Raw genomic sequence first — 288,358 nt, 5'->3', positions numbered from 1 at the left:
ACAAGAGCCAATGGCCAAATCAGTTGGAGAATATTCTATGGGCTCACCGCACCGCAGCTCGATCGATCGATCGCCGCGAATCACCTTTCTCCTTATGCTATGGCACAGAAGCCGTCATTCCCACCGAGCTGACAGTCACTACGACTCGCTCAGAACTTGTAGACTCGGGACACAACGACTCCGTGTTAGCACGAGAGGTCGACCTGTTGGAAGAAAAGCGGGACTTAGCCGCCATCAGAGTCGCATCTTATCAGCAAACTCTAAAGAACTCCTACAACAAGCGAGTTCATCCTAGGTCTTTTCAGCCTGGCGACCTAGTGCTGAAAAAGACGCAAGACGATTCCAAGTTAGCACCCACATGGGAAGGCCCTTACATCGTGGAACGCGTCGTCGGCAATGGAGCATACTGGATAAGAACCCAAGAGGGGAAGATGTTGCCTCGACCTTGGAATACCTATCTACTGAAAAAAATTTACCAGTAGCACCATTCATGTTGTATATCCTTTTGTTCACATTAATGAAAAATAAGTTTCTTGTGTTGACTAATACAATCTAATCTATTTACTTGTATTGACAAGTCAAACAGTTTACACAGCAAAGATGATCAACACGTTTACTTGGTCACCCATCCTCAGCCAGCAGCACGTTGTCGCAAACAAAAACGCTCTCCGCGAGCATACAGCTCTCTGGAGCTTACAGGCTCTACAGCCTCTCCAAGTCTTGTTACGTCGAGGACCTATATTTCTAGGATCGACCACACGAGAACGCTCTCCGCGAGCATACAACTCTCTGGAGCTTACAGGCTCTACAGCCTCTCCAAGTCTTGTTACGTCGAGGACCTATATTTCTAGGATCGACCACACGAGAACGCTCTCCGCGAGCATACAGCTCTCTGGAGCTTACAGGCTCTACAGCCTCTCCGAGTCTTGTTACGTCGAGTCCCTATATTTCTAGGATCGACCACACCAGAACGCTCTCCGCGCCCATACAGCTCTCTGGAGCTTACAGGCTCCACAAGTCTCTTCACTTATCACTCGTCGAAAACCTATGCTCTCGGATTGACCACATGAGCACAATACCAATGGGCATTACGCTTTATATATCGCTTAACATACGCCTAGGCAGGACATTCCCGGCAAAGATTACTTATAAATTGTAAAGAATACACCTAACGAAGAACTCTTCAACCTCGATTCATATCATCTAAGCAGGCTCCTAGCAGTTCTCCCTTACAAACAAGGTGACAAACGAAGCGCGAGTAACAGTTACACGAAAAGCACTTCTACACGCTGAGCATTGAATTACAAACCACGACATAATAAAGCGAGGAGAATAGATGCAAACAATCAATGAGACATGCATCCTAAATCCAATCCATACTAGTGCTTGGCCATAGCCATTACATTCTTTCGGTCTACCGTCTGTTGGGGCTACCAGAAAAATCCGGATCGGTACCTATTAAACAAAACAACTAACCGCCACTTCGGGTGGAAACCGGTTCGGTACCCGATTATAGCGAACCGCTTTCGGGCAACCCTGAAGGTACAACTCTATTGTTTACTCCCATATAAGAGAGGCAGAATCAACACATCATCACCAATTCCCACAAAGCGAAGTACAGTACATCATCAAACATCAGTTAAGACATGCTTTTCTTGTGGGGTCGCACCCCTGCCAGCAACGTGTCGAGCAGACCTCAGCATCACCCGCATACCTTGGTCCTGCGCCTCACCATCAGCCGCTCTCTTTAGGACATGATATTTCTCATCCAGCGCGGCATACTCGGCACAAGCCAGGGTGTATGCTTTCTTTGCCTCGCGAGCGACCCCTTGGCATTTCTTGGCATAAGCAGTCACTTTAGCCACCTCCTTATCAAGCTCAGTCAGGTCCGTAACCAGCGCAGCGTTCTCTGCAACAGCGTTCTGATATCTCGTGGTCATTACTTCCAGCTTCCTTTTCTCAGCTCTCCACGCAGCTCGCATACAGCCCAGCTCCACATGAGAGTTATCATCAGTTTCAATGCCTTGCACAACATTCTTCAGTCTATCATACCCTGCAAGAAACTGCACAACCAAAGTCAACACACCAAAAGACATTGAACCGACATAAACGCCATCGTGATCGGGAGTTTACGGACAAATGACCATATCCATCGTCCCTAGAAGCGTTTCCATGCTTTCATCCTCCACCTCCGCCTTATCACCATTCAGCACGGCCCCCTTCAGAAGGCTAGTCGCTATGGGGGCGGAGTGGAAACTACAGTCTGAACGTTTCACTGTGCGTTTCTTCCCCGTTTTCCCCATGTAGTAGAACTCGCTCCCCACATCCCCAGATCGCGGGAACGAGTTCTCACCAACGACTGGACGACCTTGTCTCAGATCGTCACGTTCTGCATCACCATCGTCTGCGATGCCAGCATGTTGTGGCGACCCGATCACAACACCACCAGCCGGACGACCAGCCCTCCTAGGTCGTTTGTTGCTTCTGGCCCCCACCAAAGCAGCCTTCCGCTTTCCACGGTCTCCATGCACGTGAGGGGAGAACTCTATCTCCTCCATGACCAGTGGAGAAGTTTCTCTCAGACGCCCTTTTCCTTTACTCCGTTTGCTGCATTCTGCCATAAATACACCTACGAACAAAGAAGACGCAGTAGGAGTTAAATACCGGGGCAAGATTATGCTCAGCAAGACACGGTCAAAAGAGGAGAGCAACGTTACCTTTCAAAGTAGCGGTAATGGAAATGCCGCGGTCGTAGAAGAGAATTGAAACAAACAGCCGTTCAAACACCTTTCGTATTCCACGAACCATTTCACTTATCAAGTAAACGTCTTTTCCAAACCACGTCATAATTACCTTGAGACGCCAAACGTCCGCAAGCCGTTGTCGCCATCATTTGCCCCTCGAGCCGCTTTCATTGTCTTTACACGTGGCATTCCCATTAAAGCGATCTGGTATCATCGATACAGGAAACACACAAATAGAAACAAGTGTGCAACATCGCAAGAAAGCAAATAACAACCTGCTTTAAACAGCACTTTCATCTGATTCGTTCTTTAGCCGGATTTCTTTGAGACTACTCAGGAAATCCAACCCGCTACGCAAGAGTTAACTTCATATGGTTACTCCGAACCAGTACGGAATACCAACTCGTTCAACATAATACAATACAGAAATGCAAAAAAGGCGAACTGCCCAGGTTACCCCAGGAAACCAGTTCTATTGTACCGCAGCATATAAGCTGATAAGAGACATACAACAAATTTACAACTCACCCTCCCCGGGCACCACAGTTAGTTCTCTAGGCTCAAAAGGTTCATCGACCTCAGCATCCCTCCCGTCCACTACGATCGATACGCCATCCAGTTCCAAACTTATCAGCACGTCAGGTGCAATAGCTCTAGCTTCAGACACCACGACTTCTGGCATGATCAAGGAGGAACCAATCGCCCCACCAACGTCTCCTCGTACCTGTTCCACTGAGGTACGGGACGCGCAGCGTGCGTGTTCCTCCTTCAAAGCCTTGTAATCCGCTTCCAGATCTCCGAAGTCCGCATCCAGATCATCATAGGCCTTAGTAGCGTCCTGAGCAACCTTCTTGCAGTGAAGGGCATAATCGTTCAGCCTTCCAATTTCCACAGTTGCGGCACGAACGTTCCCTTCAGCTCCTTCTAGCTTCTGCCTCAGATCTTCAGCTTCAGTATCTTTCAGCATCTTCGCCAGATTCAGAGTTTCATGAGCCTTCCGCAGATCCTCAAGCTCCTCACGCTCCATCTTAGCAGCGTCCTGCACATTCTTCAGCTCCTCTGACAGCTTCAACACAGACTCCCTATCCGTTTCAGCGAACTGCGCAATCTCTTTCAACTTTTAGAAACCACTGACAAGCTGCCATAGTGCACATATATAAACAAATCAAAGCAACGAACATAACAAAACACGATATATCAAGGGACGACAAACCCACGTACCAGACATTGCGCGATTTCCATCCGCTGTATGTTATCCGCCAGTCCCTTTTCATCAAGTTCCTTGCGGTTGCCATCTAACGCGATCTGTTTTCCAAAGCGGTCGATACCTTACCTTGACTTGACTCAAACTCGAAGCGGCTTTACGTTTATTTGCGCTCCGTGTTCATCTAAATACACAAAATGGGCCTCCAGGTCGTCAGCACTCACAACAGCCTTCCCACTCGCCTTGCGGAGAGCCTTCGCTTTCGCTAGCGGACTGGATTCCCGTCCTCGTCAAGACGGACTAGATCCCGCACCGAAGGTGGCCAAGTCCATGGCACCTTTCGGGCCGCCGACTCCGCCAACGCTTAGCACCACCCCCACTAGAGCTCTCCCCCAGGGCGTGTCTCACAACTTTAGCCATTCGAGCCCCCTCTGGCTCAGCCACTTCAGCTCTTCTCTTCTCCGACCTGCCCCTGGGACGAGCATTGAAGGCTACCGTCTCCAGTTCCACAGGAGCGTCAATTGTTAACCCTTCAGGACAAAAACTCGAGCTACCAGCCCCTGCAGCACCACCACCAGGAGGATGCCTCGAGACGCCACGCGCCCGGTCTCGATCCTCCCGTGTTATCAGATCACTGGTACGCTTCTCCATCACCACTCGCTTCGTTCGACCTAGAGCTCGCTCTTTTTGAGCCTTTCTTTTCTCCCGGATCGCAGCACCTCCTTTTTCCTCAAAGAAATGAGCAAATTCCGAAAGCTTAGCTCGTTTTTGTTCTCGACTCAACCGCGCGAACCTCTCTATCTCCCCACGATCAGTTCGCGTCCGCACAGGAAACTCTGCAAACAAAACAAAGAGATGAACCAGTTAGAACACCAGTCGCTCACCCATTAAAGTGTCAAAAGGAAGACAAGCCTACCCACCGGCTAGGCTACACATCCTAGTTCGCAACCTACATCCACTAGCACAGTAGTTGCCAACTAGTAGCAATGGCCTCTTCGTCCAGGCCTCATTGCTTACACCATCGAGCACAGCAGAACGCGTCACCATGGTTTGCAAGCTAAAATTCAGATTACCAGACCGCCTCATTACGTAATGCTCTATTATGCCGGACCCCTATGTGGTATTCACACCACGCGATTCAACAGTCGAACACCTTAAATAGTCGCCAAGTGTTACCAACGAATCGGCATGGAGACTTCCCCACGGTGACTCGTGAAGTCACAAACCAATTTTGAGAACGGTATCTGCATATGCGGCTCGGTGACCTTCACGGATGATTATTCCACCATTCGAGGATTGTACCCCTCACTTCTGAACATCTTCACTCGGCCTGGGTTCAGATATTTCCGGTCGGGCACATTGATCCCATAAAGCGCTTTCGCAGCTCGAGAAACGAAGCTAGCAAAGACGATGCTTTACCGCTTCGTAGGGGTAACTCACTTCTTTGGCGTCATCTCCCTCGACCGACGTACTAGCCACATCATCTTCCTGACCCGATCGACTATTAACCTCATCTACCCTAACTTCTTCATCCATTTCAGTCCGACCACCACCACCACTCAACGAAGTCTTCATCCTCCTCTTCATACTCTCCCGCATTTCGATTGAAATCTCGAACCTCTTCCGAAGCGAGTGTCGTCGAGAATCCCGACATCGTAGTATTTCCTTTTTCTCAAATTACCCAACCTTAAACCCTACAACCTAACACCGACCTACCAACTTAACAAACCCCTTTGGAACGAGAAAGCAAAGTGAAAATGAAAAGGAAAGCGAAAGAAATAAGCACTCACCTGCAGAGCCCTAGCTTGCGTTTTTGCGGAAGAAGAAACCTGGAAATGCCTTTTTGGTTATCCCAAATTTGATTTTGCACAACCGCCTGTTCAGTTCCCAAGAAGTTATGATCACGGCCTATGATATAGCCCACACACGTGTCCAAGCACCTGTCTTTTCCTGAGTTCCGAATAACGCGGCGACACGACTCCTTTCCAACTGCTATGATTCTGTCACGTGCCACCCACGCCCTCATTTTTCTTTCCCGCCAAAACCATCATGCTACTAGATTCGAACTCAGCGGCATCTCAGTCAGAACGATCACCATAGCTCGCTCATGCTTCACCCAAGTGTTGACTCTTCTCTCAGCAGATCGCTTGCATGAACACAACCAATCTACTGAGAGGGGGCTGTGTAGGGGAGCAATATCCCCATTAAGGAACATTGCATACGAAGCATAAGCGATCTCAATACATCGACCTCCAGGACCGATCTATGAAGCAGCTCTCTAAGAAACATTGCATACGCGATCTCAATACATCGACCTCCAAGACCGATCGTGGTAGCTCTCGGTGGGTAGGTGGTAATGCGAACAAAGATGTCGATGCGAACACATGGCCGAGACGAGCGCCTCGAATAAGGTCACCACGGGAGTAATCATTACCAAAATCTTACTTGTACTTCGCCTCAGGAAATAGGGGCAACCGCAGCAACTCCCAATCAGCACACAACTTATAATATAACCAGCCCAACACTCATTCACGATCTCCACCTTACACGTGTAGAAGAGACACACGTGCTTCCCGGATTGACATTTCCTCAAGCCTATAAATACCACCTATTTGAACTACGTCGGACCTGATTCCTCTCTCCCCCAAAAAAAGGAAAACCAAAAGAGGATACGTAGGCAGCTCGCTCACAAGCGAACTCGGTCCCTCCAGAAAATCTCAACTCTCTTCCCTCACTCTTCGCAAACACAAAGGAAAACCAAAACACTCCTTTACAGGTGCCATGAAGAGAACTGCCAAGAAACTGGACTCCATCTGAAGTACATGGGTGGAAGAGCATAAAGAAAAAAGAGTGAAAGGGATATTTTCGGGCAATAACCAGGACGAGGAGCAAGACTTCATAGATCTCACATTGTCCATGATGGAGGAGACTCGGCTCAATGATCTTGATCCAGAGATTTTAATAAAGTCACTCTGCGTGGTGTGTCCTGCGATTGTCTATAGTCTATACCATTGAGATTACGTACCAAAATTAAATTAAACTCTTTAATGAATGACAGATTCGGCGAAAGAATGCATTAGTCTATTAAACCTAAAATCAGTGATAGACATGCAAGTTATGTCTGCTACAAGCCTATAATGTACTAATACGCACACATAAATTGTCTTTGCAGGCCATGATCCTCGGTGGGAGCGACACAACATCCATGACCCTGTCATGGATCCTTTCTTTAGTATTGAATAATAGTGAAGTACTGAGTAAGGCCAAAAATGAGTTGGACCAACTTGTAGGAGACGAAAGAAAAGTTGGCGATTCCGATATACTTAATCTGGTCTACCTCAGAGCCATTGTTAAAGAATCGATGCGCTTGTTCCAAGGTGTGCCTCTTTCACGCGAAGTCAAAGAGGATTGCAATATAGGTGGCTTCAGTGTCAAAGCAGGGGCAAGAGTACTAGTCAATGTTTGGAAGGTGCAACAAGACCCAAGTGTCTGGTTTGCTCCTTCAGAGTTTCGTCTTGAAAGATTTGTCACAAACAACTTGGGCATGGATGTAAGGGGTCAGCAGTTCGAACTTCTTCCTTTTGGTCTGGTAGACGGATGTGTCCAGGGGTCTCGTTCGCGCTTCAAGTCATTCATTTGGCACTTGCACGTCTCATTCATAGCTTCGATTTGGCAATTCCAGAGAATGCTAAAGCCGACGGGACCTTGAGTTCAAGTGATGCAAAGTTGCAAACACAAACCCTGTCCAAGTTCTACTCACCCCACGCCTTGCGTCTAAGCTCTATGATCATTCTAGACACATCTGAAAACATATCAGTTGCTATTCCCATATATATGCGAAAGCTGGAAATGTTGACTGCTCCAGAATCCAGATCGAGTACATATAATTATCAAGAAATTGGGCCGGTTCAATTCAAAACAACTGTAGAGGACAGTGTTTTGTGATAATGACTGACAAAACCATTTTCATGAATGAAATAACTCACCGACCCAATTTCTTGATTTTAATAACCTTTAAAGACAAAATAAGTTGGCCGGTTTATTTTATATTTCTTAAATACCATTTTTACCCTTTTCTGTTAATAAACAAAATTACGAGTGAGAAAACCCAAAACCCCTTTCTTCTCCAACTGAACTAACTTTTTGATTCATGACCCACCTAATCAAACTACAAATCGAATCCCTTCCCTGTTTAATCAAACGAAATTACAAGAGAGAAAACCCAAAACCCCTTCCCTATTTTAATCAAATGAAATTACGAGAAAAAAAACCTAAACCAAAGTCGAGAAATAGACGAAGTTGAACGAAGCTTCACTTATTTTAAAGAAGTTGAACAAAGATGACAACCATTATCCAAAAAATCAAAGACATTGAAGATGAAGTATCACACCATTATCATTTTTATTTTATTTTTAAAAAAATTAAACCCTAGTGAATTTTTAGCTCAAATGGGCGAGCACTTTGTAGATATCCAAAGGTGATGGTAGTTTGATTCCACCAAAATTCTCTAAAATTTTAATGTTAATCAAACAATGATTGTTCATTTTTTTACTGTTGAACACGTATTGTCATATCTGTTTTGGGTATAAACATTTATTGTTCATATCTGCTTTGGGTTAATGTTATTTTGTTAGTATGAACAATCAATGTTCATATATGTTTTGGGTATGAACAATCAATGTTCATATCTGTTTTTTGTTCATATTTTTTTTAAGTAGGTATGAACAATCAATGTTGATATATGTTTTGGGTATGAACATTTATTGTTCATATATGTTTTGGGTATGAACAATTAATGTTCATGTCTGTTTTGGGTATGAATATTTATTGTTCATATATGTTTTGGGTATGAACAATCAATGTTCGTATCTGTTTTGGGTTCATATTATTTTTGGGTATGAATACGGATTGAACAATCAATGTTCAATCAAGAAGGTATGAACAATCAATGTTCATATCTGTTTTGGGTGTGAATATTTATTGTTCATATCTGTTTTGTTCATACCTATTGTTCATAGCTAATGTTCATAATTTGGGGTATAAACATTTATTCTTCATATCTGTTTTGGGTTCATGTTTTCATAGCCACAATCAATGTTCATAGCTGATGTTCAGCATGGGTAGGTATGAACAATTAATGTTTATATCTATTGTGGGTATAAACAATCAATGTGCATAACTGAATCAATGTTCATACATGGATAGGTATGAACAATGCTTGTTCATAGCTCAAATAGGTATGAACACTCATTGTTCATAGCTAGTATTCATAATTGGGGGTATGAACAATCAATGTTCATAACCAGGTTATTTCAGTTGGGTCGGGCTATTTTTTTTTTCTTCAAGGGTATACTTGACATTTCATCTACTTGAGCCATTTTTATTTCGCGTCAAGGATAAACTTGAACTTTCATCCACCCGGTCCTTGTGAGTGATTACAAAAATAACGTGTCCTCTAGAGTTTCTCTTTTGGCTGATTTGTCCTCTAGAGTCGCTCCCTATATAATTATATGCTTGGAGCTTTGATAGTGTTCACATTAAGGGCAACAGAAATCCAACTATAATTGAAATTTATATAATTGATGTTATATTGATTTTTTGTTTTCATCATAGCTATAATAAAGCTTACTAAAACACAGCGACTCGGTTATATCTCAAAAAGATAGGACGCGGACATGGCGAAAGACGCAGAAATTAATTAATATTTATAATTTTATTTTATATAAATTGAACATTAAAAACTAAATTAAATGTATCAGTATTCATAAGTTCAAAACTATTGAAGATAAATAACCACAAAATTAAGTTTAATATTTCCTAATGAAACTTTAAAAACGTGTTATAAGTCTTAACAAAACAAAAAATGAAAAAATGGAGTTTTTTTAATATTATTTTGATTTATTTTTTTGGATCAAAATCCACGCTGAACCGGTTAATTCGGGTGGTTAACTAGCGGGCCGAGCCAATTTGCTGACTGTGGTATTATTAAAGTGTTTGTGGGCAGTCTCTAACCTTGGTTCCCAAGGCATCAATCAACTTACACATATCAAGATATGCCAACTTATCACTCAACTATTACTGATTATTGGTTATGTATAAATATATATCTTATATCTTATAAAGCGGATACCAGATTTTCCAATTAGTTCCCGTATTCCCATTTTTACACCAAAGTTTTTAATGGGAAGGGTACCGGAAAGTTAGACAACTACTTATTTTTTTGTTCTTCATTGAAAGGGTACATTTGTAATTAGCTGTCACCCGAAAAATAACCCAAACAGACGCACGGCTTCGAGCAGTTTACCAAAATTAGAAAAACTAAACTGTTCGGTCATCTTCTCTAAACCAATCTCTTTCTCAACTCTCTATCTTTACGCCTTTACATCTTATATATAACGCGGATACCAGATTTTCCAATTAGTTCCCGTATTCCCATTTTTACACCAAAGTTTTTAATGGGAAGGGTACCGGAAAGTTAGACAACTACTTATATTTTTGTTCTTCATTGAAAGGGTACATTTGTAATTAGTTGTCACCCAAAAATAACCCAAACAGAGGCGATGCGGCTTCGAAAGGTTTACCAAAATTAGAAAAACTAAACTGTTCGGGTCATCTTCTCTAAACCAATCTCTTTCTCAACTCTCTATCTTTCGCCTTTACATTTTTTTCATAATCAATTGATGTATCAAAGAGGCGATTCTTTGAGATAAATCCGTTTCATGAAGAACTGCAATACCAAAACTCGTTTCGAAGTTCGTTAATCTGCAACAAAATTTCTGATTACTTTCTTATCTCTGAACAAATTTGTTGGATTTACTGGTATGTTTTAATAAGTACTTTCTGTAATTTCTTGCAAGTAGACATTAGTACCGAAACTTGCTTTTTCAATTAGTTCCTGTATTTCTGGTTTTATGGCAACGTTTTTAATCAAAAGGTACCGGAAAGTTGGACATCAACTTTATTTTTGCTTCTTTAGCAAATAGAGACAGAGACACCGTTTCGGCGTTTCACTCTCCTTCTTGACCAATACCCCACTCTCCCATTCCCAAATTAACTTTAAATCGAAATTCCTTATTTCGAGTTTTCACATTCTACTTTCTTCCCACCAAAAATAGCGAAATTTTCTTGATGTTGGTAATGGTTTGCAAATAATTATTATCTTCTTCGGATACAATGTAATTTTTTCTTTCGATATTGTCTTCAATTAATCATATTTTCGAATTCAAATTAATCTTACCTATTGTCTGCAACTTTGGTATCTTTATTTTTTTTCTTCAATAGTTCGAACAACTATTTTGTGGTAATGTTCGAATACTATTTGTGTATCAATCACCAAGACCTGTCTAATAATGCTGGAGTATGAACTTTGTTTTTTGACCTATAAGGTTTTTAATTTCAGTTCAAGATTGTAATTAATGTATATGGGGATGACTGTTTTCGAACCCATGTTTTGCCTTTGTTCACAACATTGTCATTCTATTCGACACCGATGTTAAATTTGCAGGGAATGCATGAAGGGCAAACTAAACAATCGATGATTTAACTTAGAAAGAAGTGCGACCATCGGATCTATTGGAGTCGCCTTTTGATGGGTCATGTATGCACTTTGCAACCTTCGCTTTGTTTTGTTTTAGTTAGACATTAATTTGGTAACATTGTCTTCCTTATTTTGTCTACATACCTTTATCCACCTATAGAATAGTTAGTTGAACAATGTGGAAAATTCCGCTTTTTTGGACGGACTACTAACAAAACCTTTTGCCGAAAAGCACAAAGTAAGTTAAAAATCTCAGCCAACTTTTTATACTTAGCTTTAGAGTTGTCAAGTCTTTCTTTTTGAAGTTGTTTTCTATATCAGGTCATGATATTCTCTCAGTTGACCAAGATTTTGGATTTAATTGAGTACTATTTTGGTGAGAAAGGCCTAGAGGTCGTAGAATTGACGGTAGTGTGAAGTGGATGAAATAAAAAGACAAGTATGTGTTGCTAATTAAATTACTCTCTTAGCGGTAAATTAGTTTATGAGGGTATAATAATGCAAATTATGGTTAAGCTATATTCTTGGTAAAAGATTATGACATTGTGCACCCCATTGTATCGATGAAGTCTCGACAGTTGTTTCAAAATCCATGTAAAGTCTGCAGTGGCTTGAAAGTGATTTGTGCAAGTTACATGTTGGGTTCCTAACTTCCTACCAGTCAATTATTTTTGGAGCTTCTAATAGTCAAAAATTATATTCCCTCAGATGCAAATCAGTTGACTTTTGTGCTTCAGAACATAATTGGTGGTTATCTTGGTTGTGCGGTGAGATTTTTGACTTTAAGCTTCTCAATACAGTTTATATTTTTAACTGGTTACACGAGTTTTTTGTTGTTTAATTATTGTTTGGCATATAAAAAGGAATTATGGTTTTAGCTCGCCATGCCATTCATTTTTTTAGTTTGTATCATCCGCGCAATCGAAGCTTTCATTAATGGCATTGGAAATAACCAAATGGAAAGCAAAGGTGCAAAGATGCAAAGATGCAAAGCTTTTCTTTGAATTGAGTTCTCATCTACTCATAAATCTATTGGGGTCATGGAAGCATTCAAGAAACGCATGCATGCTACAATGAGTGTGTGTCGTTTATGATTGAAAAGGTCTTCAAGCAGTAATCGGGCAAGTAGTACTTGCCACACATAACCTTGAGTCTGGTCAAATTCAAAGACCTTCATGAATTTTGTATCCTTTTGTATTTCGTTAGATTTTTGTGTATGCTGATATATATATGGATTATGTAGGGAAAGTTGCAGCAGCCAACGTGCAAGGTTTGGGTATAGGAATGGGGAACCCAAGCTCCAATTTGCTTTCGGCTTAAGGGATTTGGTAGATGAGTTATTGTTTGGTTTGAGAAATGTCGGGTTCCAAGTGAGCAAGTACTTCCCTTATGGCTCAATAGAGATGGTAATGCCCATACTTTCTTTGAAGGGGTGAAGAAAACAGAGGATCAATTATCTGCCTCAACGTTGGACAAGTAGCTCATGAGGTATGTTCTATGTAGGCAATACCGTGATATCGTCGGTTTACATGTATAGATGTACTATGTTTTAGAAATTTCAAATAAATAAAAAGTGTAATATGTCAAAAGTTATCGACCACACCATGTTTGCTACATAAAATTTCAGTTAAAAACATTATGTCCGCTATAATATTTTTTATAATGAATCTAGACATAGTAGTAAACATAATGATGTCATTTGTGCATTTGATTCCTAACCGAACTAATTTGAGGTGATTTATGTGGTTTGCAGTGAAGGAATTATTGAGAAGACTCAAAGTTGCAGTTTAGTGAGGTGATCTCGACACGATCATGGGTCCGGACCTCGGGTTGCCAATGCAAAGCCAGTCGTGATCGACCATGGCGGATCTTTTTATTTATCTTTATGTTCATAGGACTTTAGGTTGTATGTAGATATCTTGAAGATATTCATAGTGCATTAAGTTTCTTTGCTTTTTAAGGTCTGAACTCCTAACACATTTTATTATTTTCATGTTGTTAAGGACAATTCAAAAAAAAAAAAAAAAAAAAAAAAATCTTCAAAAAAATGCCCTTTTTGTATTGTTAAAAAGCTTATTTGTAGTAAGAGGCGCAATTGTGAGATTTGTTTTGTCGAATTCCTCGGTAATTTCATTCAATCTTAGCTCCGTAATCTTCAATTTTGATGTATGTTGCATCTACACATTTGTTAACCTCTAGCTAAACAATAAACAAATAGTGTTCGTGGACTGTTTTGAGGCCTTTTGTTAGTGTTTGAAGACAAGGTTTTCTCTACCCAGTTGTTGCTAATCGATTCGGATGTGAGATCAGCAAAGACAAGATTTAGGCCATACTAAGGTATTCTTCGCCATCTATCTTATGGTCAAGTACTCAATTGCCTTCAAATGTCTAAGTCAACAATGCCCGATCACCACGTAATTATCAGGTAGAGTGAGTAAAGTGGACTTTAGGCAAGTAAGTCATTTATAATCTAAAGTAGGATTGCAGAGCTGGTCCTTGCAGAATAAACTCTGTTACAAGTGTTGCCAAAGAAGATACGCGTTATGTTAATCTAGAAGACATACGTTGCTTCTGTTCCAGTTTGGACATTTTGCATGTGAGCTTCTAAATTGTGAGAAAATCAATGTAAATGTATGAAGTGTGATCAACAGGTATGTGTTGTTTCCTGTCTGTAACAATTAAGTTGTCCTGTATTATGTATCACTGTGAAGGAAACAATGAATCGATAAATAACTTGATGAAGGAAAATAGTAAAGGTGATCAAAATAAAACTGAAAAAGCACATATAAACACAATGATTATGTAATATATCAGGCACATGAGCTGCAAGATCGATTCGTTTTCTTCGTTTTCGAATTTATTGATTTGGAACCATGACCAACGGATTTGATCAAGATGAACAGCAATGAGGCAGTTCATAATGAAAGAGATACTGTTGAAATGTTCTGAAGTTAAAATAATGAGTTTGTTGCACGGATATTCAGGTACTTTTGGAGAATAAATAATGATGTAGCTGAGGTTTGCGCGACTCTACATGGTCTTAAGAGCTATTGCATTGGGCTGTTATGGGCAGGGTTAAAACGATGGTGGAATCTTATATAACTTTTGCTAAATAAGTATATATTGATTTGGTTAAAAACTTGGTGGATGATTGTTTCAAGTTACGTACAAAACATTATATCTTTTTGCATAGATATCAAGAATCTAACTTAGCTGCGGATCACCTTGACCAATTGACTATCTAGGTATCTGAGTTAGAATCATGTGGTACCTTATGAACCTTTTAAGGATCGGGGAGACCTATCCCCAGTTTTTTGTGAAGATATTAGTTTGATTGTAGATCTCTATTCAACACTTCTCTACCTAGCGGCCCGGAAATGTACCTCCTACCGCGATAATGCACGGTGTTTTTCAGATTTATATACTTTATTCCCAACCAATTTTGAAATCTGTTATATGGGACTAACATATATGCACAAGATAAAGGACAACTTCTTGAGAAAAAAACCTGTGTGTGTATCGCGTGTGTTTATCTACAGTTACAACTAAGTACTAACATAATGAAAAAGGGACTATATGTTCATCAAATTCTCTAATGCCGAGGATCCAAGTTCAGCGAGTGTGGACCGGTGGTTCTCACAATTTCGACAATCTACCGCTTTTAGGCTGATGCAATGGAGTCCTGATTTTAATCCGGAGCTTAGGTTGGCATAGGTTTTTGTAAGAGGTGCTTACTGGCTCTTTCATTCGTAGGGAGTTAGACTGCACAGTATCACCCTGTTCTTAGGTTTTTATTTTTTATTTGAAGGCACTGATACTAAGAAATTTAGAAAATACTTTAATGGGACTTTTTAATAAATGTTTTCTATTGTATTTATTATTTACTTATGCCACAATTCTTTGAATTATGTTTGGTCTATGCAAATTGCTTTAGATATGGATTTATTTGGCAGCCCTTCACTCTTTATATCATTAGGGGGATTAGGAGAAAACCAGATATATAGATATTGTTTATGTGGTCTGTCCTGGTTTAAAGGCTTGCGTAAGGAAATGCATGCATGCACATTTCGGTGTTAAGTGTTTCGGTCGATGAGTCTCTGGGAATCACATTTTCCTTCAATGGTTTTTGGTAGGAGGTATAAATTAGATTTTGATTAGAATTTTAGCAATGTCACACAATTTCCTTATCAACATTCCACATAAACTCACATGGTCTTTGCCACTAGACTCTAAGTGACAGGCCTGTAACGTTCAAGCCTTCAACCGTGATTAAAAAAAAAAAGGTGTTGACATTGTTATAGAAGCTCCCTACACTCATCATCTTAGAAGTAGGTCATGCCTCATTCATAAATCTGTGTATCACTCATCCATGTTGTAGGATTCATCGTACATTGAATTTTGATTGCTTTTTGGTGTTATGGATAATCGATTAGCATTTTGGCATCTTTTCTATGACAAATAAATAATTATTGTATATGATTGTAGTACAAAAGCTTCTACATGTCAGGCACTAAAGCTTTGTGTCTAGGAGAGGATTATATCTCGCGGAAGAGCGTTGGTGGAAATGAAGTTGACAAAACTGTTAAATTAGGCAAAGCATCTCAATTGAGATTGCTTTGTGTCTTGCAAGCATGGACATATTGATCCGAGGTATTCAAGGAATGGGACTAGAATGTCTGCAAACCGAATGCGACAACTCATCGTCATTTCACATGAAGGGGGATGAATGAATGAAGCCTTGATGACGTGCGAGGTGGGGATGAATCAAAAAATTACAACCATTGTTACTAGATCTACACAATGTCTATGATTTACTAGAGTCGAATGCAACTCCATATGTAGTTGATTTCATAACCGATATACATATACGACATATTACTATAAAAAAAGACCAATATCTTTGTGTTAGGAATATTAATTCTTTGTGCGTTGAAAGATAAGGATCATTACCACTCTATTAACATTTTTGTGTTCAATTTCAGGTTATTTATTACATTGATATCGAAAGCAAGTCCCTAAATGTCAAGCGCTATCTTGCTTTCTCAGTCTTTAGCGTCATATAATTGAGGAGGAGAAGTGCCGGTATCATAGAGTTGTATGCTAGGGTCAAAGTGCTTCATCATATAATAGGTAATCGTTGTACTTTAATTTCCATATTATATTTTACTTTCATTTATATAAAATTGTAACATGTATATTACTTTCGAGATATATGCGTTGATCATCAATGAAAGATCGATGAAACATCTAACAATCAAGGGTATCTACAACAAGAATTTAGAGTTTTCACTTTTTATATAGGATCACATTACTTACTGTGGGTGATAGTTCTTGATATGTTAAAGGAATGTGAATCATTTTTTTTAATAATATATACGAATCATTACAAACTTTAGCATATTTTTTGGCTCTCTGTCATTATAGTCTTTTTTGTAAGAACTCCGGTCGAACTTGCTTAAGCCTACTTGATATGAATATAAATGCAAATCTTTGTTACTATCTTCTAAAACAATATGTTATTTGATTATGCTCAAAATTTTCTTGAGCATCGCAATTTCAATGCAACTGGCTAGATGAGTTAGCATAAAACATTCAGCCAATATTATTCCACAATAGTTTTAAGTGAATTTTATCATAGTGGCTAACCTCCCATATCATTCTTTGGTTCCCTTTTCCCCAATTAAATTTTACTATCCTCCTAACACGTACGTGCAACGCACGTGCTTATTTACTAATACTATATAGTCCAAATAGTGACCCACGGGTCCAACCACTAACCTAGTGACCCAATCCCTTCACCGGGTTGATCTCTGGGTTGGGTCTGATAACACTGGAATTAACACATTTTATGATCTCTCAGTCAATTTCTTGAACAGTTTGGTCACAATTTCAAACTGCAGGTCTATCTAATTTATGTGTTCAAAATTCAAATTATTCAGTAGGCGTCTCAATTGACTCCCCAACAAAAGCTTGATGTAAGATTCTAAAATCTCATATTACAAAAAAAAAAAAATGAACTAACTAATCCAACTTGTCGACTTTTTTCGATTTAGTGAGTGAATTTTTTTTTTTTCATTTAATTTGACCTCTATTTTCAATTTTTTTGGATTTGGTGATTCTGTTAATTTCAGTTTAATATCTGTTAAAAAAATTATTATGCCGCATTTATATTTATATCCATCTAAATGAATTGGAAATAGTATCACGTGTTCTAAATCCAAATAAGACGAAATAAGGTGTATATGGGTTAAAAAATACCCAAACCACGTGGGTCAAACCCAATTTAAGCCCAGAAATGAGTGTTTTATTGGCAGATCTAAATCCAATAAAATAAGCCCAGAACAGTGAGTGTTTTATTAACTCAATGGTGAGTTAACCGCGTTAGCTCATTGTCTTCCTCAAAACATGCATGATCCCCAAAGCAATTAAACTACTCACTTCATCACCCAAGAATAATCTCAACCTTAGCCGCTCCGGTCATCGTCGAATCGCTAAAATCCGTTGGTTTGTTATGAAATCTAGATCTGTTTAAAGAAATTAACTTTGGACGTGTGTTTGAATTCATCAAAACAGATATTAAAACAATTAAACTTCAGTAAGTATGGGTTTGGTTTAAAAACAAATGAATAGTGAAGTGCTTCATCCACATTTCAGTCGTGGCAATGATCTCTCATCAACATTTTTTTTTATATCTCGAAGCACATGCGTAGCAATCTAAATATCTTATGCATCCCAGGCTCCCAGCGGTTTTGTCATACACGTGGTCCGTTCATATTTTCCAACTTGATTTTAACGTATGAAAATATATTGGATTTGCCACGTATGAAAATATTAACGTCTGTCCAATTCGATTTTAACATAATCACCAAAATCGAAAAAAATTGAAAGTAGAAGTTAATTCACCGGTTGACCAAAAAAAGATAGTAAAGTGACAAAATAATACATGTCTTCTTCCCAATTCCACGTGTCCACCGGTTGGCTCCTCTATCTAATTCTCTTTATCCCCTAAACGGCACTAGATTGTCATGACTCCATCTGATTTCTCCCATTGTTTTTTTCTTTTGCTAGGTAAGTTTAAATATATTAATAAAGAGAAAAATATAAAAAAATGATTTAAATATGGGAAAACCAAACTCTGATTCTAACCAAGATGTTATATGTGTACTCCAACAAGCTGGGTACACAACACACAATACTAGCCTATTCTCACAAATTTGCTATAGGGGTTTTCCTATCGGACAAGCCATGAAGACTTTCCTTCAGTGATGATCGAAGCATTTTCTTGCAAGCTTGCATCTGTTTTTGACAAGATATCAGCTGCAATGTTGCCCTCTCTTCATGTGTGAGTAATGGAGAGGGATTGACATTTCAGCCGACATGCTCTCCATCTTGCTTGTAGTTCCCAAATGATTTCTCCGCTAGTGAAAGAAGCCACTGCTGCAGTAGAATTAGACTCTACCCAAATTTTTAACCAACCTCGTGCAATCGCCGTTTCTACGCTCAAAACAATAGCATGACACTCTGCTTTGTAACTGGTGCTGACACCTAAGTTCTTATGAAGAGTAATAAAAAAATCACCAGTAAAGTTTCTGAAGGTTACGCCTATACCTAAAAAAACCTGGATTGCCAAAAGAGGCACCGTCATAATTCAATTTTACTATATCCGGCTCGGGAGGGATCTAGAAACAAGATTTCAGAATAGGTGGTGGCTTGATTATGAAATTAATGTTACAAAACATACAAAAGTGTCTATCTCTCGCGGTGTCGTCCATGTGGGCTTTGGAGAGATGGTCAGTGCATAAGATGTGGGATCTAATTGTTTTTTTTTTACAAATATCCACATTAGGAGTAGAACCTTCAAAAACAATTTTGTTCCGATGCTTCCAAATCGCAACCATACCTGCCAATAATCCTGAGTTCCTTATTTGCTTCAGGTATGGACTCCAAAAAGAAGACAACATAGATGCTTCATGGAAATTAATGAGGGGTTGTGACATTTGGAAACAACTTGAAAACCAAGACTACAATTGGACAGCAGAAGGACATTGCCATAAGATGTGGTGAAGAGATTCAACAGATTGAGAACAAAAACGACAATAAGATGCTAGTCTGATTCCAATTTTTTGTACTCTCTCATCAGTAGTCGCACATCCATTGATCAACTTCCAAGCAGTAGCAGCAACTCTAGGATGAGTATGCGAGTTCCAAACAAGTTTTGACCAGGAAACAATGGGCTTTTTTTCCCTTGTATCATTGAATGCTGATTTGGTCGAGAATTTTCCTTTGATGTTTGGGCACCAGACCTTGTAATCGCTATCTTGCTGTAACCTAATCTAAACTCAGGTTATAATGGTATGAATTTGTAATAATGTTTTGCATGAGATGCAAATTCAGTTTGGTTTTTCCTCTAAACTTTTTTTGGGTAGTTTTTTGTAGCAAATAATTTGACTATGAGAAGTAAATAATGAAAATGTTGAAAACATATTATTAATAGTACTTTTGGGTGGAGGAGTTTTGGGGGCGAGAAGAGCAAAGTACATACTTTTGTTCTCTCATTTTTCTGGTCAAATATTAAATTCTGTGATGTTATTTTTGCCCTCGGGAGTATATCTAATGGCCCCAGTAGGACGTCCTTATGAGGATATCCCTCGGATAGCCGGTCTCTTGATTATATCCATGGAAAACTCAGTTTTTAGTCTGCGAGAGATCGATAGGGTGGGAAAATCACATGGATAAACTGTTATGCAAAATGAAATTAAAAATCACATGGCTAAACTGTTATGCAAATCAGTCTTTAGGATGGGAAAATCACATGGCTAAACTGTTTAGGGTGGGAAAATCACATTAAAAATCACATGCCTAAACTGTTGTGCAAAATGTTTTATGAAAACTAAACTCTTGAATGTTCCTAGAAATTCCCTTGATAGTTAGTTCAAAAGAAAATATCTTGAAACAATCAAGTTCTGTCGAAATGTTTGAAATAAATTATGCTTTTCAATTAGTTGTTCGTGACAATATATTCGACGTGGGAAAATTCATTGGCAGCTTGGTATGTACTGAAATGAGAAAAATGGACTAACGCAAATTCGTTGAAAGATCAGGATTATGAAAGCAATTTTAACACTTTTGTTGACGTTGGCTGACTATATATATATATGTGTATAATTTGTTTAAGTCTCAAATCATTCACTAAATCCTATCTATAATATTCTCTTGATATTCATCTTTAAAGTACTATTTTCAATCTTACATTACCAAACATAGTTCATAATCTTTTACTGAATGGAATTCTCCAACCTCCTTCAATGGCCATTGGCACCCGTTACTACTCTTCTTGCCTTGACAGTAGTTTACATTTATGTTTTGTACTCTAAATCTGCAAGAAGCAATGCTGGTAGTTGTAGTAGTACCAAAAGAAGTAATAATGCACCAGTAGTAGCAGGTGCGAAGCCCATCATTGGTCACCTGCATATGTTAATGGGGAATGAACTGCCTCATCAAGTGCTTGGAAAATTGGCTGATGAATATGGACCAGCCTACATGATCAGGATTGGGGAACACCGAGAGCTTGTATTGAGCAGTTGGGAGCTCGCAAAGGAGTGTTTTACTACCAACGATAAGTTTTTTCTTACACGTCCATTCAACAAGGCAATGAAGTACTTGACTTATGATCAAGCTTCAGTTGGCTTTCAACCTTATGGACCTCTCTGGGTGGAAATGCGGAAGGTCGGTAAATCCAACCTTCTTTCTAATCAAAGGGTTCAGTTTTCGCAGAAGCAAGCCCGTAAATCAGAATTTGATGCTTTCTTTAATGAGCTTTACCAACTTTGTTCCGTGTCCAAGGACGAAAAGTGTCCTGTTCCTTTGGAGATGAACAAAATGTTCTTTGAATTAACTCTCAGTGTGGTTACTAGGATGGTTTCTGGGAAACAAAATGTTGGGACTAAGGCAAGGCATGGTGACAGTGAGGCCAAACTGTACAAAAGAGTGATAGATAAAGCAGCATATTTCACTGGAAACCTTGTGTTCTCAGATATGTTCCCTTCTCTTGGCTTGTTGGATCACTTGCTAGGTCACGAGAGTGCAATGAAGAAAACAGCCAAGGAACTTGACTCCATCTTTAGTTCATGGGTGGAAGAGCATCAACAAAAGAGAAAGGGATGGAAAAGTGCAGGTAAAAAAGAGGACGAGGAGCAAGACTTTGTGGATCTGACCTTGTCCATGATGGAGGAGACTAACCTCCATGGAGTTGATGCTGACACTTTCGTCAAGTCTCTCTGTGTGGTACGTTATTATACTTTACAGGACTTATGTTACACACATACATAAAACGAGTTTCCGACCATTTCCACTTACACTATTTAACTTTGAAAATAATGATAGTAAAAATATTCTTGCAGGCTATGATCCTTGGTGGGAGCGACACCTCATCGGTGATTCTAACATGGGTCCTTTCTCTACTACTGAATCACCACGATGTGCTAAAGAAGGCCCGAGATGAGATAGACCAACAAGTAGGAAACGAAAGAACAGTTGATGATTTGGATTTAAATAATCTAGTCTTCCTCAAAGCCGTTGTTAAAGAGGCCATGCGTTTGTTTCAAGCTGGGCCTCTTCTTGAACGCGAGGCTACAGAGGATTGCACTATAGGTGGCTTCCATGTCAAAGCAGGCACGCGAATATTAGTCAACATTTGGAAGGTGCAACTAGACCCAGCAGTGTGGTCGGATCCTACAGAGTTTCGACCTGAAAGATTTCTCACAACCAATTCAGGCATTGATGTAAAGGGCCAGCATTTCGAACTCATTCCTTTTGGGTCTGGTAGACGGATGTGTCCCGGGTTCTCTTTCGCCCTTCAAGTCATTCATCTGGCCATTGCGCGTCTCATTCACAGCTTCGACTTGGCAACTCCTATGAATGAAAAAGTCGACCTGACTGAAACTTCAAGCGTTACAAACTACAAGGCAACCCCTCTCCAAGTACTACTCACTCCACGGCTCGCTTCTAAGCACTATAATCGGTCTACCCACTTCTGAAATCAGATTGGTGGTTACTCCCCTATGTGAAACAGGAAACTAATATAGGCATATAGCATTAGTTGCAGATGTACAAGCATATTCATTCAGGAATGCGATTCTTTATTTCTATACTAAATAAATTGTAATAGAATACAATTTTTCGCATCAATAAAGTTAATGAAATGAAATGAAATTAATTTTTTTATGTTTTGTTAACAATACCATCCTGCCTACATTAATATCGGTTCTTCTAGAATGCTTATAGTAGCCACGTCAGCAATTTAAAAAAAAAAGTCCCCACTTAAAAAATAATTATTATATTATTTACCAAGCTAGTCTCATTATTAGTGTGTTTAGCAATTTATAAAAAAAAACTTTTTAGTCTTTTCACATATTTAGGAAATAAAAACCTATCTCAAAAACTCTATTTTTCTCAAAACCCACCTTGATAGTGAGCAGTGCCTCTATTCAAACTGATGTTATTGGGGAGGCAGTAGATATCATGGGCACGCCGTGTGTTCAATTTTTCAAAAATAAGGAGATGATCAAGTAAGTTAAATGGCATTCCTTTTGAGCTTTCGATTCAAATCAGCCGTTGTACACTCATGAGTTAAACATTGAGGACTTGATAAAAAAAAAAAAAAGCTTATAATTTCGTGATGAATGTGCAGGTCCGTATCAGGTGTTAAAATGAAGAAAGAGTATAGAGACTTTATTGAGGCAAACAAATGAGATCTATTATCTCGACAGCTTTGTGACTATGATTCAATTTCTTATTCGATTTTGTTCATCCAAACAGGCAAGTGAAATAATGCCATTTTGTTTTGTTGTACTACTATGATGAGCCTTTATACATCCTCTGGCATTGATGCATAAGTGGGGTGAAATGATTTTGTAATTACGACCCAAGTTTTCAGTTCGGCTAATTCAGCTGTAAAACATGGCACATTGTAGTTCTACTGTTTGATCAACTTGCCATCGACCATTTGAATCTCCCCGCTCCCCTTGGTATTTGAAATACGACCTGATGGTCAAGAGACCTTTTTTTTGGAGGGTCTTCAATAAGCGCATTGTCTGATTGTATCTTAGAATGGACACATTCCTCTTTCCAGCCACAAATATATTGTGTATTTTTTTAATAAAAGAACTGAAGGCAAGGGAAATTTTCATTTGAAGTTGGCTGCAGGTTTAGACAGCCTCGCGTAATGTAACTTTGTTAGTTATTGACGTTTTTTAATTTGGAGTTTATGAAGAAATTGAGTTCTATAATTGAATCCAAATAATTTCAGCCAAGTTTTAGGATATTTAGCTAAGTCGGTTTAGTATTTTGTCCGAATTTTGAATTATGGATTCACTTCATATTATTTTAGCCGTTTATTTGATGATTCCCTTCTTAAGTTGTACGCCCAATAATGAGACCCGCCAAAAAAAAAGGATAACATAACATAACAGTAAAGAAAGTCATGAGCAACTGTTGTTCACTAATCACTATCATTGCAAGAAGTCAAGCACTTACTACAAACTGTGAAGCAGAGAAGAGGAGTAAACAAACTATTCTACTTTTAGACCATGGAAACTCAAGGAAAGCCTATTCGCTATAGAGGTAATACTAGAACACCCAAGTCCCAACACACTTCTCTTTCATTTCTTTTTCTTATGTTTGATTATATTGAGAAAAATGGTTACAGTTACTGTATGTAGAAAAGTTGGAGAAGCTTTGAAAATAGAAGAAGTGATAGTGGCCCCACCAAAAGCTAGGGAAGTAAGGATTAAGATTATATGTACTTATAATACCCCATATTTTTATTTAACTAGCCATTTGGCCCGGCCTATGGCCGGACTTGCTACATAGATAGCTAATTACTCAAAAACCTAAAGTCCACTTGAATAAATAATATATGTATATTGATAGCTAATGATTCATTGCATACTTTGTTTGAAGGGTTTATGTTTTTCTAATATTTTTTGAAGGGGATTGCAAGCTCTCAAATCGATGTCAATTCCAAATTTAGATGAGAGTCCTACCTTAGCTTTCTCAGCTGCTTGACGAAGCATTTGGACAGCTAACTTGGCGATTATGTTGTAGCATCAATCCCATGAATGCATTTGATCTTTAACACTATTGGTTATTCTATAATTGCATTCTAGTGAATTAGTAAATACAAATTTCAGTCATTGAGAAAACCCGGCCCACAAATATCATAACTATTTATCAACGCTTTCTGTAAACTATTTATCGAATTTTTGGTGGCTTCCAAGTCCAACCAAATTCTTCACCTTGTGGCTTGTGCTAACTCCACTAACAAAAAATAATAATTCAAATATATGCAAATCACAATCTTATAAGCATATATTCTTAAATAGTACGCCTAAAAATAAACTTAAATAACAATACCTTTACATCTAACCTCCACTTTACAAAATAAGTATTTCCATCCTAAGGGTTCCTCTAATTTCCTCACTGGACTTTTGAGCCTATTTAATATTTATATCCTTTGGGTTCATTATCTAACTTCCAAATTCCAAAATGATATGTTATTACTACTATACTAACACACACATTGTACATGAAAGAAATTAAAAGTAAAAACAAAAAATAAAATGTTTCTCTTTCGCAGTGAACAACTTCTTCCCAACTCTGGATTGTGCTTATAGGGTACTATGGGTTAGCCTAAACTTCCATTTCATTTTAACATTCAAGTTATAAATGAATACTACAAACTACAAAACCATCAAACACAATAAAATGGTGTAGCTTATTATTCTTCCAAAAAAATAATCATGAATTATTATCACTCCTCTTCATTTGGTCACCAAAATGATTAAAAAAAACAAAAATGTGATAAAAATTCATTCTTTTAACACAAAAATGCAGATATACATAGAGACTGAAAAAGAGAAAAAAAACAAACCTGTCTAATGACTGTAGCAGGAGGGGTTGCAGAGTTCACTATATACAGCTAAAAACACATGAAAAATGAAGGACTGTCTCTATCTATCTCAATCTTAAGATCACCCAGTGAAGTGTATTCATCTTCATGGGTTATGGGTTTTAACATTATTGCTCCTTAACACAAACTTTTGATGTTTCTTGTCTTTTAAAGATTGAGAAAAGTGTGAGTTCAAGTTGAGTTTTTAGGAGTCTACTCAGGCCTTTCAGCTCGTACTGCTCACACTCCTAGATCTTCACGGCACCTCCTCCACCATAGTGTGAGCTGGGGAGCGACTCAAAAGCTAGGCCTACTTAAAAATTAGCTTTCAACAATGTCAACAAACACCACGAAAAAAGTAGACTATGGTTGCCCAATCGATCGATCACGGGTGAAATCCCTTTCGCCAGCGCCCGGGCTTGGAAGCCGTAAGTTAGGCTCCCTTCGCCTTATCTCTTTGAGTCGACAGAAGTAGCAGCAGCTAACAGGAACACTTTGTTGAAACTTCTCTTCAAACAATAGAATGTAACCGGAAGAACAGCTAGAACTGAAAATGGCCGACCAAGGATGACACTGCGGTATGCCTTTGAAGTAGCCATAGCAGGTTTCGCAAGAAGAAACAATCCTAATGATAAGGTAACCGCATACATAGAGAATGATCTTGGCAAGAGACCTAGTTAACAAACAACAAATGACCGTCAGATAAAAGTTTTAAAACACGGCATAATAATGAATGGTTTTTCAATTCGCCACGCAGAAATCAGCTCTTTTTCTATCCTCATGTGAGGGATAACGCTAACATGAAGATGGTTCTGTTTAATCTTTCACCAGCTCAAACCGCTTATGATATCACAACCAAGGCCGGCCCAGGCGTATCACAACATTCAACGAAGCAAATTTGAGAATTGGATGGAAGATGAGCTTGGAAGGATTTAAAGCCATATCGTGTCAATGACTTGAGCAATCTGCAGCAAGAACAACCTCTTCATCTCCTTCAGTTGCTTCTGCAAACAAATGGCACATATCTTGCGAGACACAGCAAGCGGTTGAGATTATGTTTATAGCCTGACTAAAGCAGAGAACAGATAGTGCAGTGATTGTAGGATGTGATCGTTAATACAGATAACAATAATTGCAAAAGTAAGTAACAAACTCGAAGAGAGTTAGCTCACTTGACACTTCCAACCTGATTACACGTACTTGACTTGACAAACTTGAACAGAGTTCTGAACGGAGCGGAGAATTCAATGAGCTCATCAAAACAACTAACTATTTGAAGGTTGCTAGCCATTCCCTGTTTTCATTACTCATTCATTCCATTTATCGAGCAATTTCAGAGTCTAATAGTGGAATGAGAATCAACATTGAACCTAACACTCTCAAATTCACCAGCAACGGCCAAAAGCAAGGGTTCATCGTGAGTGTAGAGATAAACCAAAAAGATCTGAGTCCAACATATGGCTACCTCAAGTGGGTGGATCAACATAACCACGTTGTATCCAGTCTAGTAGTAGCCATTACAATCTAATGCATTAACCACCATTTACCACAAACATTGAAGCTATATTTGTGTCATCCATTGCTAGTCAGTTTTAATAGTGAATTGGACTAAATATTTATAGAAAAGTGAGACTTATCTTGCTGAAATGAAAAGAAGTGAATTACCGTTAGCCAAACGCATCATAGGCGAGCTTGTCTGACCAATCAGTTGTGTTCAAGTTTGAACAGGTGGGTTCTGTAAACCATGAGCGTGGACTAATTCAGTACTTTGGTAATAAGAATTTCACTCTGTAAAAGGAGTTGTTACAGATTTACTAACTTTTGTTTTTCTGTTTATTGATGTGTAAAGGAATGTATCAAAAGAAGAGTTCTGCAGTCACTCAAATTTAATCCAAATTGCTCTGAAGCAGCTGCGAAAGATGCTATGGAATCTGTTTGGGATATTTGTTACAATGACACAAAGCCTTTTGACAGAGCGCCTTAAAGTCATAGATGTGGATTTACCTTCATTTTTGGTACGTTCTTTAGGATAATTTTGAACTGATTACTGAGAAAGAAATTGGAACTGTTCCTACCCCTTCTGTTTGAGCTACTTATACTTTTCTCAAAATGACCATCTCTGTTTATCTTCACAAAGACTGAATTTACAGAAACAGAAGAAACTAATAGATTCATTTCAGATTACACTTCACAGAATCTAACACAAATTATGTGATTGAGAATATAGATTCATATGCAGTAGTCCAGAAAGAAAAGTCCCACCTTAATTTTATGCGAGCGTAGAAACCACAATCCATAAGATCGCTTTGGTTGATGTTAGCTGCTGCCACATCACCAATGAATTTAATTGCATCTATCAGAAATAAACCTTAATTTGTATATTCTCTACACCAATCTCCATAAGATTAGCCAAACATCCCATTGCAATTCAACATATCATTGACTACTATATCTGACCGCCATAAAAAAATTAGAACTGAGCAATCCTCTTACCACAGTCATGCTTAACAGTTTAATCATCATTACACAAAAGCTTTACAATGATATTATAAGTAACAATATTTGGTTTACATCCCAACTCTATCATTTCTTTATACAGCGTAATTGAAACATCAACACCCTCAGATATACCAATAGCATGAAGAACCGTATTATAAGCCACCACATCCAATACAATTTCCTTCTTCTTCATCTCCTTATACAACTTACAGCGTCTTCCACAGTTTCCCCGACTTACATACAATATCCATATATATAGAATACGAATGTAAGGATGGGTTTTCAGATGATGGGTTTCCAAAACCCCGAGTAGATTCTAAGGTTTTCCACTTTCGAAGTTGTCATTTTTTGTTTTTCCCTTTTAGTAAACATGTATTTTAATAATAAATGTATTCTTCAACCATCTCTATTACCTCTGGAGCTAATTCAATTATTCCTACGTTCTCAATATGGATTGGTCGAGGTGATAGAATATGTTTGCTTAAATCATTTGATCTGAATCACATTGCATATTTGCATGCTATCTGTTTTTGACCCATAGTGTTATGAGACACTTTCCAGGATGACATTTGCCATTGTAATTCAACAAAATTTTGAAAGCTTTATAAAGAATCCTCATGGCATTTTATGGAGTTTGGTTATTTTGGCTCTCATTACAATGCCTATACCTTCATAAGATGCTATCTGATATTGACTGAAGGACTGATTTGTCCCGCCAAAACAACTCAGAACAGTTGCATGAACACCAACTTGTATTAAGCACAATAAGAGTTACACAGAGAAGCTTCATTTTGCAAAATAAGCTGCTGATGAAGTATAATTCTGGGAGGAAAAATTTGTAAATAATTTCTGATGAAGTCCTAAAAGAAAACTATCCAGCCTTCTTGCTCGATGAAGTGTCATAATTTCATCTTACAACTACCTCAAGAAAGCATAATAAAGCAATTTAGAAGTTTTGATGAACTTGTAAATGTGTGTCTTGATTTCTTCGCCCTTTCCTCGTTGATGAAGTGTCCAACTCCTTCCATCGACTATTTCCTCAAGGAAGGGAACATAACTTTTGAACCCACCTCCATGTATAAAATCCTTCGTTCCTGGGAACCCACCTCCATGGTGCAGTGAGCTCCCGTTTCTGCCCGAATAATAAGAGAAAAAGGACAAACATCGGTGTGGTCGGTGAACCAACCGGGTTCTTACAAACGCATGACAATGATATAGAAAATAAATTAGATTTTGCGGTATATGCTACTTCATGGTACTTTTAACATATTATGGTTGGTGTTCACTAACATACTGGGTTTAAAGCTCAGTAGTAATTTAATGCACCAGTGAATCCTATTTGATTGTATTTGTTTGCATAATAGTTGACATCCTCCTCGATAGCCAAGAGGGCAAGGTGTATGGTCCATCGGTTGTGAACCCTTTGTCTCTAGGTATAAAGATTGGACTGAGCGTGGTATGTAAGAAATTTATGCGGCACATTTGATGTACCCATCAAGATGAGAGAACCGAGCTTCTATTTCTCGGGCTCACGGAACACAACCGGGAAACATTCAGTTAGATATGAAAATTATAATTGATCCTTGTAACAGATTTGAAGGCAATATTCACAAAACAGTGGGTGATGCAATGGTATCTTTGTGAGCAGTCGGATACAAATACACAATATACTTATATAGAAACTATTACAAATCTGCTCTCGAAAATGCAAACATGTACTACACATTGCATTTTATTCCTTGGCGTCTTTGTCATCTTCATCTTCTTAGCTTGTTGTATCGTTATTGGTTGAGATCACGACTCACGCATTATCGATCTGTTCTTAAAATTTTTTAGGACAAACAATCGCCCCAACATATCCAAAGAAGAATAATTCACGGTCGGTTGAATGCTTCAATGAAATCTTTTTCACTTGAATTAACACCAACTGCAAACATAAAAATCCCAAATACCGGTGCATAATACCTAAAAATTGTATTCCATCAATAAGACAGGGACAAACAGGGAGTTGGTGACCATGATGAGAGCACAAAGGTCAAGTGCATAATTTTCAGCTTATCTCTAAAATTGAAAACTAAGTAAACAAATTGAATCATAAACGCAAACCACTTCCAATAAAACAAATTTATTAACCTTGTTGTAAACCAAGTGAAAGAAGGTGGGAAAATAAGAGCCAACAACATTGCTTGCAAGAACTACATGAGGAATAAAAGAATTCACTCCCTTCAATATCTTCAACACCGAAAGAAACTACATTATCATAAATTAATGAAACCCGAAAAAAAAACAATCAAACGGTCAACATGCATATAAAAATAATCTCACCGCTTTGGTCCGGTTCGAAGGGTTTGGTGGAACCGGATCGGGTTCGTAAGAATCTAAACTCTATACACATCTAATTACTGCCGGGAGAAGAATAAGAGAGAAGTTTGAAGAGAGGAGATAAGATTTAAGAATGGAGATAAGATTTAAGAAAGAGGTTTTTATCTACTTATCTATTTTGGGTTTTTATGTATTTTGGGCTACGAACAATTGAAATTGCTAAAAAAAGGGCGCATAATTCATTTTTTTAGATAAAATCTGATGTGTCAGTCTGTGAGAAAAAAGGGGGGCTGACGTGGGTCACTGGGAGCATTCTCAACTACTCAGTATTAATGGTCTTTGATATTTTCTTAGTACAATAAATAATAAAAATAAAATAATAATAATAAGAGATAAAATAAAATAAAATGATAAAGATTAGAAATAGATAAGGTAAAGAGGATAAATCCCATTTCCCTATTTGAAAGGGTTTTTGAAAAAATAGTGTTTATACAGGAGTTTACACGGAGAGTTTTAAAACAGGGAGAGAGAGTTTTACATAGAGTGGAAAAATGAGAGAATGACGAATATTATTGTGATTGTTTTCTGACGATGGTTACGTGGCGTTTTTCGTTATCAAATTTATATTCATTTATATCGCTCGTAAACACAACAGAGGTGAGTAGTTATATTTTTAAATCTATTTCACCGAAACTACGGGTACTGTCAGAGTTTTGTTTCCGTTTAGTATATTTTTGTTATGCTTACTGTCGATACCTTTTCATCTTGTCGAATTTGTTAAACGAGTTAGATGTCATTTATATTAATTTGTTTAATTAGTAAAAACTCTGGAAGTTTATTTGTTGAAACTGTTCGAATTGTTCGAACTCTGGAGGTTGTTAATGGCGGCTAAAGCCCCAAAGGAAAGAATCGTCCTGTAAATTATGTTTGAACTTGTATATATAGTATTGATTTGGTTGATTGTGGATTGTTGATGTTTGGTTGATGTCGGGGGCTATTAGAGTTTTGGAAGGGTGTTAATGGCGGCTAGAGAAATCACCCAGTAGCTTAGATTATTTAAACTTTGTTGTTGTGGTTTTGGTTGAGTACTGAAATGGATTGTTGGTGATGGGGTAGTGTAGTATGTGTGTGAGGCTGTTAATGCCTTAATGGTGCTATTGAAGCTTCCAAGCATTGTTAATAGCACCGACTGCGAATTTTGAGGAGTGGGGGAATCGGGTTTTGGTGGTATCTAAAGATGGGGTTTTTCATGAGGTTCAAAACCGAATTGTTTCGGTGAGTTTGGAGTGCCGGACAGTGGTGGAGGGAGGTGCTGGTAAGGGAGGAAGACGAACTGTTAGTCGGTTGGGTTTGGGCCTAAATTTGTTTAGTTTTGTTTTTTTGGGCTGACATTGATTTGTTATAAGTGGGCTTTAGATAACTTTTGGGCAGGCCTTTTTTTGGTTAGTTTTAAATTTTTATGGGTTATTACTTGGTATGGGCCGATTATGTTTTTTTTTTATTTGGGATCCCTTTACTTAGTTTGATGGGATAGATGTATAAATGGGCTTTTCTTTGAACTTGTTTAGTTTGTATAGTCTGAGTCACTATTAAGTTTTGAGACGGATTAAGTTTTAACTTTATGGGCCAGTTTCTGCTTTAAGTTATTGGGCCAGTTCTTGATCAAGTAAATTCTTTTGAAGTTAGAGGCCGGTTTCTTATTTTAGTTAAGCAGGATCAGGTTGGTATGCATGGTAATACCTTAAGTGTGCAAATAGTGGCTATTGTTGGATTAATGCTACTGTGCAAAATGAGCCACTTATATATTGGACCATATGTGCTACTGTTGATTAGTTATATATTGGACCACATGTGCAAGCTTTATAGAATAACTAGATGGATGCACGCACGTTGTGCATTTTGCTTAAAACTTAAGGGCAATATTGTTAATCTACTAAACAATTGGGAGTAAAATAGTCAAAACAAAAGCATAGACGAAGAGATTGAGAGATAAAATCAATATTTCATTATTTTGGGATTGTAGCTTAGGGTCGCAGACGTTAAAGTATTTTAGATTTTTCTAATAAAGATAGGAGATCATAAGTAGAAATTTCTTGATCTTTGACTGTTGACCAGAGTTGACTTTGACTAGTTGACTAGAGTTGACTTTTAACTCGGATGATGATTTGGTCTATTAGGATAGGTCTAAGGCTATTATCATGCTTGGCTTTAGGCTAAGACCTTCCTATTTATACGTGTGTACGTATATTAACTACTATGTGATATTTCAGTCTTTTATGATATACAACGTTATAACACTTAGACATCATAAAAATTAATAACGAGTGAATAATGAAATACGAACAAGATACTTCCCTTTACGTGGAAAGAATATAAGAAATACAATTCAATAATGTTGCCATGACCTTAACTATGAACCATGGCTGACCATGAGTCTGCTGACCATGAAAATGATATATTGACTGTCCACTTTGACTGTTGACCGTTGACTTTTTGAATGTTGACTTTTCAGACTTTTGACATATTGAATTTTGTGGACAAATCCAATAAAAGGATGTTGTCGAAACTTGTATAAACATGTTTGTAATTATCTAATAAAGATTTGACGTGGTTTTATGAAATTATATATATTGGCATTGATGGACTTTGATTTTGACTATGTGGCTGATAAGAACTACGAAGGCTTGATTCCAATCTTAAAATATTTGGATACGTAGGCAGTTTTGAGCAAAAGTGCAGCCACTATACTATATTATATATTATATATTAGTTTTTGTGATAACTACATGTGTACAATGTTAGTACTGAATTGTGTACGTGATTGTGGTTGTTTAAAATGTATTCACGAGACATTTAACTAATGCGTTATTCCTGATTAAACCTTTTGATATTTATGATTTATATAATGGATAATGAGGTGAGTTGATTGGTTATTGTGTTTAGAATCTTTATTAATGATTCTATTGCTTGAGACGATATTTATTTTATAATATAATGAAAATATTATAATAAATGATAACTTTTTAGTGTTAAAATCCGGTATAAAAATGTCCGGTGAAAATTTAATGTGTCGGCCACATCTGTAGATCTCTCCACGCCTCTGTGATGAAAAGAAATGTTTATAACTAATTATGTGATGTAAAAAGCCGCCTTAGAGAGGAACTAAGGCATTTGCCTTGCGGGTAGGCTGTATTCCTTGAATGTACGGGAATGTATATGGGTATTTCTTGAATGTGGCGGGAATGACTTAAGGTATTCATTGAATGTGTCATGAATGACCTGTTAGTGTTATGATAGATATTCGTTGAATGTGGTGGGAATGACCTAAGGTATTCATTGAATGTGTAATGAATGACCTGTTAGTATTATGATGGGTATTCCTTAAATGTGGCGGGAATGACCCAAAATATTCATTGAATGTGCCATGAATGACCTGATATTTTTTATGCCCAAAATAAGCTTTGTGATTATGTGTATGGAAAGCCCAGAGATGGCTGTGACTCACAAGTTTTGAGTTTACAAGATGAAAGTATGTTTTCTGGAGGCGATATCCCGCTTGGGACATATGTCTTGTAGTGGTACTTAGTGTGAGTGAGGCACACGGATATGTGTTATTTGACAAATGTGTGTAGTGCAAGTCGTAGAGTAGGAACTAAAGGTTGGGTTGTGTCTTTGAATAAATAAGTCAACAAGATAATTAATAAGCAAAATAAAAATATTGATTTTACGTGTGATGGAGTTATTGCTTATGATGTATATGATTTCTTATGAGAAATATATACGTGGGTTGTATGAGTTGATACTCACAAGGGATGAATATACTCCTTGGGTGTGATATTTCTCCGTTCTCATAAGTAGACGAGTGGTTTTTAAGTAAAAGTATATGAATTGTGTGATATTATGGATGTGAAGTGTGACTGTAAATAATATGAGTAAATGATTGTGATTTCTATGTGACTGCGAAATGACTATAACTTAATATGTTATTACGAAAATATTAATGACTTGTGATAGTCTGAGATCTATGGTTATGCACGCAGAAACTTTATGACGTAATGATGTCATATGAATGACTACTCTTTATATAGGTATTATGATAAGTGGTATTCCTCGAATATGCGAGACGAACCAGGTTATATCAATTAGACTTAAATGTCTTGTATAGACCTCCCCACTTTGTGGCTCATTAAGCCCACGGAGCCCAAATCAATTAAGCCCAAGGGCTTAATCTTAGCTACACCCAATAACTAGTCTATGTAAGAATATGTCCAGGTTCATTATTGTAGAATATAAGGATAGAGGTTCAAAGGGATAAGAATTCTTTTGACAAAAACAAACACAATCCTCGTAGGACTCAATCTCTTCATTCATATAAAATTTACTTATTCTAATAATGTGAACTACGTTGAAACTTGATCCCTAGAGAATAGATCTTGGGTATGTAGGCAGCATTTATTTGGTTCAGTTTTATCTCCCCCAACATCAAATTCCTCTGTTTCTTAGTGCGTTCTTTACCATTACTCTCGTTGTGTTGAAGCAGGTTACTGCCGAAACATAATTGGCGCCGTTTGTGGGGAATTTAGAATCCATTATCACGTGAAACAAACAAGATGGTAAGCACAAGAAGCAGACAAAATAGTCAATATATTCCTCCTGCTAATAGGAATCGCAATCCTTGAAATTCAAATCGGCCAATAAAAGAACCGTTGAACAATCGAGTTGCTCCTAGTGGTAGGATAAATTCTCAACATCCAACTGCAGCAACACCGCCGCCACCACCACCGCAAATGGAAGTACAAACGCTGCCACCACCACCCTTAATAGTCTTGCAACAAGAAAACCTGCAAGACTGTAATCCCTCACGTGGTCCACCGCCCGTCCGTGTCAATCCTTCAGTTGACATGGATATAGACGTGGACATTACTCTCACACCAACTAACGAAAAAAGGGATAGTAACAGCCAATACACCCCTAATACGGTTGAGCGTGAGTTAAGACGAGTTAAAAATTTAAATAGGAACTTGAGAAGGAAGTTGGCAAAGAGGCAAAGGCCGGTGGACGATGTTGCCAATTCAACTACATTAAGGCGACCACGCAGGGATGCATGCCATTCTAGTGTATGGGACTGTCTTGAAGATCCACTTCATTGTCCTCAGCAACGTGTTACTTCTCTAAAACCAAACAAAGCGATTACGCTCAAGAGTAATGACCTATTACCCGTACTTATGAGGAGAATTAGATTGGCAGGGATAACTACTACCCTAGACATGTCCGATCTCAAAGGGAAGATTTACCTCTGAGAAGCAATTTCAGGGAAGACCGCCATCCGAGATATGTCCGACATGACTAGGAAGGCAGGCATCCCAGACAAGAGCAACAAAACATGGAGAAGCGGTATTAATTATACCGACCACCCTGCCAAGGGTGACTACCGGCCTAGACAGGCTGGTTACAGGGATAGACAAAGACAATCACCGGTTGAGGTCGATCGTATGCATCGCCAAAGATCTCTAACTCCAATAAGAGATAATGGAAGGTATCCTTCTCCACATGGGCACGACCGGGGGCGTCCAGTTGTTCGAGCCAATACTTTAACTCTAACAGAACAACAGTTGAAAGAGTTGATTGCAAAAGAACTTAACGATAGAGAGTCAAGGGATGTCAGAATGAAAAACATGACAGTCAATAATGGCGTACTTGATAAGTTTTTGCTTGACATTTAGGAAGCTTACCACCATCCCGACTTCAAACAACCTGATTTTGAACTTTATGATGAGTTTGAACTTTATGATGAGTCGGAAGGAGATCCTGGCTTGCATGTTCTATCGTTCAAAAATAAGTTGGTGTTATGGGGTGGAGATGATCCGCTCATGTGTAAGTTCTTTCCATCAACTCTAAAGGGAGAAGAGTTACGCTGGTTTAGTGAGTTGCCTTCAAGATCAATTCACCAATACAATGAACTAGAAAATCAATTTGTTAATCGTTTCCACCATAATTGCAAGACGCCAAAGGATGTCGACTCACTTATGAACATCAAGCAACAACGTGACGAAAAGTTACGTACTTTTGTTACTAAGTTCCGAAAGGCAGCAACAGATGTTCCAGAAGTTTATGATGGAATGCTTCTTTTCGCCTTTAAAGAAGCATTATATTATGAAAGAGACAGAAGTTCGAATTTCATTGTAAGGGATCTTTACCACTCTCTAATTAAAGATGTCCCTAAAACTTGGTATGATCTGTATGTTAGGGCTGAACAACACATCCGTATCGAGGAGAACCTATCGGTGAAAGTAGCAAGAGACAAAGATATTAGGAGTAAAGATTTTTCTGACAGCAAGAATTCTAAGCCGAAGCAAGGACAGTCAGATCAATAACATGACGATGGAAAGAATGACAATCAGAAGCAAGTCAATTTCAATCGTGATGGAAAGACTCTACCTGAGCTAAAACTTACCCCGCTCAATGCCAAGTACTCTGTTATATATGAGAAGTTGAAAAGTGGGAATCTTCTTTCCCTGCCTTATCCACTTTCAGAAGATACCAAAGGTACAAGGGACAAATCTTTGTGGTGTAAATTCCATAATGACTATGGCCATGAGACAGAACTTTGTCGCTCTCTCCGGGGTCGGATTCAGAAATTAGTGGAGAAAGGACTTTTAAACGAATATCTTACTAAAAACTCTCAACAGTGATTCTTTCGCAATTTATGAGCATGTCATTAATGTTTCCCATTCTCATGTTGAGTCTCTTTCCAAAAGTCAGAGTAAGAATCAAAAGCGTTTGAAAGTTAGTTATGTTGGTGAGTCTAACCATGTCAACAAAGTCGATTTTGTCAAAGGAATCTAGACCGAAACTTCTGAAGAAGAGCCCCTCCGATTCACTAATGACGATCTCCTTGGTGTATATCACCCTCACTATGATGCAGTCATAATTATTGTGTTTATAGGTGCTTCTCATGTTCAACGGGTAATGATCGACACAGGGACCACTTCCAGTGTCATTTTCAGTGGATGTTATTCTCAGATGCAACTTCGCGAGGGTATGATCATCGCCGAAGACAATCCTATCATCGGTTTTGACGGGACAACATCTTCAGCGGTTGGAAGAATTACCTTACCAATCAAATTAATAAACAAAGAAGTTGAGCTCGATTTATTATTGATGGACTATCGTTCCCACTATAACGCAATTTTGGGTAGAGATTGGATACATTCCATAGGGGCTATCGTCTCCACATTTCATCAGTGTGTCAAGTTCCCATTCTCTGGCCGTATTTGCAAGGTTCGTAGTGACCAAGTATCTGCCCATGCCTGTCATGACAAAGCAATAGATGACTATAAAAAATCTGAAGTTCGTGGTAATACCATCCTTGTAAGTGCCCTGCCCAACTTGCAGTTAGCTAATGGCGTGCCCTCCATCTATAATATTGAGACTCATGTGAAAGGGCCGCCTACAGTGGATCGCCTTTTGGAAGTGAAATTAGGAGATTCAACAGAAGAAACCACTTTTATTTCTGCCGAACTTTCGAGCGTGGAGCAAAAAGAGTTGGTTTCCCTTTTATAGCAAAATAAGCATATCTTTGCTTGGAAAATTGAGGAAATGTCGGGAATAGATCCTTCTGTTGCCTGTCATAAACTTGACATTGATCCAAGTTTCAGGCCAGTTCGCCAAAAACCAAGAAGAATGGCACCTGATCGGAAGCTCAAAGTTAAGGAGGAGATTGATAATCTACTTGCGGTTAACTTTATTCGACGAGTTACTTACCCAAAATGGCTTGCTAATGTCGTCACAGTGCCGAAAAAGAACGGACAAATCAGAATTTGTATTGACTTTACAAACCTTAACGAAGCTTGTCCGATTCATCCGTATCCATTGCCACGAATTTCCGAACTGGTGGACGCCACTTCTGGCTTCCAATGCCTATCTTTCATGGATGCTTCTTCAGGGTACTACCAGATATCTTTGAATGTGGATGACCAAGAGTTCACCGCCTTCATCACCAACCAAGGCATTTTCTACTACAATGTTATGCCTTTTGGTCTGAAAAATGCCGGTGCAATCTACCAAAAGCTTGTCAATACAATTTTTTCAGATCTGCTGGGAAAAATAATGGAGGATTATATCGATGATATAGTTGTTAAATCGAAGCTTACTGGTGATCATCTTTCCGATCTTCAACTTGTTTTTGATAGGCTTAACAAGTATAACATGAGACTCAATCCCGCCAAATGTTCTTTTGGCCTATCTTCTGGAAAATTTCCGGGATACCTCATGACTCGTAGAGGTATTGAGGCTAATCTTGATTAGATACGCGCCATTATTGATATGTCATCACAAAAAAATAAGAAGGAAATTCAACAGCTTACTGGTCGGCTTGCCGCTATTCATAGATTTATTTCTAAATATTCCGATCGTTGTCATCCCTTCTTCCAGACTTTAAAGGGGGTGGCAACTTGGAACGTTGATTGTGAGATGGCATTGCAACAACTGAAGAAATACTTGGTCAGCCCTCCTATATTGACAAGTCCTTCAACGGGTCAACCTATTGGCATATACCTAGCAGCTACAACTCAAGCTGTTAGTGATGTTCTTTTTGTTGACGATGGTAGACCTGTCTTTTTTATCAATAAGACTTTAACTGGAGCTGAGTCTCATTATTCAAAGATGGAAAAAATTGCATTTGCATTGGTTCATGCCGCTTGCCGATTGAAACCATACTTCCAGGGGAGGTTGGTCAGGGTTTATACTGAGTATCCCTTACGCAAGATCTTTCGTAATGCACAGGAATCAAGCAAATTAGCCGAATGGGAAAGTTATCTTAGTGCATATATCATTGTCTTTGAAAGTTGTACTGCTGAAAAAGGAAATGCTCTGGCTTCTCTGATAGCTGATTTTCCGATTGATGATTCTCCTATTGACGATTTCTTGCGCCAGGAAGAATCTATGGAAGACATTCTACCGCTAATAACTGGGGGCGACGAAGACTAACTTGAAATCTGTGGATTGTTTACCATTGACCTATGGATTGTTTACTCAGATGGCTCCCATAATAAATCTGGGTCTGGAATTGGATGTGTTTTTGTTACACCCGATGGAGAGAAGATTGAGAAATCTGTTCGACTTGGCTTCGCCGCTTCAAATAACGAAGCCGAATATGAGGCTGCCATTTGTGCCTTGAGAACAACTTTGAAACCGGGGCTGAAAGCTCCGGTTACACGGATTCTCGCCTTGTGGCCAATCAGTTTGGCGGGTCTTTTGAAGCAAAAGATGAGCGTATGGCGGCTTATCTTAGTTTGATACATAGCCTTGCCCGATAATTTGATAGCATCTCTATCACTCAAAGACCACGAAATGACATACGTCATGCAGATTCGTTGGCTTATCTCTCCGCCGCAGTTAGAAGCGAAGAGTTAAGACACATCACTGTGGAGTTCCAAAAAGAGCCAAGCATTGCCTTTACCGAAAAAGAGTTGCATGACTTGTATGTACATGAAAGCAATTACCTTTTTTGCTTGTACGCACTAGCGAAATACGACCCACATATAATCGCACCAATCATGACTCGAAAGCGAAAAAGGGAGATGGAAAATTCACAACATGACCGTACTTTGGATCTTCTATCAGAGTCTATAGATCCATTTGTTCCTCCTGAGTTCGCTCCAGAAACAGATAGTGAGTTGGTACATGAAGCAGATGATAGTCCTAAAGTTCTTGATATGATACTATCAGAGCCATTGATGATCTCCGATGAGCATGATTGGCGTCTCCCTTATATCCAATATTTGCAAGTTTCTTCACTTCCGCCAGAACGAAAACTTGCTGAAAGAATCCAACGCGATTCATGGAAATTTTTTGTGATATCTGCTATTGACGGAGGTTTGCAATTATATCGCAAAGGCTCTGACTTAAACCCTATGTTGCGATGCTTATCAAAATAGGAAGGACTTCAAGTTTTGGAAGAGATTCACTCTAGCTTATGCGGAAGCCACTCCAAGGGACGGAGTTTAGCTCATAAGGCTATGACACAGGGCTATTGGTGGCTAGAGATGCAAAACGATGCAAAACACCTATCTGAGAGGTGTGAGCCATGCCAAAAGCATGGCAATATGAGTAAACTCCCTGCTACTGAGTTACATCCCATGCTTAGCCCATGGCCATTTGCCAAATGGGGCTTAGACACTATTGGCCCTTTACCTAAAGCTTTAGGTAGTATACGATTCTTTTTTGTGGCAACCGATTACTTTACCAAATGGGTAGAAGCAAAGCTTTTGGTCCAAATCCATGCTTCCAACTTCAAAATGTTTTTATGGAGAGATATTGTCTGTCGTTTTGGCATCCCTGCTACACTTGTATCAGACAATGGTAAACAATTTGATGCTAAAAAAATTCGTCAGTTCTGTGCTAATTTGAAGATACAGCATAGCTTCTCTGCACCTTATCATCCGCAAGCCAATGGGCAGGCCGAAGCCACCAACAAGGTGATTTTGGCCAACCCAAAGAGACATTTGATTGGCGCCAAAGGAAATTGGGTCAAGGAGTTACCAGCTGTCTTGTGGGCTTATAGGACAACGCCAAAATATTTAACTGCATTATCACCTTTTAACCTTACATATGGTGCTGAAGCAGTCTTACCTACAGAGTTGATTTCCTGTACATCTTGGTCAGTTGCTGTTGAAACAGGTTCCACTAACAATACTTTGGCTTAGTCAAAAGTTCTTATTAATGAGGTTCGCTCTGAGGGATTACAACAGCTTATTAAGTATCAAGCTGATATGAAACGGAACTACGACAAGAAGATCCGTCCTAAGTCTTTTGCTCCTGAGGACTGGGTTCTCTGTAGAAACCCAAAGCTTATAGAATCAAGAAAGTTTGGAGAAAATTGGCAAGGACCCTACATCATAGATCGTCCAGCATCTAAGGGGTCATATTTCCTCCGTACTATTTCTGGAAGAATGATAGAGAAGCCATGGAATGCTTACCACCTTCGCAAGTTTTACCGTTAGGAAATCTTTTGCATTTTTACATTACTCCATCAATAACAAATCTATCCATCTATGCAGTTCATTCTATTTTATCCATCAATAAAGGCATTCAAATTCCATTCTCATATGTTTGGCTGTCATTTTATATTACTCTATTAGTCTGTACTTTTCCTTTCAACAATGTCATTCATTAACGTTAATTCCGAGGTCATCCATATTATGCCTTCTTCGGTCCGAGTAAGTCGCATTCATGCCTACTTGAAAGAAATCCGAGTCAATAAGATGGTTATTTTTGCTCGGTACAATTATTGCAATACTCCCAAATTACAATATCTGTGCAAATTCCACTACTAAGGCAACGGCGTTGTGTTTTAGTTTGGTCCCAGTGCACGGGTGACGACCTTGCACCTGTGACAACTCCAACAGTTGTCAGGCCTTGCCTAACGTTCGATACAAATATTTTGACACCTGAATAGCTAGGTTCATGGAGGACGATCATGGCCCCTTTGCTTTTCAATCACACTTTCTCCAATGGATTTTATATTGGGGGCGTTTGCTTTCCCCTCGTTATATCGCTACCATATTTTTCTATCCATACTACGTATCGACATGCAGCACATCACGCAAGATCAACAGTGAAATGATAAATTATTATCAAGTTATTGCCGACAATGCATGTTCATTCAAGGTTGGTAGTATTTTTACTACATTTATTTTAAAATCTGTTGTCTATTAAGTTCCCTCTGGAAAAGGCACACCTTTCGGAGCAACTTTAACAATCTCCATATATATTAGATATAATTTATTATAGGTCTTCTTTCTCTCTTCATTCTCTTCCAGAACATCTGCCTTTTACATAATTGCTTGCATCATTTCCATCTCCTTATTTCCTATCTCTAGGGAAGTTTGTGTTAACAATTTCTTGTTTTCCACATTCTCTTTTTTAGCAGCACTTAATTCTTTTTCTAACCCCAACACTTTTGCAGTCATCTTTTCGTTTTCTTCTTCTTGCGTTTTCACCCGGGCTTTCAAATCTTCTAATTCTTCGGTCCTTACAGTGGCGTCCCGCTCATGTTCTTCCATCTCATTTAATTCTTCCATTATTCTCACTACCTGAAACATTAACATAACCTTAAAACGCATGTTACAGTTAAATAAATAAACAAATAAACAAATAATTTACCTCGTTCCTTTTCTCCCGTTGCATGCTAGTTGTCACTTGGATTAAATTGTTGGATTCACCTTGCGTTTTGTGATTTTCCTTCAGTGCTAAAATGCCAAATCCAACCTGTGCAGTATCGTCTTTCTTCTCTATATTTTTATCCACAGTTTTCTCCTTTTCTTTTACGCTCTCTTCTCTTCCATAACCATCTTCTAAAAATTTATAAGTTTCACCGTCGTCCTTCAACGGTAACTCATAATCTTTTCTTCTTAACGTTCTCCTCTTTTTTGAAGTATTCACTCCTTCCTCTGTATCATTATTACTATCTTCATCTTCTACGATTATTTGTTTATTCCTAATAATATTGTTTTGATCTTTGATCTTATTTTGTCTAATTAATTGTCCACTCATCACTTCAAATTCTTTAGTTCACTTTTTCTCCACACCTCTTTTACTATTTTTCCTTCCTACAACTTTACAACTCTCAACTTCATCCTCTCCTTCAACACTTCCTTCTTCTTCTCCCTCATCACTCTCTTGCCCTTCACTCTCGTCCTCTTTTTCCGCCTCTTCCTCCACCTCACATAGAAAGTCCACAATATCATCTGGGAAACTTAGATCAAATACTTCAGATGGTATTTTTCCATGGAAGTAAAATTTCAAGTTATCCTGTGTTTTGCTATCTATGTCTACCATATCAATCGACGGAATTTCATCTACAAATACATCCACCAACAAAAACACAATTAGTAATTAAGTTATTACAAAATCTTCCTTTCCTAACACAAATATAGTATCGACCTATGCGTAAACACAATACAGTTTCTTACCAGTAAAATTGTTTGGAACGTCCCTTCCTGTCGTGTTCCACTTCCCATGTATGTGATACGGATAATCTTCCCAATGCTTGTAGCTATCAAGAAGACCACTAAACCTCTCCCTTCTTTTTTTAAAGTGATGCCGAGCATTATGAAATTGTCTTTTGGAGTGACACGAGACTTTGCAATTGCGTAAAGCTCTTGACATCCAAATCTTCGTTTGTACCGTAATTGTAATCTTCGCATCTTTGAGACTATTAACCAAAACGGAACTGACATCTGTGCAGGTGTAACATGCCACCATTCTAAGATCCTTGCAACGGTATTATCCAAAGGAAATTTCAACCCATATGATAATTGGTGCCATGTTGCTACTACTTCATCTTCTTTGGCTTTTTGTAAAACACTTTTCACACTGTCCACATTGAATTCTTGTAATGCAAAACGTTTCTTCATCTCCGTTATTGGAGTCTTCCTTGGTTGACCTCGTATATATAGAGTACCCTTTGTCTTAGTCCATCTTCGTTGAAGTTGAATTCTCACCATTACATTTTCAAATTTTCGCTTCCACTTCGCACGATCTATAAATAATAATAATAATCCTTATTACCGGTTTCGTTCTCAATTTTTTTTTTCTCTTTCTTTCTGTTTAGTTTGGTTCTCCAACCATCTGGTGTGTTGTATTTATAGTGCGTTCTGATAGTTTAGTTAAACAACAATTCTAAATATTATTTCCTTGTGTATTAGGACTCCTCAGCATGGAACCCGCCCTTTCATACATTACCTTCATTGTTTTGTTTTTATTGCCAATCTCAATATTTCGCCCAACACCAATTTCTACATCAACTTCAATCAAGAAATTCGCATGGTAAGCCGGCCACTTTCACATAGGTCCTATTTCTATTGCTTTTTTCATTCTCTTTTCACATGGGTCCCGGTCATGCTCTTTTCACATGAGAAATCTTTTCTCAACCGGTCTTACCTACTATAACTCCTCTTCCACCAAATATTTTGTCTTAAAGCCAGTCCTATCCTTTATCAATACTTACATCCTATTAAACCGGCCAAATTCCATGTGCTTAAAACCGGCCAAGCATTTTTACCTCATTAAAGCCAGCCAAATCCCATGTGTTTTTTCAAGTTTCAATTTGGCCGGTCCTATCTTATTATTATTTTTAGGCTTTTAGCCAACCTCACATAATCTCTTAAGTTAAAACATTATTTCTGCCAATAACTTCCGCCTTTCCACCAATAATTTTCGCCAATTACTTCCGCCAATTATTTTCGCCAATTACTTTTGCCAATAATTTTCGCCAATTATTTCTGCCAATAACTTCCGCCCTTCCGCCAATTACTTCCGCCAATAATTTTCGCCAATTATTTCTGCCAATAACTTCCGCCTTTCCGCCAATAATTTTCGCCAATTACTTCCGCCAATAATTTTTGTCAATAACTTCCTTTAATTATATCCGCCAATAATTTTCGCCAATAATTTTCGCCAATTATTTTCACCAATTATTTCCGTCAATAACTTCCGCCAATTATTTCCGCTAATAACTTCCGCCCTTTCGCCAATAATTTTCGCAAATTATTTCCGCCTACTTTCGCAAATATCTTCCGCCAATAATTTTCGCAAATTATTTCCGCCAATAAACTTCTGCTAATAGTTTTCGCAAATAACTTACGCCAATAATTTTCGTTAATTATTTCCTCCAATAATTTTCTCTAATTATTTTCGTCCTTTGTCACCAATAATTTTCGCCTACTGTCATCGCATATTGTCGCCTTTGACAATGCGATTACACACACCAATACTTGGTAACATTTATTTTATTTTAAATTGATGTTCTTCTATTATTTTTTCTATATTAACTTCTTTGCCACATGGGCTTGGTCCATCCACCAAAGAGAGGGCGATGTATAGACCCCCCACTTTGTGGCTCATTAAGCCCACAGATCCAGCCCAAATCAATTAAGCCCAAGGGTTTAATCATAGCTACACCTAATAACTGGTCTATGTAAGAATATGTCCATGTTCATTATTATAAAATATAAAGATAGAGGTTCAAAGGGAAAAGAATTATTTTGACAAAAACAAACACAGTCCTCGTAGGACTCAATCTCTTCATCCATATAAAATTTACTTATTCTAATAATGTGAACTACGTTGAAACTTGATCCCTAGATAATATATCTTGGGTACTGATAAGCACCCATAACTGTATTATAAAAACCTGTAGAGACATAACATTTCGGTCAATTTTGTGCTTAATAATCATGAAATAATCGCATTTTCATATTTTTTGCAGGTTGGAGCAACTAATATAAATATTATGATAAAGCCAGCATTTAAGCACGAAATAGGGAGTATACACATGCCTTCCGATCAAGCCCATGTGAAGCCCAACAAATCCGGACTAAAGCCCAAAGACTCAAATAGTACAGAATCCAGTCAGAAACGGGATTACGTGCACAGAAGCGTCAAACTTCCGAAGCTCATATCTCTTGAACCAGGACTCCGAATGCGACGAGTGAGCTACTTCAACGATCAGTGCGACGAACTCTACGCATAGGCAGAAAGTTGTAAAAATGCCAAAAGACCGGACTGCCACTAGATACTGCACGTGGACCCACTAGGCGGGCCCATAAGATTTGATGAGTCATAATGCAAGTCAAGACAAAGGTGCAAATAATTAGTGCAAATTTGACACTTTGCATGAAGTTAATGAATTGGTTGGATTTAGGTGATGTTTATCTAAAAAAATGAAAGGTGTCAAATGGGGGTTAGTTGTGGATAAGTGAAAAATAAATGAGAGGAGAGTATTTCACGTGGGAGAAGAGAAAAAAGGCTCTCTTATGTAAAGGGGGCTGATTTTGGGAGTTGACTAGCTTTTACTTCCTTGACTTTTACTTTTCATTTACTTCCATGTCTTTACTTTTAGTTTTTAGTTTTAAGAAAAAAAAACTTGTAACTTGTTAATGGAGGACTACACCTTCTAGTTCTTGAATAAAAACTTTTGTTTTCCTTAGGTAATTAGTTGGCTTTGTATTCATTTCTTCTTTCTATCTCTTTTCACTTATCTTACTTATAGTTTTAATCAAATCCTAGGATCATGAGGTTAAACTCTCCTAAGGGGAGGGTTAATGATGCTCATGTGAGGATCAGGCTACAAATTTAGGATTCCAAAATCACTACTTAAAAGACTTAGGTTCTATTTTTCATCCTGTCCCAAAATGACAGAGATTGACAAATATCTGATCAACTGTTGTAAAGTAGAACTAGGAGTTGGAATGATATTTCAGAGATGAAATATCATTTCAATTCCACATGCTAGCATGATATATTTAGAGATAGGTATATTATGTTAGGGATTTGAGATGGTAGTGACCTGTTTCTAAAAGACTTGTAGCTAGGCCTTGCATGAGTAGGATTAATCCTTCCCTATCTTTCTCTCTTTTTCATTTAACTACAAAACAAACTTACAAATTTTAGATAACTTGTGTTTAAAAAAAAAATCTATCTATCAAATCCTTCTCACTTAGTTCTCCAAGGTGTAGATTTTAGTTGTGATCATTTAGATTCTTGTCTTAGAAGTTGGAACGAAATCCCTACTCGAACTAGATTGACATTCTAAAAGAAAAACAATGAGTAAGGAATTATTGAGTTTTAGCACGTAGTAAGTAAATTTCTAAAAACACTGAAAAGTGCTAAGATCAAATGGCACCGCTGCCATTCTAAAGACCCAAGGACCTGTGCTTGCAAACTGGAATTGCTCCAAGGGGAAACCTCCCCATGCTCATCCTTTCATATATTTTTTTTTATGTTTTTTCTTATGTTTTTTTTTTTTTAAATTTCCGCATTTTTGCTATTGATAAACATTCGGTTTTGGTTGTACCGACAGTTTCAAATACTAGGACACGGAAACTAGGCTACAACAATCACTAAGCTTCTTGTGAAACATTTGGTCATTACAGGCACGCGTTTTTTTATTTGGTGGACTTATGGGGGAAGCTTCTGGTGTTCCAAATTTTAAATATTTTTGCATGCTTCACATGTATGTAGTTATTATGTTGTAGTTAATGGACTATATTTTTATGTATTAGGTTAGTAATATGCATGAATCATATGAATACGCCTGTGAATATATATATATGCGGTTAACTAGTCATGAATTACATATTAATGTATATATACATACAAATGGTACTGTTTTGCATGGTTATATATATAAGTCACATGTTTAGCATATATATTACCGTATGAGTGGTTATTTACATGTTGGCATATATAACTTAGGAGTTATACATAGTAATTAAGGTGTGTTTTGGTATTTTGGCCATAACTTTGGCTACAGTTCTCTGAATCACGCGTGTGAGCTCAATTCAGAAAGATCTCGACGGCGTGCATGCTGTCACCACCGAGCTTTTTCGAGGTCAAAATCAACTGTTTACCCCTCCAAAATCATCATTTTAGAAAATTGTGTTGTTTAATAAGTCGATTTTGTCATGAAAGAGGAGAACATTCCAACGAGGGTTAAAATCTGAGTTGGGTAAGTTGTTTCTAAACCCTAAGGGGTGAAGCTGCTCTCTATATGACACTTGCAATCTCAATGAGTATTGACGAAATCGAATTATTATGCAATACAAAAGTCGTATTTTAGTTTAGGTAAAATACGTTGCCTGATTAGTTTACATTTTCGCATATTAGTATATATATGCGTACGTATAATATTTTCACATGCTACCATATCTAAAAACGCATTATGAGTAATTCAAATTTGCCAGAATGTAGATATCGTCCTACTTAATATCGATTTACAAATTAGCGTACATATACATATTATCGATGTATATTTGCCTCAGACGCATATGAAAATATTTATCGATGATACAACCTTACCTATTTGTATAGCTATACGTATGAGTAGAGTATCTTCACATGCTCTTTTGCATCTAGTATAGTATGAGTAGATCGTATTTGTATGTTTGTATTTTCACCCTTGCATAAATCATAAAAAAAAAAAAAAAAAAAACTAAGAACGACCTTGCATAAATTTTAATTCCATAACTCTTAATCATATTCCAACGGTGTCTAAGAAACTTGACAGATTGAGGTTACTTAATTAGAACCGTGCTTGCACGGAAAGCCTCCCTCATATCTCTCTTGTGACCTGGCTGTTGGTTTATGCACACGTATTCCTAGCTTCACTACTACGTTAGCAGCAACTTAGGCCTACGTTGTTCAACTCTAATACTTGAATATAATCATAAAATTCAAGTAATAATAAGTTCCTTCTGTCAATTAGATCTAATTTTATGCTTGCATGAGATTAAGGTCTGGTTCTACTAAAGAATATGAACATACTTATCATAGGAGAAAATACGATAAGCAGTTGCGTAAGTTCTCACCTCCACAAAGTTCTTCATCTATTCATGCAAATCAACAAGATTCCTTGTCACAATTTCCATCATTCATTATGGCTGACGAAAATCCAAAGCGGTGAGAAGCCCTTTCGGACTTCTATGACTTTACAAGAAGGACCTTCTTCCCTGCGATCAAACTTGAGGACATTGTCGGTGATTTTGAATTCGCCAAACGTTTTTAGTTTGTTACCTATGTATCATGGGTTGGATCATGAAAAACCGTGACAATCATCTTCGTGAGGGCTTCAACAAGTAGCCACAACATTTCACCATCCAAATTGTCTTTAAGGAATAACTCTTGCTTCGGCTGTTTCCATTCACTTTAGCGGATAAAGCGTCAATTTGGCTAGCAGGACAACAGCCACAATCCATAGACACATGGAATAAACTTGTTCAAGCTTTCATGCTTCAATTTTACACTCAGAAGAAAACTACTGAAATGTTTCAGAAAATTCAATTCTTTCGTCAAAATCCTCATGAATCCTTTACGGAAGCATGGAGTCACTTTACTGATCTTCTTTTAGAAGGTCCTCATCACCAACTAGACAAAGTTGTCCTTGTTCGTTCATTCTTTAATGGACTTTCTGATCATAAAAAAGAAACTCTTGATATAATGAACGGCGGTTACTTCATGGACAAAGGAGCTATTGAAGCATATACTTTTCTTGGAAAACAAGCGAAAAAAGGTACACATTGGGGTAACACTGATTCTTTTAGGTCATCTAAGGATAATGTTACAAAAGCTACGTCTATTTTTGAGGTAAAACCCAATCCTGAGTTGAAAAAACTGATAGAAACCCTCACTAAAAAAGTAGATGCTCTTGCAGTTCAAGTAAACGATCAACTTCCACAACAGGCTATGAACATTAACACTTCCCCATGTGTTCTATGTCTTAGTCCAGACCATCTCGATGCTGATTGTCCCTTGTTACATGCTACCCCTACCCAAACACCGGAGGAGGCATGTGTATTCAACATTCCTAGTGCACCATGGAGACAACATCCAAATTTCGCTTGGCGCCTGAATAACCAACAAATGGCTCCTCTAGGTTTCGCCAATCCACCTGTTCGACCAATCAACAATTTTATTCCATACCGCCAAAGAAATAATCAGCAATACCAACAAAGTCAAAATCACTTTCAAAGTAATTCAAATGCTAACTATCAAAACAACCACAACCTTGTTCCAGCCAATCCAAATTCTGGCTATAATCAACAACTTGTCAGCAATAATCGTGAACTAGTAACTGTTGCACAACCTATGCCTCTTGCTACTGATAGGACAAGCAAGACGTTCTTCGCTTACATGAACCAACAATCACAAATCCTAACGTCTATCCAACAATCACTTCAACAGATAAAGACGTGTTTCCTGGCCAAGCAGTTCTGAACCCTAAGCCAGCAAACACTACCTTTGAATTCACCAATATACCTAGTACAAGTACTCCAACCCAAGGTGAGGTGAATGCAATCACTACTCTTCGATCTGGGAAAACCGTTGACAATCAAATCCGTATGCTAGATGATCAAACAAAAGATACCGGAGGTTCCAAGGAACCTATTTCAGATAATGAACCTACGATGGAAACACCAAGTTCAAGAACGTCACAATCTAAAAAATTGGGAAACGAAAAAGTGGACCCTTATGCCAAATTCCGCCCTAAGGCACCATTTCCTGCCCGTTTGGCAAAGAATAAACCAGATGAATACTTTGATGAAATTAGGGAAACCTTTAAAAATTTGACAATAAACTTACATTTTCTCGATGCCCTAAAGCAATTACCAAAACATGCAAATTTTTTGAAAGACATGTGCACCACAAAAAGAAGAACAAATGTGCCTCAGCCGGGCTTTCCTTCTTGAACAGGTTTTCATCCATCACTGAATACAATGGTATAGTAAAATACAAGGACCCCGGTAGACCAACAGTTCCATGCACATTAGGTGATAAGTATACGGCTACGACATTACTAGACCTAGGAGCTAGTGTGAACTTACTTCCTTATTACTTATTCAAACAACTAGGTCTACATGAGCTTAAACCTACCACGATGACTTTACAATTAGCCGATGTGATCCATTAAGCATCCGAAAGGCATTGTGGAAAATGTCCTTGTAAAAGTCCAAGATTTCTTTTATCCCGTAGATTTTGTCATTTTGGATACAGAAGTTGCCTGTGACTCCATTCCTATTATATTAGGGCGTCCATTCCTCTCAACTGCTAATGTGCTCATAAACTGTAGGGATGGGTTCATGACCATGTCCTTCGGAAATCTTTCGGTCGAGGTTAATGTGTTCAAGTTGATGAAACAAATTCCTGAGAATGATATTGATGGTGAGATTAACATGATTGACACCCTCGTGCAAGAATATTTCACAAACTCTTTTCCTGAAGATGAAGTACACCAATTCCATTCTTTTTGCGGTTCTGAATTTGATGTTGATGATTATTCAAAGGAGGTATATGAGTTTTTAGAATCAATACCAACAATTGACTTGGACAAACATAAATCTGTTTTCTCTGTGGAAGACGACTTTCCTCAAGAATCTTTAATACCCACTCCTCCTACCCCTGACTTAAAGCATATTCCTTCGGACTTAAAATACGTACAATTAGATCCAGATGGTAGTCACCCAATTATCATATCATCACAATTGACCGCTGATCAGGAATCACGTGTAATTAAGGTCATTCAAGAACACCGTTCTGCTATTAGATGGTCTCTCGATGACATTAAAGGCATTGATCCTAATGTGTGCACCCATCGCATACATCTCGAAGAAAATGCCAAGACATCACATGAACCGCAACGTCATCTAAATCCAACCATGAAGGATGTGGTACAAGAAGAAATTTTAAGGTTACTTGATGCAGGTATTATTTACGCCATCTCAGATAGTGTTTGGGTAAGTCCAGTCCATGTTGTTCCCAAGAAGTCTCGAATTACAGTTGTGCGAAATGATAAAGATGAATGCATATCCGCTCGCATTCCAGTGAAGTGGCGAATATGCATTGACTATCGAAAACTTAATGCAGTCACTCGTAGGGATCATTTCCCACTCCCATTCATTGACCAGATACTTGAACGGTTAGCGGGTCATGCATTTTATTGTTTTCTTGATGGCTATTTAGGATATTTTCAAATCGTCATAGATCCGGCTGACCAAGAAAAAACAACATTCACCTGCCCTTTTGGTACTTTTGCATATAAGCGAATGTCATTTGGCCTTTGCAATGCACCCGGTACATTCCAACGATGTATGCTTCATATCTTCAGTGATATGGTTGAATGTTTTATGGAAGTCTTCATGGACGATTTCTCATTATATGGTAATTCTTTTGATAACTGTTTATCAAATCTTGAAAAGGTTTTAGTACGTTGTGAAGAGAAAAATCTCATTCTTAATTGGGAAAAATGCCATTTTATGGTTACAAAAGGAATAGTACTAGGTCATATTGTTTCGAAGGACGGAATCGAAGTCGATAAAGCAAAGATTGAAAAAATTGCTTCCTTGCCTATACCAACTTCAGTTCGCGAAATACGTGCATTTTTAGGACACGTAGGGTTCTATAGGAGATTTATTCAAGATTTCTCAAAGGTTGCCCGACCTTTAACAAATCTCTTACTTAAAGATGTCGTATTTGACTTCACTTTCGATTGCAAACAAGCTTTTAAGACCTTAAAGTCCGCCCTGACTACAGCTCCGATAATTCAACCACCTGATTGGTCTAAACCTTTTGAATTAATGTGTGACGTGAGTGACTACGCTATTGGAGTTGTCTTAGGGCAACGCCGTGAGAACAAGCCAATTGTCATTTACTATGCTAGTAAAACTCTTAATGACACTCAACGTAACAATACCACCACTGAAAAACAATTTCTAGCAGTTGTATATGCCCTGGATAAGTTTCGTCCTTACCTAGTTGGTTCTTCCACAATAGTCTACACTGACCATGCGGCACTGCGTTATCTATTAGCAAAGAAAGATGCCAAACAGAGGTTGATCCGTTGGATCCTCCTTTTGCAAGAGTTTACTCTAGAAATTAGAGATAAAAAAGGTTGCGAGAACGTGGTAGCAGACCATTTATCACGACTCGTTAATGATGTCGATAATGAGGCCGAACCAATCTGCGATTCATTTCCAGATGAACATTTGTATTTCGTTTTTTCATCTCCTTGGTATGCTGATATAGTAAACTACCTAGTTACCGAGGAGGTCCCTTCATCTTGGACTCGAACGGACCAGAAGAAGTTCTTATCCACGCGGAAATTTTATTTTGGGATGATCCCTACCTCTTCAAGTATTGTTCGACTAACCGATACGCCGTTGCATTCCGACCGGGAACATAATGACGTGTTATCCTTTTGCCATGAACAATCTTGTGGTGGTCATTTCACTGGTAAGAAAACTGCAGCCAAGGTCCTACAATGTGGATTTTATTGGCCAACACTGTTTAAAGATGCACACGAGCATTGCAAAGCATGCAACCACTGTCAGCAGCTAGGACGCATTATTCAACGCAATATGATGCCCTTAAATCCAATTTTAATTGTAGAAATTTTTGATGTATGGGGCATCGACTTTATGGGTCCTTTTCCAAATAGTCATGGCTTCCTATACATACTAGTAGCTGTTGACTATGTGTCAAAATGGATTGAAGCATTGGCATGTTGTGTGAATGATCATAAAACGGTCGTATTTTTCGTAAAGGAATATATTTTCTCTCGATTTGGCGTTCCCAAAGCTATAATTAGTGATGGGGGAAAACATTTCTGTAATAAAATTTTTGAATCATTAGTAAAGAAATATGGAGTTACTCACAAAGTGGCAACTCCGTATCATCCTCAGACCAGTGGCCAAGTAGAAGTCTCTAATAGAGAGGTTAAATCAATTTTAGAAAAGACAGTTAATCTATCTAGAAAAGATTGGTCTCTTCGATTATCTGATGCCTTGTGGGCATATAGAACAGCTTTTAAGACACCTATAGGCATGTCCCCTTACCACGCGTTTTGGTAAACTTTGTCATCTTCCAGTTGAACTCGAGCATCGTGCTCTATGGGCTATCAAAAGCCTAAATTATAATACCGATGCGGTGAGCGAGAAGCGAAAAATTATAGTTAAATGAGCTTGAAGAGATTCGGAGTGATGCCTATGATATCTCGAAATCCTATAAAGTCAACATGAAAAGACTGCATGATAAGCACATATTAAGAAAAGAATTCAAAATTGGTCAAAAAGTTTTGTTGTACAACTCGAGATTACACATTTTTCCAGGAAAACTAAAAACTCGATGGTCTGGTCCTTTCACTGTCTCTGCTGTCACCCCTTATGGGGCTATCTCTTTGAAAAATATAAACGATGACAACGAATTTCAAGTAAATGGCCAACGCCTTAAACATTATCATGAGTTGCGTTCTCCAGATGTCGAAAAGACTCTTCTCAAAGATCTAGTCTACAAAGACTAAAGATTCGCTGGTGTATTTCTTTCCAGGTGTTTAAAACAAGGAAAGTACACCATTAGGATAGCCGAGCCCTCTTCTATTTTCTTCTCTCAAAACTCCTAGAGTGTGTGGTTGCAAGCGCCGGAACCTTAGTCCACAAAAACTTTATTTCAGAACTGAGTATAAATGTCTTCTGTTCATCGAGCAAACGTGCCTTCTGGTAAACAATGGGTACCAAAAATTTCCCAGCCTTCCTTCTCTTCCCTTTTCTATTCTCTTCCTCATGAACTCTAGCTCATCATTTGGTGTAAATCTCACCCATCTCGAATAGGTAATGGTCGTAATACTTTTGCTCGAAAGCGACGTGCGCGAAGGATTGGGTGGTGTATGAATTGTCAAACACCTTTCTATCCAGGTCTTGATTTACTATCTGATATGAGCCGGTATAAGGTATATTTTTGTTTGACACCAGCTCAGCAGGATAAATTTGTCGTCGTCCCATTGCTCCCACAGGGTGGGATTCGTCTTGAGAATCTGACGTTAAAAAACTCACATTCGTCTTGAGGATCTGACGTTAAAAGACTCTACATGTATATACTCGTGTATTTTATTTTCACCTTTGCATTGTGCACAAAAAGAGTCGTGATGAACAACATCGGATAGTCCCACGTTCACACAGGCAATGGATTTCACCAGGCCAACCCCGAATAGTTTTCTATTTGATGACAGTTCGGGGCGGTTTGAGGCTATACCATATGTACTAAAGGTAATATTATTATTAGACCATTGCACATTGGTCAGGGATGGTACCGTCTTGAACCCTAGGCCCCCAAAACATAAAGGTTAAGCCACAGTCTGGCTGGATTGGGTTCGCCCCAGAGCCAACATGACAATTGCCTGATTTTACTGTAATGATTTTCTTCTTGTAGTCCGGTGTCGTTGTCACGTTCTTTTGTATAATGACACATACATCTTCCCTTGTACATTGCCACGTTCATCTCCACTTGTACATTTGTATATATATATATATAAAAAGTTGAAGGTGCCTTCTTCATATTCCATTGGATGGCATTTTTAATGCCGATCATTTTAGCATTCGATTCGTTTAATTTGGAATTGAAACGAATCGAAATTCCGCGTTTGAAATTTTGGGACATAAGGGAAATTTCCGGAATTCATTTGGGCTTGGACAAAAAAAATTAGAACCGACCCAAATCAAATCACGGTCCGGGTCACAAAACCCAAATCTTATCTCCATCGTAATTATTACAAGGCACAAACAGTCAAATATCCAAAACGGTCAGATATCCAAAACGGTCAGATATCCACAAACGGTCAGATATCCACAAACGATCAGATATCCAAAACGGTCAGATTTTTGCCTATAAATTCCGACACTCCTCATCACCCTTCACTCACCTCATTCTCTCACTATCCAAAGCTTAATCTTCACATATTATCTTTTCATTCAAAACAATGGATCCGATCGAGCGATTGGAAAAGGAGCAACGTGAATAGGTTGTCACAGTATTCGTGATAACAATATTTGTCATTATTCTACTATCGATCATGCATAACTTCATCCGAAATATCTAGATCTATGTAACCTCAATATCTCTTTCCCTTTGTCGCTTTGTATATTACTATGGTGTGTTAAATAATTTTCAACCATTTGTACGGGTTACGTATTAAATGGAGGAGCATCCTATTTAATAAATTGTGTATATTAGTTGTATTTTTACCTTATTATAAACATAAAATAGTTATCAAAACCATAACAAATAAGAAAAATCAATAACGCAATAAAATAAATCAAACTCAACTTATTGCTTTCAGAGAAGATCGCGCACGCTACACGGTACGCCTAACACTTGTCACGCACGCAGCTCGATTTTTCTATCCATCTTCTATTATTGAGGTATGATCATAAATTTTGAAATTACGTGTAGGTCTAATTGCCCTGTGAAACTTTCCTCCGTATTTTCTATCATTTTAAGACCTCATTAATTGTTTTGGACACCGACATGAAAAGACATACTATGGATGCCCATAGTTGCTGTACATAATTAGGGATACCAACATCACATGTTTCACTTGTAAGTCGAGATCTAGATGCACTTGGCATCCTGATTCGTACCAGATCCTATATTTGCTATAAATCTCTTCCTTTTAGCCATTCTCATTTCACGGTTTCTACACTATCCTTCCATCAATTATCCTTCCAAATGGATCAACCAAGAAAGATAGTACCCGAGAAGAACTACCTAAATTTTTTTGATGATGGCCGATTTTCTCCTTTTTATGACACAGAAATTGTACGTCGAGGATGGATGCCTCTTCTATATCATGCAAAAGCAGCCTATTCCGGAGATTTGGTCTTGATGTTCTACCAATTTAGCGGACCTGAAAATGGAAAATTCTGTTTCCATGCCTATGGACAACGTTTTGAATTAACTAAGGAAATTATCTCCGACATACTTCAAATTCCAATGAATGACTCGGGGTTCGATCTTTCAGAGTCCCCATTTAATTCCGTCAAAAAGTTACTACGGGCCACCGTATCTCATGGCGAAGTCGGAAATAAAAATCACGCGTTGTTCTTCAACGCTCTTTGAAAACAGAATCAACGAAGCCGCGGCTCCATCGGGTTGGGACACAATGTGGTGGGTACATCACACCAATCTGAAGTCACCAAGCCTCAACTACACCTACTTTGGATTATGCAAAATCAAAGAGATGATTTTTGTATAATCCAACACCTCTGGAACGCAATCACCAGAAGAACAAAAAGGTTAGCACCTCTGCCTACTTTAGTCACGAAAATTATGATGCGTTGGGGTTATCCAGCAGTTTCTCCAGAAATACCTCTTCAAAGAGCATTTGTTACTATACTTCACAAAGACTATGCCAGTGTTTCTTGGACGCCAGATGCTCTGCCAGATGAAATGGATGGCCAAAACTCAAACTCTGCACATTTCTTTGATGAAAATGTCATGGAGAACATTTTTAATCCCATGGAAGGTATTCAATTTCTTCATCAAGGAATGAGGGAACTACATGCACGTCAGGAAAGCATCATCAAAAGTCTTATGGATTTCCAAAAACGTCAAGCGATGCATGATGTTGATCAAGAGGCAATATTGGAAACTCACTCTCAGTCATTAGAAAATCACACTCTTCTAATAGAGAATCAAACTACAATCTCTAGCAACCAGGGGACCCTTCAAATCCAGCTTAGCCAACAAATTGATGAACTCGAAGCGTTGTTGTCCACGATCTACATTCCTATCACCATCCTTATCATCAACCATGAAAACCAAAAAAAGTTGCGTTCTGTTTTTACAAAACTCAACTTTCCCCAAAATAAATAAAATAAAATTATTATTATTAAGTGTTTCGTCGTGTGCTCTTTTAATTAAAATTTTTGTTATCTTTGTATCTTCTTTTGTAAGAAATGCCTACTCGGATTGTCATATTTCAAGTTGTGATAATAACAATTTTAACGTGTTCTTTTAAACTTGATTACAGGAGGTTTTATCTTCTTGCATACTCATTCCTCCATCCAATCAAATTTTCTTGGACATATTTCTTCTCATATCTTTCCCCATCATTCCACTCCATCAAACGTGGCATCTTCATCGAACGTAGCATCTTCATCAAACAGGACACCTCCGAAACTCATCCCTGAGCAATCATTTCAGGCCATGATGGATTCCAATACTTATGGACTTCATTTCCGTGATTGCATTACTAATATCGGGTGGTCTTCCCTTGTTATTCGCCCTGACCAAACTTATTCTCCAAGTTTGGCAGCCTACTTTTATGCTAATATGGAAGATACACCATCAACGCTGCTCATGGTTTTTTCTTAGACAGATTCACAATCAAAGTTGGTGGCACAAACCATGTCTTTTCAAAGGCAACACTTGCCCTGACTTTAGATCTTCAATATCACGAGCCGGCAACAACATGGCCATACATTTATCACAACTCTACTCGTTCATTTTCATGGCCTGCTTTTCGCGCAGCATACGATGACGGTCTTGAAATTAAAGATGAAGGAACTAAACTTGGCAGATGGCCAGACATCACCATTCCCTTAGCCAGCATGACCATGAACATGGGAAATCCGATGTTGTTTATCCTTCTTAACATCATGGGAGATTGACATTTTTCTACCGCCAATGATGCTGCATGTGTAGTCTTCAATGCGCTTGCTCGAGGTCATACATTCTTTGATATCTTAAACTGTGTTATCTCTAATTTGAAACGAGCTCGTACTTTTCGGGATCAGTATATACTTTTACCTGTAACTGCTTGCCGAATTATGAAGACACATTTTCCACAGTTTTCAGCTACTTTTCATGACTGGGTCAAAGTAGATTCTATGTACCCAGCAAACAAGATAATTCGTTCATTAAGGTTTAGGCAATGGAAACGTCCTGCACAATACTTGAGACATGTTCGTTGTTATCCAAACGATGATAAGATGATGAAACATTTGAACGAATCTGGTGAACAAGAATGGGCCACCATTTGGGAATACGTTATCTTTTGGCGCGATACTAAGGAAATGCATTTCACTGAAGAAGATGCCAGACCTTCACCACATCCTGGATGGTAAACTTGAGTAGGGAATTGTACATATATCTAACTGTATATAGTTGTATATAGTGTGCTACTGTTTTTTTTGTTTTTTTTTGTATAATATATTATGTTACCACAACTTTCTGTTCCAGCAATCCAGCTCTAATTTTGTTCACGGTTATCAGGTAATTCCTTTCTTTATCTATTTCTATTTCGAAGACTAATCATCACTCTGTTTGGGAGTGATTTAAAAAAAAATTATTATTAGGCAACTTGTAGTCTGTATATAGTTTCTATTTTCTTGTTAGTAAATGTAATTAGTGACAAGGTCTTGTTTCTTTTTCAATGATGAAAATTATCTAGAAGTCTCACATTAGCATTCAATTATGATTCGCTTTTAAGAAACTTAAGCTAATACATACGCAATAGTTTTTACATCTTTTCATGAGTATTCATGCACTGAGTATCATTGAATGTACATGACAGTAAGTTTCTGGAACCCACGGTTAGTCTACTTAAACTATCAATCCTGTGAGAATCTAACCAAAAGCCTCGATATGAGTGATTTGTGAGTAATGACACAGATGAGTAGTTTTTCCGAATAGAGAAAATCACGCATCGACTTACTTGATCACCATCCGAACCCTAAGCAAGAATTTAGGCATTCTTTGGATCGACATAGCTATAAATTATTACCTGTTACAAATTTTACCGCTAGTCACTCCACTGAACCTTTCATCAAACCTTTCACTTTCACCAAAAATTCCTTACCTATATATTAACCCCAAATAAAATAACCTACCTAAGTGATGAGTATGAGAAATAGGACGAAATGTAGAAAAATAAAAGAAGACTTGTTCCAAATAAAAGTTAGTTACCTGCTTTAAAAAAAAATAAATAAATAAACATAATCATGTTTCTTAAGCCTTGAAAAAAAAATGAATGAAATAAGTACAAAGGCTTAAGAGCAAGGTAGGAAAACTCAGGTAGGAGCAGGAAAATAAAACAAGGATTTCTCGAGTGTAAATATCTTGAAGACCTTATTCTCTCATACTTATCATTTTTTATCTTCCACTTCCATTTCTTTCTACACTATCACCTAAGCCCCATGATACCTAATAAAGACCTCTAGCTCAATTAGGAGTAAGATGGTGTGATAATAAGTAGTAGATGTGATTGATCGACCTCGACTCTTCTGACTGTCATCGAGTATGTGAGGAAAAGTGTGCCCACTACACACTGGAGTTAACGAAACCTGAGTGGGAAAATTATGAGCGAATTTATATTTCGACACATACATGTGAGAACCCATTTAGGTACGCTCTCCAAAAGATCCAGAAACAGCCTTGCTTGTGCAATTCAATGTAAATTCACTGTATGTATGCTCATATGTAGATGTTTTAATTACTGAATGCATATTAACTTGAGTTTCGAAAGAATTAATCCTCATTCCCCGCTAAGGAGATGTATAGATATCTGAGATTAATTTAAGAAACAAGCTTTTGTTACTGAGTCGTTGTAGTATAAATGAAGTTTGTGAGTATCTTCTCTGGAAAACTCTCACGAGGCTATAACTCGTCCACTAGGGAATTCCTAGTGGTTTAAGGCCTTGTTGCATATGGTCAATGCAACGAACCAAGACTCGCGAAATGAGACTTAGCTTAGAATGCACAGGTTTTGGCCACTTATCCGTTTTTAATGTCTCTTCTTTGCTTGAGGACAAGCAAAATGCTGTTTGGGAGTGGTGTGATAAGCACCTAAAACTGTATTATAAAAACCTGTAGAGACATAACATTTCAGTCAATTTTGTGCTTAATAATCATGAAATAATCGCATCTTCATGTTTTTTGTAAGTTGGAACAACTAATGTAAAAATTATGATAAAACCACCATTTAAGCACGGAATAGGGAGTATACACATGCCTTCCGATCAATCCCATGTAAAGCCCAATAAATCCGGACTAAAGCCCAAAGACTCAAATAGTACAGAATCCAGTCAGAAACGGGATTACGTGCACAGAATCGTCAAACTTCCGAAGCTCATATCTCTTGAACCAGGACTCCAAATGCGACGAGTGAGCTGCTCCGATGATCAGTGCGACAAACTCTACGCATAGGCAGGAAGTTGTAAAAATGCCAAAAGACTGGACTGTCATTGGACACTACACGTGGACCCACTAGGCGGGCCCATAAGATTTGATGAGTCATCATGCAAGTCAAGACAAAGGTGCAAATAATTGGTGCAAATTTGACACCTTGCATGAAGTTAATGAGTTGGTTGGATTTAGGTAATGTTTATCTAAAAAAATGAAAGGTGTCAAATGGGTTAGTTGTGGATAAGTGAAAAATAAATGAGATGAGAGTATTTCACGTGGGAGAAGAGAAAAAGGCTCTCTTATGTAAAGGGGGGCTGATTTTGGGAGTTGGCTAGCTTTTACTTCCTTGACTTTTACTTTTCATTTACTTCCATGTCTTTACTTATAGTTTTTAGTTTTTAGTTTTAAGAAAAAAAAACTTGTAACTTGTTAATGGAGGACTACACCTTCTAGTTCTTGAATAAAAACTTTTGTTTTCCTTAGGTAATTAGTTGGCTTTGTATTCATTTCTTCTTTCTATCTCTTTTTACTTATCTTACTTGTAGTTTTAATCAAATCCTAGGATCATGAGCTAAAACTCTCCCAAGGGAAGGATTAATAATGCTCATGTGAGGATCAGGCTACAAATTTAGGATTCCAAAATCACTACTTAAAAGACTTAGGTTCTATTTTTCATCCTGTCCCAAAATGATAGAGATTGACAAATATCTGATCAACTGTTGTAAAGTAGAACTAGGAGTTGGAATGATATTTCAGAGATGAAATATCATTTTAATTCCACATGCTAGCATGATATGTTTAGAGATAGGTATATTATGTTAAGGATTTGAGATGGTAGTGACCTGTTTCTAAAAGACTTGTAGCTAGGCCTTGCATGAGTAGGATTAATCCTTCCCTATCTTTCTCTCTCTTTCATTTAACTACAAAACAAACTTACAAATTTTAGATAACTTATGTTAAAAAAAATCTATCTATCAAATCCTCCTCACTTAGTTCTCCAAGGTGTAGATTTCAATTGTGATCATTTAGATTCTTGTCTTAGAAGTTGGAACGAAATCCCTACTTTCGAACTAGATTGGCATTCTAAAAAGAAAACAAGTGAGTAAGGAATTATTGAGTTTTAGCACGTAGTAAGTAAATTTATAAAAACACCGAAAAGTGCTAAGATCGAATGCATTATCGCGACCTTTATTTGGTTCAGTTTCATCTCCCCAACATCAAATTCCTCTGTTTCTTTACCATTGCTTCTTTACCATTGTCTTAAATGAAGTTGTGTTGAAGCGCAAGGGTTATCACCATCCAAAACATGTCTTAAATGAAGTTTGGTTATGAATGGAAATTTGACTAGCTGAGATAAATCATTTTATTGTGATGTCTAACTCTATTTTACAGGAGGGTAGGATCTATTAATCTTTTCTGCAGAGACGTAAATATCCAACCCTAAGACGACGTGTTGGCTTAAAGGTAAGGTACACCAAACTCATATTTAATTAGGTTATCATATGTACATTAAATAAATGGAATGTAAGTGGTATTTATGTTGTGAGTTATTTTGAAAAGTGGGAATGATGAGTACTGTTATATGAGATTCTTGGAATTTGTATATTGGGGGTGAAATCTTACTTGGGAAGAAACTACAAGCCGTTTTGGAAAACGGAACTATATTGTCTTCTAAGTTGAAATGGTTGGTAATGTTATATTTATTAATTTGAAAGATTATTATATATATTTTGTTGTTAGTCTACTCATACCAACAAATTTAATTTGCTGACCCATGTTTGCTTTGTTTTGCAACGTGGATGTGTTCTTGGGAACATAGATGGTGGAGTGCAATGGATAAGGACACGTGATTTGGAGTTGCTCTTGGAGTCTTCTGGTTTAAGATTTTCTGAAGGGTACGGTTTTGTTTTGAGACAGATGTAATAGAGTTGGTTAGTTTCTTTGTAGTTTAATAATGTGATTTAAGGATTGTTCCTTTTAGTTTTCTTTTGATTTCAGTTTTGTATATATCGTGTTTGATAACAGGGTTTTGGGTTTTGTTTCACCCCGGGTTTTCAGATAATTGAATATAATTGTTTTAAATATTGTCTGGAAATTTGGGGTGTGACAGTTTGGTATCAAAGCTTAGGTTAGCCTAGAATGAGAAGGTCTAAGTTGATTTGTTCCCGTTTTGGATTTTGGTCTTCTGCATTTTCGTATAAAGTGGTGTTTCTCATGACATGGTTTTAAATTACGTATGTCCACATATAAGGTTATACATTATTGTATATGTGTATTCTTTTTAAGGTGTGTATACTTGGGTATACACTTATATCAAATTTCTTATATTTGTTTATCATGACCTTTTGGTGCAAGCTGTAAATGAAGTGTAATTAATCTTACTGGCCTGTTTTAGATTATCACATAAATTTCAGTCGTTGAGATATGATCAGTTTACTTAGAAGAATTATTGCTTGACATATGTTTGTTTGGTTAATCTACTCTCTTTCCTAAGATCTCGGGACGAGATTCCTTTAAGGTGTGTATATTATAACACCCCGTGTTTTTATTTAATATTTTCCTAGTACAATAAATAATAAAAATAATAATAAGAGATAAAATAAAATAAAAGGATAAAGATTAGAAATAGATAAGGTAAAGAGGATAAACCCCATTCCCTATTTGAAGGGGTTTTTGAAAAAATGGTGTTTACACAGAGAGTTTTAAAACAGGGAGAGAGAGAGAGAGTTTTACACAGAGTGGAAAAATGAGAGAATGACGAATATTATTGTGATTGTTTTCTGATGATTGTTACGTGGCATTTTTCGTTCTCAAATTTATATTTATTTACATCTCTCGTAAATACAACATAGGTGAGTAGTTATATTTTTAAATCTATTTCACCGAAACTACAGGTACTGTCAGAGTTTTGTTTTTGTTCAGTATATTTTTGTTATGCTTACTGTCGATACCTTTTCATCCTGTCGAATTTGTTAAACAAGTTAGATGTAATTTATATTAATTTGCTTAATTAGTAAAAACTCAGGAAGTTTATTTGTTGAAACTGTTGGAATTGTTCGAACTCTGGAGGTTGTTAATGGCGGCTAAAGCCCCAAAGGAAAGAATCATCCTGTAAATTATGTTTGAACTTGTATATATAGTATTGATTTGGTTGATTGTGGATTGTTGATGTTTGGTTGATGTCGGGGGCTGTTTGAGCTTTGGAAGGGCGTTAATGGCGAACAAAGAAATCACCCAGTAGCTTAGATTATTTAAACTTTGTTGTTGTGGTTTTGGTTGAGTACTGGAATGGACTGTTGGTGATGGGGTAGTGTAGTGTGTGTGTGAGGCTATTAATGGTGTTGTTGAAGCTTCTAAGCTTTGTTAATGGCGCCGACCGCGAATTTTGAGGAGTGGGGGAATCGGGTTTTGATGGTATCTAAAGATGGGGTTTTTATGAGGTTCAAAACCGAATTGTTTCGGTGAGTTTGGAGTGCCGGACGAGCGGAGACTCATGGTGGCTGGTGGTGGAGGGAGGAAGACGACCTGTTGGTCGGTTGGGCTTGGGCCTAAATTTGTTTAGTTTTGTTTCTTTGGGCCGAAATTGATTTGTTATAAGTGGGCTTTAGATAACTTTTGGGCAGGCCTTTGTTTTGGTTAGTTTTAAATTTTTATGGGTTATTACTTGGTATGGGCCGATTCTGTTTTTTTTTATTTGGGATCCCTTTACTTAGTTTGATGGGATAGATCATAGATGTATATATGGGCTTTTCTTTGAACTGGTTTAGTTTGTATAGTCCGAGTCACTATTAAGTTTTGAGACGGATTAAGTTTTAACTTTATGGGCTAGTTTATACTTTAAGTTATTGGGCTAGTTCTTGATCAAGTAAATTCTTTTGAAGTTAGAGGCCGGTTTCTTATTTTAGTTAAGCAGGATCAGGTTGGTATGCATGGTAATACCTTAAGTGTGCAAATAGTGGCTATTGTTGGATTAATGCTACTGTGCAAAATGAGCCACTTATATATTGGACCATATGTGCTACTGTTGATTACTTATATATTGGACCACATGTGCAAGCTTTATAGAATAACTAGATGGATGCACGCACATTGTGCGTTTTGCTTAAAACTTAAGGGCAATATTGTCAATCTACTAAATAACTTGGGGTAAAATAGTCAAAACAAAAGCATGGACGAAGAGATTGAGAGATACATTAAAAACAATATTTCATTATTTTGGGATTGTAGCTTAGGGTCGCAGACATTAAAGTATTTTAGATTTTTCTAATAAAGATAGGAGATAATAAGTGGAAATTTCTTGATCTTTGACTGTTGACCAGAGTTGATTTTGACTAGTTGACCAGAGTTGACCTTTAACTCGGATGATGATTTGGTCTATTAGGATAGGTCTAGGGCTATTAGCATGTTTGGTTTTAGGTTAAGACCTTCCTATTTATACATGTGTACGTGTATTAACTACTATGTGATATTTCAGTCTTTTATAATATACAACGTTATGACACTTAAACATTATAAAAATTAATAACGAGTGAATAATAAAATACGAACAAGATATTTCTCTTTACGTGGAAAGAATATAAGAAATACAATTCAATAATGTTGCCATGACCTTAACTATGAACCATGGCTGACCATGAGTCTGTTGACCATGAAAATGATATGTTGATTGTCGACTTTGATTGTTAGCTTTGACTGTTGACCGTTGACTTTTTGAATGTTGACTTTTCAGACTTTTGACATATTGAATTTTGTGGACAAATCCAATAAAAGGATTTTGTCAAAACTTGTATAAACATGTTTGTAATTATCTAATAAAGATTTGACGTGGTTTTATGCAATTATATATATTGGCATTGATGGACTTTGATTTTGACTATGTGGCTGATAAGAACTACGAAGGCTTGATTCCAATCTTAAAAGATTTCGATACGTGGGCAGCTCTGAGCAAAAGTGCAGCCACTACACTATATTATATATTATATATTAGTCTTTATGATAACTACATGTGTACAATGTTAGTACTTAATTGTGTACGTGATTGTGGTTGTTTAAAATGTATTCAAGAGACATTTAACTAATGCGTTATTCCTGATTGAACTTTTTGATATTTATGATTTATATAATGGATAATGAGGTGAGTTGATTGGTTATTGTGTTTAGAATCTTTATTAATGATTCTATTGCTTGAGACGATGTTATATAATATAATGAAAATATTATAATAAATGATAACTTTTGAGTGTTAAAATCCGGTATAAAAATGTCCGGTGAAAATTTAATGTGTCGCCCACATCTTTAGATCTCTCCACCCCTCTGTGATGAAAAGAAATATTTATGACTAATGATGTCATGTGAAAAGCCGCCTTAGAGAGGAACTAAGGCATTCGCTTTGCGGGTGGATTGTATTCCTTAAATGTACGAGAATGTATGTGGGTATTCTTTGAATGTGGTGGGAATGACCCAAGGTATTCATTGAATGTGCCATGAATGACCTATTAGTATTATGATATGTATTCCTTGAATGTGGTGGGAATGACCTAAGGTATTCATTGAATGTGCCATGAATGACCTGTTAGTATTATGATGGGTATTCTTTGAATGTGGCGAGAATGACCCAAGATATTCATTGAATGTGCCTTGAATGACCTGATATTTTGTTATGCCCAAAAGAGGCTTTGTTATTATGTGTATGGAAAGCCCAGAGATAGATGTGACTCACAAGTTACGAGTTTACAAAATGAAAGCATGTTTCCTGGAGGCGATATTCTGCTTGGGACATATGTCTTATAGTGGTACTTGGTGTGAGTGAGGCACACGGATATGTGTGATTTAGCAAATGTGTGTAGTGCAAATCGTAGAGTAGGAACTAAAGGTTGGGCTGTGTCTTTGAATAAATAAGTCAACAAGATAATTAATAAGCAAAGTAAAAATATTGATTTTACGTGTGATGGAGTTATTGCTTATGATGTATATGATTTCTTATGAGAAATATATACGTGGGTTGTATGAGTTGATACTCACAAGGGATGAATGTACTCTTTGGGTGTGATATTTCTCCGTTCTCATAAGTAAACAAGTGGTTTTTAAGTAAAAGTATATGAATTGTGTGATGTTATGGATGTGAACTGTGACTGTGAATAATATTAGTAAATGATTGTGATTTCTATGTGACTGCGAAATGACTATAACTTGATATGTTATTACAAAAATATTAATGACTTGTGATAGTCTGAGATCTATGGTTATGCACGCAGAAACTTTATGACGTAATGATGTCATATGAATGACTACCCATGATATAGGTATTATGATAAGTGGTATTCTTCGAATATGTGGGACGAACCAGGTTATATCAATTAGACTTAAATGTCTTAAATGAGGTTTGGTTATGAATGGAAATTTGACTTGCTGAGATAAATCATTTTATTGTGATGTCTAACTCTGTTTTGTAGGAGGGTAAGATCTATTAATCTTTTCTGCAGGGACGTAAATATCCTACCCTAAGACGACGTGTTGGCTTAAAGGTAAGGTATGCCAAACTCATATTTAATTAGGTTATCATATGTGCATTAACTAAATGGAATGTAAGTGGTATTTATTTTGTGAGTTATTTTGGAAAGTGAGAATGATGAGTACTGTTATATGAGATTCTTGGAATTTGTATATTGGGGGTGAAATCATACTTGGGAAGAAACTACACGCCGTTTTGGAAAACGGAACTATATTGTCTTCCAAGTTGAAATGGTTGGTAATGTTATATTTATTAATTTGAAAGATTATTATATATATTTTGTTGTTAGTCTACTCATACCAACAAATTCAATTTGCTGACCCATGTTTGCTTTGTTTTGCAATGTGGGTGTGTTCTTGAGAACATAGATGGTGGAGTGCAGTAGATAAGGACACGTGATTTGGAGTTGCTCTTGGAGTCTTCTGGTTTAAGATTTTCTGAAGGGTACGGTTTTGTTTTGAGACAGATGTAATAAAGTTGGTTAGTTTCTTTTTAATTTAATAATGTGATTTAAGGATTGTTCCTTTTAGTTTTCTTTTGATTTCAGTTTTGTATATATCGTGTTTGATAACAAGGTTTTGGGTTTTGTTTCATCCCGAGTTTCCAGATAATTGAATATAATTGTTTTAAATATTGTCTGGAAATTTGGGGTGTGACAATACTTCTCTTTGTCAAAGCGATGTCATGGTCTGGAAATTGGAAGTAAGAATCACTACTTCTCCCAACCACTGTCTATAATTCTATCATACCATCGAGTCCACCCAGTCAAGTTTCTTTGTACTATACTCATTTAGGCATTCAGCTTTTTTTAACTCAACAAGATGCATGAACCTTGAAGTCATCGCCAATCGGTATTAAGTTCACGTATTTAATCATTATATACTTGGAATTATTGTAGGGTCCTTCAGGGATTTATCCAAGGATATTCGGTCATGAGGCTATCGGGTAATTTCGGAACACCATCAAGTGTTTCAGTTAAAAGTTTTGAAGATGATGATGGTAATGAGGAGGAAGAAGGGTTTTTGAGTGGTGAAGATGGTTTTGAAACTGCTTTTGAGAAAGATGAGACTACTGATGGTGTTTTGGGTGGTACTTCTTCTTCTTATTCAAGTTTGTCGATACCCTCTAAAGCTCGGGTTTGGGTAGATGATGAAAAAGAGGTTGATGATGGTGATGGTGTTGTTGATGAGGTTTTGGATGATGATGATGATGAGGTTTCAAATGTTGTTGTTCGGTTCCGAGTTTTGGCGGAGGAATTGACAAGTTGGATGCTAAAGATGAGGTTTTGAGGACTGAGGAAGGTGAAGAGGGTGGTGGGTCTTCGGGTTTAGTAGATAAGACTGATGATGTTATTGAAAATGGTGTGGTTTTGGGGAGTCTAGTTTTGGATTCGAATTCAGTGGAATTGGTTGAAGATAAGGTTCCTATGATTGCCATTTGAGAAGTTGTCGTCACGCAACACCATTTCTTGGGTAGCTGTGATCTCTGGTCTGTCTCAATTGGTTGGGTTCAAATAATTCTCTTTATACCAGGATTCCATCTTTAGCATGTAGCCAAGCATTGTGGATTAGTGGAATTTTATTTTCATTGTAACCATGAGTATTGTATCTTACTTATATCAAAATTTATAAATATTTTGTTAGTTTTTATTCAATGAGTTACAATGTTGATGCCTTCTATGGATGTAAGCTCCAACTACTAAATAGGTTTTCTTAAAGTAATTCGCAACTCACTAACACGACCACAAGTTAACTAGACATACATTCAATACACACATTTTTCTCTTAAGAGTCTCTCCATTCATGTTTTTTTTTTTTTTTATGCAGTCAATTATTTTCCGTTGTATGCAGAAATTTATGTAGATTGCTTCACTGTCTTAAGTTTTGTATTTATTATATGTTCTAGGGATATAGATCATCTGATCATGAATGGTAAACTTAACTGATAGAACCACATTATGATGTTTACTAAATTATGTGCTTTTGCTATTGATACTATTCCAATAAGTTTAAATAAATGTCATGAAAATGTCTAGGGTACGGTTCTCTACAAAATATTTGTAAATGGTATGTGTTAAATATGTTGTTCAAGTCATTCAAATAATGTTTACCATTGGGTAATTGTTAAGCCTAAGGAGTAGCTTTGTCAAACAAGAGGGCGCATTCGACCGCCCGGAAGCAAAGGAAACAATATATATAAAAGATGAATTTCCCCACCACATGATACGGTAAAAACAATCACTATGGTTGTTGCTACATCTAATTGTGTAGGTATCAGTATTAGGATGAGAGATGCATTGGAAAGTGCAGGGCGTAGGTAAAACTTTCGCAATCTTACTAATTCCATGGCAAAGATATGGGTCATACGCTTGAGGTGGCACATGTTACCAATAAGGAAAATTGGTTATGGGAACTTATTAAGAGAGTGTAAATTGCTAACGGGTGGTTTTGAGGAAGTTGATATTTGTTATAGGGGTCAACAAGCAAACAAGGCAACCCATTTGCTAACGTTTGTTCGCTGTGGTTAACAAGCAAGTATGGTTGTTCTCTCAACTATGTTTTAGTGCAAGTTTTGTAATTTTGATTTTGTGAAATATTAGATGTCTTGCTTCATTTTGTAATTCCATTGCGTCAGATTTTATCTTGGTAGGTTTATAACATGATCCAACAGAATAAAATAGAAAATGTTACCACCTGTTCATCATACAAAAATGGGCTTATGCATTAATTAAGCACATAAAAAGTGACCCTCTTCTAATGAAAAGATGCATTTGGCCCCACTTTATGTCTGAAATTCTGAATAACTAGAAGTGTCAAACAACTGACGGTAAATTGTTACCGCGTGTTCATTATACAAATGCGTTTTTGCAGTAAGTACATCAACCAAAATACTTTAGCCTGAAAATTAACCGGCCCAGACATAATAAGTTTTAAAATAGCAGGCCCGACCACAGGTCAGGCTGCATGGCTAGTCTAAATTTATTATTGCACAGCGGGCAAAAATGCTCATATATGTGATATTAGGAAGCCACGTCAACACAATTTTTAAGTAAGGACACAAAGTTAATTACAGGACAATATTTTGATTTATTACAAATTGGTCCTTCTTCTAAATTTCACGTAAGATGGTCTCCATATTGTTTAGGTGTTCTCGAGATACATATATTAAAAGCAAACCAATTACACACCAACTCTTTAAACCAATTCACGATATAACCACGAATCATACAAACAAAAAATTTGTTTATTAAAAAAACCCTGTAGACTCTAAACTACCAATCCTATAAAAACAAAAAACCCTAAGACTCTTAATACACCAAAACTCTCTTTTCTCAAAAAAAAAAAAATATATAATAATAATAATAATAATAATCAATTTGCGTTGGATTTTAGGGTCACCTCCTCTCTTCAAATATATGCAAGAAAATTAATCAACTTCAATCTGCATCTTCTTCCTTGAAGGCACTCATCTTTTTTCCTTTTTTAATTTAAACCCATTATTGGCCTGGCAACTTATAACCAAGTTTTTTTTTACTGATTTTTCACATATAGATGATCATATCCTTCTTAGAGATTTTTCATATATAGATTATCATATCCTTCTCATACCATTCACCGTCTTTTTCATTCAAAGTGGCTTTTGATTAAGCACGTACTGTAAAACTTTGATCTTTTTGTGATTTAGCTAAAATTACTATTTAGGTATTTTTTTAGTTATGTATTTGATCTGGGCTTTGTTTTATTTTCTTGACAAGTTTGAGTTATTAGCTAAATTCTTTGATGATATGCAATAATCGACATATCGGTTGTAAATAATTAAGTTGCTGAAAGTTACAAGGAGAAGAATAAGTTGATGTGGATTTTTTCTTTTCTATATGTTTGAATTTTCTTATATATTGTTTGAGTTGTTTTATTTCTAAAATTTTGATGTTTTGAGAGAGAATTGGGATATGGGTATTTGACTATTGATGTTGGTGTTATCTATCTTTTACTATCATATGGTCGTATGATTAATTGTAGTTTTGCATTTACGTTGACATAGAAGCTGATATTATTCCCATTGTTGTATAAAAAAAACTTATTGATTGTTTGTTCTGTTTCAGTATGCTCTTGATAAGTTGAGATTTTTGAGTGTGACTGATCCATCTCTTATTAGAGATGCTGGCGACTTAGAGATCCACATCAAGCCAGATCCCCACAATGGAACTATCACGATAACGTATGAAAACTTTAATATATGTTGTGATTTGTTTCTTGGTATCATTAGGTAGTATGGTTACAAGTGTTTTCTTTGAGCTTGCAGAGATAGTGCACATGATCTTCGGTTGTCATTATGATCATAATGTAATGTAGTGGGGGGTTTTTTTTTTCCCTATCATGGTTTATGGTAGATAAGAACCAAGAATATATTGATAAAAACAATCCACTACACCGAAAACCAATACTTCTTAAGCCGTTCTTTATTATATATTGATGAATTTTTATTTTTATGTTTTTGAATCATATTCAAATGATAACTTAGGGCTCTGTTTTTAGTAATTCCAGTGACAGTAGATGGAGTAGCGTGGCAAGAAATTCTCCATACTCGATCGAGGTCAGATACTTTAGGCCGTCTATATTTCCATTCATTTACAAATTGATTTAATTCCAACTAATTAGTGACTATGTATGTGATTACATAGAAATTTCAATCCAAAACTTTTTATATATTTCAATTTCCCTCTCTCCATACCTTTTGGTTATCAATTATATTTCCACTCTCTAATCATCTGAGCACTGTGTTGAATGCTTTAACTAATATTGAAATGGTTATAACTCGGACACATATTTGTTCTTTGGAGGTTAGGGTAGAATTCTCATTTCCTTTTTCTAACAACAATTAGAACACTTGCAGAATGGTAACGTGCAAATGATGTGATTCTCACAACAACTTGAACAACTGCGAGATGGCTAACAACACTTAAAATAGTTGAAGGATTCATCATTCATATGGGCATGAACAATGGCTGCAAGACCGACAACAACTAGAATTGGAGCAAGATGGCCATGTATAGTGGCAGCACTTCAGGTTACACTTAAAACAGGATCAAGATACTAACTAAGCAATAACTATGTCAACAAGGTATCATTCTTTCTAGTTGATGGAGTTAGTATAAAAGGAGTGATGTTCTGTTTGTCATTAAGCGCACTCCTCACTTGGCAAATACTAAAAATAGTGGCAATATAAGATTTAATTCGTGATAATTTTTAATATAATAAAAAAAATGTGAACATGCTTGATTTCTTGAGAACCCTGATTATTTCACTTTGCTTCCACTACAAGAGAGATGAGGGTTTTAGCAACGGTTACAAGCGTAGCAAATACCAGCGAAACCGTAGCAAACCATCTTTTGCTACCCTTTAAGAAGCGTTGCGCGGTCGTAGCAACTTGTGGATAAGCAAACCTATTGGCAACGTTAAAAGCATGGCTGATACTCTTTCTTCTAACCACATTTAAAAAAGTGGCTAAAAGACTTAAAAGCGTAGCTAATAATATTTTGGAATTGCATTTTGTAAAATGTATATTTATGTATGAAAAAAGCATTAGCAACTTAACGTTTTAGCGTAGCTAAAGCAGTCCATCTGCAACCCTTTGAATCGTAGCAGAAGGGGCACTATTGGCTGCAAATAGAATTTCATTAGCAAAGTTTCAAAGCGTAGCATGAAGTATGAGCTTTGGCAACAGATGGGCCGCTACAAAAGATAACTCCACAACTGTAACTAATATAGTCCATTTGCAACCATTTTAAATGTAGCTAGCTGAAAGAGGAGGGGGATTAGTTGCACTTTCTTATGCGTTGCAGATAGAATTGCAATAGCAACGTTTTAAAGCATAGCATGAAGTTTTTTTATGTTTCCGGTTCTCTTGAGTTTTGGCAACACATTAGCCGTAGCAAAAAATAGTATGTGGTTAAAGACTTGAACTGCTAGATGTTGTTTCATCATTAGCCATGCTTATTAGCATAGCAAAAGCCCTTACAAATTTGTCCTGCTTTTCATTTACCCTGTTTTGAAATTGGTAGCAATCAATACCCATAAATATAATCCAACAAAACCTTTCCATAAGCTAAATAAATAGCAGTCATATACTTCTCCAAATTCAAGTACACAACTTACATATCACCCAAAATGCATCATACATACATACTATAGACAGTATCATATTTATCCAAAAAAGCTATCACTAGCTACATCCAAAATGTCACCCAAACAAGTTATGACTGCTGCATCCAGGATGTTCAGTTAAACTTGTTATAGAAATTTTGTCCAACTTCAAATCATAGCATTCATTCTTCCCAAGAATCCCATAATCCTCCAACACATCTGTAAGACATTATACCCCATAACTTGAACTCTGCAATTGGAAAAGAGGTAGAGAGATTAGGGAGCCAAAAGAAAAGGATGGCAATAGAAAAAGAGAAAGGTACTTCTTAATCTGTCCTATATTTGGCTTGTTTCTCTCTCTCAAAATCTATGTCACCAAGTATGAAATATGTCCTTAAACAGTTAACAAATCATTAATAGACAATTATATGCAATGACTCCAAAACGAGTTCAATTTTTGTAGAGATGTTCTTTATGGTTAGTAGATCATATGCACAAAATGATTTAACAAAAGATTAGGTTTTAAATCATTTTGTAAGTGAAGTTGTGGTTGTTTTAGATTTAGTCCTTCTTTATGGTCCTTTTAGGAGCCGGGAATCAAATGATGTTGTTAAGTTATTCACAAATATTTCTCCTTTTTTTATTATTATTATCTTAATTATATTTTAGTGAGGAACCATGTCATATAACGCTATCAATTATATGATAATCCATGTTCATGTTGCCTTGCATTCTTTTGTGTCGAGAATCAATTGAAGAAATAGGTATTAATGAAGTGAGTCATATATTAACAAATAAAATATAAGATGTGCCTTTGTAGGGAAGAAAATATTGTCTACAGTTGGGCTTGACTGAAGATATATACCATAACCAAGTTGAGGATCATTTGAAGCTTCTAGACTTGAGGGGGAAGTTTAGCTCGACATCTCTTCTATGGTTAAATTAGACATAGAAACATTGCCTTGGCATTGCTTAGTGTGGAACATACATGCACCGAACACATCGTACTAATGTGTGAAAACTTGCTTATAAATATGCATCTACTGATCAAAAACAAGAAAACAAGCAAACTGGCGTTAAAGCGTTCTATGTTGCAAGCAAAAGCAAGAGTCACTAGAACATTTATATTAGAGAAGAGGAGGAAGCAGACTCCCTGAGCAGCCTGATGTTGTTACCAACAACTTTTCATTCTAAAATGGTAGTTGTAGTATATATAGAGTTTAGTTTTTTACTAGCCAATTTTTAGAACCAAATAGTAGGATTTCCACAATGAATTTGCCTAACTTTTAAGTTTATTTGTTTTTGGTAAAGAAACATGTTTAGTTACTCAATACTGTTTGAATGTTCCGTGGAGTACAACTGTCCATTTCAAATGTCTATATATCTTTGTCAATAAATCCTACCTATATTAATATCGGTTCTTCCAAGATGCTCATAGTGAGCCACGTCAGCAATTTTTTTAAAAAAGTCCCCACTTAAAAAATAATTACTATGTTGTTTACCAAGTTAGCCTCATTATTAGTGTGTTTAGCAATTTATTAAAAAAAAAAAAAAAAAAAAAAAAAAAAAAAAAAAAAAGTCTTTGCACATATTTAGAAAATAAAAAAACCAAATACACTCCCGTATTTGAATAGTATGTTGGGGGTAATTAAGTAATTAAAAACAAAAAAAGAAAAGAAAAGAAGCATAAACCGAAGCCTTTTGGCCTTTCTTAAAAACTCTCTTTTTCTCAAAACCCACCTTGAGAAGAAAGAGTCGAAGAAACCAAGAAATCCTGCTGCAGATTTCAAGGTCTCCTCCATTTCAGGTAATGTAACTTTGTTAGTTATAAAAAGGTTATCACAAAGGACCAACCGCATAAAAAAAGAGAGAGAGAGAGAGTGGTCGGGTTCCTTCCTTTCTAATGGCGACTTCGAAGCTTCATGCACTCTAGAACCACCTTGCTGTCCCTAAAACCAGTTTGTTCCTCAACTTTGAAGACTTATTTTTTTTTTCCTTTTCTTTTAAAAATAGTAATTGCTGTTTCATTGCATTTGGTTCATGTGTTGGTCTTTAGATCTTTCAACATGCTTCTTTATATTGTTAAAATAGAATTTCATTTCAAAGGATATATTCTGTGATGACGAATTGACGATATAGCCTGCTTGAGTCTTGATTCATTTGTGTTGTCTCCTATAGACTTTGAAAATGGGATTTGTTAAAATTTGTTAATCTTCTAGGGGTTTGTACGGAAATTAGGTATACCAAAAGAAAGACTTAATTATACTGTTCGAAACATATTATTAGGTTGTTGAAACTCTATGATAATTTGTAGCTCAAACGGTACGATAACACACATAGTCATCTTAACTGATGAAGAAATGAAATAATGATTAGATTATGTGATGTTAAATGGTAAGGGACATTACTTTACCAAAAAAAAAGATGGTAAGAGACATTTAGGTGGAAAGGGATTAGAGTTTTTCAAGTTCAAGACCCACCAAAATAATAATTTTTAAGATTATGGGCAATTCATCATGATGATAGATCATAATTTCCTAATTTCATTTATTGTTTTTACTTTTGATTCTCTGATGTGATCATGTGAAGGGTTTGTGCATAGTGGTTCTTCTGTGTGAAAATGACTTATTTATAATTGCAGTTCATTTTTGGGCTCCAACTTTTAAATGGGGTATTAGCATAGCTAACATTGCTGACTTTGCAAAAACCCCAGAGAAACTATCATATCCTCAAAGAAATAGGTATTCAGTTTTAAGATGTGAATTTACTCCTTTATTCTCTGGCGGATGCATTGCATTCTCCAAAGCAAATGCTCTACATTACTGATATAGCAAATATTTTATGTTACCCAAATTGTTACATGCACCGGAGTTATCCGGGTCGTTACAAACACGCTTATTACACCAGTAAATTGGTTTCTTTCATATTTGGCACGGGTTTATGAAGAAACTGAGTTCTATAATTGAATCCAAATAATTTCAGCTAAGTTTTTAGATATTTAGCTAAGTCGGTTTAGTATTTTGTCCAAATTTTGAATTAGGTATTCATTTCATATTATTTTAGCCATTTATTTGATGTTCTTATATATTTTTCACATACCCTTTTTTATTTTTCTTCTCCCCTTTCTTTATATTATTTAATTTAGATTCATTGCATCAAGCTTAAGTGCTACTAAATATGAACAAACGAAAGGCACAGATAGAGAGAGAGAGAGAGGTATATTAGCCGCTACCTGAAATGGGTGACTGAATATCCTCTGAAGAAAACCTCGGTTTTGCTAACATCAACATTACTGTCAATCCATCTTGACCAAGTAGTAAGAGCCTTTGTGTACGCTTCCATAACTTCAGTCTCGGGTAGACATGTTTACCTTCTTGGTAATAATTTTCTCTGTAAAACCGAATCAAACAACAAACATTAGTGTTCCTGAAGAAAACTTTTACAGTTTTCTGATCTGCGGCGTTATAACATATGTAATTTTCAGATCCTTCTCCCTTTTAGGAGTGCAACATTGGGAAGGGGTGCTTTAGACATATTACACACTTAACAAGTTTAGGGAAAAAAAAGGGATAAAAATGTGCAACATGGGGAACCTACAGAATTAGAAGTCACTTCTAAACTATCAGAAATATGGAGCTCACCCTTTAGATGTTTTCTCATGAGTCTACCAATGGCCTGTATTGAAGACTATAATCTCTGTGTCATAATACATTGGTGCCGTCCGGTCCATCAAATCCAATCTAAGAGTCTCCGTTAATCACTTCTTATTTAGTTTTGTGTGCACCGAAACACCAATTATATAATGGATGTCTCTTCTTCAATATGTTTTTTTTTTCTATTTTGGATGAATCAACTATTTTGAGACACCTCATCTTATTGCTATTTGAACTCAAATAAATAGATGTAGTACTTGATTTCTCAAGGTGCATGTGGGGTGGTTGCTTGACATAGGCAAACATAGAAATTGAAATCAATTTTTTCCCCTAATAGTGGGTGGGATTAAGTTATTTAATTTTTGTAGATAGCGCCCGTAAACCTAAATACGGCTGATGATTATGACTGTCCGAACGCAATGACTCGGCTTTTCTTCCAACAAAAGATGTCATTCTTAACTTTGTTACGTTGCTTGCATGCTTTTTATAATCATTTGGTGGCGTTCTTTTTCTTTTTTATCATTATTATGAGAAAGACAAAAAATAGGCTACTTCAGGTTTCTTTATAATCACTAACATAAGATCACGGGTACTTTGAATATTTGCTTAAGTAATCAGTGTAGCACTATCACTAACTTTTCCATGGAAGACACAACATACTTTAAAATTCATCGGGCAAGGGTTGGAGATCGAATTGTGGCAGATATCTAGGTATGTCTATAGCTAAACTCAAATTTGAGAAGTGAATATCTTACAAACTTCTAAATTATTTCATAGATGAATAGATGTATTGATTGTTGTATACCCTGCTTTTCAAATTGCTTTGGCTATTTCACTGTTAGCAGTTGCATTTAAGACTTCCAAGAGCTTATTGTTACATGATCATATTCTTTTCACTAAACCAAACTCTCTAACTTGCGTATCTAACATTGCACACATCTTTGGTTGGGTTCAAATAATTCTCTTCATATCAGGATTCCATCTTCAGCATGTAGCCAAGCGTTGTGGATTAGTGGAATTTTATTTTCATTGTAATCATGAGTATTGTATCTTACTCATATCAAAATTTATAAATATTTTGTTAGCTTTTATTCAATGAGTTACAGTGTTGATGCCTTCCACGGACGTAAGCTCCAACTACTAAATAAGTTTTCTTAAAGTAATTCACAACTCACCAACACGCCCACAAGTTAACTAGACATACATTCAATACACACATTTTTCTCTTAAGAGTCTTTCCATTCATGTTTTTTTTTTATGCAGTCAATTATTTTCCGTTGTATGCAGAAATTTATGTAGATTGCTTCACTATCTTAAGTTTTGTATTTATTATATGTTCTAGAGATATAGATCATCTGATCATGAATGGTAAACTTAACTGATAGAACCACATTATGATGTTTACTAAATTATGTGTTTTTGCTATTGATACTATTCCAATAAGTTTAAATAAATGTCATCATGAAAATGTCTTGGGTTCTCTACAAAATATTTGTAAATGGTATGTGTTAAATATATTGTTCAAGTCATTCAAATAATGTTTACCATTGGGTAATTGTTAAGCCTAAGGAGTAGCTAGCTTTGACAAACAGTGGACGTACTTGATTGCCCTACCGAAGCAAGGAAACAATATATATAAAAGATGAATTTCCCCACTACATGATACGGTAAAAACTATCATTGATGGTTGTTGCTGCATCTAATTGTGTAGGTATCAGTATTAGGATGAGAGATGCATTGGAAAGTGCAGGGGGTAAAACTTTCGCAATCTTACTAATTCCATGCAGAGATATGGGTCATACACTTGAGGTGGCACATGTTACCAGTAAGGAGAATTGGTTATGGAAACCTATTAAGAGAGTGTAAATTGCTAACGGGTGGTTTTGAGGAAGTTGATATTTGTTATAGGGGTCAACAAGCAAACAAGGCAGCTCATTTGCTAACGTTTGTTCGCTGTGGTTGATAAGCAAGTATGGTTGTTCTCTTAACTATGTTTCAGTGCAAGTTTTGTAATTTTGATTTTGTGAAATATTAGATGTCATGCTTAATTTTATAATTCCATTGCAGCAGATTTTATCTTGGTAGGTTTATAACATGATCCAACAGAATAAAATAGAAAATGTTACCACCTGTTCATCATACAAAAATAAGCTTATGCATTTAGCACATAAAAAGTGACCCTCTTCTAATGAAAAGATGCATTTGGCCCCAGTTTCTGTCTAAAATTTTGAATAACTCGAAGTGTCAAACAACTGACGGTAAATTGTTACCGCATGTTCATTATACAAATGTGATTTTGCAGTAAGTACATCAACCAAAATACTTTAGCCTGAAGATTAACAGGCCAGACATAATAAGTTTTAAAATGGCTGCATGGCTAGTAGTTGTATTGTTATCCCTTTCTTAAGTTTGTTATATAATATAAGAGTTACTAATAAAACAGGCTTCATTCCCAATAAATAAAAAAACAAATAATAAACAGGATTTTTCAATATTAAATAAAGTATGGGCGGGGCAAAATGGCTATCTATTCATAAAAGACTTAGTAGTCTACATGACAAGAATAACAACAATGAAACGATCGACTTACTCACTAGAAACTCAAAATCCAAACCATTAGACAAGATACCAGACACTGAATAAAGTAGAAATTCCTAACCAGACACTGAATAAGCTACAGCCAACACGGCCAAACCAAAAACTGCCCCAAGAACACCCTTGGAAGAAGCAGAAGCACCATTGTTCTTAAGAGGAGAAGAAGGTACAGCTGCAGGAGCAGGACGAGGTGGTGGCGATGGTGCATTGGAAGAGTCGTCAACAACTCTAATATCAACCTTCTGGCCAGCAAGACAGTGGCCTGGAATACCACAGAGGTAGTAGAAGTAGCCAGACCTGCTGAGGGCGATTGAGTCATTGCCCGATTCGTATGTCTGAAGTGCCGCAGTCACGTTGCATGTATCGTAGTCGTTTTGGTTCACCTCCAACACGTTATGGTGATTGTTGTACTCGAAAACAATAACATCCCCAACTTTAAACGTCTTGTCAGCAGCCCAATTCTTATAATAATCAACAACAGGAATAGTCCAACCATTAGCATCTCCAACCTTGTAAACAGTAGCCATGGACGCATGCAACGATGCCATAACCAAGACCAACACCATAATATTCTTAACACAATCCATGGCTGAAAAGTAAAAGTTAATAGAAGAAGAGCAAGAGACAAATGCAAGGAAGAGATTGGAAAAAGAAGTGAACGTAGTTGTCCTCTGAAACCTCCTTATTTATAACCTATGTAATACCAAGTTTTAGAAGGATTCTAAATTCTAATTAGTATTAGATTTGGTTTCTAAATTTAAGTTTCACACAGTTCTAAATTAGTATTTGACTTGTGGGCTGGGCTGGGCTGGACTGGACCAGGCCCAAAGCCTGACTGAATTTCACAAGAGTCAGCAACATCGTCTCGGAACACTCCTCTGTTCAGCGAACAACAAAAAACGTATATTTTAGCCAAGGGCTAGTTTCTTGATTATTTTGTTGTTGGGCAGAAGTTATATATATATATATATATATTTGTGATCATCAATCATGTCATCAACTTCAACTAGTGGTGGCACCAATGGAACAACAATAACAACATCAGAAGATGTTTTCCAACCACCTTTAACTCAAGCTTTCCATTTTTCTTCTGGAAACCCCCGTATCGAAGAAATACAAGGCGTTATGCATCTCTACAGTAACACTGTTTCCACACTCCCGGTAATATTTTTATTACTAAGAAGAAAGATATTGTTTTTTTGTTATTTGTTATATTTACATATGTTGTGAATTTTAATGTAGGTTGGGAGGAAACCACTTGTATGTGTGCTGGATGTACCGAATCATATGACTTACGCGGATTTTTGCCAGTTTTCTGGCTCGTTTCTTCAGCATATACTGGAAATGAGGATTGTAAGGTGGGATATAAATGCTCATTTTTTTATATATATGTTGAGATATGATGGTTTTTGTTGGTTTTTTGCTTATGGTGGAGTTGGTTAATGTTTAGGAATGACGGAGTGGAAGATCGGTATAGTATTTTGATAAGGTTTGGTGATCAAGAATTTGCTGATAATTTTTACCAGCATTTTAATGGAAAGCGTTTCTCGTCTCTAGAGGTACGAGTTTTTATTAATGTTGGCAATATTGATTGCATTTTTAAGTGGTTGTAGAGTAAAATATTTCATTTTTTGTTTATGAAATCAGGTAGAGATTTGCTGCATTCTTTTTACAGTGGATGTGCAGTATACTGGATCAATAGAACGTGCCCAGACTTCCCCGGCAAGCTCTACAGAACAGCCCACTTGTCCAGTTTGCCTTGGTATGTTCAGTTACTATGAAGGTTGAAATATTCGTGGCATCTGTGTTTTCCCATATGATCTTGGTGCTTTATCATTCTAGAAGTCTCATTATGCAAAGCACCAAGAGCAGTTTGTTAAGCTTATAGTATATAAATCTCAAGCTATAGATAACTTTTTTTTTTTTTTTTTTTTTTTGGATTGGCAAGCCTGTTTTAAAATGAGATCAGTAATTCTTTGATGCTGGCGGGGTTCGAGCCCCAGTCCTCTGGTATCATCACCCAAAGGTTTTACCGACTTTGCTAGTCGACACCTGCATAGATAACTGTGTTACTTTGTTTTTGGTACCTTTGATGGAGAACAAAATAACAAATAAAACTTAAAAAGAGATATATAGTTTGTTGGGGTGCAAGAGGGTGCAATTGGGTATAGAGATTACCCGCGTTCTCTTTCTTCACCATCCGATGGTCCCAGTTTCAGGTTCAATGTAGAGAATTCTACAAATCTCTCGAGAGTAAATGCAGAGTTGAATATTCTGTTATCTTTTGCGTCTAAACAGATTTATTTGCTGATATTCTTATCCAACCTTTGCAGAGAGACTAGACCAAGACATGGGTGGAATCCTCACTACTATCTGCAATCATTCTTTTCATTGTTCTTGTATTTCAAAATGGACAGATTCTTCCTGCCCAGTAAGTCGCTCTGGTAATGAGGCACTATTTCTATTTCATTTATAGGTAGATGTCATTATCCTCGCTATCCCCGCTTGTCACTAATTTTTGTAGCTTAAGCATATATTATATCTATAATAGTAAGAACTGAGGTAGGTAGCTATAGCCAATAGTCAACAATATGATTTATTTCTGAGGCCGAATGGTAGACCTTTAATCTCATGTTCTCAGCCCTTCATTATTTTTCTAATGGCTAGTTCCACACTAGAGGCGGGAAGTTTCAGTTGTGCTTCAAACTTCAAACTTCAAACTTCAAACTTCAAAAATCATGAATCACAATCATTTATGCCAAATCTGGGTTGATAGTTGACCTTATAGGAGTAGCCAGAAATCATATGCTAGCATGTGCACTGATCACTTCATTATTAGTAGTTTTATTATTTCATATTTCGACACGCCTTTTCTTTTGCTGAGAGCAATATATATGATATACGAGACACGAGAGTAATGCCAACCCAGTAATTCCCCATGCAACAATTTAGGTGTGAGGTGTGAGCTCATCTTTCCCATACTCAGATTCATTTGGTTATTTCATTTTTGCTCCTGTATTAAGTACAGAGGAAAATATTATCTATAGCAAGGGAAAACTCGTGGGGGTTTGACATGCAGCGTTTCTTTGTTGGTCATTTATTTAATGCTGACCCGACAACTTACTCATTCCATTTAAAGTAAGCTTCAATTTCATTTAAAGTTCATTCCCTGTACTCATCCTTTTGACTTTTTGAGTAGGTCTTGTGCATCAAGTGACTTAAAATTGTGAAATAATTTCTCTGCCAAAGGTTAAATAGAAAAAATGATTGCAAATTGACTGGAAGTCTGCATTGCACCTCAGGTCTGCCGATATTGCCAGCAGCAACCTGAAAATTCAACATGTTTTGTTTGCAAGACTTCTGAGAATCTCTGGATCTGTGTAATCTGTGGTTTCGTTGGGTGTGGGAGGTATGTTAGCCTTCCAGTCTACTAAATGATACATATTCTTGATACCAGTTGTCAGTAATCAGGATAGTTTTTCTCAAGAACGTGAATCAATGCATTAATTGTCCTTGTTTTAGTTTTTCTTTTAATAAAAACTTAGTACTCGTTTGCTGTTTGTTGTTTCTTATTTGGAACATTTCAATTTAGATATAAAGAAGGGCATGCTATAAGACATTGGACAGAAACGCAGCACTGTTATTCCCTTGAATTGGAAACTCAACGTGTATGGAATTATGTTGAAGACAATTATGTTCATCGCCTGATCCAGTCCAAAACCGACGGCAAGTTGGTTGAATTGAACTCTCATTGTGTCCACACTTCCAAAAACTGTGGAAGTTGCGATTGTAATGCAGATTTCGGAATCAGTGAGACCCTTCTCAATAGTAAAGTCGAAGCTGTAAGGATTTTTACCCGGTTGACTACTTTTCTCAGTTTCCACTTTTAACTGTGTTATTTTAAACATCATGTAAGGACATACACTAACGGTTATTTTGTTTTTCCCTTCTATTTAATTTTCTAATTTCTAGTTTATGCTCTTGGCAGATTGTTAAGGAGTACAATGACCTTCTCAGATCTCAACTTGAAAGCCAAAAAGTAGTAAGTGCAAACCAAAATGCCATAAGGCACCTCTCATTTCCACTCTGTTCTTTAGTTTAGCACTACATTCATTTCGGAAAGGTGATTCTAGAATTTCAAAATATCCAGTAATCCATGTGATGACCATAGATTATATATTTGATAATCCAAGTGATGACTCGAGGTTTCCTTATTACTTTTTCCAATATTATATAGCTCAGGTTAACGCATAAATGTATAATTACCACAAAAATTTGAGCGTCTTGTTTCTCTTTTTAATGATAATTTCCTCTTTTTTCATTCGTAGTATTTCGAATCTTTACTGCTAGAGGTCAAGGACGAAACTGAAAATGAAATTTCTAAAGCAGTTCAGAAATCTGTGAGTTTAAAACTGCAGAAGATGCAAGCCCAGCTGCAAAAATGTGTTGAAGAGAAGAAATTTCTTGATGATGTAAGTGATCTTCTCTGAGGCTTGTTTGAAAGAACTTATATCTGATTGCCATCCTTGTTTAAAGTATTCTTGGTGGGTCAATTACCTTTTCGCCTGAAGAAGATATTTTCTCTTTTTTTGTAGATCAATGAGAATCTCATGAAGAACCAGGAGATGTGGAAGGCAAAGATTCTAGCCATTGAGGAAAGGTATGACAGTCTTCATTTAGTACTCATTCCTGGGATAATGATAAGACAATTATTGTAATATGTTCTATGTGTGACGCTGTGCAACTATCAGTCAGTCTACACAGCGCTCAGTTTACTAGTGTATTTTGTAATTTGTTCTATGTGTAACACTCTGCAGCTATCAGTCAGTCCACACAGTGCTCAGTTTACTAGTGTATACTCCGTGCAACATTAAAAAAATAGTAATCAGAGGGAAGTTTATTTCTTAGAAAAACAGTAAGTGGTTATTCTGGTTTGCCTAGGTTTGGCACACTGCTGGCTCTGGCAACGGAGATAAATAGGGAAGAGTTCTTAAGATTTTAGCCTGTTATTGAAAAAAGTCTCTTTAGAAAACGCAAGAGAGAACTTAAGTACACCTAAGGAGTAATATGATCTTCTCCTGACTATTTAGTAAATTTTATTTTAGGGGAAAGGTGACTATTGTCTAAATCGGAATTTATCTACTTAGATGTGGTGGTTTTGGAGATATAATTTGGCACGGAAAGTTACTAGTGTTTAGAAAATAAAAAAAATGGTTGATGTTTGGTTTGTTGGTAGATAAAGCCTTTTATAGTGAATTCAGCAACTGTTAATTGAATCGGATGAGAGATATAATTCATAATCTCCGTTTCACTTGAAACCGTATTGCAGGGAGAGAAAGGCCTTGCAAATGAAGGATGAGAAGATAAAGAACATGGAGGAGCAGGTAAGACTGGACTTTGGGTATTATATAATTCTGAACTGGGTTTCTTGCTGTGGTTCATACTGTTGCGTGCCCGTGAATAACTGTTGCAGATTAGAGATTTGATGGCACATATCGAAACAGAGAAGATCATAGAGCAGCTCCCAGCATCAAGTGAAATTAAGGATGGGACGGTCCTGCCTATACCAATGCAGTCCTCCTCGAAGAATAATAGTAAACGTGCTACAAATACCAATAACAAGAGAAGAGGCTAATAATATCTTTAAGCAGCTATACTTTGTGAGTTTTCCATGCAAGCTTCTTTGCTTTTCTTTTCTTGGTTAAATTGTGTCATATCTTTCGAAATAGCTATGCTTCTGTATGCTCAGTTGCTCGTTTGACTCATACCTTGTAATATATACACATAACTACAAGAGCCTAAACATAGCTGAGCAGGAAGCAGCTCGAAGTCCTCCACATACTCCAACTTGCTCCTTGAAGTAATAGCTCTGTTAGATACTTTGATGAGCATACTCTAGGTGTAGCCAGTGGTCCACTGGCAAGAATGTGAAATGTGGGCGGTTGTTCTCACGGTTCTCGAGCTTTTTAGTTTCTATATGACACATTATATCAATAAATTCAGTTTGTAAGGGCGTAAGGTGTAGGAAAAGGAAACAATTGCTATGACTTAGATAATTTTATGGTGAAAGAAAGAAAGGGAGAAGGTTAGTCTAATAGATTCATCGCCTTTATCGGAAGATCTAATGTTGGAGGACTATAGTGCCCATAAATATCACTAGGCATAGACGGATATGTTATACAATAGCTGGTAGAGGAACGCCGTATTGAATCGGGTGCAGATCCTGAAGTTGAGGATAACTTCATGATCAGCAACATGTTTTCCTAAAGATCGACCTCAAGCAACCTTAAGAATGCCAAAACCTTGAGCAAAATTCATGACCCGTAAATTTGTAATGCTATTCATGACGTAGATGAGGAGGATATTGAGAATTTGAGACGAAAAACAATGATTCCAATCGCAACTATGGACAACTCCAACCATTTTGACATGAAATCTGAAGTTTGCATTCAACAGTGGACTCTAGTGGATAATAATCATATAAGATGATAACAGAGATATGTGGATAGAATTATTTCATCTTTCATTCTGCTAGATGATACAGTAAGCTCAAAAGATGAAAGACATTCAAATACTTTTATTCATTACAGACTGAATTTCCTACTTGGCAATCTTAATAAAAGCAAGATGAGAAGAATCTGAGACTCTAGTGAGGGTATTGAGCTGAGGAGTGAGCAAGCAAGTTGATGTAGTTTTCCTATAGAAAAAACTCAAGCATGAGCAGTCTTGCTACACTTTGCTTTACATTCAGTAAGTTTAATTGGTCCATGTCCAGAGAAGTTACTTGAAAAGTGATCAACCCCAACAATTTTATACTATTCCACATTAATCCCACTTTGACTATTGCAAGGAGGAAGCTTGGGAGATACACATCTCGTTTACTCCAACCCATCAGACCTTGCGGTGTAGGACAAGCAACGCACTTATTATCCTCACAAACCCCAAACTCTCCACACCTAAGAGGTAACTTGGCATTCACTCTCATAATAAAGTTTTCTAGAGAACATTGTAAACGTTTAGTCCCATGGACTTCTCAGAAATGTGTAATGAACCTTATCAAAGTAAGCATAGATCCAAGATTACCATCTTGGCTTAGCTGAAGATATGAATAGGTTGCATCTAAGTAGAATTATCTGCTGATGTAAAGTTTTTTTTTTTTTTTTTTTTTAGAAATGTTACTGAGGTTAGGCAGAAATGTAAAGTTGAATTTAATATCAAAGAAGTATGGCTCTTGATCTACTGGGCCGCTTTGGAGGGTCATTTTTGCTAAAACTTTGCCTTCAATATCTAAATTAATCGACTCCATCAGTGAGTATATTTCTGGCTTGGGAGTATGCTTGCTCTGATAATAGAATATCATTCTTCCACCCTTCATAACCAAGCTGTTAAGGGCCCTTCCTGTTATCGAAAGGCGATATTCGACTTGTAAGTTTGTTTTCATCACCAGGAAGATCGAAGAGATTGACTTACCAAGATAGTATCAGTTGGGCGATCAAAGCTTTGCCAGACAAATCTACCCATTTTGTCTAATAAGACCAAGTTACCATTAGCAAGCAATTTGAGATCCACAACTCCCTTGTTGGCTGTGTTAGTCTGCCATACCACATTGCCTTGAGCATTTGACAAGACTAGATTTCCATCACGACCAAACGCGACAGTAGAGTTTTTGCCAACTAGTTTGTCTCGGTTTGCTTGCCATACCAAACGGCATCCAGCCTTAAAGAAAGAGTGAAACTAATATTATCGGATGTGAAAACACCCTCGGGACCGGTGATACAAAGAGCAAAAGGGTGGTGTTTGAAAGGTAAGTCAGTGTAAGGCTGAGTCTAATGGCTCCCTATCCTTTTAAAAGTAGAGCTAAAGTTAACAGATTTTATTCTCTATCATTAATTTTCTCTGTATATATACAAAGGATTGTACTCTCTATTCTTATTTTACTCTATATAAAATAAGAATAGAGAATACAATCCTTTGTATATATACAGAGAAAATTAATAATAGAGAGAGTAAAATAAAGATAGAGAGTAGAATCCTTTGTATGACTCAGCCTAATAGAGGTTGTCTGCTTCCACGAGTACTCCATAAGAGAAACCCTCTACAATGTAGGTGAATGTCTTAGAACTGGTTACTATGGCTAAAGCAATGGAGGGAGCAACAAGAATACTGAAAGTAGACATGGAAGGAAAGAAGACATATCTTAGTGGATTTCTTCTATAGTGTGTAGTGACTGGTGATGGGATAAGATTGGGACCATTTATAGGCAACTGAAAGTATTGACCCTGAAGATTTTGATATAAAAATAAAATTCCAAGGAACAGCATGCCATAGGCAGAAGTTGCCTGCATATCTTAAAGATATACTACTTTTAATCCACCAAGAAATAGAGGTAAAAGAGTTGACCAACATTACAATTTACAACCATGTGCAGTATTCTCAAGTACGGAAAGGTGAAGGTCCTGGAATGCATACAATATTCCAGTATTGCATTTGCGCTGAACTTAGTAGCGTGACCAAACAGAATAATTAGCTCTTAGCTTACACAACAAGTTACTAAACATCTAGGAGAAAAGGGGAACTAGTGTTCAACAATATAAGTAGAATTTTACATCTTTTGCGGGTACTGTGATCCTGCCTCGACTGGCAATTTTTTTTTATTTTCAGGTAACAGCACTCTACCGGACAAAGTTGGTTGCATTCCAAATTAAGACTTCTCAAGAAAAAATGATGTGTGAGGAAACTGAAGCAAGAGTCGAAAACCATATTTCGCACAGGGCACATGCCACTGCCCTTGATGAAGATAGAAATTTAGCCATCGATCATCATTCGTGAAGTTTGTAATTCGAAAAAAAAAAATGATGAGTACAACTCAAGTTCGAAGATGCAAATTTACCAATCCTGCACTTTGAGTTTTTCACACAACGACTGAATCCTGCATAAACTGTTAACAACCACCAAAAAAATCGATCATATGAGCCAGGCATGAACATATATACTAAAGCTTTATTGTGCTCGAATAATATCTCTAATGAAGCCAGGTTTTAATTAGGTCCACAATGTTGGTATAATCAGTATCTTTACATTTTTGGCATTGTATTATTGGCATTTATTTTGGCCTCACACTTTGATGCTATGTCCTCAAAGTTGTGATGCTAGCTAGAAGAAAACTACTAGAGCTGGTTGGTCCAAAAGTAAACAATTTCATGGCCAGGAATTTTATTTCTTCCGGAAGAAAGGTGGAAGCAATGTAGTTTGTGCTGAGTAGCCGATATGACTATATAAGTAGATGAGACGATGAGGCATGAATCAAACAAAACTAGACATGTGCTAAGGTAGAATTCTTTCACCTTTTCTTGTGGTAGTTGATACAATTATTTCAAAAGATAAAAGACATTTTTCTCGATTAACAATAAATGACATTCAGTTCCTTATTACAGACTGGATTTTCAAATCTACTTGGCAATCTTAATAAAAGCTAGATGACTAGAATTTGAGACTCTAGTGAGGGTACTGAGCTGAGGAGTAAGTAAGCAAGTTGATGTAGTTTTCCTATAGAAGAAACCCAAGCATGTGCAATCCTTACTGCACTTCGCCTTGCAGTCGAGAAGTTTAATCGGTCCATTTCCTGAGAAGTTACTTGAGAAGTGTTCAACCCCAACGATTTTGTAGTAATCCACATTAATCCCACTTTGACTACTACAAGGAGGAAGCTTTGGAGGTGCACATCTCGTGCTCCAACCCATTAGTCCTTTGGGTGTCGGACAAGCAACACATTGATTATCCTCACAAACCCCAAACTCTCCACACCTCAGAGGTAATTGGCATTCACTCTCATAGAAACGTCTTCTAGAGAACATTGTAAAGGTCTCATCCCATGGAGGTCTCGTAGTGGTGTCATTAACCTTATCAAAGTAAGTATAGATCCTAAAATTACCATCTTGGCCTAACTGAAGATATGAATAGGTTGTATTAAACTTCAGTTCAAGACCTAGCGGAGATGTACTCGTAGATGCAGAATCAATTGATGTGAAGTTGAATTTAAGTATAAAGAAGTATGGTTCATTCTCTACTGGTTCACTTTGGAGAGTCATTTTTGCTAAGATGTTGCCGGGAGATTCAGGATTAATGTTCTGCATCTGTGAGTATATTTCTTGCTCGGGAGACTGCTTGCTCTGATAATAGAATAGCATTCTTCCACCATCCATAACTAAGCTATAAGGTCCCTTCCTGAGGTTATCAAAAGGGGACAGTCGACTTGTAAGTTTGTTCTTGTCACCAGGAAGAAGAGATTGACCTACCAATAGGGAATCAGTTGGATGATCAAAGCTTTGCCAGACAATGCTACCCCTTCGGTCGATTAACACCAAGTTACCATTAGAAAGCACTTTGAGATCTACAACACCCTTGTTGGCTGTGTTAGTCTGCCATACCATTTGACCTTGAGCATTGGCCAGGACTAGATTTCCATTGCGACCAAACGTGACAGTGGAGTTTTCGCTAACTGGTTTGTCTCGGTTAGCTTGCCATACCAAACGACGCTCCAACCTTAAGGCAAGAGTGAAACCAATACCATTGAATGTGTAAGCACTTACAGTGCCAGAGATGCAAAGAACAAAAGGGTGGTATTTGTAAGGCAAATCATTGTAAAACATGTTGTTTCCTTCATCAAGCATTCCCTCGCTGAAACCTCCAATAATGTAGTTGAATGTCTTAGAATTGATTACTATGGCTAATGCAATGGAAGGGAGTAAGAATAGTACTGTAAGTAGGAAAGGAAGGAACGAAGACATCTTAGTGAATAGTGATACTCTATGGTGTCTGATGAGTGGTAATGGGATAAGAAATATATAGGAAAATGAAGTAGTTGAGACCGTTCATATTTTATCAAAAAAAAATCTAGTGTGAAAATCCATTTGCGAGTTTTCTCAACATATCCTATATTTCAAGCACATCCTGTACTGAAGGTTCTGCAACCCTTTTCAGGGCCACCAATATAATGTCAGAGACTGACATTTTGAGCTACCTCCTGTTTAATACTTAAATTTGTGTTCACCCTCACATTTAATGGCATAGATAGTGGGCCCGCTCTATTTCTATATATATATACACGGTTTGTCTAGAGTGCCACTCTTATAGTGACACTCTTATCTCACACTTCTGCTGGTCCGTCAGATCTGTTTCTGAGATCATCAGATCTAATTCGAAATAAAGGGTATAATGGTAATTATAGTGTTTCTCTCCCAAATTTCGTTTCTCAATCTCCAGCAAAACCAACGCCTTCTCTCTCTCTCTCTCTCTCTCTCTCTCACTACAGAAAATCTTCAAAAATCGAAACCCAAAATCAACAATAGCTATCATTCATAATCCAAAATCAAACCCAAAATTTCAAAACCCACAAATTGATTTCGAGTTTGATTCACAAATTTGCCTCTTCAAAAATCGAAACCCAAAATCAAATAACCCAAAATCATGGTGCATGCTAACGTTTACCGCGACTGTAAATCTCTTTCACTCTTTTATTTTCATAAGATTTATTATTATTGTTTGTTTCATTTTTATGATAATCATGTTTTGATCTGATCTAATCTTAGTAGTTTATGGGTTGTTTAGATCTAATATTTCAGTTTCACATAGTGCTTGGTGTTCTGCAATCCACTGCAAATGCTACTAGTTTTCTACTTATCAATATGTTGAACGAGGGACTTTATTCAATGGAAAACAAAATACGGAAAGTCGTAGATGTCAGGGATTGATGCGCTGCTGCTAACATATGAGAAGCCTGAAGCTCAAGGAAGATACCTTTGTCTGGCCTACATTACGAGGGCTGGGGATATGGTTGAGAAGCTGACAAGTATATATCCTAATTACGATTACCCAAAGAGTTTTATCGAGGTGGGAGCAGATGAAAAGATGAGTTCAAAGAAATTGGAAAACTTGGAATGGAGATACAGGCCCCTGTAAGAAACTCTTGTTGATTCTGTGAAATGCTACCAAGAACTTGGGTCTCTTGAAGAAGAACTGATTGAACTGCCATCTCTGTCAAGAATATTATGTACAACAATAGGAGATGTGATGATATTTGAGGTGGGAGCGGTGCTTGAAGATGAAAAGTGGCAAGCCCCTGTGTACTGTTTTGAGAAGAAAGACGGATTTCAGAGGAGTACACTGAAAGGAGTTTTGGGAGGTTCTTTCTTAAAGAATTCAATGTAATTCATTATCATTGAAAGTCTAATGTAATTCAAAGGATGTTTCCGAGGTTCACTCCTTTCTTAAAGAGTTCAATGTAACTTCATCTCGATCTGTTTGGACTAATGATGAAAAATAAACTAGGGTTTACTTAATCAATTCGTTCTCAGTGACAATGTTGCTTACTTGCATTGCTTTCTGTTTGAAAGAAAATAAAACAGTAAATTTTAACATATTTTATTTCGGCTTTCTAGCAATACGTTCAATAACATTTGTAGTTCATGTAACACCAATACAAATCATTTCTGCCACAAGGTCTCGTTCCAAGGTTATACACACGCGATAGCTTCTTGATGCTTCAGAGACTAAAAATTCATTCCAAAAATTATATAACTCTGCATGATGGAAAGCCTATTATCTCTCTGCTTGACGAGCTGGAAGATGCAGCGTACGACCTGTAGATACCCTTAACAGTTAAATTACTCCAAAATGCTCGAGTACAAACATAGAAAACAAGTTTGTTACCTTTTAGGATGGCATCAAGTACTCATAGTACCCTGTGCTGCCTTCAGCACTAGTTCATCAGTGGTGGTGCCAATGGTCCCATTAGCACGCTTCAAACTCTGGCAGTAGTATCTCCCAATAGAATCCTAAGTGAAAGATTAGTGAATCACAAGTTTGGGAATTTGATAGAAGTGCTCCAAATCAGCAGTTCTCTCTTCAGCAAATAAGATTGATTCTCTTAGATGCGAATGTGGTCCTTCTAAAAGCCACTCGGAACAGTTCCCAGCCTTAATTTTTTTCTCAGACATGATTTCGCCTTTTCTCATTTCGTCAAAGACCCTCAAATCCCTTTCACGAATCTCAGGAGGAACAGATGCAGCACACATGTCAACAAAGCTGCATGGAAACAAAATGAAAAAGGAAGTAAACCACTAAGTAAAATACAAGTATTTTGTTCTAATTCGTATAAGTTGAAAAACTTTCTCAACATTGAAAAAAAATGATGCAATGAGCATAGGTGATATAGATTGATACAGAGCTTGTAACAAGAGTATATTTACAACTGATTACTCTTTACACAACTCATTATACAAAAAGGTACCAAAATCACCACAGAAATAACTTCCTCAAATATTAGACACGACAATCTTAAAGTTAAAAAGCACAGAATACAGACAACGACAAAATTGACATTAGTGCTGCTTCATTTCCATCTTGACAAACAAGCAAAATGATTATTAATAGTGTATATATACAGCATGTGGATAAGGCTATAGGGTAAAGAACAATGGGATAACAGAGAAAAATATATTGTATATAGAAAAATGTAAGACAACGTAATGTAAATCAACTAAACAAATAGATTCAGAAAGTTAGAGATACGAGTACCTCAATTCTAACAGTCCAAGAGGGTTTGGTAAAGGATAAAGGAGGTAAGATATTCGAATTTGGAAGGAAAGCATCAGAAGAAGGTGGTGTTGGTGTGCTTCCTTCCATCAATCATCAAATCAAAATGTAAGGCCAAACCCCGGGTATGCCGTTTGGGGACTAAGTCCAAACGGTGTGGCCATGCCGTTGGGGACAAAGTCCAAACAGACATTTTTTTTTTGCAAGTTCAAAGTCCAAACGGCATGGACACACTAATTGGCCTTAGTCTCAAACGGCATGGCCACACCGTTTGGCCTTAGTACCAAATGGTATGGCCATGCCGTTTGGGACTAAGTCCAAACGGTGTGTCCATGCCGTTTGGGGACAAAGTCCAAAACGCACACGCCCATTTTTTTTGCAAGTTCAAAGTCCAAATGGCATGGGCCACACCGTTTGGACTTAGTTCCAACGGCATGGCCACACCGTTTGAGACTAAGGCCAAACAAACGGTATTGGCCATGCCGTTTGGATTTTTGAAAATTGAGAAAATGGCGCCGTTGTTTTGTTTTAACGGCATAGCCACACCGTTTGACTTAGTCCCAAACGGCACGGCCACACCGTTTGGTATTAGTACCAAACGGTGTGGCCGTGCGTTTTGGGACTAAGTCCAAACGGTGTGGCCATGCCGCGTTTGGGGACAAAGTCCAAACGCATTAATTCATATTTTTGCAAGTTCAAAGTCCAAACGGTATTCGTGTGTTTTGGTTAGTAGTTTGAATTTAGTATGTATAAATCTTGGAAGGATTTGGTATGTGTATTTGAACTCTGTCAGAGAATTTGGCATGTGTATGTGAATTTAGTATGTATATTTGGTTAGTAGTTTGAATTTATTATGTGTAATCTTCATCAGAGCTTCTTTCATAGGATTACAGTTATGTGCAAAAATTTCTGATTACGTTTTAGTAGGGAAGGTCTTCTTGCATTGGTACAATGGCGAAGGAATGAATGAGATGGAATTTACTAAATTGAAGTATCAACAATATCAAGATGCGATTGTTGAAGAAGAAGTAGATTATGAAGACGATCTTGTTGAAGTTTTTCATGAAAAAATTGTGCTCAAATTCCAATTGTGCTTGATTATAAATAAGGTTGATGAGTGAAGTTTTTCATGTATTTGTCTTGTGGTCTGTACTTATTTATACGGAGGAGTGAGAAATAGAAATTTCATATATTATGAATTTCATGTATCAACCGTGCCTTTCAAGATAAAACTATAAGCGGTGCCCGAACTATAAGTGGCTTATTTAGTTATTTTCACTCTTTTGGCTTGTCTTCGTGTATTTGTGAGGCAACTCAATTTTCGGGCAAAGTTGTGAGGCAAAAGGAATCAAAGAGTGTATAAATTGGTTCTAGCTATTGCTATCGCGACCTTGAATCCTACCCTCGCTATTAATTACACTCCCTTCCACAAGACTTGGCATCCCCCCGGGAATAAATCGTTCAACATGATCAGAAAACAAAGTTCTCTTAACTATTTTAACTAACAAAATGCAAATAACAATCACAGCTAAGTCAAATATTTTGCAAAATGGAAGAAACCGAAAAACTAATCGACCTTGGGGATAACTTATATTCTCCTAATAAAGAAGTAGCTGAAAGGGAAGTGTAATGAAATTTGCATTTTTTTATGTCCGGCAAAAACAGAAAATTGGGATTTGCTACAAAGTCACCTGGGATTGCTACAAAAACAGAAAATCTCTACAAACAGAAAATCCATCGAGGACAGCTTGTAAGCCAGCATGCAAATCACGATTGTGCATTCAACAAGACGAAGAAAACGAATCGAGGTGAATTCTGCAATAGCAAATGCCTCTTCGTCACAATTTCAAAGAAGAACCAACCCAACCCAACTCTTCAAAAGTGGAAATCTTCGCCGTAACATTGCTCAAGTCTTCGGTCAGGAACATTGCTTCGCAACAAACAATCAAGCAACTTAAAATGATTTGGCGTAAATGTGGCAACTTTAAAACGATTTGGCAAAAACATTAATCTTCTTCTTAATAAGCATTGCTCCTGTCAGAGCATGTCATGAGGTAATCAGAACAATCAGAACATTGCTCCTGTCAGAACATGTCATGAGGTAATAAAAAAAACATTAACTAACCTTCCAAGATTTGGCAGAAATGTTTGCGTGCCTTGAATAGGGGCTTTAGTAGACGAAGACCCAACTACGTATTCTTCCATATTGATTGATGTCTCTGTCTCCATTTCTATAAATCGAAAACATTACAAATATAAATAACTTCAACAGACAAAAATCCCAATGTACATAAACAGTGTAGATAACTTAAACATCAAAACTCTGACAGAGTTCACCGAACTCTGACAGAGTTCACCGAATATGCTACTTCACTGAACTCTGACAGAGTTCACCGAATATGCTAGTTCACCGAACTCTGACAGAATTTAAAACTCTGACAGAGTTCACCGAATATGCTAGTTCACTGAACTCTGACAGAGTTCACCGAATATGCTAGTTAAAACTCTGACAGAGTTCACCGAATATGCTAGTTAAAACTCTGACAGAGTTCAAAACTCTGACAGAGTTCACCGAATATGCTAGTTCAAAACTCTGACAGAATTCAAAACTCTGACAGAGTTCACCGAATATGCTAGTTCAAAACTCTGACAGAATTCAAAACTCTGACAGAGTTCACCGAATATGCTAGTTCACCGAACTCTGACAGAGTTCAAAACTCTGACAGAATACGACAGAGTTCAAAACTCTGACAGAGTTCACCGAACTCTGACAGAATTTTAAACTCTAACAGAGTTCACTGAATATGCTAGTTCACCGAACTCTGATAGAGTTCAAAACTCTGACAAAATACGGCATGATGAATAATGACAGAAGTTCAAAACTCATTCCAGCCCACCCAATGATCTTGTAGAATCACGGCATGAAGAATAATGACAGAGTTCAAAACACCGACTTTTTTTAAAAAAGCTTATCGGTCGTTTTTCGCTAACCTCCAAGCCAAGATGGAATTTGAAGCCCAAAATAGCACGGGTTTGCCAATCCCACGAGGTAATAGCACCTAATATTTACATAGGCTGCAATAGCTTGCCAACCAAAGACCAATGGCCACACCTCGCAAATTAAGTCATGTTTAATACTTGAGGTCTACTAATTTCATTATACAAGTTCAACATTTCAAAGAAGAACTTTCAAATTGTCCCAAGGAAAACATATATGCACAACAATGCAATATACTAACCTCGATAGACAACAAAGGGTTCGTGATTAAGCTCATTAAAGTATAGAAACAACCCATTTCTTTCTCATGATTGTTAACCAACAAGTAAACAGACCTATCTTATATTCAGATTGCTTTACCACTTAAAAGATACATTTTTTTAGAGTTTTATATGGTTTTCACAGTGAAGCAAGCAATCAAATAGAGTAGTAAATAGAGAGAGTTGGGAAAAAATTGTACCAACTACTTTAGAAGGAGGGCCTTCGTCATGAAACCCACCACCACCACGACCTCTCTGGATCAGCAGGATGGTTTGATCAGCCTCTGGGTTATGAATTTTGGGAGAGAGAGAGAAAACCCAATTTCGTGTTTTTTGTGATTTTCATTTTTTTTTATTTTGAAATAACGCGAAATTTTGAAATATCGGTTTTATCAGTGAATTAGATCTTCAGATCTTGAGGGCGAGATCGGACGGCTGAGGAGAAGAGTGAGATAAGAGTGGCAGATTTAGAGTGGCACTCTAGACATAGAGTGGCACTCTAGACAAAAATATATATATATATATATATATATATATATATATATATATATATATATATATATATATATATATATATATATTAAGTAGTATTATCCCTACTGGATTAGCTAATTAAGATTTTTCCCAATTAGACGGAGAAATTAGGGTCTCTTCCCAAGTACACACAAAAAATAATACAGTCAACCCAAGTTGACCTTTTTTGGGGGCAATCCTAATTGGCTCATCTAATAGGAAGGTACTACTAGTTAACTATATATATATATATATATATATATATCATTTTAAGCTGTCAAGGGTAGCCAGCCCATCTTAACAGCTCATCACGTCCATTCGATTATACCCGATCTAACGTCCAGATCTTGTGCTAATTTCACAAAGCAAATATGAGAGGGTACAATAGTCATTTTATTTTTCTTTCACAAATTAGATTAGAAAATTGGGTAAAAACTGACATCTCTTTCTTCTTCCTCATCCTCTTTCTCTCTCCTCACTACAGGGACTGTAAACTCAATGGAACCGATTAACCCACAATCAAATCTTAATAATCAAAAGGAAAATATAATTAAAGTTGAATCCTTTGAAACCCAACTCAATCAAGTTTGAAGAACTCATTTGAAAATTGATCATCTCCTGCTCAATAATAGAATCAAAGAGATACAAAAACATCAACGCTCAACAATAGAAGCAAAAGATGAAAACATGTGATGCCCATCTTATCCACTAAGAAATAAATTTGGATAGTTTAAGGTTTTATTGTTTTTAGAATCTCGTACATTTGAGGAGCTCACTGGTGTGAACATGCTTGAGACCACCAGACCATTTCCTGACAAAAGTTGTATAATATGCATGGATGGTTTATTTTAAGAAGGATTCGGTCGATTTTTTATATGAACCAGTAATTTGAAAAAGCTCGGTCACATCTGTGTATATTTCAAACATATAAGGTGATTTCTCAATCCAATCACCCATCAAAAGCTCACCAAGATTCTCAACTCAACAATATCCTTGATTCCTTCCAATGGTTTACATAAAAAAAGGTTGTCATAACTATATAAGGTATTTCTTTATCAATGATTCAATGGAAGTCAAAGAATTCACTTCAACAGATAACCGGATCACCCACTTCATATTTATGAGGATAACTCCAAGATAAATTAAACCCATCTCCAAATTGAAGAATTATTACACAAATCAATACCCAACTATGAAGTTTTGTGCAGAGATGGCGGGGCGCTCAACCCCTAAAAAATAGGGTACCGCTTAGGGCCCAAGAGCCAAGGGGGCCCCAATATAATTCAGCCCAATGCTTTTTTCAAATTTTACAATCATTTTTTTTCCGCCCTTATTTAAGGGTTAGATAACGTACATTGGAATCTATGAAATAATGTTAGATAACCATTTGTTTCCCTCGCCTTCTCCAACATTTCTCTCGCGTTCTCTGACCAAAAAAATTCCTCGCATCCATTGGCATTTGAACTTTGCCTAGGGCCCCTGATTGTCTTGAGCCGCCCCTAGAGATGGCTTTTGTTTGGTGGATCTACATTTGTTTTTGTGAATAGAAAGTCAAATGACCATTGTACCCTCTCTTATTTGGGCTATGAACAATCACTGTCCATATCCCACTATGAGCTATGAACACTCATTGTTTATATGAACAATCATTGTTCATACCGGCCTATTTGGGGTATGAACAATCAATGTTCATATCTTACTATATAAGCTGTGCACAACACTATATAACAAAAAAAGTTTATATACGACAATGTATATAAGTTGTGCACGACAATGTATAAGCTATGTACATGTGGAAGACTACCAAAATGGTTAGATCTAATCTTGACCGTTGATCTAAAATAAATTAGATGATCTAATCTCAACCGTTGACCAAAACAAAAAAAAAAGATGAGATTATTATCGGGAAAAATCACCCCTCTCACTGCAAAACAAGGGGGTATCTCAAATTAACCCTTCTTTGTTCATACCACAGTCATGAGCTATGAACATTCTTTGTTCATATCATAATTGGACTATGAACAGTGAGTGTTCATAGTCCATACTGTACGTACTATGAACAATCAATGTTCATAGTCATGAGCTATGAATATTCTTTGTTCATACCACAATTGGACTATGAATAATGATTGTTCATAGTACGTACAATATGGACTATGAACACTAATTATTCATAACTCATATAGCTATGAACAATAAGTATGTTCATAGCTACCGAACTATGAACAATCACTGTTCATAGTCCAATTGTGATATGAACAAAGAATGTTCATAGCTCATAATATGATTAACTCAAAATGATTAACTCATAATATCACTGTTCATAGTCCAATTGTGGTAACTCTTAATATGATTAACTCAAAACCAAAACTTAAAACTCTAATATAAACTATCAGCCTTTATATAGGCAAAATATCCTAATTACCACAAAACTCAAAATTTTCCAAAAACGGAAAGTTTTTGGATAACTACATATTAAGAAACTACAAATCAAAATAGAACTAACCCAATTGACTAAATCGAAAGCAGACTCTCTTATCAAAAGATATAGCAAAAAAAACTTTCCTAAAACGGCAAAAATGTGATTTTGAAGGCCTAAACGATGGATTTAGGGCCCGAAAGGGTGGTGCCCATAGCAAAGCTATAAGTTATGCTTATTTTGACGTTTCTAATCAAATATGGCCACGTCCATGTCTTTTCGACTTTACTGCCCGCTTTTCCAGTTTATTGACATATATATGCCAAGTTCATTGACATACGCATTGACAAACTGTACTGCATCAACTATGAACACTGAATGTTCATAGTCCAACAAGAGTATAAACATTCGTTGTTCATAGTCCACTGAGTTGTTGATTTTGCGATTTCTTCATCGGGTTCGTCAATAATGGGAATTGGTGGCACTTCGTTACATTTTCTTTTTTGGGTTTGGGTGCTTGATCCTCCTCATGTTCGTGGAGGCATGTTTAAAATGACGGTCCTTCCACACTATAAGCTCCCAAAAAACTGGATAGTCAATTTAAAATTCAGACAATTAAAAAAATAAATAAATAAACACCCAAAAAACCAAGAGTGTAAGAACCCAACGGTCCTTCCACACTCGACAAGCATGTCATTCCACACTCTTATTTTTTAATTTTTCTGGACAATTTCTAGAGTCGTGCTTAGCAATCTTATTATAACTTTTACACATTCTTCCTGAATTCTCTAAGGCTTCCTCCCTAGGGCCTTTCATTCTCTCCATTTTCTTCTTCCTCCCTTTCGTTTGAGAAATGTTGGGATTTAAAACCAAGAGCTGAAAAGAAGATTTAAGAGTTAAAATCAAATAAGATTTTTATCATTGCAAAGATAAACAACAAACTAAATAAATTACCTGTGAGGTATCAACTATAGACTCTTGAACTGGAGGTGCTTCATTATTCATTGTATCTATTTTGCTTATAGTTTCCTTGAGCTCTGAAACTCCAATAGACATTTCACTCATCTTCTTCTGAATAAAATTTGCATATGTCTTAACACTAATCGATGCATCATAAGCTAATTGAGTAGCAACCTTGCCCTTGATACAATGGGCAACTCTTAAAGGCTCATGGTCTTCATGATCGGCCACTAGTCCACCATCAAACACCGCTCTATATGTGTTTGCCTTTTGCGTCCACCGTTTCAAAATAAAATGATATGGAATCTCTTCGATGTCATAACACTGAAAAAGTTTTAAAATGTGAGCACAAAGTAATCCTTCGAACTGAAAATTCTTACATTCGCAGTCACCCTCCAAGGTTCCTCAATTAAAAGTCACTTTCCAAATTGAAGTTTGCTTGATGTCCCTTGTCTTCACCGTATAAATTCCAGTTCCATGTATATCTATCTCTTCTCCAACAATTCTATATTTCATCTTAGCCTTTTCTAAATGTTTCTTGAATTTATTAAAAGAACTAATGGTATAAACTTTACCTGCATGCTTGAGGAGGAAAGCATCCTTAGCCACAATGCGAGAAGTATGTTCGGTGCGGTAATCAGATTCCCTTTCATTCCTGGCTATTCATTCCAAAGACCTCTCGTTACCATGGACAAATTCTATAAGTGTAGTCATCGAACTAACGAATTGATCATAATGAGAATTCATTGATTCACGCCCGGTCATCGTATGCATACCAAAGAAAAAAAAAAATGTCATTGTGATAAGCCGGAACCCGAGACGTACAGTTTTTATATATTTATGTCAACCAAGTATTTTCAGTCAAGTCATATTTCAACAGTAGTGCATACCACCTTCTTTCAAAATCAGCAATCCTATATGACTTCCAAATAATATATGTAAGCTCTGAACACAATGTATCGAGCTTATGGTAGACAAAGAACAACTTCTCTGAATTTTTTTTTTGCATAATGTGCCAAAGAAAAAATCGATGTCAAGTAGCAGGGAAAACTCTTCTAATTGCTGCAGTCATCACTAAATCTTGGTAAGTAAGCATTGAAGTTGGTGGACGACCACCCATAGTTGCAAGCCATGTTTGAAACAACCACACAAATGTCTCTTCTGTCTCATCAAGTAGCAGGGCACAACCAAACTAAATAGACTGCATGTGATGGTTGACTCCAGTAAAAGGGGCAAAAGGCATACTGTAAACATTAGTTCTATATGTTGTATCAAAAGATATGGCATCCCCAAAGTATTCATATTGGACACGGGACCTTCCATCAACCCAAAAGAAATTTATTGCAACCCCCTTTGTATATCTAATTGAATGGCATAGTAGAACTGAGGATTTTCAGCACTCTTTTGCCTAAAATAGTGAAGTACGGCAGTAGCATCATTGTCTTTAGGCATTTTTCTCGTCAAACCATAATGGTGGTTCCAACAATGCTTTCTCCTAAACCCAATCGCATCCCCATGGAAAACATCTACCACTTTCCCTACTGGTATACCGTTGTCATTAAAAACCTCTGTCAAACACTTCGCAGCTTCAGGCATATTTTTGTCACCTTTCATATACTGCCTATTTGATGGAGAGACGAAACTGTGGCTATGGTTGTTTGTAGCGAAGCTCACATCATATATATTTTCAAGTTTTCTTTTTGTAACTCGCATTCTAGCTTAGGAACCACACCTAACAGTAGAAGTATTTCTCGAAGCTACACCTTCACTTTTTTCTTTCTTGTTATGGACCCCCTCACGTGAACAAACCAATAGACAACTAGAAGGCAATTCCACACTAGTTTATTTTTTATTTGTAGTCCGAACACGAATCTCAAATCCCTCTTGTTTACCAAACTCTCTATAGTAAGTCTTTGCTTCATCAACACTATTAAACTTCATACCTAAGTGCGGAGCAACTAATATTTCAACATCTTTTCTTTGGGAATCAGTACAATGAGAAGAAGACCCGTCAACAACTCCAACATTCCCTTCCATTTCTAGAAAATTCAAAAAGTGAGGAAAATATCAAACGGAATAAATGCAAAACCATAACGAAATAAATATCAAGCAACTCCCATATTAAATTTCCAATTTTAACTCTTCAAAAAAGTAGACAGTAATTAAATGTGGGCGTGCGCCTATTAGTTGTGCTCTATCTATAGGCATGCACCTATTAAACTAACCACACACAAACACTAGAAAAAATGAAAATGTGAAAGGTGGGTGGGTGGGTTTCTTCCTAACATTTGATACACTAAAACAAAATAGAAATAACTCACCAAAAAGGTAAAAAACTTCAAACTTGAATTCTTTTCTTTAGGTGAGGAGAGCGGTCGAAGATTTTATGTAGAGGGAGAGAGAGTTCATCAAGCTCTCAGTTGGGAGAGATTGATTTTGTTGGGTGGAAGGAGAAGAGCTGGGGTTTGTTGGGTGGAAGGGGGAAGAAGAGTCGGGTGGTTTGTTCGTGAGTTTTTTTTAGAATAGAAAGTCAAATGACTAAGTTACATACCCTCCCTAATTCCTTTATTAAATGAGATCAAGATCTGGACGTTGGATGGACTATAATCTAGTATATGTGGTGGGCTGTCAAGATTAGCTGTCAATTGGAGCTGTCAAGGTAACCAGCCCCTATATATACTAGCATTCGGCACGGCACATCGGCGCCGATACATTCTTATTTGGTGCTCAAAAAAAAAAAAAAAAATTCATAACTTACCGTATAAAAGCTTATTTGCAATTTAAATAAATTATATGGACTGCTATACAATTTATGGTAAAGTATAGGGATGGACTGTTCTGTAATTTAAGTAAAGTATAGGAGCTATTTTGTAAATTAAAATAGTTAGATTGCAGTTCTGTAATTTGTTGATAACATAGGGGCAATGTGCTAAATCAAGAGAGAAGCGTCTAAAATTTACCAGTTCAAATGCCAGTCTTACTCTTTCATAACATATCTTATTATATATCTATTTTTTAATAATAAATGTAATAATAAAAACTGCATAGGGGTATTATAGGAAAAATCCACTATTCACCAAACCATCCTCTTTAAAGTAGTTATATATACTAGCAAAATGCACGTGCTCTGCACATGCACGATACACAAAACTTATTGAAGAAGGGAATGTGAACATAGTTAGCAAGAGGAGAGTTAAGTTGCTCCATATTTAACCATAGTGTCTTCTGCGAAATATAATGCATTTCAACCCTCTTCACATCTTATATGATACATGCACCATATAGCAGGAACATTATGTGTGTTGGCCCATTTGTGGTTAAGGGAAAAGTGGAAAACGCAGCATATAATTTAATTGTAATCATATGTTAAAGACCATTGCCCACGTATGCAGCCTTCTTATTAAATTTTATTTGGTTTTGGGCAAGACTTATGACTTTAAATATATATATATTTATTTATTTATTTTTATGAAGGACTTAAGTTGATCTTAAGAAAGCTCAAAAAGAAGAATCAAAATGGCAACCGTGATCATGAACAGTTATTAGCGTATCGGCCCATTATGATTGTTATCCCACTATGTTTCACTTTCTTACTTGTTTTTTATTATTATTATTATTATTAAGATATTTTAAATTTGATTTATATTTTTTTTTTTCTGGGAATAATCACATTGCTTTAATTGAGATAAAAATAATTAAGTGTGGTGATACGTGAGAAATTTCATACCGCCTTATTAATTATTAATGCGAAAATAGTATCAGTTTCCAATTGTGTTTTAAGGTGCACATTAGTTATTTTTCTTCTTTTTTGGTTCAAATGTACACATTAGTCGTTGTAGTTGGTATGCTAAAACTATGTGAACTCACTCGATCACTGGACCAATATAATATACTTATTGAACTAAAAAAACGTATATAGATATTCGCAATAAATGATAACTTGCTCACATATGGTCTACTGAATCAATCTGACGTTAAAAATAAAATAAAGAAACAATAATAATTTCTAAAAAAATGGAAAGAAAACCAAAGAGATGTAATCACACCACCACAGCATACAATAGAAATATATGCTCTCACATGAGGAATAGACCACGTTGATCACTCACTGGTGTTTTTGTAGATCAATATGTTTTTTCACCAGCAGACCTTTTAAAGCATGCTGCAGTAGCATCAATTCAAGGTGGCTGCTGAAGTTGACAGAGTTACATACATGAAAGCCAAAACAACAATATGAAAATAAAATACGATACCAATGGGACCTCAGCAGTATAATGTCAGTACTGCGTATGTAAGAGAAGGTGTTATTTGATAAAGCATGAGTGCGCAAAACATCCTCTCGAAGTGGAGATCATGGAGTCCTAACAAACGCTCATTTCTTGCCTTCTAGGTGCAAATAGAAATGTCAAACCATCCAGTAAGCCCTGCCATCCTATTGCAATGGATCGATAACTTTCTGCAAGGGCAAAACAAATCGGTTATTGTATCGTTCAGATATCAGGCCAATTATTACATTTTCTATCACCACCAAAATATCACATACAACCAATACATGAACAGAGTAGAAATAGAACGAATATACTTTGATGCTCGCGAGACGAACAACAAAATCACGTTGAATACCAGTTCCCACGCCTAACCAAGCTTAATGCTGGGTGTTATTATCATGGCCCAAAATGTGTTCCTCTTTTTGGTCCACCAGCCAGCCTGCCGCACAAAAGCTTCATAGACCTTTAAGATTTGAGGTTATGTGTACTATGGAATAACCTGTTGCTATCCATAGACAAAGTTAAGACAAAAATGTCTTAAAGGTACGACGTAAATATCACAGGATGCCTTGACTATTCTAGGAGTTTCATCTAATATAAGCTAATCTAAATGCCACAATATACATCAAAACACATTCAAGCACAAAACACTACAACAAAACACTTTTCCTACATCTAAACAGGTCGTCAGTGGCATTAAATTCATGGTTTACTTAGAATTTTATCAAAGATCAACACACTACTTTAAGATAGAGTGATACAAAATGGAGAAAACATCATATCATGTCATGTCATTAAGTGGGTATGGATGTTATAAACCAACAAAAATAAGGATATTTAGAAATAAGTTACATAAAATTCATTGTAATTCACAACACCACTCCCATCTTGGCTGGCTTTAGCCCACACCTCCTTCGTTTCGTTAGCACTAAGTCCATGAGGATGATCCAACCAACACCAAAGCATGCACTATCATAGGAAAGTTACATGCAACAACTTGAATGACAATGTAAAGAAAACTATAAACATATGACCTGCATTCCAATTTAATTTTCAGCTACTAAGGTTGAGTATGCACCTGCATCCCATAGGTTACGTTACTCATGATTATATCTTCCCTGTCCAGTAACCTACAACTTCAGCTCCTTTCTATCACTGCCAAAGAAAAGAAGTACTATATTACACTAGATGGTAAGCCCATCATGTCTATCCCTGCCTCTTTTATCACATATGCTTCTAGGAATTCCTTATAAATAAAATAATGTTTTCCCTCACCGCTAAACCATAGTTGGAGTTTCGAGTCCCTGACTGATCACCATGAATCAACATGAATGCATTTTACATAGTGGCCATGCAGAGCTGGAATTCTAAATGCAAACCGAAATACTGGCCAAAGCAATTGAAGACCTGCCAAAGCAAATTTATTCCAAAGATGGATACGAAACATGTTTACACTGTATTTCAATCATCATACAAATGTTAATAAAATAATTCGTACACAATATTATAACCAACAACTTCATGACATCTCGTGTAAAAAAAGAAGATACCATGCATTTATAGACATTAGGAATTGTGTATAAAAATTATGCAAATGAAGTAAACATGTAATGAGCGTTTAGTCTCGTAGGTTTATAAGTTAAAACATTTAGTAAAGACACGACAAAAAACTGCAGCTCAAAGCACATAAATTAGAAGTCTGCAAGATTCAATCAACTCGAACCTAATGCATAGATACATGGTGGCGGTGGAGACACCTTTTAAAGAGAAAAAATAAACACAACGAAACTCAAAGAAGTGCCTTCCATCCTCTTCTTTCCTTTGAACTTAAACTTGAGGTTTGAAATTGAAAGAGAGAGGTGGCAAAGGGAAGAGAGAGAAACCATTTGTTATGGTCCAACACTCACATTATATAGTTTAGGAAAACTAATTTTTATACCAGGTTGTTCAATTATTATTTACAACGCAAAATATCATATTTAATGCTGCAATGAAAAAAAGTGCATGGAGGGAGATAATGGAAGAGGGGATAAAAGGCAAGTGGTTTCTTGTAGAAAATATTATGAGTACAATCAATGAGATTTGAAAATCAATCATCTTAACCAAGGATCTAAAGTCAATTTTCTAAGCAGATGCTTGGAAAAATTGCAAATAATATTCGCCGAGTGAAAAGGAGTATGAAAATCATACTAACATTATACTATAATATTTGTTCATGTACTATAGCATCAAGCAGTGTCTACGACACGTAAAGTAAAAATAGATAAGTAGTTCATTTGAATAGCTTTCAAAACTAAAAAGGAACATCTCCTTAAAGTTTCCAACCTTTGCTTCTTAGAAAGAAGTATAGATCAAAAGGAAGTCCTATAAACGTAGAAGAACACCATCTATCCCACATTATTTCTTTTTATCATAGTCTAGAAGTTTATGCTAGTGTGTCTTTTACGTCATGTACGCAGAAGAGGTCAAAATGATGCTAAGAGATAATTTTATTAGTCAGATATTACCCTTCAAGGTCGAGACAACGAACTGAAAAGCAACCTCTTCATAACCTTATTTCCTTGTACATCTTATAATAATGGCATTGTAAAGTGTCACATCCCATACATATACGTCTTCAAACAGCCAAACCGAATCATCCAATCTGCTGCATTTGGAAAGCATGTCAATAGCTAAAGCACTCAAAGAGTCGTAGGAACCAAAGAGTCTTACAAAGACACTCAAGACAATGAATAAACTTTTCCGTCATAGAATAAGTTTCAACAAGTTTTATTTAATAATCGCAAGGTTGGAAGACCTATAAAAAATTAAGTAAATTGTAAAGAAAAAAAAATGGCAAATAATTTTTTTTACTATCCATTGGAAAAAAAAAACTTTATTATTACCCCAATCACTGTTTAAGTAATGCAATAGGCCGCATGGCAGTATCTGTCATCAATGGTCTTTCTTGAGCACTGAAAGTCTATACTTCCTGAACCTCAAGCACCAAATCTAACATTGAAAGGAGTACTCCCGTAAATTATTCAAAATTTGCAACTATGCAATTTGATAGACTAACGAGTGACCAAATCTTCCATATATAGAAAGCAAAGACCTAGGAATAAGTACTAAGTCATCTAATTCAACCAGACAACAATGATTGTTAGCTTGAGACACGCCAATGCAATCTCTCTTCTTCTTCTTTTTCTTTTTTATGTTGTTATTGATTAAACAATTATGCTGAAAATCTAACCATTCTCTCTACACAATGAATCAGTACCGGTCGAATTGCATGTAGTACATGCCAAAAACTTGACCAAAAAAAAAAACAAATGAAGTAAAATCACAAAACATTAACTAAAAAAGAGAACTAAATAAATAAACTATGAAATTATTGAAATTATTGACTGTTTGTATAGGTTATAATTTGGCTTTCAATAGAGCGATTGGTACACTAAATCATAAAAAATTACAACTTTCAATAGTCTTAAGTTAAGTGTTGATCAGCAACATACATTATCAAAGTCGTACAAAAACATACATATTGTAATTATACGAAGCCAAAAAACCTATGCAAACATATTATTACAAAAGCAATAAACATATTACAAAAACTATTTGCAATCGATACCGAACCTATAAACTTTGCTGCTTGAACCAAGGTGACTCCTTGTAATGTTTAAGATGAATTCATTTTTTTCAGGAAAAATATAAATAAATAACTATTACATAATACATTCTTAGTAGTACCTGACATCACCTAGATAGCCTGCAATGACATAGAGAAACTTCTGAAATGACTCACTTTCTTTCAATGATGGACTGATCCCAACCTTAATCACTTCTTCATGATGATCTGAAGTCACCTTAACCATATTCACAATAACAATATTCATGAGCTTGAGCTTCTAAAACACATCATACAAAAGTAATGAATCATCAGGTATGACCGTACCAGCTACATTAAACCAAATTATATGGAGCAAACTCAAATTGGGAAACTGATCGACAGTCAAAAACCCACTTTGAGATAGCAAAACTGCCTTTTATAAAATATAAATAAAAAATAAAAAATAAAAAACTCAAAGATCAACAAAAAAAAACTCACATGAGAAATTACATACCTCTTTCTAAACTCTCTTTCTCTAATAATCATGTCAAAAGAAAATGATATCTTCAATGTTGATAACTTGATATGGTGTAGGAGTCTTATTATATGTAGCAACATTGGTTTTCGGAAGATTGCTTCCTTTAGGAGCTGATTCTTCAGCTGCTGCTTCCCTTCTCTTTTGCTTTTGCTCAACCTCTTAGCTTTTTCTTGCTTTTTCGTTTCATTTGTCTTAGCTTTTCGTTCTTTGCAACGGACTTGAGCTCCCTAATCTCAAACTCTGCAGCTTCGAGGTCCATCTTCAAACCATGCAATTTGCGCCCCGTATCATAATAATCAAGTGTGATGTAACATGAGGTGATGATGGTGCAACCTGGTCTGCTCCCTCAGCTTTCTGGACCAAGGATTCATATTATATTCCTTCACTGAAATTGTAACCTGGGATTCACTGTCATCTCTTTCAAGTTCTAGATATTGAGTATATGCAGAAGCTTGGAGATTGACAAAGGTAAAACTTCCTAATCCATCTTTTGCTTCTGTTTTTTCCGTTTGGTTACCAAGGTAAAGCTCTCAATTTCTTCTTCTGTATCTACTTTCTCCATTTCTCGTTTCAACCTTTTAAGTTTCCTTTTTGGCTTTATATGCTTCTATTGCTAGCTGTTTCACAGCAATATTTTGTCCAGATTTAACACTCTTTGCCCTTTCTTCGGTGGCCTCAGCTGCTGCAATCATCGACCTCCCTTTGTGAACACATGTGCTTTAAGTAATGCAATTTCAACTTTGTCTTTGCGGACTCTTTTCCACTGATTTCATCAGTATCACTCTTTGCCTTCAGTATTTCACTTCAAAGCATATCAAGTTCACGATTCAAAAGGATGGATTCCTCTTTTGCACTTTTTAATTCTACTTCTGATTGCTGCCTTAACTCGGTTTCCAATGATATCATGTAACTTGCTTGATCAAAGCTCTCTTTTTCCAGTAGCTTTAGCTCTGATCTTAGCTTGTCCAAGTTATCCATGGCATTAGATGCAACTTCCTTCAATGAAGTATGGAGCTCTTTTACTTGTTCCAGTTCTGATTGTAAAGAATCAATAAATAGGGTCCTCTCTGACAAATGATTCTCTAAATCTTGCATCATTTCGGTTCATTTTCTCATCTCTTCCAACTACTCCTGAGCATGAACTGCTGCCACCCGCAATTCTTTCTCTTTCTCTGATAAAATTATAGAGTACTTGTTCTCTGCTTCAATTGCAGCCACTTTTGACAGAAGAACAACATCATTAAATTCAGAGACGCACCTCAAAAGCTCCTCGGTCTTTTCCTTCTCCATGTCGACAGCTGTTGCCATTAATTCCACGTCTTTCATGGCATAAACCTTTGATTCCTCAGCGGTAGAAAGTTCAGCTTTAGCATTGTGTAGCTCTTCCTTAGTTGCATTCAACTCATTTATTAGATGGATGAGTTGTTCTTGAGCATCTCCAGCTTCAAGGAGCAGATCAGACATCTCCTTGACCTTGGACTCAAGTTTGTCAATCTGTTCTCTTGCTTAAGGGTGGAATTCGAGCTAAGCAAGCCGAGCTTTACCATGCTCAAGCTCGGCTCGCTAATTACACGAGCTTTAAATTAAGCTCGAGCTCGGCTCATATAGTTAAACTAGTGAGCTCGAGCCGAGCTTAAACGAGCCAAGCCCAAGCCGAGCTCCGAGCCCTCAGTTATTTTACACTATAAATATGCTATTTGAACTAAACGAGCCGAGCTTCATCAAGCTCATTTGTTACACGAGCTTTTATTTGAGCTCGAGCTCACTCATATAGTAAACGAGCGAGCTCGAGCTGAGCTTAAACGAGCCAAGCCCAAGCCGAGCTCCGAGCCCTCGACTCAAATTCCACCCTTACTCTTGCTTTTTGGAATCTTCAATGGCTTGGTTTCTTTCAGCCTCACAGTTCTTTAGCTGAGCAGACAGTTCATCAACAGTTACATTGTATGATTTGAGCTTGAGAAGAGCTCGCTTGTAAGCATATTATTTTACTTCCACTTGCACCTTGTAGTTGGCTAAGTCTGTTAGCAGAAGCTCCTGATTCTCAGACCTCATCTTACCCTGAAAAATGAGGAAAATCAATTGTCTTAAATCATTAATCATGAACAACATCTGAATATATTGGGTAGACCAACATCAAGGTGGATCCTGTCACAGTAATAGCACATTAACGGTCTAATTATACAGTTCCAACCAAGTGTTAACCATGAATCCACATTAAACTTTGTAAATTGTACCTCAGTAACGCTTATTGACCTATGCTTTCTTTGATAATTTTTCTGCCCAAACAAAGAAAGTGCATCCTGAACCGATTCAATTGATTTTGTATCAATTTCACTCATAGCTTGCTATTTTAAGTTCAGTATGAACCTTATGGAATTGAACTTGAACGGCGGTCATAAGGTCAGAACACATACAAATAATACTTAGGAGTTTGGGACAAATCCCGAAATTAATCCGATAAAGGTTTTGAGTGATATATATCATATTTAGAACTATAGGAGCAATATATATATCTATAGTAGAGAAGGTGAATAAATATTTTACCAAGCGATGATAAATAGCTCCTTGCCAATTCAGATAGAACTTGCACTCGGTAGCTTTCCATCACCACCTCCAAGTTTGGGACCCTTTGATGCAGCACCACCATTGGGCACTTTACTCTGAGTCTTCTGTGGCTTGGCCATCGCCTCAACTTTCTTTGCTTTATTTTTCATCCTTTGTCTTCTTTATCCTCTCTTTGATTTTTTGTCTGTCCCCAAAAAAAATGCAAAAAAAAAAAAAAATGCAAAAAAAGAAAGTTGAATACAACATTGTGCACATACTCATAACAGCAAAAGACAAATTCCTCCTAGCCATCATCAAAGAAAGGAGAAAAACAGCTTACTGGAGAGTGGCTTCACGGGTTGCATCAGGAGCTTCAGTCTTTTAAGTTCTTTTCTTTTGGATAACCTCCAAGGTAGCACCAACAATAGACCTAGAGTATGGCTTCTTTGTGGCGCGACGCCTTGTCTTTACAGCCTCTGCAGCAATGTCCTGCCATGCATGCGAAATAAGACAAAAAACTTAAAATCAACCATGAAGATATATGCATGGCCAATAACACCAATAACAGGGCAAGAAGAAAAATATAAACTCACCTTCTTATGTTGCTTCCTATACGTGGCCATCCAGGTAAGCTTTGAAGGCTTGAGGCGGTTGTGGAAGTACCTCTTGCATTTTGAAATTAAATAGAGGAAAACCTGAGGGCATGAAAGAAGAACAGTTTACTTGAAAGGTTTGGAAAATGAGATTGCCACGTAAACTACAACCATACATGAATGAAACTGTGTAAAAATTACTACCATAAGTTACTTGAGAATCAGCGCACACAAATTTGATACCCCTGCTAGGATATATCTTAGCACCACTGAAACGACAGAGTTCAGTCCTGAAAAGAATTCAAAGTCATTATCACGATTCAGGAGCTCTATCATTATTTTATTTTGTTACTGGTAAAGAAAACAGAGCCAGTAGATGCCATAATCAAGGGGTGGAAAGTTTTGATTACCCAAGAAGAATCTGAAGTCAGACATATTTCAGGAAACAAACAAACAATTGTTAAAAAAAAATCCTAAATTCAAAAGATACAAAATTTTCCACTCATGACAGATGCATAGGAAACAGTCAAACAGATATACTCCATGTAAATGACATTACCTGTTTATGCCCTCTCGTATCTAGGTGTGGTGTAGCAAAAGTAATGAAATTCATGGGTTCCAATCCAGCGATTTTTCCTTTTGACTTGTCACCCACAAAAGAAACTCCATTTCTTTGATCAGTTTCCCTCAAGATGTCTAGTTTATATAGCCTACCAATAGCGTACCTTACTACTAAACCACCCAATGAGTGAGCCACAAAGGATATATCTTTTGAAGCTTTGGCCTTTGGTTTATGACTGACATTACCTGCAAAATATACATAAATTCAAAACTATCATATTGTTGCTATGATAAACGGAAGTATACATGACCAGGGGAAATGTATACCTCTTCGGCCAATCTTTCCGCCATTACATCAACACCATCCGAGTAGTAAACATAAATATCTCTAAAATTGTATTCAAACAAATCTATTAACTTATAAAAAAGGATTAAACAATTATAATTAACCAATTAAATAAATGACTAAAAACAACCCCTTGAATTATCCAATCGAACAGTAATGCCAACTGTTAGTGAATGGGGTGATAACAGCTTAAACTAAATGATAGGAATCCAAGAAAGTAAATGAAGGAAATTATCGAAAAAAGAATCTCTGAGTCGGAGAATTTCTTACCGCAATTAAACTCACCAAGTTTCCACTATCAAAATTACAAAGCAATTGTTCTCTACAACCACGATACCAATATGCTGACACCGGCCATTCGTTTAGTAAACCATTAAATTTAGTTTCCCACCCAATTGAAGCACACCTTGATTGATAAACTAGAAAAAAAATAAAAAATACTGAGTTGGAGAGTTTCTTTCCGAAATCAAATTCACTAAGCTCCCATAATCAAATTTACCAAATAGCCGTTATATATAACCCACTTAACGAAACTCCACCTGTTAAGTAGATTAATTTGATAGAGATAGAGATAGAGATAGAGATGGGGAGGAGAGTTAGAAGTTTGAGCAGAAAATCAAATAATCAAATAGTGGACAAATATATTACCTTTTGAAACCGAGTTTTTTTTTTGTTCGCTTCACTTCTAATAATAATCGGAGAGACAATCAGGTATGTTTTTTTTTTTTTAGCTTTCAGTTTAAAGGAGAGCAAATTAGGAGAGATTTGGGAGAGAGAAGATGAAGAGAAGAAAAAGAGATGGTTGGTTTCTTGAATTTAATTTCGGTACAAAAGGTAATTATTTGGCAATTAATGAAGGATAAATAGGAACAATTGAATAGGGGCGTATAGTTGATTTCCTACCTGAATTTACATATATGTCCTTAAATTACTATATAATCTTAAGGGTATAGATGGTAGTAAATTTTGAAATGACTAAATAGTCCTTCTTAAAGGCATTGAATAATTGATTTTAATATTTTATCAAGGGTATTTTATGGTAGAAAAAAGGTTGGTCCAATTTAAATGTCTATGTTAATTATGGTATATATATAATATAGATATATATATATATATATATATATATAATGATTTTGTAGTGTCGGTATTTTCGGTAAATACGACATTTCAAACATGTTACACTGTCCGAAACTACTGGGGAAGAATTAGGGCTGTCAACGGGTTTCAATAACCCGATAACCGATCCGAACCAAACCGATAAAAAATGGTTTGGGTTGGGATAATTTGATTTATTTTCTACCGATTTGAAACCGAACCGAACCGATAAGATATTGGTTTGGTTTCGGGTTTGCCCTCTCTACCGAACTGATATGAACTCGAACCGATAAAATGACATTTTAGTAATATTTAATGATTAATTTTTATATGTTTATCAATTATGTGATTGAAATTAATTGATTTAATTTAAAATTTAATTGATTTTATAGTTTTCAATTTGGGTCGATTCGGGGTCGGTTTGCAATATTTCTTATCGGTTCAGTTCGGTTCGGTTTCGGGTTCCTAACTTTCTTATCGGTTAGGGTTCGGATTTTCCAGAACCCGACCAAACCGATCCATTGACAACCCTCCCTAGAGAGAATGTTTGGTCCATAATTACTAATTTCTCCCTCAAAATATCCCTAAAAATTGAGATTCCCAAGGGTAATAAAGTCTTATCACCCAACCCACCTGCCTATATAAACAAACAGACAGCAATTTCCAGACAACATCTCAAAATCCAGAAATAATTAAACAAAGCAAAAATGGGGATGAAGAAGAGCGGGAGAGCAACACTCGAATCTTACATCAAGTTTCTCAACAACCCTAATTCCACCAACCTCACCAAAGATCAACTCAACGAGGTATAACTAACTCACTCTCATTCATTCCTCGTGATCTGTGTTTTGAAATTTGATTTATAATGTGTTATTACATTTTGGTGTATGTGTCAGATTATTAGCATGCATGGATTCCGCAAACTTCACCACTCCACAAAGGTAACAAAAAAAAAATCAATTATTATTTATTTTGGGTTTTGTATTTATTAATTTTCATTAATTTGTAGAAGGATATTATTGAGTCGATGAGTGTACTAGATCTAATCTCACCAAATCGGACAACATTAAAAGAAAACATATCCAGCTCAGCATTTATTACACAAGAGAAACTTCTAGAAGATTTGATTTCACTTTCATGGAATGAATGTTCAGTTCAATCAATTGAAACAATTGGATTGAATATTAATAGTCAAGGAAATTATCTCATTACTGATTCTTCTGCTGTTAGTCAAAATGAAGGAGGGGGGAAATTGAAATTGAGTAAGAAACGAAGGGCTTTGAAAGAAATAGGGAATATTAGGAGGACTAATAATAGAAGTGAAAACTCTTGTGCTGATGATGTGTCATTTTGGCGGGAAAGTTTGTAATGTTTGTGGAGGATCAGGTGGTGGGGGTTGCAGTGTAATAAGTAGATTTTTTTTTTGTGCCGAGAAGTTGAAATACCGGTATTTTGTTTTGAAAGTTTCGGATTTGATTTGTTTAAATGGAAGTAAATTTGGGTTTCATTGAATTTACTTGATGTGGACATGTATTTTGAATTGCTTGTTAATTGGTAAAGATGATATCCACATGACTAGGTTCCAAACAAATTGACATGCAATAGAAGATGATTTAATTTAAGTTTGTTGGATTTTAGGGGAATTTGTACTTTCTTCTTACCAGTTAATAAACTCGTTTAGATATATGTTGAGTTTAGTTAGAATCTAGAAATCAAATTAAATCCTAAAACACGTTAGGACTATTCATAAAGAACAATTCTCATATGTAGGTTCTGCTTTTACATGTTCTTACATCGTCTACTTTTCCCATCTATTCAAAACCTCATTATTTGTCTGATACCACTCCCAAATATCATTTTCATTTCATATTGATTTTATTCTCAGCAAATTTTAGTTTCAATCACTAGTTGCATGATTTAGAATGAAAAAGTAGAAATACCAAGACGGTTAGTCCAATGCAATATTGCTTTGGTTTTCCCCATATTGGGTATCTCTTATATTTGTCCACATACTATATTTCCCAAGTATAAATGGATCGCACCTTCACCCATTGTGTAAATCAATCTTCTTCCAAAGTAAACACTCACACAAACTAAAGTTATCAGACATGGCAGAGAAGGAAGGAGGAATTGTCAAGAAGGGCCATGAAGAGGGCACAAAAATGGCCATTGCTCTTCTTGAAGAATTTGGACTCCCTCTTGGCCTTCTTCCTCTTGAGAACATAACCGAAGTCGGTTTTGTAAGAACTACTGGTTATATGTGGATTATCCAGGAAAAGAAGGTGGAACATAATTTTAAGACTGTAAGCAAACTTGTGAGCTATGATACCGAAATTCAGGGCTACGTTGAGAAATTTCGCATCAAGAAGCTTAAAGGAGTGAAGGCCAGGGAACTTATGCTGTGGCCTCCAGTTAATGAGATCATTGTCGATGATCCACCAACTGGAAAGATTCACTTCAAGAGTCTTGTGGGTGTCACAAAGATCTTCCCGGTTGAGGCATTCGCCGCAGGCCAGTAGACTATATGACCACTTGAGTCATTTTTATGCTGCCATTGCTGCGCTGACCTTGTTAATAATCGAAAACCAGTTTTATGTGTTCTAGTACTAAATCTTGTCGAAGCCTTTTTACTTATTCTGGAATCCCTTATTCTGGAATCCCATTTGAAGGTTACTACTTCAATTCCCACTTCTACATATGTAGTCTTCTTGGCCGAAATAAGTGACACAATCATTTGCAAGTTCTATGTATCAATTAGGGTTAACGAGTATTATCCCCTAGATGAGCCAATTAAGATTTCACATAGGAAATTACCCCCCTCCAACTCCCCAAAAAAAAATAATAATAATACTTACGGTATGTTTTTTTTGTGTGTATAGACAGACCCTAATTTCCGAGGAGAGAGAATCCTAATTGGCTCATCTAGTGGGGGTAATACTCGTTAACCCTATCAATTATGTGGCTCAGTCACACTTGCAAAAATGCAATTTCAAAAGCACAAATTGACAGAGCACCAAACAATTTACCGCTGCATATTGATGAGTAAAAACATAATATTACACCAAACCAAATATATGAAAGAAAAAGGAAAGCATAAGAACAGTATAGTGCTAAATATTGTTCTTCATCTTCTACCATCATCTTCATCATCAAATCCATGTCAAGGATTTAAGAAGTAGGCTTACATAAAAAAAATTGGCAGAGAATTTAGTTGGGCTTTAGCTTCAGACTGCGACATTCAGGCCCAAATTCTTAATGAATGATGCTGAAGCCTGAAGATTGAAGATGGACGCAAATTAGTGCCAAAATTACTGAATGAACAACTCAACGGCTCACACATGTAGTTGAAACTTCAGACTTGAGAGCCTGAGCTAACTGGATAGGCAGGATAGTAAGTGCTTTTGGTCCTAGATCTACGTTAATTTCACAACTCATACACACGAGATCGCCAAGTACAGGAATGTTTGAATGTGACATATATCCACATCAAATTCACCAACACAAAAGAGTATTAGAGACTTAGAGTATATAGGTTTTGCGTGGACACAGACTTTTGGGTCACCTTTGGACTTTCTAGCAACTCCTACACGGAGTCTGTGTCAATTTCCAACTTGTGGTCATTTCAAGCTTGAGCGCAAAACAGTAGGCTTTGCTTAGACAAGGTAATGAACGTTCGGTGCTCACAATTTTATAATGGTCACGGAACTCATTATATTTGAGGTCCGTGGGGTTGATGTAGGCATGTAGCAATGAAAACAATCACCGAAAAGGATTCGTTGAATATGGTAAAAGGAAGACACAAAATACTCTTAATTAAACCAAATAGTATGGGAAATAAAGAAGTACTCGTGTCTAAAAGTTCCGGTGAATGCGTATGCTACTATGGATGCCACATTTTGCATTGTGCTACTAGGGTCATTACTCAGTAGGTTTAGACTTTAGAGCGTTTGTCAATAGAATTTAGATAAAAGATTAGAAACGCGCGTATTGCAAGATACGATGGTCTCCATAGTGTCGGGATCATCCTTACCAAAAATCACGCCTTATTAGTGTTTGTTTGAAATAAGAGTCATTGCTTTCCTGTCAATTAAAGATGAATGCTATCCTTTTCCTTTGGCTTGTAACTAGTCAGTTGTTACCTTCATTTGTATCATTCTGCATTCAAATATTAAATTTCAGTTGACGAAATTGAATTTTAGAGTTTCAAAGATCCCTTTTCAATTTTTATCAGCAACTTTCATGGATCTTGATCCCTTAAATACTTGCATGTGACTGGCTTTTGTAATTAAGTACCTCATTTAAGACTCTGTCTCCTCACTACGGGAAAACGCATGCCTACACGGCTACACCCTTTTCTGATACTCTAAAGTCTAAACTCTAATCAGAAATTAAGTACTGTGTAAGTGCTGCTTAAATTTCTTACTTGTGCTGTGGCTTGTCAGCTTGTGGGTGCTTTCGTTACTCGGAATCTCCCTAAATGCTCTTTCCTTTAAGACCTAAAGTCGGTAACGATCTTTCCATATGCCTCCATGTCCAATTTTCTATTTTTAAAGGTGGCAATCAGTGCTTCAACCAACAATACTTGGCAAAAGCCATACCTCCCAGCCCACCAACTGGAAAACAATCAAATACTTCCAAAGACACTGTCAGATATCAGAATATCGTCTCCACAAACTTGTACATCACTTACCCAAAAACCTCCACCATTTAGACGCCACTGCAAACTCGTTATTGCAACAAAAACTGGAAATCCCAGAGTTTTTTAAGGTAGATGAAACTGATGAAAACTCAACACATTGAACTTTAAATAAATGCACAAGGGAGCAAATTACCAACTGGGAAAAATTGAGAATTTTATTAATGAAACTGTAAAGCTGAAGCAACAATATTAATATGGTCATCCTCCCCTGACTAACCCAACCAATGGGGTACCCCCATACCAGCCACCTCACGGCTTCAATATTTGGTGTATATATCTTATATTTACAATCTCTTCTACCAGCCATCTATCCTCTATCTCTCTTAAATACAGACACACACAACTACAGCCATTATAATTGTACATCTTCTCAATGAGAAAGGTGGTATCAATGAGGCCAATCTATGGACAAGAGAAACAAAACTGAAGGAGAATGGCTGGGGATGGGGGGTGTATAAATGTTTTGAACCCAGAGAGACCATCAAAATGGAAAGAATAAATAAAAACTGCAAAAGAAACTAAGATGTCCCGCTGGGTTTTGCTTGCTCTGGGCTGTATGATATTATTATATGGTCGATTCTGGGAGGACGACTTTTATCATTGTATGAATGTTTGTGTATGATCTATGGCCTTTCATGAACTTCCCCTTTGGTTGAGAGGTGGGGCAGTGTAAAGATGGCACTGTAATACCTAGAGACTGCTTCCCTAAAGACTGTAATGCCTCACTGAGTTCTCCAACACCTGACGGCTTGGGCAGATCATCTCCTTTACTCTGATGCCATTCTTGTAAATCTTGATTGTTGGAACAATTCTAACATTCTCAACATGCGCTATGCCCAAGCTCTCCTGCACATCCACCTTCCATCAAAAATATTATAGCTGTATCAGATGAAGCTCACTTTGTTCAAATGTATAGCTTTAATAAAAATAATCGAAGAAATGTATATATATATATAATAATACAAATACTAATCCTGACAACTTTGATCTTCTAGCTGTAAGAAATATCAACTCCATTTTTTAAATGTTCACTGTCATGAAATGTGAGTTTTCAGTTCCAAACACAACAATACGAAAATAATAACAAGAAAAACATAAGGTTCTGATCACATAATTGACATTGGTATCTGGACTCATAATACTGTAAAGCTAGACAACTCGTATTTGCTTAAAAATATAATGATAAATTCATACATCAAATAAGTTAGCAAACAGGAGATGGACCATTATTGCTTTATACCTTGAGAAAATTCACCGATGGGTATCTGATACATAACATGTCCATAAATGGGGATATCTGCTCACATTGCTGGTTTGCAGCTGCCTTAAAATGAACTACGGAAGTGCCTGAGAATTCGAGCAGAGGTTGTGGATCGAGATTAGATAATAATAATAATAAAATGAAAACAGACCAGGTGTCACACCAATTGTGATTCAACACAAGTAACAGGGAAAAAAGATAAATGTAGAGTTTACCTGGTAAAGATATTACAGCCCTAAACTGGTCAGCATCTGATACTTCCTCTACTTCGCCACCAAACTTCAGATTGTGAATTTCCTCCCCACGCAATTTTTTCAAAGCAACTTGTGCATGGAATAGAGATTCTGCTACCTCATTGTCTGCCGGAAGTTCCTTTCTCAAGATTTCATAGTCCCTCACCGACTCAGCCCACTTTTCAAGCTATAATCCCATCACAAAAAATTGTCACCAATTGATTTGGTTTACCCCATCAAACTCTGTACCAATGTGCAGAAAATAAAGCCAAAGAAGGAAACTAAATTTACCTTTCCATAGGATGCAGCCCTTCTAAGAAGTGCTTTGGTATAACTTGGTTGAATCCTTAGAGCTTTATTACAGTCTTCAACAGACTTCTCCCACTGTCCAAGTTTTGACCAGCAAGCTGCTCTGTTGCAGTAGAGTACAGAATTGGAGGGATCAAGTTTCAGGCCTTCCCCATAAGCTGAAGCAGCTTCAATGAAATTCCCAGTCTTGAAGAGATCGTTACCACGGGCACGAGCTCTTGCCACCAACCTCACATTGTTCAGCAGCATTGCAACTTCAATGTTTAAAGGATCTATCCTACCAGCTTTCTCAGCAGCTGAAACTGCATCCTCAAACCTGCAAGACATTCATCATCCATTCTTCATTCACCCCAAGACCCTTTATTTATTTGTCACTGGGAACATTATAATTCTGAGCTCACCTTCCCAACGCCACATCAACCTGAGCTCGAGCATAGAACACATAAGCTTCTGAGAGCATCCCAAAAAACTTGATCTGTGAGCAGGAGGGGGGATAGGGTTCAAATTTGGGAATGTTTGAAAGGCCGGCATCAGCATCCACAAGTTGGTGGAGCTTTAGGAGGGCTTCTGCTCTGCAAGCAAAGAGCTGTAAATTCCATTTACACCATTTCAGCCTGAGATAATATTCCTCTCACAACAAATTCATTGCTTAGAATGAGATAAATAACAGAGCAAGTGATTTACCTGAGGAGAGGAATCTGCTCCTGCTGCAATGGCAGCATCACCTTCTCTCATTGCACTCTTCCAGTCACCAATTCTCCTGGCATCGAAGCATCTGTTCAGATGCCTCTCCACTAGTTGCAGATTTTGGAGCTCCACTTTATCAGGCTGAAGTCCACAAAAACAAAGGTGCTGCCGTGCATTCTCAATCTGACCCAACCTATAACAAAACCAAGTTAGAAGGTAAAATGAGAGTTTCTTCATGAAAAAAAGAGTGCCTACAAATAGATTCCAAGATATTTGTGCACGTCGTAGCTAACCTAAAGCACAAAATGTATTAAAAATTAAAAAGAGTTACAAATTGTTCAAAGTGCAGCAGATTTAAGAATGAAATTCACAGCACCAATGACAATTCTTAAAATCACAATGTACAAAGAGACATAGACTGAAAAGAACCTAATATACAAAAATGTTGTAGAAATAACACTTGTTACCCACCAATTTGTAACAACACTTACAGGGATGCTTCTATATAGTTGTTCCCAAAGCAAAAAATATGGAAGTACACATTTACACCGACCAAGCATTAGAAAAACAAATTGAAACAATGGTAATTTTTAAGTTTAACATATTGCAAGTAGGTAATACAATAATTAGCTCACTCACCGTAAATGCAAAGAAGCCAAACGTTGATGCGCCCTGCTATACCCAGGATCCAACCTTACTGCTTCCTCGCACTCTCTAACCGCCTCAGCTAACCTACCTAGCCCTGTCAATGCTGCTGCCCTATTGCTTCTACATGCTGCATTGTCCGGCGAGATTGCAATAGCTCTATCATACAAACATAGGGCCTCCGAAAAATGTCCCTTCTTGTATTGTTCATTTCCAACCCTTGTCACTACCTCTATATCAAAACTCACTAATGCCCTCTTCACCATTACTGATTCACTCACCTCACTACTACTTCCACCACTACTCACACTCGATTTCACGCAAACAGGACCCCGCACTATACTTCCATGACCATAATTCCCTGTCCCAGACCCCAAAACATCCTTTCGCGACGAACTTCGTGTCGCCATACCAGTCTTCAAAATTTTCCCAGATGGACAAATGTTCCCAGCTGGTAATGCATTCACAATAGGGGAATTCACCATACCCCCAACACCGACATTTCCACAACCACTCCCACTACTACTAACACTTCCACTTCCTCCTCCACCACCTGAATAGATCAATGGTGGTATAGTATTTCCCGACGCTGTCGACACAGATCTTTTATGTCCACCACCCAATTTATTACTACCCCTTGTCACCGCAGATCGAATGCTGTCAACAGCAGTTGGGCTACTTTCACACGACCCCGAAAGCTCACCAGAATGATTATTCCCACCATTACTTCCACCTCTATCAGATCTTTTACGACACGGGGTGTTTCCAGAAGAGCTAGAAGTAGAACTACTACTAGTTGGTGTTGGAACAGGTCTTCCTCCATTAGTTCTCAATGGTGAAACAGGTGAACCCAAATCAAGTTCTTTGAAATCAGGCTTACCCTTCAACAATGTTGCTGCTTTAAACCGATCTGTTAATGAATCAAACCCAATATCCGATACAGGGTTACGTGAATTCGACATTTGTAATGTTTAAAACACCAAAGTTTTGATTTTTAACAAAGTTTTGATCAATGTATGTGTTTTTTAGAGTATAACAGGAAGAAAAAGTTGAAAAATGAGACTACCAGTAAGAAGAAGAAGGTAAAGAGTTGAAGAATACATGAATGTATAAAGAAACAAAGGTTATGGAGATCTCGTGATGAATGTATAAAAAGGAACAAGGCAAGGAATGAAGAATGTGACGAGTGTTTTTTTTTTTTTTACAGAGAAGAAGAAAAGAGATGGTGTCTGAAAGATAGAAAGAAAGAAAAGAGGATTGCTCTCTTTTTTTTTTTACACTTTGTGCTGCTTTCACGAGACACCTCTCTTCTTCATTTTTTTTTCACAATCTGTTCAAGTGTTTTTTTTTTTTTTTTTTTTTTTTGTGTGTTTTTCATATTATGAGGAAGAAAGAGTTTGGTACGTTGAGACACGTGGGATATTTTTTGTTTGATATATATGTTTTTCTGAGGTGTTGAATTGTTTGATAGATTCCGGAGATTTATTATATTAAGACTTTTGAAGCTCGTGCTAAAAAAGTCATATACATACAAGAGTTGAACTATTGAAAAACCGTACTGTAATAATAAATTAAATAGGTTTCTTGTTTTCAATGTTTAAAATGCCGATAATAGGATATGCATTGAAATTTTACGTGTAAACAACAAGTGATACCATAATATTTTCCTTAAGAAAACGTCTTATTAGTTCTTTATATAGGGATTTAAAGTAATTTTTGTCAGTTTGTTTGGATTGTTTTTGTCACACACGCACATATGTGATATATATCAAGTAATTTTTGGCATGGGAATGCAATAGTGCAACTCTTTGAACGGTCATTTCTTGAAAAAGTACATTTCTTTTGGCATTTAATTGTGCATTTATATATGAATTTCGGATTACTAACTATCATTTCTTTACCAAAAGAGTTTACTAACTTCCATTTCATTTCCTCTTTTAAGTCTACAATACCCTTAATTGACTCATTAAATTACTTGACTAAAATATATACCACACATGGCCGTTTCTTCCATAACAACGAGAAGATATGGAAATTTGTCAACCTATTTAAGATCAAGAATTAATTGTGAACAGTGAATCTTCTCAAGGATATTTTAGTAACTGCATGGTAAATTAATTGAGATATATTGGAAAAAAAATTATCCTATTTATGGCACTGGAAGCTGGCCATGTGCTGGATCAAATGCCAACTGGCCCATTCATGAATAATTATGTGTTCCAACCATGTCCAGCTAAGCATTAAAGCCCAAATACTAACACGCCATGATTAACAACAGATTTTGGGTTGAACCAAAAGATGCTCTACTTTCAATCCACGCGGATTGGCTATTTATAATTAATCTGATTTGTTTCACCAAAAAAATTAGTTAATCTGATTTGTTGCTAAGTTTCCTTTCGGCATAGACAACTATACAGACCAGCAACCAACTTTGCTGACAACTGTTTTGAGTTTGTTGTCCACATGTTAGGCCCGAAGCTGCATTCTAATGGCCGTCATGTGGACGATTTTCTTTCCAAAATATCGAGATATTATTGAGATATTTTGAAATGTCACTATTTTTTGCAAAAATATATTATATCTGTTTTTAGTCTAAACAAAAAACGATTAAAAAGGATATTGAATTTTATAAGTTTTGACAGTATGGAGACTAAATTTTTTTTTCGGTTAAATTAGAGACCAAATTTTTAAATTTTTGCAATGTGGAGAGTTACACATATAGTCTAAATTTCTCACACGTTGTTTTATAATTCACAAGTTACATATATTGTTATACACTTTCTTATCAAATATATCCATGCTACAACCTCATGACTATAGAAATTAATTCGAATTGTGAAATTCGATAGCCTTTTTAATCGTTTTTAAAAAGTATTCGTAACCTTTTTAATCGATAGCCTTTTTAAAATATATCCATGCTACAAACTTGTAAAATTCGATAGCCTTTTTAATCGTTTTTCATAATCTAAACTCAAAAAGTATTCGTAATATATCAATTTATTTATTTTGTTGACAGGTAATGGAAAAGTTTGAGTAGAAAAATCATAGATAAGCTGTCTTGTTCTCGCATTGTAATGTCGGGTTTGAATTGAAATGGTAAGCGGAAATGAGGCCCAATCTAATGAAATTGGTTCATGCTTTTTCTTGATAATACTGCAAGTGTCGCTTTTAGGTTCATGCCTTGCAAGTTAAAATATTTTGCAGGCAACTGGAATAAAATTGGTCTTCAACTTGTTTCTGTTAGAAAGTGGTCTTCAACTTCTGCTCCTTGTAGATAAAGATCATCATTGCTCTGGACTCAGGTAATGAAAACGTGATCACATTGAAGCAGCAAATATCTCATATATCACATTTGTCAACGTTATGTAAATTGATCCCTAATACAGCTTAGCTATGTACATGTGTCCATTTACTGAATTACATACCAAAACGATCACACTTTGACACTGGTGCTACCGCATAATTTAGAATCAAGGTAGAAGAAAATTTAACACTTTTTTTGGTATTTCAGAGGTTAATTTAAGGTTGATATTTTGGTGTGTGCCAAGGTAGCTAGCGATAGTATGAGCCATAGTTGATTAATCATTTCCATATTATATAAAGTGATACACAGAAGTGGAGAAAGTTTGTTCAGTAATTCAAATGATGCATTGCTTAAACAGTAAGCTTATCATTATTATTATTATTTGATTAGAAGCAACCGGAGAACCTATAGTCCTATACCAACCATGTCTTTAGTTTAGTTAAAGTAATGCATCTTCTAGGGAAGGTTCATGAATATACAAGCCCAAGATTTTGTTCTCATTGGGCATTGTACTATTTTCGTGCTCTAATCTTACTTTATATCTTTATTTTATGGGAGTTTGAAAAGGGAAGTTGTTATGAAGTGGGGATCATGGATATAGTAATGTCACTTGTGATAAAAAAAAAATGTAGAAATCTACATTATTTTCATTATATAATTTGATCCATCATGTTTGATGAAAATTCCATGTTCGTTTTCTGACTTATTTTTCTCAGAAATTGAACTCAAGTCTATACATATATATGGTATCACTGTGAATAGTTTAATACTTATTTTCGTAGAGTGAAATACGTAACCTAAGAATTGAACCAAGGTCGTTGTTGTCGTCATTAGATTAGAATTTTTGCAAGTAAATTTCACTTGTGGTTGATCATTTCCACAGTTACCAAAAAAAAGTTGATCATTTTCACCCTATAACAAAGTGTTCACAGTACACGTTTTCCTTTCTAATAATTTGCGTGGGCTTATTCTGTTTGTAGTTTGCACTTTGCACCACAATTAGAATTTCTAAACTTGACCACCTATTTTGGCTGGGGACACTTCACACTCGAAGGTTGTTCAAGAATTTATGCCAAGCAAAGCAACAACACTCTCAAGTTTCAATCTGTCGATTGCATTGAAGGATTAAAGTGTGACCCAGGCCAAGTTTATATTAAAAGTAAAAAGACAACCAAAAGAAAAAATAGATCGAAGAAACAGCTGACCCACAATGTGCATGCATCTAATTATCTATATGGCAAAGACAGTTACGACGACCTAGAAGTTTTAAATGTGGTACTGTTAAAAAAACATGCCAAACAATTTCTACATCCTAAACAGCTACTACATGGAAGTCATAAATGTGTAACCTCTAGGGAAAATTTTACATTATCAGATTATTTTTCTGTTTCTAAGAAACAGCATTGGATTCCCAGAAGAAAAACTGGTAAGCGAAATGCTGAAAAGTGAAAACTTAAAGTTTTGACTTCGAGCAAAATGGTAAGCTAAGGTGAGTAATAATTAGCAAAAGAGGAGCTTGGCATGCAAGTCCCAATCAACTGCTTCAGCTGATCGATCATTTGGCCATCAAGATGAGATCTTCTATCTTATGTGGAAAGTTTGTACTTAAAATTCAAACATCCAACTCAAATCCAGTTAGCAATGAGTGGAGAGGCCCTAGCCTATATGTGTTAAATTAAAAACTTAAAATTAAGGCTCTAAACAATTATAAACAATTTTGTTGTAAATCAAGGTGGTGATCAAGTGTGTGCCTGAATTCAGATTATAATCTTATGCGTACAGTTGGATAATTTTTCGCCTCACACTGCAGTACTGCACTGCACGATGTGAGTGCAAAGTGCAAAGTGCAATATAATTCCTTGCCAGCTATATTACTAAATTCGTTGAAATTTTGATTGGTCAAGGAAGTTCCATCTTTGGACATACATTGCAGTCTGCATACATAAATATGCTTACCATTACCATACCAAAATGATTGGATAACTCACATGCTTTAGGCACCCAGTGGCATGTTTTTCCATTGGAATGGTAGAACATCAAATAGATTCTCTGAATTTCTTCTTGGAATGGCAGAACTGGTGAATGTCAGTCAGTCGGTTACATTGTGCTGTTATGAACCATTTTTGGTCTCTGGACTGTACCTAATGGTGCTTAGAAATTGCCTGCCACAGTTTCTCCTTTCGGAGAGATGCTTGAAAATGTGTCTTTGACTGCATAGTTATTGGATTTTCAGTTACTCTCAAATCGTTTCATACACTTCCATGATATATGTTTGACAAGCAATTCATATAAAAATGATCAATGGGCCAACATTTGTTATCTTTTGAGGAGAAAATATAGCCAGTATATCAAGTGTTCATGAAAACACAGAATTAGTGGAAGATGTAGTGTTAAGTTATTTTTATTTGAAAATGATTAAGCATTGGTGAAATTAAGTTGTTGGATTGTAAAACAACTCAACTTTTGAACGAATGTCATACAAGATTACAAGTATACATAATACATGCATCATTGCATCTAACAGCTTCCACCATAAATTGACATTTTAATTCATATACGATAGCTTTCTCCTGCATATTTAGTCATAAAGTAACTAAAATGGAAAAGAACACAACAATCATTGAAGTCTACCTCAACAACAATGGTAGCTGAGATTTATGAAAAACATCAAAAGTCCCAAGGATCATGGTAGGTGTAATCCAGGTTTCAACTTGCGTAACGCAATGTCATGGCCCTATTGAATGGACATTTTGATTCCTGAACCAGGTTGGAATTGCACTGCCTGTGCAAATCTGGCATCAATCCTTGCATTAATGGATCCCACTTCCTCTATGAAACAAACCTAACATTCTTAACTAATATATATCATTGGAACTCAATGGCGGGAATTTGGCATTCTAAATCATGTATCAGTAGTCAGCACGGTAATGCAGTTGGACCCAAGGTTTTATAAACTGAAGCTGAAAATTGGATGATTGACTTAGTTCTGATCAATGAATGAGAAGAATACTAAAAAAACTATCTGTAGATAATGAAATGGAATAATCAGTTTATTTATAAATATAGATCAGTAGATGAAATGGATTCGTCAGTAACTTATTAATAGTAAACTCCGAGATCCAAAACTGCCTTTTAATTTTTAATTTTGATTAAATAATAGTCAAGATTTATTTAGCACCTAAGAATTGCATAACGAAGTTTTTTCGCATTCACCTAGTTACACCCTTTGTTTGTGGATACTGGATGGCATATATATATGCTGACTATGGTGCTTTATTCTTCCAACAAACCTAAACACCTGCATTCTTACCAAAACCTGCATTTGTTAGGCCACCTTCATATGGTGGGACAACATCATGAACTGACATGAAAGAGAAAATAAGACAATAACCACAAAGGAGTGTCATCATAAGTTGTGCTATTATTTCCCTTTGGTCATTTTAAAAAAGTATGGTAAGAAAGAGGTGTGGCAGAACAATGCACAAAGCAGGCCATAATAGAGATGAATCATTGAACCTGTAACAGATATATACATCATCGTCCATGACTGCTTCTCCATCTTCCTATGATTCTATCTTCTCCCCTCTTCTCTATGTGAATTAAACTGCAAAGGTTGTTAGAAATTGAAATTGAAATTGAAACTGCAAATGGCACGTGATACCCATTGGGCATGCAAGAGAAAGCCATGATTTTGTAGACTTTCTGTAACATGGGCTTTGTTTAGCTTTTAGCCTGTTCCATTCGATAAAAAAGGTGTGATGGATGTGGTGAGATAATTAAAGACCCCACATCATTCTTCCTGAGCAGAGCACAGCTCTTGTTTGGCTCTTCTTTAACCTTTTCAGGTTGATGTAGTTTTCCACCAAACAAATTTAGTCATTTGTTTGTAACATGTTGTAATTTGGTCATGTACATCGTACAATTAATTAAGCAATAGGTTGCTTCGATGGCCCTACTGCTACACGCGACAATGAAAACATAACAAAACTCTAACTACATCACATTTCATCACCACAACCAACTTCTAATTTGGTCCTGCACTGCGTGTATACATAACAAGCTCTGAATTGCACAATCCCTTCTCATTGGGCCAGATGCCTATTTAACGGGCTACGGCTACCTGTTGGGCCTATGGCTATCCACAGCATGAGTGCAAGTGGTGAGTGGTGACTCAATACTATGGACCTTCCAATCAATAAAGACATATATAATGCCGGTGGAAAAGGGATCTCCAAGCTGACCTGCTTAATAGCAAAAGAAGAAATTCATTGCAAAGGAGGAAGAAGCTAATGCTGGCTTTAACTATGGAGAAAATAATAAACTAAATTCAAGAAAAGGGATCACCACAGGAAATTAGCCTGAGCTAGTACAGTAGTGCTGGATCTGCATGCTGATCTCTGGAAATGTTTAACTATACTTTCAAAGAGGATGTGATGTTAGTACTGAACAACAACAAAAGGAGGATACCACAATAATCAACTGGTGGTTAAAAGAGTACTAAAATGATGATTTCATATTGTATAGAAAAACAAATCTTGTAAACCACAACTGACTTAGTAAAACAATGTATGCTTGAAAAACATTGAAACACTAAAGCCAGCCCCATCGACATTAACTTGAGAAAAATTGATAATATTGTTTCTAAATGTTTACAAAAACAAACAACAATATTCATAGAATGAGCAGAAAGGAAGGAGAGAAAAAACAACGAAGAGTGTACGCCCATACCAAATACTCCATCAGATCGAAAAACATGACTGAATACGGATCTACATTTCAATGTCATATACTACATAAAAATCCAGGAAAAGAAGGTGAAAGAGAAATAAAGACTTAAACATGAACAAGAACGCAACAGTCTCACATTTAACACGAGAAGACCTTTGCTGTCTAAGCGGGAACCTCCACGTGCAGATTCCTTATGCCTCAACATTGATTGTTCCTGGACTGCTGAAAGAGACCACCTAGGTTCTCATTCAATTGCTTTCTGTGGGGGCTCCAAACTTAGAACTCAGATAATGTCATAGAATTGCAGGTAATCAATGCTCTTTTACAGGTTGCTAGAGAACTAGGGTATAACATAATAGTGATAGCCACTGAATCCTGACTATAGTAGCTGTAGATTGCATATGATGATACAAGGCAAATACATGCCCTCTTGAAGATGCAGACCTATTCTGTACAAGGTTTTTCAACATATAAACAGATTTAAGAAGTAAATATGAAGCAAATATTTGGAGAAGCCAATCATAGTGCAGTCTTCCTAGCAGGACAGTTATACAAGTAACCCTTTAGCAAGATGCTACATCCACTTCTTGGAGCAAATGGCCAGTTCTGTAACTCAGATGCCATAAGGATGATGCGTGTCACAGGATGTAATAAATATTTCTGACTAATATGCAGGTAAGGATCCTGCTGACCCCCAGCTTGCATTTTGCTAAAATGATACCTAAGGCAACTCAATTCATAGATGAATTACAATTTCCTAGTAAAAGGATCCCAAACAAAGTTTCCAAGTATATATGGTCCTAAACTAAGGACCAGTGACCTCACCCCATAAATCAATTACAATAGTAACCTATAAATGCCAAAATAAAAGTAGAAGAAGAAGAAGGGTTGTCGCCACCTAGCTGAAAATGATGAAAAATAAGAACCCAAACATCCACTCAAAAACAAGAAAATAAATGAAAAGTCTAGATCATAAATAAGCAGAAACGAAATTGCAGCAATTCACTCAAATCTAGGAAACTTAGACAATGGTGCAAACCATGCACTACTTCATATTAGAACTTTTAACAGCATATAACTGATAAGAGTTCAACAAACCAAAAATAGGGCCATTGTTAGTTTCTGAGCTACAATGGAATCTGCACAACAGACACACCTTTCTCCAACGTAAGCCTGATATTTGAATTTATCAGAGACTAGTTTCATCTTCTTCTATTTCTTTTGATCAATGACACTTCTTATCTTCTTTTTCCCAAATATCTTACAAGTTCTCCCAAAATCAAACACATATAGGTCTAGGCGACTAGCATCCCCCTTGTTTTATTTCCTCCTCCTTCACGTGAACTCACCCCATAAATCAATTTAAAACTGTAACCTATGAATATCAACATAAAAGAAGAAAAAGAGTTGCGGCCTACGTGTTCTTAAAGTCACAAAAAAGACGATCGCCAAGCACTTGAGACTGGATATTTATATAACAAAAACTACTCACTGGTAATCCTGGCCCTTCAGGCTATGGTGTGTGCTTTAGAAATTATGAATGTGTGTTCCTAGCGTGTCTTTGCAGGAATATTGGTCATCAGACGAATTTCATAGCTGAATGTTTAGCAATTCTAGAGGCGGTGGAGTATGCTATTAAGAGAAATTGGAGGAAGGTATGGGTGGAGTCAGACTCGACATCTGCGGTTAATGCTTTTGGAACTTCAAGTGTACCTTGGTGTATGAAGCAGAGATGGCAGAGATGCATAAATCTTTTAGATTACTGCAAATTGACTCCAGTTTGGAGAGAAGCCAATTTCACAGCAGATCAATTGGCAAAGTACTCGGTCAGTTTGCAAGACAATGATCAAGTTGTTTTTATTGTAAAACCCCCATGGATAACCAAATGGGAGGGAGGTTCCAGAACATGTTTATTATAGGTTTTGTTAAGTTCTTATAGTGCTACTGTGTGAGTAGACTGTAAGTAACTCCTTATGTACTCTCCTCCTCCAACCAACCTTTTTATCAATACAAATTTTTGCTTACTGAGAAAAAAAAATAGTAGAAAACACAATTAAGCCAAAACAAAATTGCATAAACTCACTCAAAATAGGAAAATGAAGATGAATTTCATGAGCTCAAAACTTTACCTTATCAAAACCTTTTAACACTGTACAAACAAAAAAGTGTTAAAAAGTGTTACATTGTTGGCTCCTAAGCTTCATTGTGAAATCTGCAAAAGGACAAACCTTCTTCAACATGAGATTGCTATTTGAATCCATTCGAGACTATACTCATCTTCTTCTTTTTCTTCTGATCAACGATACTGTTCATCTTCTTTCTCCCAAATATCTTACAAGTTCTCTCGAATCAAAGACATACATGTCTAGCTGTAGAAATTTAAATAAAGAGAATTATTTATTGTTAGTTGGATTTTTTACATTGAGAAAGCAAATGTTTAAATAGATGTGGGGCTGAATAAATCAATATAGAAAGATAGGACAGAAGATTATAAATAAATTCTAGAGATAAAATCTTACCATATTAACTTAGATTAAGAAATATAAACTTACAATACTAATATAAATCTAGACTATTCCAATCCAATAGATATTATGCACATATTGCATAATATATTCTAATAAGTCTTCTTCCTTAATATATTCCAATAATATATTCAAATTCTTCCGTAATTTGAATTTAACTTTCAACCCGGTCTTATAAATTTAAAGAATTTTCAACCCAGTAAACCTTTTACTACTCCCGTTCCCTACTACTATGGCATCTTCAAACTCTGCTAAGTCTTCTTCAGACAAGACTAAAGTCCTTCAAGCACTCCTTAAGGCTAATAATCTTGAACAGCAATCTTTAAACTCTGCTGGCCTCAAATCCTTTGACGAGTTTTCTCCTGTCAATTTTGAAGACCCATACCCTAGTCAGCGTACTGTCGCCGTACAGTCTACTCTTTCTTCTGCTCGCCAATCCGCTAAACAGCAAGATAAGTCCACTGCCGGCGAGCGCCCTACTCCTACTGTTGCTTCTGATGCACTGATCCCTTTTTCTGGTATCCACATCATTTATGCTCCTCGTAAGAAGTTGAGCTCTTTTACTCCTTCCTCTTTAATGTTGGACTATATAGTTCATCAGATAAATTTCAACTTAGTTGACAATTTTTACTTCAAGAGAAGTGCCCCTGACTACCACCCATACATTCTACGGCTATATTTCGCCATCATCTTCTGGATACAGTGCCTCCGCGCTGGCCATGATGTCGCTGATCTTGACGTCAGTAAGCATCAATTTTTGATTCGCTTCCTAGATGCTCATCCCCTCGAGAGCCTACCAGTTCCTGGCCCTCTCATACCGTTGTTCAAAACGCTGTGTTCTTCACAGCCTGAGATCCCTACTTATAGTAAAGTTTACCCCAAACTGCCTGCTATTATAGGCCCTGACCGCCGAAGCAACTTCATTCGTGAAGCTACTGATGCTTTCCTCCTTCCCAATGTTCCTGGAATTTTTGCACTGCTTGAGAATCTCAATTCTATCATCAATGCTGATCAACCCCGGTTCCCCAAGAAAGGTGCCCACATCCCTGTTACTGCTACCGCTCTTCAGGCTACAATATTTGGCCACCATACTTTTCCTGTCCCTGCTGACCGCACAGACCTGGATAAATGGTCTGAATGATAACCTCCTTGAGTTGGATTACTTCCTCTCAATGGATAATTCTCTGGCTTGGTTTTCCCAAGTTAAGAATGTGGCAGCCACTGCCGCTGCATATTTTGAAGGATCTGGCTCCTTAGTTGACTGTCCCCCTCATGGGATAATTGTTGGAATCTTCATGTGTATTTCAAATACTTGTGTGTTGTTTAGTCCCACATTGATGAACCACCACTAGCAAGTGAGGTATTTGAGGTGAACCTCTAGCATAAGGGCGTGCCCTTAGGGTACAAAGGCTTTTGTGTTAGGAGGGAGGACTCTCAACTTGAGACCGAAGTAAAGGCCGTGTAGGTGGGTAGTGGATTATCAATAGCCTAAACTTTTTCTTTTTGAACAAGTTTCGGCTGGAGTTCCACTTACAGTTGGATTCTGTATCAGCTTGAGAGTTCTACTTCAACTTGGTTTTGTGAAACCGAATTGGAGAGGTGTCCTTCTCCATCTATGATACGATCATACCTCTATATAAACACTGCTGTGTTCATAAGAGGGTATCAATCACAGAACACAGAGAGAGAGAGAGGACGCAGAGAGATAGAACTCGTGTGCTCCTGCTGCTTCTATATCGACTAAGACAGAAGTCGTGCAAGCTTCTGCTACTACAAAAACAGAACTCGTGCATACTATCCCTTCATCTCAATGTCTACACCTAATCGGAGAAACAGATAAGTCTTTCATTGTTTTCTTTATTCTCTTCTTCCGGCCCGCCGCAGGAGTTATATTGTTGTTCTAGAACGTTTCTAGTGCAAAGTGGCTGTTAACCATTGAATCCTCGTGAGGAAGACGCCAGCTGTTGCCTTTCGCACCATTGGAAGGGCTTAAATCTTTCCTTAAGGACTGACCTAATCCGCCTTGGTTATTACCGTTATTCGTCCTTGTCTTCTATTGTTTTCTTTTATCTGCATACAACAATCTTAAGGAAAGAACAAGATGTCTACACCTGCTGACACCACGCCGATCAAAGAAACTAGTGCACTCGAGTCATGGAAGTAACTTCGTCTATGAGAGATTCGTACTCTCTTGAATGCTTGCAATTTACCCAATGTGTTAAAGATTGAATCCTTCAAATGGTTCACACTTCGCGATGGAGAAAGGGTGTTCGACCTCTAGATGTACTCAACTATGTCGATCGGCACCCATGGAGGTTCTAATGATTTGAAAGAAAAATCGCCGCTTTGCTCAATGGGAATAAGGTATGTCGTCATGCTATTTTGAGTACCTTGTCCAATGAGATTTTTGATATTTATTGTTCAAATAAGAATGCACATGATATATGGGAGAGTTTGAACAAGAAATATATAATAGAGGATCTTGGTTTCGTAAATATGCTATTGGGAATTTTCTAAAGTTCCATATGAGAGGATAGAGATGTAACGTCTCAAATCCATGATTTTCATGTCTTTGATTAATGATTTGAAAACCGAGGGTATTAATTTACGAATCCTTTGTTCTTTGGATGTTTGATTGAGAAACTCCCCGAAGTCTTGGAAACACTATAAAAAAATAGTATGAAGCATAAAAGTAAAGCGAGATGACTCTTGAGGATGTGATCATTCACATTCACATAGAGGAAAATAACAAGACTTCGGGATGAGGTGTTGTCTAAGAATTCCATTCTAAAGCCAATATCGTTGAAGGTAATCCCACAAATCTAACAAAACCTCTAAGAAGTGAAGTCCAACAAAAATAAGAATTTCAAGGTCAAAGGCACTTCTTTTTAAAAGGAGTGGTACCGGCAATAGAAATTGTTATGTTTGTGGTAAACCTGGACATAGGGCTTTTCGGTGCGCATACAAGAAGAAAGACACCGATGATCCTCCCAATGCTAATCTAGTTGAGGGAGATGATATTGTTGTTGCTTTTGTCGGTCACAAGTGTTCATAGCCACCGGGAAGAGGAAACCGGGTACTAGATTTGGTGCCACCCGCCACGCCCTGTGGTGATGTTGAAAGCTTCTCGGACTACATACTAGTGAAAGATGAAAAGGTATATATGGGTGACTCTAGGTCTGTTCTGTTGAGGGGAACAGGCAAGGTTCTGAAGTTAACTTCAGGGAAACCCCTTTCACTTAGTAATGTTCTTCATGTTCCCGAGATTAGGCCGAGAATCTGAAGGCGTGTCCCATTGGGAAAAGCTGGCGTCAAGGTGACTTTTGAGAGTGACAAGTTTGTTCCGACAAAGAATGAGGGTTTTGTTGGTAAAGGTTATTGTAATAACAAATGGTCTTTTCATGTTGAATGTACTTGACAACATTATTATTAATAAGAATGAATGCATACGCTTATTTGCTTGACTCTTTTTTAATATATGGCATGGTAGACTAGGACATGTGAATGTTCAAGATATGAAAAGGATGAAAGCATGTGGTTTATTGTCTAATATTTCTGATTTTTCTAATGATAAATGTGAAATATGTCTTTGAGACTAAAGCCACGAAGAAACCCCTCAATATCGCGTGTCTAGAGATAAAACTGAATTACTAACTCTTATTCATAATGGATTTGGGTGAATTCGAAGTACCATGTCTAGAGGGGAAGTTTTATTATATTACATTCATAGATGACTTCTCTAGGTACACCATGGTATATTTACTTAGACACACAAGCATTTGGCAGGTGAGATGTTTCTCAAGTACAAAGTCGAAGTTAAAAACCAGCTTAACTCAGAAGATTAAGAGACTTGGTCCGATAGGGGTGGAGAATATGAGTCTAACCCCCTTCCGGGACTTTGTGACAAGAGTGGCATTATTCATGAGACTACTCCACCATACTCTCCCGAGTCTAATGGAGTAGCCGAAAGGAAAAACAGAACACTTAAAGAGATGATGAATGCTATGCTTGTAAGTTATGGAGCTTCCCTGAACTTGTGGGGGGAAGCAATCCTATCTGCTTGCCATATACGAATAGGATACCCAACAAGAAAACAGAGAATAAGACACCATATGAGTTATGGAAAGGTCATGTACCTAACCCGACATATTTAAAAATGTGGGGTGTCTTGCTAAGGTTCTTGTGAACGAACCTAAAAAAAGAGAAAATTGGGACCCTAGAACCTGTTGATTGTATGTTCATTGGTTATGCTCATAATAGTCTTTTGCATATAGATTTTTAGTAGTAAAATCTGATAATAACCTTGTCGATGCTAACACTATTATAGAGAGTAAAAATGCTGATTTCTTTGAGAATTTGTTTCCTTTGAAAATTGGCATTGAGAGGTTGGTAGCTCCTAGTGAACAACAATCAATTGAGATCCTGAAATTTCTGAACAAGAAATTGGGGGAAGAGTAAAAGAGAGCAGGAAATCCACCAATTTTGGTGATGACTTTTACACATTTCTTCTTGATGATGATCCTGTGACGTATAATGAGGCAATCAGTTCTCGAGATGCTCCTTTCTGGAAGGATGCTATACACTCAGAACTAGATTCGATTATAGCTAATCACACATGGGAGATAGTTGATCTACCTCCTGGGGCGAAACCTATACGTTACAAGTGGATCTTCAAAAAGAAATTGAAACTAGATGGTTCCATTGAGAAATACAAGGCTAGACTTGTAGTCAAGGGGTTCTCTCAGAAAAAAGGCATTGACTATTTTGATACTTATGCTCCTGTAACTAGGATTTCTTCTATAAGAGTTCTAATGGCTCTAGCTGCTATTCATAATTTATTTATTCATCAAATGGATGTAAAAACTGCATTTTTGAATGGTGATCTTGATGAAGAAATATATATGATGCGACCGAGGGTACGATAGTTAGGGAATGAGCATAAAGTATGCAAGTTAGTTAAGTCTTTATATGGGTTGAAACAAGCCCAAAACAATGTCATGAAAAGTTTTTGTTGTCATGATGTCTAATGGATATCACATAAATGATGCTGATAAATGTATTTACTTCAAATCTTTTGATGTGAATTCATATGTGATTATCTGTCTATATGTGGATGACATGTTAATCATGAGTCCTAGCCTTGATGTTGTGAGAAACACCAAGATGTTTTTATCCTCCCAATTTGAAATGAAGGATTTGGGAGATCTTTGATGTGATTCTTGGAATCAAAATCATCGAAAACGATGATGGCTATCGCCTTTCACAAAGAGCATTATGTTGAGAAGTTTTTGAAGAAGTTTAACTTTTATGATAGTAAGCCTGTGTCGACACCTTATGAGGCAAATAGTGAACTTCAGAAAAATGCTCAACATGGTGTACTTTAGTCTAGATATGCCCAAATTATTGGTAGTCTCATGTACTTGATGAATTGCACTAGACCTGACATTGCTTATGCAGTTAGCAGGCTAAGCAGATACACTCATTGTCCTATTCAGGAACATTGGAGTGCGTTAGAGATTAGCCAAGTACTTGAGAGGAACAATGAATTACACGGATAAGGTTTAGACAAACTCCACCGTGATAGAGGGTTATTGTGATGCAAACCGGATATCCGATTCTCATGATATCAAGTCCACTAGTGGTTATATTTTCACCCTAGGTGGAGGATTAAATTCGCTTGGAAATCTTCTAAGCGGACCTTGATAGCTCGTTCAACCATGGAGTCCGAGCTTATTGCTTTAGATAAAGCAAGTCTTTGAGGCTCGAGTGGCTTAGAAACCTCTTGGCAGATCTTCCTATTGGTACAAAACCGCCTCGGTTGTACCTATGCATTGTATTTGTCGGGCCTTGAATAGCAAAGGCAAAGAACAAATTGTATAATGGGAAAAGGGCATATTCGATGCGAGACTACGGTCTATCTACCGGCTGGAATCTGGAGTTGTGGCTCTAGATTATGTGAGGTCGAGTTAAATTTGGCCGATCCTCCTCGACAAAGCCACTTAACAGGGGAGACAAGTGGTTGATCGTCGAGGGGATGGGACTTTTTGCCTTAGATGAGGGCGACAGCGACGGCAACCCCACCTATGTGATTGGAGATCCCATGAAGTAGGTTCAAAGGGAAAAACAAGTCACCTCGTCACTTTGGTATGCTATTGTCTTTCTTTGAGACGTCCCACCCTATGACTAGATAGCATTATTGTATACTTTGTATAACTTGAATAGCAATGAGAAAAAAAAGGATGAGTTATTTTACTCTTAATGGAATCCATAGTCCATTATTTTTATGAGATGGTGTATTTTAAACTGCTATGTACACTTGATGGATATCCACCTACGTGAATGTAGAACTGGGTCGGTTCTTATGAGTAAGCAAATACTCTAGAGCATTCACATAACACAAGAAGCAAGGGCCAAAAAAGCAACACCCTTGAAACGGCATATAATGAAGGAGCAATGTGGGTGCATGTCCTCTATTTTACTACAAGGGAATATTGGTTCAAAGATTTTTTAATCCACCACTTTCACGTATTATAAGACATGTTACCCTATGAGTGGTTCAAGCCCGAAAAGCACCAGTATCTTATGCATTGTTTTTCGATTCTCTCGGCATTTTGTTAACCCATTTCTTTTGTAATATCCTATTCCAAAATAGTGGGGGACTATAAGTATTTTGAAATAGTGGGGATTGTTGGAATCTTCATGTGTATTTCAAATACTTGTGTGTTGTTTAGTCCCACATTGATGAACCACCACTAGCAAGTGAGGTATTTGAGGTGAACCTCTAGCATAAGGGCGTGCCCTTAGGGTACAAAGGCTTTTGTGTTAGGAGGGAGGACTCACCCAAAGCCACACACGCTCCATCCCGCCCTCGCCGAACCGAACCGAAATCGGAGGTGTGGGTCGTCGTGGGCTTGGGCTGTTAGTCTAGTGGGTAGTGGATTATCAATAGCCTAAACTTTTTCTTTTTGAACAAGTTTAATTTTGGAGTTCCACTCTGATTCTTGCCGCTACTACGAGAAACGTAACTTCGTGCATACTATCCCTTCATCTCACCCTACACGAATCAGAGAAACAGATAAGTCTTTCATTGTTTTCTTTATTCTCTTCTTCCCCGGCCATGAGGAGTTATATTGTCGTTCTAGAGGGTAGTCCGTTTCTAGTGTAAAGTCGGGGCTGTTAACCATTGAATCCTCGTGAGGAAGACGCCATGTTGCCTTTCGCACCATTGGAAGGGAAATCTTTCCTTAAGGACAGCCTAATCCGCGCCTTGGTTATTACCTGTTATTCTGTCCTTGTCTTCTATTGTTTTCTTTTATCTGCATACAACAATAATGTCAAATCAGATTGTTGTAATGTTGAACTCCTCAACTCCTGCACCTGTCCCGCCTACCTGCTCTGCTGACCCAAGGGCCTTATTCCCTTTTGCTTTCAAGCTCCGCACCTCTGCCCGATCCCTCCCCTCACTCTCCGAAGCGATGGCTTCCATGGCTCAAACTAACATTCGGATGGTTTCCAACCACCCTTATCTAGCTACTTTTGGAATCAATACCATTGCTGGTGAATTTTGGGACATTCACCCAAATGAACACTCACCCTCTGATGATTCATCTTACTTGTCTATCAATGACACTGTCAAGAATATGATGAAGAGCAAAGTTTAAGTTCATCATACGTTTTCATTGTCATGCTGTTGCATGCACTGATTTCCCGTTTCTTTCTTTTGTTAGAATTAATGGTTATTTAGCTTTCTGCCCCACTTTATATATGGATATTAGCTTTTGGCTCTCCTAAGTTGCTAAATTCATTTTTGGCCCTAGTTCTGTTAGTTGAATAAGTCAACTTTAACTCCACAATATGTTTTCCTACTCACATTTTCGTAATGGCATAAATACCCCTCACACGCGACACACGTACTGATTTTATTGAAAACAAATAAAATTTACACGTGTCAAAATCTTGTGGTTTCCATCCAACGGTTACTGATAATATTAAGTTTCCATCCAATGTTGTACCAAAGATATGTTCTTTTAGTTATTCTTTTACAATTAGGCTTATCATAAATTCAATATTATTGCAAGGAATGGATTGAGAGAAGAAGTATTTGGATGTAATGTCAAAAGGAATAGCTACTGTGCTTTTGATCTTGTGTCTACTTGTATTGGTTACTGCTGAAGATGATGAATTCCTGCGTTGTAATTGCGATGAGGAAGGATTTTGGAGTATTGAGAGCATTATGCAATGCCAGCAAGCAGTTAGTGATTTTTTCATTGCGGTTGCATATTTCTCAATTCCTCTCGAGCTCGTTTACTTCATAAATTGCACTAACATCCCATTCAAATGGGTTATGGCTCAGTTTATAGCGTTTATTGTACTTTGTGGAATGACGCATTTACTAAATGGATGGACTTATGCGCCTCATACGTTTCTGCTGATGTTGGCGTTTACTATTTTCAAAATCCTCACTGCTTTGGTCTCGTGTGCAACTGCAATTACTCTCATAACTTTGATACCTCTTCTTCTTCAGTTAAAGGTAAGAGAGCTCTTCTTGAAGAAGAAAGCTTTGGAGCTTGATAGGGAAGTTGGGATGATGAAGAAACAAAAGGAAACAAGTTCGCATGTACGAATGTTGACTCATGAGATTCGGAAGTCTCTTGACAGGCATACTATCTTGTACACCACAATGATTGAGCTGTCCAATACTTTGGATCTTCAAAATTGTGCAGTTTGGATGCCCAATGAGGATAGGACAGAGATGAATCTTATCCATGAATTGAAAGGCAGGAGTCGTGTTTTCAATCCCATCTAATGACCCAGATGTATTGGAAAAAAAAAAGTGAGGGAGTGAAAACACTAAGTATGGATTCCGCTCTTGGAGCTGCAAGCAGTGGTGATGCTAATGAATTGGGTGTTATGGCAGCCATTCGGATCCCAATGCTTAGGGTGTCAAACTTTAAGGGCGGGACACCAGAGTTGATCCAGGCATGTTATGCAATACTTGTTTTGGTTCTTCCAAATGCAAATGGTGGAGTTCGGAATTACCAAGAAATGGAGATAGTGAAGGTAATTGTCAATCAGGTGGCCGTTGGATGGAAACCACAAGATTTCGACACGTGTAAATTTTATTTGTTTTCAATAAAATCAGTACGTGTGTCGCGTGTGAGGGGTATTTATGCCATTACGAAAATATGAGTAGGAAAACATACGGTGGAGTTAAAGTTGACTGATTCAACTAACAAAACTGGAGCCAAAAACGAATTTAGCAACTTAAGAGAGCCAAACGCTAATATCCATAAATAAAATGGGGCCAAAAGCTAAATAACCCTAGAATTAAGATAAAATATTATAATTCTAAAAACCAAAAACTATTAAATTTAGTTCTGTTCTTGCGTTCTTTTTCCGTTTGTCGTTTTTTACCTTCTTTTTTTTATTTCGACTTAAAACAAAATCTTACCAATATTAACCTAGATTAAGAAATATAATCTTACAATACTAATCTAAATCTAGACTATTCCAATCCAATAGATATTATGCACATATTGCATAATATATTCCAAATACTAGCATCCTCTTATAATAACCTTGTTCTATTTCCTCCTCCTTCATATGATGGAGGAGGAGGAGGAGGAGGAGAGTTTCAATAATACAATCTTCCCAATCAATATAAGCTACTTTTTCTCTCTGCTTTCTTCGTTTTCTACATTGCGAACCTTAGCTTCTACCAAAGCCATATTTTTCTTGTCACTTGGAACAGAGTTGGATGGTTGCATGATTTCATCAACTCGTTTCTTTGCAGCATTTATCTTCTCTCTTCTTCTTTTAAAAGCCAACTCTCCCGCAATAAAAGATGGAGGCAAACCATTAAAACCAACATCCTTCTCCTTCTTCTAAGAAAAGCTTTTGGCTCATATCTGACATTCCAGACAACCAATCTTTATACACCTGAATACCAACTTCTTTCTTCCTTTTTTTTTTATGTAATCCTTTTCCCCCTCATCCACCGATTTAACATAGTGATTTTCATTCAATAAGTTTCTATACATGTTAGCCAAACACTATTGAGATTTCTTAGCATTGTCCATATCATTAGAACTAGCATTTCCAGAAATCCTATTTCAAGTCTCATGCTCAAAATATTGAGAATCATTTTCCGCACTTAAATCATCAAAATCAAATCCAGTTTCTTTTCTCAAACATTCATTAACCATTTCTTCCATATGAAACTCATGCATTTCAATAAACTTCCTCTTGTCCCCACGCTCTAGCCTCGACTTAATTTCCATATATTGAATAGTACCAGTTTCATTCTGTTAGGATGAAGGACTTGGGTGAAGCTAAGAAGATTCTTGGCATGGAGATTCAGAGAGATAGAGCAAAGGACAGAGTTTGGTTGTCTCAAAAGACATATTTGAAAAATGTACTATAGAAGTTTGGTATTGATGGGAGCACTAAGTCTGTGAGTACTCTTCTTGCCCCTCATTTCTGAGAAGAAACATTGGCAAGCTGTGAAATGGATTCTATGGTACATTGTTGGTACTGTAGATGTTGGTTTGAAGTTTGAAAGGGATACTAGTCAGCTCTATGTGGGTTATGTGGACTCTAACTATGCAGGTGATTTGGATAAGCGTTGGTCCACTACTGGGTATGTATTTACTTTAGCTAGTGCTCCGGTGAGTTGGAGGTCTGTACGGTTGCATTGTCTACGACAGAGGCAGAATATATGGCAGTGACTGAGGCTATGAAAGAGGCTATTTGGTTGCAGGGTTTGTTGGATGATTTGGGAATTGTGCAGGATCGGCTTAAGATTCATTGTGATAGCATGAGTGCTATATATTTGGCCAAGAACCAAGTTCATCATGCCCGAACAAAGCACATTGATGTGTGGTTTCACTTTGTCAGAGAGATTTTGGAAGAGGGTGATATCTTACTTACTAAGATAGCCACCAAGGAGAACCACGCTGATATGTTAACCAAAGTGGCTTCTAGAGTCAAGTTCCTCTATTACTTGGACTTGATTCGTATCCTTCATTTGAGATGATTTGGCTCTTATGAGCATATGTGAACTACGATTGGCTTGATCCCGTTTAGAGGGTACGTATGCAACCATTATGTGGTGTAGTCGTTGTTGGTCCTTCGAGACATTTGTTTGGTTCTTCGAGATATTTGTTTGTTTTGGTTTGGTGTAGTGGATTGGTCGGCTCGAATTTGAGAAATTCTCGCCAAGGTGGATGGAGAATTGTTGGGATGATGGGCCTTATGGGCCTTTGGTTATGCTGAAATGAGCCAAAATTTCGTATTCCTTTGAAATTTCAGCTAAACTACTAAAACAAAGTTAGGGTTTTAACCAAAGGGTGATGAGAGATTTGTGAGTTCTTCTAAAATGGGACTTTGGGTGTTCTATTGAACAAGGTGAGTGTGTAACACTATTTGATTATCTCAATTTAAAACTTCTCATTTGGTTATGGATTAGGCGTAAGCCAAACCACTAAAATCTTTGTGTCTCTACTACTTAGTTGTTATTTCTTACATAGTTGATATTTTGTTTCCTTTGGTTGGTTGTGATTCACCACTCCTCTCAAGTTGTTGTTATTGTTATCGCCATTTGTAGTTGTTATCGCTTCCGCTGCACAACAAATTGGTATCGGAGCCAAGGTTCTACTTTGGGTTTGTACTTGTGGTTATTGGAGGAGTCCGAGTGTTTGGAGAAATTCTCAAGTGAGTTTATTAGTTGATTAATGTGGTTGTTGGTATTTGGGTTCTCTTTTGACTATCAAGTGTGTGTTGAAATTCCCAATAGGGTGTTTCTTTGGTTATTATGGATTGTTTGGAGTGTGCGAAAATTTGAGAATAGTATGTCAACGGAGTCCACCATTACTCCTACAACTTTTACGTCTAAGGAGAAATCTCCTATGACTTTGAATATCAATCATTCAAGAATTGATGTGGAGAAATCTCATACGACTTTGAATATCAATCATGCGAAAATTGATATGGAGAAATTAGATGGATCTAACAATTTTAGTATGTACGTGGTGTTGTGAAGTTATAGATGTACTATGCCAACAAGACTTAGATGATGTATTAGATGAAAAACATCGGATATAGAGGAGAGTGTTTGGGTTAAGAAAAATAGACGAGCTTGTGGTATCATAAGATCATGTTTGGCTAGGGATGTGAAATATCTTGTTCTTAATGAGACTTCGCCCAAGGAAATCTGGGGAATCCTTGAAGAGAAGTATTTGGATCATTGTCACCAAATTCGGCGTTTTTTTAAAAAAAAAACGCGTTTAAAACCCAAGATATTGGCAAGGCGTCTTGTTCCAGTTTAAAACCCGGGTTTTAAAAAAAAACGCGTTTTAAACTTAAAAACCATTTAAAACCCGAGATTTTGAAAATCTCCCGTTTAAAACTTTTTTTTTTAATAATCTAAAAGAAAACGCGAGAAGAAAAATGGGTTTTGGAGTTTACCCTTTTGAAGAGTGGGTTAACGATTGACTTATTGAGACTTTGCTTTGGACTATTAATAATTGAAAATTTTAAAGTTATTAACTTATTTGTAGTACTTGATTATGTCATTATGGTTGGTAAGTAGTATCTTATTTAGAGTCGTGTTTTGGTACTGAATCTAAAATTTATAATATTTGGATGAGTAATTATAATTTGATACTTTCATGTATTTGAATTTTCTTTCATTTGTATTATTATTATTTTTATTTTATGTACCTATTTTTTTTTCCACTCTTATAAAAAATCAAACTCCTTATCTATTATATTCTTTATCATCGGTTTTTACCGTTTCTTTTACGTATTATACGTTTTAAACCCGTTATTTATGTCCTACGTTTTTTTATGTTTTTTTCCCGATACGTTCCGTTTAAAATACGAGCTAAATTTTTTTTCAAGTACACTATTTTAAACACGTACCGTACTTAGTGACAATGACTTAGATAAGACAATGGAACACAGTCTATAATAAGATAGTCAATTACATTTTCTTAAAACTAATGGCAGTCAATACTCTGCCAATAGTAGGTAATGTAACTAATGGCAGGTAACGGTAAGTGTATTGTAGTTGTTAATAGTTTGATTAAAGTAAAAACAGTCATTGTGAACTATTAATGCAGGTAACGGTAGGTGTATTGTAGTTGTTAATAGTTTGATTAAAGTAAAAACAGTCATTGTGAACTATTAATGTAGCCGGTCGGACCGCAGGCGGACTAATTGGCTAGTATCAATAATTCGTGTGTGAATAAAACAATCTTTAAAGTTGTTAGCAATAATTTTAAATTAGTTAACATGCTAATTGCTAAATACGACAATGCAGTATCAAATATTATTACCGTGTCTTTTAATTAGTCGGCTCGGTACCACCCATGAAGCAGCTAATGGGTGCCGTGCGCTAGCATTCCTCGTTGAAATAACATGTTTCGCAAAAATATTTAATGGGATTCATCATTTCATGATACGAGAAGAGACTCAAATCTCAGAGTTTCTCTCCACCATTCGCTCTACACCTCATGTACAAATACAATTAATAAACACCTGATGTCTGTGCGAGAATGCTGGTAGAAACGCATCTTCTGCCCGTGTTTTTCACCCTCAAATGTCCTGTCCAAACGTATCCTATATCCTCTAACTGTAATTATTAGCAATCATTGGCCATTTACCTTTTTTCATTATTTAAGGTAATCATCAAGCACGTTGACAGTGATATTTTACCCACTCAGAATAAATAATTATATATATCCAAATAATTATATATATGAGGATATCCTCGGGTAGACGAACTCTTAAACTTTCCCACGCAAGAGGAAATTTCAGCCAAATGAAAGGAAAAGGACACCAGAGTTATCTAAATCAACTCAAGGAGAAAGAAATATAAGACTTGTACATGCAAGCTAGCCTGTTGTCTTCCCCCTCACCTTTTTACAAGTAAGTATCTATGGGATTCACTAACACTCTAGATGTGCTGGAACAATGCCAAATCTCTCCAACATCTGTTTCAGTCCCAAAAGTATCTCTCCCCCTAACGTTTTTCGATTTATTTTGGGTTACTAAGACTCCCGTTCAACGCCTCTTTTTCTATGAGTGTCACCACCCCAAGTCCTATTTCATGGACACCATTCTTCCCAACATGAAACACTCTCTCTCCCTCACTCTCCAACACTTTTTCCCATTTGCTGGCCATCTTACATGGCCTCAAGATTCAATAAAACCCGAAATCCTCTACGTGGATGGTGACTCGATCGGTTTCTTTCATTGTGGCCGAGTCTGGTTATGACTTCTACACATTAGTGGCTAACCATGTAAAAAATGACAATGAGTTCTATTCCCTTGTTCCTGAATTGCTCAACATGTCTAATGACAACAAACTTGCTCCTGTATTAGCTTTACAAGTAACCTTGTTTCTGAACAATGGTATTTGTATTGGTGTCACTTATAATCACGCAGTTGCAGATGGTGGGATAGTGATTCAATTTATGAGGTCGTGGGCATCGGTTTGCAAATTACAAAGCAACACTGACTCGTTAATCAAGTCGCCACTGTGCTACGACAGAACCATGGTTAAAGATCCAAAGGGCATAGAAAAGATTTTTTTGAACTCCTCTAAAGGTAACATCAACAAGGACACATTCAACACAGCAGTTCCAAATATCTATATAGATAATCCAACGGACAAAGTTCGAGCCACATTTGTGATCACCCAGACAGACATTAAGAGACTTAAAGAATGGATCCTGTCGCGCCTCAGTACACGGCCACTGCACTTATCGACATTTGTTGTAACATGTGCTTATGTTTGGACTTGTTTGGTAAAGCAGCATGGGGCGAAAATGGTGAGAGTGCAAGTGAGGACCATGTAAAATATTTTCTTTTCGCAATGGATTGCAGATCAAGACTAGATCCACCTTTACCTAAAACATATTTCGGTAACTGTATTTGGGGAGGGTTTGTATCGGCTAAACAAAGTGATTTGGTTGGGCTAGATGGCATTGCTATTGCAGCCGAACTTATTGGGGCAGTGATTAAAAAGATGGACAATGCTGATGAAATAATGAACATGGAAAAGATGGATTCTTACGACTTTCCAACAATAGCAGATCATCTCCTTTCCGTTGCAGGTTCACCAAAGTTGGGAGCTTATGAAACAGATTTTGGATGGGGGATTCCAAAGAAAGCTGAAGTGGTTTCAATAAGTGCAACAGTCTCTTAGCGAGTGTCCGAATGAAGTAGGAGCTGTCGAGGTTGGTCTGGTTCGTAACAAGATCGAAATGGAAGCTTTCAGTTCTTTTTTCGCGCAGACTATCGACTGTTTTCCATAATGTTGATTGTTGAACCTGTTCTGTGTCATCCGTTGCCATTACCTTCATTGAGATTTGAATTGTGTCATTTTATTGCTTTATGGAGTTAGTAACAATACTGTAATTTATAAGCAATCTGTTGTTACAGAACTGAACTTCAAATTCCCCATTTGGAAGCTAGTTTATTCTCCACCGTTGTTTTCAGTACTGTTTGTTTTTCATTCAGAGAAGAGGGCGTGCACGCGCTCAACTATAGCCAGGCCCAAGCGGCGCATGCGCCCATGCCGTGAGAAAGAAATTAGTTTTTTTTTTTCAGCTTTCGCGAAACAACAGTACTGGAAGTTAGAAAAGTAGAGGGCGCACACGCTCTAATATGCCTTGCCCAAGGCGCGCAGGCGCTCCACCGCATTCACAGAGGCTTCGATCTTTTTCGGTCCAGTATAAAAACATAAGTTTTATTTTCTAAAGAACTTAACCTAACCAATACTAAAATATAGACAAAGATTGTAAGAGTGCATTCTAAATGAGTGTTTTGTGTGTTCATTCTTTGTGAGTGAATTGAGAGCTCTTGTAATCTGTTACTTTGTGCATCTACTAAAACTTGGAACTCGCCGGTAGACGTAGGCACATTGTCTAACCATATTATATCCGTGTATTGTGGTTTGTTATCTTTTACATTAGTCTCTTTACTTTATATGTTTGTTAATTAATATTGAGAAGTGTTGGGATACTACTTGGAGGGTGTTGAAGTCTTGTCTTGTAAGAAGAGATCAATTCTTGTGTAAGATTGATCTAATTGCTATGGATAACATTGTTTCCGCTTTAGTTATTCCCATTTACATTGGAGGAAAATTTATTTTAGAAATGTACACATTACACATTTACACCTACCCTTTTGTTTAGTACATTACGAAGGTTTTCTGGGGCAGGTATAAGCAAGCAAGGTCAAGGACTCAAGGCTATGTTCTAAACGGGTCTCCATCTGTCCCACACTCAGCAAACTATATATGGAGTGCTCATTAGTATTTCAGTGCACTCCCTGCTCGAGGCAAATATAATTTCTCGTACATTAGAAATTTCTTTTACATAAATATAAAAGCAGATATCAAGCGTAGGGTATAAACTAAAACCTTTGCCTGTCTAGCATTCCATTTATGCAGAGTGGTCAATAAATTTGTGATAGAGGCGAATAGACTCTACTTAGCAGAATACATGAAGCAAATAAGATAATCGGTGAATTAGTGTTATCCCACTATATGAGTCAATTAGGATTTCCCCATAGATGGGAAATTAGGGTCTCTTTCCCAAATACACACAAAAAAATTTGGTCAACCCAATTTGACTTTTTTTTGTGTATTTAAGAGAGAGACCCTAATTTCCAAATCCTAATTTGCTCATCTAGTAGGGGTAATATTGGTTAACCGTAAGATAATTTATTGCCGGTTATTAGTATGATAAACTTACTAGTTTTCGAACCCGTCTTATGAACGGGTGACATTATATAAGGAAAATTTAGGTTTTGGTTTTTGTTTTTGACTTAAGAAAATTGTCTTCAAATATCTCATAGAAATATGAAATATAGAGTATGATCTGGTGAAAATATGAAGTAATTTTGGTGAGTTATAAAGCCCGTGGATGGACGTTTTCAATTACGCTTACTCATGCCAGAACAAAAGGCTATGTTGAAAGTTATTATCAACCAAAAAGACAAACACTATAATCGTAGTTACTACTAAAATTGTTGGGTAAGCAGAGTAAAATGTTTGTTATTGTTTGGATGCAATAAGCTCAAACACATGTAAGTATTATTATTAAACTTTAGGATTGCCAAAGTATCAAATTGTAACATTCATAAAAGCACCTACTTGTAATCAAGCATAGTATTTAATTGGTTTACATTAAAAAGAATTGTACTGAGATGTTTCATTTGCTTTAAGGTAATGTAATACCCGTGGGAGTATCTTTGAAAAGGTGTCTATCCCGTAGAGAGGTTATGTCGTATATGGAAAGGCTTCTAGCTTTGTAGGGTGTGATTATGCCAAGTATGTATTCTCTTGCACCAAGGAAGCTATTTGAGATATGTGGCATAAGTAATTGATCTACTAAATCCTAAAATGCCGGATGTCCACAAAGTGGTGGAAAGTGAGAACAAGAACAATATGGTAGGATGAGGCGTCGTTACTGTGCAATATCCTCATAGTCACAAACTCACGGTTACATGATATTAGCTCCTAAAATAGCAGTTTGATTGTTGTCTACTAATCCAATGAAGAAAATATGATAAGTTATATATATTAGTGTGTTGCACATGGGCTAGTATCAGACCACTTAAGCTCTAATAATGCATTTGGTTGTACAACCAACATCTTCCATTGCCTACAATTAAGAGCACTCTATATTGAAAAGAAGTAGATTCATGCATTTATATACATAAAAAGATGTACATAAGAAAGAAACACGAAAATGAGTAAACCCATATTGCATCTTAAATTATGTAGCTCTATAAAAGGTTTAAGTGTGAAGTGTAGCTGAATACATTGAAATTGCTGAGACACCCAAACCAACATGAAAGCACGGAAATCTGCTACTTGAAATTTCAACAATGTATCAATAACCAAATCTATGAAAAAACTTGTTTGCAATACCGTTTATGCATCATGAACGTACGTGTACATTTTCTTGTAAGATTTTCCCCTAAACCCATATACTCACAACCGCCAGTGCTCCATTTTTGCATTTTCTTGGGAAGGCATACAACTATGCAACTGCACCAAAATGCAAATTACACATTACTTGAAATTACACAAATATCAAAACATTCAAAGCAAACAATAACATAATTTCCCTTTCAATCTAATAACTCATTATATTTCCTTCTAACGTTGTTAACTATCATCAATTAAGTGGAAATTTTTTTGTAGGGGAAAAGAAAGAAAATATCCAGACGGATAATCTACTTGAGAACAATTCTAATATATTTTTCAGAGAACTGACATTTGTACAAATCCACACTTAAATACAATTATAATGGAAGATGTACATCTAGTTGCTATTGATAATCTTCCAAGACTTGTCAAATCCTGTTCATTGGTTTATTCTAAGCAAGTATGCTTACCATGAGATTGTTACCATGTTTTTGTTTTATTCTCTATGATGCTACTGTGAGCCTAGCTTAATCATATATAGAAAATATTAATGCCTTTATTTCCTTTCCAGATTTAATTGTAGCCGAAAAACTGAATTTAATTAGAGGTTATGCTTGCAACAAATAGACTATATAATTGAATAGTTCAAGTATGTATGTGTTTCTATTGTTTGACATCTATATATGTGTTAGAAACACATTTGAGTCTTTCATGCATCTATATATATCAAACATCCCACAATTATTTGCGCATTTGTCGTTATTTCTAACTATGCATGTCAGATCATCACATGTGTTACTAATTATGCATGTCAGATTATCAAAAGTGCTTTGACAGCGCCTCAAAATAATAAAAAGTTGAGGATATGTTTCAGAAATAATTCCATGTACTAATAAATGTGTAGCTTCCTTACTCCATTACCTCTAAGCATTCCAAATGGAGATAACTTAGTGAAATACATGCACATATAAAATTTATAAAAGAAAAGAAGTTTAATTATATATATGCTTCTTCAAATTCAATTCTTTTTCATTGGTTTTGTGTTCTAGGAGGATGTCTAAGAAGTGTCTGAATAAACAAATTAAGTGGGAGATTATATTACAATTTGATGATTTAAGTTGTTAAACTGTCTCATACCATAGTAATTGGTTGTTTCTCTTTGTTCGTCTATTTTTTAGTATAACTAATCTCCTACAATTATTAGTGTGACTATTACTAATACCTTCCCAAGACCCTTCTTTTTAAAGTAAGATTAGAGTTAATTTTGGTTTGGAGAAGGGGTTTTATCTCACGAAGGGAATGAAGGGGTGTCTCGGAACAACTACATTTATGTGTTTTCACACCTGGAGTTAAACTAACATAAGCATTTCTCTACAGCCCAATAACATGAGAGATCTAACGGTTATCAGTTGTGATAGGCACCTGGTAAAATCTTGAAAGGATAATCAATCTAGCTTATCCTAGGTATAGTGCAATTTGATTGGGGGGTGTCGACTATGTCATCAGGCATCAATGGGGTATTCCAATATTGTTTAGTGTCTAATAAAACAATAGAATCTATACACACAATTATCAATAAATATACAAATTGAAAGAACAATGCAAACCAAAAGAGTAAAAAAATTATTGTACCTTGAATAGGCTCACCGCTACACGGAGGCGAGCAAAGGCCCAACTTGAAGCATAGAACAATCACCCCTAGAGGAACTTCATCTAGTTTTTTTATTGCATAGCCTAAAGTAAAATATCAACACATTGTGAGTAACTCAGTATTTAGTTATATGTCATGTATATGATAAGCTAGTCGATCACAAATTTCATATCTACCTATCAATACACAGAATATAGTCAGACTATAGATGAAGAAGCATAAACAAACTCCAAAGTTCATATATCAAAGTGTAACATTCACAATCAGCATACAAATATTTGCAACATAACCAAATGAGACACTTAAAAACACTTCTCAAAACAGATAAGAAATAACACCTGAGTTTCATTGCATTCAAATCAGCCTTCGGCGACGCAGAAATCGATGCCATAGCCTGCACATGACCATTACAACACATAATCAATCATACACTCCTTAAACACTAAATTTTAAGCAATCCCAATTGTTTATAAGACCCAACTAAAAATCAAAGAAAAAAAATTATTGTTTTTTAAGTGTATACCTCTTTTAAGCAATCCCAATTCTTTATAAGACCCAACTAAAAATCAAAGAAAAAAAATTATTGTTTTTTAAGTGTATACCTCTTGAACTCTAGTAGAATTAAGCTAACGATCTTCGACATGGTCAGTAAGCTTGTCAAGTGCTTTACTTTGTTGCTGCAAGTCTTTTGAGTCCTCTACTCTATCAATCCCTTCTTCTCCTCCCTCCATTGCTCTCTCTCTCTCTCTCAAGACGCTTACTCAAAACCTAATGTATGAATTTTGTTATTAAGAAGATTTTTTTAATTTGTATTTAACACCATAATAATGTGATAGCACCAATGTTTCACCAAGATAGCATGAGGGCAGATTCTAAGGGGTGGAATAGAAGAAATGAAACACTTAAGAATATAAAACAAAGTTGAAAAATTCAAAAAAACTAACTTACTTCTTAGCATTCTTCTATGATGTCCCTTGTTTTATACCTATATCGTAGATCATCAAATTGAAGAAATTAGCAAATATTAAATTCTTTACCAAAATTTTCCCGGATAAAAAAAAAGAAGAAGATATACCATATACTATTAAGGTATAGACCCAAATTCTATGTCTAATAATGGAGTTGTTACGTGCTAGGATGATTAGACTCTAGTTAGCACAAAATAGAGAAACAAATATTGGAAATTTGAAGTAGAGATAATGGATAGAGAAATAGGGAAAGGGGTCTAACTACCTCAAAATCACTGCAGCAGTTTCGAGCCTTGACTGAATAGATTGGGGGATAAAAAATTGCGCATTCATAAAATATAACACATTTGTTTAACTGAATCAATGAGTGAAAATGCAAATCGTGAAAAAATTTTTTTTTTCTAGTTTGAGGAAGGGTTTTTTTATTAGTAGGTCCTCTCAAAAAAAATTCAAGTAGTCTTTTTATAAACGCAGGTTTTGACTTTTGAGAGAGAAACTGGTTTTTCTTTTTTTTGGGTGTTTCTCTGGGGCAAACAATTGAAAATTGAAAATAGGTGGAATTCTTTGTTTTGGCGAATTATTGTTTTTGGTTAAAAGCTGATGTGTCCAGATTTGAGGAAAAAGGGATGATGACGTGGTTTCTTGGGAGCATTCTCAACTACTTAATATTAATGGTCTTTAAAAAAAAACTAATGAGATGAAACATAAAACGAAGTTGGCAAATCAAATCTTACTGAACTTCTACTATTTTAGTGTTATATCGAAGAGTTAATATGTTAATATTTGTGGAAGTGTGATTCGATTCTCTAATTTCAAAATGGGACATCCAAAAACCAATAAAACGGAAATTCTCAGTTCATACCATAAGCAAAAATCAATAAAACGTACATATTGGTCGCGACTACTCCATATATTTTTTGGGTTTGAGAAGACAACAATACCATAAGAACACAACACTACTACTCAGTATTTCATCATACAACATCTCAGCTTATAAGCAATTGGATTACTTGGATCACAACATATTATAGATTGAAAGAGAAATTTTTTATCATGGAGAGAATGGAATTCTACACTACAATTGGCAGATTTTTCACCTTTGGATTTTTAGAAGAAAAGATAATCTATTACTGAATACTTTGCAAGAGTTTGAAAGTATTACTAAAATAAATGATACTATACTTGGTACTCTAGTAGACTGTGGTGCTGGTGGCAGAGAAGTCATCAAATACGTTGTTTTGGTTAAGGAAGAAGTGATTTTGGCAAAGGAGGAAGTGCTACTGGATTTCAAGAAGAACAAAGCAAAAGGAAGTCTTTTGGGCTTTCAAAGGCGCATTTCTGAAGAAATGGGGAAGAAGAAGATCTGAGATGTCTGCGTTTTCTTTCTTTTTGGGTTTTTTTCTTTCTTTTTGGGTTATTAATTACCCTTGAATAATTGAAAATATGAAAATAGGGTGTGGATTTTTTTTTTTTTTTTTTTGCCGAATGATTGTTTTTCCTCAAAAAAAAACTGACATGTATGTCCGCATTAGAGGAAAAGCCTCTGGCGTGATTCAATGATATGTGAGCATTCTCAATTGCTCAATATTACTAATGTTTGATAAAAATGGGAATAACATTCAACCCCCATAATGAAGAAACAACGACTAAGTTGTTCTCTGCAAGTTTGATGACTCATTCATAAATCACTATCAATCATGATTAAACCCCAACCCATTCATAATTCATAATTCATATACTATAAAAAATAAAGGATAATAATAGAACCGATGAATCACGCTGAAATTTTACCTTTTAAAATTTCAATTTGTTGCACCCTTCTAGTTGTTTGGATCGTGTCGAATGACTTTGGCTCCCATATAATAGACATACCCGTTGGCTAATCTAATGCAAAACATCCCCCAAGTGATAATGCAACCAAGTGTCCAAACCTCAATATCACAAAAAAAGTGTCAAAGAGCAAAATCTAAGTTATAAGCTCCCATCTCGGTTGTTTTCAATGTCGGGTTCATGTAAGTTTATTCTCAAATAAAACACATTAAAAACTGAGTAGAACTAATAATTAATAATTGCAGCAGAAATTAAATAAAAAGAATATGGTTATTTTAGAAAATGTATACCTTGTCCCAAGAAGCACCACTCAAAGGAAAACAACAAATCAAGTCTCAAAAGCCTAGCAAACATGCCACCCCCGAAAGCATCTAGTCCTTTTTATTAATTTAATTTAATTTAATGAGACAAAAAATTAAAATATTATCGAATTCAGTAGTAATAATGAATGAAGAAAATTGGAGGAAGGAGTAATAATAAGTTGGGTACCAAGCAACGGACATGGAGAGCTTGTTTAATAAAGGGTCCTTTAACGGGATTGAAGAAGTCGACACTCTTGTTCTTCTTGTTGTATTTAATGCAACGACCTATAGGACGATGCCGAACTTAGCAAGAGGAGGGATTTTTTCTGCATAATGACGCGTTTTGTAACAATTTATTTTGCTCTTAATGTTCAAAGCTTAAGTATGACAGTTATTAGTGGAAGGAACTATGTGACTCACATAATACTGCTTGAAAACAACCCATCCATTTCTTCCAATGGAGTTTGTGACTTTGTTCTTGCGTTCTTTGCATACTTGCCAACAAGTACACTTTCATAAAACTTAACACGACATAAAATAGTATATGGCTTTTCCTATTCTACTACTTCTCATTCAATTATGTGCTGCATTCCATTATTCCATTTCCCCTAAATAACTCCATGAGAAAACAAATAATATACATGTAAAAGCAAACCATTGTGGAAAACGTAACGCGATATTATTGATCACATATCCCGACAATCCCAAAATAGCTATATACCCAATAATTAGAACCAACATAGCAAAAACTAAAACACCCAACCTTAAAAATCTCAAATAGCTCTTCATAAATATACACTATCTTAACATTTCAAAACTTATATAATTATCTCACCAAGATTCGAGAACACGCCATTAAAGCCATGTGGGAAAAAGAGGAGAAAACATAAGTCCATTTTATATTCATACCCACATTTCTAACAAAATAAACACTGTCCCATACATGCTGATGCTATACAGGAATGAAACCTAGTGCACACACAAAAGCATAGACACATATTCTAGTGTTAGTGCATGGTAAGTGTACCAAAGATTCTTATATTAATACATGTAAAGGTACGCCTAACCCTAGCTCAAAATTCAAAGAATTAAAATATTCCAGATTTTAGATTTTTATCATATGGAACTCCTTAAAGGTTCTCTCCAAACATGGGATGGGATACCCATAGTTATATACTCAACGTAACTCAAACTCCCAAGTGACCATTGCTCATTTAGGGTGATCAATATTGGGGTGGGTGAACAACGGCTAAAAGATTGTATAAATATATATAATCGTGAAATACTACATATCTACATATTTTTAATATTTAGAATAGGCGGGTTGGGTGTCTTTTGCAGGTTCATGTAATTTGTTTTTCTTTTATTGCAGATGAGTAAATATATATATATCAATTCTAAAAAATCATCTATAATTTCCATCGTCTTGGATTAATTAGTGTGAAGTCTTAGATAAATTTCTTGCTTTTTTTGTTTAGAGGTTCAATCATTAATTTTGCTAACAACGCAATAGCGATGATATGTGATTAACAACTTAATAGCAAGGATATGTGAGTGAGGATTGGAAGTGCACCAAACAAATCAATAATGACGGTATGTAGTAAGAAAGCACTTTGATGATTTGGAAAGTGGAAGTAAGTGTTGAAGACCAAGGGACTGGGACAAAGATATATTGAACATCGTGGTGCGGCCTCTCCTAAAACCTGAAGTTAATAATATTTACACAAATTATGGAGATCCAATTTACGCGTTCTACCAAGCAATGAAAGAAATCAGAAATGAGGGTGCTATGTTTGCAAAATAATAAAAAATAAAATAAAAAGCCTTTTGATGGTTTAAAGTTTAAACCTCCCTAATTATGTATTTATATTTATTATTCTCTTCCGGTAAAATTGGGGATAATGTACAATTCCAGTGGACAAAAAAAATTGGTACAAAAATCCATTTCTGAAGTCACAAAACTTGAACTGCTATACAATGCAAACTAAGCAACTTTTCTAGCAAGTCGAATGTTAGCAAAGACGCTTTTAGTCGCCAAATTTCTGATCTTCTGGTAAGTCTTTTCGAAAGCGGTGTCGCTGTAGGTAATGTTCATTTACATGTACCAAACCACGTGGCGACTTATGTTTCCTTCATGGACCCCTTCTTTTCCTTCATGCATGTTTTTGTAGTAGAGCAAATGATCTTCTAAGGTACCTAACCTGCTTTCAACATTTCCAACAAAAAACTTCAAGAAGCCTGTCGACTAATTGATTATATTCTTTGCTTGATCTTGCCATTTCAAACTCAGCTTGAAAGTTAAACTCAATCACTATCCTCACCTCTCCTTTCTTAGGTGTTTTGTCCACCACATCTATATAGGTGTATGTGTTCCCCTGCAAATATCATGCCATATACTCTTAGCAGATGACTCAAATAGCGCTCATTTAAATTACTATTCAAATCCAAATATTGAGAAATGCAAATTGCAATTGAGTTCTTCAAAGAGATTCCACAAAGCAGGGATTTTTCTAATATTTTTTATATAAACTTAACCATATCAAATCAAGAGAGTAAAGAAGAAAACCATTCCCCAAATACAACATCAAACATGAAAAGCAACAACTCATCAAGAATACATTTGTTTGTGGTGAATATACAAAGGATCAGTGAGGCAATCTGATTTGTCAGATTTCTCCATAGTGCTAGCTAGCTTCAAATAATTACAGCCAATGACCATTTGTTTATCGTAAATGGTCATGCTTTATCATTGACTAACGTAACGAATTAAACCTGCAACAAACCACAAAGAGACAAACAAAACAAACTATAAATGCAAGTATTGGTGTCACTATGTTTTAGACAATATTTAGTCGGGGCGTCTTTCGGACCTCCTCGGTCCGGATGTCAAGTTCAAACATCGCCGAGAAACAAAGGCCCTAGGTGTTGTCAACCCTCAATTTGTTTTCCAGCCTAATCTTTCAACATCTAACTTAACTATTACTCGCATGAGAAGATAAAGGTCATGTAAAAGAAGAAAAAGTAATACTTCCCGATCTAAAGCAAATTATGTAATTAAAGCATACATAATGATGTCAAATGATGTTGTCAAGCAATTGCCTAAATCATACAAAAAATACCCATTTTGTTTACCTTTATTAATGTATATAACAATAAGACTGTCCGAGTATGAGGTAAGTCGGATTTGAGCTAGAGAACTTCCTTATCTTTTGTTTCAACGGTTATAGTACTAAATCAATGCACAAAGGGTAATTTTAGAAGGCCACCAAGTAGTAATGCATATGCGAGTTATTAGAAGGTATATTCCAATTAATAATATATTGGTATCAAATGAGTCAAGTAGATTCTTACCTCCTTTGTGAATGTCGTTGTTTCCGTGTTGAATCCATCATCCATTCACAATGCCACTATCGTAGAGCGGAATAGCTGCAAGACAAAACCATATGCTTAGTAAATAGTGGTAAAAAAGAATTACATGTTGTGTACGTGTAACGGTTGTACACAGTACCAAAATTACCAACAAATATTAATATTTAGCAACCAACTATCATAAACCATATAAATATCAAAATTACAGATGATGTGAAACATACAAAACATGAGCCAATACTCAATATTCAGAATGTCTCACAAACTTTGAGTATTGTGAAACTTAAGTATTGTCGGAAGAATTTGAAACAACTTCACAATTCTTTAACTTCAACTAATAATTTATGTACTGATAATTCCTAATCTTTTTACCAATTAAGGAAGTGCTTTTTTAATAAAGTATAAGTGGGGATGAGAGATGTAATAATTTATTTACCTTGAAGGTGCGAAAGTGTGAAGATTGATAAAAGTTCGAAGTAGTTTGTCTTTTCGTCAGTCCTCGCTGCTTATGCTCCTTTCTCTTCTTGAATTGTGTTTGAAACTATCCCCCAACCAAAGATGGTTGTTTTTTTTATTCCAAAACTTGTTGCCAAATGGCCCAAGTGAAGTTTCTTAATCATAAAATCCTCTTTAACTCGCCCCAATGAGCAATGTAAGCTCAAACACAGGATCAAAATGGTGTTTTATATAGCCCAATGAGCACGTGCAAAAGTGAAATTATGATGTTGATGCTTCCAATCAAGTGATCTTAATCCACGCCATGGCAAAGAACCCCATATATATATTCCAAAAAACAAAACAAAACCCTACAACAAAAAGGGGAAAAAGGATGCAAATAACAAAAAGGGGGAAATGGATGCAAAAAAAAGGTAATAGGTGTGATAGCAAACACCATTATCTTAGCTATAACAATTATTCAAAAATATATGAAATTCGATTTTCTAAGAAGCACATTTAAACCTTGATGTAATAGCCCAATGAGCGAGAGGCTTCCTGAGAATGTGGGGAATGAAGTATATGAAATTTAATAAAGTACACATACACAAATGCATGTCAGGACACATCTATAAAAGAAGGTATACATAGTCATAGTCATTTATAGACCCAATGGTCCCATGGAAAGCCCTGAGAGTAATTGGAGCTAGCTCCAAACCCCAATATCTTGATATAAATGACCCAGTTTCACAACACAGTTCAATCCTCTTTCATATTTGTAAATAAATCATGAAATACCTTAAACCAAACATCAAAGACAACTATATTGAAATCATAAACATCGTTACCTTCTTATAGCAAAGAATAATAACAGGGAACTTAAATATTATGAATGTCCACTACGCTTCAGAGGATCAATGACGAATTAGAAAAAAATCAACAAAAAATATTAATGCAAAGCCAATGATAAATATCTCACTTAGATATAACTAAGAAATGGGACATGCAGTCAAAAAATTTCTAGGACCGCTTAGCCTCTAGGCTCACCCCTATCACCTCACAGCCTAAGGGCAACTATGGTTGCTAGTGCCTAGACTGAGACCCGACAGAGCAACACCTAGGTATACTTGCACCTTTGGCTGCATAGGTACGACCATATGGGCAGTCAAAAAGTTTTCTTATTCAAAAGTAAAGAAGAATCAATCTCACATCCAAAATTGTACCCAAATCAATGATTTTGTTATCTAAGCAATCACAACAATAACACACATACGCACAATAAAGATAACGATGGAAAGTTTGTTACCTAACAAAATGTCGAGAACAAAAATCCATAATTGTCCAATGAGTCTAGGAATTGCAGAAGCTTGTAGAGGTTTTCTTGGTCATAATGATCCTACTCCTTGCAAGAGAAGCTTTGAGCAGTTAAGTAAATAAATAAATAGTTGGAAAGAATGTTCATAAATAATTATGACTCACTGAGTAACTTACCTATGTTCGATTGCTGAGCAAGTAAATGTTCCTAAAATAGTTGCTGCAACTTATTGTAGTGTTGATATTATGTTTTAATGGCTCTAAAAATCCTTTGCATTCCTCCATTGCTATCATTTCATTGTGTCTTCGATCCTGAGTTTGCTTTTGAATTTATCCTTCTTTTCGCTTCAGTCTGAACTTGGTAAAAAACACTACTCGGATTTCTCACCTGGAAATTTTTTTTTAAAAATCACCATTCAAAGTGTTAATAGTTGAATGGCCTAAAGAGATACGCGTTTGCAGTGATTAATCATTAATGCTACACACTTATCCAAAATGAGTCCAGTCACACTCTTTTCTTATCTCCGTTCAAGATAACATTACTCTCATAGCTCACCTGGTGATCATTTGCGGCTTTATAAGCATGTCATAACAATTGATTCAAGCACTTACTGAGTTGTCAGTTGCCACTTTAGGTCAAGATCACATCATTCTCACGTTGTTGTTTGCATTATCAAAAACTTTTGGCCTACAATACATACATACAATGACAAATAGATGAGCAGCTCCAGGGTTGAAAATGTGGTGAGAATAAATGTTTATAACACATACATGAAACTTACTGGGGGTAGGTAGTGAGCACCTGAGTTGGTTACTTCGACTTGGTTACTTAAAACACGAACTACATATCACATTCTCAGACCTCCAGTTTGCATTCTTCAGTCAGTATATCCCATTAACTGGTGAAACCTCCAATGAACCAATATCTGCAACCTGCAATTTACTAAAGAAGATATCATGCAGAGTTTCCTAATGTAAGGATGGGATATTACTGATAATAATCATTTTTCTTATCTACAAATATTTTTTCTTTTTAAGGATTGGTGAAACACTCCCATGATAAAGTCTGCGCAGATATTCCAAAGCGGGCTCAATGTCGTAGCATCGTCCTTTGTAACGATCAATTTTGGTAAGTCCATCGGTCCACATAGTTGTCCATGTACGTAGAAGATTCGGGCAGCCTCTGAGCCCCGCTTCTTCCAATGGAACTCCAGGTTGAGGCGTTACTCGGAATGCTGCCAGGGTATCAGTATCTTTGGGTGTATATTGAGGAGTATAATAAGTCAATTTGTAATTAGTCATTGTAGTTATTTCGCACTAATAGCTAGTAATGTTGCCATCATTGAAAAATCTGAATCAGCATCATTGCCTATCATTTTAGGGAAGTTTTCATAATTTTTTAACTGAGTTGGCACATGAGTAGATGTATATTAATTCTCTTTCAAACTAACATGGCTGGATAACTATCATTGAACAACGTAAGAAATATGACTGTCTTGGCAATGATAACTATGGCAAGAATCAACCACGTATTGGAACTGTTGAGCAGAGATTAATTAAGAGAAAAATATTTGACAGGTTTAACACTTCAAACATGCATTAGACATCTATGCAGTAGGCGTGCAATAGTGCACAGACTTATTGATATTGCACAGGGTTATGACAACACAACACAAAAATATGAAAGATGGATTGAGTCCTACTTATCTGAAATTACTAAAATTAGGAACATTTCTGATCACACTAAATTGCCCCTGCCTATAACCAATTTCAAGAAGAAACTGGAAAAAGAGAGTGGGTAAAGAGCCTTACCCTGAGCCATACATGATCACCACTAACAATTCAAGCTGATAAGAAGACATTTCATGTAAAAAAGCTTATCAACCATGAAGAGATAAAAAGACAATAAAGACATGTTGAATATGTTGATATCAATACAAACTCCTTGAATATGGTTTGGCTCGTCGAGAATAACGACCTATATTAGAAAGAAAATAGAATAAGAAGAGAAGTTAGCAGTTGCTATTGTAACCTTAGGAAAAATAATAAACAACAAAATTTCCTAAACTGTAAGAAAATTCATGTAGATCAGATTCGAGGTAGATTGTATCCTCCATTAGGCCGAACAGAGAGTTTTAGTAGTATAGAAAATTTCCGATTAAAAGTTCTATCTGAAGCTTGACTATGCCAATAATTAACAATTTTCAAATTAATAAAGAAGTACCTAAGAGGACTAAAGAAGAGTAGACAAAGCAACACTATTTTCAATTTAGAACTATTTCTCAAAAGAACATCTGGCTCAATAAGTTTGAACGTAAATATAAGAAATTCTAGCTCGATCTACAACAATATGTCTTTAAGCAGTGCTTAGTTATTGAGACACACATATCATTACCGTCAAAGGTTGATCAGTTTTGATTTGATAGAGTTGAAAAACATGAATCTGCATTCAACAGTTAGAAAAAACTTACCATATTAATAGCAGGAAGAGGAGACTGATTTTAAATCTCATAACTCCATTAGGAAGAGCTAAGTTCCAGAGAAGCAAAGGACAACATTGATTAGCCCATTGGGTTCCTAAGGCACAGAGCACACTTCCATTAAAATATATGAAATAGTTTGTTTCTTCGTTGCCCAACATTCTGCACCAATGACATACATGCCCGAATTACACCTCCACTTCAACCAAGCTCTTCTTATATGGGTAACATCTCCCCAAGTCTTCCCATTTAACGAACGATGGACCTACAATATCAAAGATTCAAAGGTGATCACTTTTAAACCTTATTTCCCCACAGTTCTTTCCAAAGCATCGCTTCCCCTAATGTTGCACTACATATTTCGTTGGACTCTAAAGCATCGGTCTAATCATCGTTTTCTTTTCTCGTAAAATCAAACAATCAACTGATACTGCACCAACTACAAATAACATGCATAAACGAAGGGACCTCTTTTTGGGTGGGCAGTCAACTAAGTGTGTAATGTTTAAAACTTCATTAGTTTCAATTCTTTCCTCGTAAAATCAAGCAATCAACTAATTAATAGCATAAACCTCGTCGAAGTAAAACTATAGAAATTTTGAAAAAAAATTGTACCTTTAAATTTGATGATTGGATTACTGTGTACGTGTTAAGGAATAAAGAGTATGCACTTGCAACCATCTCAATTTGATGATTAGAGAACAACACGGTGAGATTTGAGATAGAGAGAGGCTATGAGGAAAGGACCGGTTTTAGAGTTAGTCGTGCAAACCTCTGTCATTTGGGTTTTCTACGTGAAGAAGAAAGATGGGTTTTGTGGAGTCAAGTTAAACTTCCTTGTTTTTTATCCACTTTTTTCGTAATACCAATTTTAATTATTTGAGGCAAGAGCTAAGTGAAAATATTATATCTGAAATTTGAATAAGAATTCTCAATTAAATAAGAACAGACTTGCTCGAAATTGTAATTTACAGACCTTTGTCCGCACTCGAAGGAAAATTAACAATTTAAAAAATTAAATAAACAAATAAATCGTACCTATAATCAATTGAAGGAACTTCAACAGCTTTTTCAAGATGTATAGCTCTAGATGACAGAATACACAAAATAAAATAAAATAAAATAGATCTTGTGAGGAAGAAGAAGAAGACGCCTTTTGTGATGGAGCCTCCATCATGGTGAGAAGATGCAAATCTTCCAACCGATTAGGCGATGCTTGAGGAAGGACATGAATGAGGTAGCGAAGCGGTTAAATAGGTATATAAGCCCTATCGAAGAGGCTTTTTCTCCTCTCCACGGTATAGCCGAGCTCTTCAATTGCTTCAAGCTCTTTACCAAACATACTGATTGTGATTCCTAATCTAAATCACACACTTTCATATTTTAGAAGGCTTGAATATTTAGAAACTCTAGAAATTTCTTCTCGTCCATCATATTTTTCGCCGAGGATTAAGCTGCCACAACTTCAATATTTTGTCCCCCTCTCTTCTACAGTGGTCGAGTAAAAGTCAAGTTTAGGGTCCGATACTCGATGGTTTATCATCCCAAACTTTGTTTTTCTTTGTTATTTTTTTTCTTTGGTTCCACCTTTGGAGCCTTGTTAACAACGATGTCGTTTTTCTTTCCACCTTTGGTTCTTAGTTTTGAAGCTTATTTACATCAAACACCCGACGGAGAACTCCCATTTCCTTTTTTTTTCTTTGATTCACAATTCACATTATATTCAACTCGCTTTCATGCCCATTGGAAATTCCATTCTCAATTTAAGCCCCTTAAGATGAATCTTTATCTCCACCATCCTTAGAACCACTACTCTTTTGATTTCCACCGCCACCACTTGAACGCACATCCACAACATGCCCTTGCTTCTTGCTCACGAACATTTGTAGGTCGACTTTGCTTGCTTCTTTTTTTTCAATTCCTCATTACTTCTTGACCTCTTTCTATAACCGACATTTGGGTAAGATAGAGGATGCCATGATTTTGTTTAAGTAAGAATGACTTGACACTGTTCCTATTTTTCTTTGAAATCTAACCTTCACTTCCTCATAAAGCTTCTTCTCCCAAGCTAAAAGCCCAGCCATTTTTTTTTTTTGGATCCGAGACCGAGGGATTTGGAAGGAAGCGAAGAAGGTGAGTCTCGACCAAAAAGGCGTCGGGTTGTCGATGTGGTAGGGGAGGGTGAAAAGTAGTACTTCCCGGGCGAGTAGTCCTCGAAGAGATTGGTAAATTTAAGGCGTGAGAAGGCAACCGGACCTATCTCTCCAATCAGCGGATAAAGAAGTGCGGATAAAGAAGTGTGGAGAGCTTTTCGTGGGGTTTTTAAGGTTTAGGTTTGATCACTTTTGGGAGTTTAAATCGCGGGTTTCTCCTAATTTTTCGTGAGTAAATAGGGTACTTAAAATTAAGACTACGTGGACACCCTCAGAGCGCAGCAAAAGGGACTGCTATTATATATATATGTAAAGATGGGACGGTTCTCTGCCTTGTTGGTGCAGTGGTGCCTTGTTGGTCCTATGTGTTGTTATTGACACGGTCACACAGAGGCATGTACATGAAGCCAAGCTCTTTCCTTATGTATAAAACTGGCGATTTGGTCAATGAATCAGATGACCGATCCACCAAAGAGAAGTGAAGAAGTTTGTCTTACCGGCTACCAACACCTAATGAAGCACTTGTACGCTGTTGCTTAAGGTCTGTGGGTGACTATTGGAGTGTCTTGCAACCTCAAGTTCCTCACGGACGATACTCCCCTAGACCAATCAGATAACGCTTACTTGGTTTCCAACAATTCTCTCCTTTGTCTTGGTTGGTCTTCTCCGACCACTGTTTTTCCTCACCAGGCAAAGACAACAAAATATTAACAACCTTCGCGGGCTTTCGTCCCTTCACGGCTTCTCCCATTGGTCTTGTTGCCTTTCCTTGAGAAGAGGCAGAGTAATTCACTGGATCCTTTGTCCTGTGCATCTGCTAGAAACTCCTCCAGATCTTGTACTAGAACATGGTCCACTTCCTCTACAACCCCATTACAAAATAAACACTTACTTCGGATTTCCGCTCCTTTAGCATTTAGCTTTTTTTAGGATTCAATTTGCCTTAGACAAGCCAGCACAAAATGAATGGAAGGTGTCCATGTTCCCCTATATAATAAATATGCATTAATCTCGTGTGGCAATAACATACATTCGGCTTGGTTTAAAGTAAGGCAATAACGATTATGGACTATGGTATTAACACTAAGATAAATGGGATCTAGTAAGTTTAAGTTTAAGGTCAACTCTGACAAACAGAACATCTGGAAGTGCAATTGTTTTTTGGAATTAAAAAAGCTGAATGTAACCTTTAAAAGAAGAATAGATATCTATCATGACAGTACAATTGAGTACCTTCCTTATTGTGGAGACTAGCACAAATATGATCGGTAGTTACAGGTCTTTTATCCACTGTAAAATGCACCTGAAATCGTTCAAAAAATTTGTTGTTGGAATCTCTTGTGTTTCAAAGTACTAAGTGTGTGTGCAAAGTGTTGGGATGTGGAACCGCCGAATGAAGCTCTGGTATCTCACCAGCAAGCTTTAGAGTTCTGAAACTTTTCTGAATTTCGATGATTTGTCGATATTTCGGCCCCAAGCCCATATTTTTCACATTTTTTTTTTCTATATACACCTATATAAAGGAAATAGATTAAGGTTTTGAGATAACTTTTTGAGAGATTCATTTCTTGGGTATTGTGGGAGCTCTATTGAGCTAGGGTTTGAGTGAGGCCTCTTGTTCTTGATTCTTGATATCTCTTGTAAACTCTCCAATCTTTGCTATAAAGGAAACTCGGCTCTTGTATGGATGTAGGTAACATTTACCGAACCACCTAAATCTTTGTGTCTCTTTGCATATTTACTTCCTTATTTATTGTTTGCTTGTTATGGATGATGATAAATTAGTGGTTTTGCTTGTTTGAGTTTGTTGTGATAACTACCAAAGTCTTGGGTAGATGATTTCCTTGGTGTGAGCTCCAAGTTGAAATCATTTGGGATAGAAAGTAGCTAGATTGAGGTGTGACTTTCTAGTGAAATCTCCCAACAAGTGGTATCAGAGCTACAGGACTGTATCAGAGCTACAGGGTGTGTGAGAAAAAAACTCCACCTTTAGCATTGGAGTCTAGGTGTTTGAGGAAATTCCTCTGAGAGGTTCTCCACCGTTGGTTTTGATTCAGTAAAGTCATGACGACCGACAAAGAAAGCTACAGGATAGAGAAGTTTGATGGAACAAACTTTGGCTATTGGAAGATGCAAATTGAGGACGTTCTCTATCAAAAAGATTTGATGAAAACGTTGATAAGTGAGAAGCCTGAGGAGATTCCGCAAGACAAATGGGATTTTCTAGATAGAAAGGCCTTGGCCACAATCCGATTGAGTCTTTCGAAGTTGGTAGCCTTCAACATTAAGACTGAGAAGACGGCGAAGTCTCTCATGGAGGCACTTACTACGATGTATGAACAACCCTCGGCCGCGAACAGAGTCTATTTGATCACCAAGCTATTTAGTATGAGAATGTCAAAGGGGACATCCTTCAAGGATCACCTAAATGAATTCAACCAAACTAAGGACCAATTGGAGTCGGTTGAGATTACATTTAGTGATGAGGTGCTAGCTTCGGCGATACTTGGACAAATGCCTCCAAGTTGGAAGGCTACGGTTGCGGCTATTAGTGGTTCTACGGGAATGGCCAAGTTGAAGTTTGAGCACGTTGTTAGTATGGTACTAACCGAGGAAATCCGGAGACAGGATTGTCCTTCATCTTCGGGGTCAACTTCAGGGTCGGCATTGAGCACTGAAAGTAGGGGGAGAAATTCAAACAGGAATCGTGGTAAGAAGAAGTGGAGGGGGAGATCGAAATCTCAAACCCCCCGATTGCAAAGTGTTGAACACAAACCTCGAGACATATGTGAAGTTGTGTGCTATAATTATGGTAGGCCTGGCCACTATAGCCCCAATTGTCTGGCACCAAAAAACAACAACAACATTAATAAGAACAAGAAAAAGAATCAAGAAGCTAATGTTGTTGAGATGGTAGATGATGCTTTGATATGTTCGATGGAGCACAAGAAGGAGTCTTGGGTACTTGATTCAGGCGCATCTTTCCATGCTACCTCACATCGAGAGTTCCTTGAAAACTACACCGAAGGTGACCTTGGAACGGTCTTTCTCAGTGATGACCAACCTTGTGACATTGTCGGCAAGGGTGATGTGCATGTCAAGAGGAATGGCTCGTCATGGTTATTGATGGACGTCAGACATGTTCCGGATTTGAGGAAGAATTTGATTTCTGTGGGGCAATTGGCAAGTGAAGGATTTGTTACAGTCTTCACCGGTGATACTTGGAAGGTCTCGAGGGGTTCAATGGTTGTTGCAAATGGTAAAAAAGATGGTACTCTCTACATGACTGCACATGGTTGTGAGTCGATTGTCATGGCACATGGCAAAGAGGATCCGAATGTTTGGCACCGCAGACTTGGTCACATGAGTGAGAAAGGAATAAAAATCCTTCACTTTTCTGGTAAACTCCCAAAGTTACAGTCGACTGAAATTGACTTCTGTGAGAACTGTGTATTTGGAAAGCAGAAGCGGGTGAATTCTCAGAGAATGGGTCAGACTTCGAAAGCTAGAAGACTTGAGTTGATTCATACAGATGTTTGGGGGCCAGCTAATGTCTCTTCACTAGGCGAAAAGTCATATTTTGGGACTTTCATTGATGACCATACTAGGAAGGTGTGGGTCTATTTCTTGAGACACAAGTCAGAAGTATTTGAAGTGTTCAAGAGTTGGAAGGTCATGGTTGAGAATGAGACAAGCTTGAAAGTAAAGAAGCTGAGATCCGACAACGGTGGAGAGTATGAGGATTCAGGTTTTAAGAAGTATTGTGCTGACAATGGCATCAAGATGGAAAAGACTTTGCCAGGGACACCTCATCAGAATGGGGTTACAGAGCAGATGAATAGAACACTGACAGAGAGAGCTAGGTGTATCGTACACTAGCGAGGCTTGCTTGGCGGTTAAGGCGAGAAAGTGTTAGCCAAAGAGCTTACGATCAATAGAGGACCATCAGCACCTTTGGATTTTAAGATTCCAGAGGAAGTGTGGAGCGGGAAGGATGTGAACCTTTCCCATTTGAAGGTGTTTGGTTGTGTGTCCTAAGTTCACATTAGTGACCAAGCTAGAAGCAAGCTTGATGCTAAGTCACTAAGGTGCACCTTCATCGGCTATGGCGGTGATGATTTTGGGTATTGCTTTTGGGATGATCAAAATCGGAAAATCATTTGTAGTAGAGATGTTGTGTTTAATGAGAAGGTGATGTACAAGGACAGAGATGAAGCACAAACCAAGGAATCGGGTACAGAGAGTGGCACAGAGTATGTTGAGTTGGAAGACTTCGATGTAAGTCGTGGTATAGTGGGAGCCCCACAGTTAGAGGATGACAGTAGTAGTGATTTAAAGAATAATGAGAATACTACACCACCGAGTCTATAACACCCCGTGTTTTATTCTTTCTTTTTCCAAATAATAATAATAATAATAATAATGAAAATAGATAAAACAGATATAGGGATATCTAGCAGTTACGGATAAAAGCCCGTAAGTAAGTAGATAAGTTTCAACCCTTGTTTTTCGGGGAGGTTTTAAAAACTAGAAAATAGAGTTTTCTCACGAGAGTTTCTAGGGGAAAAACACAACGAGAGTTTTATAAAAAAAAAGGGGTTTTACTGAAAGAAGAAAAGGAAGAGTTTTATTATGAGATCTAGCTGATAGTTGGAGCGCGCTATAGGTGAGTAGTTTAGTTTTATTTCACGTCTATACATAAATAGTTTACTATAAAAAAGGGGTTTACACGCTGTATGTTTTCTGCTTATCGTTATGTAGTGATTCTATAATAATTTGTGGCCTCGCAAATTGTTAAAAACGGTTCACTGTTAGTATATTGTTGTTGGTATACTGTTTAGCTGGACAACTGCAGAAAACTCTGTTTTGGGCGTTAATGGTGACGTGAACCAAAGCCAAAGAATAGTTAGGACTGTTAATTTCCATTACAGGTGGTCCTAATATAAATTGGTTGGATTGAGTAAATAGTTGGAGGTAGTTAGGGTGTGTGAGTATGGAAGAATGGGGCTGTCGAAGCTTTGGAGAATGTTAATGGCGTCGGCTGTTGGGATTGTTGTTTGAATTCTTGGGTTATTAAATAGAATTTATTGGATGGAACAGGGGTTTTGGTGGGTTTATACTTGGTTATGGGTCGTTGGATGATGAAGAATAGATGGGCTGTTGGTTTAGGTTCGCGGGAAGCTTTTACAGAGAATTAATGGCCGTAGATCGCGATTTTCGCAGTATGAGGAAATCGCGAATTGTTGGTATTGGTGTTTAGGGGTTTCCTCAAGGAACCCAACCGCTGGGTTCAAATTGGGTGGCGAGTGATGGCCGGTGGTGGTTGTGGTGGTGGAGGCGCTGTGAGGGGAAGAAGATGAACAGCGTTTTCCTCGTCTGTTGGGCTTGGGCCGAACCATTTCGAGTGTGGGTTGGGTAGAACCAACTCATGATGAGTGATAACTCATCTTGAGTGATGGCCGGTGGTGGCTAGAGCTGGTGGAGGCGTTGGTGGAAGTTTTGTGAGGAAGGAAGATGAACAGTAAAATTCGAATTTGGGCTTGGGCCAAATCGTGGGTTGGGCTTGTGTGTTAAACTTTAGATTTTTTTTTAGACTTAAGGTTAAGACTTTGGGCCTTTGATTTTGGGCTTTTGGGTTAGAGGAGTTTGGGGTTGGTTGACTGTTGTTGACCCTTGGCAGGTCGACTTTGACTTTGACCAGAGTTGACTTTTGACCAGTTGACCCAATTTGACCTTTTAACTCGGATTAGGATTCGGTCTATTAGGATAAGTCTAGGGTTATTAGCATGCTTGGCTTTAGGCTAAGACCGTTATATATACGTGTGTATGTATATTAACTACTATGTGAGATTTTCGTCTTTTATGATATACAATGTTATGACAGTTAGACATCGGTATATTAATAACGCGTAACCAAAAATACATGAATCAAGATACTCTTTCGTTCTTTGAAATGATATATATAATAAAGTTCAATAATGCGTAAACAAATTTACCACCTTTTTTAGAACTCTCCACGCCTCAAGTTTTGGAATTTGGCTTTATGACTGTTGATGTCATATGTTAGGTGGGCATTTATGGAATGTGCCATAAATGGCCCGTTAGCGTTATTTATGGGTATTCATTGAATGTGCCATGAATGACCAGATTGTTTGGACTGCCCTAGAGAGGAACTAAGGTATTCGCCTTGCGGGTTAGTTGTATTGATTTGATTATGCGAATGTGTTTGGGCTTACTTTTGAATACCTATAGGATATCTACATATGTTATATAGAAGTTCTAACCTTCTTTTGCAGGATGGTAGGACTTAATAACATTTTGTGCAGGGACGCGGTCCTGCCCTTATCCAAAAGTGGATATCAGTAAGTTTTAATTCAGTTACCTAGTTATAATAACGAGTTATGATAATGAGTTAATAGAATGGAAGTCTTGCTTGGGAAGACACTATCTTTGGTTGAAACGTGGAACTACATCTTCAAGCTGAAAAAGATTAAGTTATGGGAAATATAAAATGATTGGTTGGATAATTAAAGTATGAGATTGTTTTATGTGGTTAATCTACTCATACCAGCAAATTCCATTTTGCTGACCCATGTTTGCTTTGTTTTGGTAACGTGGGTGTGTTCTTGGGAACATAGGTGGAATGCAGTGGAACTACGGCGTTTGATTTGGATTTGATCTGGAGCAGTCCGGGAGTTTATTTTATTAGGTCTGATCTTTTGGAAGTATGTAATAACGTAGTTTTCTTTTCATATGACATGAAAATACGATATTGAAGACCTGTTATTCTTAGAGTGGTTTGATGTTTTATTGGGACGGAAGATAGACTTTTTATAAAGTAATAAAGAGAATTTTGGAGATTATTTTTGTTGGTAAGATTCTTTTATGATGTGGGTTTTCGGTTTTGGCATGTGTAGTATCCACCCCGTCATAGCCTGGGTTTTTAGACAATTGAATATAGTGATGTTTGAGATATTTATATTTCAAATATTCATTATATATTTTTTTTGTTTAGAAATTCGGGCCGTGACAGAGTCCATCTCCACCTCGTGCCCCAAAGAAGACATCCAGGTCACATGTACCGAGTACGAGATATCCACCTTCCACCTATGTGAATTACTTGCTACTTACTGATGGTGGTGAGCCTAAATGTTATGATAAAGCATTGGAGGCTAGTGATGTAAGCAAGTGGGAGCTTGCAATGCAAGATGAGATGAAGTCCCTCATCTCTAATGGCACGTGGGAGTTAGCCAAACTACCCATGGGTAAGAATGCTCTACAGAAGAAATGGGTGTTTAGAGTCAAAGAGGAACATGATGGTTCCTAGAGATACAAAGCGAGGCTAGTAGTCAAGGGTTTTCAGCAGAAAGCAGGCGTTGACTTCACAGAGATATTCTCCCTAGTGGTGAAACCGAATACCATTCGATTCGGTGTTGAGTATTGTTCGCTTGTGAAGATTTGTATCTTGAAAGCGGTTGGATGTTAAAACCGCCTTCCTCCATGGTGACCTAGTTGAGGAAATTTACATGCAAAGCAACGGAGGGTTTCATCAAGAAGCGGTAAAGAGAATATGGTATCGCAGGCTCGAGAAAGAGCTTGTATGGTTTGAAACAAGCCCCTAAGCAATTGGTACAGGAAGTTTGATAACTTCATGCAAGGAAATGGCTACTATAAGTGCAACGACCATTGTTGCTACTTCAAGAGGTTCGACTCATTCTCACGTCATCATTTGCTATATGTTGATGATATGTTAGTAGCGAAGTTTCGATATGTCGAAATTGGGAGACTGAAAGAAGTTAGCAAGTGAGTTCTCTATGAAGGACTTGGGTGCAAAAAAACAGATTCTAGGGATGAGGATCGAAGAGATAAAGGAGTAAAGGTATTCGGAGTTGTCTCAGGCTGAGTATATTGAGAAGGTATTGAAGATGTTCAATATAGGTAGTGCGAAACCAGTTTGCACACCTTTGGCAATCCACTTCAAGTTGTCCAAGGAACACTCTCCCAAGACTGTTGAGGAAAGAAACTTCATGGCTAAGGTACCATATGCCTCGCCATTGGAAGTCTTATGTATGCCATGGTTTTGTCTGGCGTCCGGATATAGCCAAGCGATTAAAATTTTGTCGATAGATTTATGTCTAAGGCAAGCAACATTGGGAAGCCGTGAAGTGGATATTGAGATATCTGAGAGGTATTACAAAGAAATGCCTATGTTATGGAAGGAGTGTTGTGAACCTGCAAGGGTATGTGGATGCCGATTTTTGCGGGAGAAGTAGATCGCATAAGAAGAAGCACTCTTGGTTATATCTTTTACGATGTATGTGCTCGCAGATGAGTTGGATTTCTCGATTCTGAGTAAGATTGTTGCTTTGTCTACCCACGGAAGAAGAGTATAAAAGCGTTCAGGCAGGCAAGCAAAGAGATGATGATCCGTTACGAGGGATTGATGGAAGAGCTTGGGATGAAGCAAGAGAGAAGTGTATTACACAGTGACAGTCAGAGTGCTATACATCTTGCTAAGAATTCCGCCTTTCATTCTAGGACCAAGTACATTGGTCTCCGGTATCATTTTATCCGATCTCTTGTTGGAGGATGAGGTTTTGGCACTTGAGAAGATCCAAGGGAGTGAGAATCTGACGGATATGTTGACCAAGACCGTGCCTACTGAGAAGTTGAAGTTGTGTTCAACTTCGGTGGGTCTTCTTGCTTGAAGACCATGATGGATGAGCCGAGTGTTTCATTAGTAAATTGGATTTGGATTGAGTTGTTACAATTGAGATGTGATGTGCATGTAGAATCTTGAAGGTTCCAAGTGGGAGATTGTTGGTCACGTGGAACCGTCGAGTTTAATTTAATGAAGCTACGGTATCTTACCAGAAGCTTTAAAGTTCTGAAACTTTTCGGAATTTTGATGATTTGTCGATATTTCGGCCCCAAGCCCATATTTCTCACCTTTTTTTTTCTATGTACACCTATATAAAGGAAATAGATTAGGGTTTTGAGATAACTTTTTGAGAGATTCATTTCTTGGGTATTGTGGGAGCTCTATTGAGCTAGGGTTTGAGTGAGGCCTCTTGTTCTTGATTCTTGATATATCTTGTAAACTCTCCAATCTTTGCTATAAAGGAAACTCGGCTCTTGTGTGGATGTAGGTAACATTTACCGAACCACTTAAATCTTTGTGTCTCTTTGCATATTTACTTCCTTATTTATTGTTTGCTTGTTATGGGCGATGATAAATTAGTGGTTTTGCTTGTTTGAGTTTGTTGTGATAACTACCAAAGTCTTGGGTGGGTGATTTCCTTGGTGTAAGCTCCAAGTTGAAATCATTTGGGATAGAAAGTAGCTAGATTGAGGTGTGACTTTCTAGTGAAATCTCCCAACACAAAGTAGAGGAGATGAACAAAGAGTGTTCTCTCCACTTTAGTGCATAGAAGATAGTCTCACATTGGTTATCCACCACTAGCTAAACAAGTATATAAGGACTTCTTCTAGCATAAGGGCGTGCCCTTAGGGTACAAAGGCTTTTGTGTTAGGAGGGAGGACTCACCCAACGCTACACACAACAAGTTTTGGACTTCTATTCCTAGTAGGTTTCTCTTCCTTATCTGTTTTGGAAACCGACTAGCTTTTTTCTCTTCTTACTGTGCCTCCAGAGAGAGTTATACACGGTTCTAGAGAGCAGCTAAACCATTGTATCCTGTGAGGAAGATGTCACTGTTGCCTTTCTGCACCATTGGAAGGGGCAAAATCTTTCCTTAAAGACAACCTAATCCGTGCCTTGGTTGTTCCCTGTTACTGCTGTCCTTGTCTCTTTATTGTTTTATTTATTTGCATCTAACAATCTTAAAGAAAGAATCGAGATGTCTACACCAATAGACACGCCGAACAAAGAAACCAATTCAGGAGTCATGAAGGTTACTTCGAATATGAGGGATGTTGCACCTCTATTGAATGCTCGCAACTTATCCAATGTGTCAAAGATTGAATTCTTCAGCGGTTCACACTTCAAGCGATGGAGAGAAAGGGTGTTTTCAGCCCTAGATGTACTCAACTTTGCAAAGTATCTTACTGATACAGCACCCATGGAGAGTTCTAATGATTTCAAAAGAAATCAAGCTGCTTGGCTCAATGGGAATAAGGTATGTCGTCATGCTATTTTGAGTACCTTATCTAATAATTTTTTTGAAATTTATTGTTCAAATAATAATGCACATGATATATGGGAGAGTTTGAACAAAAAATACATAATAGAGGATGCTGGTACTAAAAAATAAGCTATATATAGGGACTTTTCTAAAGTTCCAGATGAGAAAGGATAGAGATGTAACGTCTCAAATCCATGATTTTCATGTGTTAGTTAATGATTTGAAAACTGAGGGTATTGATTTACCCGAGACCCTTATTGCTGGATGTTTAATTGAGAAACTCTCCGAGTTTTGGAAACACTATAAGAATAGTATGAAGCATAAATGCAAACAAATGACTCTTGAGAATGTGATCATTCACATTCACATAGAGGAAAATAACAAGACTCGGGATGAGGTGTTGTCTAAGGAATTTCATTCCAAAGCCAATATCGTTGAAGGTAATCCCAACAAATCCAACAAAAACTCTAAGAAGTATAAGTACAATAAAAATAAGAATTTTAAGGTCAAATACACTTCTTTTAAAAGGAGTAGTACTAGGAATGAAAATTGTTATGTTTCTGGTAAATCGGGACATAGGGTTTTTCAGTGCAGGCACAAGAAGGACACTGATGATCCTCCCAACGCTAATTTAGTTTAGGGAGATGATATAATTGCTGCTATAGTGTCACAAGTGTTCATGGCCACTGGGAAGAATAACTGGGTACTAGCTAGATTCTAGTGTTCCATTGTCCAGATCCTTGGGTCGAGTATTTGTATTATCAACCTGCGAGATTATACTTGGGGGATGATTATTACATATGGTCTGCTTCTGGGGTTCAGCAAGGTGATCATTTGGGTCCCCTTCTCTTTGCACTTGTGTTGCACCTTCTGATCCTACAGATCCAATCCAGTTGTCAATTATTGCTCCAAGCTTAGCACTTAGATGACGGGACTCTGATTGGGGATACAAAACAGGTGGCGACAGCTCTGCGTATAATTCAGGAAGAATGACCTTCTTATGGGTTGGTTCTTAATGTGGCTAAGACTGAGATATTTTGGCCATCACTAGATCCACGTCGTTCCACTATTGGTCTCTTTCCTTCAGATTTATCCCATCCTCATATGGGGGTCAGGTTGCTTGGAGGGGCAATCATCACTGATTCTTCTTTTGTCATGAGCCTTGCTCGCAAGCGTGTTGAAAAGGCTATGACTTCGATGGACTGTTTAGCTGTATTGGAGGATCCACAGTGTGAGTTAGCACTCTTACGAGCTTGTGTTGGGCTCTCCAAGTTGGTATTTGCGATTCACACTTGTCCACCATCATTTTTTAGGGATGCAGCTAAAACTTTTGATCATCACCTTTGCATGGTTCTGCAGGGTATTATAGTTTCTGATGGTCCTGGCTTCGGGGATTTGCAGTGGCGTTTAGCGACGCTTCCATAATGCCTTGGCGGGTTAGGTATCTATTGTGCATTTGATGTCTCTGCTTTTTCTTTTGTGACCTCTTATTTTCAGACTTTAGAGCTTCAGAACCACATTCTTAGGAGTTGTGGTTCAGTGCCTATGGGTGAGATCCTTGATGATGCTACCAGTGCATTACGTCTCTGTCTTCCCTATTTTGACCTTGATTCTCTGGATGTGAATGCTACCGTCCCTTCAAAACCATAAAAAGTTTTGGCGGAAGCTTTCTACGGTAAGATTGTTGTTAGTCTTGAGAGGGAGTTTGAGTTATCTGCTCGTCAGAAAGCAGTCATGGGATGCTTGTAGTCAGACCATGCAAAAGATTTTCTACTTGCTATTCCGATGGAGGGACTTGAACAGCGTATGTCACAGGTGGAGTATCGTGCCATTCTCCGGTACCATCTTATGATTCCTCTGTATCCTGATGGTGGTCTTTGTCCTGTGTACAAAAAGAGTATATTAGATGCTTATGGGGACAATGCAGCATATTGTAGACATTTTCCGGGTTTTAAATACCAACATGATCATATTAGAGACATTTTGTGTGATGCATTTTGGAAGGGTGGAGTACAAGTGAAGAAAAAAGCTCCTGTTAACTTTCTTTCTTATCCAAATGAAGGCAGATCGACACTTCGGCCTGCGGATGTCTTGATTTACAGTTGGTCTAAGGGAAAACATACATGTGTTGATGTAACTGGAGTCACTCCGTTGGTAAGGTTCGGGAATAGTGACTTTGAGGTGAGAGAAGCAGCTAAGAGAGCAACGACAGAAAAGATGGAGAAACATGAGGAAGCTTGCAGGGCTAACCAGCATTATTTCATTCCGTTTAGTTTAGACGCTTTCGGTTTCTTGGAACAATAGTCTGTTGAGGTCTTCAAAAGACTTTAGAAAGTTATAGACAGTAACGTTATGACAGATGATTCTAACGAGTTTGTTTTTAGAATGATATAATTTGCTATTCATAAAGGACTTGCGGTGCAGCTTGTTGTATGCTTGTCCTAATCATATGTAAAATTCGTTATCCGTCTCAATAAAATTTCCACTTGAAAAAAAAAAAAAGTGTGAGAGAGAAATTCTCGATTTGTATTTATCAGTCACACTCAATGTAAAAAGGAAACAATAAAATAATACAAGATGGGAGGGTGACAATCTAAGAGCAGCAATGGCTTCGGGTTTGAAGTCGACTCGTAGGCCTAACACCCTTCTTACTTCTGCTGGAGTCAATCTCCAAGTCATGGGACCTGAGTTTTCACCTCAGAAATCAAGTAGCTCAGATACTTTCTCCAAGTTAAGGATGGTTGCCATTTGAGTGAGACGAGCAAACTTGTCTCTGACAGTCCTTTGGGTCATACTAGAGAAATGGCTGAGTAGTGCACGTACATCTCTGTCGAGTTGCAAGGCACCAAGTTGACTGAACCTCTTTTGCATCATGATAACTTCTAGTCCTTTTACTATGAAGTCGATAACAAAGTGAACAAATGAATCGTAGTTGTTGGTTGTCATTAGAGGCTGGAGCCCTGCTGCATTTGTCTCCACTGCATGGAGGAGCTTCTGAACCCATGGATCGTTCACCTCATTCTCTGCATACTCGACTTCAGACAACTCATAGCTTATTATTCCAACGCTGGCCCAACACGGACGGATGCATGGTGTTACAGTGGTCACAAGTTGCTCCATCCCAGCATTCAAGACTTGCTTTGAAACTGTTGTTCATCTCTCCCAATTCAGATAAACAAGATTTAACCTTTTCTCTATCAGCCGGTGCTGGGAATACCTGTGCTGACAATAACACGGTGATAAAGAACTAAACCAAAGCAGGACAATAACACAGAGCTGATAAAGAACTAAACCAAAGTAGGATATCAATAAAAGTTTCAATTATCAAAACAAAAGCAAGATAAGACAAAGCATAAACCACTAAGGACCACACAGACATTAAAACAAGTACACCTCTATTTACAATTTTAAGTCAACTTTTTCTGTGTATAGCAGAATTTGGGAAGTTAGGCATGGAAGTGCCAAAGAGTTATTTAGTTTATGTGATATTAACAAAGTGGCGAGGAAATTGAGGACTGTTTAAAAGAAATGTGGTTCAAGCATCGAAAACTATTATTGAAATATTGAAGGCTGTTCAACCGCTGGGCGATAGTGACTATCTCAAAGAGCCACAAACAACTAATACAAAGTTTTCAGTTTCTAAGTAGAATATTAACTTAAATCTCCTGGTGAAAACATAAAAATCTGACAACATAAATATGGGAGGGTTAGAGCCACTCCCTCGAAAGTGGAACTACATCATGAAGCAGTGCTATCTATATGTGAGATGATCTCCTCCGTGAAGATCATCCTCACAAAAAAATCAGCTCATTAGCTTATTTCCATTTCATTTCCCCATTAATCATTGCTTACATAGCATAGTTTATTATCAAGAAACTATGAACCAATGTGGCTACAAATCAGAGTCAGTTTTTCACTTGCAACGCCATTATGCAACGCTGAGCAATGACATTCTAGTCTCCTCACAAGCCGCCTAAAGATCTTTAATTCAATGTATCTGGGTTGCTAAACTGGCAGTATTAGATTTTCACAACTTGCAACACACATGAAGGGATCAAGCACTCAGGCGCCTAAAATTTATCATCAGTAAAGTGGATACCTTCAAAAGATGCTAGGCCTAACCAATCTCTAGTAACACTTGAGAAGGAACTGCTAGTTTATTTCTTATTGTATAATTTTGTATAGGTGATAGGATGCCACTACTTGACGATCATTACAAAAATATATATGGCGTAAATCAAATAATAAGATGGACCACCAAAGACTATCATACTTTCGAAGTGTAAAAGGCACCAAATCTATGAGTTTTGATTCTTTCTATTAAAAGACAGGCATTGGATAGTTTTATTTACTTGTCATTTTGCAATCTTTACTGGAATTAATACCAAATTTTGCTTCCTTAGCAGAATACAATTAAGGATGAAAGACAAAGTATGTTCAACAAACTCATCAACAAAGCACATGTGTATCTATAACATCAAAAAGAAGAACGGGGACATTGCTGATCACAGACTAAAAAGACCAAAGTCAATGCACATGTTCCATATTAACTCGTGAGCAACAATATTCCCGACTCTATGTGGAACCAAAAAATGGAAATACAGAACCTCTGATTATGAGTTAGAACTACTGACTGAAATCAATACAAGGATATAGATTTCCATAAGTGCATAGAGCTGTTAGGCCATGATCAAGCAGGAAATGCAGTTCAAGCATCAATTTTTTTTTTCTTTTTAAGCAGTGAAGGCTGGTCAACATCGATGATACTAACTCTCTCAAAGCGCCCGATCAGTGAAGTTCAAAGATCAAACCTTTGCGTGGAGTGAGAAGGTAAACAACAAGTACAAAGTTTTATGTTTCTAAGTTGAATGTAACCTAAATCTCCCCCGCCATTGGGGATATTATCCTTAAAAACTCGTCTCATTTGAATATTTCTGCTAGTTTCATTTCCCTAAATCATTGCATATATAGCAGAGTTTATCATCAAACAACTATAAACTAATGTAGTTTACAATCGGGAGTGAGTTTTCACCGGAAAGTCTACCCACAGTTAAGCAATGACCTCTAGTCAACTCCCTAATGTGGCTTACAATCAGGAGTGGGTTTTCACTGGCAATGTCATCGTTTTGCACTATTCTATATACAAGAATCAGATAAAACAAAATGAAAGTTGAATTCCATCAAATTTTGCAGTGAGTAGGTGTCTTCAGATTATGAATGGACTTCGACTTTGACATTCCACAGTTACAAGTTGGGGTCCTTTAGCAAGACATAACTAGACATTAATATGTAACACATAACACATTGCATGGTCCCCATAATCTTTTCCTAAACCATTAAGGACCTCTAATAGTAAAATGAATGTAAAATCATTCAATCACAACACAAAATGAAGAGCACACAAACATTGCAATAAGTACAACCTAAATTACCTTTTTCGGTCAGATAATTATTTATTATATTAATCTTTCAGTTTTTCCAGGATTTAGGGAGTTGTGTAGAAGTGCAAAAAGCTTTTTACTATGTGTAATATTTAATAAGGTAGCGAGGAAGTTGAGGATTAATTCAGAGAAATGCTGATCAAGCATCCAAAATTGGTCGAAGTTCTGAGGACATCGCCCAAAGGGAATTTAAGGACTGGGTAATATTATGGAAAACCCAGATCAAATATCTATTATGCATCCTCTCTAAATGAAAATCCTCCCTGCTTCTTTAAACTCTATACTAAAACTAGATTGACTTCTCTGAGAAGTTAAATAGTTAATAACCAAGTCCTCGGCACCAAAAGCTAATTACACATTCAAATTTCAACAAACAAACTCTTGCAAGTGGCAACAGACTGTTCAGTAACACTAACTTTCTCAATCTTTCAAGATACACCATAAATGTACATAGATTTTCTTTAATTAAAATGAATATAAATATATATTCCAACTAAAAAATTTATATATATTCTCCATTAATAATCATAAACTTTTACTAAAACTAATCACTGACACTGTTGAACATAGGGGATAAGTATGTATCTTAAGACGCCAATTAGTGAAACCATGGAGTGAGTATAACGACAAACAACAAATGCAAAGTTTTCTGTTTCTATGTATAATATAACTTCAATCTCCTACCCAAAACATGCTTCAACCATCTCACAACATTTACATGAGAGGGTAGAGCCACTCCACCCCAAAAGTGGACTAGATCTTGAATCAGGGGCTACTTATTTGACGAAATGATCTCCCTGCCATGGAGATCATCCTTGCAAAAAATCAGCTCATTTAATATTTCCTTTATTTTCATTCCCCCGAACCATTGCTTATATAGTTATATAGCATAGTTTATCATCAAGTAACTTTAAACCAAAGGGTTTTACGATCAGGGTGGGTTTTCACTGGCATCTGCCATTATGCAGAGTCAAGCAATGCCATTCGATTCTACTCACGCCAGCAAGTCCCAAAGGTCTCTTATATCTGGGAGACAGTATTATAAGTTTCCACTAATAGCAACACACATCAAGAGCTCAGGTGTCTAAATTTTCTCATCAGCAAAGATGACATCTACTAAAGATGCACACCTAACTCATATCTGGTATCACATGCTACAGCATTACCAGACCATTTATTACGATTATTTGATTGGTGATAGAATGCCACTAGTCGACAATCAGTACATACAAAAATGGCGAAATCAGATAACATGATGAAACTACAATAAATTACATAGAAACAGACATTAAGCAGGTGCATTTTATTTGTCATTTTGCAATATAATGGCATAAATACCATATGCTTGCTTCCTTCTTAGCATAACACATTTAAGGATAAACAAGAAAGTGTGTTCAGCAAAATCATCAGTAAAGCGCATGCATTCTTCACTAAATTCAGTCAGTTGCATAACACAATTTGTGTACACATAAATGAAAAGGAAAGGATATTGTAAATTGAATCTGGCACATACCTCTACACATTGCTCCTCAATCTCATGTCGTAACTTAAGGACATACTTTAACTGACATCCATATTGTTTAGAGCTATTGCAATCTCTGTTCCAGTCTTTTGGACACCTGCCCCACCTAAGAACAGCCTTACTTGGTTCCATCATTTTTGTTGCAATGCCTCTTGATACTCATTGCTCAACAAATTTATTGCACCACTAAGCACCGCAAGCACCGAGTTGGAATTTGAAGTTGATATGGCCCTTCTGCAGCATTTCTGAAGTACATAAAACACATCATCAACCATAGAAGTCGTGAGGCTATCAGGTACATTGTTCATCGATCTTTATTGCCTTCCTCACATTCTCCACCATAAAGAATTCCTCCAGAATCACATAAAACCCGGTAATATCCTGAACCACTCTGCTAAAAGTACCACTTTTAAAAGTTTTCGTGGCTCCTGGACCTAGTTCTGGATCAACAGAACTCAATCCCCTAATTTTGGACACCATGAATTCAGTATAATCCTCTCCCAACTGCGTCAACGACAATATCTCATCAAGATACTGGTCAATTTCTTTTGGATCTGGTCCTTCCACTACTGCAATGGAAAGCAAATTCTTACTATAAGAATTAATATCGGATGCCAATCTAGACAATCTCCTGTACTCCATATACTTCTTCAAAATAAGAGAACCCCTCGAATCACATTCCTCTTGAAGCTCAATAATCGCATAAGCAATAGCATCTTCACCGCAAAGACTTTTCAAAATCTCATCATTCTCTTCAACAGCCAAAACAATATCTCTAAACAAATTCGTCAAACACCCAACGAAATTCACCTCACTCCTACCACCCCCTTGTTCCATAACCTCAACTAAATGTTCATACTCCAATCTAGATCTCATTGCAATAACTTTCTTCAAATAAGCTACATAAACTTGCAAACCTTCTTCCTCCAACCCAAGTGGCAAAAAACAACTTAACAAACCTCAATATGCTCGAATGGTCCCTTTGATCCACCGCAGAGCCCCTAATCTCTTCCTTACAATTCCTTCTAACACTCTTCGAATTCTTCACATGGTTCGGGAACCGAGAGGGGCATCAGATCAGCCAAATTCAGGACCAACAGGATGACACGCCTCATGGGTCGAGGTAGTATTGGGCAGGAGAGAGGGAGAGCACAGGATCGAAGTCCGCTAAATATTAGAAGGACGTGGACTCAAGAGATAAATGAAGAAAAGGAGGGTTCATGAGCTAGAGTGGATGCAAGTAAGTAGAAGAGACGTCATGAGTAGGGTATTCAGGCCGCGATACCTAAGATGGTAGGTGGGCGGTTAGCGATCGTGGGGAGAGAGAGGTGGAGATCATGGAACCAAGAAGCAGTTAGCGGTTAGAAGCTATAAGAGGAGAGAGAGAAAAGGAGAAAAAGGAAAAAGAAAAGACAGAGGAGAGGTGAGAAAGAGAGGTTGTAAGATCAGAGATTACATTCTGATTTCAAGGGTTGTAAAATCTGATTATACATTTGGCGTCATCTGTGGGGAACACGAGGTGACCTGCGATCTAGTGATAGGAAGAGAAATTTACAGAATGGCAACGATAGCTAAGAAATTAAGAGGGAGACCAAAAAAGGTGAGAGCGGAAATCGGGGAGGAAGAGACCCTGAGTGTAGAGATGGAAGAAACGCAGGAGGAAGTTCAAGATGCGGCAGTGGAGGCAACCAGACTTTTGCAGGAAGAGATAGTGAGACTGAGGGAGGAGAATGATGGTCTTAGAAGAGAGAGAGAAACTACACAAAAAGAGGAGGGACTAGAGAGCCGAGAATAAAGGTGGGGTGGGAGGAGGAACGAGGAAGCATTTCGTGGGTTGAGGAGGTGATCTAGAAGGAGGGTCACGCCGAGGTGGTCCAAGCAATGATCGAAAAGGATAGAGAAGTAAATCGAAAGCGCGTAAAAGGAGAACCAAGGGCGGTGAAGAAGGTGGTGGCAGAACTCAATCAACCCGCTAGCAGATGTCCGTCTGAACTCCGAGGTACCTAAGAGGTTCTCGCAGCCGAGGTTCGAGCGATATGATCGTAGTGGTGATCCCGCTGGACCTCTTACACCATTTCAGCGCCAGATGCCGCTGTGGGCAAGAGAATAAATATGATGGACTCACCGCATGCCGCTTTCCTCGCCACCGAAAGCGGGGAGCTTTGATTGGTATTACCGATTGACATCACAGAGTATAAATAAGTTCGAGGAGTTGGAAACGTGCATTTGTGGACCATTTCATTCATCGTAAAACGAGGGTAGTGGATATCGCAGACCTCTTCAACGCCAAACGTAAATCGGCCGAGACACTAAGGGAATTTTTGTGTAGATTCAAGGAAAGACGCTGAGGGTGGAGAATTTGATGAGCACACCGCGGTCATAGCATTCCAAAGATGGGTTGAAACAGGGAACTAGAGTCCACGAATCAGATCCAAAATTGAAGTCACTACGCTATACGCGTTGATCCGAAGGTCGGAAGTACATACGCTTATGAGGATATGTTGCAAAGAACTACCAAGGAACCTAGGAAGATAGAGAAATCGTGCGAGAGTAGGACATGATGACGATCGAAAAGACAGAGGCAAGGCCGCAGCAAAGAGAAGCGGGGGTCTTACAGGAAGAAACACACAAAGCCGAGAGAGGTCGGGACCAAGGTAGGAGAGACATTCGCAGAGAAAACCATACCGCGCGACATAGCCAACTCCTTTGAACAAACCCTTGAGGAAATCTTGCCGCTAATCAAAGGGATGCAAGATATGAAGGTCCGAGAAGTACACCTAGAGAGTTGAAGAGAAGCCGCCTGCGCCTACCGCCATATCGAAACCACAAAACCAATGAATGTTTCGCGATTACAATGGTTGATAGAGAGATTGATAGAAAAGGGTTGCCGAGGGAATTCATCAAGGAGACCCATCCGGGTCGAAGGAGCACCGCCATGGCAAGGATTCTAGGTACAATCAATGTTATCTTTAGTGGAGAAACAATAGGAAGGAATGCTCACAGTGGACAAAGTAAGGAGGACGCCAAAGATACAACGAGATAAATGAGGTCTCGAAAGTATTCTGGGTCGGGTTCCAGTGGGCCACCAAGGGGATGGGAGGATAGAGTTCACACCGAGGGATCCGAAGCGGTAGTCGGCCACGAGGACGACCGGTAATAACGATAGCGTTTTCGGGTAACTACATGGTGAAGAGGGTATTAATAGATCGCGGAGCTCACCGATTTGTTGTTTAGGGGGCGATGGAGGAAATGAGCCTCGAAGAAGCAATTGTAGCCCCTCGACTAATTTGTTTGATTCAACGGTAGTATGAATCGAACCCATAGGGGAACCGGTGCTACCAGGATCGCAGGTCCGTGATGTTGTTCACTCGCTTCATGATCATGGACTCTACTTCGCAGTTTAACGCGATCTTGGGAAGAAGATGGATTCACGAGATGAAGGCAATCCCATCCACCTACTATCAAGTGATCCGCTTTTCCAACTAAGGGAGGAATGTATGAGATAAGGGGACCAAGTCGCTGCTCAAAAGATTCACCAGTGGCGCCATTAATTGATCCGCATTAATCGGATAAGGATACCTGTGGAGATGGCTTAACCCCGACATAGCAATTACGCACGGGCGTAGAGAACGGGAATTGGCGCTGGGGAAAAGACAATGGATGAGGTGGAAACCGCGGAACGAGGGTACCGAGGAACAAGAGAAATTTGTGTCTATCGGGGCCGATTTATCGGAGAGTTGGAAAGCAAAGTTGATTCAATTTGTTAACAGAGAACAAGCCGATGTTTTCACATGGTCCGTAGAGGATCCGTGGGCTCGGATCCAGAATTTGTTTGTCACAAAGTTGCATATGAAAGAGGGTGCCAAACCCATCCGCAAAAGATGAGAGGTTTAAAGCCGCAAAGATGCAAGGAATATTAGAGGAGGAGATACATAGGTTGAAAGCGCCGCATAATTCGCTAATGCCAATTCAAAGAGTGGCTCTCAAACATATATAGTTGCGGTTCCAAAAAAGAATGGAAAAGTGAGAATGTGTGTCGACTTCACAGATGTCAACTTGCAGTGCCCAAAAGATTGCTATCCAATGCCGCGGATAGATGAGCTGGTGGATCGGACAGCGGAGTTTAAGTTTTTCTCTTTCATGGACGCATCAATGGGGTATAATCAGGTGTTTATGTATGAGCCGGACCAAGAAAAAACTGCGTTCATAGTAGAAGGAGGAATCTATCGTTATAATTCATCGCCTTTCGGACCGAAAACGCGGGGCCACATTTCGAGGGTAGGGGAGAAGATGTTTGAGAGCAAAATCGAAAGGGAATGGAAATCTACATAGACGATATGGTAGAGAAGAGTATGACCGAGGAGGAACATCTAGAGCCATATTGAGGGAGACGCTCTCTATACTCACGGAAATACAAGCCGATGTTGAATCCTCGAGAAATGCACCTTTGGGTGACGCCGAAAGTTTGGGTTATATCGCCACATACCGCTGAATCGAAGCAAACCGACCAGATCGTATTTTGGTGGAAATGCAATCACCACGTAACGGGAAAGAGGTCCGAGGTTGGTAGGAGAATCGCTGCCTCAACCGTTCATTTCAAAGTCTTCGACAAGTGTAGACCTCAGATCTACTCTTTGGAAGGAAGACAACCGACTTCCAGCTGGACCTAGCGCGCTAAAAGGCTTTCCGTGAGTTAAAGGTTTATTTGGGAAAAGCCCCAACTCGCCGCAATGTGGCAAGGAGAAAAGTTGTATCTCTACTGGGGTGCCGAGTACGCCAATCACTGCGTGGTTGATAAGGGTGGTGGACAAGGCGAAAGGCCGTGTACTTTCGTGAGCAAAGCCATGCTAGATGCGTAAACCGTGATACAAGAGGATCGAAAAATTTGTTTTGGCTTTGGTTTTCACCGCTGAAATTGAAACCTTACTCGATGCTCACCAATAGTGGTGTTGACTAACTTGCCACTCAAACAGCAGCCTTGAAGGCGACAAGTCGAAGAATGCTGAAATGGGCAAAGAAGGCCGAAGTTCATACGATATAGAGTACCGACAGGACAGCCGGAGAAGGCATGACAAGCTATGGCGGAATTCTCGGCGTAATTCCCCGCCAAGGACCCTAAAGTGGGGAAGATATGATTATGGAACAGAGGGTGATCCTACCATGACCCGCTCGATCCCTGGGATATGAGGAACGGATGGAGGGTCTTCGCAGATGGCTCCACACCAACACAAAGAAGTGGAATGGGGTGGTATTGGTTACACTAGAAAATAACCGCTAGAATTATCGATGAAATTGGGGTTCGTGAGCTTCAATAATGAGTCGAGTAACGGCTGAATAGCAGGATTGGAAATGGCCACCGATCCGGGAGGAATGAATTGACGGTGATATTCAGATTCCAACTTGGTAATATGTCAAATGAACGGATAGTTTGCGTCCGATGCCCCGTGATGGCTAAGCATTTGGAGGTATTACAGAGAAAGGCTAGCAAATTTACTAAGATCAAATTCGCCATCTTGGCCACGGAGAAAACAGACACGCCGACGCTTTAGCATATGTTGCGGCGGTTCTTCCCGAACCGAGGCGAGCCATTGAAATTAGGGTCGAAAGCAAAACCAAGTACATCCGAGGATGAAGCGGATTTGGGAAGTCACCGAGGAAGGGTCGATGGATGGGACCCATAAAGAGTTTCCTTCGGCCGAGATCGAGGACAAAACGAGAGGAAAAGAATGGAACAGATGTCCCAAAGATACACTTTGATAAATGGTGACATGTACGATGTAATGTCACGTTCATTGTTGAAGTTGTTTAGGGCCCTCGGCTGTGGAAGAAGTCATGGGTGAGATTCATGAGGGAGATTGGAAGCCATTCGGCAGGAGGACGACGGGCGACGGGTTGTTATCGCGAAGGGTATTTTGGTCGCATTACGAAGCGAGACGAACCGAAAGTATGCCAAGAGGTGTGAGAAATGTCAAAGATTCTCACCGCTTAATACACGCCCCGCTGAATCCTTACATAAGGTGTTTAGCCCTTGGCTTTTTGCCATGTGGGCTTAGACACCGCCGGACCGCTACCCATGGCCGCTGGCAAACAAAGGTTCATGTTGGTCCGCGACCGACTATTTTACCAAATGGGTAGAAGGTGTGGCATAGTAAAGAGCAGGTTAAGGAGGAACAAGTCAAGAAATTCCTGGGAGAACATAATTTGCAGATTTGGGCCGCCGCGATACTATAATCGCGCGATAATGGGACTTAGCCTTTACAAGGGTAAGGTAATGCGGATTTCCAAGTGTTCAACGCGGAAGAGTGGTTCTCAGCCTACAATCCGGAGGGGAACGGATGCGTAATCCTCAAACAAGACTATAATGGATAATTTGAAGAAAAAATTGAGGACCGAAAAGGGTCTTGGGCGCATTTAATTGAACCAGTGCTATGGGCATACCGAACCACACCGCGAACGTCTACTCAAGAGTCGCCATTTGCCATGGCATATGGAGTAGAGGCAGTGATTCCTGTAGAGATGGTGGAGGCCACTACTAGAACCAGAGCAGTAGAAGGAGTCAACGAAACTATATTAGTTGCTGAGTTGAACCTTACATAGGAAAAGAGAGACATAGCGTGCATCAGATTGGAAGAATACCACAGAAGATTGTAGAGGCAATATGACAAGAGGGTAAAGCCACGGTAGTTCCAGATTGGAGACCGCGTTCTGAGACGAGTGACCCCAGCCACCAGAAAGGAGAAAGACGAAAAATTGGAGCCCAACTGGGAGGGGCCCTACACTGTGGTTGACAAGGGGAGCACTGGGACCTATCGGTTGCAGACTCCAAAGGGAGAGGACATCACGAGACCTTGGAACATCAGGATCCTAAAGAAGTTTCATGAGTGATGTTTTGTACAGTGTTATTGTAATTAAAGACAAACTCCTAAACCTCCAGAGATTGTTATTCGAGTGTATTGTGCTGTTTTGTGTTATATGTTTTATCATTGAACAGAGTACAATTGGTACCAAATGATATGGTGTTTTTATTAGCCGCGAACTGACAGAATAACTTACTCGAGAGACGGTTTCCAACTTGTGGGAAAACTGAGCTGCCCTAAACAGCTTCATGGTTGCCAAAGACAACGGAGGGGACGAGCCCTTTGCGGACGACGAGGTCCAAAACCAACTGGGGGCAAAATGAGAGTCGTTCCCTAAACACTTCACGGCCGCCGTGACACAACGGAGGGGACGAGCCCTTCGCAGACGACGAGGTCCAAAACCAACTGGGGGCAAACTGAGCTGCCCCCAAACAACCTCACGACTGCAAGAGACAACGAAGAGGATGAGCCCTTCGCGGACGACGAGGTCCAAAACCAACTGGGGCAAACCGAAGCCGCCCCAAACAGCCGCGAGACGGGCTACCGTAGAGGCAACGGAGGGGTGCCTCCGCTGGACGACGATGAGGTCCAAAACCAAAGTGGGGCAAAACGGAGATGCCCCAAACCAAGTCATTATAGACGGCTAAGCGAATACGATAAATAGAGTTGGCGCAAATTGGTAAAACACATTCCAAATGAGATACAAGCCTAAAATAGGCCAAGTCGATGAATGGGGAAAGAGTGAGTAACTTAATCGCCTAATCGGGAACACCCTAAAAATAAAACACGAGTATTAAGACAACTAGTTAGGAAGCAAAAAGTATCAAACATAAAACAAAATAGTGAACTCCAAGTTACCGCCTCACCGTTATTTTGGAGTGGGATCTTCCGCACCGCTTGCGGGGGTGAGCCTTTATGATATTTCCACCACCGCGGTCATCCGTCACCGGAGGGTGCCGAAGTCTTCTTCTTCAAGCAAGAGTGGAAGTGGCGCTTTGATCGGGCGGCCCGGACAGAGCGTAAGGTGGCAAGGGAAGGAGTCGCCCAAATTGCAGCAGTTGAGCTCATCCAACCGACGCTGGAGTTCTCTATCAATTTTCTTTTGGCCAAAATGCGGAAGCGATCATAAGGAAGCAGCCGTGGATTGGTCGAGATATCCCCCGCGGCGCGCCTCCATTGCCGCTTTTCGCTTTGTCATTTTAGCCCGGCGTCGTCACTAACTATTGACGAAGAGCCCTTCCGCTGGGTCATGTGATCATCATGGGCCTTCGTGAGCCGCTGATACGATAATCATCGCTCTTTATCCAAATTTTAGCATATTGGCGCTTTCCAATCGCAGGCCCATGGATCTCCCCGCTTCATCGCTTCCAAAGCCGCCTTGGGTGTTGGTCAATCCGCTGGATGACATAGCCTATATCCAGCTTTAATGAACAAAAAGGGACATGAGATAATGCTATAAGAGAAAAATACAAGGCAAAAAGAGAATTAAGATGAGTCACACCTTCTCCCACCCAGCAGTAGATAGCAAAGACGATAAAAGCGGCAAAGGTTCCGTGAGTCGCCATAGGCTTGGTCTCGTGGAAAATGAGGGCTGAAGAATAGTGTGGCGCCATTATAGCATTGTCTAAGGCCGAAGTCTCGAAAGTGGTGACCGGGCGATCCCTAGCTTTGAAGTCGGGTGCCATATTTCGGGCCCAACAGTAAAGGATCCTTGCCGGACGGCGCGGAAGAAGCCAAAGGTCGGTGGTGAAGAAAGTAACCGGGCCAGAGGGGGCAAAGCAGGGCAGCGGTACTTCCCATTGTTTTACATCTCTTAGCAGGTGGACCCTTCACCGCCGAAGTCAGTGGGATCATCTTCCGGTCGCCGTCCCACAGCCTTGAGCTTGGGGACATCCATGTTCGGTGGGAAGAGGGGAGCCGATGACCGCGAAAAATCGCTTCTTCCTAATCGCAAGGGAAGAATAAGAGTCGGGGACATTTGTCGGGATGGATGAGACAAAAAAGCAAATGGGTAGGAGATGTGTTAGACCGAGCAAATGACAACTCTTAGGACGGGCTTGAGAATGAGAGATCTTCTTGGTATAGCCCCTTCTTAGTCTTGGGGAGAAGGTTTGGGTAATCTCTTTGGGGAGGTAGACGGTAGAAAGGACCTTGATACTTGCCAAAATCTTTTAGAGTTGGATCAAGGAGAAGAGGAGTGGCTTTATCGATCGATGCCGAATGTCACACTAATCGCTTCCTAAACCGCTGGAGTTTCGAAGATTTTTAATAGACACCGGGCGTAGATTTGAGAGTGCGAATGGGACTCCAACCCGAGACAAGGAAAGTTAAGCTGCATCAATGAGAACAAGAAAAGGACACTTAAGCCGATGAACTACACTTACCGCCGCTTCGGAGAAAGTGTAAATGCCTTAGAGAAACTTCCAGAGGTATGTCCACGATTTAAAGTTCCCGCACACATACAAAGCGGTAGTGGTGGTAGACTTTATCGAGGTGGTGATGTCGGAGAACGAAAAGACTTCTTCCACGGACGACTACAAAAGGATTGATAGCCTATACCGCCAAACTTGGTACTCTTTTTATGAAGTAACGGGCAATGACATCATGGAGTTGGATTTTGGGAGAATTCGCTTTGTTATAAAAGTTGGCAGCCAGACATGACGACGGCCATAAATTGTTAATACCTTGACATGGCGTATCGTTGAAATGATTGCATACTTCCACATCCAAAGAATGACAAGGGAAATCTTAAGCCTAATTCAATTATTTGACCGACAATAGCAACCGTGCACCCCGCCGCCGCTCTACAAGATGAGGGAAATGAGTCGGGGGATGCCAAAGCGGCCTTGACAAGGCCCAAGTTGGGTCCACGGTAGTATGAGGGAGGTGGAGGAAGCTTAAACGATCTCCCGTGAGGTAGAGGGGATACCGGTGGATCGCCGACCGAGGTCGGGGACACGACTCATCCGCGATGGAGTTATTAGACCTAGAGGGTGGGGTCTCCGATCTATCGATCCGACGGCGGAGGAGTTCGATGACTCCATAGTAGACATAATGCAATAATGTGACAAATAATTAAGGCAAGAAAGGTTACTATTTCCCAATAAGTTTATAAGGTTGAGAGATACAAAGGGGACACAATAAAGCCTAAGGAGCAAGGGGAAAAGCTAACTTTGATTGGAAACTAGAAAACTGAAAAATAGAAAAGAAAGAAAAGGGAAAGGAACAAACCCGACTTTCAATGCAAACCGAAGCTAAGGAAGAGAAGGTGTAGAGGGTCGAACAAGAACAAGTAAGAATATCACCAGTGGAAAGAGAGCTAACGGAAAGAACGGGCCGATGGGAGAAGCGGCAAAAGAGAGGAGATGGATGCCGAAGTTAGAGAGAATGAAAGAGAATGGAAAAATGGAGAGAAGATGAAGTGTTTGAGCCGGATTTGAAGCATCGGGGCAAGAGGATAATTTTTTGGTGATAAAACCCAAAAGCCGTAAGAGATGGACCGGAGGATGGGCTTTAATGGATTTCAAGGAACGAGGAGTCAAGTTCCGCAAGTAATCATGATGCTTGGGGCGGTTGAGCACGCATGGGAGGGGACAGAGAAAACACGTGTCAGTTGGGAGGAACACGCACCAACACAAAGAAGATGAGGGAATAAGGGATCGCGGATCAAGTGAGTGGAGGAAATCTCGGACCCCTGAACAAAATTCTTCACATGGTTCTGGGAACCGAGAGGGGCATCCAGATCGACCAAATTCAGGACCAACAGATGACACGCCTCATGGGTTGAGGTAGTATAGGGCAGGAGAGAGGGAGAGCACAGGATCGAGTCCGCAAAATATTAGAAGGACGTGGACTCAAGAGATACATGAAGAAAAGGAGGGTTCATGAGCTAGAGTGGATGCAAGTTAGTAGAAGAGATGTCATGAGTAGGGTATCCAGGCCGCGATACCTATGATGGTAGGTGGGTGGTTAGCGATTGTGGGGAGAGAGAGGTGGAGATCATGGAACCAAGAAGCAGTTAGCGGTTAGAAGCTATAAGAGGAGAGAGAGAAAAGGAGAAAAAGGAAAAAGAAAAGACAGAGGAGAGGTGAGAAAGAGAGGTTGTAAGATTAGAGATTACATTTTGATTTCAAGGGTTGTAAAATCTGATTATACAACAATCACCATTCATTTGTCAAGAAACCTCGGACGTGAAGGTGCTTTTTAAAAGAACATGCCACTGCAGCAGCTGAATATTCCGCTTAATAAAAAAAAGGAGACATTGTCTTTGGAATTCATTCCCCATCTAGAGTGGAGATTGCCCAAAGGTACGATTCCGATCCTCGATTCGACGAGTTTGATCTTTTCTTCCGAGGGTTGAGGATAAGAGAAAAGTAGGGCAATCAAAGCCAATGCCACGGGAAGGGTGGCAATTTAACCGATTCAACAACAGAGGAAACAATAACCTATTCCAAGGAGGTGGGAAGGGCTTTCAAACCCGCATCTAATTCTTCTAGGTTTCAATTCTTTTCCTCCAAAGAAGGGTCGGGTCCGGTCTAGGATCACTCGACCAAAAAAAACAACCATTTTTCTAAATAGAAATAGGTTCCTTATGCAAACCGAGATCTTTTTTCCATAGGTGGTTGGTTTGGGGAGGGAATTTGATGAATCTAAAGCAGATACCAAAGCAAAGTAGATGAAAGAAAAGGAACGAGTGGAGTATACGGCTTAAAAAGGGAAGGTGGGAGGGTAATTGTCGAGTTTCAAACGGTCTAGCCAGCCATGTATATTCGCTCTCAACAACACCACGAGGTCGCTCCAATGTGCAAGGTTTCAAACAGTCTAGTCATGCCGCGGTATATTGGTCTCGAACGCACCATGAGGTCATTCCAATGTGTGGTTTCAAACGGTCCAGCCATGCCATGTATATTGGTCTCGAACGACACCACGCAGGTCGCTCCAATGTGCAAGGTTTCAAACGGCCTAGCCATGTAGTCTATATTGGTCTCAAACGACACCACGCAGGTCGCTCAAATGTGCAAGGTTTCAAACGGGTCTAGCCATGCCGCCTATATTGGTCTCAAACGACACCACGAGGCCGCTCTAATGTGCAAGGTTTCAAACGGTCTAGCCATGCGTAGTATATTGGTCTCGAACGACACCACGAGGCCGCTCCAATGTGCAAGTTTTCAAACGGTCTAGCCATGCCATGTATATTGGTCTCGAATGAAATCAAGAGGTTGTTTGAAGCATCCATATTTAAAACGCTTTGTTTTTCAAATACACGCATAAAAATTTGATCAAAAATTACATTAAATGAAAAATACAAAGAAAAAATTGATTTCATTACATGGGATAATTATTACATTGACCTTTAATTTCATTACTTCAACCAACATTTTTAAAATATATATATGGTGTAGTGGAGGTTGCAACCCTGTTAGTTTTTTTTACCTTTGGGTGATGATACTAGAGGTCTAGCCTTTTTTACCTTTGGGTGATGATACTAGAGGTCTGGCCGTCTGGGGCTCGAACCCCACTGGCATCAAAGAGTTACTGATCTCATTTAAAACAGGCTTATCAATAATAAAAAAAAAATACGGGTGAGAAAACCCAAAACCCCTTTCTTCTCCAACCCAAAATTACGGATGAGAAAACCAATAGCATGAAGAACAATGGTTTTCTCATACTGCAACCTGTTACATTCTTTATAATAATTGGACTGGCAAGAATACCTTTATTATTCTGCGGAAAAACACTAAGAATCGAACATATCTAATAAGTATTCGTAGAAGCTCCACAAGATATAGCTAATATCGAGGAGTACTACTATATGCTCCTTTTCAGTTCAAATATATCTTCTTACACCTCCAACTTATTGTTTTGTCCTGCATCAAAATGTTCTGAGAGTGAGTAGTCACTTGCTTAACACATGTACAACCTGCATAAGCTTGAAAGTTTTATCTTAGCCCCGATCACCGCTTTGTGAAGCCTACTTGAGTGCTAACTTGTCTTTGTAAGATCAAGGGTCCGCTTTTTGAATTAGCTTAACATTTAACAAATGCTTCACCATAGTGGGTTGTTGTAATCCTCCCTTCCATAATACCATTTTATTTCATCTTTTCCGCTATTTTGTATTTGGTTTTAAATGACACTTAGAAAAGGATAGAAGATAACCATTGGACTGAGATTTCTTTAGACGATAATGAAGTTTTGTAAAATCCTTGTGTTTACCACCAATATCAATGACATCCGTGACAAACGCTCTTATTAAACAAATGTATTGAAAGAAAATCAAAAAAGAAAAGAAAAAGCACTAGAAAAAGTTTCGTAGGTCTTAAATACCTTTCTCTTCCTTCATTGTTGCCAACACCCCAACATCCATTATCATTTCTAATTGAGCATCATTTCAATGTTCACGATAAACGTGGTTACAACTTTAGAAATTGGCTTTTCAATGTAATCCTGGGAAGCCCTCTCGTAAGTAAACTTTTAATATTCGGTATATCAAGAGCTATGAACACATTGTTCATAGTTATGTTCAATGTTCATAGTCCATATTGTAGAAAACGCACTATAAATAATCAATGTTCATAGTCATGAGCTATGAATATTCTTTGTTCACACGACAATTTGACTATGAATAATGATTGTTCATAGTCATGAGCTATGAACATTCTTTGTTTATATCACAATTGGACTATGAACATTATTTAGTTTGATATGAAAGTGATTGTTCATAATTCGGTAGCTATGAATAATGAGTGTTCATAGTCCATATTGTACTATGAACAATCAATATTCATAATCATGAGCTATGAACATTCTTTGTTCATATCACAATTGATTATGAACAGTGATTGTTCATCGACGGTAGCTATGAACACAAGATTGTTCATTGTTCATAGCTATTGATAAATGATAAAAGATGATAGTTTACCTACTTAAATGAACGATGAAACTCAACACGTAAGTAAACTAAAACTTAATACGAAGTCTATATTTATCAAGTTTTCTACTCTCAATTCTATCGTAAATAGAGTGGAGTAACAAATTCGCTCCACTCCTAGTTCTCTAGCATGGAATGATTTCATAGTTTAATCAATCGGTCTTAAGTCTAATGAGAGGTTTACGAGGGAATTCTATACTACGAGGTGAATGAAATTAACAAGTTAATTAATAACTAAATGATCTTCAATAATCGAATGTGAATCTAGATAAAGAATTAGAGGGGAATTGATTCCACCTCAAATCCAACTTAATCACCTAGCATAGATCGTTGTAATCCAATTCTTACATTCTTATCTAGAAGAATTGCTCGCTCTAATCCCTAATCAACATGACATTTCTACCAATTATAACTAGCATGTGAGGTCGCTTTACTCATTCTCATGGCTAAAACAATCACACCTTCTAGAATGGAATAGACTCTACAACGATTCTACACTTATATAACTAAGCTTTCATCAAGGGTTTCATCAACCTCTAATGGAGGTTTAGCCTTGATTCATCAAACCATCATTTCCCATATTATTATAACTAAACATCATATCAAAATTCTAACTTGACTAATTTAACTAACAATACTTCAATCTAATTTAACAACTCAGAAATGATAATCAACAAGAATTAAAACTAGATCTATAATTTGAAATGACAAAATCAAAATTGACAAATAGCTATTTTATTTATCAAACTGATTAAGAACAATGATTCTAAGAGTTTAATCTAAAACAAGAATTGAATTGAAGCTAAACTAAATTAAAAACAATTAAATCTAGATCTAGAATTATCTATATTTTTAGGTCTAATTAGCTACCATTAACAAAGATCCTAATTTATTGCTAAAAAGTGTTTATTTGAAAAAAAATTTTTTTTATATGTTTTTTCTATTTAAAAAAAATAGATCCAAAAAAAAACTTTTCGTGCAAAACTTGGGCTGAAGGAGAGCTAAAGGCAAATAAACTCCCCGGATGTTTTGGGCTTTAGAGAATCACGATATGCCCAAAACCTGATTTGATAAAATAGCTTTTTCACAACCAAAAGGCCTTTTAGAATAAACACTTTTTCAGTTGGCTTTTGAAAAAAATGAGAACCAAACAACAGCTTTTCTTTTTATATGTTTTTAAAATCCACTTTTTGTTTTCCTCTGATTGTCAAAAGGCCTCTTAGACCATTGGAAAGCTGATTGGGTTTAGACCAAGCTGGTCGTTTTGACATAAGGTAGGCCCAATTCCGAGGTCTGACTCCAAAGATACGGCCTTCGAAAGTTCGGCTGACTTTGAGTGTTGTTTCTGCCCGCGTCGACTTTTCAGTTTTTGACCGGGCTTTAGAAAGACTTTGTCTTCTTGAATCTTGGACTTTAATCACAGAACTCCTTAGCAACCGACCTTTGCTCCGTTATCTCGCTAAAGTGGCACATTTCCTCTTAATTATTACTCACATAATTGGTCTAAAAGTATGACTGTTACAGGGTTAAAACTACAGTTTTGGGCTCTTATCAAACCACCCCAAACAAGCATTTTGCTTGTCCCCAAGCAAAGATGAGAAATTAGAATAAGTGACCAAAAATGGAGTTCTATCTACTCGTTTTCGCTAAGTCATTGATTGCATTGACCATATGCAACAAGGCCTTTAAACCACTAGGAATTCCCTAGTGGACGAAGTTATAGCCTCGTGAGAGTTTTCCAAGTGAAGGTACTCACAAACTTCATCTATATTACAACGACTAAGAAATAAAACTATTGTTTCCTCATTCATGTCTCAACTATCTATACATCTCACTAGAAATTGAATAAGAATAACCAAGTCAAAAACCTAAACTAATATATGTATAATAATCAATCATCTATGATACAAATATATATACTATGAGTAATACTATGAAATGCCTAGCGTGTTCATTTCAAAACTTCGGAATAGCGCCCTTAAGTAGGTCCTCACATAAATGTCAAGACAAAACCACTGATTTTTTCGCTCGAAGTTTCATATACTCAGCAAAGGCACACTTTACCTTACAATCTCAATGACAACAAGGAAGCCGGAGTCGATCAAGCACATCTGCCACTTACTATCACACTAACCTATTCCTAATTGAGCTAGAGGTCTTTATTAGGTGTTGCGGGGATTATGAGATGGTTTAAGAAGGAAGGAAATGGATATTCAAAAGGACAAGTTTGAGATAGTAGAGTCTTCATATTATGTAACTTAGAGAAAACCTTGTTATTTACTTTTGCTTCTACACTTTGTTTCCATCCTTAGCCATATTTTTTTTCTTTTTCTTTAGCTTTTGACTCCTTTTATTCTATTTTTTTGGAGTTTTTATTTTATTTTTATTTTTATTTTTCTTTTCTTTGAATGGAAACTTCTTTTCTTTATTTTCTGAAGCAATTAACTAACTTTTGTTTACACCGATTTTTCTCTTCTTCTTTCTTCCTCATTCTATTCTCAGACTTATTCTAGATTGGGTAGGTTGATTTTTTTATTTTTTATTTTGTTTTGTTTTTGTAGAGGGGTAAAGGATTTGTGGGTTATGAAAGGCTAAAGAAAGGCTCAGAGGGGCTTAACTAGCGGAAAATAATTCATAGGTTTGAATTTCTGGCTATATCGATCCAAAGAGGGGCCTAAATTCTCGCTTTTTTAGGATATGGCATAGTGATCAAGCAAGTGGACGGTGATTTCTCTATCCAGATTTTACTTCTCCCTTGTGTCATTTCTCAAATGTTTCGGGCTTCATATAAGGCTTTTAGGCTATATTCTCATAGGATTTGTAGAATAAGTACTCTAGCCTAGATTTTAAACTTTATCGCTAACATTCATAGATACTCATATAATATATTTATAGATAGATGCAAAGATTATTACCTACATATTAACCTACATTTCTAATAATTATTCTCGATGCAAAAGCCACGGAGACTTCTAGATTGTTAAGAGCATAGAGAAAGAAAACAATACCAATATTCCTAAGTGTATAGCATAAACTTATTTATTTATATTTTTGAAAATTTTAACTTGAAAACAAATGCATGTTATACATATCTATATCCTAACAGATGCCTTAATTACACGTGTTTCTATCCCCCAAAAAACAAGAAGCATGCTTTGTCCTCAAAGCATTTAAATAAAGAGGGTAGAAAAAATACCATGGAAACGCGTGAAATTCTGGAACATCTGCAAAATAAGGTTAGAACATACTAATATAGGGAAAATAAAAATACGGATGTAACTCTATAAGAGTTCCACCCATTATGGGGTTAATGTAATTAAATTGCTTGGGACATAAGCGCACAATAACAAAACTAAAACGATCTTATCTCCCCCGCTTTAAGCATCCTCCTCCTTATTAAAGAGATGAGGTTCCTTCAAGATCCCGCCATCCATTATAACTTGCCAAGCTTGTCGCCATTTATCATCTACTAATGCTAACCTGTTAAGTGTTATTATGTCTGATGGGATGTACGGGGTGACCAAATGAGGTCGCACCTACCATCTCGCCAAGTCATTATTCGCGAATGAGCTTAACCACCTAATTGGTGGGTCTCATGACTTCAACCCTTTCCAATTTGTGAATTGTGCACAAAATACAGGTAAACAACTACGCATGATGCGGCTTACCAAAATAGGCATAAGAAGATACTTACGCCTCATGCTTTGGGCACTCTTAAGACTAGTGACTAAAACTCGGGGAATGTCATATCGGCGACGTCCCTCAGCTAAAGCGAGGAAAATGTCACTAGAAGTACTGTTTGCAGAAATGAACTTCCATTCCCCCAAAATATTCATCAGGATGAATAACATGGTGGTGCCTACGTTTAGGGAAAGGCTACCAAGGGCAATGCTATATCGCCCCTGGTCCATTACTCGAAATACCCCTCCTCCATAATACTCATGGAAATATGTATAATCATAAAGGTATGCATTATCGGTCATATATGCCCATGTGTGAACAGGATCAGGTATTGGTAATCCTGAAACTAAAGCGACCACATTTTTATTGAATTCTAGTGTCGTGTCATCGACTACGACGGAGAATTCTTGTTCTCCATCCTGATTACAATAGAATTTGACGTGGTCGTAGAAATAAGCAAAGAAGTCGTGGTGAATATGAATCGCCATCACTTACTAGTAGATGACGCCATCCTAATCGGTAGGATCCCCGTGGTCGGAACCAATGTCCATAGGTCTCGGTTCCCAACACGCCTTCGAAAAGACTGTTCAGGTATGACTATAGGAGATGTCATCTCAATGACTTTTGAACAGTTCAAAATCCTAGAATGACCCTTTAAAATTGGAATTTTCCGCGGTTCACAGAGGGTATGGGCTGCCGCTTTGGCGGGTCGGGGTCGTGGGTTTTGAGTTTACAGTGTTTGAAGCCGAAGTCGCTACTCAACTTGGGCGGTGGTCGCTCCGAGTAAAATTTCGAAGTGTATTGTGGCGCAGGCGGCCACCGAGGCGCGGGCGTCGTAAGTTTAGAGAGGAAAAGAAGGAAAAGCTTGGAGTGAAAGGTGAGGATGATGGTGGGGTGTAGTGTGGTTTGTTAGTGTAGAATGAAGGAGTTTAAATAGGTTTCGAAGCTTCTAAAACGAATCGGCAAGTTGCCAAATTGTTTTAAGGCAATTTCGGAAATAGAAAAATTCCAAACCCAAAAACGTAAACAAACCATCTTCTTGATTTTCTAAAAATCCCGTATCTTTTATACTGGATTTAGAATAGTAACTTATAAACTCTCCTAGATTTCATGCTACCACCACACAAAATCATAGATATGCCGACATCGGCCAAATTCTCAACCTTTCCTCCAAGACAACTTTTACATTAGATGATGATCATATAACAAATTATGCTCGGTATAAATATTACCACCCCCAAACAAGTCGGGAAAGTGGGATTAATGATAAAAACAAGCAGAACTCGAAAATAACCAATTATATTAAAACTAAAATTTAAAACCAAACAACATAAAACAAACACATTAATATTTAAATTTAACAACTGAATTAAAATCCAACTAATAAAAAACCATGAAATAACAGCGAACACAAACTGATGGTGAACACCTAGTTATGTGATGAAGATGGACCCTGAGATGGAGATTGGTCCTGGGATGGAGAATGGCTTGAGCCATCTGTCCTTCGGCGACGACGCTCATGCCTCGGACTAGGTTTGAAACAGAATCCTCCATGGGTGGCATGCGTCAGAAAGCATCTCTATTCGAACAAGCGCCAGGCTTCCATCTCAGTCCCGAAAGAACATACATATTTGGGCGGGCTTGGTGGATGCTGGTGGATAGTCTCCATGTTAGACAAGATATCGCCCCGAACCCTTTCAAGCATTTCAAGTCTCGCCCAAGGTTCGTTTGCTTATTTCGAACTACAACTGTCTATCTCGGATATCTTCACAAATACCATAAACGCAACACAAGCCGGGTTTGTAACACTTGCACGCGTTCTAAATTAGAACTACAACTATCTAATGCATCGTCATCCGGACATGTCATATCCTCCCTTTCATCTTCCGACTCAACCACCTTTCCTTCGCATAACGCCAAGTCTCTTGGATGCAATCCAGATAGATACTTGCATTAGAATGCAATTTGATCTTAATAGGAGCAGATTTTGCGACAGCTTTAATGGAGAGCATGATCTTAGTGATCAATAAGGGAAGAGGCGACAAGCTCTTTCCCACTCCTCTAATCACATTAAAAATTAAATCGAGGATGTAGAAATTATACTTATTCGTTTGCAAAATCCAGAGAACGTGCAGACATTGCAGACCGATATCGCTGACTTTGTTTTTCCCGAGGACGTTCCTACCAATCCACTGAGCTACAGCCAGTTGATTGGTTCTCAGGGTTGATTGGCGGACGCAATGAGATTTCGGATTGTATTCACCCTCCACGACAGTATCTTTCATCAAAGCAAGAACTCCAGTATACTGGGATTCCTGAATGGTCGTTTCTAGGTTGCTTTCAGCGTAATTCCTAATAGCTCACCAACAACCCGCCTCGTTATTTCCCTCCTCGTCCTCGCTACCTTAATGAAAATCTTATCCCTCCAATTCTTGCTTCTTATAAAACTGTTATACCAAATCATAGTGATAGAACTCCTCACCGAAAGTACCACAACCGTTCCAATCCCTCCTAATCATCTCCGTCGTAAAATGGGCGAAGTATCGCAAACAAGAACGTGCTTCGCAAAATTCTTCGTCAGAAAGCGCCATTGAAGTTTTTGAAACAACCAATGGTTTGTAGACGGGGGGAGGCGAAGTTTGATGTAAAACAACCAATGACACGGTGGTGGGATGGTGGGTATGGTGGCAGGTTGAAGCTTGAATTGGTGGGCTGTTTCGGAGTTTTAAAATTGTTGGGGTTGGTGGTGGTAATGGTTTGGAGAAGCTTTCGGTTTGATTAAAATGGTTGGCGTGGGTGTAGTTAGGTTTTCCTTTCTCTATTTTTTTTTTTTTTTTTTTTTTGGTGTTTAAGGTTGAAAACTTTGTTAATGGCGGTGGTGGGTTAGAGCGCGATACTATTCGTGGAAACAGAGGGGAAGGGTCTTGGCGCCGGTCTTGCTGGTTTGGGCCCAAGCCCAATTTGAATTCCGAAATTTTTTGATTTTTTGCGTAATTTCAAATTCAATTTGCCGCTTCATTACTGGCCCGATTTTGGCGAATGAGTTATGGAAATGATCAGTAGAGAATTTCCAATCCAATGATCCATAAAACACTCAATTCCAACTATGGGTGACGTATAAGAAGGTGGAAAATGCCTCGAAGCGCGGTGACGTAAGTTATGCTTAACGAAGGAAATCTAAGTTTTAGATTACGTCAACCCAATTGAACTACAACTATTGGGCCTAAGCAACACAAATGGAAAGTTCGAGCAATCCGGATGGAAAGACCAACTGCCCACCCCCAAACAAATTTCTAAACATAAAATTTGTTCTAACGTGGGTCGTTTAAAGTCAGATTCCCAAGACTTGTTGGATTGTTATTTCTACGATTTAGAATTTTTTATTTTTTTATTAGTTTATTATAAGAAAAAACGAAAAACAATAAATACATAATTCACCCCATAGAGGAACATGACTCAAAACCGAAAAACATGCAAAAGTGGAAAACGTGAATTATGTTAACCGTGGACTTAGGATCCGTACTTACAGCCACACACTCCATAGGGAGGGCCCGGTTACTGAATGGTGCACTTACCACTATATGGAAGTGAAAGGAAGTACACCAAATGACAAAGATCAATCCTCATAGATGTGGTCCCGTAAAAGGACTTCCTCTACATCGGGGACAGAAGTTCGCGGAAAATGTTTTAACCGTTGACCATTAACTTGAAAGGTACTGTTGTCATTGGGATTTACCAAGGTGATTGCCCCGTAAGTGGGTGACTTCAAGAACTTAAAAAGGACCGCACTAACGGGTTTTTAGTTTCCCGGGAAAAATATGTAGATGGGAGTTGTAAAGCAAAACTTTTGACCAACCACAAACTCTTTGCGCTAAGATTTGCTTATCATGAACACGCGTTTCATATTAGCTTTATAATCCTTTCGCGAGATCGTAAGAATCGCCACGGATTTCTTCAAGCTCATTCAATTGCAACTTGCGTTTGACACTGCCTCATCAATATTGAAGTTAAGGCTTTTTATAGCCCACGAGCACGGTGCTCTAATTCAACGGGCAAATGATATGGTTTCCCAAATACAAGTCTAAAGGGAGACATACCTATAGGAGTTTTGAAAGCAGTTATATCGCCCATAAGGCATCCGATAGACGCTTCGACCGATCTTTCCTATCGGTTTACTGATTGTTTCTAAAATCTTTTTGATTTCCCTATTAGAAACTTCTACTTGTCCGCTAGTTTGTGGATGATAAGGAGTTGCTACTTTGTGTGTAACTCCATACTTTTTCACTAGGGATGCAACAACTCTGTGCAAAAAAATGTGTTCCACCATCACTAATGATGGCTTTAGGAATGCCAAACCGATTAAAAAATATATTCTTTTAATAAAAATACAACGGTTTTATGGTCATTGCTACGGCAAGCTAGGGCCTCTATCCATTTAGACACGTAGTCCACGGCAACTAGAATATAAATGAAACCCGGGAAATAGGAAGGGACCCATGAAATCAATGCCCCAAACGTCAAAAAAAATTTCTACTATCAAGATTGGATTTAATGGCATCATATTACGCCGTGATTTCCCAAGTTGTTGGCAACGAATACACGCCTTGCAATGCACTTGGGCATCCTTAAAAAGGGTGGGCCAATAAAATCCACATTGAAGAACTTTAGCGGCTGTTTTCATCCCACTAAAATGGCCACCACACTCTTTGTCATGGCGTAACGATAGAACTTCATTATATTCCCATCGGGAATACAACGATCTAATAACTGATCCACACAATACTTAAAAAGGTAGGGCTCATCCCAGGAGTATAACTTAACTCTGGCCAAGAACTTCTTACGTTCATTTCTTGACCAATTATAAGGCATAACATCAGCCGCTAAATAATTTACAATGTCAAAGATACCATGATCTTTGAAAAAATAGCATACGATGCTCATAAGGAAAAGAGTCCGGTATGGACTTAATCACTATTATCGTCGTTTGTAAGTCTAGATAAGTGGTCGGCAACTACGTTTTTGACCCCTCTTTTGTCCTTTATTTCTAATGTGAACTCTTGCAGGAGAAGGATCCATCGGATTAATCTCTGCTTAGCATCCTTCTTTGCAAGAAGGTACTTATGGCTGCATGGTCCATATAAACTAAAGTTTTAGAACCAACCAAATAAGGATCTAAACTTATCTAAAGCATAAATGACGGCTAAGAATTCTTTTTCGGTAGTTGAATAATTCCGTTGAGCATCGTTTAGGGTTTTACTAGCATAATAAATAGAAGTGGACTTATTATCTAGTTTTTGTCCCCAAGATCGCACTAACCGCATAGTCACTAGCATCACACATGAGTTCGAAAGGTTTAGACCAATCGGGAGGTCTGTATAATTGGTGCAGAGAGGTTAGCGGCTTTTAAAGTTTCAAAAGCCTGCTTACAGTTAAAATTAAAATCAAAGATTGCATCTTTTAAAAGCAGATTAGTTAAAGGCCTAACTATTTTTGAGAAATCTTTAATAAAACGCCTATAAAAACCTACATGGCCTAGAAATGCTCTAATATCACGGACAGTCCGTGGTTTAGGTAGAGTCGATATCTTATCTAGTTTGGCCTTATCTACTTCGATGCCATCACTAGATACAATGTGACCTAGTACTATTCCCTTTTTCACCATGAAATGACACTTTTCCCAGTTTAAAACGAGGCTCTTTTCTTCACACCATGTCAAAACCTTTAGTTAGACAAACAAATTGCGGAAGGAATCTCCATAGATAGAAACATCATCCATGAAAACTTCTATAAAGCTTCTACCATGTCACTAAATATATGAAGCATACAATCATTTGGAAGGTACTAGGAGCATTACAAAGGCCAAAAGGCATTCGTTTATAGGCATACGTCCAAAGGGACATGTGAAGGTAGTCTTTTCTTGGTCATCCATATCAATAATAATCTGAAAATAGCCCGAGTAGCCATCCGAAAAAACAATAAAAGCATGACCAGCAAAAGGCGTTCGAAAGCATTTGATTTATAAAAGTTAAAGGAAAGTGATCCTTTCGTGTCATAGCATTTAAACGCCTCAGAATCAATACAGATCCTCCATTTCATAGGACCTTGTGTGACAACATAGTCACCCTTTCCGTTACGCACCATGGTAACTCCCGATTTCTTAGGAACTACATGAATGGGGCTTACCCATTCGCTATCGAGATTGGGTATATGATACCCGCGATCGAGTAATCGTAAGACTTCTTCCCTAACCACCTCTTTCATGGCGGGGTTCAAGCGATTTACCGAGGTTCGCGAGAAGTCTTGGCGTTATCCTCCAAATGGATACGATGAGTGCAAACATTAGGTTCAATTCCTTTAATGTCGCTAGGGACTAACCAATCGCAGACCGATGTTCCCTAATCACCCGGATTAAACGGGTCTCTTCATTCTTAGATATAAGAGAAGATATAATTACCGGATGACTACCATCCGGATCAAGTTGAATATATTTTAATTCCGGGAAGAGGTTTAAATTAACCGGGTGGAAGGAAAATCGATAGATGTTTTCGGTCCCTTATTTTGCATAATGAATACTTGCTTAGGTAGCAAGTCTTCATACTCGATATATGGAGCCCCGGGCGGTCTACAATTGGTGTGGACTCAAGGATGGTGTTGACTTCCTCTAAGTAGGAGTCATTTACAAAATCAAGTTCCAAAAGAAAGGAATTTGTACATATTGTTTTCGAAATGTGTTGTTAAAATAATCTTGAGCTAAGCTCGATCATGCTAACCTCCCCATCTATAGATTTAATCTAGTAACTGTTTCATCATTTTAAAACATTTACCTCAACAAGTAAGATGGCCAAAAGATAAGGACATCTTACCATCGCGCAATTTATAAGCCGCGTTGGCAGTTGCCAAGAAGGGGTCCCCTAAGATGATCGGTACATGAGTCGTTAGCGACTTACGTGATCGAGGATAACAAAATCAGCGGGATAGTAGAAATCCTGAACCTTAACAAGCACGTTTTCCACTACACCCTTAGGATACTTAATTGACCTGTCCGCTAATTGCAACGTTATTTTTGTAGGTTGCATTTCTGTAGACCTATTTGTTTATACAAATAATACGGGAGTAAGTTAACACTTTCCCCCGTGTCTAATAAAGCGGTCGCCGCGGTGGGAATCTCCTAAGGTGCATTTTATTCAGGATCTAACGAGGGGTCCTTGTACTTAACAATTCCATTATTTTCGGATAAAGTTGGGAACTGTTCGGTTAGAAAGGCGTCTTTAGGTATGTTTGTCTTACGCTTAGTAGTAGTGCACAACTCCTTAAGAAACTTAGCGTGATTAGGTAACTTTTTAATAGCTTCGAGAAAAGGAAGGTTTATCGTTAGATTTTGAAAAACGTTCTAATCTCCTCAAAGTTTGTATCCTTAGTTAGCATGGCTAATTTCTCGAGGGAACGGTGGTTCGGGCTCTATATTTAGCATATGGCTCGATTTTGATGTGTAACCTTGGCTTTCTGTTTCTTAGTTTGTTATTGAACTGGTACCTCTATAGTGGTAGGCTCTTCAGTTTCTATTTCGGTATCTAGTTCGATATCTGGTGTAGGGAGTACTGATGGGGTAACTATAGGCATAGTTACTTTGTTATCAACCACTCTTCCAGAACGGAGAGTGGTGATGGCATTAAGGTCACCTACGATTGTAGTTTCCGTACTAGTATTACCGTTTACCTCAAAGGCTGTGTTTGATGTTTTAGGGTTTGTTATCGCTTGTCCTGGAAACACGCCTTTTGGTTAGGTTTTCTCTTGGGCTAATTGTTGTATGCCCTGATTTATGGATTGTAAGATCTGTTGGTTTGATTGAGTCATTGTTTGGAAAAGTTGTTGGGTAACCTCAGATAAAAGGCCGATACGATCCGGTTGTGTAGGTGTGGTAGTCACAGGTGGTGCAACTGAAACTATCTCACGTTGATTATTTATGGGTGGGTTGTGATAGTTACTATTGTTAACCGGAACGATACCTCTATTGGTATTATAACTATTATAATTACCTTGACCTTGTGCCAGACCTTGTCGTGGTTGCGCTTGGTTGTTATAATTATTATAATTTCCCTGACCTTGTCCTTGTCCTTGCCTAAGTGGAGCTTGGTTATAGTTGTTTGCTTGCCTAACATTTTGGTTATTAAACCCTGGAGGTGTAGCTTGTTGATTGTTTTGCCAACTAAAGTTGGGATGTTGTCTCCATGGGGCATTAGGAATAGGATAGCTATTAATGGAGCAAACATTATCTTGCTTTAATTGTTGTTGTTCATAGGCGAGAGGACAATAGGAGTCAGGGTGCTCAGGACTCAAACAGAAATTACATGGGTTGGAGTTTACATTCATGACGGGGATAGGCTTTTGTTGAACAGAAATAGCCTCAACCTTTTTAGTTAGAGATTCGATTAAATTTTTAAGTTCTGGATCGGGTTTCATCTCAAACATACTGGCGGCCTTAATTCGCTGGAAGAAGAACTAGCAGAGCGGGGATATCATCACTACCCCCAATTGTTATTGCGTTTAGTTTGCTCTTCTAAAAATTTGTAAGCCTCCGAGGCTCCTTTACTTAGGAAACTACCCCCATTCATTATGTCAAGGACTTCTTTATGGTGATGTTGAAGTCCTTTGAAAAAGGCACGAACTAACGTGTCCTTTGAAAAAGACACGAACTTATGGTGTGGACACTCTATAAGCAGATCGGTGAAACGATTCCAAGCCTCAAAAAATGATTCATGAGGATTCTGTCGGAAAAAATGAATCTTGGAAAGCATCTCATCCGTCTTTAGGGGTGGGTAAAAATGTTCCATAAATTAGCTGAACAAGTTTAGCCCACGAGTCCACAGAGTTAGGTGCTTGGGCAGTTAACCAAGACGCTGCCTTATCGGCTAAGGTGAAGGGAAATACCCTCAGTTTAATTTGTTCCGCACCAACCGTAGGATGATGGAATGTTGTAAGGACTTGTTCAATCCTACGCATGTGTTGGTAAGGTTTTTCATGGTCTAAACCATGGAAAACGGGTAACAAATTAAATATGTTTGGGGGAATTCGAAAATCCCCCACTGGGTCTGCTAGAACGATGCAAGATTTAGGGCTATCGCTCAAGGCTTTGTAAAAGTCAGAGAGAGGAGTCTCTCTTTCTTCAGCCATTATGTTAGGTGTGGTTGGTGGGATAGTAGCTAGAGGTGTAGTGATTGGTATACTCGATAGATTTGTTTGTTGACGTTGAAGGTTAATTATGTTCGGTGTTTTTCTCCGACCAGACCTTAATCTCATGCAAGTCTAAGTCTAAACCGACAACACTCCAAACAATCTTGATATATTAGTATAAACCTCTAACTAAAGATGCGAGGTATGGAAGAAAGGAATACCTGATTGCGTCCTTGCTTCGCTTATGAATAGCGTCTTGTTTACACGTGTTCAGTGTATATAACAAGTTAGAACACTAAAAAACTTAAAAAATCGAAGTTCGAAACAAACCTGTAGAAATCCGGAAAAATTTAGCTTTAGGGCTGATTGGTCGCCTGTGTAACTTCAAGTTTCAGATGTTTTAGGGTGGTGGCGCTCAAGGTTCCAGCGTTTAGCGCTGGTCGCGACGATGTAATTTTTTCGGAATTTTTCAATCTTTGAAATGGATAACCACAGTATGAATCAAACAAGGGTGGGTGGGTTTAATGGGACTTAAAAATGACTAAATATACTAAGAAAACAATGCTAAAGGTAACTAAGATGGCAGCGGCGCCATTTGATAAATGATAAAAGATGATAGTTTACCTAAGAAATGAACGATGAAACTCAACACATAAGTAAACTAAAACTTAATACGAATCTATATTTATCAAGTTTTCTACTCTCAATTCTATCGAAATAGAGTGGAGTAACAAATTCGTTCCACTCCTAGTTCTCTAGCATGGAATGATTTCATAGTTTAATCAATCGGTCTTAAGTCTAATGAGAGGTTTACGAGGGGAATTCTATATACTACGAGGTGAATGAAATTAACAAGTTACTTAATAACTAAATGATATTGAATAATCGAATGTGAATCTAGATAAAGAATTAGAGGGGAATTGATTCCACCTCGAATCCAACTTAATCACCTAGCATAGACTGTTGTAATCCAATTCTTACGTTCTTACTGTAAGAATTGCTCGTTCTAATCCCTAATCAACATGGCATTTCTACCAATTATAACTAGCATGTGAGGTCGTTTACCCATTCTCATGGCGAAACACGACCTTCTAGAATGGAATAGACTCTACAACGATTCTACACTTATACAACTAAGCTTTCATCAAGGCTTCATCAACCTCTCTAATGGAGGTTTAGCCTTGATTCATCAAACCATCATTTCCCATATTATTATAACTAAACATCATATCAAAATTCTAACTTGACTAATTTAACTGACAATACTTCAATCTAATTTAACAACTCAAAAATATTAATCAACAAGAATTAAAACTAGATCTATAATTTGAAATGACAAAATCGAAATTGACAAATAGCTATTTTATTTATCAAACTAATTAAGAACAATGATTCTAAGAGTTTAATCTAAAACAAGAATTGAATTGAAGCTAAACTAAATTAAAAACAATTAAATCTAGATCTAGAATTATCTATATTTTTAGGTCTAATTAGCTACCATTAACAAAGAGCTAAGCTTTTCTTTTTATATGTTTTCAGATCCAAAAATCGTGCATGGGCTTGGAGCCATGTTTTGGGCCAGAGAATCAGGCCCAAAACCCAATTCTTTCAGTCCAAAAAGGCCTCTTCAGCTGCAGTTGGCTTCAACAGACTTTTCTTCTACTTTTACTCCTCTGATTGGGTCAAGGCTTAGACCATTGGAAAGCTCTTTCCGAGCCGGTCGTTTTGACATAAGGTAGGCCTAATTCCGAGATCTGAGTCCAAAGATACGGTCTTCAGAAGTTCTGTTGACTTTGAGTGCTGTTTCTGCCCTCGTCGACTTTTCAGCTTTTGACCGGGCTTTAGAAAGGCTTTGTCTTCTTGAATCTTGGCCTTTAATCACAGAACTCCTTAGCAACCAACCTTTGCTCCGTTATCTCGCTAAAGTGGCACATTTCTGCACATAATGGACTTTGAAGCCTGAAATGCATAAAAACACGTAATCAGTATTAACTCTTAATTATTACTCACATAATTGGTCTAAAAGTATGACTGTTACAGGGTTAAAACTACATTGTTGGGCTCTTATCAGCTATGAACAATGACTGTTCATAGTCCATACTGTACGTACTATGAACAATCAATGTTCATAGTCATGAGCTATGAATATTCTTTGTTCATATCACAATTGGACTATGAATGAACAGTGATTGTTCATAGTTCGGTAGCTATGGACACTATGAACAATGAGTGTTCATAGTCCATATTGTACGTACTATGAACAATCAATGTTAAGTTCATAGTCATGAGCTATGAATATTCTTTGTTCATACCATAATTGGACTATGAACAATGATTATTCATAGTCATGAGCTATGAACATTCTTGTTCATAGTTCGGTAGCTATGAACACTCATTGTTCATAGTTTAAGTATGAACAATGAGTGTTTATATCGATCTCCAATAGGTATGAACAATGATTGTTCATAGCTATTGTTCATAATTTGGGGTATGAACAATGATTGTTCATAGCTCCAATAGGTTTGAACACTCATTGTTCATAGTTAATGTTCATAATTGGGGGTATAAACAAAGAGTGTTCATACCTGCTTAAAGGTATTAACAATGATTGTTCGTAGCTCCAATAGGTATGAACACTCATTGTTCATAATTGGGGGTACGAACAATGAGTGTACGTTCATACCTATTGGAGATATGAACAATGAACACTCATTGTTCATAATTGATATTCATAATTGAGAGTATGAGCGTTCATATCTACTTAAAGGTATGAACAACGATTGTTCATATCTCCAATAGGTATGAACACTCATTGTTCATAGCTAATGTTCGTAATTGGGGGTATGAACAATGAGTGTTCATACCTAGTTAAATGTATGAACAATGAGCACACTTGTAATAATAGATAATTTATACGGAATAGATGATTTCAACATTCATTACAAAATAGATTGTATCATTCTATACCAAAAGACCACTCATACACATCACTGACACACACTCATACAAAGAAAATTTACAATGAACTCAACCCAAAACCAACGAGCAACATAAATACAAATATATACCATCACCCACGACACTATAGACTCTACAACACCACCGACAAAAATTAAAAAAAAAAAAAAAAAAAAACTTTGATACATGAATAAAATATGCTCTTCACTATTACATTCTCAATCTCATTCTCGTTGCTTTCATTAATCTCGCTTTTGTTATTTGACTAAATCATCTTGCTTTCATCAATCTCACTATTGTAAGAGAAATAAAAGATGATGGATTGGGTTCGCACGGCTACCTTTGAAGAGAAAGTAGGGAAGTGTCCAATCCACTGTTCAGAGAGAGACAGAGAACGAACGAGGAAGGAGAATGGAAAATTAGAGCCTAATCTTTTTTCTTAGAGCCGAAACTTATGGTGGGCGGGTTAAATTAGAGCTGAAACTAGACTTTTTCATAGTGCAGGTATAACACCCGACTATTTCTATTTATTATTTTTATAATATATGATTTATATTATTAATAATAATAAATAAAATAAAAGGGATAAAGATTTGAAAGAGATATGGTAAAGAGGATAAACCCCATTTCTGTTTTTTCGGGGGGTTTTAAAATAAAAAGGAGTTCACACGTAGAGTTTATTTTACAAAAAAAAAAAAAAAAAAAAAAAAAAAAAAAAAAAAAAAAAGAAAAGAAAAAGAGACGGAAAGGAGAGTAACACCAGTGAATAGTTGGTGTTTAAGAGTAAAAAGAAAAGGTTTCGAACGAAGAAGACCATCTTCTTCGCGCGACAATCGACTTCGGTCTTTCGCGCGACAATCTAGCTGTCCAGTTTACAAACAGTGAGTAGTCTAAGTCTTTTTATTTTAAGATTCATATTTTAGTTGATTGACTATTATATATTTTTATTGTTAGTAATCTAATTCAATTCTTTGATTTTCGTGGAACCTTGATATATTTAATTTGACCCAAAGACATCTCACATAATTTGAGTCACTAACACAAAGCTCCTGAAGTAGACAGTGATATTTGAGTAAACGGTGATATGCAAATTTTTTGTTACTTTCAACTGTTGGTGCAAGTTACCTTTTCATATATATGTATAAAGCCTGATAGAATTGACTTGCAGTATTTAGCTAGTTTTATTGATTGTTAGTAGCTTGGGTTTCTTAGGAAAAGTTCAGTAATGGCTATGGGTCAGAAACTTGAGTCCATAAACTTTTAGACTATGATTGTTAATGGTTTGATTTTTAACTACACTTTGTTTTATATGTGTGTATGTGGTAGTAACAATTGTTGGTCTTTGGGTTGATGTTAAGCTTTAAAATTCATTAATGGCGGTCGAGAACGCGATTTCTGGTGAGTGATGGAATGGGGTTTTAGTAGTGTCAAAATATTGGGTTTTTAGTAAGGATGAAAACCAAGCGGTTTATAGTACTGGCGAGTGGAGGTTTGTGGTGGCTGCTTTGGTGGTGGAGGCGCGCTGGTGAGGAAGAAGAATGTGACCAGTGTGTCTCTTTTTCTTTTTGTTTGGGCTTGGGCCGAAACAACTTGTGGGCTTGAGTGTTTGGTTTAGATTTTCACATATGGGCTTTAGTTCTAGTTGGACTTGGGAAAGGCTAAAGACTTTTGGGCCTAAGTTTTGTTGATTTGGGACTGATCAGTTTTTGTGTGGACCAGGTCTGTTGAGTTTGAGTGGACCGGATTCTATTAATTTAGATGGGCTTTGGGTTAGAGTTTGTTTTTGGGCCGAATCTGTGCCTGGTTCTGAATAGAGTTTTCACCTATTTAGGGTAAGATTCAAACTCTTTCCAAAACATGAAAAAGTGAGTTTTCTGTGTCTTCTTTCCAACCCAACTAGCCTCGTCGCATTCTGAGGTCTGTGGTGGTAGATATCATATCTAGAAGTTTGGTTGACAGAAAATAGTGAGTCAGAAATTAGTTTCTGCCCACTGTGTTCAAGTCCAGTTTTAATTTAGTTAGAGTTTGAACTAGATTTTTATGAAAACATGTAAAAGTAAGATTTTGAAGTCTGATTTCTATTCCAATTGGCCTCATCGCATTCCGAGGTCTGTGGAATTAATTATGGTGTTTGGAAGTTTGACTGGCAGAAAATAGTGCGTCAGAAATCAGTTTCTGCGCACTGTGTTCTAGCCTAGTTTTCAAACATTTAGAATGAGATTGAGTATTTTTGTAAAGCATAAGAAAGTAAGTTCTGTGTATTAGCTTTTCAATGAAAAAAGCCTCGATGCCTTTGGACACCTGTGGAAAGTGTTATGTCATTAAGAAGATAGTCCGTCATAAATCTAATTTTTACCAAGTTATTATGGTGTTGTGTCATTAATTTGCTGAAAATTAAGAATTTTACCAAGTTTGAACTATTTTTACTCCGAGATAGAATGACATTAGGACTTTGAGTTCTACATGAAAAAGTAAGTATACCTATTATAGTTTTCAAATAATCAAGTGGGGTATCATTTGGATGGCTATAGGAAACGTTATTGTTTTGGCAAGTTACTTAGATAACCTACCATGTTTTCTTTTTAGGGGAGCTCTAGTTAATTTTTCTTATTGTAATGAGATAAATGATTTTACTTAGACATACGAATGTCTTGAATATTGATTGTTTAATTTCACATTTGTATTATATTCCAAGCACAATTGTTGCATATACACTAAATGTTAATATAGATTTATGTTATCTCACGTGACATATTACATTAAAGTTTGTGTTTAATATATATATACAATTGAGGAATGAAAGGGAAATGAAGTGTGCAACCTTAAAGCATGAATTCTTATTGTTCTTTGACTTTGACAATGTGGCTGATAAAAACTACAAAAGCTTGATTCCAATCTTGAAAGATTTGGATATGTAGGCAGCTTTGAAGAAAAGTGCAGCCACTACACTACACTATATTATATATTAGTTATTAGTTATTGTGATAACTATATGTGAACAATGTTAGTACTTAATTATATACGTGATTGTGGTTGTTTAAAATGTATTCACGAGACATTTAACTAATGCGTTATTCCTGATTGAACATTTTGATATCTATGATTTATATGATTGATAATTAGGTGAGTTGATTAGTTACTGTGTTTGGAATCTTTAGAATTATTGTTTGAGACGATGTTTGTTTTGTAATGAAAATATTATAATAAATGAGAACTCTTGAGTGTTAAAATCCGGTGTAAAAGTATCCGGTGAAAATTTAATGTGTCGCCCACATCTTTAGATCTCTCCACGCCTCTTTAATGAAAAGAAATGTTTATGACTAATGACGTCATGTGAAAAGCCGTCTTAAAAATGAACTAAGGCATTCACCTTGCGGGTGGGCTGTATTCCTTGAGTGTATGGGAATGTAGATATAGGTATTCCTTGAATGTGGCGGGAATGACCTAAGGTATTCATTGAATGTGCCATGAATAACATGTTAGTGTTATGATGAGTATTCTTTGAATGTGGCGGGAATGACCCAAGATATTCATTGAATGTACCATGAATGACTTGATATTTTGTTATGCCCAAAAGAGGCTTTGTGTATGTGTATGGAAAGCCTAGAGATGGCTGTGACTCACAAGTTACGAGTTTACAAGATGAAAATATGTTTCCTGGATGCGATATCCCCGCTTGGGACATATGTCTTGTAGTGGTACTCGGTGTGAGTAAGGCACACGGATATGTGTAATTTGGCAAATGTGTGTAGTTCAAATCATGGAGTAGGAACTAAAGGTTGGGCTGTGTCTTTTAATAAATGAGTCAACGAGATAATTAATAAGCAAAGTAAAATATTGATTTTACGTGTGATGGAGCTATTGCATATGATGTATATGATTTCTTATGAGAAATGTTTATGTGGTTTGTGTAAGTTGATACTCACGAGGGATGAATGTACTCCCTGGTTGTGACTTTTTCCTTTTTCTCAGAAGTAGACAAGTGATATTAAAGTAAAACATTGATTTTACATGTGACTGAGCTATTGCATACAAATATTTATGTATTATGATGTACATGATTTCTTACAAGGAAATTTATACGTGGTTTGTGTGAGTTGATACACACGAGGGTTGAATGTACTCCCTAGTTGTGATATAGTTTGTAACGCCCGTATTTTAAAATACGTTTTTATCTATTTAATTAATTATTTATTTATTTATTTTCAAAATTCGTCGGATTGGATCGGGATACGTGGGCCTGGTTTTGGGCCCGAGTCTGTGTTGGGCTTGGGTTTCGGACCCAAGTATATAAACACATTGTTCTGGAAAATAAGGTTCAGAGAAAAATAAAATAATGAAAATGGAGGCAGAGATAGAAGCTAGATTTACGGAGGTGGAGAGCCTTGATTTAATCGGCTAGGAGGATTCGTCCGAGTTTGTTAAAAAGGTGAGTAGCTATTTTGCTATTTCACTAGATTTGTAGTTTTATATATATCGCGATATCGTTTCGCTTTTTTTTATACTGCTCATTTTTCCTGTTGTATTGGACTTCGTGCCATTTGTAGTTATTAAACTTTGTTAAATTCGGATTGGTATTAAACTGTCGAAACTTTGTTGATTTAGGTAAACTGTTCGAACTCTGGAGGTTTTAATGGTGGCGCTGAGAACTCGCAAGTAAACCTTTATGGGTGGACTGTTAGTGTTGGAATAACGAACTTAGTTGGTTGTTAGGGGTTGGAGTACGATGGTGGGGCTGTTGGGAGCCTTGAATAGGCGTCAATGGCGCCGAACGCATTACTGTCATACTGTGGTTGGAACTTTTGAAATTTTGTTTGTTTGGTTTTGTTGGTTTGAGGAATCGTTGGTGGTGGTTGTTTGATTGAGTGTTTAGGAGTGGTGGTCGATGCTGCCAAAGCTTGGTTGGAGGCGTTAATGGCGGTGGACGAACCGGTGGTTGGGCTGTTTTTGGTTTAAATTGGTTGTTGTGTTTTGTGGTGATGTGTTGTGAGGTTGGTTAGTGGTGTTTGAGTGTGTGTGAGGGCTGAAAATGCTGTCAATTGGAGCTTGAAACAAGCTTTAATGGAGGTCAAATTTTAGATCTAGGTTGATGTATAAATGGGGATTGAATGATTGGAGTTTTTGTTTTCATTAAAGTTGGTTGGGTTTGGATGGGGAGTCTAACCGACTTAATGGAATGGGAGTGGGTGGGGTGGCGCGTTTGGGGGGCTGGTGGAGGAGAAAATTTGGGGAAGAAGATGCACTGTAGCTGTGGTTGGGCCTTGGGCCGAATCCACTTGCTATATGGGCCGACCTTGTTTTGTTTGCTTGGGCCGAGTTCAGTTTTTGGGGCCTTGGTAATTAGTTGGGCCCGATTATGTTCTAAAGTGTTGGGCCAGTTCATTTCTATTTTGTTTGGGCCCTTTTCCTATTAGTTGTTAACTTGTTATGGGCTAGTTCTAATTTTTGTAATTGTGGGCCGGTTTTCTCTTATTTTGTGGACTGTTTAATTTAAAGTTTTTGGGCGAACTTCGGTTGTGTTTTGGGGCGATTCAAGATAAGTTTTTGGGCCCGTTTCTAATATTGGTTTGGGGCAGTCCATAGGACTTAAAATATATCTAATCGGGTCTTTAAATGTTTGGACTTTTCGGGTTATAAGGTTTGGGTTTGGCCAGTTGTGTCCGAATCATGACTTTGGTCATGAGCCCATGAGCCATGCACCTTTGACCTTAGCCATGAACCAGGGCTATGACCCTGAACCTGTTGAACGTGGAAACGATAGTTTGACCTTGACCATGACGTGTTGACTTTGACTTTGACTGTGGAATGTTGACTTTTCCCGTTTTTCACATATTTGATTATATGGATAAATATAGTAATAATATATTGTCGAACATTATATAACATTGTTTGTCATTATCTAATTAAGATTTGACGTGAGTAGTGTGTAAAGCATATATATATTGGGCTTTGATTGTAGACTGTGGACTGTTTAATTGTGCTGCATTTTATGTTGTAAATTGTATAAATTTGGTGGTCATTATCTAATTAAGATTTGACGTGGATATTGTAATATTATATAATATGTTGGGATATATATATAATGCAATATGTTTGGGAGAAATAAATGTATAAACACTCCATTAGTATATATGTGAGATGCTACTATGAGGTAGTAGTATTGGTGAATATTTGCCCACGGGAGTGTGGCGTAGTGCAATAATATATTGGCACGTGAAAGAATGAAAGTGGTTATGAGATATAATTGAGATATTTTCTAAATATTGTGGTTTAGTGCAATAAGGTATTTGACCTGCACGTGATATAGTGGAATGTTTATGAGTCATTAATGTATGACACTTGAATAAATTACGTAACGAAAATCCTAGAACCTGACTACCACAACTCATGTGATTGGCCCTTCTGGCGTTTCAGTTAATCTGAATGGCCTTCGGGTGTAAGTAATGTGATTGGTGGCCCTTCTGGCGTTTCAGTTAATCTGAATGGCCTTCCGGCGTAAGTAATGTGATTGGCCCTTCTGGCGTTTCAGTTAATCTGAATGGCCTTCGGGCGTAAGTAATGTGATTGGCCCTTCTGGCGTTTCAGTTAATCTGAATGGCCTTCGGGCATAAGTAATGTGATTGGCCCTCCTGGCATTTCAGTAAAGCTGAATGGCCCTCCTGGCGTAGCCGAATAGTGGCTTGATTATTCCGTTCGCAAAATAGAACGATGACGCGCGATATTTTATGCCGAATAGTGGCAGTACTTACATAGATTTGGCTTCCGTGTGAGGATTTACCGGTGTCGCGGCATCCCGCCAGTGGTAGTTACGCACGGAGTGGCTCATTATGTAAGGGGAGGCATGTGGATGTACATGTTCGGCGTTGGGTAGCGATTGTGGTAGCCAGGGAAACTAGGTAAGACATAGATACGACGTGATTTTAGGGACACGCAAAGAACGCCTGAAATAATCTAATTATGGTAATATGTTGGTTGTTTGTTTAGTTGAACCTAAGGCGCCTCGATGGAGGAACTACATGCCTTATTTATTATGCGTATAGTTTGTTGTGTGGTTAGTGGGAAGTTAAGGTTTCGGTGGAGGAACTGCTCCTTTAATTATTGTACTTGAGTATGTTATATTAGTCGTTGAAAGTTAAGGCGCATCGGTGGAGGAACTAAACCGTTATGGATTATGTATATATTTGTATAAGTATATGTTGTTTTTAGAGCTACTCACACCAACATTTTTATAATGTGACCGATTTGCATGTTTGTTTATCGGGTGTGTTCATTCAATGAACATAGTTGATAAGTTTTGACAGTTTAGTGTTGAAGAAGAGTGGTTGCTGCTTGTGGTTTGCGTTAAGCGTTGCATTTCGAGGATTTGTTTTGTTTTCCTCGAGGTGATATATAATTTCAGTCTAGACAATGTTTTTGTATTTTTCATTTGTAAATTTTATTAAAGAGTTATTGAAAGGAGAGTTGTAACCTAATCTTATTTGTGAATCTTTGTCATGAAGAAAACTTTTGTTTAAGTTAAAAATTTTATTAGTTTTTATTATCCGCATATTTAAACCGTTTATGGGTTTTGGGAGTTGAGAGTCGCCACACCGGTGATCGAAGAGTGAGGGAACAAATAATGTTTTTCCTAATTTTTGCCGAAATTAGGGTGTGTAGTTTTGGTATCAGAGCATTTGGTTAGCTTAGACTTAGGTGAGTCTAGGTGATCCTCGGATCGTGGTTTATGGGTAGTGTTTAGGAAGTATTATTTTCAAAACTATTTCCGTTAGTTGTTTTATTTTTACAAAGAAAATGAAAGAGATATAGAAATAAATAGAGTCAATATTTTTTCTTAAGTTGATGGTATGTGTAAGGTGTATATTTATATTAGTTACTTGTGGAGTGGATATGAAATGATTGTATTTTTCCTTATCATATGAGGAGTGGTTATATGTATAATATGTTAATTATTGACGGATTTGATCAAAATGATGTGTGCTGCTATAGTGTGGTTTTGTTGTTTATAACACCCAGGTTTTTTTTTATAATATTTTTCTATTTAATTAATTAATTTAATTGTTTATTTTAAAATTGGCCGGATTGGACTGGATACGTGGGCTTGGTTTTGGGCCGAAGTCGGTGTTGGGCTTGGGTTTAGGACCCAAGTATATAAACACATTGTTCTAGAGAATAGGGTTTTGAAGATAATAAAATATAAAAAATGGAGGCAGAGAAAGAAAGTCGGTTTTTTGGAGAGGTGGAGCACGACGATTCGGCTAGGAAAATTCGCCGAAATGTTAGTAAGCGCGCAGTAGCTATTTTGCTATTTCAACCAACTTATGGTTTTCTCGCGGTATTGATAATCGCTCATTATCCGTTGTATTGGACTTCGTGCCATCCGTTTTATTAAACTTTATTGAAATTTCGATTTGTAATTAATGAACCTGGCTATCGCGGTTGTTGAACTGTGGAGCTCGTTCAAACTTTGAACAAAGGCCAATGGCGCGACAAAACGTAAAATTGTCCAACATAGTTTTAACTCTTTGTTTTGTGTGGGTTTTAAACTCCTATGGTTATGTAGTGTTGGGTATATTGTATTGAAGGTGGATTGTTGATTGGATGATTGGGTGAGGTCGGGTTGAATTTTGGAGGTCCAAAGGTGAGAAACAGTTTTTTATGGTGTCGCTTGTCCGGGTTATTGGTCGGCTTGAATGGGTTATTGTTGTTTTGTTTGGGTGATGTCAAGGTGTTGCCAAAGCTTTGATGGAAGCTTTAATGGCCAACGCCATTCTTGATAATCTTGAGAATTTGTTTTTTATTGTGATTTTCGTGGTTTGAACCGTGGTTTGTGGTATTGTGGGTTGATGGGATGATGTTTGGTGGTAGTGGGGATTTGTCGATTTGAGCTTGGAACAAGCTCTAATGGAGGCCGAAATTTGATCTAGATTTAGGAATAGTTTTGGTTTCTATGATTTTCGGTTTTCGTTTTTTGTTAAAGATGGTTGGTTTTGATTTGGTATAAAACCGATTTGATGGAAGAGAGAATGGTGGCCGGGTTTTTTGGTGGCCGGTGGTAGTAGTAGCTAGGAGAAGATGAACATTGATTTGATTGTGGGCTTGGGCCTTTAGTTGTTTGTTTCGGGCCATAAACTTTATATGTTATGTTAGGCCCGATTCTATTTTAAGTTTTAGGTCCGATTCTATTTTAAAGTTTTTGGCCCGATTTTGGTTGTTTTGTTTGGGCCCAATTTAATTAAGTTTTGGGACCCGGTTCTAATATTAGTCTATGGGCCCGTTTCATTTGAAATTGTGGACCGATTCCAAATCTAAAGTTTTGGGCCATTGCTAATATGTGTTTGGGGCACCCATGGGGACTTAAAATGGATCTATTTGGGTCTTCCAACTTTTAGACTTTCAGGTTCTAAGTTTTGGGCTTGGCCAGTTGGGTCCGAACCATTACCTTCGTCATGAGCCCTTGAGCCATGCACCTTTGACTTCGACCATGATGGTTGACTTTGACTTTGACCAGGGTTGACTTTGACCAGTTGACCCAATTTGACTTTTTAACTCAGATTATGATTTGGGCTATTAAGATAGGTCTAGGACTATTAACATACTTGACTTTAGGCTAAGACCTCTATATATATGTGTGTATGTGTATTAACTACTATGTGATTTTGTAGTATTTTGTGATATGCAACGTTATGACACTAAGACATCCCTGAAATTAATAACGCGTAAATAAAAAATACAGGAATCAAAATACTCATTCGTTATCTGAAATGATATATAAAATAAAGTTCAATAATGCGTAAATAAATTTACCGCACTCTTTTAGAACTCACCACGCCTCAAGTTTTGAAATTGAGTTTTTATGACTGTTGATGTCATAGGTTAGGTGGGCATTTATTGAATGTGCCATAAATGGCCCGTTAGCGTTATATAGGGGTATTCATTGAATGTGCCATGAATGACCAAATTGTTTAGACTACCCTAGAGAGGAACTAAGGTATTCGCCTTGCGGGTTAGTTGTGTTCCTTGAGTAAACTGAATGTAGGGTTGGGTATTCCTTGAATGTGGCGGGAATGACCTAAGGTACATAGGTTGTGAAATATGTGTATAAGAAAAGTAATTGATTAATTAATAAGAGAAATTAATTTGATTGTGCGAGTGTGCTTGGGTTTGCATTGGAATACCTATAGGATATCGACAAATGATAGAAGTTCTAACTTTCTTTTGGAGGAGGGTAGGACTTAATAGGGACACGGTCCTACCCTTATACAGCAGTGGATATCAGTAAGTTTTAATTCAATGGTTTAGATATTAAAATGAGGTATTATAATGAGTTATATAATGGAAGTCTTGCTTGGGAAGAAATTATGCCGGTTAAAATGACGGAACTACGTCTTCCAAGCCGCGGAATGATTGAGTTATGGGATAAAATAAAGGGATTGTTTGAATAATTAAAGTATGATAATGGTTATATGTGTTTAGTCTACTCATACCAGCAAATTATGACCCATGTTTGCTTTGTTTTGGTAACGGGTGTGTTCTTGGGAACATAGGTTTGTAATTTGGATTCTTGGAGCGGTCCCTGGGAGTTTAAATTATTAGGTCCGATCTTTTGAAAGGATGTAATAACGTAGGTTACATTTTTTATATGACATGAGAATCTGATGTTGGAAATTGTTATTCTTAAAGTTTGTTTATGTTTGTATTGGGATGGAAGAAAGTTGAATAAAGTGATAGTTGAGGAATTTGAAGATTTTTGTTGTTAAGTTGATCCCCTTTGTGATGTGGGTTTTAGGTTTTGATATGTGTTGTATCACCCCGTCATAGCCTGGGTTTTTAGACAATTGAACATAATGATGTTTGAGATATTTATATTTCAAATATTCATTTTTTTTAATTGTTTAGAAAATCGGGCTGTGACATTGTTGGTGATCATTTTCACGTGGAGTATGGATTAAGTATGACGACCTGTTTGTGAACTTTGTATTTGGGTGTTATGTGATTGTTCAAGAAGCAAGGAGATATTTTATCTATATTGAATGAGTTGTATTATCTGGTGGCTTTGTGACGTACTGAGTAAGGAACTAATTGCCTCGGTGTTGGAGGAACTATCTCGCCTCACTCGTACACTTTGATGGATGAATAATATTTTGAAGTATAAGAGAGTAATTTGTTAGATGTGATTAATTATAAATAGAAAAAAATATATAATAATAATAAAATATACGTGTATTCTTTTTTGAGATGTGTATACTTTTATGCATACGTGTATTCTTTTGAGATGTGTATACTTATGCATACACGCGTGTTTTCCTTTTGAGATGTCTATACTTATGCATATACGCTTTCTTATATTATTGTATATGGATGAACTATCACCGTGTATATATGATGATAATATGATTTCACCAATAAGACATGCATGTGTAGGTTGTTTTCTTAATGCTGCGTTATTAATGATTAATTAAACTAGTCGTGATACTTGGTAGTTGTAATTTGTAAACCATAATTGGATTAATTGTTCTTAATTAATATATTGAACTTTGTTCATGCCGATATAAATTGTTGTTGCTGACATATTAGAAGTGAGTTTATATTATCCTAAAATTTTTAAAATTCGTGTTATACGGTAGCAAGTGTTATGTTAGTTGTCATTGTATATGGAGATTAATTTTTGAATATTTTCACCGTTTAAAATAATTAGTAATAATAATAATAATAGCAATGAGCGTCGAGTATTTATTCTTAATTGTTTTGTTTCAGTCTATATGATTTTGATAGATGAATATGAAATATTATTTTTGATATGTGCTATATTTGATCCAATTGCAAGCATGAATTAGGATTCAAGGGTTGTTTTAAATTTAATATTTCTGAGAGCATGACTAAAGTAAATATAAAGTTTTATTGTAGTATCAATGACATAAGTAACCTTTTGTTTTAAGTGCGTTAGGACACTAATTTTCTTTTATGCATGATAATGAAAGACTCCATAATGTTTTATGCATGGATGAACTTACCTCACATTATTGATTAATTTAAGTAGAATATTATTTTTCGTAGAGTTTGCTACGTGTTAAGAAACTGCATGCTCATGAGAAATGATATATTTATATTGTGTTTAAGTGACAATAATAATTTGTTTTAATATAGACAGTTAAGCTATAATAGATTTTGTAATGGCATGAGGACCTATATTCGGGTATTATTTAAAAATAATTAATACCAATGTATCTTGCTTAAGTTTAATCAACGTGCATTCTTGGGTATGTTCTAAGTTAATAACCAATGTTTTTGTTCGTATAGCTTTACTTCCGAATCTCGGGACGAGATTCTTTTGAGATGTGTATAGCTGTAACGCCCGTATTTTAAAATACGTTTTTATCTATTTAATTAATTAATTATTTATTTATTTTCAAAATTCGTCGGATTGGATCGGGATACGTGGGCCTGGTTTTGGGCCCGAGTCTGTGTTGGGCTTGGGTTTCGGACCCAAGTATATAAACACATTGTTCTAGAAAATAGGGTTCAGAGAAAAATAAAATAATGAAAATGGAGGCAGAGATAGAAGCTGGATTTCTGGAGGTTGGAGCGCGACGAATCGGGCTAGGAGGATTCGTCGAGCTGTTAATAAAGGTGAGTAGCTATTTTGCTATTTCACCGGATTTGTAGTTTATATATATCGGCGTATACTATTTCTGTTTTTTTTATACTGCTCATTTTTCCTGTTGTATTGGACTTCGTGCCATTTGTAGTTATTAAACTTTGTTAAATTCGGATTGGTATTAAACTGTCGAAACTTTGTTGATTTGGGTAAACTGTTTCGAACTCGAGGTTTTAATGGCGTATGAGAAACTCGCCAAGAAACCTTTATGGGTGGACTATTAGTGTTGGAATAACGAACTTAGTTGGTTGTTGGGGTTCGAGTACGTGGTGGGGCTGTTGGGAGCCTTGAATAGAAGGCCAATGGCGTAACGACATGTCTTATCATCGCGGGTTGGAACTTTTGAAATTTTGTTTGTTTGGTTTTGTTGGTTTGAGGAATCGTTGGTGGTGGTTGTTTGATTGAGTGTTTAGGAGTGGTGGTCGATGCCGCCAAAGCTTGGTTGGAGGCGTTAATGGCGGTGGACAAACCGTGGTTGGGCTGTTTTGGTTTAAATTGGTTGTTGTGTTTTGTGGTGATGTGTTGTGAGGTTGGTTAGTGGTGTTTGAGTGTGTGTGAGGGCTGAAAATCTTTGTCAATTGGAGCTTGAAACAAGCTTTAATGGAGGTCTAATTTTAGATCTAGGTTGATGTATAAATGGGGATTGAATGATTGGAGTTTTTGTTTTCATTAAAGTTGGTTGGGTTTGGATGGGGAGTCTAACCGACTTAATGGAATGGGGATGGGGGTGGGCGCAGCGTTTTGGTGGTGGTGGAGGAGAACATTTGGGGAAGAAAATGCATCAGAGTTGTGGTTGGGCCTTGGGCCGAATCCACTTGCTATATGGGCCGACCTTGTTTTGTTTGCTTGGGCCGAGTTCAGTTTTTGGGGCCTTGGTAATTAGTTGGGCCCGATTATGTTCTAAAGTGTTGGGCCAGTTCATTTCTATTTTGTTTGGGCCCTTTTCCTATTAGTTGTTAACTTGTTATGGGCTAGTTCTAATTTTTGTAATTGTGGGCCGGTTTTCTCTTATTTTGTGGACCTGTTTAATTTAAAGTTTTCGGGCCGAACTCAGTTGTGTTTTAGGCGATTCCCAAGATAAGTTTTGGGCCCGTTTCTAATATTGGTTGGGGCCAGTCCATAGGACTTAAAATAGATCTAATTGGGTCTTTAAATGTTTGGACTTTCGGGTTATAAGGTTTGGGTTTGGCCAGTTGGGTCCGAATCATGACTTTGGTCATGAGCCCATGAGCCATGCACCTTTGACCTTAGCCATGAACCAGGGCTATGACCCTGAACCTGTTGAACGTGGAAACGATAGTTTGACCTTGACCATGACGTGTTGACTTTGACTTTGACTGTGGAATGTTGACTTTTCCCGTTTTTCACATATTTGATTATATGGATAAATATAGTAATAATATATTGTCGAACATTATATAACATTGTTTGTCATTATCTAATTAAGATTTGACGTGAGTAGTGTGTAAAGCATATATATATTGGGCTTTGATCAGAGATCGTGGATCGTTTAATTGTCTTTGCATTTTATGTTGTAAATTGTATAAATTTGGTGGTCATTATCTAATTAAGATTTGACGTGGATATTGTAATATTATATAATATGTTGGGATATATATATAATGCAATATGTTTGGGAGAAATAAATGTATAAACACTCCATTAGTATATATGTGAGATGCTACTATGAGGTAGTAGTATGGTGAATGAATATTTTGCTGGAGTGTGGTGGGTAGTGCAATAATATATTGGCACGTGAAAGAATGAAAGTGGTTATGAGATATAATTGAGATATTTTCTAAATATTGTGGTTTAGTGCAATAAGGTATTTGACCTGCACGTGATATAGTGGAATGTTTATGAGTCATTAATGTATGACACTTGAATAAATTACGAACGAAAATCCTAGAACCCGACTACCACAACTCATGTGATTGGCCCTTCTGGCGTTTCAGTTAATCTGAATGGCCTTCGGGCGTAAGTAATGTGATTGGCCCTTCTGGCGTTTCAGTTAATCTGAATGGCCTTCGGGCGTAAGTAATGTGATTGGCCCTTCCGGGCGTTTGATTAATCTGAATGGCCCCGTAATGTGATTGGCCCTTCGGGCGTTTCATTTAATCCGAATGGCCTTCGGGTAAGTAATGTGATTGGCCCTCCGGCGTTTCATAAAAAGTTGAATGGCCCCCCGGGCGAGCCGAAATAGTGGCTTGATTATTCCGTTCGCAAAATAGAACGATGACGAGCGATATTTTATGCCGAATAGTGGCAAGATTTTACATAGATTTGGCTTCCGTGTGAGGATTTACGGTGTGCGCGCATCCCGGCCAGGTAGTTAGTTACGCACGGAGTGGCTCATTATGTAAGGGGAGGCATGTGGATGTACATGTTCGGGCGTTGGGTAGCGATTGTGGTAGCCGTGGAAACTAGGTAAGACATAGATACGACGTGATTTTAGGGACACGCAAAGAACGCTGAAATAATCTAATTATGGTAATATGTTGTTTATTTGTTTAGTTGAACCTAAAAAAACCTCGATGGAGGAACTACATGCCTTATTTATTATGCGCGATAGTTTGTCAGGTTGTGGTTAGTGGGAAGTTAAGAAGTTACTCGTAGAGGAACTACCGCCTTTAATTATTGTACTTGAGTATGTTATATTAGTCGTTGAAAGTTAAGGCTTCGGTGGAGGAACTAAGCTGCCATTATGGATTATGTATATATTTGTTTAAGTATATGTTGTTTTTAGAGCTACTCACACCAAAGATTTTTATAATGTCAACCCGATTTGCATGTTTGTTTATCGGTGTGTTCATTCAATGAACATAGTTGATAAGTTTTGACAGTTTAGTGTTGAAGAAGAGTGGTTCTTTGCTTGTGGTTTGTGTTAGCGTTGTATCTCGTGGTTTGTTTTGTTTTCCCTTGAGGTGATATAGAATTTCAGTCTAGACAATGTTTTTGTATTTTTCATTTGTAAATTTTATTAAAGAGTTATTGAAAGGAGAGTTGTAACCTAATCTTATTTGTGAATCTTTGTCATGAAGAAGACTTTTGTTTAAGTTAAAAATTTTATTGGTTTTTATTATCCACATATTTAAACTGTTTATGGGTTTTTGGGAGTTGAGAGTGCGTCACACCTCGGAGATCGAAGAGTCGGGAACAAATAATGTTTTTCCGAATTCTGTCGAAATTTGGGGTGTTACATAGTTCCTCGTTCTCATCAGTAGACAAGTGGCTTTTAAGAAAAATATTGGCTTTAAGTATAAGCGAGTTGTTGGATATGATTGGTGATATATTATGATATGATGCATATAATTTCTTACGAATGAATGTGAATATGGTTAATGTGATATGATGGATATGGTGGTGTGATATGAATGTTAGTTAATATTGGCTATATATTATGCCAGATTATATATACCCATGATGGTTGTAGTGAGAATGAAATAAATGTATACTATAAATGATTATGTTTGAGAAATCTAACTTTGTTTTGCAGGAGGGTAGGACTTATTAACTTTTTATGCAGAGACATTGTCGTACCCTAAGACGATGTGATGACTTAAAGGTAAAGTATATCAAACTCATATTTAATTAAGTTATCATATGTGTATGTAATAAATTGAATGTAAGTAGAAATTATATTGTGAGTTATTTTGGAAAGTGAACATGATGAATATTGTTATGTGAGATTTCTTGGAAATGTATATTGGGGTTAAAATTTTACTTGCAAAGAAACTGCAAGCCATTTTGAGAATACGGAACTAACTTGTCTTCCAAGTTAAAATGATTGAATTGTATATTTCTTTATTCGAAAGATATGAACGTATTGTTATTTTATATTTAGTCTTACTCATACCAGCAAATTCAATTTGCTGACCCATATTTGTTTTGTTTTGCAACGTGGGTGTGTTCTTGGAAACATTGATGGTGGAGTGCAGTGGATGAGGACACGTGATTTGGAGTTACTCTTGGAGTCTTCTGGTTTAAGTTTTTCCGAAGTGTACAGTTTTGTTTTGAGACAGATGTAATAAAGTTGGTTAGTTTCTTTGTAGTTTATTAATGTGATGAAAAGTTGTTCCTTTTAGTTTTATTTTGATTTCAATTTTTTTTTTTTTATATATATCGTGTTTGATAACAGGGTATTGGGTTTTGTTTCACCTCGGGTTTCCAAATGATTGAATATCATTGTTTTAAATATTGTCTGAAAATTTGGGGTGTGACAGCAGGGGTAAAATTGAACTTACCCTAACCCGATCTTTGTGGCTGATTATTTAAAAAGCTTGGGTTTGAGAGTGATTTTTGCATCCGTTTTGTCCTTGAGAGTTACTCTTGTGTTTTGAGGATTGAAGAAGATGAAAATGGTGTTTTGATTTTTGAGAGAAAGTCTCCATTAACATTTTGTTAATAAGGCATTTTGGGCTTTTTTTCACCAATTAGGCCCAAATCACATGCTAATAGTGCTATAAGAGCATCTCTAGCCTCTAGATTAGGGCTGGAAATGGAGCGGGTTCGGGTCGAATTCTTGCTCATAACTCTTTACCATATTAGGATTCATCCGGATTTGAGTCCAATTTCGGATATCCATATCCATTAAAAAACACCAAAAAATACATTATTTTAATGATTTTCATATATAAATGTACAATATAAATTAATTTTTAGGCATCAAAATATGAATCTTGTTAAAATGGTTCGGGTTCAAGTTGGATTCTAGTCACAAACATAGAAACCATATATGGTAAAATAGATTGGATATGGTCGGATTCGGTTGAAACCCGTACCATTTCCAGCCCTACTTTAGATGGTGCAAGGCTGCAAGCAATTTACCGCAAACACTGGTTGCATATGTTTTTGGGGAGAGCCTACACGTGCGTTAGTTGAAAATGCTAAAATAAATAAATAATCAGTCACCAGTTGAAGCAATGGGAATTACTTGTTTTTGTTTTAGTTATTTGAATAGGCATATAAATGAATTAATGCAAATCATCCACTATTTATCTCTTTCTTGACGTTTTCTTATGACCGCCATTTATACTTTTGCTTCATATATTAGTAGGTAAAATGCGAATAAAATAATAAAATGCAAAAAATAATGTAGTAATGATACACAAACCTACTAATTTGGCCTACTTAATCGACCTACTAATGGTAACTATTGATTTACGTTGTTTTATCCATCTACTTTATTTTTGAAAATGCACTCATTGAATGAGTAAACAATTGAATTGGATTCAGTTGGATGGTACCAACAAAATCGAGTACTCACTTCCATTTCTTATTGAATTAACCGACCCACTTGCTATCGGACATTTTTTTATTTTATTCTGTTTGCAAAAAAATTTCGACATATAATACTTTATTATTATTATGAAAATAAATCCTACTACTTCTGGTCCCGGGTTTCCGTGACTTGAAGAAAAAAACCTCGGGGCGACGCTCAAATAATTGGTCCGATGGATGTATCCTTTCCGCGGAAAGATGCCTAATATTTACAATGCTTTGGTAGTTAAAGGTCAAGATATTGTTGGTCAGCAAATTAACGTAACTTGCGAGGTACAACAATTATTAGGAAATAATCGAAGTTAGGGCTGTAGCTATGAGTGCGACATGGCCCGATGAGAGGAATGGAAGTGATTGACACGGGAGCTCCTCCGAGTGTTCGGTCGGTGGAGCGACTCTCGATCTAATTTTCAATGTTCTTTGAGAACCCGTTGATAATTTGGGTCCCTGTAGATACTCGCACAACATCTCCTATTCATAGATCTGCGCGCCTTTTTATACGCTTAGATACCAAATTATCTATTTTTGAAACGGGATTAAAGTAGTGGATCTTTTAGATCCTTATCGCCGTGGAGGAAAAATCGGGCTATTCGGGGTGGGTGGGTAAAACAGTACTCATCATGGAATTGATCAACAACATTGCCAAAGCTCATGGAGGTGTATCCGTGATTTACGGAGTGGGCTTAACGATCGCTGAAGGAAATGATCTTTACATGGAAATGAAAGAATCCGGAGTGATTAATGAACAAAATATTTCGAATCAAAAGTAGCTCTAGTCTATGGTCGATGAATGAACGCCGGGAGCTCGTGATGAGAGTTGGTTTGACTGCCCTAACCATGGCGGAATATTTACGGGATGTTAATGAACAAGACGTGCTTCTATTTATCGACAATATATTTTTCGTTTTCGGCCCAAGCGGGATCCGGTATCCGCTTTATTAGGAAGAATGCCTTCCGGCAGTAGGTTATCAACCTACTCTTAGTACGAAATGGGTTCTTTGCAAGAAAGAATTACTTCTATGAAAGAGGGATCCATAACTTCGATTCAAGCAGTTTATGTACCCGCAGACGATTTGACCGACCCGCCCCTCGCCACAACATTTGCGCGATTTAGATGCTACTACCGTACTATCAAGAGGGCTGGCTGCCAAAGGTATCTATCCAGCAGTAGATCCTTTAGATTCAACGTCAACTATGCTCCAACCTCGGATCGTTGGTGAGGAACATTATGAAACTGCGCAAAGAGTTAAGCAAACTTCACAACGTTACAAAGAACTTCGGGACATTATAGCTATCCTTGGGTTGGACGAATTATCCAAGAGGATCGTTTAACCGTGAAAGCAAGAGCACGAAAAAATTGAGCGTTTCTTATCACAACCCTTCTTCGAAGCGAAGTTTTACCGGTTCTCCCGAAAATATGTTGGTCTAACGAAACAATTAGGGGTTTCAACCGATTCTTTTCGGAGAATTAGACGGTCTTCCGGAGCGTGCCTTTTATTTGGTAGGTAATATCGATGAAGCTACCGCGAAGGCTATGAACTTAGATGTGGAGAACAAATTGAAGAAATGACCTTAAATCTATGTGTATATTGACTCCTAATCGAATTGTTTGGGATTCAGAAGTGAAAGAAATCATTTTATCGACTAATAGTGGTCAAATTGGTGTATTATCAAATCATCGCCCTATTGCCACGGCTGTAGATATAGGCATTTTGAGAATACGCCTTAACGACCAATGGTTAACAATAGCTCGATGGGCGGTTTAAGCTAGAATAGGTAATAATGAAATCACCATTTTAGTCAATGATGCAGAGAGGGTAGTGACATTGATCCATAAGAAGCTCAAAAACTCTTGAAATAGCTGAAGCTAACTTGAGTAGTCTTCAAGGCAAGAGACAAACAATTGAGGCAAATTTAGCTCTCGACGAAGCTAGGGACGAGTAGAGGCTATCAATGCAATTTCATAACTAGTTGTTTGTTGGTGCGGTGCGTCCGAATAATAAAAAGAGTTTTGTTTATACACACCCTATTTTGATTCGGCCGATCCAATCAAATGTAATCAGATTTAGGTGCAACTAAAAAAATTTTAATAGAATTAAGAATACGAAAGTAGTGGAGTATGGAAAAGATAAAAATAAATAAAAAGTAAGGTGGGTAGAAATACTTATTAGATACCATTGATCTGCGGTATCTAATAAGTTCTACCTACTATTGATTTGAACCAATGACTCACCGTATGAAAGCAATACTCTAACCAATCGAGTTAAGTAGGTCATTTATCATCATAAAGAGAAACAAAAAGGAACCCATCACGCCACATCGATAGATTATAGATGGAATTTTACTTCTAAGCAATACCCGCCTTTGGTAGGAAACAGATCGAGAGAGCTATCGCGGTCGGATCATGCAATATTCACCTTGACAACAAATTATATACATATTAAAATATTTATCACAAACACAAGGGCTATAGCTCAGTTAGGTAGAGCACCTCGTTTACACGCGCCAATGCAATTTTTTCAGAGGAGTCCATCATGCAATCAACAGAATTTATCTTAGTAAAAATTGATGTCTTACTCCATGGATTTGAGGGAACAAGAGAACAATAGCGACAAATGGTTGGTTGGTCCAATTGAGGCTTCAGTTTTAGGCGTCAAATAGAACCCACCATTGATTTTATAATTGATAAGGTGAATACCTAGTCCATTCAATGCCGGGCATAATGAGTATAAGGACCTCAAAAAAAAAAAATCTTTTCGGCCCTATGAACTTGAAGGTGTATGAAGTTTCATATTTGATGCTTTGGGCAGAGAGCGATAGAGACTCCATTTAACTTAGGTTGATCTAGGCCGGAGGCAGACCTACGCCAAGATAATTCTTTTTTGAAACACTTTGGTATTGCTACTTGAATAAAAAAATAAAGAAATCAGAGCACGCGGAGACATCTCGTTATCTTTCTGTCAAGAAAAAGATGGCGGACTTCGCTGATATTTATATCAGTTGATGAAGGAGCCCAATGCAAAAAAAAAAAAAAAATGCATGTTGGGTCTTTGAAACAGTTCGAATCATTTGGATAAAAAATAAGAAGTTTGATCTGTTTTACCGAGAAGGTCTACGGTTCGAGTCCAGATAGCCCTAATTTTTCATTAATATTAATTTTATTAAAATAATTTTTACTTTTACATAATTTTTATTTCCATTTCCTTATTATTATTTGTTGTTTGTAGCTGGCGGTTGGTTGCTCCATCGAAATCAAAATAGAATCATTCCTACATTCTCGCTTTCGGGGATCCTTCGAACATGAAACTAAAAAAAACATTTCAATGGAACCAATCGGCATTTTAAAAATTTCGACAAACCCACTCTTTTCATTTATCTTCGTGGGTGAATTACATACACACGCATTCATACGCATTTTCCTGTTTTCCTATCCATGATCAAAGAATTAGTGATACTACTTTTTGGTATACAAAAAAGTAAAATTTTGAAGTAAAAATCATGACATAAGCCCGACTAATATACTCAAACCCAATTGCCCACCATTCCAAATTTGAATTCTCCTAATGCTGGCTTTATCCAAGAAGATTGGAGGCCCATTTGAACTTAGACGAATTAGGAAATCCCCCTACTTATCTTATCAACTTTTTTACGTAAGAACAACCAACCCCAACTAATTGTTTCAGAGAAAATGAATTGATCCTAATGGGGATAGGAGCCTATGCGTTGTTATATGTAAGGGCTCCTCGCAATTCAACGCATTCAATCCAATCTTTAAAGTCTCGTACATGGAGAGATAAAAAAAATAAATCGGTCAATGCACTCTGTTTCCATATAATCTATTAATATAAAAATATTCTGCACTTTTTTTATATATTCATTTTTTAAAAATATCAATCAATTTATTATTATTATATAAATATATAATAATATATTATTATACATACTGATTAATGTACTAATATTAATTAATAATTAATATAGTATTTAATTTAATATATATACATATATATATAATACTAGTGTTATTGCTTTTTTAATGCGAGAACCCGAGGCGGTGAACGAAAAGAGTTTTTTGTATACTGAGCATGATATGTCTATACCATATCGAAATAGAATATCAAATCGAAGAAAGTTTAAATTGGGATTTTTATTCGATTTTAATATTGAAACGAGACATATTTAGTTCGACTAAATACTTATGGATGAATTCACATTACAATTTGAATCGACTAATCCGTATATTTTCCACATTCATAGGAGTGCATCTATGTTTCTGCTTCACTTAATATGATATTTTTTGGGCTTTTCTAATAATATCAAGTGTTATTCCTATTTTGGCATTTCTAATTTCCAGAGTTTTGGCCCCAGTTAACGAAGGGCCAGATAAACTTTTTAGTTATGAATCGGGTATAGAACCGATGGGCAATGCTTGGTTACAATTCCGAATCCGTTATTATATGTTTGCTCTAGTTTTTGTTGTTTTTGATGTTGAAACGGTTTTTCTTTATCCATGGGCGATGAGTTTCGATGTATTGGGTGTATCCGTATTTATAGAAGCTTTAATTTTCGTGCTTATCCCAATTGTTGGTTCAGTTTATGCATGGCGAAAAGGAGCATTGGAATGGTCTTAGCTCCTTAATATTCAGACAATAATAATAAAAATAAAAAAGAAGAAAAAAATTACATTGAGAGAATTATGAATTCCATTGAGTTTCCATTACTTGATCGAACAACCCAAAATTCAGTTATTTCAACTACATCAAATGATCTTTCGAATTGGTCAAGACTCTCCAGTTTATGGCCGCTTCTCTATGGTACCAGTTGTTGCTTCATTGAATTTGCTTCATTAATAGGCTCACGATTCGACTTTGATCGTTATGGGCTGGTACCAAGGTCGAGTCCTAGGCAAGCGGATCTCATTTTAACAAATGGGCACAAGAACGATGAAAATGGCTCCTTCTTTAGTGAGATTATATGAGCAAATGCCTGAGCCAAAATATGTCATTGCTATGGGAGCCTGTACTATTACAGGAGGGATGTTCAGTACCGATTCTTATAGTACTGTTCGGGGAGTCGATAAGCTAATTCCTGTCGATGTTTATTTGCCGGGTTGCCCGCCCAAACCGGAGGCGTTATAGATGCTATAACAAAACTTCGTAAAAGGTATCTAGAGAAATCTATGAAGATATAATTGGGTCTCAACAGAGTCTCGATGTTTTACTACAAATCACAAGTTTCATGTTGGACGCAAGTACTCGTGGCTTGGAAATTATGATCAAGGATTACTCTATCAACCGCCATCTACTTCAAAGATCCCTTATGAAAATGAAACATTTTTAAAATACAAAAATTCAGTATCTTCCACCGAATTAGTCAATTAGATGTGGTGTCATGGATGTTTTTGTTCAAAATAACAAGCAACAGGCCAATTTTAAAAAAATTCATCGTAAATGTAAAATACTTCATTTATACTTAATTTATTTATACAAATTTCAATCTGGGGAGATCAAAAGATGCAGGGTTGTTTGTCCGCTTGGCTAGTCAAAGCGTAGGCTAGTTCATAGATCTTTGGGCTTCGATTACCAAGGAATAGAAACTTTACAAATAAAGCCCGAGGATTGGCACTCCATTGCTGTTATTTTATATGTATATGGTTACAATTATCTACGCTCGGTGTGCATATGATGTAGCCCGGGCGGATTGTTAGCTAGTGTGTATCATCTTACGAGAATACAAGTATGGTGTGGATCAACCGGAAGAGGTATGCATAAAAGTATTTGCCCCAAGGAGGAATCCTAGAACTCCGTCTGTTTTTCTGGATTTGGAAAAGCTGATTTTCAAGAACGGGAATCTTATGATATGTTGGGAATCTCTTATGATAATCATCCCACCTGAAACGTATTTTGATGCCCGAAAGTTGGATAGGATGGCCTTTACGTAAGGATTATATTGCCCCTAATTTCTATGAAATCCAAGATGCTCATTGAATGATAAGAAACTAATTTTCATTTACTTCTACGATTCCAGATATTCAAGGAATTTTTTTACATTATGTTCTAGATCAAACAGAGTCATTGCACTCTCATTCGTATTATGGGTGCGCTAAAAATAAATAAATAAAGAGTTTTGCAACATGAACTTTGTATCACAAGACATCACTTATATGTGTTCTAGAGGGTCTCGTAGGGAGGAGTTAATAAATATAATATATGAAATAAAATCCAAAGAAATTAATAATTAAATTAAATTTCAGTATCCATTATTAACCACATGCCAGGAACCAGATTTGAACTGGTGACACGAGGATTTTCAGTCCTCTGCTCTACCAACTGAGCTATCCCGACTCTTCCCATTTAATCGTCCCCATACTATTTAGATTAGAGGGCTTGGGTCTATGTCAATCAATTAAATAGACTAAAAAAAAACATTACAAAGTGTTATCCAAGCTTGGAATTTCTTGGCTCTTCAAAAAGAATACTTTGTAAGTTAAGTTTAACTATAAAAATGAATTATTATATTTACTGTGAATGATTCAAACGTGGATTCCTTTTTCATATTCATAGATGTTAATTTGCACATATGTTGTATATATCACAAGACTTGTGATAAGAGAGAAACCTTTCTCCCACGATCCGTTTGTGAAAGAGTAAAACGACTAATAAACATAACTAATGTGGAACCACTGAAAAAAAGGATAAAAAAACTAGTTAGATAAATAGTTAGGGAGTAAAGCGGACTTTCTTTGGGGATAGAGGGACTTGAACCCTCACGATTTAAAAAGTCGACGGATTTTCCTCTTACTATAAATTTCATTTTTGTCGGTATTGATATTGACATGTATAATGGGACTCTATCTTTATTCTCGGCCCAATTAGTGAGTTCTTTAAAAGATCTATCAGACTATGGAATAACAGATTTGATCAGTGAATATTCTATTTTTACTTAACCTTGGAATCGATTCACAAGAATTCCTAAATTTTGCATATAAAAAAAGAAAGAGTATTTCGGATTGCCATGAATCTTTGATATTTTATTGCGATATCACGTGACGTATATGGGTTCATCCTTTATTTATATGGAGTTTAAATAGAAGGATTCTCGATCAATGCAGTCAACTCTATTCGTTAGAACATCTTCCATTGAGTCTCTGCACCTATCCTTTTTTTTATTATTTTTGCTTTCGAACCCCTTTTTTTTTTTTTTTTTTTTGAAAAAACAGGATTTGGCTCGGGATTGCCCTTTTTTATTCAGGGTTTCTCTGAATTTGAAAGTTATCACTTAATATGTTTCCATACCAAGGCTCAATCCAATTAAGTCCGTAAGCGTTTACCAATTTCGCCATATCCCCACTTTTTTGAGACTAGGATCTCGTTGGGATGCCCCTCTTCCCCTTTCGCGTTCATTTATTCTGGAGCCTTTTACGTTTAATTGTTAGATATGCATTTCTCTATATAGAAAAAGTGTCTCTGTCTCCCTTGTTTGATTTTCTTTTCTATTTTATTGCATTTCATATATCAGAGGACCTATATTTGTATTTAGTCCAATCAAAAATGATTCTATCATTGATGTATCCGCAATTCAATATGGATGGATATATACCACATATATATATGCCTCTCTTACTCTCATTTTTCCCTATAATTTTTATTACTTGAACGGTCGATTCCCTTTTTTTTCGCCTTATCCCCTACCTTTCCGAATGAAACCAGAGGAATGTCTCATTCTAATCTGGATTTATCCTTAATCTTTATCCCTATCTTTTCCTTAGGACCGCCCCTGTATAATTAGAATAGAGTTATTCTACTATAATATAAGTTTAAGTTATTATAGTTATTTCCATTTAATTCTATTAATTGTTATAATATAAATTGTTATAATAATATTGTTGTATTGTATATAAATATATTATTATTTATTCTATTTATGTTACATATTACATAACATATCATAACATATACAGTATATTCATTATCATTATGAATTAAAATTATAAAATTCATACGGAATAGCCAAGATTACAGTAGTTCACTAAAGCCTTACGCACAGCGCAAGTTCTTTTATATGAGCCCGCTTAGCTCAGAGGTTAGAGCATCGCATTTGTAATGCGATGGTCATCGGTTCGATTCCGATAGCCGGCTTTTATCTCTTTGGTCTTTTTTTTTTTTACATAATCAAGTTACATAAATTATTAAGAATGTCTCCTTGAAATCAAAGAATATTGAAAGACTTCTTCCCCCTTCTCCAAGGATCGCTGATCTATTATGACGGAAGAACTTCCAACTATGAATAAAAATGGATTGGAGCAATTAGATCTCTACCGAACAAATCATAAAAAGTATACCTAACTTCCTATATATACAAAGGGGTCTGGATATTGATACAATTCATCCCATTCTTCTTTGTAATACAGTACTTCATTAGATTTCGCTTCGTTTATCATTTAGTTCAGTCTTAATTTAGGGTTATTTTGTAATTTTTTTTTTTCAATAAAATAAAGGAGTCTTTATGTCTCGTTACCGAGGGCCTCGTTTCAAAAAAATACGCCGTCTGGGTGTTTTACCGGGACTAACTAGTAAAAGGCCTACCCCCGGAAGTGATCTTAGAAACCAATTGCGTTCCGGTAAAAGATCTCAATATCGTATTCGTCTAGAAGAAAAACAAAAATTGCGTTTTCATTATGGTCTGACAGAGCGACAATTACTTAAATACGTTCATATCGCTGGAAAAGCCAAAGGTTCAACGGGTCAGGTTTTACTACAATTACTTGAAATGCGTTTGGATAACACCCTTTTTCGATTAGGCATGGCTTCGACCATTCCCCGGAGCCCGACAACAATTGGTTAACCATAGGCATATTTTAGTTAATGGCCGTATAGTAGACATACCGAGTTATCGATGCAAACCCCGAGATATTATTACTACAAGGGATGAACAAAAATCCAGAGCTCTGATTCAAAATTATCTTGATTCATCCCCCCGCGAGGAATTGCCAAAACATTTGACTCTTCACTCATCCCAATATAAAGGATTGGTCAATCAAATAATAGATAGTAAGGGGGTCGGTTTGAAAATAAATGAATTGCTAGTCGTAGAATATTATTCCCGTCAGACTTGAACCTAACTAAAAAAAAAAAAGTTCGGATAATTTTGCCCCCTTTCGAGGAAATAAATCGGCCTAAGGCAAGGAATTTTATCTGGGTTTTTCTCCGATTCATTTATCATAAATGGGTCGAGGGGAAATTTTCATCCCTTGGCGACTCTTTCCAATATTTTATGTACCACAGTACCACAACAACTACAATTAGGAATATACAATCTATATTAAAGAAAGTTAAAAACGTTGGAATAATGATATCTATTGTTGTTATTTTATTGGATTTGATCCATTGCGGTCAGTAATGTTCGTGAATTAGTTGCAGGTACGGAAAGAGAGGGATTCGAACCCTCGGTAAACAAAAGCCTACATAGCAGTTCCAATGCTACGCCTTGAACCACTCGGCCATCTCTCCTGCAGAATCTTATGATTATGACCCAGAAATCGAGTGAATAGCGAGCCATTCCTAGTATTTTGCAGTATTCATATTATTTCAGTATAGGTATGGCCGATCAATAAAGAAAATAGAAAACTTTTCATCAAAGAAAGATCTTTCTCCAGGGGGATAAAAATATCTATTTATCTTGTGAAAAGCCATTAAAAACAAACATGACATGAATAGATATATCTTTTGTTTATTTTGTCAAGAAGTCGTCTTTTTCTGATATTTATACCGGATTAAACCAATGAATTGGAACGAATCGAATCGTCTGATGTATCCATATTTTATACTACATTTAGACCATGATTATATTTATATTATGGTTACGGGAATTAAAAAGTAACCTTCCCGTTTCAGATTTCTCAACAACAACTCCCTACCTTGTGGATCTATTACAAATTCAGGAATCATACCAGGTATTTTTATATTTCAATTATTAGTGTATACACGGTATGCGCACAAAATTGATGGTTATTCTATTTTTATCATAGAATGGTTATTTGATTCTTTTTCCTTTTTGGATCATAATTCAATCAAAACTAACTCCTCGAGTTATACTAATCTGTAGGAAAAATTACTAGATTCTTCCACTTAGATGAAATGAAATATAATAATAGTTCTGTTCATTGGTATACTACTACATTGTACATTGTTTGGCTTAAATCCAATCGGATTCAAATATTTCTTCCCATCGATTCCTATCAAAAAGGAACAATTTGAGTGGAAGATCCACATCTTTTTTTTAGAATGAGTCTGTTTTTATGTTATTTCAGATCGCATAATTCCTTTTTGTGGGATCATTTTCCTACGAGAGGTAATGCGAAGAATTATCGAATGGATTGTTAACTATGCCCGGATCGCGGATAAATGGAAATTTTATTGATAAGACCTTTTCAATTGTAGCCAATATCTTATTACGAATAATTCCGACAACTTCGGAGAAAAAGAGGCTTTTACTTATTACGAGAGATGGTGCGATTTGATTTTTTCTTTCGCTCTCAGTCTTACGAGAAAGGCACATGATTTGGGATAGAAATAAAAAATATTATTGAAATAAACCTACGCTTGCTGAAGGTGAAGTTTGAAAATAGAACAATTCCTTACGTCGTGTATCCTCGATTGATGCGACCTCAGACGCTTCAATTTTAGATTCTAGTCTTAAGCGAAAGGTTACACCTATGGGTTCGTATTACAGGTCAACACCACTCCACTAGTACTAATAGGGCATAGGGAAGAAGCACTACACCTAGGAATCAACAACACGAAAACTTTGTTATTGTTATAAAGTATACCCTTTCCTTATCGGGATCAGGATTACCAAGAATGGTTGGGACAACAAACATCCATCTCGTTCGTACTTTGGATACCCGTATAACCATCGTGTTGGGGATTACACCAATACCAATCGGTTCCCCCACTACACAGATAACTTGTATGAACACAATTCAACTCCGGACAAAATCTAAATATCAACTACAACCTATACTAACATGCCCAACTCGCTAAACAACTATTAACAACAGATAATAATGTAAAGCAGTAAAAGGCAAACCACAAGACAAAGATTTACCGTGGTTCGGCCAATGATGCCTACTTCCACAAGAGCCAGTTCTTAATAAAATGGGAAGGAAGATTACAATCTCTCCTTTCAGTCTCTCACCTTACTAGATCACTCTTATCTCTTTACAGGGTTGTATCTCTGTAAAGGTTCTCTCTCTTTGTTTTAGTCTGGATTCCAATCCTTCTGACTTGTTTGGTTCTGTTGGTTATGTTTTCCAAAACCTTGATTTTTGGTTTTATCTCCAAAAACCAAATTTCGGGTACTGTAGATAGGCCCACAAAATTTATGCGAAGGGCGGGCGCTTTCACTCTGGCTGAGTCGCAATGAAGACTGGAAGCTGGCTGGCGCATCACTTTGAATGCTGGTCGCCTCTATGTTATTGGAACTCGAAGCGAAGTCGCGCTATCTTCTATCTCGACTTATCGCGATGTCGAATTAGCCCGTTTAAATCCGCTCGGTTTCTCTCCTCATGTGAGGGATAACTCAACAATCTCCCCTCGAGCGGTGAGGGGGCTACCTCCATGCAATTGCCAAATCCAGAGGAGGTGTCGCCATTCCGCAATAGCACAACAAACATCAAACTTACCTTTCGGTAAGACTTTGGTCATCATATCCGACCCGTTCTTGTCGGTATGGATCTTCTCGATACACAAATGCTTGTCTTCGAGTACTTCTTTAATCCAATGATAACGCGCCGCGTGTATGTGCTTGGATCTAGAATGAAAACTCGGATTCTTGCTCAAGTGGATGGCGCCGACGGGTCACATAGAACTACAAACTGTTTTCGCTTTAGCCCTAGTTCGTCGAAGAACCTCTTCATCCATAGCAACTCTTTGCAACACTTTCGGTGGCTGCAATATACCAAACTTCAGTAGTGGAGAGGGCAACACACTTTTGCAACTTAGATTGCCAAGAAACCGCTCCCCTGCAAAAGTAACCGGATAACCGGAGGTGGACTTCATCGAAGTCAACATCACCGCCATGTCCGCATGATTGTAACCTTCAAGTAAGGGCTTACTTCCACCAAAGCACAAACATGATTTGGAAGTGCCTTTGAGATATCTCAATATCCACTTAACACCTTCCCAATGCTCTTTTACCGATTTGACAGAAATCGCTTACCACCCCAACGGGCGAAAAGCAATGTCCGGTCTAGTACACACCATGGCATACATCAAACCGCCATCGGATGCATAAGGAATCTTTTCCATCCGACTCTGCTCATGCTCACCCTTAGGACACATCTCTTTGGTCATGCGGAACTGGCCACCAAGCGGATTAACCGGATCGGGCCCGGCTTTGATCCATGTTGAATCTCTTCAACACCTTCTCAATGTAGCTTTCTTGAGAAAGCCACAACTTCCCACTCTTTCTGTCACGAGTGATCCGCATCCCAAGTATCTGCTTTGCTTGACCCAAATCCTTCATCTCAAAGGACTTACTCAAGTCTTTCTTCAGCTTGGATATCTTGTTGATGTTTGGGCCAACTATCAACATATCATCCACATACAGCAATAACACTATGAAATCCCTATCTGGAAATCTCTGAACAAACGCACAATGATCGGAAGCAGACTTCTTGTATCCTTGCTTCACCATAAAGGAATCAAACTTTATGTACCATCGCCTCTCGGTGCTTGCTTCAACCCATACAAGCTCTTTATCACCTTGCATACTAGGTGCTCCTTGCCTTTGACCTCAAACCCTCCGGTGGTCCATGTAGACATCTTCTTCAAGGTCTCCATGAAGAAAAAGCTGTCTTAACATCTAGCTGCTCAACCTCTAGGTTCATACTTGCGGCCATACCCAATACCACCCGGATAGAAGTCATCTTCACTACGGAGAGAAAAATCTCATCAAAGTCAATCCCTTTCCTTTGACCGAATCCCTTCACAACAAGCGCGAGCTTTGTGCCTTGGGTGAGGATTGTTCTCCTCATGCTTGACTTTGTATATCCACTTATTCTTGAGAACTTTTCTCCCCGTGGGTTTCTCAACTAACTTCATAAGTGTGATTCTTATGCAAAGAATCCATCTCGTCATGCATGGCCTTCAACCATTTTTCTTTGTGCGTACCTTCAAGTGCCTCTTGATAGTACATAGGTTCTCCACCATCCGATAGTAGCGTCGCACGTATGTGGTGGATACCTGGTTGAAGCTAGTCTCTCTCCTGTCGGACTCCTTGCCCCATCTGGCTGGTGCCTCGGGGAGGATGCACTTCGCTTTTGCTCGGTGGTGGTTCATGCATCTCATCTGCATCTTCTATACCAATAGGTTCTATCCCATCATGAGCAATAGGATTCTCATCATGAGCTTCAAACTCATGGTTCTCTGTATTCTCAATGCCTTTCGCCGTGACGTTCCCGGTAGGAACCGTTTACGAATCAACAAGATCATTGGTGAAAGCTTGTAGCTTCTCACCCTCCTCAAAGTCTGCTATGGTTTGGTCTTCTAGGAACACAACATCTCGACCGGATTACCTTCTTGTTAATCGGATCATAGAGTTTGTAACCAAACTTTTCATCTCCATAACCCAGAAAAATGCACCGCTTGGCTTTGTCATCAAGCTTGGATCTCTCATCCTTGAATATGCACAAATGCCCCCGCACCCAAATACCTCAAGTATCCATAATCAACATCTCGCGACCATACTCTCCGGATAATCACTATTCAGAGGCTTTCTTGGTGACGGAGTTGATCACATGCACGGTACAGCGATTGCTTCTACCCGGTAAGCTTCTAGGTAGCTTAGAGTGAGATAGCATGCATCTTATCCTCTACAATGGTGCGGTTCATTCTCTGCTATTATTCCATTCGCGGTGTCTTGGGACGGCGGTGCGCTCATGGCCGAATCCCATGACTCACGGCAATACTCTTCAAATGGCCCAATGTACTCACCCCATTATCGGCGAATACACTTCAACAACTTCCCGGTCTCTCTTTCCACCATCGTGGAATTTCTCAAACACGCCAAGTACTTCATCCTTGGTCTTGGACTATAGACCCATATCTTTCTTGACGATCATCAATGAATGTCAAAAGACTGAAACTCCACGGTGGGACTTCACTCTCATAGGACCACATAAGTCGTGTGCACTAGTTCAAGGGGGCCGTCCTTTCTACGTGAGCGAGGGAATCTTTGGAAAGACACCGTGTTGCTTTCCTACCAAACAATGAGTACATGTATTTAAATGTGTACCTTTAATGTGCGGCATGGCCTTTTGCTTAGCAAGAACTTCCATCCCTTTTATGCCCATGTGACCGCGTCTCTTTGTGCCACGTTCGGATGAAGCTTCTTCTTTACCGCGATTAAAACGCTTTACACAAACTAGCACGTGTTTTGTAAAGAGAGCAAGTTTTCTTTCCTCTGGCTGCTACAATGGAACCTGCGGTCGGGTTCCATACCCGTTACCAAAACGAGTTTACAAAGCCATCATCATCTAATTTCCCGGCCGAAATTGGCTTAGCGCTTTATGTCGGGGGACATGTCTTACATCGCGAAGTGTCAAGGTGTAGCCGACATTGGTTTCTACATGAACATCTCCAATGCCTATAATCTTGAGACTCCATCGCTTTGTTACCCATCCTTACTTCACCATATTCACCACGGTAGGTAGGTAGTGAAGAATCCGCGTCGCGGTGTGGCGTGATAGGATGCTCTGTATCTATCACCCACTCGTATCGACATGAGGTTTTCGGTGACAACACACCACAATCGACACAATTCCCACTAGGTCATCGACTAGTCGCGGTAGTATCTCGCACGTGTTTCCGTTCCTGCGCACCATGTCTTCATGTACGGTTATTCTTCTCATCCCTCTTGATCGTTACGTTTCGTATCATAGTGGCCTTTGGTGGCACAATAGTAACATTGCCTCTCGCCTTAGGAGTTCTAGCTTCACCCCTAGATTTATACGTCATCACCTCTAGAAGCGAGATGGTTTTCTGCTTCGACCTCTCCCGTTTTCTCGTGAAAAGGACCTGCGAGTTAGAAGAGCTGCTTCTTGCACTCCTTCTAGTCTCCTCATTCAACAAAGGCGTGGTAGCCATCTCCATGGTAACAATTCCATCCTGGCTGCTCCATGTAGAAACTGCTAATGTCTCCCAACTTCGGGTAGAGAGCCTAATAGAAACAAAGCCTCAACCGTCTCCCAAATTGATCTTCATCAAATGCATCGATTGATGATATTACGTACTTCATTAAGATGCTTTCGGACATTGAAGAACCTTCTTGGTGCCGTGTGCGCAAACTTCTTAACGACTAGCACTTTGTTTCCACCCGACTTCCTCTCATACAGTCTTGAGTTTCTTCCACCGTGGCGTCAGCTGTAGTCTCTTGGGCCACATGGTGAAAGACAGCATCGTCTATCCATTGTCGAATGTACCCGATAGCTTTTACGTCAAGCTTTTTCCACTTTCGGCCTCATCGATTTTTTACGGTTTTACTCCCTCATTCTCAATGGGAAGTGCCAAGTCCTTGCGGTAAAAGCAAGTCTTCCATCTTGGCTTTCCGGATGGTGTAGTTCTTCCTATTCGGACTCATCATACAGTGTTCGCGGAATGGTCCATCTCTACAAGTTATTTTAACCTCAAATCTTCTCTCGGGGAATTTCGTCAAACACACCCGACCAAGATTAGGATAACACCCTAGGCTATTCTAACCAAGGCTCGATACCACTTGTTGGGGATTACACCAATACCAATCGGTTCCCCACTACACGGATAACTTGTATGAACACAATTCAACTCGGACAAAATCTAAATATCAACTACAACCTATACTAACATGCCCAACTCGCTAAACAACTATTAACACGGCCGGATAATAATGTAAAAGTAAAAGGCAAACCACAAGACAAAGATTTACCGTGGTTCGCCAATGATGCCTACTTCCACAAGAGCCGGTTCTTAATAAAATGGGAAGGAAGATTACAATCTCTCCTTTCGGTCTCTCACCTTACTAGATCACTCTTATCTCTTTTACAGGGGTATATCTGTCAAAGGTTTCTCTCTTTGTTTTAGTCTGGATTCCAATCCTTCTGACTTGTTTGGTTCTGTTGGTTATGTTTTCCAAAACCTTGATTTTTGGTTTTATCTCCAAAAACCAAATTTCGCGGGTACTGTAGATAGGCCCACAAAATTTATGCTCGAGCGCGCTCTTCACTCTGGCTGAAGTCGCGAAGAAGACTGGAAGGCTGGCTGGCTTGGCCACTTTGAGAATGGTCGCTATATTCTTGGAACTCGGCCGAAGTCGCGCTATCTATCCGGTATCTCGACTTATCGCGATGTCGAATTCGCCCGTTTCTATCCAGCTCCAGTTTCTCTCCTCATGTGAGGGATAACTCCAACACATCGAAGACCGTTGAAGTGACTAATTCCTGGAAATAGGGGGCGTTGAGGACAAAGAAATTGCTCGAGTTACCCCTTTTCTATCTAGCACCAACGAGCTTGGTGTTAAGAAAAAACCTCTTGCGGGAGGGTTGGCTAGATATTTATTGTAAAAGCTTAGCCCTCTCGGTTTATAATGAGAATATTAAATTTTAATTCCATGGATTATTATCATTATGCACGAGAAAGGAGGAGCCATTATGAGGTGAAAATCTCATATGCGGTTAAGGGAGGGATTCTTTGAATAGAATGAGCGACCATAACGGATGTCGGCTCAATCGAAGGAAATTATGCGGAAGCTTTACAGAATTATTATGAAGCTCACGAGATTAGAAATTGATCCCTATGATCGAAGTTATATACTCTATAACATAGGTCTTATCCACACAAGCAACGGAGAACATCGAAAGCTTTGGAATATTATTTCGGGCATTAGAAGCGAAACCCATTCTTACCACAAGCTTTTTAATAATATGGCCGTGATCCGTCATTACGTCGACTATCTCCACTATAGAAAGAAGAAAAAATAAAAAATCTGCTAGTAAATACTATGAAAGAAAAAATAAAATGGGCTTTCTACATATGTATCGTACAAAACAACGATTTTTATCGGTGAAGCAAAGAGCGAGACTTCATATAAGCCAAAATATGAAGAAATAGATATGCCCATAATACTTTATTCTATGGATAAAAGATCTAATTGTTAGAGGAAGCTTTGTAAAGATCAATTAGCGAGGTTTTGGGCGATATAAAAAGAACTGCTTACTTATGTCATGATATGAGATAAAAGTTAGGAATCAACTTATGTAATATAGTCGATCCACTAAAATATTGAGCGTGGTGTAGCATCGGATCCCAAAGATAGTAAGTCCTTTCTTTCTTATAGAATGGAGGAAAGCCTTTTTCAAAGATTCTATATGAATTTCTATATGAAACCGAGATAGTTACCTTTCAGAAAAATTATACCGGAAAACAGCGAGGGTTGTCTACGCTTCATTCTTGAAGGTGGGAGAAAAGATAAAAAGGTTTAGTAATCAAAATTCAAGTTTGAAACTCCATGTAAATTAATTAATATCTTACGGTTAACCCGAAAAAGGTGGGATAGATTCACGAAAAATCTTATCTTATTAGTTTAGAATTAAGATAAGATGGGACATAAAAATAATTGATTGCCGAGCCGCGTATGAGGTAGGAAACTCTCAAATGCGGTTCGAAGGAAAGGAAATTACCCACCTATTCGACCGAGGAGAACAGGCCATTCGACGGGGAGATTCTGAAATTGCGGAGGCTTGGTCCGATCAAGGCTGTGAGTATTGAAGCGAGCTATAAGCTTACTCCGGTAATTATATTGAAGCACATAATTGGTTGAAGATCACGAGGCGGTTTGAATAAGAACACTTTTATTATTATTATAATTGTTTGTTGGATCCATCAGTCAAATAAAGCGGATCATTCCCTCGGGAATAGCCAATCAAAGGAATTTAATTATACCCCTTAAAAAGAAAATAGTTCTATTTCGTTTGGGGCCTTGTAGGGATAAAGCGATCTGCATGGATCTGATGAGAATATATCCCCTGCTGCTAGTTAAACTAAAAAGACCTTAGAATGACTAAATATGGATGTCGAGGTGTCTCTTTTTATTAATGAATGGTGGCGGCTTCAGCGATTTTGAATAGAATATAAATATAGAATTCATCGTTCCGTGTAAGACATGAAGTAGTTCCATCTTGGCATTTATACATTGAGATATAAATACACTAGGTTGAAAAAAAAGAGTTTTTCGCGTTAATCGAAGCGAATAAGGGGTTTTCAAGATTTGAAAGGTCCGTTGAGCCTCATGGCTATGTCATAATAGATCGAACACTTGCCCCGGATCGACTTCTAGACCATAATTGCTCTAGTGAATAACTAAAGAAAATGGATAGATGGGAGATAGAAGAGAAAGCAACTAATTATAAGTATCTCTCAAATATTTACTAATTACTTATTTGTTGGCGGGTCTCTTTGTATGTTGTCGGAAAGAGGAGGACTAAATGATTATTCGTTTCGGAATCGAAGTTAAAATTTTGGTGGATAGGGATCCGTAAAACTTCTTTTCGAGGAATGGGCCGGACCGGGTCATTTCTCAAGAACAATAGCTAAGGGCGGATACTACCACTTGGATCTGGAACCTACATGCCGATGCTCACGATTTCGATAGTCATACCCGGTGACTTGGAAGAGATTTCTCGAAAAGTATTTAGTGCCCATTTCGGTCAACTCTCCATTATATTTCTTTTGGTGAGTGGCATGTATTTCCACGGTGCCGGTTTTCCAATTATGAAGCATGGCTAAGTGATCCTACTCACATTGGACCCGGTGCCGGTGGTTTGGCCAATAGTGGGCCAAGAAATATTGAATGGTGATGTGGGTGGGGTTTCGAGGAATACAAATAACCTCGGCTTTTTCAGATTTGGCGAGCATCTGGAATAACTAGTGAATTACAGCTCTATTGTACTGCGCAATTGGTGCATTGGTTTTGCAGCATTAATGCTTTTTGCGGTTGGTTCCATTATCACAAAGCTGCTCCAAAATTGGCTTGGTTCCAAGATGTAGAATCTATGTTGAATCACCACTTAGCGGGGTTGTTAGGACTTGGGTCTCTTTCTTGGGCGGGGCACCAAGTACATGTATCTTTACCGATTAACCAATTTCTAGGCGGCTGGAGTAGATCCTAAAGAGATCCCACTTCCTCATGAATTTATCTTGAATCGGGATCTTTTGGCTCAACTTTATCCCAGTTTTGTCGAGGGAGCAACCCATTTTTCACCTTGAATTGGTCAAAATATCGCGAATTTCTTACTTTTCGTGGAGGATTAGATCCGATAATGGGGGTCTATGGTTGACCGATATTGCACACCATCATTTAGCTATTGCAATTCTTTTTCGATAGCCGGTCACATGTATAGGACCAAGCTGGGGCATTGGTCATGGCACGAAAATATATTTTAGAGGCTCATAAAGGTCCATTTACTGGCGGGGCCATAAGGGCCTATATGAGATCCTAACAACGTCATGGCATGCTCAATTATCTCTTAACTTAGCTATGTTAGGCTCTTTAACCATTGTTGTCGCTCACCATATGTATTCCATGCCCCTTATCCATATCTAGCTCTTGACTATGGTACACAACTTTCGTTGTTCACGCATCACATGTGGATCGGATTGGATTTCTCATAGTTGGTGCTGCAAGCTGCGCATCCATTTTATGGTAAGAGACTATGATCAACTACTCGATACAATGATCTCTTAGATCGTGTACTTAGGCACCGCGGCCGCAATCATATCACATCTGAACTGGGCATGCATTTTTCTAGGCTTTTTCCGGTTTTGGTTTGTATATTCATAATGATACCATGGCGCTTTAGGGCGTCCTCAAGATATGTTTTTCGGATACCGCTATACAATTACAACCCGTCTTTCTTTAATGGATACAAAACACCCATGCTTTAGCACCCGTTATATGCTCTGGTGCAACAACAAGCACCGGCTTGACTTGGGGGTGGTGGTTTAGTAGCGATGAGGCGGCAAAGGTGGCTTTGTTACCTATTCCATTAGGAACAGATTTTTTGGTACACCATATTCATGCATTTCACGATCCATGTGGCCGGTATTGATTTTGTTGAAAGGTGTTCTATTAAGCTCGTAGTTCCGTTTGATACCGATAAAGCAAATCTTGGTTTTCGTTTCCCTTGTGACGGACTGGAAGAGTAGGGACATGTCAAGTATCCGCCTAGGATCATGTCTTCTTAGGTCTATTCGGATGTACAATGCTATTTGGTAGTAATATTCCATTTTAGTTGGAAAAATGCGGTCGGATGTTTGGGGTAGTATAAATGATCAAGGGGTGGTAACTCATATCACGGGGAGGAAACTTTGCGAGAGTTCCATTACTATTAATGGGTGGCTCCATGATTTTTTATGGGCCCGGGTATCGAGGTAATTCAGTCTTATGGGTCGTCATTATCTGCATATGGCCTTTTTTTCTTAGGTGCTCATTTTGTGTGGGCTTTCGGTTTAATGTTTCTATGACCGCGGTTATTGGCAAGAACTTATTGAATCTATCGTTTGGGCTCATAACAAGTTAAAAGTTGCTCTGCTATTCAGACCTAGAGCCTTGAGCATTGTACAAGGGCGTCTTTGTAGGAGTAACCATTACCTACGGGTGGAATTGCCACAACATGGGCGTTCTTCTTAGCTAGAATTATTGCGATGGGATAATGGCTAGGAGGATTTGAAAGGCATTATGGCATTCACGATTTCCAAGGTTTAGCCAAGGCTTAGCTCGGGACCCCACTGGCGTCGTATTTGGTTTGGTATTGCTACGCACATGACTTCAAGAGTTATGATGATATTTCTTGAAGAGCGTCTTTATCGAATATTTTTGCTTCTCACCGGCGAGTTAGCAATAATTTTTCGTGGACTTCGAAAATCTGTTTCATGTAGCTTGGCAAGGAAATTTTGAGTCATGGGTACAGGGACCCTTTACCGTAAGACCTATTGCTCATGCAATTTGGGATCCTCATTTTGGTCAACCGGTGTGGAAGCCTTTACTCAAGGAGGTGCTTTCGGGCCCGATGAATATAGCTTATTACGGTGTTTATCGGTGGTGGTATACAATCGGCTTGGCACTAATGAAGATCTTTATCTTTGGAGCTATTTTTTATTATTTCTTTTCTGCCATATCCTTAATAGCGGGTTGGTTACACCTACAACGAAATGGAAACCAAAGCGTTTAAGTGGTTCAAAATGCGAATCTGCGCCTCAACCATCATTTGTCGGGACTCTTGAGTAAGTTCCTTGGCACGGGCCGGGGCATTTAGTTCGTCGCTATTCCGCATCTAGGGGGAATACGTTGGTGGAATAATTTCTTAGATGTATTACGCATCCCCAAAGGGTTAGGCCCGCTTTTTACTGGTCGAGTGGAATCTTTATGCCCAAAACCCCGATTCGGTAGTCATTTATTTGGTACCTCCCAAGGACTGCCATTCTAACCGCTTCGGGGGATTTCATCCACAAGCGCCAAAGTTTATGGGTGACCCGATATTGCTCATCATCATTTAGCTATTGCAATTATTTTTCTCATTCTTTGGTCATATGTATAGAACTAACCCGAGTTGGGCCGCGATAAAAGATCTTTTAGAAGCACATATTCCTCAGGGAGTCGATTGGTGGACATAAGGGTCTTTATGACACAATCAATAATTCGATTCATTTTCAATTAGGCCTTGCTCTAGCCTCTTTGGGGTTATTACTTCTTTGGTAGCTCAACACATGTACTCTTTACCTGCTTATGCATTCATAGCACAAGACTTTACTACTCAATTGCGTTATATACCCATCATCAATACATTGCGGGATTCATCATGACAGAGCCTTTGCTCATGGAGCTATATTTTTCATTAGAGATTACAATCCGGAGCAGAATGAGGATAATGTATTGGCAAGAATCTTAGACCATAAAGAAGCTATCACATCCCATTTAAAATTTGGGCGACTGTTTCGGGATTCCATACCACAGGACTTTATGTTCATAACGGCGTGATGCTTTCGCTTTTGGTACTCGGAGAAACAAATATTGATCGAACCCATATTTGCCCAATGGATACAATCTGCTCATGGCAAGACTTCATCACGGATTCGATGTACTTTTATCCTCAACTAACGACCCGCATTCAACACGGGTCAAAGCATATGGTTGCCGGTGGTTAAATGCTATTAATGAGAATAGTAATTCATTATTTTTAACAATAGGCCCGGCTGACTTTTTAGTTCATCATGCTATTGCTCTAGGTTTACATCGACTACATTGATCTTAGTAAAAGGTGCTTTAGATGCACGTGGTTCCAAGTTAATGCCGGATAAAAAGATTTGGTTATAGTTTTCCTTGACCCGGTCGGGAGGAATGGCGGTACTTGTGATATTTCCGCTTGGGGGCTTTTTTTATTTGGCGGTTTTTGGATGTTAAATACCATTGGATGGGTTACTTTTTATTGGCATTGGAAACACATCACATTATGGCGGGTAGCGTTTCCGCAGTTTAATGAATCTTCCACTTATTTGATGGGATGGTTAAGAGATTACCTATGGTTAAACTCTTCACAACTTATCAATGGGTATAACCCTTTTGGTATGAATAGTTTATCGGTATGGGCGTGGATGTTCTTATTTGGACATCTTGTTTGGGCTCTTGGGTTTATGTTCTTAATTTCACGGCGTGGATATTGGCAGGAATTAATTGAAACTTTAGCATGGGCTCATGAGCGCACGCCTTTGGCTAATTTGATTCGATGGAGAGATAAACCGGTGGCTCTGTCCATTGTGCAAGCAAGATTGGTTGGATTAGCCCACTTTTCTGTAGGTTATATATTCACTTTACGAAGCTTTCTTGATTGCCTCTACATCGGGCAAATTTGGTTAATTCATTTTTTGAATGAATATGTTCTATCATCGACAATCTCATTTTGTTCGATGTAGAGGGTGGTCCACCTTCTTATATTTCTACATCTAGGATCCGACTTGTATCATTGATAATAATAGGAACTGAACCATTATGGCAAGGAAAAGTTTGATTCAGAGGGAGAAGAAGAGGCAGAGATTAGAACAGAAATATCATTTGATTCGTCGATCCTCAAAAAAAGAAATAAAAGAAATTCCGTCGTTGAGTGATAAATGGGAAATTTATGGAAAATTACAATCTCCACCACGCAATAGTGCACCTACACGTCTTCATTGACGTTGTTTTTCGACCGGGAGACCGAGAGCTAACTATCGAGACTTTGGGTTATCGGACACATACGCCGTGAAATGGTTCATGCATGTTTGTTACCAGGTGCAACAAGATCAAGTTGGTAAGGATAAAACTATCCCTTCATGTTTCTATTGATCTCTATGATCATCGATCATAGAGATCCCCCTTTACCATTCTGTATAAATGAGCTATTCTATTTGTATAGGTATGGTAGAGGGGCATATCCAATCCTCGTTTGTACATTAGTTCCCATCTCCTCTCTTCAACGGGGTAGAGAGCAGCTTGGTAGCTTCATAAGGCTCATAACCTTGAGGTCACGGGTTCAAATCCTGTCTCCATAATATTGATCGATTTTTTGTCAAAAAAATTTTTAGGTCGGACTTTGTTAACTAGTCAGTAATTACTATTTTTCTTTTTGGATTGAAGGAAAAGAAGTAGGAAGAGAAGATAGAACCACTACACTATCGTAGTAAACTCTACCGAATCATTCATCCTATTACATTATTTCACTATAGGCGGATAGCGGGAATCGAACCAGCGTCTTCTCCTTGGCAAAGAGAAATTTTACCATTCGACCATATCCATGAATTTTTTATTGTTCCGATAAAGCGTATATGTCCTCACATATATGATATATCATGCTTGGATCATTATTTTGTAGGGACGGATACTATTTTCAGATTGAGCGATTCCAATTATTCTTATAATTCTAATTATATAACATACATGAAACAAAAAAGAAATATTATATATTTTTTTATTATAACTATAACATATATATATATATAATATTTCTTTTTTTGTTTCATTCAAGAAGTTGGACTTTGACCCCAAAAATTTTTTTTTTTTACTACTCATCTTATATTATGGAATATATTCGGAATTTTTAATGTGTCTCACAACACGAAGGGAAGGAGTTCGTTTTCTTTTTTGATCTGGGAAATACTGAATCGGTTCAAGAGATGAGAGAATTAAGGATAGCTACTAGAAAGACTAATCCAATCCATAATGATGTACGGAAAATACAACATTTTTGTTACTTGACCAACCATCAGAAGAAGCAAATACAACGGGTACACTAATCAATAAGATTGATGAAGTAGCAATTAATGCAAAAACAGCCAATTGGAAAGCAATAGTCATGCTTCTAATCCTCCAAGCTACCAACAAATAAACTATACACCATTTGATCCCTCTCTCAGCCAAAAATTGTAATAAAATGCATCATGGGGGATTTGACCATGAACCCATTGATCCTATAGGACTTATTATCACTTTATTCGACATGGAGTCGCTGAGCTTTTTTTTACTTCACAAGCGTGCATGCTATTGCCACTCATATATCTGACAGATAGATAAATCAAAATAGATATACCCATAGCGGGGGTGTTTCTACGGATAGTGATGGTATCAACTCATATGGCCATGTTCTATTACGGAGAATACAAATAAAATAAATGGAGATTGTCTTTCGGAGAGATGGTTGGCGGTTGATAGCTCGGTCTTGAAAACCGGTATAGTTCTTTGTTCAGAACTATCGAGGGTTGAATCCCCTCTCTCCTTTTACCCGTTGAATCTATTTCTTTCTTTATTTGTTTTAGCCCGGCTCGGCTAGGCCACCTAGCCGAGCAAAAAACAATAGATATAAGCGAGTTAAAAAAAAGTAAGACTTTTTCATCAAGTATCAACCGATTCCAATTCCAATCGTATGGTGGGATCAAAATAATTCCTACTTCAGATATTTGATCTTATGTCTCAGTTAAGAGGGTCATGAAAAGAACAAGTTCTAAATCACGATCAATTCCTTTTTCAAATCCTCTTTGCGGCTGCGGGCCCCTTCCCGCATGCCACAAATGACCCACGAATAGGAAGAATCCTAGAACAAAATGAGAGGTAGCTAACCAACTTCTAGGAGAAACATAATTGACATGCATTGATCTCGGTAGCTACACCATTCACCCACGGAATTTAAAGAACCTAAAGGAGCATCGTCATATATTCCAGGAACGACGTTCTTGCCAAGGTTGTATGTCTTTTTAAGCCTACTCAAGTCCAAACCGTTGGGACCCCTTAAAGGTTATAACCAAGGAGCACGGAGATCCCAAAACGCATAGTTTCTCCTCCAAAATGACCTCTCCCGTTGGGAGCGCGATTAGATATTTACCTAAACCAGTAGGTCCTTTAGCGGATCCCACGTTAGCCCCAAGGCGTTGGTCTCTAACTAGAAAAGTGAATGCTTGAGCTTGAGAAGCTTCAGGCCCAGTGGGCCGTAAAACTCACTAGGATAGGCGGTATTATTGAACGGACAAAACAACAAGCGATGAAACCAAAACGGATAAAGCGGCTAAACTATAAGACAAATAAGCCTCCCCGGACCATACAAGTGCTCGCCGAGCCCATGCAAAGGGTTTGGTTAAGATATGCCAGATTCCACCAAATATACAAATAGAACCTAACCATACATGTCCTCCAACTATATCTTCTAAATCGTCCACACTAACAATCCAACCCTCTCCCCCAAAGGGAGATTTTTTAGTAAATAACCAAATATAACATTTGGGCTAAGTGTCAAGTTGGTAATTTTTCTTACATCTTCCCCGAGGCCCGGGTATCATATACCCAAAAAAGAGCCTTGAGTACTAGAAGAAAAGCACCTATACCTAACAAGATTAAGTGAATACCCAAAATTGTGGTCATTTTATTTCTATCTTTCCATACATAACAGAAGAATGGAAAAGATTCTTCAAGAGTTTTGGGTCCAGAAGTGAATAATAAATACCACCAAAGCCCAATATTGCAGAGGAAATTAAGTGAAACTCCGGATACAAAGTATGGAAAGGCCCGGGACCTCCCCCCAACCTAGAGTAGCTAGGTGGGGAAGTAAAATCAATCCTTGTTCATACATGGGTTTCTCCAGTCTGAAATGAGCCACTTCAAATAGGTTCATTGCTCCGCCCGAATCACGATTAATCCAAAGATGGGCCACGTGAGCCCCGAGTAGTTTACGGACAAATTGATAAGTCGGGCGTTCCCCGCCCAAAGCGAGAAGCCGTGGTTTTGGTCACGACCGGCTAAAGTTAAAGTTCCATTAAAAGCGTTTCCACGGGGTAGAACCTCCGGGGGAATATAAGGTTTTCATGAGGCTGATCCCGAGCCGCCATCCAAGCACCTAATACCTTCGTTTAAAAGAATATTTTTGGTGTAGAAAGTTTCAAATTCAGGATCTTCCGCTGCACGGATTTCACGGGAAACGAAGTCATAGGCACGTAGGTTGAGCCGGACCGACTACCCCAAGAGCACTCATCCATAAACCCGGTTCTTTGGGACAAATAGCATAAAGAAATGTAACCAACGTTTATTGGAAAAAGCAACCCCAAAGATTTGGGACCAAAAGCGGTTAGCGGTGACCATTGAATAAGTCTCTTCTTGAGTTGGGTTAAAAGCACGGAATGTATTTGCACCATCACCATCTTGAATAAAGTATTTTCCACGGTAGCACCATGAATAGCGATAACAGAGCAGAGCCTAATCGCCCGGCAACTCCCATCATATGAAATGGGTTCGGCGTCAATTATGAAATCCTTGGAAGAAGAGAATGAATCGAAATATAGCTGCTACACCAAAGCTGGGTGCAAAGAACCAACCAGATTGACCTAATGGATAAATGAGGAATACGAAACAAAACAGCAATTGGACCGAGGAGAATGCGATTGCATTATAAGGTCGCGAATCGAACAGATCGAGCAAGTTCGAATTGACGTAACATGAAACCGATTAGTCCGAAAGCCGTGGAGAGCAACAAAAGTCCATAGACCACCTAATTGACACCAATGAGTAAAATCCCCACATGTAGCTTCGAGGGACCCCATAGCAAAGAACAAAGAATGTGCTAAACTATTAGCGGGGAGTAGAAACTGCGCGGTTAAGAAATTGCATCCTTCCAAATAGGAATGGCCAATCCATGGGTATACCATGAAGTTACAAAGGTTGTACGTGAACCAACCCCTAAAGCAAAATAGGCACAAGGAAAGAGCAATAGGCCGGACCAACCTACAAAAGCGAAAGCGGTCCCTCGGACTAATCATCCATAATATCAAATAAATCCTTTTTCGCTCTTTTGTAAATCTACCAAGAGCTATAGTCATAGTGATCCTCCTATTCAACTACTTCAACCATTTCGAAAGCACCTCATAGCATTTTCGGGACATACGAGAGTTCAATCATTTATGTATGACTAACGCCGCTTCAATGGGTTTGGGTTTGAAGAAAAAAAATCCTTTCTTTTTTTTTTCTATTGGGTCATAAATCGACCTAGGTAAATCCACGAGCTCGATTGATTATTCCCTCCTCTTATTATTCTTTGTGATTGTGAATAACTTATCTGAATCCTGCTGAATTGTTTAATTGTCTTATGACTAATAACTCAGATTAATTTTTTGAAATAACTATTCAAGGAACAAATGATCCCCGCTCCCGCCACCAGTTGCTCCTCCGATCTACACCCGTTCCATCAACTAATCTTATTTTTGGATCTTCTTCGTGATATAATATTGAGAAAATATCAATAAATATCTCTATGGATTCTTCCAACTTCTATGTATATTAAACTACTACAGTAAGATATATATAATTTTTTACTTTGTTTTTCTTTATTTATATTATATTTTTATTCTTACATTATAATTTATTTAATATATTAATTATTAATAAAATATAAAATAATAATTTTGGGGTTGTTTTTTGTTATTGTCTTCTTTTTTATAGTTCCTTTTTTTCTGACAACTAAAGAAAAGGTAAAGTAAATAATAAAATATTAAAAGTGGCTTTTTTGGTCCGACCCGTTAAAAAGATACTCTAGAGTTTTCAATTCATCTGAAGGAAAAAAAGGAAAATTACTAATGGTAACTATTAATGGTAACTATTGATATATTGCAATGCAAACCAACGTTATCCAAATAGTGAGTCATGATAGGAAATTAGTCAGTCTAATTAAATAGACTAATCTAACCCTAGTTAAACCGCAAGCGCACAGCTATCGTTGAAAATAGTTGCGGCAAACGGGTCGATCCCACAGGGATTGCTACTTCGGACAAACGAGTACTAAAATATTACCTAACCTAATTCGACAATGTTGTTTTATAGAAATTTGGAATTATTATTAACTAAAATTAACTAATTACTACGAAAGCAATAAATTAAATGGATTAACTATTACCGAAGAAAACACTAAGGCATTCGAATCCACCCTAGACCGTTGTAGGTTATCTTAGTCAAATCGGTAGCATGAGGGAAAGGTAACCCTTGCTTGCTCGAAGATGTGATCATGAAGCTCTTATATTTATTAGATTGATTGAATTTCAGCAAACGAAAATATAAATCCCTAGCAAGAGTTGTCTTTTTATAGCACAACTATTCACAGATTTATTTAAACGATAAACGTAGTGCACTGATATTAATAAGAGAATAATCTAACTATTAATTAGTCGAGACATGAAAACATGCAAGATATAATTAATGAAAGTAATCCTATTACTATCTAAAGAAATCAATCAAGTTTAATCTTTAAGTTCCGAGAACAGTAAACTAATTAAACATAAAAAACCTACGCAAGTCTAGGGCTTCATCTAAGCCCTAGCTAATAGTTTAGCTACACATAATAATCAAACTAAAAATAAAGTAAAGGTTAGGAGAACTCATGTCGACAGTGAAATCTCCTTGGCTTTCCTTTGTCTCGTTCTCGATTTCCGTGCATATCCAATTCTCGCTCTTCGGCTCTCCGGTGTTATGTTCTCTCTTCTGTGTTCTGGAGCGCCCCCTGTTTGTCCCTCGCTCCTGTTTTTATAGCTTTTCTTTAGGTCAAGACGAGTAGTGTTTGATTTGAATTGGGAAAGTTCTAATTTGGTTTAGCTCCCGCAAGATTAGGAATTTGATCGAAAATAGAAACACCCCAAGATTCGGGGTACTGTTCTCGTGGGTTCATACAAAACGGATTTATCAGGTGGTTCGGGTTGCATGGAAGGAATGATAAAAGGGTTATGATGTTGATTTTGGTTTATTGGTTGGTCCGGTTTTGGAAGGTTGAATGTTCGATTTGGTCGGCCGAAATTTGAGGGGAACTTTGTTCCTGTTCGTGCGAATTGAATTTGGAGAAAGAAACTGTTTGATTCGGTGGTCCAAGGTGCAACATAGTTAATTAGCAAGGCATCAGAAACTAATGGCCTGGTGTGTTGCGGGCTCTGAAGTGTATATGGGCTGGTGCTATGAAGTGGGTAGGTGCACATGGTTCGGTCTTAGTCTTGGACCAACTAAACTTGGACCCATGTATTCTATAATCCACGCCTCACCGCTTTCGGTCATGAACAATCACATGGATTGGAAGCTTCCACCTTGGTCACGTGCCCCACTTAGTTCCGTCTTTATGTACATTCCTAAATATTCATAGTTATAACCCTTTCTTCCCTGTTACCGATCAGGTGCTAATCTCCACTGAACTAGATCAACGTACACACACTAATATCTTTGAATCTCGACAGCTTCAACACTTTTAATCAAATTAACTCCGATCCTGCAAAATCACTAAAAACACACTAACTAAATCAAACAAATAAAATAATTGGACTAACTAATATAAAATTGAGCGTAAATATATAGCATTTACGTGCTTATCAAGTCACGATAGTAAGTCTATGATAATCAGTAATTTAAGGTTTGTTCTTTTAAGTCCAAAGTCCGTAAATTGTCCGACTAGTCAAGTTACCTTACTCACGTAGGTTGGTAGCATAGATCGAGTAAGGGATCGTCCAAACCTTAGTATTAGGCAAAGTTCACAACTGAAATTACAACTTCAAGGGATTTAGTGAGTAGGATTTACTTTGTTATTTCTTATGTTGCTCAATTAAAACTTGGAATGCAAGTTAACTTGGAATTACAAAGATTGATTACTTAATAAACTAGATAGAAAGAGAGATACAAGAAGAAGGTTAATCGTAATAATGCAAGGTCAGTTACAATTTTTTAGAGTACCTTATCACTGACTCTAATCGTCCTCGAAGTTCATAGACAAACCCGAAACGGCGTCGAGTATCAATCCCTAGTAAGACGCACTCATCTCTGAGTTCATCTCACTAGCATGAGGAGTTGAATTAACATTCCATCTCTGGAATATCACTTCAACTCCTGGTTTAAGTATACACCAGCTAGACAAACTAGAGGGTTAACGGCCACCATAGGGTCTCGCACGAAACTTGACCTAGTGTTAACTGGGTCTCGTACGAGACTAGTCTGGAGTATCAACACTCCAAACTTGGTCAGACTCAGTCATTTTGGGACCGGATGTATAATCAAACCCTATTCCCTAAGTAGTGATTTTGGACTACTAAATTGCAGCCTGATCCTCCCATGAGTATCATTAACCCCTTGGGAGGGTTTTAGCTCATGGTCCTTGGATTGATTTTATGTCTTTTAGGTATGAAATGAAAAAGTGAAAAAACCCGAAGGAAGAACTAGAATTTGAACTTGAAGAAAATAGATTTTATTATAAGTTAAAGACTTCCTGTACCAACCTAATACAAAAGCTTGAAAATGAGAAAATATTAAGCATGAAAATGTAAAAACCAAAATGAAATGCAAGAACAACCCCCTCCTTTCTCCAACATTCAAAATATATATCCTATGGGAATCTCACGTGAAGCCTTCCCACATTTATAAGTTTGTCTTTTTCCTTTTTCAAAACATCCAAACTTTTTTCACCCTTTTCTAATCAACAATCCAATCATGTATTTACTTTCTTGTCTTGTCTTGTCTTTTCTTGCAAGGTGTCACAAAAGTGTCCATCACTTACCACTTGTCTATGCATAATGACTCATCATTTCTTGTGGGCTCGCAGAGTGGGTCCACGTACTGTGTCCAGTGGTGGCCTGGATTTTGGCGTTTTTACAACTTTTTGTCTTTGCGTAGAGCTCGTCGTTCTGGCAGTTCACTTGCCGAAATTGGCGTCTAGGTTTGAAAGATGTGAGCTTTGGAAGTTTGCTGATTCTTTACACGTGGTCCCGTTCTGCACTGGTTTTGTCCCTTTGGAATCTTCGGCTCTAGTCAAGCTTTGTTGGGCTTCACTGGGATGAGATGATGAGTGGGAATACTTCAAGTATGCACAGTATTCCCGTACTTTGATGCAGGTTTTATCATCATATTCACGTTAACTGCGAAAACCTGCAAAAGTACGAAAATATAATTATTTCATGATTATTAAACACATAATTAACCAAAATGCTATTTCTCTACGGGGTTTAGTATTACAGTTTTTGGTGATTATCATACCACCCCCAAACAACACTTTGCTTGTCCTCAAGCAAAGAAGAGACATTAAAACGATAAGTGGCCAAAAATGTGTTGTCCTAAACTAAGTCTCATTTCGCAGAGTGCAGTTACATTGACCATATGCAACAAGGCCTTAAACCACTAGGAATTCCCTAGTAGACGAGTTATAGCCTCGTGAGAGTTTTCCAGATAAGATACTCACAACTTCATCTATACTACAACGACTCAGTAACAAACGCTTGTTCCCTTAATTAATCTCAGATATCTATACATCTCACTAGGGGGGACAAGGATTAATTCTTTTGAAATTCAAGTTAATATACATACAATAATCAAAAACATCTACATGTGAACATGCATGCAGTGATCTTTACAATGAAATGTACGAGCAGGGTCGTTTCTGGATCCTTTGGATAGCGTCCTTAAGTAGGTTCTCACAGGTATATATTGAAACACAAATTCTCTCATGTTTTTCCACTCAAGTTTTGCTAACTTCAGTATGCAGTGGGCACACATTTTCTCACATACTCAATGACAGTCAGAGAAGCGGAGGTCGAGAATTCACATCTACTACTTATTATCACACCATCCTACTCTTAATTGAGCTAGAGGTCTTTATTAGGTGTTTTGGGGCTTAGGTGGTAGTGTAGAAGAAAATAGAATGGAAAATTCAAAAATAATAAGTATGAGAGAATAAGGTCTTCGAGATATTTACACTAGAAAAATCCTTATTTTCTTTCCTGCTTCTAACATGAGTTTCCATACTTAGCTTTTTTAAGCTTTTGTATACCCTTTTGATTTGATTTTGGAGGAAATTCTAACTTTGATTTTTCTTTTGATTTTTGGAAACATATTTCTATTTTTCTTTTTCTTTTCTTTCTGAAGCAGGTAACTAATTTTGATTTGTGACAAGTTTTTTTTCTTCATTTTTCCACACTTCATCCTATTTCTCATACTCATCATCTAGGTAGGCTTATTTATTTGTGGTTAATAAATGGGTAAGAAATTTTTTGGTGAAATAGAAAGGGTTAATGAAAGGTTCAGTGGGGCGACTAACAGTAAAAATTTCACAGGTACGAATTTTTGGCTATATTGATCCAAAAAGGCCTAAATTCTCATCAAGTAAGTAGGCGCATGAACTTCTCAATTCGGAAAAACTACTCCTCTGTGTCATTACTCATAAATCACACATTTTTAGGCTTTTTGGTTAGATTCTCACAGGATATGGAAATTAAGTTGTCTGACCATGGGTCCCAGAAACTTACTGCTATGTAAATTCAATGACAGTCAGTGCATAAATACTCATGAAAAGATATAAAAACTATTGCATACATATTAACTTAAGTTTCTAATAACAAATCCTAATTCTAACGTTAGGGTGAGATTTTAGATATTTTTCATCACAGAAAAAAGAACGAGACTTTGTCACTAAATACACTTATTTAGACATAAAATAAAGCTATATACAATCTATAAATGCTTAATTTTTGCGAAAGGTTCTAACCATCCCCAAACAGTAGAACACTGTGTCCTCAAAGTGTCAAGAGGAAGAAAGAATATACCAGAGAGGCTTGAGCAAAAATAGAGCTGATATTTGCAACAGAAGATTATGCGAACACCACATATAATATACAAAACAAAAGGGAAAGGACACTTCAAAAAGTAAAACAACAAATATGTACATCAACTTACACTGCCCTAATTATGAATTAGGGGTATGTCCATTCTAGCTTTATCTCTATCGAAGTGCCATTCTTTGGCATCACTCCAGTTTATCATGGTCTGCCAAACTTTGCTCCACTTTCTCTTTTTAGAAGTGTCCAAATGAGCTATCATGTCTTTGTCTTTGGGGAAGCAACAAAGCGCATTTCGGTGTACCTTGAAGAAGCGCCCGGCCTTGGACCGAAATCTCAAAGAATGAATTATCATGTTCGCCGGACACATAGAATCTACTCGTACCCAGTCATGAAAAGTGGCCGAAAACTATGGGAAGAATGCCCTTATTATCCAGCATGCGGTAACGGGCAAGGTGATATATTGGTGTAAAAAATGACGAGCCCTTTTCAGGTTCTCAATTACGAGGTTCGTGATGTCGAAGAAGGTATGTTGCTGAGCAAGAGCATGGAAGTCTTGTAAGCTGATTCGGTGGAAGTGGAAAAATGCCAATCTTGTTTAGAAGGATAAACAACATGGTAGTCGACATTCATTGTCACACCCCGAATTTCGACAGAATTCGGAAAAACATTATTTGTTCCCGTCTCTTCGATCTCCGAGGTGTGACGCACTCTCCACTTCCAAAAACCCATAAACAGTTTAAATATGCGGATAATTAAAATCCAATAAAATTTTTAACTTAAACAAAAGTCCTCTTCATTACAAAAATTAACAAATGAAAATGCAAATAACCTTATCTCAACTGAAAATCTATATCACCTCAAAGGAAAACAAAGCCTATCTTGAAATGCGACGCTAATGCAAACCACAAGTAGCAACCAACCTTCTTCAATACTAAACCTGTCAAGACTTATCAACTGTGTTCATTTAATGAACACACCCGATAAGCAAACATGCAAATCGGGTCAGCATTGCAAAAATGTTGGTGTGAGTAGCTCTAAAATACACATATAATTATACATATATATACACAATCTATACGGCAGTTAGTTCCTCCATCGAGGCGCCTTAACTTTCAATGACTAATACAACATCTTTAAGTACAATAATTAAGGCAGGTAGTTCCTCCACTGAGGCGCCTTAACTTCCCACTAACCACACAACAAACCACGCGATAATAAAAGGCATTTAGTTCATCCACGGTATTTTTAGGTTCTAACTAAACTATAACCAGCCAAGCATATTATATCCGTACCGCATTTCATGCTCAATAACAGAGTGGGTCGTCTCTACCCAAGTAATTAGTTTGACCCACCCTTCCGCAAAGCCATATACAATCATATATTTAAAGATATATAGTTAACCAACATATTACCATAATTATATTATTTAAGGCTTTCTTTGTGTGTCCCTAAAATCACGTCGTATCTATGTCTTACCTAGTTTCCCTGGCTACCACAATCGCTTCCCAACGCCGAACATGTATATCCACATGCCTCCCCTTACATAATTAACCACTCCGTGCGTAACTACCCTGAGCGGGATGCCGCACACAAGGTAACCCTCACACGGAAGCCATTATGCAAGTACTGCCACTATTCGGCATAAAATATCGCGCGTCTCGTTCTATTATTGTGAACGGAATAATCAAGCCACTATTCGGCTACGATTGCCCAACACATGGGTCAATCAACATCTCATATATATACACCCTACACAAGGGCCAATCATATCACACATGACCAACGGGGGCAAATCACATGAGTTGTGGTAGTCGGGGTTCTAGGATTTTCGATTCGTAATTTATTCGGTGTCATACATTTATGACTCATAATCATTCCACTATATCACGTGCAGGTCAATTACCTTATTGCACTAAGCCACAATATTTAGAAACATCTCAATTATATCTCATAACCACTTTCATTCTTTCACGTGCCAATATATTATTGCACTACGCCACAATCCCGTGGGAAATAACCACAAATACTCTATTAGCATCTCACAGATAAAATAATTGAGTGTTTATACATTTATTTCTCCAAAACTATTGCATTTAATATATATATCCCAACATATTATATAATGTCACAATATCAACATCAAATCTTAATTAGATAAAGACCACCAAATTTATACAAGCTTCCATAGCATTTTAACATTTGATTTGTCCATACAATTTACAACATAAAACGTAGCACAATTAAACAGTCCACAGTCCACAATCAAAGTCCATAAATCTAAGTCCGTATATAATTTAATACTCATAAAAACATATATATCAAATTCTTATTATCAGACTTCCCCTCTAGTTACGTGCCAATATTATATTGCACTACTCACGTCAAAACTTAATTAGATAAATGACAAACAAAGTTATACAATTTTCGACAATATTTTATTACTATATTTGTCCATATTCTTAAATATGAGAAAAACTGGAAAAAGTCAACATTCCACAGTCAACGGTCAACGGTCAATGGTCAAAGTCAAAGTCAACGTCAACACGTCATAGTCAAAGTCAACACATCATGGTCAAAGTCAAACTGTCGTTCCTATGTTCAACAAGTGCGTGGTCATAGCCATTGTTCATGGCTAAGGTCAAGGTGCATGGCTCATGGGCTCATGACCAAGGTAATGGTTCGGATCCAACTGGCCAAGCCCAAACCTTAGAACCCGAAAGTCTGAACATTTAAAGACCCAATTAGATCCATTTTAAGTTATATGGACCGGCCCCAAAACTAACTTGAAACTGGTCCAAAGAAAAGCAATTAGTTTTAGCCCAAACAACTTAACCTAAACTGGGCCCAAACTAAACCAAAACTGGTCCACAACTTAATATGGAACTAGCCAACACACTACTAGATTTCGGCCCAGAACAAAACAAAGAGAACTGGCCCAAAACTTAACTTGGTTCGGCCCAAAGAAAACCAATTAGAAAAGGCCCAAACAAAATAAGGTTTTTGGCCCAACCAATCAAATCCAAACCCGGGCCCAAGGTCCAAGCCCAAAATAGCCATCTTCTTCCTCCAGCAGCCTCCACCACCAGCTCACCCAAATTTCCGGCCACCATCATCTCCCATTTCAACCAACCGAAATCACCCCTAAACACAAACCCCACAACTTTACTAAAAGCCAAAAACTCAATTCTTAAATTCAACATCTCCACCAAAACTAGATCTGAGACCGTCCGCCATTAACAGAGCTTCGACAGCTCCCCTACACAATACACTAGCTACTTCAATCATACATCAACAACCAATCAATACCCAAACCTCAACCCCTTTCTACCCCAATCTTCAATCAATACAAAAAAACACAACAATCACAGTTCTACTGGCGATTCTCTGGCAGCCATTAACAAGTGTTGGGAGCTTCCAGCAGCCCTTCCGCCAACCCCCAACCACCGGTCTACAGCCCATCATCAGTCAACAACTTATAACAAAAACCACCCAACAGTTACATAAACTTGTATCGGCGATTTCTTGGTGCCGCCATTAATGTTTCTTCAGAGCTTGAACAGCTCATCCACACCACAATAACCAACCTCAAACCTATAACCCCCGACATAAATCAACAAATTCCCAGCCACATTCCAAGCCACATTAAAGAAAAAAATGAGTTCAAACAGAGAAACAAAGAAAAAAATGACGATTTCTATAGATTAGGCTTTAACTGCCCTTAACCGGCCATAAAGCTTGGATAGTTAAATGTCGATTTCCTAGCCTCAACAGAGGTTCGACAGTTTAATCATTATGACAGGGGGAAAAATATCGACAGTACGCATAACCCAAAATTATACTGAGCCTGAAGCCAAAACTCTGACAGTACCGTAGGTTCGGTGAAAATTTAAAAATATAACCACTCACCTGTATTAACAGCTCCTACAAATTCCTCCTAGTTCGAGTCGTCGCGCTCCAACGCTCGAGCAAACAAGCCGCCTCCATTTTTATTATTTTTTTTTATTCTTTCAAAACCCTATTCTCCAGAACAATACGAATATATACTTGGGTTTGAAACCCAAGCCCAATACAAACTCGGGCCCATAAACCAGGCCCACATATCACAAATCCAATCCAGCGAATTTTAAATAAATAATTTAATTAATTAATAAATAGAAAAATATGTATTTTAAATACGGGCGTTACATTCATTGTCATACTTGCTAGGGGAATTGTTTTGTCCAGCCATCGGCCAGTTTCCTCACGTTCAATGACTCGGGTGAGGCCATCGCCGTAGAGGCCGGTGAAATCTTCTCAAAAGTAATTAAAGGAGTTATGTACGATGTATTGAATGGTGGGGGTGGGCTTGTGATAGGGAAGGTCCAAAGTCATAGCAACTGTAGGCTCGTAAAAGAGATGTATGGTGTTACCCATACGGGATTTACTATTACAGTTTTGGGTGTTTATCAGTCTAAAAAGTAGGTCCATGTAAAATGTGCTCAAACAAATTTTTTTTTTCTTAAAAAAAACAAAAAACAAAATAGATTGAAACAATCACAACGAGATAAACCTCCATTTCACTATAGTTGCCTCTGAAATATGGGGTTAATAATAACTACACAACCCCATTGGCCACCACACACCAAAAATCACGATTATCACGAAATTGAAATTAAAAAATTGCATTGAAGAGATGGTCCTAGCTAGTGGAACTATTAACTTTATAAAAAAAAAAGATTAAAGAAAGATTGGTGTTCCCAAATGATGCATCCATGTGGAATTGCATATATATATATATATATGCAAATCCTTTTTTGTATATATATATATATATATATATATATATATATATATACAAAAAAAGGATTTAACATATTGAGAGGATTAACAAAAAAACCAAAAATAATTTTTAAAAAAAAATTTTTTGGCGATAAGGAGTTTATTTAGTACGGGAAGACTACACTATAAAAAAATAGTACGGGAAGACTAGAAGACAAAATTGAGTTTTTCACCGATTTTCAATATGGAGAGAATCTGGATATTGAGAGTGTAATTTTCATCCGGGAGAAAAAACTTACTTTTTATCATGTCATTTTCATCCAAAGGAATAATACTAATAAACATGAATTAAGACACCCTAATTCTTCTCACAACAAAAAAAGTACAGAGAAACAAACCGCTTCTACGTACGTGTTATTATAAATGTTTCTACTATGCACCCACCATCTTTCATTTTCGTCTCATTTTCTCTCACTATCTCTAAAATGAATAGGTTGTTTAGTCTTTTTGTGAAAAAACTGGTAATCTTAAATTTGTGTTTGGTTTTGGACTAATTTGTATTCGTATATACTTTTGCTTCATATTGGTAGATAAAACATGAATAAAATAATAAAATGCAACAAATGCAAGAAATAATGTGCTCAAACGAAAACAAGAATAGAAGCGGTCACAATGAGATAAACCTCCATTTCACTATACTACTATAGTTGCCTCTGAAATATGGGATAATAACTACACAACCCACATCGCCCATCACACACAAAAAATGAGATTATATAACATTTTAAAACTGAAATAAAAAAAAAATGCAATTATCACGAAATTGAAATTTAAAAATAATGTGAAGAGGTAATCCTAGCTAGTGGAACTATTAACTTTATAACAAAAAAAGAAGAAAAAATGATCGTTTAGTACCATGAACTTTGGTGGTTTTATCAATTTAGGTCACAAACTTTTTTTTTGAGCAAATTGGGCCATGACCTTTCTTTTTTGTATCAGTTTGAGCCACCGTTATCATTCCGTTACTTCACATGCTTATGTGGTGTGCCGGATGTATATGTGTCCGACCAAATACTTATGTGTCACCGTTGAAGTGCACACCTAATCACCGTTGACATGGCATCGAAATTTCAAAGTGTTTCGAATCCGAAATTTCACATAAGTTTCATAGAAATTTCACCGAAATTTCAAATTCACATAAGCCCACATATTGATTTCGACCCAAGCCCAACAAAACCAAAAAAATTCACTGTTCATCTTCCTCACCAACGCCTCCACCACCACCACCGGATTATGAGGATTCAACACCTTCCATTTACTTGATACCTTAATCATGCGATTAAAATTTTATGTGGACAACAATTCAGTAGTCAACACTCAACAACACTATCGTCATCAACGTAGGCAATGGAGAAAAAAGAAGTGAAACGAAGCGGGGGAGCTACTTGTGCGCACCTCGACTTCGGGAAGAAGAATGGAGGTCCAGTCGTGAAAGCACTCAACTGATGAGGAAAGGGCACTACGCCGTTGGTCTCAAAGAAAAAAAAAAGTCCCTGTGGTGTAAGCATTCATTGATTTGAAGGTCCAGTAATAGATGCTGGTGGTGGTATCATCCAAAAAGTTGCGTTTGAAGGGACCATGTTAACGTTAACATTACCCCCAGTTCCTAAAGCCCACATAGGAACAAGCCCTTGATGATGCTGATATGTTGTTGCTGAAACTACACTTGCTTGAATAGGTGCTAAACCAGAAGAAACAGAAACCCCATCGTTAATAGGATCAAAGAAATCACTAGTAACGGGGGCGTTTTTTTTCTTCTTATTCATATCTGTTGTTGGTGTTTCTTGACTTGGAGATGTAGTTGGTATGTTTAAAGTTTCTGGACATAGCTATAGCGGGATTAGTTCCATTCTTTGCAATAATAGCTGGTTGGCATGTTCAAGTAACCATCTAATAGTTTGACATCGATTTATGACCAAGTTCTCGGTTAAGCAACAAATATTCTTTTTGCACATGTTCTTCGGCATAATATCCTTCTTCCGCTTCCTTCTACTTTTGTGTGTCTATCTTTTGTTGATGCTCTTTTTGTTGTTGTTGGTTTTGTTATCTGCATCTGCATAGGTCTATCCCTTTAGAAGGATGAAGGAAAGGCGGGATGTTAAGCATATGAAGACTCTCTTATGACATCATCATGCCACATCAGATGTTTCTAGGTCAATTTCAAAATTCAAAGCGTGATTTTACGATGACGACATTATGACATCATGTAAAGTTCTAAATTATTATTAAGGGTAAATTAGTAAAGGACACTTGAACCTTAGGGGCGATTACGTACTGGGCCAGTCGGATAGACGGTTAGCTGACGTAACGTAAATTAATTTAACACCGACCGAGGAAATCCAATTAGTTCCGGAAAACCACTTGAAAAGTTCTTAGATTTCATATAATTGGTTACTTAGAATATACTAAAAATCGAAAAGAAGATAAATAAGAAGTGATAAAATAATTCGACACGTAGTAAACTCGTGGGCACCTAACTAAATAATTTAATAGTCAATAAAAGTCCGTACCGCGCAAACCCGAAACCGTAAAAAATGGACAAAGTCGCCAAAAGCAAAAACTTGGAAAAGGGCGGGGATTCAAAACGGGTTGGATGCTAAATTAGAGGTAAGGGCAGGGATGGTCTTTTGACAACAAAATAGACAAAATCGCACAAAAATCGCGAGAACAAAAAAATCACTTCTTCTTCCCCGATTCGCACCTTTTAAAACCCTAAGAGAGAGGAAATTCTCTCAATTCCCATCGATCCAACCATAAATTCTTCACACCCAAACCTAGGAACACTAAACCGGAAGTGAGAGAATTCAAAATTTCTTGGAAATTCCGGGCGGGGTTGGGTTAGTTCCTCTCCAATCGATTCAAACCAAGAATCCCAACACCCAATCCTTAGTAGCACTCAAATCAAGTGTGAAGCTTGAAAATTCTTGGATTGGCGCCGGATTGCGAAAGGTCGATGAATTTCGTTGTACCGCCATTTGCGGGTTAGTTTAATCTGCCTCAATCAACAAGTTTAAACTTCGATGTTGATAGCTTGTGATGTATTGATGGAAATATTGAGCGGGAGTGTGGTATTTCGGCAAAGAGTTGATTGGAGAAGCTAGTGAATTTCGAGCGTACCAAAGCGAAATCATGAGAGAAAGGTGAGTGCGATTCGTCTCTATTAGATAATTAGCTTTAAATTTCGATGGAATTGGATATATCGGTTATAACTTGATTGTATTGGGGTGTTGAAGGTCGGCAATGGCGGTTTAGAGGAGCTAGAGTGGAGTGAAATAGTGGTGGAGCGAAAACCGAGGAGGGATCGGCCGATTTTCGGTAAGAATTTTAAATATTCAATCTATTTTAGAGCATTGATGCTAGTTCACACTTGTTTAAGATCACGCGTTGAGTATCGAATAAGTGAGAAAGAACACCCACTTAGTAGTATTGGATTAAATGTGAATTGAAGAGTGGAATTTGTGGTAGTTAGAGTTGGGAAAAATCATAATAGTTAGGGGGATTGATAGATATGATTGGCATTGACGTGCGGTCCTACAGTGGCTGTAAATGACTACAGAGCCCTGTCAGAGGAACAATGCCAGAAATGGCATGTAGCTCTGTTAATGGTAGTTAGATGAAAATTATCCGAAACCCAATTCTTAACGTCGAGAATTTCTTCACAAACGCTTAGATAATAATGATTTCTTGTTGTTCGATCAATTCTAACAACCGACGTATATGTATATGTTGTTATAGGAGCGAATTCGAGTTGATTCGGTTAAGCGAGCTTGATTCGGTTAAGTGGGATTGAGGAGAACGGAGCTTGTTAAGGTAGGAACCTACATCCCAATATATAGTCTGCTTATTTTCATGCATGATTTGAATTGCTTAAATTGGAAATAGATAGTTTGTGTATCAACCATGCATGTATATATGATATTCATGTTTTGCATTGTATTTCCTCGCTATAAACTATATATATAGATAGCTTTCGTGTGAAATGGGTTTTCTGTAAAATCGGGGTAGCGAGGGATTGTTTCTTTGTTAAAAGTGAAAAACTGGTTTTGGGAAAGGTTCGCGTCTCTTGTCTCAGTAAGGAGACAGAGAGATGGATTTTGAAATGCGGGTAAGGATTACCCGGTTGTTTGTAATTAGGCGCGAGGTTCTGGATTTTTCCCGGAATGGTTGTTGTTATTTACGATGATTCGCCGTTTGGGAATCATCGGTTGTTATTTACTATGACTGACCCGTTTGGGAGTCATAGGTTGCTTTTACTTGATGGTGGGAAATCCAGGAACTCACACCTACAGAATCAACAGTTTTAAAAGAAAAACTAAATATGTAACTAGAGTATTTGAAAACAATCGGAAATACTAGTATATATATATATATATATATATTACTATGTTTATCATGAGGGGATTTAGAAAAGGAATTGTGAATTCTATAAAGAAGGAACTGTTGTCGTATTTCGAGATCGGCGGTTTGCTCTAGATTCAACTGGTGTACACCTTTCGAGGTGGTGGGCCACCTTTAAAGGGATGCATCCTTTGGATGTAGTCCGAGAATTCCTTTTCTACTTTTCTAGATAACCATGCTTTTCATTTGTATGGTGATTAGCTTGGGTGGGGTTACATGTTATCTCGATGAGGTTTTTAGGCGAGGAGTGAGAGTTTAGTCCACTCGGATGTGTGTCGAGGATCTGGCGGTCGCAGCCTGCGGTCGTCGAGCGGTTGACCAAGTTAAGTTAGGTGGCGGCCGTATGGGGGGGTCGTGGTCACAGGAGGCCCTTTGAGCCCCTAAAGCTTTGGGGATTTTGTGTGTACAAAACACAACAACGGCATTCGGGGTAAAATCGAGGAAAACAACGGTGCATGGTTCACACTTTGGGAAATCTTCGAACCGAGATTGATGAGTCTTACCCTCACCATTCTAATAGGATCACAATAGTTGTATGATGATTGTGAAAAACTATATTTTTGTATATCAATGAAGCATGTCGAGATGATTTACGCTAGTTAGTGATGTATATATACATAGTCACAATATTTGAATACTATTATAGAAACCCTGCATGTTTTAAATGTTTTCTATAAGTAAACTATTTATTGGTTATGTATGTTTCTACTGGGCATAGTTGTTTGCTCATCCTACTTAACATTTCAGACGAGCCAGTTGCGGAGGAGGCTTTTCCTAACCCTAGCGATGAGGGTTATGGGGATTTGGGAGGATTCCCTTATGCTTGACGAGAGCGAGTCAAGTTTATATTCCAATATGAGATAGAGATAAGCTAGGTTATTCTTTTTCTTTGTATATAATGAGCATAGCTCTTTTTTCTTTGGTTGTATAGTAAGAGGCTAGTTCCTTTGGTTGTATATATAGTGAGCTAGGCCATTTTGATGTAATATTTGATGTATTTAAGTAGCAGTTACACTTACATAGTTGGTGGATGGGATTTGATGTTGTTTTAGAAGGTTGGTTTATATATATATGGTTGGAAGAATGAATTATGAGATGTCCAGGGGATTATAAGGTTTAAAGGTTTTAGGGTTTCTTACGTCGATTAAACAAAGGAAACTCTGCGAAATTTCGGTAGAATCGGGATAGGTGTCACCTCGAGATTCATTCCATCGCCGGGATGTGTGTCAATTTCTCTCGGGCGTGACACATCATCATGCCACATCGGTGTTTCTAGGTGTCGACATGCCAGAGCCACATAAGCACGTTAAGCCACATTTGCATTAGTACATATCAGCATTTGAAATAACGGAAACACACCGGTGGCCTAACGTGATAGATTTTGCAAAGGTCATGACCCAATTTGCTCAAAAAAAAAGTTCGTAGCCCAAATTGATAAAACCACCAAAGTTTATGATACTAAAAGGTCATTTAAACAAAAAAAATAAAGAAAGATTGGTGTTCCCAAATAATGTATCCAATATTCCAATGTGAAATTGCATATATATTATAAAGAATAATAACATTATTCACCTACAAAAAAGAATTTAACAGATTTAAAAAAAAAAAAAAAAAAAAAAAAAAAAAAAGGTTTTTGGTGAGAAAGAGTTTATTTAGTGAGGGAAGACTGGACCAGGCCGATCTAGGCTATGGGCTGCATTACCAGCCCAGGCCCACATTCACTTTAAAGAAGTTCTATTTCTACTACAAAATGAAGTGACATCTTGTTTTTATGGTTTTTATTTGTTATTAATTGTGACAGGATATAAGGATATATCGGATACTAATACCATAATGGAAGAAGAAAAAAAGTCTGATGTTGGAACAGACTTGCAAACGCAATTAATATACCGTTGTAAGAAGTGCCGGAGAATCGTTGCATCTCAGGAGAATGTGGTTGACCACAAGCGAGGAGAGGGGGAGAGATGTTTTAAATGGAAGAAGAGAAGTGATTCGTGGGACACGGAGAAGGAACCGCCTGAGTGCTCCTCTATATTTGTTGAGCCCATGAAGTGGATGCAAGCAGGTTATATTTTAACCCAGCCTATTTATATTTTTATACTTGTTAACTTAATTTGTAAATTGTTAACCTTTGTTGTTCTGTGCTGCAGTGGAAGAAGGTACAGTGGAAGAGAAGCTTCAGTGCTTGGGTTGCAAGGCAAGGCTAGGTTCCTTTAACTGGGCAGGTATGCAATGCAATTGTGGTTCATGGGTGAATCCAGCTTTTCAGCTACATAAGAACCGAATAGACGAATGCCATATATGAGTAGTGCTATTCGTATTGCTTGATAGCTGGACAAGATGAGACCAAATTGGGAAGCATCGACAACTAATCATGGAGTCTTAGGTATTCGTAGCATATAATTTATTTTGTCTTTAGGTATGCGTATCATATAATTTAGTTTGTCTTTTAGCAACTTGTATAGATAATTTTGGACAAAAAGGACATCAGATGATAAGAGAGCATGTTGATGTATGGTGGAATTGATATAGTTATGGTTATTAACATGCAGTTGTTCACATAGGATGTGATTGTTCCACTTCATATTGATTGGCATCTTGCGAAGCTGTATGATCTTTTTGTTAATTTTTTTTTCTAATGTTTCGTGTTATACAATCTCTGAATGATGCCGTGAAAGAGAGAACTGTGTGCTATAATGATCTGTATCTTGTTTATGACTCTGTTTTGGTGTTTACTAATTTCAGCATTCAGGATTACTTAAAGCTGTGCTTGTTTACATGTAAAATATTGGATGTAATTTTGGGCTAGAACAAGGGATGGTTTTGAACTTGAATAGGGATGAGTTGTTGATTGGTGTTTCTTTTCTTTATTTTTTTTAACAATAATTTAAGTTTAAAACAAGGAATCACAATCATTCCTGCTTGGAATGACAAAATGTCATTAAAACTAAAGAAGTTCCCATTTCACTTGAAACTTATACCCAAAGGCTTTTATTTACAAGTACATTCATCCTTTCATGACAAGCCATATATACAGCTAAAAGGGAGCTTAGTATATATTCATATAGAAATTAGAGCAGACCAGGAATAGAACTTTCTTTGCCTCCTCAAGCAATAGGGTAAGAAGCATCCATGGCGATACCATAAATACCTCCCTTGGCACTGACATCCCTTTGCATTCTTATGTATCCATTCTCACCCCATGCACTGCCCCATGAGTTCTTCACAAGCCAATACTTAGTCCCATCGCCGCTCACTCCATACCCAACTGCAGTCACACCGCGGGTCTAGATCTGTACCGCACTGACCAGTGAATACACCACTTGAATAAAATTGGAAATCAGAGCCTCCTGCATCAATCGCTACAGCTATTGGTTGGTTGGCCACGGCCTGCAGTAAGGCCACCTCACTGTTTCTTGGGACATCTTCGTGACTGCTGATTTCAGCTGCATGAGAGGCTTCCTCCTTAGTATTGCAAGTATTGTCTGCCGCAGTGTAAGGATAGGTAGTTTCTGAGGCAATGCCTTTGTTGCGTTGGACAAATAGAAATGCATCATCCATTTCACCACCCTCACACCCTTGGTCCACGCCTTTAGTGTCGCAGTCCACCAATTCCTGTTCAGATAAGGAGATCAACTTCCCTGTTTTTAGCTGAGTAGCCCCTTCCATAGCTGCCACAGCTGAGAATGCCCAACAAGATCCTGAAATTTCACATTATTATATGAAGTTAGTGAAGATCACTTCCCTGCAAGGTCACTAGTAGCAACAAGTAGAAAGGAAAAGGCTTAGTTGTTTCTTCTTCAGTATGAAAAATTAGTCATGATCTCTTTGTACTATAACTACCACATTGGCCTTGGTCCTTGACTGGGGTTACTGCGCCTTTCTTCCTCCAGTCCATACTAGAGGGAACTGCAGTGACATTTTCATATCTGAAAGGAGTGGCCTGGAAAGGTTTTGCTGGTGAGCAAAGTCCTCTGAATCCATTTCGAGCTGCCTTAAATTCTTCATTGGTTTGGTCTGCAAACCCGTTAACACTTAATATGTAGGTTCTGTTCCCAGCCCTGTTCAAGGACTCAATACGTTCGACATTTTCTTTGAATATTTCAAAACGCCTGTCCTTCTCCGTTGCGTCATTGTATACACGACCATACTGAACCATCCAGTGTTCATATCTCTCCAACATAGAAGCCTCATTGAGAGTTCGAGAAGCAGCTTGACAAGCCCATAGACTTAAAATGACTAGGACTATATTGAAAACATGGATTGATTTCCCGACTGAAGCCATTCGAGCAACTGAAACCAAGACTCGGAATTAATGTTTGTTATGGATGTCTTTGTAGGTACACTTGAAGTCGAGTTATCCTTGAGTTTATATAGACAACTAACTTCATAAAGATTCTAAACATTTTATATTAAAGATATCAGAGATTCAATTCTGTTGTTATTTAACTTTGATGAAGATAGAATGATTGAGACCAACTCTCCAACGGCTACGGTAGGCTTTATTGATTTAGATTTCAAAGTGCCGGCACCTTAGCGTTAGCAGCAGAGATGTGGTTAAGATAATGACAAACTATGGGTTTTTTTTTGCCATTTAGACAACTCCGTTGGACTGTGTAACAACTTAATTACTGATAATTGAAGTGTACGTACAAAAATTACTAATTATGTTGCATAATGAATTTGATTTTGTTAACACTGATAATGTCACCACCATATGTGATTACACCCTTACACGTAGTGCAACTTAGTTCGCATCAAGGAGTGCTTATAAAACTGCGCATGCGCAAAACTTTTTCTAATGGTTCCCTAAAGTAGTTTTAGATTTTCAAACAGTACGCCAGTTTTAACTTTTAAGCAACTTCTTTAATGGATCAAATGGTTCCTCAAAACTTCTTTTGCCTCTTAGGACATGCTTACAGACGCGTCAAAGAAAATAGAAAGGGAAATAGAAAGTGTAGAAAATGAAATAGATTTTTACAGAAGATATGTTTTTGTTTTTCAGTGCCATTTTTTTTATTTATTAAAAAATAATAATAATAAGTCGTCTGTGAAAATTTTCAATTCAGCTAGTACTTTTAAAAAAGAAGACACGAGATCATCTGTTAATTAATGGATTTTCTTTTTCTTAAGCAAATGAAACAGTAAAAACGTTGGACATGAATTTTTATGAGGATGGTCTTCAAACCATGTAGATCATCTTTGGAGAAAATCGGCTTGTTCTAGCATCTTTGACTACATCAATTTGGTTAAGGGAGTTTACAAAAAACACGAATAATCATTAATCCACCATTTAAAAGAAAATTAAATTCACAATAAAAGACAACAATATAGAATATTTGTAAGAAGGTAGAAGATTGAATGTGTTGTCATTCTTCAGCTATAAAGTGAGACAACATGATAAAACTACCTGCCAAATGTTGGAATCTCTATAAGTATTTCTAAATACTAATATGTGTGCAAAGTGGAGGAGTTGAATAAAGTGTGTTCTCTCCACTTTAGTGCATTGTAGATAGTCCCACATTGGTTAACCACCACTAGCATGTGAAGTATAAGAGACATTCCTCAACCAAAGAGAGTTATATTGTTGTTCTAGAGGGTAGTCTGTTATAGTGCAAAATCAAATTATGGAGGACATTAGGGAGCGCGCGCCTGTACTGAGTTGCGTCATGGGGCTTGGGCTTACTGTCTAGTGGGTAGTAGCTAACCAAAAGCCTAAACTTGTTTTTTCTTTTGCTGTAAGTTTCGGTTTCAGTGTCCTAGTGTGAGTTAGTCTCTTGACCGACCATGTCCTTGTGCAAGTTGGATTGCTTTGACCGACCTACCTCTATAAATACGGTTTCAATGTCCTAATGTGAGTTGTTCTCTTGACCGACCATGTTCTTTTGTTGTAAGTTTCAGTTTCAGTGTCCTAGTGTGAGTTGGTCTCTTGACCGATCATGTCCTTGTGCGAGTTGGACTGCTATGACTGACCTACCTCTATAAATACGGTTTCAGTGTCCTAGTGTGAGTTGGTCTCTTGACCGACCATGTCCTTGTGCGAGTTGGACTGCTGTGACCGACCTACCTCTATAAATATAGGGGTTGTGCGTCCATAGAAGGTATAGTTAATAAGACACCCATCTCAGAGAAACAAAAACCATAACCTGCCCTGTGAGGAAGATGTCACTGTTGCCGTACCATTGGAAGGGGCGACATCTTTCCTTAAAGACAGCCTAATCCGTGTCTTGGTTGTTCCCTGTTACTGTTGTCCTTGTCTCTTTATTGTTTTTTCGAATATGAGGGATGTTGCACCTCTACTGAATGCTCGTAACTTATCCAATGTGTCAAAGATTGAATTCTTCAGCAGTTCACACTTCAAGCGATGGAGAGAAAGGGTGTTTTCAGCCCTAGATGTACTCAACTTTGCAAAGTATCTTACTGATACAGCACCCATGGAGAGTTATAATGATTTCAAAAGAAATCAAGCTGTTTGGCTCAATGGGAATAAGGTATGTCGTCATGCTATTTTGAGTACCTTATCTAATAATTTTTTTGATATTTATTGTTCAAACAATAATGCACATGATATATGGGAGAGTTTGAACAAAAAATACATAATAGAGGATGCTGGTACTCAAAAATAAGCTATAGGGACTTTTCTAAAGTTCCAGATGAGAAAGGATAGAGATGTAACATCTCAAATCCATGATTTTCATGTGCTAATTAATGATTTGAAAACTTAGGGTATTGATTTACCCGAGACCCTTATTGCTGGATGTTTAATTGAGAAACTCCCCGAGTTTTGGAAACACTATAAGAATAGTATGAAGCATAAATGCAAAACAAATGACTCTTGAGGATGTGATCATTCACATTCACATAGAGGAAAAGAACAAGACTCGGGATGAGGTGTTGTCTAAGGAATTTCATTCCAAAGCCAATATCGTTGAAGGTAATCCCAACAAATCCAACAAAAACTCTAAGAAGTAGAAGTACAACAAAAAATAAGAATTTTAAGGTCAAAGACACTTCTTTTAAAAAGAGTAGTACTTGGAATGAAAATTGTTATGTTTGTGGTAAATCGGGACATAGGGTTTTTCAGTGCAGGCACAAGAAGGACACTGATGATCCTCCCAACGCTAATTTAGTTGAGGGAGATGATATAATTGCTTCTATAGTGTCATAAGAGTTCATGGCCATTGGGAAGAATAACTGGGTACTAGCTAGATTCTAGTGTTCCATTGTCCAGATCCTTGGGTCGAGTATTTGTATTATTAACCTGCGAAATTATACTTGGGGGATGATTATTACATATGGTCTGCTTCTGGGGTTAAACAAGGTGATCATTTGGGTCCCCTTCTCTTTGCACTTGTGTTGCACCCTCTGATCCTACATATCCAATCCAGTTGTCCATTATTGCTCCAAGCTTGGCACTTAGATGACGGGACTCTGATTGGGGATACAGAACAGGTGGCGACAGCTCTGCGTATAATTCAGGAAGAATGACCTTCTTATGGGTTGGTTCTTAATGTGGCTAAGACTGAGATATTTTGGCCATCACTAGATCCACGTCGTTCCACTATTGGTCTCTTTCCTTCAGATTTATCCCATCTTCAGATTTGGAGGGGCAATCAGCACTGATTCTTCTTTTGTCATGAGCCTTGCTCGCAAGCGTGTTGAAAAGGCTACGACTTCGATGGACCGTTTAGCTATATTGGAGGATCCATAGTGTGAGTTAGCACTCTTACGAGCTTGTGTTGGGCTCTCCAAGTTGGTATTTGCGATTCAGACTTGTCCACCATCATTTTTTAGGGATGCAACTAAAACTTTTGATCAGCACCTTCCCATGGTTCTGCAGGGTATTATAGTTTCTGATGGTCTTGGCTTCGGGGATTTGCAGTGGCGTTTAGCGACGCTTCCATAACGCCTTGGCGGGTTAGGTATCTATTGTGCATTTGATGTCTCTGCTTTTGCTTTTGTGGCCTCCTATTTTCAGACTTTAGATCTTCAGAACCACATTCTTAGGAGTTGTGGTTCAGTGCCTATGGGTGAGATCCTTGATGATGCTACCAGTGCATTACGTCTCTGTCTTTCCTATTTTGACTTTGATTCTCTGGCTGTGAATACTACCGTCCCCTCAAAACCATAAAAAGTTTTGGCGGAAGCTTTCTACGGTAAGATTGTTGTTAGTCTTGAGAGGGAGTTTGAGTTATCTGCTCGTCAGAAAGCAGTCATGGGATGCTTGTAGTCAGAACATGCAAAATATTTTCTACTTGCTATTTCGATGGAGGGACTTGAACAGCATATGTCACAGGTGGAGTATCGTGCCATTCTCCGGTACCGTCTTATGATTCCTCTGTATCCTGATGGTGGTCTTTGCCCTGTATACAAAAAGAGTATATTAGATGCTTATGGGGACCATGCAGCACATTGTAGATATTTTCGGGTTTTAAATACCAACATGATCATATTAGAGACATTTTGTGTGATGCGTTTTGGAAGGCTGGAGTACAAGTGAAGAAAAAAGCTCCTGTTAACTTTCTCACTTATCCAAATGAAGGCAGATTGACACTTTGGCCTGCGGATGTCTTGATTTACAGTTGGTTTGAGGGAAAACATGCATGTGTTGATGTAACTGGAGTCTCTCCGTTGGTAAGGTTGGGAAATAGTGGCTTTGAGGTGAGAAAAGCAGCTAAGAGAGCAACGACAGAAAAGATGGAGAAACATGAGGACGCTTGCAGGGCTAACCAGCATTATTTCATTTCGTTTAGTTTAGACACTTTCGGTTTCTTGGAACAATAGTCTGTTGAGGTCTTCAAAAGACTTTAGAAAGTTATAGACAGTAACGTTATGACAGATGATTCTAACGAGTTTGTTTTTAGAAGGATAGGATTTACTATTCATAAAAGACTTGCGGTGCAGCTTGTTGCATGCTTGTCCTAATCATATGTAAAATTCGGGTTATCAGTCTCAATAAAATTTCCACTTGAAAAAAAAATAAAAAAAAAAAGTGTGGAGAGAGAAATTCTCGATTTGTATTTATCAGTCACACTCAATGTAAAAAGAAAACAATAAAATAATACAAGATGGGAGGGTGACAATCTAAGAGCAGCAATGGCTTCGGGTTTGAAGTCGACTCGTAGGCCTACACCCTTCTTTACTTCTGCTGGAGTCAATCTCCAAGTCATGGGACCTGAGTTTTCACCCCAGAAATCAAGTAGCTCAGATACTTTCTCCAAGTTAAGGATGGTTGCCATTTGAGTGAGACGAGTAAACTTGTCTCTGACAGTCCTTTGGGTCATACTAGAGAAATGGCTGACTAGTGCACGTACATCTCTGTTGAGTTGCAAGCCACCAAGTTGACTGAACCTCTTTTGCATCATGATAACTTCTAGTCCTTTTACTATGAAGTCGATAACAAAGTGAACAAATGAATCGTAGTTGTTGGTTGTCATTAGAGGCTGGAGCCATGCTGCATTTGTCTCCACTGCATGGAGGAGCTTCTGAACCCATGGATTGTTCACCTCATTCTCTGCATACTCGGCTTCAGACAACTCATAGCTTATTATTCCAACACTGGACGGATGCGTGGTGTTACAGTGGTCACAAGTTGCTCCATCCCAGCATTCAAGACTTGCTTGAAACTGTTGTTCATCTCTCCCAATTCAGATAAACAAGATTTAATCTTCTCTCTGTCAGCCGGTGCTGGGAATACCTGTGGACAATAACACAGCTGATAAAGAACTAAACCAAAGCAGGACAATAACACAGAGCTGATAAAGAACTAAACCAAAGTAGGATATCAATAAAAGTTTCAATTATCAAAACAAAAGCAAGATAAGACAAAGCATAAACCACTAAGGACCACACAGACATTAAAACAAGTACACCTCTATTTACAATTTTAAGTCAACTTTTTTCTGTGTATAGCAGAATTTGGGAAGTTAGGCATGGAAGTGCCAAAGAGTTATTTAGTTTATGTGATATTAACAAAGTGGCGAGGAAATTGAGGACTGTTTAAAAGAAATGTGGTTCAAGCATCGAAACTATTATTGAAATATTGAAGGCTGTTCAACCGCGGCGATAGTGACTATCTCAAAGAGCCACAAACAACGAATACAAAGTTTTCAGTTTCTAAGTAGAATATTAACTTAAATCTCCTGGTGAAAACATAAAAATCTGACAACATAAATATGGGAGGGTTAGAGCCACTCCACTCCAAAAGTGGAACTACATCATGAAGCAGTGCTATCTATATGTGAGATGATCTCCCTCCGTGAAGATCATCCTCACAAAAAATCAGCTCATTAGCTTATTTCCATTTCATTTCCCCATTAATCATTGCTTACATAGCATAGTTTATGATCAAGAAACTATGAACCAATGTGGCTACAGTCAGGAGTCAGTTTTCACTTGCAACGTCATTATGCAATGCGGAGCAATGACATTCTAGTCTCCTCACAAGCCGCCTAAAGATCTTTAATTCAATGTATCTGGGTTGCAAACTGGCAGTATTAGATTTTCACAACTTGCAACACACATGAAGGGATCAAGCACTCAGGCGTCTAAAATTTATCATCAGTAAAGTGGATACCTTCAAAAGATGCTAGGCCTAACCAATCTCTAGTAACACTTGAGAAGGAACTGCTAGTTTATTTCTTATTGTATAATTTTGTATAAGTGATAGGATGCCACTACTTGACGATCATTACAAAATATATATGGCGTAAATCAAATAATAAGATGGACCACCAAAGACTATCATACTCGAAGTGTAAAAGGCACCAAATCTATGAGTTCTGATTCTTTCTATTAAAAGACAGGCATTGGATAGTTTTATTTACTTGTCATTTTGCAATCTTACTGGAATTAATACCAAATTTTGCTTCCTTAGCAGAATACAATTAAGGATGAAAGACAAAGTATGTTCAACAAACTCATCAACAAAGCACATGTGTATCTATAACATCAAAAGAAGAACGGGGACATTGCTGATCACAGACTAAAAAAGACCAAAGTCAATGCACATGTTCCATATTAACTCGTGAGCAACAATATTCCCCGACTCTATGTGGAACCAAAAAAATGGAAATGCAGAACCTCTGATTATGAGTTAGAACTACTGACTGAAATCAATACAAGGATATGGATTTCCATAAGTGCATAGAGCTGTTAGGCCATGATCAAGCAGGGAAATGCAGTTCAAGCATCAATTTTTTTTTCTTTTTAAGCAGTGAAGGCTGGTCAACATCGATGATACTAACTCTCTCAAAGCCCGATCAGTGAAGTTCAAAGATCAAACCTTTGCGTGGAGTGAGAAGGTAAACAACAAGTACAAAGTTTTATGTTTCTAAGTTGAATGTAACCTAAATCTCTCCCGCCATTGGGGATATTATCCTTAAAAACTCGTCTCATTTGAATATTTCTGCTAGTTTCATTTCCCCCTAAATCATTGCATATATAGCAGAGTTTATCATCAAACAACTATAAACTAATGTAGTTTACAATCGGGAATGAGTTTTCACCGGAAAGTCTACCCACGGTTAAGCAATGACCTCTAGTCAACTCCCTAATATGGCTTACAATCAGGAGTGGGTTTTCACTGGCAATGTCATCGTTTTGCACTATTCTATACGCGCGCAATCAGATAAAAACAAAATGGAAGTTGAATTCCATCAAATTTTGCAGTGAGTAGGTGTCTTCAGATTATGAATGGACTTCGACTTTGACATTCCACAGTTACAAGTTGGGGTCCTTTAGCAAGACATAACTAGACATTAATATGTAACACATAACACATTGCATGGTCCCCACAATCTTTTCCTAAACCATTAAGGACCTCTAATAGTAAAATGAATGTAAAATCATTCAATCACAACACAAAATGAAGAGCACACAAACATTGCAATAAGTACAACCTAAATTACCTTTTTCGGTCAGATAATTATTTATTATATTAATCTTTCAGTTTTTCCAGGATTTAGGGAGTTGTGTAGAAGTGCAAAAAAGCTTTTTACTATGCGTAATATTTAATAAGGTAGCGAGGAAGTTGAGGATTAATTCAGAGAAATGCTGATCAAGCATCCAAAATTGGTCGAAGTTCTGAGGACATCGCCTAAAGGGAATTTAAGGACTGGGTACGTATTATGGAAAACCCAGATCAAATATCTATTATGCATCCTCTCTAAATGAAAATCCTCCCTGCTTCTTTAAACTCTATACTAAAACTAGATTGACTTCTCTGAGAAGTTAAATAGTTAATAACCAAGTCCTCGCACCAAAAGCTAAGCACGATTCAAATTTCAACAAACAAACTCTGGCAAGTGGCAACAGACTGTTCAGTAACACTAACTTTCTCAATCTTTCAAGATACACCATAAATGTACATAGATTTTCTTTAATTAAAATGAATATAAATATATATTCCAACTAAAAAATTTATATATATTCTCCATTAATAATCATAAACTTTTACTAAAACTAATCACTGACACTGTTGAACATAGGGGATAAGTATGTATCTTAAGACGCCAATTAGTGAAACCATGGAGTGAGTATAACGACAAACAACAAATGCAAAGTTTTCTGTTTCTATGTATAATATAACTTCAATCTCCTACCCAAAACATGCTTCAACCATCTCACAACATTTACATGAGAGGGTAGAGCCACTCCACCCCAAAAGTGGACTAGATCTTGAATCAGGGGCTACTTATTTGACGAAATGATCTCCCTGCCATGGAGATCATCCTTGCAAAAATCAGCTCATTTAATATTTCCTTTATTTTCATTTCCCCCTGAACCATTGCTTATATAGTTATATAGCATAGTTTATCATCAAGTAACTTTAAACCAAAGGGGTTTACGATCAGGGTGGGTTTTCACTGGCATCTGCCATTATGCAGAGTCAAGCAATGCCATTCGATTCTACTCACGTCAGCAAGCCGCCCAAAGGTCTCTTATATCTGGGAGACAGTATTATAAGTTTCCACTAATAGCAACACACATCAAGAGCTCAGGTGTCTAAATTTTCTCATCAGCAAAGATGACATCTACTAAAGATGCACGCCTAACTCATATCTGGTATCACATGCTACAGCATTACCAGACCATTTATTACGCATTATTTGATTGGTGATAGAATGCCACTAGTCGACAATCAGTACATACAAAAATGGCGTAAATCAGATAACATGATGAAACTACAATAAATTACATAGAAACAGACATTAAGCAAGTGCATTTTATTTGTCATTTTGCAATATAATGGCATAAATACCATATGCTTGCTTCCTTCTTAGCATAACACATTTAAGGATAAACAAGAAAGTGCGTTCAGCAAAATCATCAGTAAAGCGCATGCATTCTTCACTAAATTCAGTCAGTTGCATAACACAATTTGTGTACACATAAATGAAAAGGAAAGGATATTGTAAATTGAATCAGGCACATACCTCTACACATTGCTCCACAATCTCATAAGGACATAACTTGACATCCAAGGACATACTCGCCACTGACATCCATATTGTTTAGAGCTGTTGCAATCTCTGTTCCAGTCTTTTGGACACCTGCCCCACCTAAGAACAGCTTACTTGGCTCCATCATTTTCTGTTGCAATGCCTCCTGATACTCATTGCTCAACAAATTTATTGCACCACTAAGCACTGCAAGCACTGAGTTGGAATTTGAAGTTGAGATGGCCCTTCTGCAGCATTTCTGAAGTACATAAAACACATCATCAACCATAGAAGTCGTGAGGCAGGTACATTGTTCATCGATCTTTATTGCCTTCCTCACATTCTCCACCATAAAGAATTCCTCCAGAATCACATAAAACCCAGTAATATCCTGAACCACTCTGCTAAAAGTACCACTTTTAAAAGTTTTCGTGGCTCGTGGACCTAGTTCTGGATCAACAGAACTCAATCCCCTAATTTTGGACACCATGAATTCAGTATAATCATCTCCCAACTGCGTCAACGACAATATCTCATCAAGATACCGCTCAATTTCTTTTGGATCTGGTCCTTCCACTACTGCAACGGAAAGCAAATTCTTACTATAAGAATTAATATGGGACGCCAATCTAGACAATCTCCTGTACTCCATATACTTCTTCAAAATAAGAGAACCCCTCGAATCACATTCCTCTTGAAGCTCAATAATCGCATAAGCAATAGCATCTTCACCGCAAAGACTTCTCAAAATCTCATCATTTTCTTCCACAGCCAAAACAAAATTCAAACTGATAAATATTAAGTGTGTACGAAGTTTGTTCCAGGAATGAAGCTACTTGATACCAAGAACTGCGGAATACAATCACCATTCATTTGTCAAGAAACCTCGGACGTGAAGGTGCTTTTTTAAAAAGGAGACATTGTCTCTGGAATTCATTCCCCATCTAGAGCGGAGATTGTCGAAACCACAGACGGCGCCAATGTAAAGGGGTGTTTTGGGTTTCCTTAAGAAAGAGAGAGAGGGTTGAGATTTTCTGGAGGGACCGAGTTCGCTAAGGAGCGAGCTGCCTACGTATCCTCTTTTGGTTTTTCTTTTCTGGGGAGAGAGAAATCAGGTCCGATGTAGTTTAAATAGGTGGTATTTATAGGCTTGCGAAGTTTCAATCCTAGAGGCACGTGTGCTTTTTCTCGCGATGTAAAAGGTAGAGATTGTGAATGAGTGTTGGGCTGGTTTTAGTATAAGTCGTGTGTTGATTGGGAGTTGACGCGGTAGTCACTATTCCCTGGTGGTGGGAAATACAAGTAAGATTTTGGTAATGATTACCCCTGGTGGTGACCTTATTTGAGGTGTTCTGTCTCTGGCCATGTGTTCGTACCGAGACATTTTAGTTCATATCACCTACATGAAAGGAGTTGCTCACAGATCGGTCTTGGAGGTCGATGTTTTGGGTTCACCTACGCGTGTGTATGTCTTCCTGCGGAGCCGCTCCGCGTTAGGTCGGTCTTGGAGGTCGATGTCCTGAGTTCTCTTATGCTTCACGCGTGCGTGATAATCCTTAATGAGGATATTACTCCTCTACCGACCCTCTCGATGATTGTTTATGTCGCGGGAAACGGCTCTCTGAGAAAAAAATGTGTGCGTGTGGAGCATGGAGCGAGCTGCGGTGGATGATCCGACTAAGATGGCGCAAATTTTGAATCCTGTGGCATGATGATTTGGCGGGAAAGGGGAGTAGTTCCAGAATTGCACGCGTGACAAAATCGTAGCGGTTGGCTTTTAAGAAAACGTGTCGCCGCGTTATTCAGGCTGGCTGAAAAAGACAGTCCTCGACGATGTGCGGGCTAGAGCAGCGTAAGGCAGTAATCATAACTTCTTGGTAACCGCGGGCGGTTTGTACAAAAATCAAATTTGGGACAACTGAAATAAAAAAAAAAAAAGGTATTTTCTGTTTTTTCTTAACAATAAAGCCGCTAAGGTGGTTCCGGTCAAAGCGAAGGCTGCTATTGTTTAGCTTTCCATTTTCAATTTGCTTTCCTCTCTTTCAAGTCGCGATTTGTTAAGTAGGTAGGTCGGTGACATTAAAGGTTGTAGGGTTTAAGCTCGAAAGTAAGTGATAAAAGGAAACGTTATAATGTCCGGATTCGATGATACTTCGATCGGAAGAGGTTTGGGACATATCATTAAGTTGTAGAGTATGAGGATGAAGAATGGGTGAGTGTTGGCATTGAAATCGAGTTGGAGGAGGAGCTAGGGTAGATGAGGGTAATACCGATCTAGGTCGAAAGGTGGCGTGTGGCTAAGACGTCAGTCGAAGCGGAGATGTCGCCATCAAGCGAGTTGCCTCTTAGAACGGTAAACCATCGTCTCGCAAAACTCGTTCCCCGGGCCCGAGGCGTATGGGATCAATATCCCGACACGGAGATATCACGAGCCCGCGGTTGAGTGAAAGCGAAAACGAGTGAGGAGTACAACCCGTCGAATGGTGGAATAATCATATGTGAGGGCCAGCTGAGAGCGCATATGCAAATACCGTTCTCGAAACTGGTATGTGACTTCTTAGCCCATTGTTGGAAGTCGCCTTGTCAGTTCGTTGGTAACACCTGACGATTGTTTAAGGTGTTTGACCTGTTGAATGCGAGTGGGGAATATGACATAGGGGTGTCCGACATAGTTGAGCATTATGTTGTGAGGCGATCTGGTAATTTGAACTTTAGCTTGCAAACAATGATGACGCGTTCTGCTGTGATCGACGGTGATAAGTAGCAAGGCCCTGGACAAAGAGTGCTTTGCTAGTTAGCTAACCATTGCGAAACGGATGTAGGTTGCAAACTAGGATTTGTAACATATCGATTGGGTAGGAATATTTTGCTTTTGTTCTTTGTCTTAACAGTGATAGTTATTAACGGGCCCATGTTTTGCTTTGTCATGTAGATTTCTCTGTGGAAGATTGTCGTGGGGAGATAGAGAGGTTTGCACACGGTGAAGAAAAGAAAGCGAAGTTGCACGAGGTTGCTCATTTCTTTGTGGAAAGGGTGGCCTGCGATCCGGAAAAAGAAAAGCTCAAAAGACCGAGCCTCGAGTCGGACAAAAGGCGAAGGTGATGGAGACGCG

At 37.6% G+C, this 288,358-nt stretch overlaps 8 protein-coding genes, 6 long non-coding RNA genes, 3 other non-coding genes and 8 pseudogenes across 35 annotated transcripts; 10 read left to right on the top strand and 15 right to left on the bottom strand.

The window, feature by feature from the left end:
* The first annotated feature begins 20,658 nt into the window (after positions 1-20,658).
* Positions 20,659-22,650, top strand: LOC147478059 (protopine 6-monooxygenase-like). Its single transcript, XM_086583281.1, has 2 exons — positions 20,659-21,769; positions 21,886-22,650. Exons 1-2 carry the CDS (start codon positions 20,768-20,770, stop codon positions 22,519-22,521), a joined length of 1,638 nt encoding a protein of 545 aa, XP_086439407.1. The 5' UTR covers positions 20,659-20,767; the 3' UTR covers positions 22,522-22,650.
* Positions 22,651-22,932: 282 nt separating this feature from the next.
* LOC147478058 (uncharacterized) lies at positions 22,933-23,460 on the top strand. Its single transcript, XR_015209334.1, has 2 exons — positions 22,933-23,052; positions 23,175-23,460. It is a non-coding gene; the product is annotated as an uncharacterized LOC147478058 (long non-coding RNA).
* A 56,137-nt stretch (positions 23,461-79,597) lies between these two features.
* On the bottom strand, positions 79,598-80,412 carry LOC147478057 (mavicyanin pseudogene; annotated as a pseudogene).
* Positions 80,413-80,529: 117 nt separating this feature from the next.
* Positions 80,530-92,007, top strand: BRIZ2 (zinc finger (C3HC4-type RING finger) family protein). Of its 5 annotated transcripts, none has more exons than XR_015207342.1 (14): positions 80,530-80,830; positions 80,912-81,027; positions 81,120-81,228; positions 81,317-81,431; positions 82,003-82,100; positions 82,972-83,078; positions 83,262-83,511; positions 83,658-83,711; positions 83,998-84,141; positions 84,265-84,329; positions 84,999-85,053; positions 85,143-85,329; positions 88,331-91,163; positions 91,301-92,007. XR_015207342.1 is itself a non-coding variant. In XM_086581868.1 (13 exons), the coding sequence occupies exons 1-12, from the start codon at positions 80,660-80,662 to the stop codon at positions 85,302-85,304; spliced, it is 1,446 nt and encodes a 481-aa protein (XP_086437994.1). In that variant the 5' UTR covers positions 80,530-80,659; the 3' UTR covers positions 85,305-85,329; positions 91,301-92,007. The 5 variants fall into 5 exon arrangements, 3 of the variants coding, with proteins under 3 accessions (XP_086437994.1, XP_086437993.1, XP_086437992.1); XR_015207340.1 differs by having other exon boundaries at positions 91,277-92,007; XM_086581868.1 differs by lacking the exon at positions 88,331-91,163.
* LOC147478056 (EP1-like glycoprotein 4) lies at positions 86,367-88,014 on the bottom strand (annotated as a pseudogene).
* LOC147478055 (EP1-like glycoprotein 1 pseudogene) lies at positions 88,990-90,456 on the bottom strand (annotated as a pseudogene). The gene has a single exon (XR_015207343.1). The product of XR_015207343.1 is annotated as an EP1-like glycoprotein 1 pseudogene (transcript).
* A 74-nt stretch (positions 92,008-92,081) lies between the features above and the next one.
* LOC147478053 (uncharacterized) lies at positions 92,082-93,314 on the bottom strand. The gene is made up of 3 exons (XR_015207345.1): positions 93,245-93,314; positions 92,378-92,752; positions 92,082-92,307 (listed from the first exon to the last, which is right to left on the bottom strand). It is a non-coding gene; the product is annotated as an uncharacterized LOC147478053 (long non-coding RNA).
* A 10,711-nt stretch (positions 93,315-104,025) lies between these two features.
* LOC147478052 (uncharacterized) lies at positions 104,026-108,954 on the bottom strand. The gene is made up of 5 exons (XR_015208278.1): positions 108,784-108,954; positions 108,410-108,525; positions 105,956-107,327; positions 105,759-105,835; positions 104,026-104,868 (listed from the first exon to the last, which is right to left on the bottom strand). It is a non-coding gene; the product is annotated as an uncharacterized LOC147478052 (long non-coding RNA).
* A 1,704-nt stretch (positions 108,955-110,658) lies between these two features.
* LOC147478051 (large ribosomal subunit protein eL24y-like) lies at positions 110,659-112,856 on the bottom strand (annotated as a pseudogene).
* Positions 112,857-114,603: 1,747 nt separating this feature from the next.
* LOC147478050 (uncharacterized) lies at positions 114,604-115,462 on the top strand. Its single transcript, XM_086582162.1, has 3 exons — positions 114,604-114,752; positions 114,843-114,887; positions 114,956-115,462. The coding sequence occupies exons 1-3, from the start codon at positions 114,654-114,656 to the stop codon at positions 115,313-115,315; spliced, it is 504 nt and encodes a 167-aa protein (XP_086438288.1). The 5' UTR covers positions 114,604-114,653; the 3' UTR covers positions 115,316-115,462.
* Positions 115,463-116,002: 540 nt separating this feature from the next.
* Positions 116,003-116,686, top strand: LOC147478049 (uncharacterized). The gene has a single exon (XM_086582163.1). The coding sequence runs from the start codon at positions 116,055-116,057 to the stop codon at positions 116,463-116,465; it is 411 nt and encodes a 136-aa protein (XP_086438289.1). The 5' UTR covers positions 116,003-116,054; the 3' UTR covers positions 116,466-116,686.
* A 2,096-nt stretch (positions 116,687-118,782) lies between these two features.
* On the bottom strand, positions 118,783-123,192 carry LOC147478048 (TPR repeat-containing thioredoxin TTL1-like). 2 transcript variants are annotated; one of them, XM_086582160.1, is made up of 7 exons: positions 121,775-123,192; positions 121,133-121,328; positions 120,850-121,034; positions 120,431-120,764; positions 120,122-120,326; positions 119,886-119,992; positions 118,783-119,503 (listed from the first exon to the last, which is right to left on the bottom strand). In XM_086582160.1, exons 1-7 carry the CDS (start codon positions 122,740-122,742, stop codon positions 119,351-119,353), a joined length of 2,148 nt encoding a protein of 715 aa, XP_086438286.1. In that variant the 5' UTR covers positions 122,743-123,192; the 3' UTR covers positions 118,783-119,350. The 2 variants fall into 2 exon arrangements, with proteins under 2 accessions (XP_086438286.1, XP_086438287.1); XM_086582161.1 differs by having other exon boundaries at positions 118,783-119,491.
* An 8,709-nt stretch (positions 123,193-131,901) lies between these two features.
* On the bottom strand, positions 131,902-165,909 carry LOC147478042 (uncharacterized). Its single transcript, XR_015208167.1, has 2 exons — positions 165,281-165,909; positions 131,902-132,181 (listed from the first exon to the last, which is right to left on the bottom strand). It is a non-coding gene; the product is annotated as an uncharacterized LOC147478042 (long non-coding RNA).
* Positions 132,175-140,123, top strand: ILR2 (iaa-leucine resistant 2). Its single transcript, XM_086583241.1, has 3 exons — positions 132,175-133,385; positions 133,456-133,621; positions 139,673-140,123. Exons 1-3 carry the CDS (start codon positions 132,570-132,572, stop codon positions 139,996-139,998), a joined length of 1,308 nt encoding a protein of 435 aa, XP_086439367.1. The 5' UTR covers positions 132,175-132,569; the 3' UTR covers positions 139,999-140,123.
* LOC147478046 (ethylene receptor 2 pseudogene) lies at positions 140,416-141,885 on the top strand (annotated as a pseudogene).
* LOC147478045 (phenolic glucoside malonyltransferase 1-like) lies at positions 146,435-148,477 on the top strand. The gene is given in 2 exon segments (XM_086583216.1): positions 146,435-147,153; positions 147,156-148,477. Coding segments are annotated over 2 exon segments (978 nt in total). The 5' UTR covers positions 146,435-146,568; the 3' UTR covers positions 147,549-148,477.
* Positions 150,101-150,397, bottom strand: LOC147478044 (uncharacterized). Its single transcript, XR_015208681.1, has 2 exons — positions 150,225-150,397; positions 150,101-150,182 (listed from the first exon to the last, which is right to left on the bottom strand). It is a non-coding gene; the product is annotated as an uncharacterized LOC147478044 (long non-coding RNA).
* On the bottom strand, positions 156,858-163,262 carry LOC147478043 (uncharacterized). Of its 10 annotated transcripts, none has more exons than XR_015209181.1 (9): positions 163,246-163,262; positions 162,622-162,895; positions 160,933-162,128; positions 160,763-160,838; positions 160,328-160,538; positions 160,143-160,238; positions 158,838-159,207; positions 158,384-158,458; positions 156,858-157,407 (listed from the first exon to the last, which is right to left on the bottom strand). It is a non-coding gene; the product is annotated as an uncharacterized LOC147478043 (long non-coding RNA). The 10 variants fall into 10 exon arrangements; XR_015209188.1 differs by lacking the exon at positions 163,246-163,262 and having other exon boundaries at positions 160,933-161,093; positions 161,963-162,128; positions 162,622-162,925; XR_015209187.1 differs by lacking the exon at positions 163,246-163,262 and having other exon boundaries at positions 160,707-160,838; positions 162,622-162,927.
* An 11,442-nt stretch (positions 165,910-177,351) lies between the features above and the next one.
* Positions 177,352-183,006, bottom strand: LOC147478041 (conserved oligomeric Golgi complex subunit 4 pseudogene; annotated as a pseudogene). The gene is made up of 3 exons (XR_015209851.1): positions 182,990-183,006; positions 181,883-182,933; positions 177,352-178,145 (listed from the first exon to the last, which is right to left on the bottom strand). The product of XR_015209851.1 is annotated as a conserved oligomeric Golgi complex subunit 4 pseudogene (transcript).
* Positions 183,007-235,692: 52,686 nt separating this feature from the next.
* On the bottom strand, positions 235,693-235,765 carry TRNAF-GAA (transfer RNA phenylalanine (anticodon GAA)). Its single transcript has one exon. It is a non-coding gene; the product is annotated as a tRNA-Phe (tRNA).
* A 1,721-nt stretch (positions 235,766-237,486) lies between these two features.
* Positions 237,487-237,559, top strand: TRNAT-UGU (transfer RNA threonine (anticodon UGU)). Its single transcript has one exon. It is a non-coding gene; the product is annotated as a tRNA-Thr (tRNA).
* Positions 237,560-238,843: 1,284 nt separating this feature from the next.
* On the bottom strand, positions 238,844-238,930 carry TRNAS-GGA (transfer RNA serine (anticodon GGA)). Its single transcript has one exon. It is a non-coding gene; the product is annotated as a tRNA-Ser (tRNA).
* A 34,641-nt stretch (positions 238,931-273,571) lies between these two features.
* On the top strand, positions 273,572-274,367 carry LOC147478037 (putative inactive dual specificity protein phosphatase-like At4g18593). Its single transcript, XM_086583140.1, has 2 exons — positions 273,572-273,869; positions 273,955-274,367. The coding sequence occupies exons 1-2, from the start codon at positions 273,638-273,640 to the stop codon at positions 274,107-274,109; spliced, it is 387 nt and encodes a 128-aa protein (XP_086439266.1). The 5' UTR covers positions 273,572-273,637; the 3' UTR covers positions 274,110-274,367.
* Positions 274,368-274,742: 375 nt separating this feature from the next.
* LOC147478036 (senescence-specific cysteine protease SAG39-like) lies at positions 274,743-276,153 on the bottom strand (annotated as a pseudogene). The gene is made up of 2 exons (XR_015207954.1): positions 275,648-276,153; positions 274,743-275,505 (listed from the first exon to the last, which is right to left on the bottom strand). The product of XR_015207954.1 is annotated as a senescence-specific cysteine protease SAG39-like (transcript).
* Positions 276,154-280,657: 4,504 nt separating this feature from the next.
* Positions 280,658-286,072, bottom strand: LOC147478035 (conserved oligomeric Golgi complex subunit 4-like; annotated as a pseudogene). The gene is made up of 2 exons (XR_015207956.1): positions 285,241-286,072; positions 280,658-281,501 (listed from the first exon to the last, which is right to left on the bottom strand). The product of XR_015207956.1 is annotated as a conserved oligomeric Golgi complex subunit 4-like (transcript).
* Positions 286,073-288,358: the final 2,286 nt, after the last annotated feature.

The sequence above is a fragment of the Coptis chinensis genome, chromosome 9 (assembly GCF_015680905.1).
Source record: "Coptis chinensis isolate HL-2020 chromosome 9, ASM1568090v1, whole genome shotgun sequence".
In the NCBI taxonomy this organism is placed as follows: domain Eukaryota; kingdom Viridiplantae; phylum Streptophyta; class Magnoliopsida; order Ranunculales; family Ranunculaceae; genus Coptis; species Coptis chinensis.
Note: the sequence above shows the minus strand (reverse complement) of the source record. Positions and strands in the feature narration are given on the sequence as shown.

Bases quoted from the DNA above. Each gene is read 5' to 3' on its own strand.
- LOC147478059 (XM_086583281.1), top strand. From the start codon at position 20,768: ATGGAATTCTCCAACCTCCTTCAATGGCCATTGGCACCCGTTACTACT. The intron at 21,770-21,885 runs GTACGTTATTAT...ATATTCTTGCAG, and splicing joins TCGTCAAGTCTCTCTGTGTG to GCTATGATCCTTGGTGGGAG.
- BRIZ2 (XM_086581868.1), top strand. From the start codon at position 80,660: ATGTCATCAACTTCAACTAGTGGTGGCACCAATGGAACAACAATAACA. The intron at 83,512-83,657 runs GTAAGGATTTTT...TGCTCTTGGCAG, and splicing joins TCAATAGTAAAGTCGAAGCT to ATTGTTAAGGAGTACAATGA. The intron at 84,142-84,264 runs GTAAGTGATCTT...CTTTTTTTGTAG, and splicing joins AGAAGAAATTTCTTGATGAT to ATCAATGAGAATCTCATGAA.
- LOC147478050 (XM_086582162.1), top strand. From the start codon at position 114,654: ATGGGGATGAAGAAGAGCGGGAGAGCAACACTCGAATCTTACATCAAG. The intron at 114,753-114,842 runs GTATAACTAACT...TGTATGTGTCAG, and splicing joins CCAAAGATCAACTCAACGAG to ATTATTAGCATGCATGGATT. The intron at 114,888-114,955 runs GTAACAAAAAAA...ATTAATTTGTAG, and splicing joins AACTTCACCACTCCACAAAG to AAGGATATTATTGAGTCGAT.
- LOC147478049 (XM_086582163.1), top strand. From the start codon at position 116,055: ATGGCAGAGAAGGAAGGAGGAATTGTCAAGAAGGGCCATGAAGAGGGC.
- LOC147478048 (XM_086582160.1), bottom strand. From the start codon at position 122,742: ATGTCGAATTCACGTAACCCTGTATCGGATATTGGGTTTGATTCATTA. The intron at 121,035-121,132 runs GTAAATCACTTG...TGGAATTTACAG, and splicing joins GAGCAGATTCCTCTCCTCAG to CTCTTTGCTTGCAGAGCAGA. The intron at 119,504-119,885 runs GTATAAAGCAAT...TTTTGATGGAAG, and splicing joins CATCGGTGAATTTTCTCAAG to GTGGATGTGCAGGAGAGCTT.
- ILR2 (XM_086583241.1), top strand. From the start codon at position 132,570: ATGGCATCTTCAAACTCTGCTAAGTCTTCTTCAGACAAGACTAAAGTC. The intron at 133,386-133,455 runs GTTACTGCTACC...CTGACCGCACAG, and splicing joins AGAAAGGTGCCCACATCCCT to ACCTGGATAAATGGTCTGAA. The intron at 133,622-139,672 runs TTGGAATCTTCA...CAACAATAATGT, and splicing joins TCCCCCTCATGGGATAATTG to CAAATCAGATTGTTGTAATG.
- LOC147478037 (XM_086583140.1), top strand. From the start codon at position 273,638: ATGGAAGAAGAAAAAAAGTCTGATGTTGGAACAGACTTGCAAACGCAA. The intron at 273,870-273,954 runs GTTATATTTTAA...TCTGTGCTGCAG, and splicing joins CATGAAGTGGATGCAAGCAG to TGGAAGAAGGTACAGTGGAA.